Source organism: Canis lupus, chromosome 12 (genome assembly GCF_011100685.1).
Source record: "Canis lupus familiaris isolate Mischka breed German Shepherd chromosome 12, alternate assembly UU_Cfam_GSD_1.0, whole genome shotgun sequence".
Lineage (NCBI taxonomy): Eukaryota > Metazoa > Chordata > Mammalia > Carnivora > Canidae > Canis > Canis lupus.
Window position 1 is genome coordinate 8,827,768 of NC_049233.1, and position 288,358 is coordinate 9,116,125.

The 288,358-nt window shown below is 43.6% G+C and overlaps 2 protein-coding genes across 4 annotated transcripts; one reads left to right on the forward strand and one right to left on the reverse strand.

Annotated features, from left to right (window-relative positions):
- Positions 1 to 49,120: 49,120 nt before the first annotated feature.
- Positions 49,121 to 163,783, forward strand: DAAM2 (dishevelled associated activator of morphogenesis 2). Its single transcript, XM_038553978.1, is given in 28 exon segments — positions 49,121 to 49,136; positions 64,438 to 64,516; positions 110,625 to 110,850; positions 116,347 to 116,436; positions 119,375 to 119,449; positions 119,901 to 119,995; positions 123,485 to 123,818; positions 124,850 to 124,864; positions 124,866 to 124,961; positions 126,148 to 126,251; positions 126,340 to 126,406; positions 127,419 to 127,536; positions 129,539 to 129,677; positions 133,308 to 133,366; positions 133,503 to 133,687; positions 134,302 to 134,601; positions 139,553 to 139,660; positions 141,933 to 141,959; positions 143,022 to 143,128; positions 144,319 to 144,403; positions 146,368 to 146,474; positions 146,589 to 146,677; positions 156,578 to 156,746; positions 156,906 to 157,013; positions 157,943 to 158,003; positions 159,166 to 159,297; positions 160,324 to 160,494; positions 160,716 to 163,783. Coding segments are annotated over 26 exon segments (3,231 nt in total). The 5' UTR covers positions 49,121 to 49,136; positions 64,438 to 64,516; positions 110,625 to 110,682; the 3' UTR covers positions 160,938 to 163,783.
- On the reverse strand, positions 163,111 to 199,158 carry MOCS1 (molybdenum cofactor synthesis 1). 3 transcript variants are annotated; one of them, XM_038553979.1, is made up of 11 exons: positions 198,943 to 199,158; positions 192,023 to 192,149; positions 190,299 to 190,466; positions 174,627 to 174,791; positions 172,148 to 172,209; positions 171,690 to 171,801; positions 171,163 to 171,275; positions 170,668 to 170,778; positions 168,283 to 168,403; positions 167,713 to 167,760; positions 163,111 to 165,924 (listed from the first exon to the last, which is right to left on the reverse strand). In XM_038553979.1, the coding sequence occupies exons 1-11, from the start codon at positions 199,063 to 199,065 to the stop codon at positions 165,170 to 165,172; spliced, it is 1,905 nt and encodes a 634-aa protein (XP_038409907.1). In that variant the 5' UTR covers positions 199,066 to 199,158; the 3' UTR covers positions 163,111 to 165,169. The 3 variants fall into 3 exon arrangements, with proteins under 3 accessions (XP_038409907.1, XP_038409908.1, XP_038409909.1); XM_038553981.1 differs by having other exon boundaries at positions 165,785 to 165,924; positions 167,698 to 167,760; XM_038553980.1 differs by lacking the exon at positions 167,713 to 167,760.
- Positions 199,159 to 288,358: the final 89,200 nt, after the last annotated feature.

The window sequence follows — 288,358 nt, forward strand, 5'->3', positions numbered from 1 at the left end:
CTTCTTTTTTTCTCCTCAATGGTTTTCAAAGGCCTCATTACCCATTTGTCAGTCTCAGCCAATAAGCTCTTTCCCTCTGGCTAGAGTTTTATAGAGCTGCCTTTCTCTTTCATAACTCAACTCACTTGTCAGACCTAGTTCAAGCTCCTGCATCTGTATTTCCATGTAGGAAGGCGGTTTATGAAAGGGCCAAGGGGCCTGCCTCATTTCTTTATTGTCTGGAACACACCCATTTTGCAAGGAATTGCACAACATATTAATGGCTTCTGAAAATAATGCTTACCATGCCTCTTGGAAAATCAGGATGAAATTCACTTCAAATAAAATGACCAATGCAAGCTTAAAAAAGAAACACACAAGAAACTAACTTTTTTGAAACAAAACAGAAGCCCTTTTGGCCTGAGCAGCTTCCTCAAATTTACTTCGAGTCAAGGCTTATTTTAGAGACAAACAACCCAATAGACCTTTGTAGACTTTTCCTTATCCTAGGAGGGCAATGAATTATCTGGTTCCTTTTCAATCATCCCCTAACCACCCCAGGATCCATATGCTGAAATAGTATAGAATCTACAGGACTGGATTATACACTTCCTGTAATCAGCTTCTGAGATTTAAAGTCCCTTGCAATTCTAAGAGTGTTTAGTCCATTGTCATGCAGATGATAAATCCTCAGATACTATTAATTTCCTATAGTTCAGCTTCCAGTTATATGACATAAAATAAATATTTGACAACACAGGCTGGATTAAATTACCTCTGTGTAATAATCCTGACATTCAGAAGCAGAATTTCCAACGTCTTGAGCTACTGGAAAAATATATGAAATACAGGGAAATTCCTTCCTATCAGCACATAAATAGTGAAACACTCTCTAGGGAAACTGACCCTCATTGGGCTACTCGTAATTAGTTGAGAATGTATTTCAATTGCTAGGATCCCTCACATCAAACATACCAAACTCCCTGTACGGTCCCAGCCACTCATATAGCTTCAGCCATCTCCTGAAAGTGTATGATTCTCAGATCACTGTGCAACTGCTATCCTTTTTACAACCTCTACATCATTCATTCCAACTCTTTAGTGAAACCTCCACCTGAGTGCTCAACAGCCAGCTCAAAATTAATATGTTCAAAGCTAAACTCCAAATCTGCTCTTCCTCATATTCCAAATTTTATTTTATAACACTATCCTCCCTACTGGACCCTAGCCAATGAAACCTTGTCATTGTTCATGACATTTCCTTCAATCTTATTCTCTAGAGATTCAGTTACCATATCCCGTCTTGTTTGCCTTCTTAGCTTTTTTTTTTATTTTTAACAGTTATTTGAGATTCAATTTACATTCCATAAACTCTCCCATGTTAAATGTTTTTCAAAGTGTCTTAATAAATGTATATTATCGTGCAACCATCATCACAATCCAGTTTTTTTTTTATCTTTTTATTTTTTACAATCCAGTTTTAAAATACTCTCATTACACCAAAAAGTTCCCTACACCTCTTTGCACTCCCACTCTGGCCTTGGATAACTATCTACCTGTTTTTACAGTTTTGCCTTTCCTAGAGATTTCATGTAAATGGATTCACACAATAGAAGTCTTTCATTCCGGCTTCTTTCATTTTTTCATATTTTTAAGAGTCATCCCTTTTGTTGCTTGTATGAATGTTTAGTTCCTTTTTATAGTTGATAGTATTCCATCATATGGGTATACCACATTTTGCTTGTCTATGGATATTTGGGTTGCCTTTTCAGTTTATGGCTACTATAACTAATATTGCTATGAACATCCTCATAGAAATCTTAGTGTGGATAAAGGTTTTCATTTATCTCAGGTAGGCACCTAGGCCTGGAATTGCTGGTTTATGTGGTAAGTGGGTTTAATTTTTAAGAAACTGCCAAATTGTTTTACAAGTGAGAGGTTGTCTTTTACAATCCTACCAACAGTATATTTAGGTTCTAGTGTTTCCACATCCTCATCAACACTTGATACAGTCTGTAGCTTTTAAAAGTAACCATTCTGGACAGCCTGGGTGGCTCAGCAGTTTAGTGCCACCTTCAGCCCCGGGCTTGATCCTGGAGACCCAGGATCGAGTCCCACGTCGGGCTCCCTGCATGGAGCCTGCTTCTCCCTCTGCCTGTGTCTCTGCCTCTCTCTGTGTGTCTCTCATGAATAAATAAATAAAATCTTTTAAAAAATAAATAAATAAAAGTAACTATTCTAATAGGAGTAATGGGGCATTTCATTATTATTTAATTTGTATTTCTCTAATGACTAATGATGTTGATTAGCTTTCCAAGAAATTTGTCATCCATTTATCTTCTTTGATGTGGTATCTATTTGACATGTTTCTCTCTCTGTCTCTCTTTTTTTTTTTTTTGTTAAGTTGTTTGTCTCTAATTGTAGAGTTGTAAAAGTTGTTTAAATTTTCTGGATACAAATCCTTTATCAGGTGTATGTTTTGCCAATATTTTTGCACAATCTGTGATTTGCCTTTCATCTTCTGAATATTGTCTTTTAAAGAGCCAACATTTTTAACTTCTTAGCTTTTTTGAATCTAGCTCATGCTTCCCTTCCCAGAGTTACTTCCTCAAATTCAGTTCTTTCATTTTTGGCTAGATTTCTGCAGTATCCTACAAAGCAGTCTCTTTATCTCCACAATGCATTTTCTAAAATGCCGTTTGATTGCAGGATTAAACACAGATTCCTTAGCCATGTAAAGCCATGCATCTCTGGAGGGGCACCCTTAGATCGCTTCCCAAAGAACCTGTAGTAGAGAGTATAGCTGGCCAACAGCCTCCAGCTACCATAGCTGTGGATCCACCATAGCACTCACTCCAAGGCTGCCTGTGCTCTAGACTGCACCTAGACAATGACTGAGCATGGTGGCAATACTAGGGCCGAGCCAGCCTGCACAGTGCAAGACTCTCCTGAAAGGCAACCTTTGCCCAGGAACTCCTAATCAGCCTGGCCAAGGCTTTCTCAGGACTTTGCTGCAGTTGGAAGCCTTTCCAATCCAATCCCTCCTTCTCTCTTTCCTTTCACAAGTGTCAAACCTATATCACAGTCCAAAGGCTGCCCTAGCCTTTGTCTGTTTCTTTTCCCTTTATTCTTAAAGATGTTTTATCCAATAAATCTCTTGCATGTCTAGTCCTATCTGTACATCTGTTTCTCAGAAGACCCAAACTGACACAGCAGGTAAGGCCATTCTTGACTCAGATCCCATTACAATTTTGCTTACTCCTTTGTCATTAATGAACTGTGTCCACCCTTCCCAAGTACCATGACCAGGGAGGAGAAAGGGCTTCCTTGCTTTATTCAAGATTCCTCTCTTTTGCTCAAACTCCTGAGGCAGCAGAAGAAAGATCAGTCTGCAATATTAGACAAACTATAATAATGTGAAAGCCTTGTTGGGGTAGGAAGAACAGGGACTCCAAGGAAAACTTAGCCCCTGTCCTATATATACCCCTAGCACCTTCTTTTGAGCTAAGAATGTTGGAAGGAGAAAAGGAAAAATATGACCTTTCTCCCCATTGAGGTTATTCACCCTGTGCCCTTAGATAAATTCACTCTTACTTTACAAAAATGCTGCTTCTGATGGTGCTCAAATGTTAGAGGGGTTTCTCCAGCGGTGAGAGGGAGCAGAGGGAAGTGAAACGTGTATCACCAGAAGACCCTCACGGGATTATGAAATTATAGCACTCTGAGTCTCAACTCAAACCTTCTAGACATGACTCTCTAGAGAGAGGCACTGGGAAAAGTATTTTTAACAAGTGCTTTAAGTAATTCTGAGGATGTTTGAGAAATGCTGTTAGAATGATGAAGATCATGGATGGGTACTAAAGCCAGCCTGATTCAGTTTCATTTTTTATTCTGACCTTTGCTAGCTGTGTAGTCTTGGACACATTCCTTAACATTTCTGTGCATTAGTTTTCTTATCTGTAAAATGTGATAATGAATAGTACCTCCTACATAGGTTGCTATGAGCACCCAAAGAGTTAATGGTTGCAGGATGTAAGATAGTATCCATTATGCAGTAAATTGTTCAATAAATTTTAACTTTTTATTGTTTTTATTGTCATCATCATCATTATCATTAGTTACAGATTGAACTCAACAAAGATCATGAACACCTGCCAGTCTTATGCGAGGGTCCCATGAAGAGACAGTGTGTTTGTGAGGGTAAGGCTAGGACGTACAAACAATCAAAACCTGACATCTGCCCATAACTTGTGAGATTTTTCTTACCCATCCACTTTCTTCTATCTAATCTCCATTACCCAGGGCATGCATTTGGCAGCTATCTACCAGGATTAAAAGTGGGGTCTCTGTTGGCACAGAAACAAACTAACAGTCTTTGATCTTAGCTTCAGAGGGGGTCTTATGTGTACAGGAAAGAGTCTCTGAGTTGACGGATCACAGTTCAAATCCCAGGATATCTCATTAGAATAGGGCATGACCTTGAGCAAATTATTTAAGCTCTCTGAGCTTTTGGTTCCTTAATTTCTGATTTTTTTTTTTTTTTTATTTCTCAGGGCTATTGTGAAGCTTAATTGAGATGATGTATATAAACTTAAGGCACATGGTAGGGCTGGAGAAAGAGCTGTCCCATTTTGTTTTATTCACTAAGCTAACCCGTCCTCAGAGCTTGAATGAGCCCAGCTGTATCCCTGTAAGAGCAGAATTGCAAAATCCAAAAAGCTTCCCCAAATTGCCAGATCTATAACTCAAGCAACTCATCTTCACTTTGGATATCTCTGTGACACATGGGACTTCCTATTCCTTATTCTTAAATTTCCTTGTCATTTACTCCTGTAGTTTGAGAGTGGCAGATCCAGGGACATTTAAAAATACTAATAGAAATATATCTCAGCTCAATAAATTCAATTATTTCCCCAAACTTTGGCTTTGGATTCATCAACATGATTTTGAATTCTTGCCCTCTGCCTCTCTGTTGAACACATATGGCCTTTATAAACATGTCTTCAAAGTGTTTTCAAAGTTTTCAAAGTGAACTTTGGAACAGGATAGTAAGTAATATCACCAAAGCAGAAATCATTGGTAAAATAGTCTTTTAAGCAGGCTAATATGTTTTGGACTTTCATGTGTCCAAATTTTAGAGGAATGTATAAACTAGTTGGTATAAATTTTATTAGAAAAATTTAAACATTTCTTAAAGTAGTTGCCAAAATGGTGCCTAATTTAGAATTGTTCTTTTCATCCTAGTTTGCAAGAGATTTGCTATGGGGTAAGGTTATATAACAGTGATTACAAATCAAAATTTACATCTTACAGATTTCTAAACTTAAAGAGAAAATTGGTCCCCAAAAATGGATTGGAAAGTACTTGAAAGCTTTGTGAGATGAAGGGTAGGATTATGCAGAGATAGTAACAGGCAATTCGTAACCCTTTTGCTATTTTTCAAGTGTGATGGTGAATTCCTACAAGTTAATAACACATAGAAATAAAGATGTAACAAAACTCTTTGGTGTAGATAATGAAAACACTAGAATATTCTAGTGTTTAAGCAATTTATGTTCAAAGGTGAAATACAAATCATATAAATTATATGATTGATTTATTTAAACATGAGTCTACACATCAAGGAAAAATGATTTCTGGAGGAATAAAATGGAATTCTCCATGTGGCTACCAAGACAACCCTTGAAGAAAAATTGTGCCTACTAGATAAAACTAGGATGGAGTCACACTACAAGAGTGGAACACCAGTTCCTTGGAAACTTAGCTACAGCTGATTCTTGTGTCCTTATACAAAAAGAAGAGGTTGGACTGACAGGAAGAAACTTCTTTCTTTGACAAAATGCAGCAAGTAAGTGGAATTCTACCAAAAGGAGTTTAAGAAATGCCAAGTGGCTGAGGGCTAGTGACATAGCTAGTGCAGCAGCCAGCAAACCCTCTCCTTTCCTGGTGTGAGCTGGCAGGCTGTTGAACAGCTTCCTGCCGAAATTAAGAGATTTAAAGCATGGCCCCAAATGCAGCCTGGGATAGAGAGATTTTTTTAATAACAGCCTGTGTTTTAGTTATTTATCATTATATAATAAATTATCCCAAAACTTAATGGCTTAAAACAACAATTTATTTTTCATAATTTTGGACTCAGTTGAGCAGCTTTCTTCTCCATGTGGTATCAGCTGGGATACTTAACATTCAGCTGGTGCTTGGGCTGGCAGGTCTAGGAAAGCTATGCTTACAGTTCAGCTGACTTAGTGCTCCTTCTGGTCATCGCTCCATGTGTGTAGCTTGGTCTTCCTTATAGCATGATGGTCTCAGAGTAGTCCAGCTTTTGACATGGCAGCTGGTTTTGCAAGGTCTCAGAAGTTAATACTCATCATTTCTGTTGCATTCTATTGGTCAAAGCAAGACCATTCTATTGGTCAACCTGCCAGCCCAAATTCAAAGGGAAGATAAATAGATCCCTCATCTTAATGGAGTAACATATACATACAAGGAGGAAAAGAATCAATGGTAGCTCTCTTTGGAAAGTCTCTACCACAGTCTGAGAAGGTGGGGCTGGCAGTGGACAGCTTTTGGGGAGAAAATGAAATCAGATTAAGCAGGGGAGAGCCCTATCTGGAGGGAAAGGTGGTGTGAAAAGCTTTTTAAAGCATGGAGAGTTGGGCACCAAAATTTAGGTAGAAGTTCAGTGATAGAAGGAAGTTAATCCTGAGGAATCCCACAGGATAGGAAAAAAGAGAGCTGAGAAAACTAAACTAACATGAATTAGATTTGCCATAAAACTATGTCGTTTTTTAAAAAATCATTAAATATCTATACAAATACAAGGCCCATTTGTACCATCTTTATATGAATGATGACTCTCAGCTTGTGGCTTTAGGAAAAGATCAGGGAGGTGAGTGGCCCAGAGAAGATGGGGCCAGAAAAACAATCAGCTGTCTGGCCCTGTTCTGTTTGCAGTTGGCTTCCCTGTTGCTGCTTTTGAGCCTTCACATGAAGTAGCCAGTGGTTCTCACAGGGGAGATAGAAGTGCCTTCCTAGGGAGTGCTTATAAATGTGATCATCCTAAAGACTTTGGGTTGTGTAGGAGTGCTAATGGCATTTAGTGGATAAGGGCCAGAGATGATAAACATCCAAATGCCCCACATTTGAGGAGAATTGTTCCAGCCAAAATGCTAGCAGTAACCCAGTTGAGAAACACTAAGGTAGAAAATTGGCCTGATGTAGAATAGTTGGGTGGAAAACATGGAATTTGGAGGATACAAGGACTGTGAGATCCCATGATAGACAGTTGTCTTATGGTAAGACCAGAGTCAAGCATGATGCTAAATTGTAGGAAGTATGGTGCCTATAGAAGACACACTCTTTAGATCACATACCAAAAAATCCCACCATTGGAAACATGCAGTTTCTCACTTATCTCAACCTTCCTGAAATGTTAAATGGAGAATTTATAAAGGTTATTTATAGAAATAAGGCTCTAACATAGTCTTTAGAATGCTTCCTTCTGGGTATTGGCTTTTCTCTGTAATGGTGTCCTATTTTTGCAGTTCTTGTTTAAAACCAAATATTTTCAGTTTTGCTGTGAAGAGATGTTTCTGCTAACTTTGTCTGGGATCACATTTTATTCTTCCCTAACGCAACCGATTTTCCCCCTGTGTCAATCAACTAGGTCTACATTGTCTGTCACATTTAGTGTTTGATGGTAGTCGAACCTGGCTTATGTTAAAAACCTTACATGGGATATATAAGTTCATTCTCCTCCAGAGTGACATTCACCTTGTGCCGTAGACACATACTCTTGCTTTATCTAAGAAAGAAGCTTAAGTTTGGGAGTCCTAACTGGTCTTCTCAGAAAATTGCCCTATCCCGTCTCCAATCTCTTACTTCTCCTTCTTTCTTTTTATGCTTTCACTATTATATGTGGCCATGACTAATAAAGAGATTTTCTCAGAGGGAGGGGAACATTCCATGTGAAGCTTGGTATTGTCCATCCTGAGGTCTGGAAATGGCTTAAGAGTTTGCTGCTGTGTGGTCAGCAGATGGGAATCATAACCCAGTAGTGGCCAAAGGGAGAGAGTATGTCTCACCCACTCTTAAGTTCAGAAAGTTTCAAATTTTAAAGGCTTTTTAACCTCTTCTAATTTGTCAATGGATAATACAGAATAGGCTCAAACAACAGTGATTTAATTGGGTACATTGACATCTGCTTTTACAGATTGAATGTAGTGCTTGGATATTTTACTTGAGTTCATGTTGACCATGAGAAAGTCACTGAGAGAAGGAAGCTCTAACAGATGTAGTACAGATTTTTATTATCCACACATTGAATTACCTGTGACAAATTTGAAATCCCCACTTTATTTCTTCTTCCATGTAGCACTTATCTGGACTCCTACCATTTATGGTTGGTTGATGTGTGCTCTGGGAACGCAAACTCATTTTAGTGCATTCTCTTTGATGGCTTGGAAGGCATTTGAGACCACGCAGAGCCCCAGGGTCATGATTATGAACAACAATTATTGTACTGGAGATTTACAGATGTGCTGGTTACTAGAGGGTTGTGGTTAATAGAATGTTGAACAACAAAGAGTTTATTGTATAACTGAGGAGGAAAAAGCTCCCCAACAGCAAAATACATAATCTCAGAAAGTCAGAGGATCTGGAGGAAAACATATGAAGTTGAGTCTTTCCTTTATAAAATTTTTTTTTTGTTCTTCCAAATTAAATGGTTAGAGTTTTAAAAAGTCACCCTGTAGGAAACAAGCTGCTTCAAAGGAGAAAGAGATCAAATGTAGATGCAACAAGCCAGCATCTCCCATATGTAAACTCTTTTCCACAATATGGTTAAGCATTTGGTGAAATCTGATTAACTCAGGTCACCAGGGAACTGTTTAGTGGCTTTTTTACTTCATGGCACTGATTCAGTTCCCATGGACCTCCTACTGCACACAGAACATCAGACCTGATCTTTTTGTGGAAAATTCAAAAGCGGTTCAGGAGCTATCATGACCCTCTACACTTAGGCATTGACCTGACACCACCTTTTAATACTATCATTTGCCTTGGACTCTGGTAAACAGATATCTAAATTGGATCCTGTTAAGAAGTTCACCAAAACCTAGAAAAACTTCATGGTGGTAATGCTAATACATCAGAACAGATTTTTTTTTTTTCTGATCCATTTCCAAGACCAGTGGAGTGAGCTGTGTAATAGACTGAACCCTACTGAGTTTATTTCATCCTGGCTACAAGACTGCCAGGCAGCTGGTGTTAGAATATATTTCTGTCTAGTGGCTTCTCTGGATATCTTGGACTTTCCACTCTAGATCCATTCCCTATTTCCTCCTATCCTCCCCTGTTTCCTGGGGAGATTGACCTCAGATTTGCCTGATGTGAGGGCACCAGCATGGGGAGACTCAAAGAGAGGGAGGTCAGCTTTGCCCCTCCCACTCCTGGTGTCTAACCTGTGGGACCCACTTCTCTTTACCGAAGTCTGCAGCTCACTCTGTCTTCTAGCTTCTGGTAACCACTTTCTCCCTTCAACCTTTCAGGCCTAGGAATTGTAATAACTCCCTGCTGTGGCTAGCCAGCCCCCAAGACATAGCACTACCTTTTGTGGATTCTTTCTCCCACCCACAACTTTGGAAGAAGCCTCTTCATTAAGCTGGCTTTAAATAAGTTGGTTGTGATAGCCTGTTTCCTGCTGGAACTCTGAGGAACTCAGACTTAGCCCCACCTGTCTTTATATGTAACTCTGCATTTCTCAGGCTCTACTATAATAATAACAAATACAAAATAATATTTCTCTGTTTCCCTTCTCCCATGTTCCTTGGCCTGACATGTTCCCTTGATGTGAACAGTTAGATGTGCTACTTTCTTCCCTTCCTGCTCCAGCTCAGTGTGCTGACTGTTCTAACCATCTCAAAAGGCAGCAGTGCCAGTTTTGCCCCTCATGGCTTCCCTAGTTCAGCTGCTGCATAGTGTTTGGGCCACTGACCCTAATGGGGACTCTAAAAGCACCTCCACAGTTAATACATAATGACTTACAAACTACAGCAGCCATCCCCAATTCGGGTTGCCATGCCCTACTCCTTACACTCTCGGTGTTCCATGGAGATGATACTCTTCATCTTTGCTTGCTCTTTATCAGTAGAGCCCTTTTGGCCAAAGACTCAGGCATGAGCCCAGTAGAATGTTTCTGAGTTTAATCACAGATAATACACCAATCTTAGAATCAGGCCTCCCTTTGGCTTATTAGCCCCCTGTCCTTAAGTCAACTTCCCTACCTCTACTTATCCTTCCCTGTGTTCTTTCTCCGGAGTCAAGTTGCTCATGTAAACAGTGCCCTGTTTGGCTGTACTATTATTTATTCTCCCAGACCTGCCTAGAAATGTCTGGATCCCAAGGGGAATACAGCTTAGATTCACTTGATACCTTCATATGCTGATCGTTCTACTTTCGCCCCTGGAGACTCACTCTGCTCTTGTCTGCCGCACTCTGAGCCTGGGAAAGCTGAACTCTATGGACTCCATCACCTGAGCTTCCTTATCCTCTCAATGCCATTTGGGCCTAGGCAATAGAAGGTGTTGACAAGACATCAGTGAGCAGAGAGAGAGAGAGAGACTACAGAGTGCTTATTCCCCACCCCTCTCTGCCGGGGTGCTGTTTGGCAGTAACTGTTCACTCGACATATGGACCCAGTTCCCACCTCTACCAAGGCTATAGTTTTTGCTACAATCTGCCAAGAGTGCCCTCCTTCAGCCTTTTCAGTCCCAGCATGGTAGCCAGAATGGTCTCCCCAAATGACCACATCCTATTCCCTGGAACCTGTGAATATTGACATGACATGGCAAAAGGATTTTCTCAGATGTGATTAAGGTCATGGATCTTTTATTTTATTTTTTTGAGAGAGAGAGCAAGATAAAGAGAGAGTGAGAACTAGCGGGGGGGTGGGGGTGGGGCAGGGGCAAAGAGAGAAAGATAATCCTAAGCAGGCTCCATGCTCAGTGCAGAGCCTGATGCAGTGCTTGATCTCACGGCCTTGAGATCATGACCTCAAGAATTGAGTGCTTAGCTGTCTGAGCCACCTAAGCACTCAAGGACATACCATGTTAGCATAGAGTACCTAGGATTATCCAGGTGGTCTCAATCTAATCACATGAACTATAAAAGCAGAGAACTTTCTCTAGCTGGAGTAAGATGCAGCAGTGGAATAAATCAGAGAGATTCCAAGTGTGAGAAGGATATAATACTGGTGCTAAGATGTTAGGGCCAGAGAGGAGGAGGTTCTAGGAGCTAAAGGCAGCCCCCAGCTGACAGTCAGTAAGGAAACAAGTCTCTATCCTAGGCTCATAAGGAATTGGATTTTGCCAACAACCTGCATGAGCTTGGAAGGAGACTCATTCACAGAGCATCCTGAAAGGAACATAGGTTTAATAGCACATTAATTTTAGCCTTGTGGGATGAAGTAAAGGACCCAACTGAATCATACTGCAGGTAGACTTTTGACATATTCAACTGTGATAGAACAAATGGATGTCATTCTAAGCCACTAAATTTGTAGTAATTTGTTATGGCAGCAGTAGAAAGCAGAGGTGGTAATAGCTTTCCATTGTTGCTAGTCTTTGGATGCAGCATCACTCCAGCTTGTTCCCTTAACTCTGCCCACATTTTGTCTTTACATTCTTTTTCATTATCCCATCTGAACAGCTGCTTTTTTCCTCCTCGTGCCCAACAGATATACCCTGCTCTATTTAAAAGTCCTAAAGATACTCATCCCGATATTTGCTAAGTGGTCAGGACATATGTTTTATTTATGCAGTTTCTCTTTTCTTTCTTTTTCTTTTATTTAAACATGAGTATAGTTGACACACATGTTACATTAATTTCAGGAGTACAACATAGTGATATGACAAGTTTATACATTATGTTATGTTCATCACAACTGTAGCTACTATATGTCCTGATTCATCACTATTAAAATATCATTGACTATATTCCCTATGCTGTGCCTTTTATTTCTGTGACTTATTCATTCCATAACTGGAAATATGTATCTCCCACTTCCTTGCATCCATTTTTCCCAACCTTCCTTGCTCCCTGGCAACCATCACTTTGTTCTCTGTATTTATAGGTCTGATCCTGCTTTTTGTTTATTCTTTGCTTTGGTTACACATATAAGTGAAGTTATATGGTATTTGTCATTCTTAGTCTGATGTATTTCGCTTAGCATGATATCCTCTATGTCCATCCATGTTGTGTTAGCTGGTAAATCTCATCGTTTTTTATGGCTGCACAGTACTCCATTGTGTGTGTGTGTGTGTCTGTGTCTGTGTGTGTGTGTGTGTGTGTGTGTGTACCAAATCTTCGTCGTCCATTCATCTGTTTATGAATAGCAACAGGTAGGTTGCTTCCACATCTTGACTGTTGTAGATAACACCGCAGTAAACATAGAGGTTCATATATCTTTGAATTAGTGTTTCATTTTCTTTGGGTAAATGCACAATAGTGGAATTATTGGCTCATATGGTAGTTCTATTTTTAATTTTTTGAGAACACTCTACACTCTTTTCCATAGTGGCTATACCAATTTACATTCCCACCAACAGTGTATGAGGTTTCCTTTTTTCTCCACATCTTCACTAACACTTTATTTTTTATATTTTTGATGTTAGCCATTCTGACAGATGTTAGATGATATCTCATTGTGGTTTTGATTTGCATTTCCTTGATGATGAACATTTTGTTGATGATGATGTAGTGATGTTGAACATCTTTTCATGTGTCTGTTGGCCATATTTATGTCTTCTTTGGAAAAATGTCTATTCAGGTCCTCCACCCATTTTAAAATCAGATTGGCTTTTTTGGTGTGGAGTTACATAAGTTTTTTTTTTTAATATATAGGATATTACCCCTTGTTGGATATATAATTTGCAGATATCATCTCCCATTCAGTAGATTGCCTGTGTTTCATTGATGGCTTCCTTCACTTTGAAAAAGCTTTTTATTTTGGGGTAGTCCCAATAGTTTATTTTTGTCTTTGTTTCCCTTATTGGAGAGACGTATCTAGAAAAATGTTATTAAGGCCAATGTCAGAGAGATTACTACTTATGTTTTCTTCTAAGAGTTTTATAGTTTCAAGTCTCACTATTAGGTCTTTAATACATTTTGAGTTTATTTTTGAGTATGGTGTAAGAAAGTGGTTATATTTCATTCTTTTGCATGTACTATCCAGTTTTCCCAACATCATTTGTTGAAGAGACCATCTTTTCTCCATTGTACATTCTTGCCCCCCCCATTGTAGATTAATTGATCATGTAATGGGCTCTCTAGTCTCTTCCATTGATCTATGTGTCTATTTTTGTGACAGTACCATATTGTTTTGATTACTACAACTTGTAGTGCATCTTGAAATCTAGAATTATACCTTCAGCTTTGCTCTTCTTTCTCAAAATTGCTTTGGCTATTCCAGATCTTTTGTAGTTCCATACATATTTTGGGATTATATATTCCAGTTTTGTAAAAAAAAATGCTGCTGGTATTTTTATAGTAATTGCATTGAATCTGTAGATTGCTTTGGGTAATATGGACATTTAACCCATATTAATTCTTCTAATCCAGGAGCATAGAATAGCTTTCCATCTGTTTGTGGGTCATAACATGTTCTTGATACACAAAGTATAAAAAGTTTCATCAGCGTATATAAGCCATGTGTCCCATATAGCCCAACATGTACTAACTTATGAGGGGATTTGAACACCAACTGGAGATTTTATGTGAAGGGTCTCTGATCCAAGATAATTTTTCTTCTTTTACCTCCAGGATTTCTGAGGTCTATCTAGAATAGAATGAGAACAAAAATGAGAAAGATACGACATTTAGTGTCTTAGAATGTGCGTGAGAACTTAGCCACTCTGAGACCAAGGTGGGCTAGGCAGGTTGCTGCACCAAGGGTAATACAAGATCTGAGTCCCGTGTGTAAATGCTTCTTTGACTGTTGTAGATCTGCTCATGAGCATGAAGCATACCTGGCCCTGCCAGCTATCTCACACATTGAGTTCCCTTCACAGTCCAGATGAGATAGTATAAATGGATCCATGTTGCTTCTTAAAGATCTGCAGGTGGTGGGTCTTTTTCATTTGCCAAACACACTTAATATTGAGAGGCTGTCCTGCTGTCTTTGCTCCCCTGAGTTTATAAATGCGACATAACATCAATGCCTAAATGTAGACTTTTAAAAATCTGCTTCTGGTCCAAGAGAGAGAATTAAGGCTGTACTTTAGAAAAGCAATGTGGTAAGCATTGAAGGCACAATGAAAAGACAAAGGATTGGCTTTCACTTTACTGTGAAGTGAAATTCCCCTTCATTTATATTCTCCAGGGGTCATTTGGGTGTTGGGCATTTTCACTGGGACCTGGACCATGCTTCCATTACAATAAGCCATGGATGTTGTGTCATAAAGCTCTGCAGCTTAAACCAGAGCACAGACTAGACACTTCACAGGGCCTTTGTTTCCTTCACCAGTCACAACCAGTCCTAGACGTAATGGGTAATATGTCACTAATTATAAACAAGCAGACAATGGAGTTTGTTTTTTTGCCCTGAGAATCTGCACTCGCTCCTAGTCAGATGTGAATGCATTTTCAAATGTAATAGAAACCAGAGCTAAGTGCTTTGGGGCTTTATTATGTGTGCAAAAAAGAGGAGTAAATGGAAAACTCAACCCAAGTTTTAAAAAATTGAGTACCCACTATGTGTGGATTGCCTTATATATATTTTCTCTAGCAAGTAAAATAATCCTGCAAATTTACTATGATCTCCACTATCCCTAGTTTATAGATGAGAAAACCAAGATTCAGCATGGCTCTTTTCACTTGGGCAGGGCCACCCAGCTAACAAGTGTTGAAGTTGGAATGAAACATTATGTCCCTCTGGCTCCAAAGCCCAGACATCATGCATTTCACCACACTGCTACACCAACTAATTTTCCCCCAGAATTTACAGATATTTAACTTTCTTTTCAGGTATGCATTACTGGGGCTGGAAGGAAGTTCTTACTCCATTTATTCTTTTGCCTTCCCATGAAACTAAATCCACAGTACCTCAGATACATACTATTTCTAGAACTTTCTCCTAATGGTTCTCACTGCCTTGAAGTCTTTTCTTATGTCTGACCCAAATAGTCCTTGCTTTACTTGGAAGCCTTCTTTCTTGCTATGCTTTTGCTGTAGAGGGAGAATAGCTAAGCATCAACTCACCTCTCAGACCTGTGGATTGTGAAGTAGCTGCTTGCCTACTCCTCCCCTCAGTGGAGGGGAGAACTCATCTTCTCAGACCAGACAACTGAGCAGTCAGAGAACATCCATCTTGTCTGTGGGAACTCAGTATAAGCTTTAACCTTTCCTGACCTCTCTAGTCTGAAAATTCAACTTAGTATAAATCTTCAGTATTCTTAACAATCTTCTCCACACTTCTGCTTGTCTCTCTACTCCCTGTCCTACCAGCTGATTCCCACCATCCTTGAGTTAAAAGATAGGTTAAAAGACAGAAATGGAAAATAAGAGGAATTGAATTGAATATAAACAGCATTGTATTAAATTCCTTTTTTTATTGAAAAATGTCCTTGTGGAGATCAAGCTGGTAGGAATATAGAAAGTCAGGGGAGATAAAGAGGCCTTCTCTCCTGCCTGGCACTTCAGGTATCACTAGACACACCTGGCTGAGTATATGAGCAGCTCTATGAAGCCCCTGGTGTGTCTGGAGGATCAAAATGAAGCCCCTACACAGGCTGGTCTCTTTAGAAGGAGTCTTATACTCATCTGGGAATGAGAACCCAGCTGAGGGAGACTGCCCACCATGGATGGAGATCAGAGGGAAGATTGGGCAGCGTGGTCAGTGGTTGGTAAGAGTATTCCAGTGTAGGACTAGCAAGGCTTTGAAAGTGAGCCAAGGCACTGGATGGCAAGCCTCAGGCTTGGTTCAGAGGAACCACAAAGGATACCAGGACATTGAAGATCTGCGAGCTGATTTGTTTCCCCATATTGGCATCTGATGCTTTGGATGTGCTAAGAAAGGGACAGAACCCCACATAAGCTGTGCTCTCACTGTGCTCTCTTCTGCTCTGTGAGATCTCCCTGAGATGTTCTATCCCTTCCCAGGGCTTTGGTCTCCACCTTGATCAAGATTGTCCTCCCTCCACTTTGATTTCTATGTCCAGCCTGGAATGCTTTCCTGTGCAAGAGACTCCTATTTTAACAACCACCGAACATGTCTCATAGGGGGCCCTAAGAGTTTAAAATCCCAAACTGAGCTTGCCATTTTCTCCTCTTCAAATATCCTTCTCCTTTATTTCTCATGTTGGTCTTTGGCATGATTCTTTCCAATTCTTTAAAGTGGGAGAATTCAGAATCCTCTGATTAAGGGTCCTTTGATGCCCAGACCCCACTTGTCATCCACAACCTCTATGTAGCTGTCTTAGCTCGGGTCTCGTTCATCTCTGTTGAGCATTAAAACAACTCACCTTTGGCTTCTCAACCAATCTACCATTGAACCCAGCCTCCATACAGCCTGCGTTGCCCTTCCTAAATCTCTAGATAACAGCCATGTCCTGCTCTATAGCTGTAGAGGCTTCCTTGTCTGTAGGACACAGACAAGAACAGTTGGTCCTTCATACTTCAACCTACAATTTACCTCCCTAAGCTCATAATCCTTCAATCCCCTCAAACCCTGCAGTCTAGGCTCTGGGATCAGCTTGCCAAGTTTTGAATCCTGGCTTCTTGGGCAAGTATTTAGTTGTTTTTATTTTTTCCTAAGGGTGAAAGACTCTTAGGAGGCATCTGCCAATCTCTGCCACACCCACTGATAGACCCTCCAAAACTGCTAAAGTGATATGTGTATGTTTATATGCACATACACACATAAATGCATGTAGACATGTATACGTATATGAAAGTATCCTCTGAGCACTTACCCTGAAGGTAGGTAGAGTTCTAAATGCCTTATGCACATCATTTATTCCTCACTCAAGTCCTCTGAGGTGGCCATTATTATTAGCTCCAATTTACAGATGAGGAAATAAAGGCACAGAGAATTTAAGAACCAGCTCAAGGTTGCAGAGCTAGGAAGTAGCAGAGCCTGGCTATGAACCTCTGCTGTGGAACTCTGGAACCCACCGTTAACTATGATGCCATATTTCAGACCACTGCTATATTCCCTCACAGTGTACCTTCTGGGTCTGGGAGACCCCCTCTGCCTGGCCAACCTGGAGATTTTCTTTCACCACTAACTCTTCTATATTTTAGAGCCCTGGAAAACCAAACCTGGGAGAGCTCTTGGCTCTGGTCCAGTTTTCCACTGTTCAGAGAAGGAAAGTGACTTATTCAGAAACACACAGGAGATCAGCAAGGCCCAACACAGAACTTCCACTTTGCTTTTGCTTTATTTTTCTGGATATAAGTTCTCACTTATTAGCTCCTTGTTATCTCACTTCTGATTTGAGATTTCTGCAAGATCTACTGTATTTCAGAACAAAAGGGAAAACATGTAGATGTATACATCTACACACTCAGTTATATAAGTAAAGATACATCTCCAGCTTTTCCATTGTGAGTTCTCTATCCCCAGTCAAACCCTACTTTCCTCTCCCTGGGCTCCTAGCCATAGCATCCTTCCCTAGTTCTTGTTGATTTTATCTAGGCTTGAAATGTGGATGCAACTACAGTGTGCTTCAAAGAGCTAAATACCTTACTATGACTGTGCTCATCTGTTACTAATGCCCAGCGAATGCAAACAAGGACTAACAAAAGCAGAGAGATAAACACATTTAAGCCAGACCAATTTCCAGAGAAATAATTTAAAGATGGTTCAAACAAGCGCTTCAAGCACACAAGAATAATGATTTCCCCATGGATACATTGTGTGCTTGCTGGCACTATAACTTTGGCCTTACATGCAGAATCCCATAAAAAGTTAGGGCAAGATAAAAAGAAACAAGTAGTGCACAATGGAGGGAATCCATTTGTGCTGCAGCCGAATATCCCCAAATCTGCTGTCTGGGGCTTCCATACACCTGGAATGCTGCAAATCCAATGTCTATGGAAGTGTCATGTATGGCTGTTGGGGTACATGAAGACAAGACTCTACTTCTTGCTTCCCTGTGACTTTTTTGGAGTGAGCTTCTTAGCCTGCTCACAAGGTAGGTTTGCCCACGTTTGTCTCCTTTTTGAAGAAAAAAAAGAGTGCTAAAGCAGACATGCAGTTGGGCAGTGGGGAAATGGCCTAGATCCACTGAGTGAGACCAGAGTAAGAGACTGATGCTGGTGCAGCCTACCTTTCTGCCCCTCAAAACCACTGGAGACTACATGAGGATTTAGCCACCTTAAAGGGGTTATCTGACCCTGATCCCCAAAGATTCCTTTCGGGTATTCTCATCACTCTACACTAGCTCCTAAGTCAGCAGGGGAGATTCAGGGGAAATCAGTATGACTGACTCTATCCACTTTGATGCCTCCACCAAAAGAGGAAGATTATTTTTTTGCCTCTCATGCCTCTCGTGCTTCTCCTGAGGCAAGTGGCACAGGGTAGGCATCAGTACAATCAGAAGCTGTTGCGCCCAAGATTGTGAATCCGAGAAACCACCAAGGAGCCGACACTGATGCAAACACACGAGGGTTTATTTACAAGCTGGAGCTTGGGTCCAAGTATACCCGACACAGCGGAGCAAGGACTTGGACCCCGAAACTAAGAGGCATAGCAGCTTTATAGGGGCCAGTGGCCCATGGGATACGCAGAAAGTTGCACAGTCATGTCGGTCCACACGCAGGTGGCCAATTGAATTACATCTTACCCTATAGTATCCATTTGAGCTGGCCTATTACTTTGGTCAGAATTGGCGGCAGTTTTGGCGGGCACAAAGCAGGGTTACATTGTTATGAGCCGATTTCCGATTAGGGTGTGCCCAGCAGCTTGACTAGGGTGGGGCAGCGCCTTAAGCAATAAGCAGGTTATGTGGGGGTCATACAGCAGGTGGCAGGTGTAGCACAAAATGAGTTAGTCCTGCTCTGCTTGTCCAGGGGTAGGGGATTTTTGTTAAATTTCCTGGGTCCCACAGAAGCATCTTCTTTGCCACCAAGGAATATGGAAACCACTTCAGCTAATAATGAAAGCAGTCTTCAGAACTGTCATATAATGCTATCCTTTGATTCAATGGCATACTATAAAACTGACTATCCACTTTCATCTGTTCCTAAGCCCCCCACCAAGGACATCATCAATGATAGTGACAACCTTGAAAAGGTCTACCTCAGTGCTTCCTTGTCTAGGGTTTTTAGGCTGGGGGGGCGTCCATCAAAAGTGATGAGTTGTTCTCAGTTTCAAAGAAGGATGAGTTGTGTTTCAAGGAAGATTTTTTTAAAAAGATTTTATTTATTTATTCATGAAAGACACCGACAGAGAGGCAGAGACATAGGCAGAGGGAGAAGCAGGCCCTGCGACCATGCCCTGAGCCAAAGGCAGACCCTCAACCACTGAGCCACCCAGGCGTCCTTCAAAGAAGATTTTTTAAAAAGCCTATTTTTTCAGTAATAAGACTATACATGTTGGCTAAAGAATACATTTATTTGCTTATGGCTAGAATTATATTAACTCAGGATGTCACAATGCTATTGCGTCGTCCTCCTCACAAGTGTTGATTGCTATTGATGGCACTTTGGGACTTGCTGGGACTTTTTAGGGCACCAGATCTCGTTGTCAGAGCTGTTTCCCCCCGCCCCTTTTTCCCCGAATGTGCATCCTGTCCAATTCCTCACTGCTTGCTTAGGTTTCTGAGAGGCATGATAACTGCTCCATTCTTGAGTTCAGAGTTCCTGAATCCTGTTATCTTTCCCAAGCCTGAATTCCCTGTTTACCCATACACATGGATGAGACACTAGAGAGAGAACAGGATGAGCACACTCCTGGTCTTCTTTCAAAGGTGTCATTAGCAAGGGAGTTGATAGGGAACTCAACAGGACTTTATTTTCTCAGGGCCTCAGTGTGGGTCCAAGATACAGACTGAGTCTCCTTACTGAGATATTTAGGGCAAGTAGATAGGTTGTAGGGGCAATCAGGATCCCAAAAGATCTAATCCATTACTGGATCAGGCTAACATATGGATACAGAAAGACACCTGAGTTTGAATGGCCAATCACAGAAGGAGGGCTATGGGACACTTGCTGGTGAGGTTGAAAAGTGCTGCCTCACCTTGTGTAGGCTTCACTCACTGTCCAGAATAGGGAGGCTTGGCTGGCCCCATGGGAGAAGGACCCTATGGGTCCCTGTTACATGTTTGAAGATGGGTTTGAAGATGCTAGAGTCAAAACCAGGGATTAGAATGCTGCACACCCAAGAAAGAGTCTTGCTTCCTCTGAAAGGATCAAGTCCCACAACACAAAGTAAAGACTGAATTGCAGATTCAGTATCTGGCTGGAGGAAGGGAATTTTAACAGCAACATTAGCAACTTCCCTTGCTCTGGGCTCTTGCTTTGACCTAAGTGTTAGTTAGAATTCCCCAGGAGCAGATCTGAGACAATGACTTGTATATGAGTAGTTTTTAAATAAATTGCTCAAGGAATGCCCCTAGAGGACCTAGAAAGCTGAATAGGAAAGGTGAGAATGGGGAACAAGGAGCTGCCTCAGGCAAAAGGCTACAGGGAGGAAAGGATCAGCCTGATTTGGCAGGAGACCTCTGACCTGGAAGTTTTGTATCTGAGTGGCCAAAATCTGAGTCAAATGACTTGGGCTTTTCTACTCTCCAGGCCATAATCATGTATTAAGGGCCTCAGAGGTGGGGAGAGCACCCTAAAACAATCCTCCCAATTTTCTGTGGGAGGGAGCAAAGTGGCTCCAATAGCCAGAAGAGAGGTTTCCAAGGATGAGTTGCAGATATAGTTGATTGAAATCACACATTAAAAAAAAGGAAGGGGTAAACAGAGACATGACAATGAGGGATCCTAGGGGACTGCCTTGAACATTAATGTTGTCTGCCACTACCCAGCTTCCTTTCATGGATTCTTCTCTGTGACCTGGCTTGTCTGGCTTGACCAGGCCCCGAGTCTCTGGTTTGGAACAGGCCACTCAGACTCTGATTTGAAGAGCACATTCTTCTACCCCCTCAGTCACAGGTCCAAGGGCTGATGGTCTGTTCTAGAAGAGTAACTATCCCGCCATTTGGATCACACCCTAATTCTACTGCAAACACCAGCAAGAAATGCCTAGGGTCTGTCTACACATGCCAATCCAGTACTGATGCCCTGCTAGTTAGGATTGTTCACACCACTGCTTCTTTTCATTGTCCTATTCATAGGGTTTTTCATCTATGTGCATGACTTTCTAATCGCCTAGATTTATCAGATGAAAAGATGGAAAACAATATATCAATGATTTGTGTCAAGTGAAGATAGCCATATCCTTTAAAGAGCATATATCAGTGCTATCCATTCTACGGCTGTTCATGTTGGTAATAATAACAATAAATAACATAAAATAATTATTATTCTAACAAAAGTAGTTAGTATTTTTTGTTCCATGCACTGTCTCACATGCATTAAATTGCTACCATTTCAATTGTTCCCATTTTTCAGAGAAGCAAATCAAAGCACAGAGAGGTTAGGTAACATGGTCATAACCATATAGTTACTAAGGCATAGTGAACAGATTCAAACCCAGGTCTGGCAGGCCCCGAATTCACATTTTACTCACTCACATTTCTGCCTGATGTTGGTTGCAGTTGCACACATGCTAAAATGCCCAGAAGTTTGACAAAACTTTGCTGGCTTTGACAAAACAAAGCCAGCAGAATTATGGATTCACCGCTTCAGAAGGGGATAAGGTGTCCGAGGACACTTAAGAATAACAATAAGGTGGAGAGGGTGCTGGCCCTCTGAGTGACTACTCTCTGGCCTTGTCATAAGGCTGATGACAGGTGCATGCCCAACCTTAATGTAAGCACAGACAGGTGAACAATGGATGAAAACTCCATGTGTGGATAAATATGGTACTAGCTCAACTTCAACTCGTGTTCTTATTTACACTTCCCCAATTTTATATAGTGTGTATGAATTTTTCCTTAGCTTCAAAGGAAAGTTTCTGTTTTTCAACAGAAATAAAGAGAACTGGAAAATCCACTGACAGTGGCTTTGCAACATCACACATTCTGAGTGTACATTTACAATAGAATGGTAAGAATTCTCCTGTTGACATCTCTACACTTAGGGTCATGGTGTCCATAACATTTAGCCTTCAGGGCAATAAATAAAAGGACATGGCCTAGAAGTGGATGAGGATGGTATTCTGTGAAAAAGGGAAGAATGCTGATGAACTTCAGGTTTTATTTTTTAAACTGACAACGCAAATAATCTGACTTGTTGAAAAGGCTTATCTTAAATCTAAAAATGACTACTTTCTCCTAAAAAGGGAGACAGGGGAAATAGAAATAGCTTTCTGTGGGTGATTTATAATGTGAGCTATTTGTGGAGATTAAGACTGTCTACCTGGGTTTGAGTAATTTGATTACATAAAAACTTGAATGGACACAAAACAGTTAATTTGTTGGCTTTCTGGTTGACCTCTGTATCATCATTTTCTCTCCAGAGGAGTTCTGGCAACATTTATCTGGGGTGGCCACTCAGTTGTGGTATAGAGCCTGCAATAGCACTTAGTTCCTCTTCCTCCCAACAGACCCTTCCTCAGGGTCTTTCACAATGGTTGCCTTTGAACCCAGAAATCCTCAGTCTTGTGGGCCTCTGTCTAATGTCTCCAAGGAAAATGCTGGAGTCTCTCAGAACAGAGCAGAACTGGAAGGGGAGAGGTCATTATCCCAGAGCTGACTAAATTGTGCTGTTTAGTCTGTAAAGCAATTAGGTCTGCTGAGTGTAATGTGATGCTTTAGGCTGGCTGGCCTTTGTGGTCCATGTCGATCTGTCAGTTCTCCGTGGGCACCAGCACTGAGTTTTCCAGCCAGTACCTTGGTCTCCCCGACCCAAACAGATGCTTCAAAATAGATCAGTTTCCTCTTAGGAGTTGAGTAGCTGTGTGTACAAAGGGCCTGGACTTGGATCCTAAGGACCTGAGTTCAAATTTCAGCTTTAGTTCTTTCTTGTTATTTAATGTGAAATATGGCCAAGTCATTGCAGCTGCCCAGAGTAAGTCTCCATGGCATTAAATGGGCTTCATCTTCTCTACTATCCAGGCTTAACAAAATTTTGCAGGGCTGGCATGGGCCTGGCGTCTGTTTAGAGTGCTATGTGTTCTCCCAAATCATCCAAGTCCCTGCGGTGTGGCTGACTGCTACTTGGTTGGCAGCAACCATATTCAGAAGATCTGACATGGTTTCTATCTGCTTCTTGAGAATCCTGGTTGGCCTGCAGACCTCCATGGATATCTCTCCCCTACCATTTCTGTAGGTCTCTCCTGGTATTCTTTTTTTTTTTTTTTTTTTTTTCTCTCCTGGTATTCTGTATCACAGCATCCTGGCTCTTTCCTACAAACCACTTAGCCACAGTTTTTATTTTCCTTGCTTACTTCTTATCTCTCTTCCCTACTTGATTGTGAGCTTCATAAGAGTGTGAATATAGTTGCCTTCATCACACTATCCCCTACTGGTCAGCATAGTACCTGGTATCTCAGGTACTACTCAGTAAATATTTTGTAGGATGGATGAATGAAAAATAATAAATATCTAATAGGCAGACAATAGGTAGAATGAGGTAGATGCCCTCCTCTTTGCTTGTCTGATGAAGGCTTAAGGTCAGAGTCATGTTCTTGGAAGGTTTGACAGGGCAGCTTCATTCTTGGGTTCACTTGATTTCATCCTCACATCCTCTATACCATGCATAGACTTGGACTCCCTACCTCTGGACTTCTTTTACGTGAAGCAGAAATAATCTGTTTCATTTATGCTGCTGTTATTTTGGATTTTCTGCTTTATGCACCCAACATTTATTTAGTTGACACATCAGGAAATTTATGTTCAAGGACAGCTTCACTGGGGGGGGGGGGCAGAAGCTGCTTTAGAACAGCAAATAAAATAATGAGGGTCCTTTGTGTACTTGTGAGGGGGGAGGAAGGATTCAGCAGAATCTTGGGTGTGTTTGGTGCAGGAGGGAGTCTCTTTTCCCCAGTGAAAGATAAAGCACTAGGAGGACTCTTGCTACACTGCACATTAAGCCAAGCCTACTTTGCTCTGTGTAGACTCCAGCACACATTTGTTTTAAATTATTCTCTAATTGCTTAAGTGTTTGTGGTGTCTTTGCTCTTAACTTGGGGGCCTGAAGAATGGAAAGAGGGAATCTCACTGTCCCCATCCTGTTACCCCCAGGATAGAGACCCTCACAGAAACTCCCATTTCTAGGTCTAGTGTGAGGACAGTTGGTCAGAAAGCCAAGCCCCCTGGATGTGGGGAAGTGGACTGCTGGGCTCCCCTTCTAATACTTGGTGTTGTGTTGGGAAATCTGACTGTTTTGCTTTTGTGGCAATGCTAACATATACCTAATTAGTCTGTTTGTCTTAATATCCACCCACTCTTCAAAAGAAAAAGAAAATAGCTGGGACTTAAAATAGTTCAGTTGTATATGTGGGAACCATTGCCAGAGCTGTAATAAATACCAAAACCTCTTTTTGGTCTTTGCTGGACTTGCTTCTGGGACAAAAAGTTGCAGGGACCTAGCTGATGGTCTCTCTACTGGGATCATGGGTGGGCTCTCATGGCTGCAGGGAGGGAGGGACACACATCTCATGGAGGTTAGGAGTCCCCACCCTGTCACGGCCTGTCACAGATGGGAGAGACCACGAAATCATGGGGATCAGTCGTACTGCTTTATAGCTGATTGTAGATGGGGGAGGGAAGAGCAGTAAGTTGAACATGTCTGATATTCCCTCCTTTCTCTTAATAGTTAGAATCAGTCACACAGAGTCTAACCTCCTTACTTAATTGACAACCCTCCCATGAGCCGCACCATGAACTTTTCTTACCCAAATCCAGTGGCTTCTAAATTCTGTTCATCTGTAAGAACAGCTACTCATCTGCCAAACCCTCACTCTGTGCCTTGGCCCTGTCTTTCACACATGTAGTTTATGTGATAAGAATCTTTATAAGATTGCAACAATCTTATAAGGTTATATTAGATAAGTATTATAACCACTAATAGTTATAATTTATAGATAATTATTATTATTCCATCTGAGGCTTGGAGAGATTAAGTTCTAAGTGACTTGTCCAAACTCACACAGCTTGAAAGTGCTGGGGCTTAGATTTGGGTCTAGGTAGTCTTGCAATCTGACTCCAGAGTCCCCAGTCTTAACCACTGTTTACACAGCCTTCTAGACTTTTAATATCTTAACTATTCTGTTCAAGAAATCCAGTACTACTCACCAAACATCAAAAGACGATATCCCTGGAGTGATCTTTCTTTGGTGATGATATAGTCACATAGATCTATTCATAATTTCTGATCTGCTCCACTTTGTGGCCATAATTGTGGCCCATGCTTAACGCATATAACTTAACTTTTTTTTTTTTAAACTCATGCTTGCATAGTTTTGAATGAGACTCAAAATGAGAAAGGGCATCTCAACAGATCCAGGCTGCTGTGCAAGCTGTGTTGCCACTTGGGCTGTATATATAGCTCAGTATGTTCAATGGTGCCTGAAGTATCAGTGGCACATTGGGATGCTTATGTGAAGCCTGTGGCAGGCCTTAATTAGTGATTCACAGCAATGATCATCAGAATTTTGAACAGATATGTCATTTTATATGGATAACTATTTTCCTTTGAAAACAGCTTTGGCTTGCTCGTTGGCTCTAGTAGAAGCTAAATGCACTTAACTATGAACCAGCAAGTTACAAATGGGACATCAGCAGCTCATTATGAATTGGGTGTTGTTAACTGTCTGATATGTTAAAACCATAAAGTTGGGCATACCTGCATCATTTCATCATCAAATGGAAGTGGTATACATCAGATTGGGTTCAGACATGTCTTAAAGCACAAGTAAGGCGCATGTTGCATGAACAAGTAGCCCAGAGGCCATGGCCCATACTCCTGCAAGGCTCAGCTTCATGGGCATGTGACCTGGGTATTCTCACAGAGCCTATGTTCAGATGGACCCCACTTTGAATGTGAACTGGTACAGCCACTCTGGAAAACTGTGTGGAGATTCCTCAAAGAGTTAAAAATAGAGCTATCCTACGACCCAGCAATTTCACTACTGGGGATTTACACCAAAGATACAGATGCAGTGAAACACTGGAACACCTGCATCCCAATGTTCATAGCAGCAATGTTCACAATAGCCAAACTGTGGAAGGAGCCTCGGTGTCCATCGAAAGATGATTGGATAAAGAAGATGTGGTTTATGTATACAATGGAATATTCCTCAGCCATTAGAAATGACAAATACTCACCATTTGCGGGATCCCTGGGTGGCGCAGCGGTTTGGCGCCTGCCTTTGGCCCAGGGCGCGATCCTGGAGACCCGGGATCGAATCCCACATCGGGCTCCCGGTGCATGGAGCCTGCTTCTCCCTCTGCCTGTGTCTCTGCCTCTCTCTCTCTCTGTGACTATCATGAATAAATAAATAAATCTTTAAAAAAAAAATACTCACCATTTGCTTCAACATGGATGGAACTGGAGGGTATTATGCTGAGTGAAGTAAGTCAATCGGAGAAGGACAATCATATGGTTTCACTCATATGGGGAATATAAAAAATAGTGAAAGGGATTATAGGGGACCGGAGAGAAAATGAGTGGGGAAAATTAGAGAGGGTGACAAAACATGAGAGACTCCTAACTCTGGGAAACGAACAAGGGGTGGTGGAAGGGGAGGTGGGTGGGGGGATAGGATAACTGGGTGACAGGCACTGAGGAGGGCACTTGATGGGATGAGCACTGGGTGTTATACTATATGTTGGCAAACCAAACTCCAATTAAAAAAATACATTAAAAAACCAAGTGGACCCCACATTTGGTTTTATGTTCCGCTGTCACCGTCTTGAAATTCTTAATAATTTTTGAATAAGGGAACCTTCATTTTCATTTTGTTCTGGGCTCCACGAATTGTGTAGCCAGTCCTGCTCTTGCTTTATTGCCTCCTCTGTCTTAACGTGCATCTATGATTGCATGGGGAGTTTTCAATGACCAGCTGACTGAAGAAGAAAAAATTCAAACTTGGTTTATATATGATTCTTGCAAGATGCTGACATCACCTGAAAATGGATGGCTACTAAGCTGTAGCTCCACTCCAGAGTGTCCCTGAAGGATGATGATGAAAAAAATATCCTTTCAGTGTATGGAGTTATTCATCTTTCCTGGAAGAAGAGATTGCCAAAAATTGAGATCTGTAGTGATTCATGCAGAGTGGATAATGGTTTGGCTGGATGGTCAGGGACTTGACAAACTTGACAAGGAGGCCTGGGAAAGAGGTATATGAATTGACTGCTCTGATGGGCACACAATGTAAAGATATTTGTATCTTTGCTCACCAAAGAATAACCTCAGTAGAGGAGGAATTTAATAATCTGACAGAAAATATGTCTCATCAGGTGGCCTTCTTCCCCAGCTACCTTTCCTTGACCCATTGGCTTGTGAATAATGTGGCCATGGTGGTAGGAATGGAGGTTAAGTATGGACGCAGCAGCACAGACTTCCCTTTACCAGGGCTGATCTGACTATAGCCACTGCTGAGTGCCTAATATGGCAATAGCAGAAACCAACAATGAGCACTTGACAGTGTACTATTTCTTGTGGGGACTCAGCCAGCCACCAGTTCAATTGTAACAGACTGCTTCCATCATGGAAGGAGGTAGCACTTTCTTCTTATGGGAGTAGTTTCCTTGGATATAGATTTGCCTTTCCTACCCATAATACTTCTGCCAAAACCACTCTGTGGAATTACAAATTGCCTTGTTCATTGTCGTGGTATTCAATAAAGTATTGTTTCTGATCAAGGAAATCGTTTCACAGCCAATGAAGTATAGTAATGAGCTCATGCTCATGGAGTTTCCTGATCTTACTCTGTTCTCCATCACCCTGAAACAACTGACCTGATAAAATAATGAAATGTCCTTTTGAAGACATAGTAATGGCATCATCCGGATGACAATACCTTGCAGAGATGGGGTAGTGTTCTACAGGATGAGGATTCTATTCTAAATCAGTGACCAATATACAGTTGACCCTCGAACAACATAGGGATTAATGGTGCCGATCCCCACATGGTTAAAATCTGTATATGACTTTTGGCTTCCCCAGACTTGACTACTAATAGCCTACTGTTGACTGGAAGCCTTATCAATAACATAAATAGTTGATTAGAACATATTTTGTATGTTATGTGCTAATTATGCACTGTATTCTTACAATAAAGTAAGCTAGAGGAAAGAAAATGTCATTACGAAAATTGTAAGGAAGAGAAAAATATATTTACAGTACTATCCGGTATTTACTGAAAAAAAAAATCCATACATGAGTGGATCTGTGAAGTTCAAAACATGTTGTTCAAGGGTCAACTGTATAGTGCTTTTTCTCACATAGTCAAGATTCATGGGTTCTTGAAATAAGGAATGGAAACACGACTGTGTTCTCTCACTATTAGCACTAGTGACCTCACTAGTGAAACTTTTGCTTTTTGTCCCTACATATTTGGACTCTTCTTGTCTGGAGGCCTTAGTTCCAAAAGAAAAATACATTTACCATGGCAATGATTCTATTAAACTAGAAATTGAGACTGCCTCATGACCTCTTTAAGCTCCTCAAGCTAGAGAATCAATAGGTAAAGAAGGACTATTGTGCTAGCTAAGTGATATACCACCTTATCAAGGGGAAATTTGTTGCTACTACACAATGGGGGTAAGGAGAGATATACGCATATGTCTGGAATGCAGGAGACCCCCTGGGGGCATCTCTTAGTTCTCCTCTGACAAAAATCAATGGTAAACTACTGCAACCAAGTACAGGTTGTACTGCTAGTGGTCCAGACCCTTTAACAATAAAGGTTGGGTCACTCCCATCAGGTTGGAAATCTTGGCTTCCTGAAAATGCTTATTGAGGGCAAAGGGAATGTTGAATGAGTAGTAATAAAAGATAGTTACAAATACCATATACAACCACATGACCTGTTGCAGAAATGAGGACTATAACACAGTAGTAGTTCCCCCTTATCTGTGACTTTGACTTCTGCAGTTTCAGTTACCCATGGTCAACTACCGACTAGAAGCAAATGATCCTCCTGATGTATCATCAGAAGGTAGCCTAACGCTACATCACAATGCCTATGTCATTCACCTCACTTCTTCTCAACGTGTAGGCATTCTATCATCACGCATGATCACAAGAAGGTTGAGTGCAGTATAATGAGATACTTTGAGAGAGAGAGACCACATTTATATAACCTTTATTACAGTATATTATTGTAATTACTCTATTTTATTAGTAGTTATTGTTAATCTCTTACTGTACTCAACTTATAAATAACTTTATCACAGGTATGTATGTATAGGAAAAGACATGGCATATATAGAATTTGGTACCATCTGAGGTTCAGGCATCCATTGGTGGCCTTGGAACATATTCACTAAGAGCTACAGTTATTTCTTCCTTATTCTATGAATATATTAACTTATTTTTCTCCTTTTCTTCCCCTCTCCCATTTATTTACACCTAACATTGGACAATAGTAGTAGTTAGCTTGATATCTCAGTCTTTAAGTTACAAGATAGCCCCAGATGAACTTGACTCAGAAGAGGAATGAGCATCACCTAAAGACAAATAAGAGAACTCTGTATCTTCTTTTACAGAGAAAATTACTGTGTTTTTGGTGATAGATGAAATAGTTGCATTATGAGGCAAAGAGTGATCTTGCTATTGTCTATTTGGATGTTAAACGTGATTGAAAAAATATGTCTGGATGCCAAGTTGTCATGGGGTAGACTGTAGCGGCATTGTATTATGTCAACTAACTTGGACCTATGTTTCCCAGAATTCTCTTCTCTGCATGCTTCCAGGTTAAGTTTGGCCACAAGATAAATTTTCATAAGATTTGAAAGGTAGAAGTGAAACTGCAATCATTTTGTTATGCTCTGAAGGTTGTTGTAGGGCAGATGCTGTTGCACTCAAGTGCCTTGTGATTGATATGCTGGCTCATCTTGTTGGTGAGAGGTAGAAGCTAGGCACCCAGTTCTATCATCTCCCACTGGATACCCTCCTTCCTTCTCTTAATCCTAAACTAGGTACATGTGAAGCTGGGTGGTAAAGGTGATAGCTTATACTGTGGGATCTTTGGGTCATTAAGAACAGAGGTGGTGAACTATAGACATGGTTTTAGTCTGCTTTTCCAAATTCCAGCTGAACCTTAGTTTCCCCAGTTGACATCCATCCTCCCTTTACAATTTCTAGCTCTGCTGACTTTGGGCCCAATATAATAATAGAAGTAATAGTCTTAGATAGATTGCATGACCATCCTCCAAACTAGGTCTCATTCCTATAATACATTTCTTTCTTTCTTTCTTTTTTTTTTTTTTACATTTTTTAAATTTAAATTCAATTTGCCGGGATCCCTGGGTAGCTCAGCAGTTTAGCACCTGCCTTCAGCCCAGGGCATGATCCTGGAGTCCTGGGATCAAGTCCCACGTCAGTCTCCCTGCATGGAGCCTGCTTCTCCCTCTGCCTGTGTCTCTGCCTCTCTCTCTCTCTGTCCCTCTCTCTGTGTGTCTCTCATGAATAAATAAATCTTTAAAAAAATAAAAAATAAATAAATTCAATTTTGCCAACATATAATACCCAGTGCTCATCCCATCAAGTGCCCTCCTCATTGCCCATCACTCAGTTACCCCATCCCCTCACCCACCTCCCCTTCTGCAGCCCTTCGTTTCCCAGAGTTAGGAGTCTCTCATGGTTTGTATATTTCTTATTCTATATCATGCATAGTGTGGTTCATCTTCCCTGAGTGAACCCTGACTCATACGCCTAGACCAATATAGTCCTCCCTCAAAATCCTTTTCTATTCATTATCTACTTAATCTTAGGTAGATATTACTATTGTCATTTTGAAGATAAGAAATTTGAAATCAGAGAGGTTAAGTAATATTCCTGAAGCTACATAGCTATTAAATAGCCAAGCTAGGACTCCATGCCAGGTCTAAGCCTGAGTTCAAAATTCTTCTGTTTCCCAAACACTTTGAATCTGTAATTCTTTATACAGCTGACTTTGTGTTCTGTCCCTCTGTTTCTGATCCTTGTAGCACCAGAGGTGAAACTAAAAACTAGTTTTCATGAAGGTGATCATGAAATCAACTTTACTTTTGTCTCTTTCTACCCTTTCACATCTGCAACATGGAGATGGGTGTGTCTTTTTCTGGCTGCCAGAAAAACTCTCAGGCCTAGTGACGATTCTCTTCATTCGTAGGCAATAGAACATTCTACAAACATGTTAGAGAGTAAAATACCATTTCTGCATATTAATTGGCAATTCTCATTTATATTTAGAGTAAGACTCTCTCTCCTTCTCTGACCCCCCTCTACCCATCTCCTCCCACTTATGTGCCATCTAACTGGCACATAGGAAAAAAAGATGTGGTTACTATGCTTCTCTCACTGTAGCCTGAGATCTCCTGCTTGTCCCTCCAGGGTTAGAGCTGGGGAGGGAAGAGAGGCAGGAAAGCCATTTTGTTTTTTAATTTTATATTATTTTAATTTTTAAAGATTTATTTATTTATTTATTCATGAGAGGCACACACAAAGAGAGAGGCAAAGACAAGGCAGAGAGAGAAGCAGGCTCCTTATAGGGAGCCCAGTGTGGGACTTGATCCTGGATCCTGGGGTCACGCCCTAAGCCGAAGACAGACACTCAACCGCTGAGCCACCCAGGCGTCCCTTGTTTGTTTTTTTAAAACAGTTTTGCGTATCATAGTTTATATACCATAAACTTCATCTGTTATAAGTATATAACTCAATGATTTTTAGTATATATAGAGAGATGTGCCACCACCATAATTTCAACTTTGTTAGAACATTTCCATTACTCCAAAAAGTGTTCTTGACCATACTTGCAGTTAAGCCCTATTCCTTCTCCCAGGCCAAAGCAACCACTGATCTGCCGCCTTCATAAATTTGCCTTTTCTGGATACGGAATCATATACTATGTGCTATTTTATATCTGTATTCTTTCACTTACCATTAATTTTTGATGTTTATCGGTATCATTATATGAATCAGAAATCTGTTCATTTTATTACTGAATAGAATCCTATTGGATGGCTATATTATTCACTCACCAGGTGATGAATATTTGGATTATTTACAGTGTTTGGCCATTATGAACAATGCTGTCATGAAAATTCACCTATATGACTTTGTGGATATATCTTTTTATTCTAGTGAGTTTGATCCTAGAAAAGGAATTTTTGAGTCCAATGGTAAGTTTATATTTAAGTTTTTTTTAAAGATTTTATTTATTTATTCATTCATGAGAGATAGGGAGAGAAAGAGAGGCAGAGACACAGGCAGAGGGAAAAGCAGGCTCCCTACAGGGTGCCCGACATGGGACTCGATCCCCAAACTGGGATCATGCCCTGGGCTGAAGGCAGGAGCTCAACCACTGAGCCACCCAGGGATCCCTATATTTAAGTTTTTAAGAAACTGCTGACTGTCTTCCAAAGAGGCTGCATCATTTTTCATTCCTATTAGCAATGTTTGATGAGTACAGTCTCTTCACAGCCTCACAAAGTTCTTTATTTTAATACCATTATAGTCAACATAGAGTGTTAAACTAGTTTTGGGTGTACAATATAGTGTGTTGTCTGTCTTTTTAATCCTAGCCAGTCTTGTGGATGTATAGAGGTATCTCACTGTGGTTTTGATTCTCATTTCTCTAATGACCAGTGATGTGGAGTACCTCTTCATGTACTATTAGCTATCTGTATAACTCCTCTCCTAAAATGTCTATTCAAATCTTTTGTCCATTTTAAAATTGGATTATTAGTCTTTTTCTTATTGAGTTATAAAATTTACTTATATTTTTAGATATAACTCCTTTATCAGATATAGGATTCACAAGTATTTTCTCCATATATGATTTGTCTTTTCATTCCCATAGTGTCTTTTGAAATATGAAACTTGAAAAGTTTGATGTGAAGTCCAATTTGTCACTTTTTTTCTCCTATGGATTATGCTTTTAATGTTGTATTTGAGGACTCTTCGCTAAACCTAAGGTCACAAAGGTCTTCTCCTATTTTTACTCTAAGTAGTTCTACAGTTTTAGTTCTTTAAGTCAATGATTCAAATCAATTTTTTTCCTGTATATTTCCAATTGCTTAGCACCATTGGTTGAAAAAATATGCTTTTCCTATTGAATTGTTGGAAATCAATTGTATAGAAATGTAAAGTGTTATTTTTGGATGTTCAGTTCCATCCCGTTGATCTATAATATAGATCGTATGTAGATTCTATATGCCCATTCTTCTGCCAACACCATGCTGTCTTGATTATTGTAGATTTATAGTAGGCTTTGAAGTCAGGTAATGTAAATGTTCCAACTTTGTTCTTCTTTCTCTTTTTTTTTTGTATATTTTTTTATTGGAGTTTAATTTGCCAACATATAGTATAACACCCAGTGCTCATCCTGTCAAGTGCCCCCCTCAGTGCCTGTCACCCAGTCACCCCAACCCACTGCCCACCTCCCTTCCACTACCCCTTGTTTGTTTCCCAGAGTTAGGTGTCTCTCATGTTCTATCACCCTCTCTGATATTTCTCGCTCATTTTCTCTCCTTTCCCCTATAATCCCTTTCACTATTTTTTATATTTCCTGAATGAATGAAACCATAAAATGTTTGTCCTTCTCTGATTGACTTACTTCACTCAGCATAATACCCTCCAGTCCCATCCACATTGAAGCAAATGGTGGGTTTTTGTCATTTCTAATGGCTGAGTAATATTCCATTGTATATATAGATCACATCTTCTTGACCCATTCATCTTTCGATGGACACCGAGGCTCCTTCCACAGTTTGGCTATTATGGACATTGCTGCTATAAACATTGGGGTGCAGGTGTCCTGCCGTTTCACTGCATCTGTATCTTTGGGGTAAATCTCCAGCAGTGTAACTACTGGGTCATAGGGCAGTTCTATTTTTAACTCTTTGAGGAACCTCCACTCAGTTTTCCAGAGTGGCTGTACTGTTCACATTCCCACCAACAATGCAAGAGGGTTCCCCTTTCTCCACATCCTCTTCAACATTTGTTGTTTCCTGTCTTGTTAATTTTCACCATTCTCACTGGTGTGAGGTGGTATCTCATTGTGGTTTTGATTTGTATTTCCCTGATGGCAAGTGATGCAGAGCATTTTCACATGTGCTTGTTGGCTGTGGCTATGTCTTCCTTGGTGAAATTTCTGTTCATGTCTTTTGCCCATTTCATGATTGGATTTTTTGTTTCTTTGCTGATGGACTTTCTTCAGAGAGTTGGAACAAATCATCTTAAGATTTGTGTGGAATCAGAAAAGACCCCGAATAGCCAGGGGAATATTGAAAAAGAAAACCAGAGGTAGGGGCATCACAATGCCTGATTTCAGGTTGTACTACAAAGCTGTGATCATCAAGACAGTGTGGTACTGGCACAAAAACAGACACATAGATCAATGAAACAAAATAGAGAACCCAGAAATGGGCCCTCAATTCTATGGTCAACTAATATTTGGCAAAGCAGGAAAGACTATCCACTGGGAAAAAGACAGTCTCTTCAATAAATGGTGCTGGGAAAATTGGACAGCCATATGCAGAAGAATGAAACTAGACCACTCTCTTTCACCATACACAAAGATAAACTCAAAATGGATGAAAGTTCTAAATGTGAGACAAGAATCCATCAAAATCCTAGAGGAGAACACAGGCAACACCCTTTTTGAACTTGGCCACAGCAACTTCTTGCAAGATACATCTATGAAGGCAAGGGAAACAAAAGCAAAAGTGAATTATTGGGACTTAATCAAGATAAAAAGCTTCTGCACAGCAAAAAAAAACAGTCAACAAAACTAAAAGACAACCTACAGAATGGGAGAAGATATTTGCAAATGACATATCAGATAAAGGGCTAGTTTCCAAGATCTATAAAGAACTTGTTCTTCATTTTCAATTTTGTTTCATTTATTCTAGTTCCTTTGCATTCTATACGAATTTTAAGATAAGCCTGCCAATGTTTTTTTTTTTGCCAAAAACAAACAAATACACAAACTTTGGTTAGATTTTGATAGGAGTGCATTGAATCTATACATCAATCTTGAGAGAAGTACCATTTAATAATATTGAATCTTCCAGTCCATGAACACTTAGAAGTAGAGGAGTCTACCCTATTTGTGGCTTCACTTTCCATGGTTTCAGTTACCCATGGTCTCTTGCAGTCTTGAAGCAGATGGTCCTCCTTCTGACATACTGTCAATAGTAGCCTAATATTACATTACAATACCTATATCATTCCCCTCATTTCATCACACCATGTAGACATTTTATCATCTCACACCACCACGAGAAGGGTGAATACAGTACAACTGATATTTTGAAAGAGAAACCACATTCATGTAACTTTTATTACAGTATATAGTTACAGTTGTTCTATTTTATTATTAGTTGTTGTTAATCTCTTACTGTGTTTAATTTATAAATTAAACTTAATCCTGGGCATGCATATTTAGGAAAAAAAACATACTATTTATAGGGTTTAGTACTATTTGTAGTTTTAGGCACCCACTAGGGTCTTGGAACATATCTCCTGCTGATAAGGGGGGTACTACAGTATGTTGTTTGATTTCCAAATACTTGGGGACTTCCCAGATTTCTTTTTGTTGTTGTTTCATAATGTAATTCCTCTGTGGTAAGATATCATACTTTGTATGATTCAATCCTTTCAAATTTATTGAAACTTATTTTGCCCAATGTATAGTCTTTGCTGAAGAATGTTCCAGGTGTGCTAAACAGAAAGGGTATTAGAGAGGAAGATACTTCCTAATGATAAATTGGTTACCCAATGGCTGCAGATTATCAGGCACACTTGAAATATTCTTCAGAAAAGACCATATACTAAGTCATAAAACAAGGATCAATGCATTAAAAAATATTGAAATTGCACTAAATATGGCATTTGACCACAAAGGAATTCGATTGTAGTACCAAAGTAGACTTTAATACACACACACATACATGCACATATATACCAGATGTTAATTATGTCAAGTTGGTTGATAGAGCTTTCAAGTCTTCTATATCCTTGCTAATATACTGTTTAGTATTTGATCACAGTTATTATTGAATTTTCTATTTCTTCTTTCAATTCTGCACTTTTTACTTTGTGACTTTTGAGTTCCCTTTTTTTGTATCTTTCTGATATATTGACTATTTTATCATTATGAAATATTCTTTGCCTATAATACTATTTCTGGTTTTGAGAAATGTATTTCCTTTTTAAAATATTTTATTTATTTATTTATGATAGTCACACAGAGAGAGAGAGAGAGGCAGAGACACAGGCAGAGGGAGAAGCAGGCTCCATGCAGGGAGCCTGACGTGGGATTTGATCCAGGGTCTCCAGGATCACGCCCTGGGCCAAAGGCAGGCGCTAAACCACTGCACCACCCAGGGATCCCGAGAAGTGTATTTCCTGACAATAATATTGCCACTCCAGATTTTTTGTGGAGGCTATTCGCACAGTATACTGTTTTTCCAAACTCTTACTTTCAACTTGTTTGTGTCTTTGACTCTAAGATGCTTTTCTTTCAGATAGCACACAGGTGATTCTACCGGTTCATTCACATGTACTTATGTTTATGGTTGGATTTACATGGACTGTTTTGCTATTCTTTTCTGTTTGAAACAAACAGCGTTTTTTGTGTGTTTTTAAGGAGTTTCATTTTAATTTCTTTTTGTTTTAACTATGTTTTGGGGATTATTTTGCCTAACATTTGAAGAATATTTTTGCTAGATTTAGAATTTACTAGTTAAGAATGTTTTTCTTTCAGGGACTCCTGGGTGGCTCAGTGGTTGAGCGTCTGCCTTTGGCTCAGGTCATGATCTCAGGGTCCTGGGATTGAGTCCCACATCAGGCTCTCTGTGGGGAGCCTGCTTCTCTCTCTGCTTGTGTCTCTGCCTCTCTTTGTGTGTCTCTCATGAATAAATAAATAAAATCTTTTTTTTTTTAAAAGAATATTTTTCTTTCAAGCATTTGAATATATCATTTTACTTTCTTCTGGCTCCACTGTTTCAGATGAGAAGATAGCCATTATCCTATTGATACTCCTTGCATATAATGTATCTTTTTCCCCTAATTCTTTCAAGATTTTCTCTTTTTCTTGTTTTTTTTTTTTAAGGATCTGACTGTGATATGTCTAGGTCTGAATTCCTTTGTGTTTATTCCACTTAGAGTTTTTAAGCCTCTTAGATCAGTAGCTTAAGTAGATCAGTAGGTTATCATTAAATTTTGGAACATTTATGCCACCATATATTCAAATTTTAGGGGATCTATTTCTATCTCTTCTCTCCTGGGACTTCCATTATATGCATATTGGCATAGTTGATGTTCCATAGATCTCTGAGGCTCTTCTTTAGTTTTTCCCTCTTTTCTTCAGATTGGTCATTAAAAAATTTTTTTTTAAAATTTTACTTATTTTTTTAAGAGGGGGGAGGGACAGAGCAAGAGGGAGAGAGAGAATCTTAGGCAGGCTCCACATCCAGCATGGAGCCCAACTCGGGGCTCAATCTCACAACCCTGAGATCATGACCTTAGCGAAAATCAAGAGTTGGATGCTTAACTGACTGAGCCACCCAGGTACCCCCTCCTTACTAATTTCTATTCATCTATCTTAAAGTTCACTGATTCTTTCTTTTATCATCTTGAATCTCCTACTGAACCTTACAGTGGATTTTTCACTTTAGTTGTATTTTTTAAATCCAGAATTTTCATCTGGTTCTATTTTTTTAAAAAGATTTTATTTATTTATTCATGAAAGACAGAGAGAGAGAGAGAGAGAGAGAGAGAGAGAGAGAGAGAGGCAGAGACACAGGCAGAGGGAGAAGCAGGCCATGCAAGGAGCCCGATGTGGGACTTGATCCCGGGACTCCAGAATCATGCCCTGGGCTGAAGGCAGGTGCTAAACTGCTGAGCCACCCAGGAATCCCCTGGTTCTTTTTAAAACTATGATATCTACATCCTGATTAAAAATCCCTGTTTGTGGGGCACCTGGGTGGCTCAGTGGTTGAGCATCTGCCTTCAGCTCAGGTTATGATCCTGGGGTCCTGGGATCAAATCCCACATCAGACTCCCTGTGGGGAGGTCTGTCTGTGTCTCTCCCTCTCTGTGTGTGTCTCTCATGAATAAATAAATAAAATCTTAAAAAAAAATCCCTATTTGTTCATTCATTGTTTTCACTCTTTCTTTTAATTCTTTAGAGATGGCTTTCTTCAGTTCTTTAGACATATTTAGAACACCTACTTTTAAGTCTTTGCTAAATCAAGCATTTGAAGACATTTAAACAATTTCTATCAACTGCTTTTCCTTCTTGCATATGGGCTACATTTTACTATTTCTTTGTGTGGCTTGTAAATTCTTTTGTTGAAAATTAGACATTTTAGATGACTTTTTGTAGTAACTTCGGATTCTTATCCCTTCCCCTCACACTAAAAGTTGCTGTAGCTGTTATATTTTTTTTGTTTGTTTTGTAATCTGCCTTGGCTAAATGTGTGAAACCTGCAGTATATGGACACTGATTTTTCTGCTCAGTTTTGTTTTTTGAATATTCTTACTTCTATTTATAAAACTGGCTCCCAAATGTCACCCTTGTGTCTTCTTAGTGGTCAGTAAGTGATTTAACATAGCCTCAAACAGAGCTTCAAAGATTCCCATTATTCTTACTTAAAGTTCATCATTTTTTGAAGGATAAACACCTCTCAGATTGTCATATGCCTTTAGTTGATTTTCAGAGTGCTGAAATGATTATTTTTGTCAATTTAATCCAGATTTATAGTTGCTTTGGGGGGATAAGGTATGCTAATCTCCTTACTCAGCCATGGTTGGAAGTCCCTCCTTTCACAGAGAAGTTTTTACTTGACTGGGATAGTTGTAAAATGGCTTGAATTGAAATTGAATATATCAGATTATTTTTCCTGTGAGCCCTTGGGTGGATTCTTCAGAAATTACTCATTTGGGCCCCTGCAACTCCTATGATATGGGCTGTGCATTTTCTTCCTTCATCTGCTTCTCTCCCACTAGTTTGGTTTTCCAATGGTCCATTCCACATCAACTCTTGATACTGGGGCCCCATAATTCTTCCAGGTAGTTCTCTTTGATAAGATCTAAAAAGGGCTCCTGGCTCACTTTCTCTCCCATGTGGCCTGCATATGGTCATCATCAGGAAACATGTATTAATCCATGTCCTAGCAATCTCAAAGAGTGCCAGCCTTCCCAATAAAGCAACTGCTCTCCTTTGATCCACCACGAAATCAATTCATCATCTGTCTCTTGCCCTCTAGATTTCCAGGCTGGAGTCCAACACTATCCACAATTCTTTGCTTTGGGAAGCACTTAGTGAGGTCCTTGACTCATCACCCTCAAGCTGTTCTCATTGTGGGGGTAAAGGGAAGGAATTCTAGTACAGGTCTCTCAAGGAAATCCTCCTCATAATATTCTTTCTCAATTCCACACTTCTAATTCTTTTAATAGGAAGGGGTTTTTGGAGGCATAAAACCAGTACCCAGATATTTCCTTTTGAAAATCTGCTTCTCACTCTGAAACATTATTTTAGAATTTCTTATCTATTGCATCTTGCTGCCTCATTAAAAATTCCAATTCAGCATCCTGTTACACTTGTGTTTATTTTTAGAAATTTCTTATGGTCCTCTTCAGACTAAACAGTGTTTCTTAAAGTTATGGACTGCTCACAGATGTTATGTGAAAAATGGGTCCTATGAGGAAATAACTTCAGGGAATTGTGCTAAGCAAAGATAGGCAGATCTCTTTTTCTGCAGGCCTTCTCAGAATGTTCAATATGCTAATGCACATTGTATAATTCCAAGGCAGGTGGGGCTTATAGAATACATAGTTTTTATGAAATGTATTTGACCATGAGGAACCCTCCCTCTACCTTTTTGGCAAGCCTTTTAAAGGGGTTAGCATTCTGTAGAGCACATTTTGGAAATATTGTCTTGAAAGGTACCAGTAAAAAGGGAAGATATTTTCTTCTTCATCCAGAGAATTCCCCTAAGGCAGGAAATGTGTTACTGCCTTTTACCTCCTGCTAATCACAACAATTCTGAAAGTTTTGTGCTTTTTTTTTTTTTTTAACCTGAAAGTAGTAGATCTGGAATGCAAGGTCTCTACACTAGTCTAAATCCTTATTGATGGGAACTCCATCTTGTTCATCTTTGCATCTCCAAGGCTTACCACAGCGCTTGGCACCTAACTGGAGTGAATGAATGAATAGCATTAGAGGAGGATTTCTCCTCCTCCTTGTCCTCTGGCTCCTTATCTTTCTTCTTCTCCCCCTTCTTTCTCTCCTCTTCCTTCCCTTCCTCCTGCTTCTTCTTTTTCCTCTTCTTCAAACAAAGTAAGAAAAAGTCTTCCCACCAGAGTCCCAAACCACATCTATACAGCAACCAAATACACCTATTGGGTGTCTATGAAACTCTCCAGTGTGTGAAAACCTGTGCTTCTGCATATTTACAGGAGAATTCATTAAGTGTGCAAATGTCCTGTGCTCTTTCCAAGGGCAACCGGGTGGGTTTTATCTTTCTTTCTATCTGTGTGTCTGATTGTGTACACACAGCTGAAAAGACGAGTTACTGAGAAGTTTCCAAAAGAAATGAATGGGATAAACCAGATTGCCAAGTTACTGAGTGGTAATTAAAAACAGACTCCTAACATCATCACTTTGCCATTTTTAAGATATTTTCCTTTAAAAGACAAAACCAGCGAATGATGAAACATGTCATGCTTCTCCTGAAGTCCCTTAGTCTTACACCAGTCCCTGCTCAGTTGTACACACATATATATGCCAGCCCAGAGCCACACATGCTTGAAGAATGTAAGCAGTCTCAAATTATTTTTCAATGGAGAAAAGTATGTGTGTGTGTGTGTGTGTGTGTGTGTGTGTATGTGTGTGTGTGTTACCCATCCTCACCCTCAGTAGAGATCAGTGGGAAGATTCCTTTCTTTCACATTTCAAAATAAAACTTTATCCTGAAACTAAGTGAAATACTTGGCCCTGAGCATTATTTTTCACAGGGGTTGAGCTACTGAAAATGGGACTAGAATGAGAGTTTGTATGCTGCATTGTGAGTGTGCAAGTATTCTGACTCCAGAAATAACATGAGCAGCTGTGTCTACTAGCAAGCATGGCCTTCCCCGGCCTGGGGACCTTAGGCTCTGATCACACATTGTCTGGGGTGGGGGTGGGGGAGGAATCCCACCTCGGTCCCTGTCCACTCAAGTGCTCTATACACTGTGTGATATTCCATCCTATGTCTGGCCAGGTGCAGAGCCTCACTGGCTCTGCTGAGGGGGGCACATACCAGATTAGACACACGCGTGGCCTGCCTCACCGTGGGGGTGGAGGGCCGCCGCCACAATGTCCAGGATTGTGTGTCTTGTGGTTAAACACTTAGGGTTTTGACGTAGGCAAAGGCAGCAGAGCCGACCCTCAAAGCCGCTGCAAACAACCTGAGAAGGCTTCTCAAAAAATGCAGTCCTGCGCCTCGGAAGGAGACAGCTTTTATGGGGCAATTTTCCAATTGCTGCCTATTTGGTGTGGTCATGTCTGATCCCGAGGAAGTTTCTTAACTCTGGGCAAAGATGTTTGCAGAGAACTGGATACCAGGAACCTGGTGAATTGTACATTAATGTTAAGTGCATTCTCGGCGTTAAGAAACACAGAAGCTGTGTGTGTTGGAGGGGGGTGGGGTGGGAAATGGGAAAGGACAAAGAGAAGGACAAGCATGCAAAAATAATGGTCATCTGTACAGTACAAACATTCTGTAATTCAATTCTCACTTTGCACCATGGAGTTGATCCTCCTGTTAATCTGTATTTTTCAGAGAAGCCAAATGATGCTCTTACTCAACTGTAAAAGCCAGAGCTGGGATTAGAAATTAGATTTTCCTGATACCGTTTTTGGAGGCTTTTCTACTATACCACAATGAGGACCTAAACCATCCTCGAGCAGTTTATGTCCTACTGATCCTTTCCAGGAAGAAAGTTTGGTAGCTCTGGACTTTTTCTCTCTTTAGTTGTATCTTTGGATGTTACTGTCTGAAAATAGAATGCCGGGAGGCCTGTTCTAAACAATGGAGATTGCATCTCTTATTATAAGTGAGAGAAGTGGGATGGGGACTGTGATCAAAATGCCTGATGTGTGATATGTCCCTGCTGAACTGGGTCCAGTTTAGAACAAGCTTCTTCCACCTTCTAGGCATCAACAGTGCCCTTGATGCAGAGTTTGACACGTTCCTGAGCAGAGCTTGGGGGTCAGTGGGGCAATTCTGACAGCTTATGTGGTAGGATCAGAGAAACATCACAAATCAGTGATCCTTTCCTTCCCTGTCTCAGAAAAACTCATTGGAGTAGGGACTTTCAATCTGCTTTGCCTTATTTCAACAATCCTCTGGGATGCAAAGATCTTTGTCCCATGTTGTTGATGAGGAACATTTTACTAGGGTTCTCCAGAGAAACAAAACCAACAGGATGTGTGTGTGTGTGTGTGTGTGTGTGTGTGTGTGTGTGTGTGTAGATGGGTAGATAGGTTTATTTTAAGGAATTGGCTCATTCAACTCTGGAGGGTTGAGAAGTACAGAATCTGACGGGGGAGGCTGGCAGGCTGGAGATCTGGGGAAGCTTTGCAGTCCAGGTCTGAAGGCCATCTGCTGGAAGAATTCGGGAGATTAATTTTTGTTCTATTACTGCCTTCCACTGATTGGATGAGGCCCACCCACATTATGGAGGTTCCCTAATTTAATTATTAATCTGGACCTAAAACATCTTTAGAGAACATCTGGAATAATGGTTGACCAAATATCTGGGCATTGTGGCTGAGCCAAGTTAACACATAAAATTAACTACCACAAACACGAAGCTTCAGTGAGTTACCTGCCATCCTGAGATCACACAGCACTGAAAAGCAAAGCTGGAGATTTAATCAAAGTCTCTGATTCTTTTTTTTTTTTAAAGATTTTATTTATTCATGAGAGATACAGTGAGAGAGAGAGGCAGAGACACAGGCAGAGGGAGAAGCAGGCTGCATGCAATGCAGGGAGCCCAACGTGGGACTCCATCCCAGGTCTCCAGGTCTCCAGGATCCAGCCCTGGACTGAAGGTGGCGCTAAACCGCTGAGCCACCGGGGCTGCAGAAAGTCTCTGATTCTAATGAGTTCTCTTCATGATCTTTTTTTTTTTTTTTTTAAGATTGTATTTGTTTATTCATGAGAGACACAGAGAGAGGCAGAAACACAGGCAGAGGGAGAAGCAGGCTCCCTGTGGGGAGCCCGATGTGGGACTCAATCCCAGGACCCCGAGATTACAACCTGAGCCAAAGACAGGTGTTCAACCACTGAGTCACCCGGGCACCCCTTTTCGTGACCTTCTATAGCCCATGTCAGCAAGTCAAGGAAAAAAGGCATGTTATCCATAGAGAGCCTTATCTTGTTTAGATAGCATATTCACTGGCTTCTCATTCATTCTCCAAAAGGTCTTTGCTAAGTGCTGCGAAGGTCCATGCAGTATAGACCGGGAGCGAGCAAGGAGGGAACTTTGTGAAGCCTACTTCTCCCCATGAATAGACTGAGCCTTGGAAGTACGTGGTCGACTCTGGAACCTGGGACAAGTTTGGTGAACTATTTGAGGATCTCTCAGTGAAGAGGTAGACTTTTCTAGGTGAGAAGTGTGGTGTACAGTCTCACTGTGTGTTCAGGGAACCTGCCTGGTTAAATCAGCTGATGACTGATGGGTAAAACAGGTGGGGCTCCCTCCCTGGCTCTCTTGAAAATAGGAGATGCCTAAGTACCTTAGAAATCTAGGGACACCTGGGTGGCTCAGCAGTTGAGCCTCTGCCTTTGGCTCAGGTTGTGATCCCGGGGTCCTGGGATCCAGTCCCACGTCGGGCTCCCTGCAGGGAGCCTGCTTCTCCCTCTGCCTGTGTCTCTGCCTCTCTCTTTCTCTCTCTGTGTGTCTCTCATGAATAAATAAATAAAATTAAAAAAAAAAAAAAAGAACTCTATGGGTTGGGGAGGGAGGGTGGGTGGAGTGTGAATCACATGACCTTGGAAAGGCCCCTGCTACCTTCTGGACTCCTCAGGGCTTACCAGCCTCAAAAACAGCTCCTTAGTCTGAAATCCACATGTTTTATGAGCTTCTGTGGCTCCTTTTCCCAACAGAACCCGAGTAAGCTCACCTGGACAGGCATAGACTCCCTTCTCCTATTACACAGCCTCACTTCCCGCGTTCCCAGCCACCACTGCTAAGTGTCTGGACCTGTCCTACCTCATCTTTAATTCCTTCCTTTCTCTTGCTTTGCCTGGAATGAGTTAATGAGGATGTTGTAAAAGGAGTTAATTCTAAAAGAAGTTAATGAGGATATTCTATTTCTCCTTGGGTCTGCTGCTTCATTTCTATTTGGACTGCTGCTGCTAATTTCTATGAATTACACTACATCTCCTTGTGACTGTGGACAATTAGATTGGCCTGTGGCATGATTTTCAAGGGAGAATGGTCCCATCATAGTTCCTGATACCAGGAATGAGTCAGTCCTAAACGTCTCTTACGCCTTAGTAACTTTCCTGTGTCTTTTTTAACAACAATGATAATTAAAAATGCATACCATTTATTGAATCACGGCCACATGCTGGGCAATATGACAATCAATAGTTGGAAAAGTGGGGACCAAAGTTGGGAGGAAAATGGTGGTTGGCATAGACATTTGGTTGCAGAGACAACGGTTGACTTTCTCCCAAGAGCTCATGGTGGAACTCACAAGAAAAGATGAAACCAGAGGACAGCCTACAACTCTCGGGAGAAGGAGAGCTACCGACAGATCCCGCAGGAATGTTAACATCTAAGTAAAGGAATAACCAGGAAGAGAAACCACACAAGGAAGTTGAAGTGATGGGAAGATGTCCCTGAGAGAGAGGAGCCTCAAGAAAAGGGTGGCATAAGCATTTTAAAGGATGTGGGAATGAAGATGGATAAGACTGATTCATACAAAAGGTCATTGCCTTTAGAAAGAGCAATTGCAGGGATTCAGAGCAGGATGTCAGAGAGTAGCTGGGAGTTGAGGGGCATCTGAAGACACAGTGGCCTGGACTTAATTCCCAAGTGGACTGTGACACTTTCCAGTTCCAGAATTTACTTGCGAACTGCTTCATCTGGTTGAAGTAAGTAAAATTCACATCAGCTTAGTAGGAATAAGGATTGTTCTTTGGGGCGCCTGGGTGGCTCAGTCAGTTAAGCATCTGCCTTCAGCTCAGGTCATGATCCCGGGGTTCTGGGATGAGCCCCACTGTGTTGGGCCCTCTGTTCAGTGGGGAGTCTGCTTCTCCCTCTCCCTCTGCTCCTCCCCTTCTCTCTGCTCATACTCCCTCTCCCTCTCCAATAAACAAATAAACAAAAATCTTAAAAAAAAAAAAAAGGATTCTTCATCAGACTTTGTTGTGTTATTAAAAATGTGGAAATTCCAAAGACTTGGAGTCAGAGGAACTAGGTTCGCATTCAAGGTAGCTTATTCACTGACTATGTATCTTGGGCAGGACATTTATCAGATCTGGCTTCTCTTATATAAAAAAATGGAGGTTATAGTGATAGCTCCCCAGTTGTAAGGTTCAGAAGAGATATATGTGAATAGGCTTTGAAAACTATAAAGAATTATGCCAGTGCAGAGTTTCATGCTAAAAATAATCATCATACCTATAAGCTAGTGCTCAGGAATTGTCCCAATATTATGTTATATCTTGGTGAGTTGATTGGGATGTATGAGGTAAGATTATATTTGGCTGTAAGCAACAGAAGACTCAACTATAGTAATTTAAGCATGTATGAGTTTATTTTTCTCACCTAACAAGAAGTCAGAGGAAAGCACACTCTGATGTCATCCGGGGTTTTAACTCCTTCTTTCTTCCTGTCCACCATCTTCAAGTGCGTGGCTTTTGTTCCCTAGGTTACAGGATGGCTGCTGTGTCTCCAGGCATCATATCCACATCCCAAAAGAGGAGAAATGGTTGAAGGGCATGCTATCTGAATTTGACCTTTCCGTAAAGAGTTTTTCTGGAAGCTGACTCTTGCCTTCCACATGACAACCTCACTGGCCAGAGCTGGGTTTCTTAGTTATCTCTAGCTACCAGAGTCTGGGGCAGAGAGTATTGCAGACTTCTGGTTTCTTTAGTTGAGGAAGGCAAGGGAGAAGGGGCCTATCAATGGCTTTGGAAGCCAATTTTTAATGTCTACTATAGAGCAGAGCTCATCTTGCCAGTGGAGCCTTGATGTGAGGAAGGGGATGGAGGGAGGTGGCAGTGTGTATTATACTCCGGAGGGCAAACTGACAGTGACCAAAGAGCAGGGCTGTGGGCCCTCTGCGGCTTGGACCAGAACATTTTGGCTGTCCCCCATCAAGAGGCTCAGCCCCAAGACTTGGCTCCTTCTGGCAATCAGCCTTTACCAGCTCCTGCCAAAGGGGTAAACACATTCCAACTCCTTGAATCCCTGCTGCACTGTAACAGTGGTTAAGGCATCCCCCCACCTACCCCATCTGGGCTAATGGAAAGTTCACCAGAGTGGTGTTTTCTTAGTGATGCTTTGCGGTTATCCGTGCTCCTTCGCATTAACGAGGAGTCGAATACCTACACATTTCTGTTATCGAACTACACAAGCAATTTGCACAATCATGTGTATCACGTTTGTGTTTATCCTCCAGTCCTTGGGAAGCACGAAGGATAAAGCATTATAACTTGTTTTCTCCATTCTTGAAAGACAGTCCCTAAGCCAAGCCGTCTTTTAAAGCCCTGTTAGCTGGGTGGAGGGACCACTGGAACCTGGTCCTAAACACCTAGAAAACTCTGCAAGGGTCACCACCTAGTGTGGGCACCCTCTGCCTGCACACTCCTGGGATGGGGTGGTGGCGTACACAGATCACTACTCACCCTGAGGATGGTGCCAGTTATGGAGGACAGGGTTGCTCTTGACTGAGGTGACTTCCCGTGGGGGCAAGGAGATGGATCACAATCACATTCAAGGAAAAAAAAGAAAAAAAAAAAAAGAATTAAAAGCGAGTTTTAAAAGTATGAATAAGAGCTATTGTAAATGGCTCAAAGTCTGTATATAAGCAGTGAAGTAAGATGAATTGACTGGCATTGAGTTGGAAAAGCCATACAGAGGCAGGGAGTGTGGAACGTAATTTAATAAAAATAAACTTTTTTTTTTTTTTTTTTGTACATACACGCTCCCAAAGAAGAAATGGAAAAGTTGTTAGGGTGTGGACCGGGGCTTCTAATTAGCTGTTGTGGTGTGCCTGATTTATCTGTGTCCTTGTGCTAGCGCCTTCCCTCCCTGGCCTTCTGGTCCCCCCCGCCCCCCGGGGGGGGCACTCGGGGGAATGAGAGGCATCCCCCTGGCACGTGCCCCCCGCAGCCGGCTCAGCCCAGGTCTTGTCACCCCTCCCCGGGCAGGGCAGGGCAGGGCAGGGGGGTGGGGTGGGGGCGGAGGGGGCAGGAGGCCGCTGCCCAGGTCGCCACCCTCGCCTCCTTGACCTCCCCTGCTTCCCAGTCGGGGGAGCCCCCAGAAGGGAAGGCTCCCTGCAGAGGCTGGAAACAGCTCGGCTCATTGTCCGCCTCGCCCGGCCCCGCCCCGCCCCGCTCCCCTCCTTTCGGTCTGAAAGTGTGAAAATTACAAATCCCAAGGAGCTGCAATCAGAACTCTACCTAGGGAAGGTCCAGAGTGGCCCTGCCATAAATATCCCGCTCCGAGACGCCTGACGTCAGAGCGGGGCGGGCGGGCGGGGAGCGGCGGGAGCGGAGCCCGGGGCGCCCGGAGGAGGCTGCGCGGGCGGCGGCGGGAGCGGCGGGAGCGGCGGGAGCGGGCGGCGGGGCTGCGGGAGCGGCGGCCGCGCCGGGGCCTCGGAGTAAGTGCGCGGGTCGCGGGGCGCGGGCGCGGGGCGCGGGGCCGGGGCGGGGCGGGGCGGGGCGGGGCGCGGCGGGGCGCGGAGCCCGCTGCCGGCACCTCCGCGCCTCTGTCCGCTCCGCTCGCTGCCCGGCCCGGCGCCGACCGGGGACCGCGGGGCGGCCGCTCCGCAGCCTGCCTGGTGTGTGGCTGCCGCGAGTCTGCAGGAGCCGCCGGGACGCACGGGGCTCCGGGGGCCCGGGTGCGGGTCTGTGCGCGTCCGGGTGTGATCTGCGTGGGTCTGGCTGTTTTGGCACATCTGGACACAGGAAATGTCTTTGGAAAACTTAGGGGAAAAACAATATTTTTTGGGGGGTGGCTTTGAAATCTGATTCCTTGTTGTCACAAGTGGACTGAACCTAGCCGGTCCCCCCCCCCCCCCCACCAACTCCCTCCACCACTAACTACCACCAGACTGACAACGTTTTGGTGGTGGCTTTTCTCCCCCGGCTCGGCTCAGTCTTGTGCCTTCACTCGGACGATTTAACTCTTCCCCTGCCCCGGCTCCCACTTGCAAGCTTGGCCTCCGGCCAGCGGGCAGGGCACAGGGACAGGAGGTTCTTGCGCTCCGCCGGCCGCAGGGGGACCTTGGGCAGGGAAGGAGCATCCCGGAAAGAGGGGCCTGGCTCTGGGGGACCTTAGCACCTGCGGCAGCCGCCCAGCCTCCTGCTGTGGCCCTGACATCGCCAGGCAACGGGACTTTGGCTTAACTGAGGAAGGAAAGATCCAGTCTGGAGGCAGGTAATTGGAAGGAGGAGGAGGAGGAGGAGGAGGAGGAGGAGGAGGAGGAGGCGGCGGCGGCGGCGGCGGCGGCGGCCGGGGCACCGCGAGGCCCTGTCCAGTCCTGCCCCGGGGACTGGGAGGGATGCGTCCGCCGCCTGTGCCCGCTGCGAGGGCCGGCCCGGGGCCCGGGAGCGCCGCGGTGCCCCAAACAAGATGCAGGGTCCTAACATAAAGAGACGGTCTGAACCGTGGGGTGGAGGAAGGGGGGTGGTGGGGGAGAGGGAGAGAGATTTTTATCAAAATTGAACACAGATTGCTGAGGTCTGGGCTTGATTTAACTCTTTTCTCTCTGCCTTGGCCACTTTTCCACAGCTCTGGGGTGGATTTGCCAAAGTTCCTGGGGAAGGTAGGAAGGAAAGTTATGCCTCTCCAGGAACCGGTCCCTGGAGGTTTTCCTTGAAAACTACATGGGAATGCAAGCAACTTACCATCTTTCAATAGCTGAGTTTTGCCTTTGCCCTTCTTCCGGGTTTGGTGTCAGTTTCTTGGATTTCTCTGAAAAGTGGGCTGTTGGAGGGAATGGACTTTCCCTAGGAATCGGCCAGGGATTGTGCTCTGGGACTAGGGGGCAGGGGGCGCTGGCTGTGTGGATCTGCTGGCCCTGGGGGCGCCCAGGCACGGTGCTGGATGTCAGGAGCGGGGGCCAAGAACCAGGGACCACAGGGAGAGAGAGAGAGGGAGCCCTTTCCGCTTTGCCCTAGCTGGGTCTCTGCTTTTGTATTTTGCAATGGAGCCAACCTACAATGTTTGGGTGGGAGGAGGATTGCTGGACTCTCCCTGTGTCCTAGAAAAGTGAGGGAATGAAGGGACAGGGAGGAAATATGGGTATTAAAAAAAAACGGACCAACAGGAAGTTTGAGATTTGGGATGGATTTTAGAAATTATACAAATTGACCCCTTAGGGAAGTGCCGTAAGGGACTGAGCAGACAACAGTGTCAGAAAGACTCACTGCAGAAGTTATGTCTTCAATGTAAATGTTCTGAAGAGGAGGGAAAGCATCCCCAGGGCAGTGTAAACAAAGTGCGTGTAAACAGGGGTCCCTGGATACGGGGCAGGACGCACGTGCAGCCGCATGTTTATGCCTTCGTGACTGTGCGGGGATGGTCCTGGCCTCAGGCACGAAAGCACAAACAGCCCACTTCTCCTCTGTGCTGGGAGCTGGGCTGCCTCCCTTTTCTTCCTTTACAAAAAACAACTGTGCTATTATTGTCCGGCTGCCTGTTCCTTGCCTGCTCTGGCTCCTCACTCCCAAGTTTGCAGAGCTTTGCCTCCAGATCCCCAGGATGCTGAGTGAATACTCGTGCCCCCATCAGGACAGAAAGAGGAGAGAAACTTTTGCTGGGCCTTAGAACTCAGAAGAAAGTCAGGAGTTCAGGAAGCAGGAGTTGGAGAGGGCAGGACCCGTAAGAAGGCCTGCGAGTGTGTTTTCTTTTGGTGCGTGTGGGGGAGGTTGAAAGCCTACTGCTCTCTGTGGGAACATGTTTTCTCCCCAGTCTGCTTCCCCAACCCCTCTCTCCCACCCTCAGACTTTTCGAAACTAAACAGGTTAAACTCTGCCCCTCACGGAAGAGCCCCGATCCAGGGGTAAAAAAGAGGGCGAGCCTCCGTGCAGGTGGTCCGGAGGCTACAAAGATAATTGATGAGGCACAGGCTTGTTTCTGTCATTTTTGGTGGAGCCACTGGAAGGACCAATTTTGCATGTTCTCAATTCATTCCCACTATTTGCAAGTAGAAGGCTGGAGACTCAGGGACATGGGGGACCCAGAGGAGGCAGACTCTGAGAAATAGCCTTGTCTCAGCGCAGGACTCCTCAGGGAGAGCCGAGGGCTAGAACTGGGCTTGCAGCTCTTTCATCCTGTGGGGTTTCTCTGGAGGGTCAGTGGAGCTCTAACCTTTCCAGGTGGGCTCTGGAGATGCTTCACCAGCTTCAGACCCAGGTCAAGTTCCCAGGCCACTGACATTTGGCCTGATCTCATCGCCCCTTCGGTCAGCTCCAGCTTCGGGCCTGCTCTTAGGTCATCTCTGAGGTCTGAATACTTAGAGAAGATGCATCCTTGGGCTCTCCTGATGGTCCAAAGGGCAGATGGCACCTGGCAGGAAAAACAGCTTGGCTTTGATAGCATAGGAGTCTCCACAGCCAGAGCCTCTGTGTTTGGGGATCCTGTGTCCTTCAGCTCTGGATTTCAGATGCACCCTGGCATAATAGAGAGAGTGCAGACCCCAGAGCAGACTGCCCTGGGAGAGAATTAGGAACCTGGGGTGTATATCACTTATTCCTTCTGAGCTCCAGCTTCCTCGTGTGTAAAATGAGGATAATGACCTCACAAGGATATTACAAAACCGATATTTATGCACAAGGACCGAGAATGGAGCTAGTGATAATACAGCCTTAATGAAAGGAATAGCGTGATTTTATTTCTTCATTTTTCAGCCATCAGGACTCCATGATTTTTGGAAAGGACCTTTCCTCAAATCCGGCTACATGTTGTCCATTATTGAAGGCCAATTGTTGGCAGTCTAGGGCTCCAGTCACCCTTTTTTCCTCCCTCTAGAGAAGGTGACCAGTGGGGATGATCTGTGAGCATGCCTGGTCTGTTATCCTGAACAGTGAGAGGAGGTGGCAGGCAGGCTGGGCATCTGGCCCGGAAACCAATTCTGTGTTGGAGAACTCTCAGGAGGGAAGATGGCAGTGGAGCAGGTTGTATGGGTCTATTGCGGGTGAGACCAGAAGGTCAAGAATCAGGTGAGTCTCAAAGAACCAGCCTGAGGTCCGAGATTGGATAGGCAGCCACTCCTTCTCAGGGTGCTCGGGTCAGAGCAAGGGGAGACTCTGATGGGTTGTAAAGAACGTGAGCTTTCACTATCCACAGGTATCTCTGGTGGACATGGGGTGAGGAGGTGGCCCCCGATTGATACATTATCTCGGGGGGGTGGCTCCTCCAGCAGTCAGAAGGAGCATGAGATGCTGGAGAGAACAGCTGCAGGTTCTCCTGGCCCATCTCGGAGCTTCTAAGTTATCCGTCAGTTTGACATTTAAGATGTTGAAGATCGCATTTGTTTCTGTTTTGTTCAAGCTCTCTCTTTAACCATGGCCTGGGATGACTTTTCAGCTTTTAAGAGGCTCAGCCAGTGGCCAACTTCTCTTGAGATGGCCCAGATTGGGGGTCAGTGAATTCCTCACTCCTGGCAGTATCTAGTTCTCCAGCTCCCTTCTCACATTTTGTTTTGTTTTGTTTTGTTTTCTTGTTTCATTATGAGGCTATAAAACTGCACTGTCAAGATGCTGTGCAGAGAGGGAATGCCTTTTCTTTGGACTCATGTGTGTCATTGTCATTCTGCCAGTAATGTGCAAGGCTCATCAGACTAAGGGTGTTAGCAGGTGTTGTGGGGTGCTTTCTGGGGCTCCCGTCCACAGGAAAAAAAAAAAAAAAGCAAAGCAAAGCTCAAAAAGAACCCGGGAAAAATAAGCTTTAGGCAGTTTGGTATCTCTTTGAGTTCTGGCCAGAGAGGAGCTGGGTTATTTGTAAGATGCCGTGGCAGTTCTCTGGAAGGAGGTTCAGAATCAAGTAGATCCAGGTTTGAGTTCTGGCACCACGAGGTCACAAGCTATTCATCCTTTCTGATCCTTTTTCATCTGTCAAATGAAAACAATGACTCTTCTTACTTCCCAGGCTTGTTCCGAAGACGAGACGAAATAATATATGGGGGAGGATCTAGCAAGCTGCCTAGTGCTTAGAAAAATGTTAGTGACTTTTCCCTCTCTGGTTCTAAGCTCAAGAAAGTACATGGTTTTGGACATTTATCCATGAGTCAAAGTAAATAAGCTACTTATTCAAGGCTTAACAGCAGTGCTCAAAGGTCAGCTAATCTCAGGCTGGAGATGGAGACCTTTAATACAAAAGTGGGGCAGCACACATCAGCGTTCCCCATGCCAAACAAATGGCAGCCCCATGTGATCCTCTATGGGAAGAAAGGGAAGGCCACCAACTCACTGACCCATGAACCCGGGCCATTAGTGAACTCTCCCTAGAGTGTGTTTTAGAAATCCCAAATGCAGTCTGGGTTCAAAGAATTGAAGTCAAAACTGGGGAGAGAAATCATTGAGGCAGTACCTAACATTAAAACCAAATAATAATGGCAGGATGACAATAGTACCTTACGATTGTGTAACGGTCTATGGTTTGAAAAGCATGTGGTCTCATTTCATCCTGAGAACAATGCTATGAGATTGGCATTGACCATATTTTAAACAGCTCAAACTCTGAGGGCTTTAAAGATTTACCCTATTTCATACGGTTGAGTGGAGTAAACAGGAGGGGAATAGCTCCCCAAGCCGTGGGGCACAACCCTGGCTGCACATTAGAATCACCTGGGAAGCTTATAAAAGTATCAAACCCTAGGCCCACCCCAGACCAATTAAATTAGAATCTCTGGGGAGTGGGGCCCAGGCATGGATAGTTTTGCATTGATAGTTCCCCACATGATCGAAAGTGCAAGTAAGAGCCTGAAGTCTAGGTGAAGAGTGAAGAGTACTAACGTTAAGATTCAGGGTGTCAGGCATGGGTTAAAAAAAAAAAGAAAAAAACAGCTAACGCTAACACTTTGCCTGGATTTAAGCTTCAAGAGGGCGGGCGCTTGTGCAGTGTTCCCTGTAGCCCTATAACCTGGAGCCCTATAACTGGGTGGGTAAGGTAAGTCACTCAGTGAACATTGGCTGCATGAATGAATAAATGAATGAACCAAGTATTATAGCTTAGAAGCTAGCAATCTCAACAGCCAAATCCAGCCTGTCACCTTGTTTTATAAGTAAAGTTTTATTGCAACACAGTCATGACGTTTGTTGATATATTCTCTACGGCTGCTTTCACACTAGAAGGGCAAGAGTTAAGTGTTGTGACGGAGACTGTATGGCTCACAGAGCTGAAAATATTTACTTTCTGGCCCTTTTAACAGAAACTAAGTTTGATGGCTTCTGCTCTAGGTTTCAGACAGGAACACAGGGTATATCTTGACCACGATAGCGTGGTGGTCAGGAAAATAGGTTCTAGAATCAGACAAACCTGTGCTTGAATCTTGCTCTCCCACTTGTAAGACCCTGCATATTATTTACCTCCCTGAGTCTCAGTTTTCTCACCTGAAAAAGTGGGATGATAAATAACACGCCCCTCACAGGACGGTTGAGAAGATTGCCAGCCCCTGCCCTAGAGGAAGAACTCAGCAAATGTTAGCCATTGCTAAAATGATCGTGGTTACTGGCAATTAACTAAGTCAAACGAACTAGATTAAAGTAAAAATCCAAATCCCGTATTATGGACAGAAATAAGGGATGTGGTGGGCAAAAAATAATCGGTTGGGGAGCTGGTGTGATGAAGAAAAACTAGTTTCTGAGGTAATGGGTATCCTTTCAAGACAACACAGGTCAGGCCCCCCGGCGTGTGAGTGAGGTGCTCCTGAATGTCTGACTGCTGTGTCGACCAGCAAGCCCCATCATTCCTCCCGGGTTAACTTAGGTTCCGTTGTACTCAATCTGGTCAGAAGCACATCCCACCTCTGTACCCTTGTTCCTAGTTCTGTCTGAGAGGCCTTTCCCCAGTCCTTGTCTTCCTGGTCGCCTTGTCCTGTCAGGCTTGCTCAGGTGTCTGCTTCTCTCTCAGATGCCCTCTGCCAGGCTTCCCCCAATCACTCCTGCCTCTTGACTCCCACAAACATGACACCCAGCTCTGTCGCAGCATCTAACACGTTGCATTAGTAGACAAGAACTGAGTCTCCTTCATGCCTTCTACATGACTGGAGCTCCTAAAAGTCAAATTGTATTATTGACTCCACCCCCTGGTAGCCAAACAATGTCAATTAGATCCTTAATTCAACTCAGTGATAATCTGAATTAACTCTTCAGGAATGAGTAGGGCTTACCCTGGTGCTAATGGGATTACAAGAGCAAATCTATAGCCAACCAGATGGAGAAGAACCACTCAGTTTATAGACTATGTGGACTCTTTGGGTCCTCATCCCTGTGCTCTCTGCTGGCTCCTGCCCTCTGGAACACCTCTCCCAAGGGGTAGCCAGGGACAGGGAAAGATGGAAGAAACATAAAACCAACCCTTTGGCTTCTTGTCCGCAGATGTGGTGAAAAGTTGGGTTTTGGCTTCTCTGGGCTTTGCATGTATATGCGCCAAGATAATTGGGAGTTGGCTTGGTACGGTCAGCTTTCGTTAGCATGGTAATAGGGAGAAGCATGGTCACAGATAATAGCAAACAGCAGATAATTCACAGCATCACCATTTGACTACAGAAAGTGTTGCATAATTTTTATAGATTTTAGTGGCAGATTTATTTTGATGGCAGATACATATTGTGTGTGGAATAATATTCAGCTAAAGTTCTCTTCTGATGGTTAAGAAGAGGGCACAGAAAAATCTTGGCCTTTTGATCGATCCCCAGTGGACAATTCGGGGCTGCCTAATTGAGGTGAGAGGGGAAGAAGGAATGAAATAATACTTTTATATAGAACCCCACTCCGCACCTAGCACTACGCAGATAATTTTAAAATACATATTCTTTGATTTTTCCAAATTATGAATAATTCTTACTAGCTTAAACAAGTGAATCAGTATCATGCAGAAAAACAAAAAGGCAAGTGGAAAATGAATAACAGTACCTTCTTTCACACCTTGGTCATTAATGTTTAGCCTAAAATTATAGCCATCTATCTTTTACTTTGTTCATACAAATATCTACCAGTGTGTACACAGCTATCGCGGGCTGTTGTCTGAATGTTTATTTTCCATGAAACTGAACCTAACCTTGCATATTACGGCATACTTTTCTTCCCCTTGAGCATCTGTCAGGTTACTCCTGCAATGCATCAAGCTCCTTTTTATTTTTTCTGATTTCTTTAGGCCGAGACACACACAGCTCTATATATTTGAGATCATGCCATTCTTGTAGGGATATTTATTTTTCCATCAGTCAGTTATTAAACATGGTTTCATCCTAGGTGATCACTGGTTTGGGTCCCTGCTTCTGACGTATCAAGTATCCATCACCCAGAAAAGCTGCATGCTGGCACTCAGGCTGAGTGATTGATGTACCTAGCCTGGTGACCCTCTGGGAAAGGACTACTACATGTTTTGTGTGGTCCTCCTTTGTCCCCTGGGGAATCTGTTGAGTATCAGACCCTATGGTTGCCCTACCCCCTCCTCATTAGATTAGCCTTCCCTGCTTGGTCCTCCTCCATCACTGTGCAGAATGCAGCAGGAAATATCAAAGACCTTTGCATTAGATGAGAACAACAGTCCCAATGGACGGTCTTCTTTCTGTAGAGAACAGATAAGGTTCTGCCCACCTGACTGGGTCCAGATCCCTGAGTAGCGGACAGATGCTGTGCCACCCTGACCCTCGTTCTGGACTGACCCCAGTGGCAGGCCAGCCCACTTTGGACCTGCCTCAGGCTGAAGAGAGTTGCCCTGCCCACCGTCAATCCTACCCACACTTCCCTCCTGGGTCACTTGCATCCAATGATTGGAGGCTTCAGCGATGAAGGCCTGGCCCCTATGTACCAATTTGGGGAGATTCTATAATTTCCTTTTTAAAGATTTTATTTATTTATTCATGAGACACACACACAGAGAGAGAGAGAGAGAGAGAGAGAAAGAAGCAGAGACACAGGCAGAGGGAGAAGCAGGCTCCATGCAGGGAGCCTGATGTGGGACTTGATCCCGAGTCTCCAGGATCATGCCATGGGCCAAAGGCAGACGCTCAACTGCTGAGCCACCCAGCAATCCTGTTTGGGGAGGTTTTTTTTTTTTTTTTTTTTTTTTTTTTCCAGTTTGGGGAGATTCTAAAGGGTCTCCTAGCTTCAGGGCTCCACTTGGAGTTGACTGAGCCTTTACTGAGGGTCTGGCAGCTACACTTCACCCTCTGCCCAGGGCTCCCTCCTGTCCGTTCCTCTGTCCTCTGGGTGGTTGATTACAAGAGCCCTTCCAAATAACACCCTGCTTGCTCCAGAAATTTTGACTCTTTCATATGAAATTGTTTGGGAGCAGCTCATTATTTTCTAGGTAATCATTGTCGGTTGTATTAGAATGTGAAAAAGTGCATTTTTTTCCTTGTGCTGTATTCTGTGTGTTTTCTAGGTGAGATCCAGCTGAGTTCCCTACAAATAGCGTTGTGTCATAACTGGACAGACTGAGCAAACGTTTTGATTTTTATTGTCAAACCTGTATTTGCCCCTGCAACCTGCCCCCTGCACCCCCGCCCTGCCCCCTGTGGGTAGAAGCACGACTGGATGGCTTTGTTGCCATCCTGTCTGGAGATGAGGGGCTGGACAAGTTGACCTTTGGGAATTTCTTTCCATCTTACCAGTGCTTCTGGAATGCAAAGTGGGGGTGCAGGCTCAGAGAACCCTGCCGGCTCACTGGGCGCTGCCTTCCTGCCTGCAGAGGTATTCACATTGTGCCTGCATGGATCTCTGGCAGCTCTGATTTGCTCTTTGGGGTATCTGCTTCGTTCTGCTTCGTCCCAAGCACAGGCAGCCTTTGGGGCTGTGTTGAACCCTCTGCCTCTCGGGTCACATACACTGATGGCCTGCCGGTGTGATGGATGCTGTGTGCAGACTCTGGGGCCTAGACTCACAGCTCAACGTCTGACCACATTCCTGGGGGGCCGCGTCAACCCTCTGTCACTTCCTCCCAGACACCACAGTCCCCAGCCTCAAGGTCCCAGGACCAGGCCACGAGGGAAGGGAGTGATTCCAGTCAGTGGGAAGATCAGTCAGTATTTCCACACTGCCCGAGACGGCTTTGAAGTTAGCTTGAAGCAAATTCAGAGTTTCTGTGGACTTGGGGCAGTGGAAAGGCCAAGCCATGTTAACCTTCCTTTTCTTTTTTCATCCCCGTCAATATATTTATCAGTCTGTCACCTGTCATGTGGCGTGGGGCTGGCAGCTGCCCAGTTAGGAACTGCCTTTCCAAGACACACGGTTGATGCTTTTCCATCACTGCTGCCCTGAGCAGGGGTCCTGTTATTGATGCCTGCAGCTGTCTAAATGGAAGCTGGGGCTGACAGCGCTGAGACCCCAGATTTGTGAGTAGAAGGCTGTGGATCAGAGCACGGGCCCTGGGTTCCGATTCAGGTGCCAGTTCTTGCTAGCTTTGTGGCCGTGCATGAGATACTTCGCCTCTCTGTGCCTTAGTTTCCTTATCGGTAAAATGGGTTGTGATGAAGATGAAGTCCGTGCATGTTTTGGTAAAAGGGGAAAAAGAAAAAAGAACTACTTGAAACCATGGCTGACACGGAGAACACTGAAATGTTACTGGTGATGATGATGGAGAACAGAGACCCAGTCTCATTAGCTCTGTTTGCCCAGCATCCTGCATAGTGTCTGGCACAGGGCTAAGGGGGCAGCGCACATTTATTCAATAAAATACCTTATTGCCTTTTGCTAAGTGTCTACTGCCTACGTCGTCTGATCAACTCTCTACCTCAAAAAGAAATATATTTTGCATTTTAAAGTTTTTAACTTTTTCTTGAAGTTCAAGATGATTCAGAAAAACACAGTTTGTCAGTATATAGCTCAGTGGATTTTCACCCACAAAACACACTTGTATAGCCAGATCCAAATCAAGAAACCGAATATTCTAAAGCCCCCTCCACTGTCTTCATGCTGAGAAGCCTCACATGCCCCCTTCTGGCTAATACCCTTCCATAATCCTGACTTCCAACACTGTGGATTAGTTTTGCCTATTCTTGCATGTGCTATAAATGGATCATACAGTGTGTACTCACTTTTGTCTGGTTTCTTTTGCTCAGCATAGTGTTGTGGCATAGAACATTCGTTCTCATTGTGTAGTATTCCGTTATGTGACTGCAACACACTCTATGCATCCACCCTTCTGTTGATGGACGTATTTTTGGTTTCTAAGTCTGAGGCTATTGTGAACAGTGTTGCTATGAGCATTTGTGCACTTGTCCTTGGGTGAACCTATGAATGCATTCCTGTTGGTATGTCCCAGGAGTGGAAATGCTGGATCCTAGGAAATGTGTGTGGTCAGCTTCAGGAGGTACCATCCCTTTAATTAAGTGGTCATGCCATCTTTTCCATTTTCTGTAAAGATGAAGAAACAGCTCGCACTTGGTAGGGCAGGTGCTTGAGGCCCATGATATCCTGGGGTTCCTGAGATGTTCATATCCTCTATGCCCTTTACACCTGAGAGCTCGTGTGTTCCAGAAAGCCTGCTGTGAGTAGGTGTGTCCTGTAGACCAGGCACTGTGCTGGGTGTTTTCACTTATTCTTCTTCCCACAAAGTCCCATGTGATGAGATGAGTGTCCTTACCCCCTCTTATAGATGAGGTAATTGAGGCTTGGAGGGGTTGAATGGCTTGTCTAAGATCACACAGCAAGAAACTTTCAGAGTTAGGATAGAAGACAGATGTACTTGAACCTAAAGCTTGTGCATTTGGGGATCTGATGGTGAATGGTTTTGGCTTCAGTGCTAACACTGAATGGAAACACAGACACCAATGTGGGGGCTGTCCCCCTTGAGCCTGTGCCAGTTGTGGGATGGTGACTGTGAGGAGAAGCTCTGTAAAAAGGAGCAGGAAGGAGGCAACTCAACGACCTTGAGAAGCCGAATTGTTTTCCTGCCCAGGGGCTGTTGGAAAAGGTCATAAATTTCCTGGAAGGCAAGGACGACCATGTAATTTACTGTCTAAACCAGGACTCTTTCAAGACTGAAAGGGTCACTGGATGGGGCACTGGGGAAGCAGCAGTCCATTGGCGCTGTCCCTGGTAAACTGGGACATATGCTCACCCTCTGGGAGGCTGAGAGGGCTTTGCTCTCCTGGTCAGCGGGGCCTACAGGTTCTTTTTTAACTCTTTCTGAATGCCGTCTGTCTCGAGTTTGCCCTGCATGATATACTTGTAGTCTCCTGTTTATGCTAAAGCAGGGTCTGGCTTTCTTCTTCCCCTCTGCACACCATTCCTTGCTCAGAGGAGGCTCTGACCAGGTGAGCTTCCTTTGACAGATCTAGCTACTATTGAGATGCATACGCTAACAGACTAGAAGCTCCTAGAAGGCTAGGGCTGTGTGTTAGTCACTGTGGTATTTGCGGCCCTAGCTGGGTGACAGGCACAGAGCTAGCACCCAAGGAATCCTTATTGACTCTATATATGGTTCATCCATGTGCTCATTCATTCACAGTTCCCAGAAAAAGAGCTGTGTTTTGACTGATTTCCTCTTTTTGATCTGACTCTTATTCCACTGGTCCAGAAAGAGAAGAGAGTTGTGTGTGCAGGTGTGTGTATGCTCGAAGGACAAAGAATAAAAGGGACCAACTTAATGAGTAGCAAAAGATGTATCTTGGGATTCAAAGTCAGGATCTAGTTTTGAATATCAGTATCTACTAACTAGCCAAACTTCCTTAGATAAGGGATTTGGCAATTTGGCATATCTGAGCCTGGAATTTTTGTCATGTGTCAGATGGGAATTGGGTAAGACCTTTGGCATAGGAGCAAACTGAGTCCATGATGTAGAGTATATGAAAAGCATAAAGTGCTGCGTAGTTATCAGTGGTGGTGGTTCAAGGATGATCTGAGAGGTACTGGTGTAAGGCGCTATGTGCTGGGTGGGGGAAGATGTGAGCCACATTCATTCCACCTCCGGGGCCTCCATTGCTTCCAGTGAGGCGGTTGGTGTGTATATGGCAAGCCCACGTGACTGGGAGGTTTCATTAATAAATAAGGGAGTGCTCAGCAAATTCTTCAGGGCCCTGGGGATTTGATGTGGGTGTCAGAGATAAGGATCCAAGGATAACTAATTTCTCATTAAGTGCACAGCTGTGTTTTTACTAGAACAACAATGAGAAGCATTTGAAGTGCTTATATATGTCTAGCTAGCAGTAGCTTTGGTGTAGCTCCGTGGCTTCTAGTGCAGATTCTAGGGTCAAACTGCTAGCATCCAACTTTAAATCCCACCACTTTTAGAACTGTAGCCTCCCTGAGATTCAGTTGCCTCAACTGTAAAAGGGGAGCAGTAATAGTACCTACCTCCAGAGGAGGACAAAATTAATACTTGTAAAGTACTGAAAATTGTGCCTGGGACATGGCATGTGCTCTGTAAATCTTTATTAGTATTGTTTGCCAAATAATTAGCTTCCCATCAGAATACTAGGGACTATGTGGTACTGATGGAATATATAGAGGAGGCAAGATTGTTTTGAGGTGGGAGAAGTCAGGGAAGGGTTCATGGAGAAGAAGTATCCCAAGGTATTTTCTAGAGTTCTGTGCCCTGAGCAAGAGGGCTTATTTCCATGATTACTCTGCTCTTAGGCTTGGAAAAGAAGACTTAGTATGGAAAAAATGCCTTCCCTTAAGGAATAAATAGAACGTCTCCTGGAACTTTGAAGTTGAATAAGATATGGTCCCTGCCCTCATGCATTTCCAAACTAGTTCATCCATCCTTGTGCCAGGGACAGGAGGTATTAAGATGAGTCCTCAAAATACTAACAGTGTTGTCAAGGAAAGATGTAGAAGTGAAGAATGCTATTCTATGACATCAATGCTATGAGCAGGAGGCATTAAAAGTGAAGAAATTTTAGATTCCATTTAAGAGTGTTTGGGAATGTAAGGAAGTTGTTAAATCTCCTTTTGGGCTTCTGTTATTAGAGGAGCAATTTTATGTGTTGGAGTGGTGGTGCTTCCTACAGCAGGAAGATGGACAGATGGTTCCTATGGTTCCTTCGGTCCATTCATGGTGTCCACCTAGGTGTGTTTTACAGAGGCGAAGGGCACCGTGAAAACATTCTGACCTTTTCCTGGACAAGGTTGACAAGGTCTAAAAGGATGTATTTCTAGCATTGCCCAGGGATTGTTGGAATTCCTGCTTCATGTGTTTCATCTCTGAAGTTAGGGCTCATTTGAAAAATCTCTGTCTCAAAGCCAGTATGCAAAGGGAAGTCTTCCCTTTGCCTGTATCCACTGCTTTTCTTTCCTCTCTGAGTTTGATGAGGAAGTGATGAAATACCCAACTTATTCAAACTTTTACAAATTAAAAGAAAAATTCTTTTGGTTTTTCAGAGCATGCAGATGTAGTTCTAACAGTGAAATGGTGCTATACATTAGTAAGCATAGGAAAAGATACTCAACCTTCCTTAGAGTCAAGGAAATGCCATACATGGAAACCACAGGGAGACATAATTTCACACTCATCAAATTGGCCCTCAAAATTCTACTCTCCATATTGGATGTAGAGCCAACAATGACTCCCATTCACTAATGGTGGTGGTTAAATTGGTATGCACACTTTGAGAGCAGTTTGTTACCATCTAGTAAAACTGAAGATGCACTTACCCTATGATCCAGCAAGTTTCATTCCTAGGTAAATCTAGAGGAAGTCCAATACCTCTGAAAAGGAGCTATGTTCAGGAATATTTGTTATAACATGGCTTCTAAGAGTTAGAAAGCTTCTCTGATTTCTGTTACCTAGAAGACCAGTTAAATAACTTGATATGTGCATACAATGGAATGCTATGGATTATAGTGAAAAAAAAATGAACAGACTGTGCTAGTGAGGTATAATAATATTAAGTGGAAAATACTGTTGAGTGGAAAAGCAAATTGTAGAAGGATGTCATTAATAATGAATTCAAGCTCATACCAAATAATATTCTTTTATTTACAAATATTTACAGGCATAACTAAAAGTATGAAAACATGTTTGGAATAACCAGTAAATTCAGAAAAGTGGCTTCCTCTAGGAAAGGCAGGCAGGAAGACCAGGGAGGGGTATGAAGGGGCTCCATTTATACCTGTAAGATTTTCTTTTTTAAAAAAGTGAAGACAGAGAGAGAGAGAGAGAGACAGAGCCAGAGGAAGAAGCAGGTGCCTCTCAGAGCAGGTAGCCTGATGGGAGACTCCGTCCCAGGACCCTGAGATCATGACCTGAGCCAAAGGCAGATGCTTAACCAACTGAGCCACTCAGGCACCTCAAGATTTTATTTCTTAAACTGAGTGATGGTTACACAAATGTTTATTACTGCCTATATTTTTAGATAGCTAAAATATTTTTTGCTTGAAAAAAAGATCATTTTTAAAAATGGGCACAAATCCCTAATCTGTCTCCTCTACCTGTTGGCAGATAGGCATGCTGAAAACTGAACATGAAGGCACTTCCCCTTTGCTCCAACTTCTTCTGGGAAATTTTAGGTAGATATGATCATCTTCATCAACTGAGCTGCTCTCCATACATCCACATTAGGCCTTGTGGTAATCCCTGTTGTTGAGCTAAAAATCATGACCTATTTTGTTCTGATATGTGGCTTTGTTGGGATCATATTTTGACATATTAGTAAAATGCAAAATAGGGTCATACTAATGGAAAAAACCAAACACCAACTCTCCGGCTCATTTTCCATATAGCAGATTGCTGGAGCCTTCTCCCATCCCACCCCTTCCTTGGGAGTTACTGGGATTTCTTGCATGTGTTGGCAAGGGGCCACAAACATCATCCTGACATCCTTTTGATAAGGACATGGGACCAACGATCTCAAGTATTTCTCATTGCCCCAGGGTGAAAGACTTTCTGTCTCTCACCATAACTGCCTGGTTTCAATGAAGTTTGCCATCCTTCTGACTTTCATTAATACAGCCACTTCTCTGTTCCTCTTGCAAACATCCTGCCCCAAAGTGGGAAAGTGTGTACCGCCAGGAATTCCTTCACTTTCTTTTGCTTGACAATGAAGCCATGCTGGCTTCTTCTCTGGGTGCTTATTGAAATCCAGTTGATTCAGCTCTTTTATGTGCCTTACTCTTTGTTATAGCCCCCTGTCCCTTGGAATCTGGTCAGAGCCCAATCCAAGTGACACAAACTGTGTTGTCTTTGAGTACCCTGTCCTCTATTATGCAGCCTCTGTCCTTGACCAAGCTCATGAACCTCAGTGCTCTATTCTGCAACAGGGAGCCCCTCATCTGGCTGGTATGGTGCTTGCACTGGAGCCTAAAGCTGGGGGTGGCTTTTCTCTCCGCCTCCTGTTTATTTATACATCATATAATTCACTTTAATTAAAAGGAAGAAAATCACACAAAATTGGGACTCTTTGGAGCAAATCCTGGGTAGATGGTTGCTCTGAGAATGGACATTGTAGTCTATACCAGTCAGGCTCTGGGCAGGAAATAGTTGGCACTCCAAAAGGGTTTAATTGACACCAATGTAATGAGAGGACTATTTGCAGAGAGATAAGGTCCTATACGAGATGTGAACACCCAGGGATAAACAGCAGCAGGGAGTGTTAACACTCCTATACCTGAAGGGGCAAGGGGAAGAAATGTGTTATCAGAGTCCTATACCAGCTGAAGCTGAGGAGTTAGGGCCTCTTGGCCAGAGCTGTGGCCCTAGAGGAGGACCACCACTGCCAGACCCATGGCTTCGTGGAGACGGAATGGGTGAACAAACACTTGATGTCTCTCTCCTTCCACCCTCCAGTCTCCTGCTGTTGCTGCCCACTGGTTGAATCCCACTGAGCACCAGGAACCCAGGAATATGGATAATGCCTTCTAAAGAGGTGAGCCCCCTGGGCAAGAGCATAGTAGAGAATGGCAGGGAATGGAAGTAGAGGGGCAGGGCAAGGATAGTTAGAGCCTTGGATATTTCTGTGTGCATTCATTGTGTAACTAGAGACCAGACATGATGGGAAGTCCCCTTTGACTTAAGCTAGAACTGCTTTTGGGCAATTTGGGCTGTTTTGGTACTGATTGACTCCAGGAGGCTGACTGGGGTAAGTCAGGAAGGGGGTCTGGGCTGGAAGGAATGGATATTTATGGCTATGGGTCAGGTACTTTGTGCTGTGAAAAGGATGATGTTTTGAATGGAGACTTGGGGATTGGCTATCTATCATGTTCTAAATGCTCTGTAGTCCAGAGAATGGAGGATGTGTCTACCTTGAGCTGATTGAGCCCGGTGGTCTCAGGTGGCAGACTGAGGACTTGAGACCTGGTCTGAGCCCAGTCCATGTGACACATATGATGCTGGTCTTGAGCACTCTGATGGATAAGCATGTGAAGCTGAGGATGTACTGAGCTGGAGCTAGCCATTCCAGCATTTGCCTCCTAGCTCCACCTCCATCACTCTATTTACCCTCGAAGGCTCCCTAGAGCACACCTTAGCTCCTGTGAAGTCGGATGAATGTCAGTGAGGCAGCCTCTACTGAGTGGCCCTGCACCGTAGACGCATGGTCTCTAAGTATTGTGGCAAAGTGCAGAGAAAGGAGAAAAGAACATACCTGAACTCATGGCTGTACAGGGCCTGCCCTTGACAATTCCTAGTCCGGTCTATGAATCACGATGTACAGACCCAATTCATAGGGACACCTGCAAAGCAGTGTATCAAGTGAAATTTCACAATATACAAACAATGGGTACTTGAAAATGGAAAGTGGAGGAATGGAACCATTGAAGTTGGTGGGCTTTGGGACAGAGAGTCCCTGTTCTGTTAGGCAGTTGCTGAGTGGCCCCTGGATAAACATTTGGCATCTCTCAATAGGCCTTAGATTTTTCATCTGCAAAGTAGGCAAACTAAAGGTCTTTTTCTTTTTTAGGCAATTGTGAGGATTGCATGGGAGCAGCCATGCGAAGCACAGCACCTCACATGTAACAAATGCTCAATAAATGTTGGCTGTATCAACATCATTTATTATGATGATGATTATTCCTGGGGGAAAGTGCCAATCACTGCTTGGGAAGAGGAATAATTCCTCCAAAATTCTGAAAGACTTGGGCCCTCCTTGGGTCTTTTAATTTATCTAGTTCATTGCCTATTTCCAACCAGCTTCATAGGACTCAGTTCTTTGCACACTTAGGTCCATGGAGGGTGAACACTAAGGCTGTTGTGGGTCTGGCCATCTGCTCGGTCTCCTCTGGGTGGGAAATCATGAAATGTTCAGGAGGAAGAAAATCAAAAGAGGTCATCTAGTCTAGCATTTCCCAGACTGCATTTGATAAAACACCAGGTTCTCACAATGGCCCTAGGAGGAAAAGTTCTGGGATTAAAGAAATGCACATAGCACCCTTTCTTCTCTCTTGCCCTCACCAGCACAGAGCCATGCATTTAAAGAATCACTGCAGCAAGCAATGGGTTTCATGTTGTATAAATTAGCATTCTTTCAATTTATTTATTTGAAGAAGGCTTTTTCCATGAGGTGCCCCGCAGAACTAGTGTTTTGAGGCATATATCCATTAGAATTTGTACTCAGCTACATGGTGTGGAAAGCTGACTTGAGTGGCTCTGTCAACTAGGGGGTCATTATTTTTCTTATACAAGCCCATCAGACATAGTTCAGGGGTGGCAGAGTGGCACCACAGTGCTGTCATACACCCAGGTTCCTCTATTTCTCTACATTAGCCTTCTTTAGAATGAGACAAAGCTCTCTTTTGGCCCATTGCCTCGTGATTACAAGATGGCTGCATCACCTCTAGCTTCACATCTGCATTCCAGGCCGAAAAAAAGAGAAAGATAAAGTACAAAAAGTGCATGCCAGCTAATTCTGTTCTTTTCAACAAGCTTTTCTGAAAGCTCCCTCCAAAAACTGGCCAAAACTGTGTTAAGGAGTGACTTCAAACTGCAATGGAACCTAGTGGGGAGCTGAACAATTTTTAATTGGTCATGTTGCTACCTCAAACAAAAGCAGGGACCTGTTAGTACGGGAGAAGGCAAGAAGAGATATTGGGGGGCATTTCGCATCGTGTGCTGTGTTGGTCACACCTTTGCTTCTCTTCAGCAGGATGATTCTAAAAGCATCCCATGCAAAAGAAAATAAAACCAAACAAACCAATGAACTTTTGTAATCAATAGAAAATATAATTCTAAGCAGCAAGGCCCTTGGGCTCACAGACGCTATATAGAAGATGCTGTTGGTGTCCTGTATAGGTCTCCAGCTGCTCTGGGTGCTCCAGCTAATGGCTTGCCCCTGTGCAGATTGACCTTAGCTTCTTAAATCCTTTCGTGCAGAGGTGGCTGGAGCTGCATCTTGCTTGCCCTGCCCTTCCTCTGAATTCTGTGGCTAATGACTAACAGGTACAAAAACCCCACTCCCTTACCCCAAGGTGAGGGGCAATGTGGCAGTGCAGTTCCCTCCAGGCCTCTCCACAGGACTGAGCTGAAGCTAGATCTCTCCAAAAAAACCACATTCTTGACAGATCATTCCTCTGCCCTCTTCTCTTTTCCTCATTCCCTTCCTGGTTTCTCCCAAGGGCACAGCCTCGATATATAACATACAAATATCTGTCTCAGACTCTGCTTCTAGGGAAGCCAGCACAAGGTATCCTGGGTCAAGCAAGGTGCTTTTTGCTTCCTTCTAAAGGGTTCCATCTAAAACCTTTTTCCCTCAGTCCTGTTTGTGGCCATTGATTGGCTTTGACTTGGCCTGGGTGTTGTGGGGACAGCTCGGTGTTCTACTCTGGTGCTGGCCGTTGGATAACTTCCTTCTAAGTCCTATCAGATGTATTTGGGGAGGCCTCAGAGCAAGACACGTAGCAAGGGGAGTCTAGGACTCCATCTTCTCAAGACAGATAGTCATAGAAACACTGATTTACATGAACTGTCGTGTGTGTGTGTGTGTGTGTGTGTATGTGTGTGTGTGTGATTTTCCATCTTGTGGCAATGGCAGCTGGGTATTTATAGCTGGATCTACGGGGCCATTCTCACGTGGCTAAAGAAAATTAAAACCTCATGTGGATTTTGTTTTGTTTTCCCCCTCTGCCTTTGCCATTGCAAACTCTCCAGTTCTTAAACCCTTGTTGTTGTAACCAGAGCTGCACTGAGCATCGCTAAGATTGCGAGGTTATGTAAATTTACTATTTCAGGCAAAAGTGCCTGCTCCCCATCAGTCAGGCCACAGGGTCTGAGAAGGGGGGCGACTTTTGGGGAGAACTTGTGACACTAAGTGGCAGCCCTGCCTATCACCACTCTCTCTAGAAAGTCTCCCCAGATTAACCCTGTGGAATGTGGATTCCTTAGATCACCTCATGATCCCTCTGCATATATGAGTTCCTTTGAAAGAAAATTATTTTCTTTCCCCCTTGTTTTTCTGTATCCTTAAGTCTTTTATGTCTGTGTTTTGCCTTCTCAGTTAGACTGAGAACACCCTGGGGGCCTGGTCTGTTTGCCCAGGTTACTGGAGCTCTTGGCAGGGGGTGTGTGGGGTGGTGGAAGGTGGGGGTAGGGGGTAGCAGGAGCTCGGCTGCTGCATTCTTCTAGATGCTTTAAGAGCTCATGGGGTCCCCTGGACTGCAAGGTTGGGGTGGTTTGCCCAATCTTCCCTGAGAGGCCAGTATGCATCCTGACCCAGGAGCCCCATGGGCCCTCTATCATTTCATTCTGGTGATCTGGAACCCACACATTCACGCTTTGGCTGGGTGGTAGGGTGGCATGACCCAACCCTTGAAAGCTCCCAAGGAGCATGTGAAGGAGGGAACTGAGGCTTACCAGCCATCATCTTAGGGAGTTAGGCCTTCTCACTGCCTGGTTGTCCCCAGGGCTGTCAGAGCTCCTGCAGCCAGCCCACTACACAGAGAGCTTTATGAACGTCTGCTCCTCAAACTCGGCAAACCGTACCTACCATCCTGAAGGCCTGCAATGTTCCAGGCACAGGGCTCCACCCCTGTACCTTTCAGCACATCCTGTCCTGTGGTAGAACTGCAAACTGTTATCCCATTTTACAGAAGAGAAACCCAAGGTTCCGAGCATGCAGGTGCCTTGCCTGAAATCACGTGGCGAGTTAGAGGCGCAGAGGGTATTCCAGGTAAGGCAGGCCTGACTGTAAGATGCAAGCTCTCTATACTGCACACTGTGACACATCACAACTGCCTCCCTTTGTGATGAACCAAACAGCCAACTACCTGACTTCCACCGTGTTCTAATTCTTGAGCCTGCGTCAGCCTTCTAGTCACAGAGTGGAAGGTGACTTCGGATTTGGGAGTCAGTGGGTAGCTTCTGGAGTGGCTGTAACTTGGACTCTGTGATCCTGCTTCCCAGTCTTGTGTCCTCCTCTCTGCTGTGGACACACCCACAGCCCCTCTCCCTGCCTCCCTTCTTCCCCCATGCTTGTAAGTTCTAGAGGGTTTCCAAACCTAGGGTAAAGCCAGCAATTCATTAGTCTTTGTCCAGATTCCAAGAATCCCAGATATACAAGAATTCCTCATTGAGAAGTCTAGCATTCTTGGGGAAAGTGTGTGTCACCAAGAGAGAGCAAGACTCCTCACATTGAGAAACAGGATCCTAGTCCAGTCCGGGAAAATAAGTTTGGATTTCAGAGTCAGATAGAAGTGGATTGGCTCTGACACCCCTCCTTCCCTGCTGCCCAACCCCTCATAAACCACAATGGGGAATTTGCCTTCCCAGTTCATTTGAGGGCGCTAACCGGATGACATTTTCCTCCAGATACTGAAGGAATGCAGAGGCAGATTGGGGTGCGTGAGTGTGTGTGTGCACGTGCGCATGCAAGTATGTATGTATGCATGTGTGTGCATTTGTATACACAGTTCTCACCTGCAGGTCTCCTTTGTTGTTCCTCTAGGCATGAACCACTCGCTTTGTGAAGAACCATCTAGTGAGCTTGTTGGGGCTGGGAGTGGATCCCAGGATAGGAAATGGCAGGTAGTGAGCCTGCTGTTCTTCCACAGGGGGACCATCTCCTCCCATTTTGGGGTAGCTCTGTCTACCAGAGGATCCCAGGCCAATGCATAGGAAGTCTGCTCAAGAACATTCAAGAAGGAAACTTCTCATGACTACACATGCAGATTCACAGGCTAGAAACCACAGATGAGAGCCAGAGGCAGCATGGGAGCAAAGTAGGCAGAGTGGCTGTGGACTGGGTTATGATTAAGGAAAGCTCTGGAAGGACATGAAGGTAAATAAACCAAATAACTTTCCCTCCTTGATTATAGAAGAAATGCAGGCTCATTATAGAATGTGTAGAAAATACATAGGGACATAGGTGACATAGGTCACCAGCAGAGCAGCCCAGAAGTAAAGAACACGGACTCTGGAGCTAGACCACTTACATCTAAATTCTGTCTCTACTGATCACCCATTGTGTGTCCCTGAGGGAGCGACTTAAATCCACACACCCCCTCCCCTCAGCTCCCACCTCAGACTTCTTATCCCCACAGGGGAGCCATGAGCATCCAGTGAGACCCTATGCCATGTACTCGCATACTGCCTGGCACCTGGTAGGCCTGAAGGACACGGTCACTAGACCAACTGTGTTCACATCACAGCAGTTCAAATGATTTGAAATTGGATATTGGACAGCTTTGTTCGAAAAGAGGTTGATTGCTTAGCCAGAGGTCCTCTTGTTTGGCTTTGCTTCTGTCCTCCCTCTTGGTGCTCACTGAAGCTTACCCACTCTGTTTATGCTGCTGACTCGATTCCCCAGCTCTGCTCCGAAACTTTGCTCCTCATCTCACTTTGCAGAACTCAGGACAACTTCTCAGTGATGGACCTGGTCCTCTCATTCTTGTGCTGCCTTCCTCCCTCATCAAAGAGGAGGGAGAGCAATGACATTTATTTCCCAATGGGAACTGTGCTACCTCTTAGAATGCTTCAGTGGAACATCAGTTTTGGTGTCTGTGTATGGATATGAATATTTATATGGATATGAATATGTATATCTTTTTTTCCCCCATTGGAGCATTTCATTCCACAGCATTTCTTCCTGTTCTTTGTTCTAAATCTTCACACCCTAATAACTAGGGATTTAGTCTCAGCCAGGGTTTCTCAACCTTCATACTAGCCTGAATAATTCTTTCCTTGGGGTGAGAGCCTGTCCTGTGTGCCATAGGATATTTAGCAGCATCACTGGCCTCTCCCCATTTGAAGCTAGTAGTATTGCCTAATCATGACAACCGAAAAAGTTGCCCAACTTTGCCAAATGTCAGTGAGAACTGCCCCAGTTGAGAGCCACTAACCTAAGCTAAGTTTTTCCTATAATAGTTTAGGTCTGTTATATCTTTTTTTAAGGTTTATTTATTTATTTATTCGAGAGAGAGAGCGCACATGTGTGTGCAAGCAGTGAGGAGGGCCAGAGGAAGAGATAGAGGGGAAGCAGACTTTTCTGCGAAGCGAGGGGCATGACACAGGGCTCAATCCCAAGACCCCAAGATCATGACCTGAGCTGAAATCAAGAGTCAGAAGCTTAACCAACTGAGTCACCCAGATGCCCCAGGTCTATTATATCTTACTGTGTCCCAGAGTTCATCTCTGTAGTGTATTGAAGGTTAGGAGACTGAGTTTATCCATTGAGAAGGAAGATCCAGAGTTCCAGGAGCCTCTGGGTGACCTTAAGGAGAATCACCAACACTCTGTGATTACGTTTCCTCAAAGGTCCCATACTTAACCCATCTGCATTTGAGCCAAGGACATCCCGCTCCCTTCTAATACCTTCTCTAATGCGCTTGACTCTCCCCATACAGCAGAAAACCTCACAGGAACCAGGGAATGGCCTTTGGGTTTTGGCTTATAAATACTCATGGTCTCATTTTTCTTACTGAGAAAAGATTTTTTTTTTAAATCATGTTTAACATTCTTGTTGCCGTAGTGGAAACTTTTGTTCTTTGGAGAATTTCCCATTCCAGGCCCAGGGTCAGATTCCTCAGTGGAACTCTGAACATTTTCTAGGGAAGTTTCTTTCACCAGTGAGATTGTACCTTTGATGCATTTACACAACTGTGTTTGGATTGCACATTAAGATGTCCAACATAGACTGTGAGGGAAGCTGTGCAGCTAGGCAGGAGCCATGTGTCTGGGACTCAGTGGCCAGCCAGGATCAAAACTCTTTTATATAGTTCCATTGCTTTTTTGGATGTCTTTCCTCACACTCCAGCACCTCAAATCTAAGACAAACAGTTGACACATATAGCCAATGCTTCCATCAGTATAAGTTATGCTGTGGTAACACACAGTCCCCAAATTTCAGTGACTTGAAACTAGAGAGATTTATTTCTTACTCATTCTACTGTGTGTAATGGGTCAACACAGACCTCTATGCATTATAGTTACTCAGGGACCTAAGCTAGCAGGATAGGCATCTCCTTAAGTATTGATGGTTGCCATGCCAACGAGAAAGGGGGTAGTGTCCTGCCATTTCAATGTTCTAGACCACTGATTAGTGACTAACTGTATTAGGGTTCTGAGAAACAGAACCAAAAGGATGTTTATATCTCTACATCTATCTTCGTTTATCTACATTTGTCTATCTACCCACCCACCTACCTACCTACCTACCTACCTACCTACCTACCTACCTACCTTACATATCTATCTAGATTTATTTAAAGGAATTGGCTCACTTGATTGTGAGGGCTGGCAAGTCCAAAATCTGGAGGGCAGCTTTGCAGGCTGGAGATTCAGGGAAGGGTAAATGTTGCAGCTCCAGTTCAAAGTCAGTCTGGAAGCAGAATTTCTTCTTCCTTGGGGATGTTGGTCTTTTCTTTAAGGCTTTCAAATGATTAGATGCACCCTATGGATGATAATCTGCTTTACCCAAAGTTTACTGACTTCAGTGTTTATCTCATCTAAAAAATACCTTCATGGTGAAATCAAGTTTGACCTGGCCTAACCAAGTTGACACATACAATTAACCAGCACGACACTCAGCTTTTACTCGCGGCTCATGGGCCAGAATTAGGCACTTGGCATCACTCAAACAAAAGTGGCTAGGAAGTACAATCTGTTTCATGCTTGGAGTGAGGAGTGGGGACCAGTGATGTTTGGACTCAGTACCAATAACAATCACAACTGTAAGTAATGTTACCTGAGGATAAAAGAAAGTATCACTTTATGGTATCCTCACTTCAATGCAGTCTGCTAAAGTCAACACAGAAATAGTTTTAGACTTAGACCCACATGCCCCCTTTGCTCATGGGAGAGGTTAAGGAGATGGGTGGGTTAAGACATGGCCTGGCCTCCAGGGGTACTAAATTTTAAGATTATTACTGATCACTCGCCTCTGGTTTTTTTTTTTTTTTTTCTTCATTAATTGTTTTCTGTGTGTGGTATTGCATTCAAATGTCATTTGTATGTTGTGTACTTGAAGAATGTCCTGCAAAATAATTTGGGCTTTGTGGCTTCCTTTTAGTACAAAGTTGTGTTTTCCTTGGTTGGATCAGAAAGGGCTCGTGTGCCAGCCCTCACTTTGCCACCATCTCTCTCTGTGCCTCTGTGCATCCCTCTCACAGTCTGTGCCCAATTTTCCTGGCTGTATGGAGGGGGGTTGGGGCAATGGGATCTCCAAGTTGCCTTCTGGCTCTAACATTCTGTGCATCTTTGGTCTACACCTTGTCTCAGTGACCCCAAAGCCAGTGTGTGGACTGGTTGGTTGCATACAACCAGAGCTGCATGACAGAGTTTCCTTCCATAAAACTGGCAAGATCATTCCGGATTTGCACTTGAAGCTAAGGCCATGCTGCATTCACTTGCCCAGAGAGAATGCATGCCACGTATCAGCTGGGAAACATCATCTCCAGGCCCACTGGCCCTCTGGGGCCCCCTGCCTGGCTGATGGAGGAGACTGGGGCAAAGGGGTGTTGGATTGGAGTACTTGTAAGCATGTGGAGGACAAGGGCAGGAGATGAGAACAGTCTGGCTTAGCTTGCAAGTGAGGTCAAGGAGCCAGGCCAGCCCTTTGAGGCCATCTGGGCAAACCTAACCTCCAAAAGGCAGAGAGTTTCAAGGACCCCAAGCACTATTTGCTTCCTTTCATGTTCACACTTGACACTTCTAATACCCATCCCAATCATTTTTTTTTAATTCAAATGAGATAGTGTTGGAGGAAGTACCCAGAAAACTCTGCATGTTCTTCAGACAATTATCATTATTATTATCATTACTATCATCATCATCACATACTGCCTTATTCCATGGATATTTTGGTGCTAGGTGCTATGGATAGAAAGGCGAGCAAAGACACTAACTTAATTAGAATACAGTGTGATGCCAGCTCTAATAGCATGTTCCAGATAAGCAAACCTTGTGGGAGCTCCAAGAAAGAAGCACTTAATTCTGCTTTTGGGGGAGGCAGGCTCCATGGGAGTAGTGACAAGGAAGCTGCGTCTTAAAGGATGTCAAGGAGTTTATGGGAAGAAGAAAAGGAAGTGCCAGGCAGAAGGCATTGCATGAGCAAGTGTCAGAGTGCTGGGTAGGCTGAGGGAAAGCCCTGGAAGACTGGCCTGGCTGCTGGGTGGGATGGGTGGAATAAAGTGAGGGGGAGCTGCCGAGAAGGGTGGTGATCAAATTAGGAAAGTTCTGGAATAACACAAGGCGTTGGTTCTTAACTGAGTTTTGGAAATTACCAGGTTTGAAAACACTTTTTATTTTAGTTTTGGCTGAAAGAGGAAACTATGGCTTTGGTTTGATAAAAAACCAGCCTATAGATTTATAATGGGCAAAACTGAACTCTGATAGATTTACTCACAGTATTGCTGCACCGACCTGTTGATTTTTGCCGCTCCCCTTCCTCCTAGAATCCGTGTGGAATACTTAAATTGTCCTGCTCTAGCTTTGGTCATTTGAAATATTTGAGCAGGAGGTACAAAGTGGGATCTTTATTATTTTTTTCTCTTTATAAAAGGAAAGTGTAGAAAATAAAGAAATCTTTAAAGAAAAAGCACAGTGATGCCACCCTCCAGACAAGTCTGGTGTTACTGTTTGGGTAATTGCTTCCAGCGAGTATTTTGAGGGCAGATACCTTGTTTCACATGTGGCATTTTCCATGGCCATGAACCTGACCCTGACAAGTGCTCCACCTGCAATTGATTGCTATCGCAATGCTCCCGTAACCCTTCTAGAGAAAGCTTGGTGGTTGAGCGTAAGTAGAACCACTCTGTTCAGATCCTAATGTTTCCTTCCATTCATTACCTTTGAGACCTCAGCGATTTAGTCTCTCTGCAGTTTCCTCATCTGTAAAATGGGAACAATCCTAACATCCTAAACAATAACAATACCTACATCCTCAAATTTGGAGACCAGAGTTCCTTTGGGCAAGGCACTTGTATACAGTAAGTGATTAATATTTGTTATTGGTTATTGTACTGTCCTGTGAGTCAGTTCAGCCCTGAGGGATGAGCTGCAGGTGGGAAACCTTCTCCTGGGGAAGGGTCTTTCTGCGTAAGTGTCCTCCACATCAGGAGAGGGGACAAGCCTTTCAGGTCCTCAGGATTAGGCGAGCACAGGATCCTGGTGCTTGTTCACAGCTTTCCTCTGGAGAGAGCTGGCTCATCCTTGCTCACTCCTTCCTGTCTAGCTTTTCCCCATGGGCTCTCTGGGCCAGCTGTCCCTTTAAGAAAAGCAGTGACACACTATGGGGCCCTGCCTCCCCTGCTGGGTGCCTTGCTCAGCTGCAGCTGGGACCCTCCTGGGCTGGATTTGAGTGCTGGACCCTCCAGAAGAGGGGGGACTGCTTTGAATCAAGTGCACATCTCCCAGGAATCCATGCCCGAGAAAGGACTCCATGTCATCAGCTCCCATTGTAGCCCCTGCCTCCTGCCCCCCAACCCTGGCTCTGAGACATATAAGGATCATTCTTAAGGACAGAACTCAGGATCCCTAAAAAGAGAGTTGGAAACTAACTGGATAAACTTGGTAAGTGAAAGAAACCCATGTTGCATCCTCCTCCTTTTTGAGGATTACAGATTGGGGGTTGAGTTTGGTGATCTTGCTGGATGGAATCTGATGGGCAAATGTGGGAAGGAGGAGTCAGAGGTGGGGCTGGGATTTCCAGTACGTAGTGAGTCTTGGATTAGGGATAGCCTCTGACCCCTCCTCCCACTGCCTGTCACCCCTGAGACAGGGAGCTGAGGTTTGACATCTGGAAGTATCTGGAGCCTCGGGGGTGGGGTGGGGAGGGGGAGCTGTGATGAAGATTAGGGAGGGGCTGATGTCATGTTTCTCATTTGGGGGAAACAAAGCGTGGCCACTGAAGGCTATTTGCAAAGATGCCTGAGGCCTGAGAGTGAAGTGAGTGACCCTGGGATCCTGTCTTAGCAGGGGACTCAAACCAATTCCCCTTTCTCGTGGGGTTGAGGGGACACAGTAGGCTCTGGGCTTGTTCTCCAGGCTCCAGAGAAATCTGTGTTGGCCCCCTGGACTAGGATAGCTGTCAGAAGCAGCAGCGGGCAGTGCTGTAGTGGGAGGAGGCGGGTCTGCCAAGGGCAGGGAAGAATGGAGGCCTGTTGTTCTAGAGCCTGGGAACGCCGCCCTGGAGGGAGGCTCACGATGCCCCTTGCTCAATGTGAGAAGGAATGAAGAGAAAGGTCTGTGCAGTGGGCACAATGGGTCTGAGCTGGCTCCTCACCTCTGCAGAGCAAATGACCCGCCAGCCCTGGCATGGGCACAGGTGAGCATCCTGGTCTCGGATGCCAGGTGCAGTTTGGAGGGCTGGGCTCTGTGCCCACGGGTGGCCACCCACGGAGGAGGTGGGGTGTAGTAGCAGCCTTAGCTCCTGGGTTTATCCGAGACCATGGATTCTGGTTCAGAGAAGCTCTGTGCTGAATGCTGCGCCAACAGCTCTTTGCTGTACCCTCACTTGCCCGAGGCCCTAGCTGGGGGTTTATTGAAACAAAAATGAAATGATGGAGTCAGGAGGGTGTGAGGATCGGGAAAGAGGTTTTGAATATAGGATTAAAGCCGCCTTTGAAAAGTGACAATAACAGTTGCCATTTATTCTGGGTCTTGAATATGCCAGTCGCCGTGCCAGGGCTTTATGAGTACCATCTCATTTGGTTCTTGCAGTGAGTTTTTGAGTCATGAACACAAGCCTACCTCATTGTACTGCACTTCGTGGATAATTGCGGGGTTTTGTTTTGTTTTGTTTTTTTTGTTTTTTTACAAATTACAGGTTTGTGGCAACCTTTTGCAGAGCAGATCTATTGGTACCATTTCTCCAGCAGCATTTGCTCACTCCATGTTTCCATGTCATATTTAAAAAGAATTCCCATTTAATTGTCACAATACTTCAGACTTTTATTATTATGTTTGTTATGGTGACCTGTGAACGGTGATTATGACTTGCCAGAAGCTCAGAGGATGGGTGGCAGTTTTTAGCAATAAAATATTTTTTAATTAAGATATGTACATTTGTTTTAGACATAAGGCTATTGTACACATAATGGGCTACAGTAGAGTGCAAACCTAGCTCTTCTAAGCACTGGGAAGCCACAAAACTTACTCAACTCGCTGTATTGTGAGACTGGCTTCATTGCAGTGGTCTGGGACCCAACTGGAGATATCTCTGAGGTGTCCCTATAATTTGGGCGGGATCTTTGTAAATGAAGAAACAGAGGCTCAGATAGATTCAAGGCCTTGCCCGAGGACAGAGGGCTGGTAGATTGTGCAGCCAGGATTCGAATGTCTTCATTCAGTAACTCCCTCATGCATTTGTTCGGCAAAGTTGAGCTAGTGGCCTCCTGTTTGCCGACTCTTCTGGTGGGTACTGAAGTCATGGATGGGGCACAAGACTGGGGAAGGCACCAGCCAACCTCGCTGCACAGTTTGGGCTGTCAGCTCCTTCAGAGTCTTTCAGAGGGGCCCAGAGACCCCTGAGGGGAGTGTATTGAAACTCTGCTTGAGAAACTTCTTTATCTTGAGAAATGTTTCCTTTCATTTTCATTTTAATACTAATCTAAAAATGGAATGCATCCATTCTGCATCGTCTGATTGGCTGTCGCCTAACCTACTACTGGCCCAAGATTTTAGTCCTAATTTTCTGTTTCTGTGCAAGTTGGCACCAAGTGACTTCCCTAAAATGATAGTGTTTAACTTTTACTGCTTTGTTTCTGAAGCTGGGCTCCACATCGGGAGCTCGGAAAGCCCAAAGTACCAAAGATAAAGAAAGGCTCCATTGATTTAGTGCAAGAAGGGAGAGGTGCAGACAGGGCGAGCCCTGGGGAGATGGTTCAGCCATCCCCCTCTCCTCCAGGCGGGGTGAGCTGGACTCAGCTGCAGCAGAGCAGAGGAGGGGTGGCGATCCGTACAGGATCAGGATGGATCGTGTGCAGGGACTCAGACAGGAGCATGGAAGTCAGGGAAGAGGAGAGACCCCGAGTTAGAAATTGGGACTCCCACTTCCAACACAGTGTCTCTGACATGCAGCACAAGGATGCTCCTCTCTCAGCCTTGGCAGATGGGACAAGTTTGCAAAGGCTGGGAAGGGTGACTGTAGAGCCTCTTGGGGGCACTGTGTGGTCTTATCTCAAGATGGGTGTCTTTCCAGAATTTCAGACCTTTCTCAGGGTCCAGCTGTTAGGTGAGAAGGCTGAAGCAGATCTCTGTGACTCAGGACTGGCCATCCCACGGGTGCACCATGCTGGCTTGGTGCCTTAACTCTTGAATAGGGCTGGGTAACAAGCACCCTCTGAGGATCACACATCCCACCAGTGCGGGTGGCTGGAGACAAGAGACCCAGGACTCAGACCTCCTCTTCTTCTTCCCTCTCTTCCTCCTGCTGCTGAGGCTTGAGGTCTTACCATGAGGTAGCTTGTGGTCACACCCACTTCTAAGTAATGCCCCGCCTCCCCTGTACTTCTCTCTCTGGTTACTGTCCCTCACTTGGATCCTGGGCAGTGTCTGGTCTTCCTTTTTCTGGACCTCTCTGTGCTGTCTATTGTCTACATTCGGAGTCACCAAACATTTTCTGTTGAAGGTCCAGAGACTAAATATTTTGGCTTTGGAGGCTGCACAGTCTCGATGGGAATCACTTGACTCAGTCACTAAAGCAGCCCTAGACAACATGTAAATGAACACGTGTGCCAATGACGCTCGTGGTAGACTAGATTTGGCCACCTCTGACTTGGAGTTAGCTTCTGCTGAAAAACATTTGCTCATTCCCCATGGCCTGCCTGACCCCTTCACATGATGGGCCCGCCCCATTCTTTGTCTCCAAGTGCATCTCCGGCACGGAGTCCTTCCAATGCCCCCAGAAGCCCCACTCTCCAGCCACATTGCCCTGCCTGCCCTTCCTCAAACACGCTCTGTTTTTAGGCCTTCCAGCCTTTGCCTCTGCAGCTCCCTCCACCTGGAATGCTGCCCTCCTTCTCCTCCTCCTCCTCCCACTCATGCATCCTATCTATTCCTGAGATGTTGACTCCTTATACAGGTCAGATGTTTCTCTTTGTGTCCTGCCATGACCTTCCACCCCTTAGCCCTCTCCGTCATGGTGAGTTCCTCCTCTGTGACCCTGTCACTTTGCACTTGCCTTGGGAGTGACCCTGCATGTGCTACCCTTCAGCAGTTTGTTCTTGGCTTATCTCTTCAAGGGCAGGATTCAGTAGGACTTAGCCATCTCCCCCAGTGCCATGCCTGCCAGGCAGTAGGCACTCCAGAAACTGTGTTGGCATAAACCTCCGTGACCTCTTCTTTTTCCCCCAGAGAGCCCCTGCCACAGCAGGTGGCTTCTTGGGGTTTAGCTGAGCCATTTGGGGAAATTAAGATCTCGTGAGTTGGACACGGAAGCTGCCTGTAGCTAAATCCGTCACCATCCCTGAAATCTGAGCCTTGCCCATTCCCTGTGCCCCATGATCGGGTGTCCCAGTTTGTTTTGACATCCTGTGCGGGGCATGAGGGGAGATGTGAGAGATCCAGATTTCAAAGAAAGAATTTTCTCTAGCAGCCGCTGAAGGCCAGGCCCCTGCCAGCGCCCGGGCTCCCATGTTAGTATTTTCAGTTAATTAAGAAAACAAGCCCCAAATCCCTGACAGAGATGGTTTTGCAGATTCAGGACATAGGGTTCACATCAGCATGCAGGAGAGGCCTTCCAGCTCCTGCAGGCTGGATGAGCTGGAAGAGGGGAATGTGTGAGCCAGAGAGGACCCACTGGTGCCTTCTCAGCAAGAGAAGGTGCCACGGATGTGGTGCTATGGGGAGCCAGCTCCAGGCAGGGCCCAGACCCAAATCTCTGCTCCTCCTTCCCCTTCTGGGGCATTTTCTGAATGGCTGGGATATGGCATGAGGCCAGCTGAGTGAGAATAGGAGAGAAAGATACAAGAGAGTAGAGAAGCAAGTTCTCCAAACCAAATAATTCCAGACACCTAGCTAGTGGGGACAGTGGCGAGAGGTGACCTGGGTATGGCTTCAGGTGGAGCCCAGGTGGCTGAGCTACCAAGGGAAAGTTCTGGTCAGGAATGCTGCTTAGCCACACAGAGCCTTGATGTGAGTTTAAGAGGAATGTTGTTCCTGAGAGAGGAAAGTAAACACATTGCTGTAGAAGCTCCAGCTCACCTGTCCCCTGTCCACGCCCTCTGTGTGGTGTCAGGAGATGGTGGGGCTTCACCAACATCATTCCCTGATATGGGTGTCATCTGGCAGGTGAGACTGGACTTGGGCCCCTGGGCGTTGCAGGAGCACGGATGCACGTGGCGTCAGTGCCGAGTGTATGCACCCCTTGCAGTTCACAGCCTGAGCACCGCATGCAGTGGTCCCCGCCCCTCTTGGATCGAACGCAGGAAGAGAGAGACCTGGACCTGCCCTGCCACTACCCAACGGTCCAGGGCAGATTATCTGGCTTTGTGAGCCTCTGGTTTCTAATGAGAAAGGGGGATGAGGCTCACAATTGATGTGTGTCATAAAGTGCAGGTGTGTTGGGGACCTATACTGGGCCTGGCTCAGCGAACCTGGGTTCCTTCCCCATGAAATGTCTATCTTGGTTCAGCTTCTGCCTGCCAGCCAGGTATCTAAATAGCAGTGGGAGGAAACGCCTCGGGAGGAAGGGATTGTAGGGCCAGCTCTCGGCCTCTGGTGTAACTGGTCCAAATAACCAACAGTTGGTGCAGATATTTTTTGACTTTGAGACCCTTCCCCTTGTACTCTTGGGAATTTCTGGGCTCCCTGCCTTCTGGGAGTCATTGCTTCATCACTCATAAGACAGTACGTATTCTGTGAGCAGTGGGGACCATGTTGGGAAAGCAAATGTCTCAAAAGGTGAGCATCTCTGTGACATTCAAAAGCTGGAGAGAAGTCATCTGGGGCTTGGAGGGAATCTCAACTCTCCGTGTGTCTCTTTGCATGTCCACCTGAATCCTCAAATTGTATAGCTGGCATGACCGATAGCTCTTCTTTTCTGGAAATCATCCAAAATACTAATCCTCCTAATATTCCCAAATCCCTGGACACCAGGCAGGTTTGTTTGCTTTCTGCTGCTGCTGCTAATTTTTCTCACTGGGTCTTAGGAAAGAGCATACTGATGGCAGACAGTGATCTTCATACACACACTCACAATTTTTAGAACTTGGATGTGGAAGATCAGAACCTTTTTGACTGACTGTTGGCAGCACCTTCTCTTATTTAAACAGTGTTTCTAAATATTCTCCAGGCTTCAGAGGGAAATTTTGAGGTAAAGACTAGAAGTTGTGTAGCTGTTTCTGGAATATTAGGGAATACCATCCAAAAAAGAGGGGTGGTATAGCTTGGGCCCTTGTAGGACTCACACTATTTAGGGAAATGTTCATTAAGGCATCTTGGCTAAGAATTTTGGAGGTTTTGTTTTGTATTTAATTATATTTTTGTAGTTGTTGTTTGTACTATGGACACTACCTTCAGGAGAAAGCACTTATGGGGAAGCAGGAACCAAAGCAGGGAGTGCCTGCCACTGCCCTCTAGCAGAAAAGGAGAGTTCCGTGCTAAGAATTTGGGGTCGGCGTTCTAGACATGTTCTGTCATGAGTCTGTCCTGTGGCAAGTGGCCTTGCTTCCTGAGCCTCAGTCTTCTTCCCTGTAAAATGGTCTTGATAAGGACCACTGTCAACATCCTGTGCCTCCCGACAGCTGTGTGGGAGACCTCTGTGGGCGTGTCACAGAAAGTTGGAACTGAGTTCATTCACACGTGTCAGCGAGAGTGACATCCCCAGAGGGGAGGTGTCTCTATTCAGGAGCAGAGCTCAGTGGTTTTCCTTGTAGTCAGATTTTTGCATCTGAGCTTATTGAATGGTGCTTGGTAGCTCTGGAGAACAGTGGCCCTCATGTCTTGGCTCCCCCAGTGGGGGGGTCTGTGAGGCAGCCCTGCACCTGACGGGATAGGGGGGTTGTGCCGGGGTTGCTGGGCTGCCTCTGTCTCTGTGTGAAGTATGCTTCCCCTTAAACTCCTTGATCTGAATATGGATTCTCTTCATGGACCAAAGGGGAATTTGGAAAATCCTCAACTCAGTTTCAGAATCCAGGGAGGGTGACCCCCTTCATGACCAAGCTCTGGACCACATCTGTGTACCCCACCTCTCACAGCCTATATTTAAACTCTTGCCCTTCCCTCTACCTGAACGTTGGTACCTGGTGAATACCTAGCCATGCTTCGAGATGCGGTTCAAGTACCACCACTCCTATAGTTTCTCCAGCCCCTCTTCTTGCCCTGTTTCAGGGAGGTGAGGTTTTCCCTCATCTGTGGTGCTGAAGGCCCACTTTGCACAGAGTGTGAAAAGCACTGTTCTCCCTCTCTCTCCCTATACTATGAGCTTCCAGAATGCAGGGAGGCTTACAGGGCCAATTGTGCATTCCTAGTCCCAGTGACAGGGTCTAGCACATAGTAGGTCCTCATCAAATATTGGCTGAATGAAAAGTGAGGGGAGCCTGTGTTCTTTGCAGTCTCCCACTGAGAAGGAAGCAAGATGGCTGGTGTTTGGACAGTTGGCCCAGGGGCCATGGTGGTGTCTGAACTGAGCGCTCTAATTGGTGTCTTCTCTGGGTATGCCTTCCATGGCAGGGTTGGGGAGCAGAGTGTGTGTGTGTGGGCCTGCAGTGTGCCATGGCTGGGTGTGGGTGGCAGCCCTGTGTTTTTCTGTAGGGACCCATCTGTGGACATTGGTGCCAGTTGCCTGCCCTTTCTGGCTTTTGTCCACATTGGCGTGCGATTCTCATAGCTGTGCCCAGGGCTTTTGAGGGAGTGTGGCTGTGTGGGGAAGCTGGTGGCACACTGGGAGATAGACAGACAGACTCCACTGTCTGTGCCTGGGAAGGACACCTATGTTGGAGGCTAGGAAGATACTTAGTTTGTACTAGTTAGAGAGTTGCAGCATATGAGTGATTTGACAGCAATTTTCGTGAAAACTAGTGTGGTAGGAAGGGAGCAAGGGCTCTTCTGGGTCAGTAGTGATCTTACCTTTCAGGAAGTTTACTCACTGGTGCATTCAGGTGTATTTGCTGAGTGTCTCCCACCTGTGTGTCTGTCACTGTTCTAGGCTCTGAGGGTGCAGACTGACCATGCCCCTGCCTTTGGAAGGCTTACTTTCTTTTTTTTTAATTTAAATTCAATTTAGTTAACATGTACTGTATTATTAGTTTCAGAAGTAGAGTTCAGTGATTCATCAGCTGCACATAGCACTCAGTACATCACCCAGGGCCCTCCCTAATGCTTGTCACCCAGTTATCCCACCCCCTACCTTCCTTCCAGCGACCCTTGGTTTGTTCCCTGGAGTTCAGAGTGTCCTATGGTTTGTCCTCCTCTCTGTTTTTATCTCATTCTATTTTTCCTTCCCTTCCTCTATGTTCATCCATTTTGTTTCTTAAATTCCACATATGAATGAAATCATATGGTATTTGTCTTTCTCTGACTTATTTCCCTTAGTATAATACCCTCTAGTTCCATCCACATCATTGCAAATGGCAAGATTTCTATTTTTGATGGCTGAGTAATATTCCATTATGTATATATTCCACATCTTCTTTATCCATTCATCTGTCAATGGACGTCTGGGGTCTTCCCATAGTTTGGCTACTGTGAACATTTGCTGCTGTAAACATTGAGGTGCATGTGCCCCTTTAGATCACTACTTTTGTATCTTTTGGATAAATACCTCGTAGTGAAATTGCTGAGTCCTAGGCTCGTTCTATTTTTAACACTTTAGAGGAAGCTCCATACTGTTTTCTGGGGTAGCTCAAGATTTTATTTACTTGAAAGAGAGTGAGAGAGAGAGAGAGAGAGAGAGAGAGAGAGATTGGGGATGGAGCAGAGGGAGAGGGACAAGGAGACTTTCCACTGAGCACAGAGCGAGGCAGGGCTAAATCCTATAACCAAGAGATCATGACCTGAGCTTAAATCAAAGTCAGACACTTAACCAACTGAGCCACCCAGGCATTCCCTGGAGGGCTTACTTTCTAGTGAAAATCCCTAAAGACTGAGAGGATGGGAGTTAATGCCACCATCACCCTGGTGACAGCGTCCCCTACAGATTCTGAGCCAATGCCCTGGTGAGGGATATCATTTCTTTAATCATCAGCTCCATTCATCATTCTCCCCCAAGATGCTGCCCACCAGACCACTGTGGTATCAGCCTTCCCGGATTCCGGGCTCTGCCTCCTTCCCCAGGCTACATTAGAGACCCCCCACTTATTCACCCACCATGCCCTCTGCAGCTCTGTCCTGCATGCTACCCCCACCCCCCCAAACGTGCTCAACATCTGTATCCCCTTCCTTGACTGAGGGCGCTTTTGATGAGCAGGTCTGTTTCATTCGCCACCGTATCCCTACAGTGTGCCGTGCCTGGCCTAGGACGGACATTCTGTATATAATGTGGAATGAAGGAATTCCCAGAACAGATGCTGGGTTTCACTTCTCCATCTTCACCATCCGTGCTAAGCTTGGGTGTCTATCTGTTTTCATCTCTTTCTGGGTCCATCTTCAGGGGGATGGACATTGGGAGAAGTTGCTGGAAAGCTGGGGAATAGTGAGAAATTGGAGAAGTAGAAGGAAACCCCTGGTCGAAGTCAGCTCTTCACTTTGTCCCCTCCATGCCTTGGCCACAGGAGGCTCAGTGGCCTTTGGGCACACTCCCTCCCGCAGACTGGGAAGTCCAGCGGGCTTCAGGGCTCACAGAGCCTGGCTCTAAATTCCACACCCTCCTTGCATTGAGGCCTGTGTGTTCCTCTTCGTGTGTGTGTGGAGACTAGGCAATGCTGAGGGACAGACCGGCCCCTCTAGCCCTCGGGTTCAGTCAGCACAGCTGGGCGGGCAGGAGAGCAGGCCGCCCGGGAATGGCTGGGAAGCAAGTCCAGGCTCAGGCCCACCTCCCCCAGGGCAAGGATGTAGCGTGGGACCCAGGCGGGTGGAGGTTCCCACCACTCGGCTCCTGCACTGGCTCCCAAATGCTGCAGGCCAGGCGGTGCCTCTCAGCAGGAGGGGGTAGGGAGAGACTCCAGCTGCCTGGGTCAAGGCCCTGTATCAGGACCAGAGCAGCCCCGCAGGCACCCACCTCTGACATTTATCCTCCACCTGGAGAGCTGCCAGTGGTCCTGCCGTCCAGTCTTGCCTCGCATGGGGGAAGAGAGTCTGGAATTAACCATTGCAGGCCCTGCCTAAGTCAGGCCGAGACCTGTCCTCCCGGCTCAGCCAGCCTCCATCTGTCACATCCCAAGGGCTGGAGGGGGCATATTCACAAATGTCATCTCATTTAATCCTCCCATCAGTTTGGGGCACTGCACCCCATTTTCTGAATGAGTAAACTGAGGCATGAGTTCCATAATCTGCCTAAGGTTTTAAGTTAGTAAAGTTTCATAGGAATTCCTCCTTTAATACAAAGGCCTACTATGTGCTAGGGGGTGAGACTAGGCCCTGAGGATATAGCAATGGACGATGAACAAAAATGTCTCAAGGAGAGAGATAATAAGAAAGCAGTAATTAATATCTCACATGCTAATCAGTCTGTGTGGAAAATGGGAGGGGGGTTATTTCTAATGGTGATGGAAAACCTTGAGAAAAGTGTGCAATTGTTGGTGCTTTGCCAGGGGCCAGGCTCTCCCTCGCCACCGTATACAGGCCCACTATTTAACCCTCACAGTAACCTTAGGAAGCACGTTGCTGTTATTCTTGTGTTCAGATGGGGCCACTGAGGCACAGGGAGGTATGGTAACTTGCCAGGGATGACAGCCGAAGAGAAGCAGTGCTGGGATCTGTGCTCAGGGAGCTTGACTCCCCAGCTCTGGCTCGTGACCACAGCCAGGTTGCTGGTGGGGGGGGAGGAGCTCTGTAGCCCCTACCTCACAGGCCAGGCAGGTACAGAGTCTAGGCCAGAGGAGTGGACAGATGAGTTAGCAGCAAACCTGGGTGAAAGGGGGTGTGCCTGGGACTCAGATCTGAAACAAGTAGGGCTGTTTGCGCTTGCCTTCATCTTCCCACCCTCTGTGTCAATCTGAAAATAACTTATTTTGTTGATGATGACGATGATAGCAGTTAATATTTACCAAAGCCTTACTGAAATGGGAGGTAAAAATATATACAACTCCCCTGTGGAAGGAAAAACAATGATTCCCTGTAGTTGGTAACTTGCCATAAATATCTTAGCTCAATAAATAAAAGTGCTTTAGCCTGTTCTGATGTGAGACAATGGCCCACGGTCCAGTGAAATCCCAATTCAGACTCCCTGTGTGAGGGTTTCTCCCTGTGGGGACCTTGGGAGCCACCAGGGTCCCTGCTGATCTCCACCGATTTGTTCCATGTTCCTTCTGCTTCAGGAGTCCCTGTGCTGAGATCCACTGAAGGGGCCACTTCTGGTCTTGTCCCTGGGGCTTTGGAAGGGGGACCTGGCACCTGCTGCTGAAGCTTTGACTTCCTCAGGCCAAAGCTTCCTGGCTTTTCTGGGACCATCACCTGTCCCTGCAGGGCTTGAGTGTCCAGCTCTTCTCTGGATGTGAGGACTCGAGATGGGTGGGCCCGAGGACAGCCCCTGGTTCTTGCTAACCTTCATGTGGCAGCGCCATATTGCTCTGAGCCCTGCCAAAGGCAGGACTTGTCCAAGGGCCATGGTGTTTCCCTGTTCTGGGATTCTCTGAGTCACTGGGTCATTTCTAATGATGTCCCTGTCCCCAACCCCCTGGTGGGGAAGGGAGTAATGAAATCCTGGTCATTTACTTCATTTCCCTCCTAGTCCTAGAAAGGTCTCTTCTCAATTCCTGACTAGAGAAAACAGCATTACTTCTTGGCAGCCATTCCCTACTCTGTTGACTTGTATTCTGGGGGCTCACAGTGTTCTTTGCCTGGGGGAAATAAGGTCATGGCTTAGCTCTGATATTAGAAGAGTACAAGAGAAAGGAAAGAGAGGGGAAAAAAAAAAAGAAACACCTGGATTTCCCAGGGGCAAAATATATTAGGAAATATTTTAAATATTTTCCTTGTAAAATACTGTGTACCAGACATGCAGGATTATTCCTGAACTGTCAGTTACTCCTCATGGCTATGTTACAGGGTATGTCCCGTCATATTCTGTTTGTACAGATGAAAAAGGTGAGACTCAAAGAAGTGGACTTTCCTGAGGTCTTATGACTAGTTAGTGGCAGAGCCAAGTTTAGAAGCTAAAATTCTAGGGGCACCTGGGTGGCTCAGTCGGTTAAACGTCTGCCTTCATGATCCCGGGGTCCTGGGATGGAGCCCTGCACCAGGCTCCCTGCTCAGTGGGGAGTCTGCTTCTTCCTCTCCCTCTGCCTGCTGCTCCCCCTACTTGTGCTCTCTCTTTCTCTCTCTGTCAAATAAATAAAATATATATTTTTTTAAAAGTTAAAATTCTAAATTCTCAACCCAATCCTATCTGAGGTCTTTGCTGCTTCTCAGAAAGGAGTCTCAGGGCCAAAGTTCTTCAGGCAGCGCTCAGTAAAATAATGAATAATTGGTAAAATCCCCAGAGAAAGAGGGATTGGCTCCAGTCAACGTAAGCAGGCGTAAATATGAGGGCAGACCCCTCCTGTCAGAGGGGATCTCCATTCACAGTAGCAAGGACTGTTCGGGCTTCTGGTTCTCTCCTCTTCCTATGCATATGGAAACCTACATCTTTCTGTTCTCGTTCAGTCTTGACAGCAATGATTTTTGCTACCTGTTCGGATTACCATGCTTGACAAAAATGTGGGGTGACAGCCTCCTCCCCACTCTGCTTCCCGAGTTAAAGAGGCCTTTGACTAGCAGCTGAGTTCCTTCTTTGCACATCCTGGTACAGCTCTAACTCTCAGCCCTCCAGTCTGCTGAAGCTCTGCCCTTCTCGGGCTGCCGGGAGCTGTTTTCCAGCTATTGAGGACTGTAGTGCTATATTTGAAAACTCCGCTCTGGCCTTCATTTGCACTGGAGTTGAAAGGCCAAGGCGGGTATCTGGGCACCACCTAAAAATAGCCAGGGTGAAACAGCTTCATGCTCTATAAATTTAGCTTTTATTACATAAGTAGTTCTTGGTATTATAACGTTAACTTTAAATAAAAGGAGGGAGAAAATCCACTTACAATCATACTACTTGCACAGTGGATTCATGCCTCCTCCAGGAAGCCTCCCCTGGTATCCTTCTTGTCGACAACAGGGATGTATTAGGTGCTTCTTTCTACTCACATCACCATGTCTTGCTTGAGTGTCCTATATGGCATTATGACTCTCTATTTAAGTGCCTGGCTCTCCCACTAGGCTTGGATCTCAGGAATTAATCTTATTCTTTGTTCTATGTCCAGTGTCTGGGACATCCAAGAAGGTCAATAAAGTTAAGATGCCAGCTAGAGGGGTGAGGGCAGTTACTGAAGAAGACAAGCCCTGACGCTCACAAAATTTCTAAAATCCACAGGATGGAAAGAACATGGAGCCATGAAGTGTGTTATCTGTGTCTGATATGGGTGTGTTGTCTTTGATGTGTTTTGTGTGTGCTAGAGAGAAAGGAGGAGGAGGAGGAGGAGGAGGAGGAGGAGGAAGATTTGGCACGTCCCACCAGTGGCTGGGAGATCTCTTCTCACATTAGAAGAGGATCAAAGAGCAAGAGCATGAACTTGTAGAGTATGACAAGGGGCCCTATTTTCTCCTTCTGACCATGTGAGCTCCAGATCTCGTGTTCTCTTCCTCAGCCCCACAGCAGGGAAGGGACTGTGCCTTCTTCACACTGGAATTCCTGCTGCCCAGCACGGTGCCTGGTCATGGAGTAGGTGCACAGTGAACACTTGTGCAGTGGATGGAAGGAATGGGTGGATGCATGGAAGGAGAAACTTTTGCAATCATGTAACATTCAGGGAGATGAGTACTGAGTCTAGTTCTGAAAGAGGGAAGGGACATGAGTTGGCGGAGATGGCACAGGGGGCTTCATGGTTGAGGGGAGGCAAGCCATTGGGGTCCCCTGTTGGTCTGGATACTTCTAACCAGATGCTGACTCAGAACAGCCATCTTTTGGGGGAGAGGAGGACTGGGGAAGTCCTGTGGGAAGGAAGGACTGTGGGAAGTCCTACAATGACACAGGCCTAGAGAGAGCATTTCCCCCCTTTGATTTTGCTTCTTGTCCTCCAGCACAAGAATTGGACACATTGCTAAGATTCCTTGAGTCCCTAGGGCAGGGGTGGGGGTGTTATGGGGGGGCAGTTCTAACAAATGAGCCTGGACTGAGGCATGTGGAGTATGGCCCAGAAAGATGGGGGTGGGAGGTAGAGTAAATTGTGAGCTTGGAAAGAAGGAAGTTCTATTTTGGGTGCCTTTGAGTCCCAGCCCCTCTCACAGCCAGATCTGAAGCAGACCCCCACCCTCTGCCACTTCTGTGCACTGGCTTACGCTCTTTTTCTGGCTTCTCTCCCTGTATCCTTTAAGACTTGGCTCATTCTCTCCTTGGTTTTCTGCCTCTTGATATTCTCGCCTGCATCCAAAACCTCCACCCAGTCTTTTCAAAGGAGCCATCTCTAAATAACAATATCTACAAATAATAATTAATATCTACAATTTATCCCCATTCCCACTATGTGCCATGCACCCCCCTTAGGAGCTTTGGGTATCCCCTTGTCAGTTCATAAAAAACACATAAGGTCATTACTGCTGCAATGTCTGTTTGACAGATGAAGAAACTGAGCCTCAGAGGGGTTGAGTGAGTCAGGCAAGGTCATCCTGCTAGGTGGTGGCAAAGCCATGGCTGGAGACCCAGTTGGCCTGTGTCTTCTCTTCCCACAGCTGCGTAGCCCTCCCTCTGAATCAGACACTCTGGGGGTGGGGCTCACTGAGCTGCATTTTAACAAGCCCCCCAGGAGATTCTAGAACTGCTGCTTTCACTGGTCTGGCTCCAAATTGGCTGAAAACCCCCAAGTCCACTGATATTTGGAGAAAGCTGATCCATTTGTTGCCATTACCCATCCTTACAGTTCTGTCTGCTGGGCATAGGCGAGATGTTCCTGAAGACTTGTTTCCCTGGTTGTGACAGAGGAATGATCTGACACTTAGAGAGGACATCCCCAGCTTCTCATTTCCAGAAGAGGGTCTCCCCAGGGTAGTTATGCAATCCTGATGGCACCTTAGCATCCTGGGAACTTTTATAAAACATCAGTGCCCTGGGTCCCTCCCCAGACCAGGTCAGCTTCTCTAGGGATGGGGGTGAGGGCATGAGAGGCTCTAACGTGCCTGGGGGGGAAGGCGGGGGACAGCCCTGGCTGTCCTCTCCAGACCTCATCCTCTCCATCACTTCCTCAAGGGAAGAGGCGAGGCATCTCTAACCAGTGACTCTAGAAGTTATGAGCTGGGCCTGCCAATACTTCCTCCCTTTTCTGGGATCTGTCACCTACAGGGTGGGTGCATATGGCCAGTTCTGGGAGATGAGATTAGGAGCCCACTCCTATGGGCGGTCCATGGTCACCCTTCTAGGCCAGTGACTGGACCTGTGAGCTGGCCCCACTGGGTGGGATGTTGGGTAGTCCATTTGGCCAGAGATATAAAGCCATATACTTGAACAGCTTTTTCAGAGTGTGGCTGACATTGTGATACTGTGACCTCCATCTGTCAGCTTCATGCATCAGTTTCTCAAATGGTTGTGAGCTCAAGCAAGGCGAGGCAGATTTTACCCAACCACCATGTATTTGACAGAGTACTGAATTCAATGAACTGGAATGAACAAGCCAGCTGGTTAGTTAGTGGTCAGTAAACATTTGTTTCATCTGAATCAAAGCCAGGCCCCCTATGAACACCACTACACCTTCTTGGGACTGATCTCCCAGCCTCAAACCACCTCCACCACCAAGCACTCTCATGCCTGATAGTTAACTTTTTAAACCCCACTTCACTCAAACTTATCAGTGCCACTGACTTTCAGTAGGGACTTGCCAAGGGTCTATCAGTAGCTGAGAGAAAAGCAAACAATTTAGAATTGGCTCCACTTTTTTTTTTTTTTTAATAAGTTCTCACCTAATGGGATGCTGCTATTCTAGGGACATTTTGAGATCCCCAAGCTAAATGAAAACAAAAAGGCAGGTGAACTCTGGCTTTAGGGAATGCCCTGGGACAGTTGGCTGAGTGGGAGAGACCTCTTTCGACCCAGATGTAGTCCAGTGTTTTTCAAATTAGAATCGCCAGGGGAGAGAGTTACAAATGCCAGAGCCCATAGGGTCCATACAGCAGTTCCAGTTTTCCCTTGGGACTGAGAGGTCCCCTTTGATGTGGGACTTTCATTATTAAAACCAGGACAATCTACGGTAAACTGGAACGGGCTGCTTACCCTTGTGGCTGCCCAACGCACACCCAGAGATTCCGTTTTAGTTGGTTCTTGTGATCCAGCCGTTGATATTTTCCAATATGCCTTGTGATTCTACTATGCAGTGAATTGTGAGGCAACCCTGGAGGATTTGATTACAACTTGGAAAAGAAGGGGTGATTGTAAAGAAGGTTGGTATAGATATTGGTGTAAGAGGAGGTAAGAGCACCTAGAGTGAATCAAACTACTTGCATCCTCAGTTACATGGGGAGCTTGTTAGAATGCAGATTCCTGGGTCCTTGCTGACTCAAACTCTGGGAGAAGGGCCCTGGAACCTGCATCTTTGCTGGTCCCTTAGGGTGTCCTGTCATGGAGATCTGCTGAGGGTGGGCAATCCAAGAGCTAAATCGAGGAAAGAGAGCTGAGAACCTGGATGTGCTCCTAGCTTGTAGCTTGTTGGTGGTTTTGGCCTGAGACCAAGAAGAAGGTAAATGGGCACAGGTGGAGGCTCAGCCTCAGCCTGGGCTGGGAATCAGCCAAACCGGTAAGAAAGGGTTGATGCCTTGAAGAACTGGTTCCAAGCTTAGAGCATGCACCAGCTTACCAAGTGAGCCCAAGGCGAGGTCAGTGCTGCGGCCAGCCAGATGTGCAGGACTTTGATGCCCCCACCCCGACCCCAACTCTATGACCACATGGCCACACTCTGCATGTCTGAGTGTGGCCTGAGTGTCCACATACCAGAGCAAAGGTATCATACAGGAAGCATTTCTAGGTAGACTCAACTGGGCATCAAGACTAATCGGGTAACGTATAAAGTAGAGAAGAGAACAGCATGTGTGCATGTTTGCTGTGGGGAAGAACAGAGGCTCTGGATAAACTGTCAAAACCTGCCTCTGATCTTGGCTCAGTGGATTATGTGACTTGGGCAGGTCCTTTGACTTATCAGAGACCACACTTTCCCATCGCCACCCTCCTCCCTCCTCTATTGCCTTGTCTGTAAAATTACGATGCAAATATCCACTGCTAAGGATTTGTTGTGATAACTGAGATAATATGTATAAAATGCTGGCACACAGCAGTATTCCAGACAAAGGAAGAGTTAATGATGATTCTGTAGTTTTGAACCTCAGGACTGTGGGATCCTTTATACCAGCGGTGGTCTGAAGGGATTTTGGAATCCATTGAGAGAAAATTGGTGGGATTGTGTGAGCACATCTGAACAGAGATGTGGATAGCTGGACATATGGAAGTAGACACTGGAGACAGGTGGATTTTGGGGTGACCATCACTGAATTAGTCTGAAATAAGGACATGGAAGGTTTGTTTGGAGGAAGACAAGGTTAAGAGAGAAGGATGGAGGTCCGAGGTACGATCCTTGGCAAGGCCCAGCACATCTGCTGTGTGCCAGGCTCTGTGCAGGCTCCTGGTAAACTGTGTGTCCCTGACCTCAAGAAGATCACAGCCCAGTGACAGTGGCTCTGACTTGGGAAACAATAGCAGCTCCGTGTGATGTTTGATGGTGGGAGAGATGCAGGGTGCCAAGGAGGGGTTCCTAACCCACACCTGTGGGGAAGGGAGTGTGGCTTGCCCTGTGAGTGGCCAGGAGCCTGCAGAGGGCCTGAGAGAAGCTGCTTCAGACAGGGAGAAGCAGCTGGTTGAAATCAGAGGCATAGAGAGTGTGGAGCGTTGGGCCAAGAGTCAGCATCTCAGTGTTCTGAAACATCATAAGGAGGGAGACCTGGAGGAGGGGTGACTGGATGGAAGGAAGAAATACCCAGAAGTGCAGTTCTAGGGGTAGGTGGGTCATGGGCCTCCATTACTGGGCACTGGTAGGGCAGCTGAGGTGCCCTGATGGTCATTAAAGCCCCTTTGGTGGAGAGAATCAAGGCAGAGCTTGCAAGGATGTCAGGGTCGAAGAAAGCTAGCTTAGAAATGGGAGCGTCCACACAAAGACTGCTCCCTGGGCTCGTGGCTGTTGGGAGGGCTGGCCTGGCTTCTGTAGCCTGAGGTCCTGGAGCCTGGGTCTCCATTCCCCTGGAGTCCCATTCCTCAAAACGTGGAGAGGAACAATATCTTTACACCTTTTATGCGAGATGCCTTTCACTTGCAGGAAGGAGGGGGAAAAGAGACACAAACAGGAATGAAAATGTCCTGAGTTTTGTCTGGGAATACCAAGATGTGATTTAGCCATGCAGGTTTATAAAGGAGCATGCCTCTGCCCCTTACCGAATGTCACTTGAGACACCTCTTGAGGGTGTCTGACCAAGGTCTGGATGCCTTTGACCTCCAGTGGACTCTGGAAGAGAAAAGATTAAAGCATCTGAGTTTATGGGGTTTGCTATGAAGATTTACTTTTGGGGAATTAATAACTTTCTCTCTTTTTTCTACCTCACTTCCACCCACTTTCATTCGATGTCTTTCAATCCGGAAGCGGACCTGTGGCATACATGGCGCTGTGCCAAGAACCATTCCTATGGGGCGCAGAGGCTAGATAAAGGAAAAAGTTCATTGGTGTAAAAAAAAAAAAATTCAAGTTAGCACAAGAAATCAAATAACATAGGGTGCTGCAAAGTGGTATATGATGAAGTGTCCTATAAACAGAGCAGACTAAGTGCTCAGAATGTATTCTAGAGAATTCAAGTAAATTAGGATGATCAGGAAGGCTGCCCATTGAAGGTAGGATTTGAGAGGGAATGGAGAACGGAGAGGAAGCAGAGGTGGGCATGGGGACCATGGCACGGGGGAAGTACTGTGAGCTCAAATGTAGCATGAGCTCAGTCAGTTTTTACTCTATGTCAAAGCTATCACAGTCTCTTGCATCTAGCATCTGTCCCATTGCAGAAGGCCATACAGTCTCTGTGCGTGTGTAATGTAATATCACACTGATATGTCTAACGATAGGGTCAAGAATTCAGGAAATACTGCAATTTATTTAAATCCATCCACTCTTATCAAGATCTGCTGCGCGTGCTGAAAGAGCCCCATGGGGGGAATTGGGGATACGAGCGGAAATGTCCATGCTCTCTGGGAATTTCAATCCCGTGAGCAATGGGACATGCAGGGAGGAGAAGGACAGCATGGTTGGAAATGAGGGGACGCGGTGGAGTGGAGAGGTGAGGTGGGATACAGAGGAGAGACGGGGCGAGAGGCAGTCTAGCAGTTACTGAGCTGCCCATCAAGGCCGTTTGGGCAGGAAGCCACTCCAATTAAAGTAACTTGTCTCTGTTCCGTCCTGACCATTCAGGGACTGTGGGTAACATTTTTGGAAACACAGGGCGTGGCTGGCTGGGCTGCTCTTCCTGGGAAAGACTCCCTGAGCTGGCTGCCAGAGAAGATGGGCAGGGCCAGCTGCATGATTTGCGGGGCCCAGTGCAAAATGGACATGCGAGACTCCTTGTTAAGAATTATTAAAGATTCAGGACGACAGCAGGAGAACCTTATGGCAAACATGGGGCCCTTCTGAGAGTACCCAGCTCACATGCCCAAGGGGCTGGCCCAGAGGAGGGAACGGCCAGGACCTTTCTGTGACTCAGTGTGTGTGGTAAGATGATGGGCCGGGTTGCTGTCTGCGGCCGGGGGACAGGGTTTCTCTGTACGAGTCGTCCGGGTTGTCCCCTGAGAGTTGGCATGGGGTGATGGGGAAGGACTGGGGCACCATAGGAGGCCTCCATGACTGTGGGGGCACCTATTGTTTACAGGATGCTGCCATTTACACCCTGCTATCTCTGTGCCATATGAAGGCTATGTTGGAGTTTGGGAATCGACCAAACTGAGACTCACATTTTTTATGAACTTTACTAGCTTGGGCCAGTTGCTTACCTTCTCTAAGCCTTCATTTCTCTGTAAGTAAAAACGCAGATCATAATATCATCTTTGCAGGATAATTAAGTAAAAATAAATGTGCAAGTTTGAGCTTAACCTAGTTGTTTTTTTTTAAAGATTGTATTTATTTATTCACAAGAGACAGAGAAGAGAGAGAGAGAGACTGAGAGAGAGAGAGAGGCAGAGACACAGGCAGAGGGAGAAGCAGGCCCCATGCCGGGAGCCTGACATGGGACTTGATCCTGGGTCTCCAGGATCACGCCCTGGGCTGAAGGTGGTGCTAAACCACTGAGCCACCCAGGCTGCCCCTTAACCTAGTTTTTTTTTTTTTTTTAAATAATAAATTTATTTTTTACTGGTGTTCAATTTACCAACATACAGAATAACACCCAGTGCTCATCCCGTCAACTGCCCCCCTCAGTGCCCGTCACCCATTCACCCCCACCCCCTGCCCTCCTCCCCTCCCATCACCCCTAGTTCGTTTCCCTTAACCTAGTTTTTAGTGAATGTTAGTATCCTTCTTTCTAGAAACATATTGGATATTGTGGAAAAGTGTGGTGTGTGGAATAGCTTAGGGATGCATTTCAAATAGCAGAGGCAGAGGGACTGGATGCCCTATTATAATATATCCCCAGAGGAAACCCAGTTACGTCTGCTAGACACACATACACAGATGAATGCACATACATATGTACATACGTACATGTGTATACACACACCTGGGGCTGAATTGGAAGCCCTCCTATGGTGCCCTGGTCCTTCCCCACTGGGTTGGAATGAGATGGTGTGTTATAGGAAAGAGCCCCAGTTTGGGTGTCATCCTCTCTTTGAACCACAGTGTCCTCCTCAGTCAAAAGTCCTGACCTCACTGGGTTGTCTTGAGGTTAAATGAGATGATGAATGTGAATGTCCAGTCTCTGGTCCCTGGCAGGTGTGAGCATCTTTTGAATGGGTCTCTCCTCCCAGGCCATGGTGTGGTGCATGGGGAACTAAAGACAAGATCTCTCATTCCCCATAGTGATACTTCCTGGCTATCATGTTTGAGTAGCTCCTTATAAACTAAGGGGGCTGATTTTCCGTGTATTGCTATTTCCTCTGCCTCTGTACTGGGTCTTCTCTCTGCTGAAACTTAAAAGTCAGTAGAATAACATGTATTTATTTCCTGGAGATAAACGCATATACACACACACACCACAAATGCACTATACACAAATAGAAACATACCATACCTATCACACATAACCATCCCACACAGCCACCTCTGCATCACAGAGTCAAACCCTCTCCCATACTCAAACGCATGAACTTCTTCTCTCCTTTTCTTCTTTGGTCAGTTCTGGGCTTGTGTAGAGTACAAGGGTTAGGTATCTCCATCTTCCTACCTTCCTCAATCCAAGGCATCCCTCCCAATGCCTTGTCCTGAAAATTCCATTTCATGGCCACTGTTCTCAATCCCCCTCATCATCTCTTCTGCTTCAGACAAACTCCAGGGCTGTAGCCTAGGGTTCGAATGCCCTATTTTAACCTACCCAGAGACCCTGGACTGCTGTCAACTCAGACCTACCCCCAGAGACTTCCAGATGGAACCAGCTGTGTGTCTGTTGGCATTTCACTGAGCTTCTGACTCCCTCCTCACTCTGCTCCTGAAAGCCCTGCAGTTTCTCCTGCTTTCATGGGCTGAGTGCTGAATCTTAGCCACCACTGTGAGGAGCCTGGGGGCTTGGAGACGAGAAGGGAACAGAACTAGAAGGCCTGTGATGTGCCCAGTGCTGTGCTGGCCTCATGACATGTGCTCCTCCATTTGGTGCTCACAGTGGCCCTAAAGGTGGGCTTTGTCATCCATGTGCCCCCAGGGAAATGAGGCTTTTAGGGACCAAGGAACTTAACCACAGGTCTGTAGATTGCTGGTGGGTGATTCATTGCCTCACTAGCTCTCCTGGTATAGGCATGGAGAGTTGCTTTACTTGTGTGGTCTGGCTGAGATAGAGATGGTGGTAGGAGAGCAATCTATTTTCAGTCCCCAAAATCCTCCCGAGAAGGACGAGCCCTGGGCCCCAGGTTATCCTACCCTGAGATAACCCCAGAAATCTTACGTGTGGCCATCTTTTAACAGCCATAGAAAAAAATCTCACCCATTCCCAGGGCTGATTTTAGCTTTATTTTATATATGTATCCTTAACGTGCTGAAATACACCCAATGTAGAATTTGCTGTCTTAACTATATTAACCACAGCCTTAAGGCAAGTATATACTCTTTACAGTGTACCACCACCTTGCCTCCTGGAAGGTGAGACCAGATCAGCTGAGGTTTGGGCCTGGGGCGGGAGATTTCTTATTCCTATCCCCCACCTCTCAGGTTTTTCCTAGAATCTTTACAGTAGCATATGATATTAGTAGCCTTCTAGAGGGTAACCAGCTGTAGTGGCCAGAGCCTTGGGTGGTTTGACAGTGTGAGGTGATAAATGGACCTGTTTTGTTTTTCATAACTTTCTAGAGGTATAATTGACATACAGTAAGCTTATATAAAGTACATAATTTGATGTTTTAACCTATGTATACACCTCTGAAACCTCTACCATGATCAAGATTATGAACATGTTTGTCATCCCCCAAAGTTCCCTTATACCCTTTTAAAATCCACCCCCTCCCTGCCAAACCCCACTGCCTCCATAGGCAACCACCCAGTCACCATGGATTAGTTTACATTCTCTCAAGCTTTAGATAAACAGAATTGTACAATATAAATCCTCTTTTTCCTCTGGCTTTCTTTTTTTTTTTTTTTTTTACTTCGCATAATTATATTGAGCTCTATCCGCATGTAGTGTGTATCAATAATTTGTTCCTTTTTAATGCCGCATAGAATTCTATTCTATGGATAAGTATACAATTTGTTATGGATTCACCTGTTGAGGGGCACTTGGGCACCTGCAGTTTGGAACCTTATTATAGATAAAGCTGCTGTGAACATTCATGAATAAGACTTTATATAGGCATATGCTTTTGTTTCTCTTGGGTGAATACCAAGGATTGGAACAACCAGATCATATGGAGGTGGATGTTTAACTTTTTAAGAAATGGCCACACTTTTTAACAATAGCTATAGCGTCATTTTATGTTCCCACCAGCCGTGCAAGAGAGTTCTGGTTCTCCCAAGTCCTCATTGGCATGTAGAATGTAGATCTGATTTCAAGGCTTGGTTGGTATGGAATTTGTGAGTCCCACCAAATGGCCAAGCCTAACAACGAAAGCAAGTGGCTCTCCATTTCAACTGGGGACTCGTAGAGATGCCGAACCAAGGGTTGTAGAATCAGGTGCTCCTGGAGACATTAGTCAAAAACTGTTTGCAGGATGCCAAGAAGGGGAAGAAATATGGGATCAGCATTGGTCCCAGCATGAGACAATGGGAGATGGACCAGGTCTGGAGTGTGGTGTTTGGGAATGAAACATATGTACCCGAGGCATTTTGGAAAAGTGGTGGCAGGTATCATTAACAGGATAGGACATTAGGGATGGAAGAGAAGAACAGTGGAAGGAGACTATGAGCTTGGGAGACCTAGCTCTGTGAGGGGAGGAGCTGCGTCTGGTTAGTTGCTCCTGCATCCCCAACACCAAGAGCAGCGACGGGCATGGAGGGAGTGCCAACAAGAGTGGTGGTTGAATGAATGAGCGAATGAGTGAATGATGAACTATCGGGAGCTCAGAGCATAGGATCCGGTTCAACCAGCATCGTTTAGCGCTTCATGTAGTCTGTGGCGCAGAGCCTAGTGTCAGGAGTGGAAGCAGCCCGGGAGAGCATGTAGTTTGCCCTGCTCATTTACTGACAGGGCTCAAAGAAATTATGCTTTCTTGTCCTAGGTAGTCTGCGAGGGCAGAGACGGGACTCAATTCTCAGCCTCTTCATTTGTAGTCTAGGGTTTATCTTCTTTTAAAAATAACATCCCTTTTTTTTCTGTTGAAAATGATAAATGCTCATTATAGGACATTTGGAAAAATCCAGAAAAGTGAAAAAATAACCAACCCCAAACTCCAGCAACTCAAGTATAATCACTTCAGGCTGCCGTGTGTGTGGGTGTGTGCATGTGCGTGTGTGCACGTGTGCGTGTGTGTTTGGATATGTCTCTATGTCCATCTGTCTAGCTAATCAATCCCTTACTTTTTAGTAGTTTGGATGTTTTCAGCCTTTTATTGTATTATGAACCCTGGGATGGACATCTGGTCCTGATTCTTGGATGGCACCCTGATTATTCCCAGTACTTCTTCTACTATAGGATGTCCCCACTAGGCCATTAGTATGAACAGAGTAGAGTGCTCTGGGTGGAATAGAAGCCCCATTGGACTGGAGTTCCACAAACATTCCTCATACTCAAACATTTGTACTTCTAGCCATGTCAATGCTTTATTATGTTTATTTGTTTGATTCTCTCCTTCCCCCGCCAAACCAAGCTCTTGTTTACCGTGGTATTTTTCCAGCCCTTAGCATGGTACTTTGGTGTACAGCAGCACATATTTATTAGAATGCATGAAGGGACAGATGAAATTGTATAAACAAGAGTGAGGGACAGGTGAGGGGTCACCTGGGTCTACATTTTCAATAACATTTGCCTTCTAGGGGTCAGCTCAGTTCCTATTCTCCCCCTCCCCCTGGTTCCTACCCTGGAGAGATGGAATGTGCCTGTGCTCCAGGATTTATGTCCAGCGAAGCCCTGAGGCACACGCAGGGCCTTTCCTGGTGTGAATGCAGAAGGCCTAGCAGGATGGCAAGGAGGGCACCACGTCTGAAGAAGACTCAGCTCGGGGCCCAGAGTATGACCATGCGCACAGCCTAGCTGGGGTCCCAGGGCTGGCTGGCCCTGGCAACACCTCCGGGTTCTGCTTTTGTGAGTGACCGAATGCTTTTGTGCTGGGACCCCAGGAAAAGAAGATCGGAAGGAGTGGTCAGTCGGGAGATCGTCCCAGCCGTGGGCAGTCTTGAATGGCGTGGGTTCTCAGCATGCTGGGATGCTCTGGTGCAGGAGCTACGCAGGAAGAAGCCATAGGCTGTCTTACCCTGCACTCTTTCAGTAAGGACAGCACCATCTGTGTGATCGGGAGGAGGGGCTTGGCTTCCCGGAAGCGGGAAGGGGGGAGGCGACCAGTGTCACGTGTAGGGTGGTTTCCCTTTGGCTGGGTGCCCCAGACCTCTGGCTCTAATGGGTAGCAGAGACTTGGTGTTGAAATTCCTTCTTCTCTTTTACTTCACAGCTGTTGCCCAAAGAGCTCCCCACCACTCCCACTCCATCTCAGCCCATGTTCTTGTTTTCTGTGCCCAGTACATGTCTTGCCAAAACCCCCTCATCAGCTCACACACATGCTGGTGTGCACACCCCTCCGTGACATCCTCAGCATCCATCCCTCCCCCTCCCCCCATTTTCAGCAGTCCCAGGCTTCATTAACTCTTACTCTGACAGAGCTGTTGCCTAGATCTTCCTTCTTCTGTCCCTCTTGCCTGCAATTCCCTCCATCAGGGCCATCAGAAATTGCCTATTTGCATCCCAGCCCTGATCTGAATTCCAGCTGAAGCTCTCCTTGCTATAAGCCAGCCATCCATCCTTCCGTGGTTTTCCTTAACCTGGCATTCAAGGCTGTCCTTCATCTGGTCTCGACTTTGCTTTCCACTGCACCTGATTAGGTCCTACCTTTCAGCCTGGTAAAACAATAGCTAACCCCCAAACAACATGCATGTTGTGGAACTGTGTGGGTCTACTTATACATGGATCTTTTTCGATAACTATATTGGAAAATTTTTTGGAGATTTGCAGCCATTTGAAAAAACTTGCAGATGAACTACACAGCCTGGAAATATCAAAAAAATTAAAAAGTAAGATGTGTCGTGGATGCATAAACATTTTGTAGATGCTAGTATATTTTATCATATGCTACCATAAAATATATACAAATCTATCATAAAAAGTTAGAATTTATCAAAGCTTGCACAAACACAGACCATTTGTGGTGCCGTTCACCGTTGAGAGAAATGTAAACAAACATAAAGATGCCGTATTAAATCTTAACTGCATAAAATTAACTGTAGTGCATGCTCTACTGCTGTCATCATTTCAAAGCCACCTCCTGTTGCTATTGCGGTGAGCTCCAGTGTTGTATCTGCTGAAAGCACTGTGTGACACTAATCATCTCCGCGTGAACAGTTTGTCTCTTCAGTAAATCGTGAATAGCAAGAAGTGATCTCTTGCGGTTCTTCCTGTTAGTAATGAAGTTTGGGGGAGCCAAACGTTATATGTGGATTTTCTACTGGGAGGGCAATGGAATCCGTGTCGCTAATGCCCGTGTTGTTCAAAGGTCAGCTGGACTTCCCTTTACCTCTTGCTCAACTTGAGGTTTTTCTTGACACCCAAGTCCTCACATTAGCATATCTTTTTTTTTTTTTTTTTTTTTTTTTTGTGAATTTCTTGGGCTTCCATGACATGTGCCAACATCTTTGTTTCCTCCGAGACTCAGCTTCAATGCTGTGTCCTCTGGTGAATGTTCCAGATTACCCTAGCCAGAAGTCACTTCTCCCCTCCTGCTGTTCCTAGGGCCAGACCCTCCTCCCTTCCCTGGTATCCTGGGTGCTTAGGCCCAGGGCCTGTTTGTGCACATGCCTCCCCAGCAAGTTTGTAAAGTCACTGGGGCTAGGATTTGATGTTGAGTTCATCCAAAACACCCAGAAAATTGCTTTGTACGTGACTATCACTCAGGGCATCGTTGGATGAATGAATGTGTGCTTGACTGTGACGCAAGAGAGCTATTATCTCCTTGTTTTCTAGCCTGGTGAGACAAAGAGACCTATCTCTCTTGATCATTTCTGAAAATGAGAAAACCAATTGGAAAATCCACAACTGCCACATTACACTCCCGAGTCAGAGAAATGTCATGTTGGGGAATTTTTAGTTTTGCTTTCCCATAAAGACCCCAATTCTCTTTATCCCTTCTCCGCTGTCTGAATCTCCCACCCTTCAGCCTACATGGAGGGGACCGTTTACTTTTGCTTTCTTTGCCTTTCCCAGAGCAGAGGGGGAAACCGTAATTTAGGCGGTTGCTAAAAATAGCTCCCCCAGTCCTGGAAAGAGAGCTTGCTTATTTTTGAAAGTGCTCCCTGCCCCCCACCCCCCACCCCCCACCCCAGCTCAGTCTGAGGCTGTCACTACAAGTCAGATGCTTCTGAGCACTGTCCTGAGGCTGGCCAGGAAGTCGCAGGACTGGGCCTGGTCTACTCTGGGGTCTGAGTGCTATCTGGGAGATGGACCAGCAGAGAAGTAGGAGGAGATGAGGGGTCTTGGTGCTCTCCATTTCCTGTCCTAATCACATGGGTCTCACTCCCAGCAACCTCTTGGAGAGCACCACATGGGGACAGTGCACCAGATGTGGGATCTAGAGACGCGGGTCAAGTCTGAGGCTCACACATCACATCTTTCCGAGCCTCAGATTTCCTCATCTACACAAGGGGGTTGCAGTGGTCCTATTTACCTTGCAGGGTGTGGTGAAAGTCTGAGGTAAACCTTGGCCATGGTAGGTGCTCAATAGATGATGACCATGACTTTGTTATGATTAGAATCACTGGATTTAGAGCACAGCCCTCTGTTTAAACAGGCAAGGCAGCAGGACACATGATAAGCCAGTATGATACACTAAGTTGAACCATATGAAATTGATTTTATAGATTAAACATAATCAAATACTGTCACTTATATATGATTCAAGTTAATAACACAGAAATAAGCAAATTTTCTATAAAGATCCAGGTGCCGTAGACAATACTTAACATGAAGGGGTGAGGCTGCATTTGAGGAAAACCGTATTTATAAACATGGGCTGAATTTGGCCCCTGTAATACATGCCAACCCGTCATAATATGTCAGATTCATTCTTACATAGAGTGAACTTTCTATGATACATAGAGTCAGTGTTCAGGTACCTTCCCAGTTATAACTGTGGCTTATCTGTGGAGTTCCTGATGGTGACACTGTTCTAAGCTCCTTATAAATACTAACTGATTTAATTCTCATGACAGCCCAGTAAGGTACCTGCTGCTATTATTTCCCCACTTTGTGGGTGAGGACAATGAGGCTCAGAGAGGCTGAGTAACTTGTTTGGAGTACCGTGCTTAGATCGGATAGCAGTTGGACAGAACCCCACCAAGGGTCAAGTCCGGTGTCCGCAATTCAGGCTGCTTCAGGTTGGACAGAGTGGGGTGCAGAGACAAGGTTATCAGGCACTCCAAGCCTGTTTGCTGCCCACAAAGCAAACTCTTCAGGGCCTTAAAGTAGCAGCAGTGGGGAGATGGTAAGAGGTGGGCAGTGGGGAGATGGGTGGGTAGAGGGCCAGGGTGGAAAAGCACAGACTCTTCTTTGAGGAGCTAGGCCCTGGGTCATGGCCTTATGTCTGGGGCTGTTTCCTAGGTGACCTCCAGGGACACATGAAGGGTCAGTATATAGGGAGGAATCTCTGGCCTGTGGAACAGGAAATTGTTTACATTCCTTATGTTCCTTGTAGTATCTCTGGGGAATTCTGGGCCCCATTCCCAGACCAGGACTCAGGGGACCTGGTAGAGAGAGGGGGGCAAAGGAACAGACTCCCCAGGATGCCTGAGCTCTGCTGTCAAACCAAGGTCCTTGAATACCTTGCTGATGCCCGTTGCCTATTAATTTAGCCACAAATTAATAGGTCATTGGTCGGGACTTTGGATTCATGCACATCATGCTTTTTCTCTTTTTTATGCTGTTCCCCCTGCCCAGAAAGCCTTTTCTTACCTCCATACCTTTCCTTAGTTCTCTCACCTCTTTCAAACTGGCTCAGTGTCACCTCCTGGAAGCGTTTTCTGATTTCTTTTTCACGCCCCAGGCTACTCCCAGGTCCCCTTTCTGCCAAAGCACCTCTCTCCCTAACCCTTCTGGCTTCCCTACCAAAAAGGGACCCTTCAAGGAAAGAGACCTTACCTTATTTGTTCTTGTGTCCTCACCACCAGGATGACCCCAGTGTCCAGCTGGTCTCCATGGGCTAGAAGCTGGTTGAAAGCATGTTGTTTGAGTGTGACATCACTGTTCTCCAATGCCTGTCCTTTCCCCTGTAAGATGTGGCCCTTGGGCAAGTTGGCTGAGCTTTGGGAGTCTTCATGTCATCTCTAGGAAGGAACAGTGATGTGATTTGAGGATTGGGGGGAATAAACAAGATAAAGCAGAAAGTTGCTGCATAGTGACTGGCTCCAGGGAGGCACTTTGCAAGTGGCCATAGCATAGCCTTGCCCCTGTCACCCCTGTGCTTGGAGGTAAGGGAAGGGGATAGGAAGAAGCAATATGAACAGTCTAAAGCCACAGTATTGGCCCCAAGTACTAAAGGCAGGGCTTATGAATCAGAATCTTAGGTTCTGCCACAAGAGAGCTGAGCTTGAAGTTAGAATATTTAGTTGTGAGTTTCAGCTCTGCCTCTTAGCAGCAATGAGCGCCATTGACAAGCCATGTAACTGCTGGTAATATCATTATAAACCTCAATATTATTATCTGTCAAGGGGGATAGTAATAATGACCTCACAAAGTCCTTGTGAGGCTGACATGAGATTGCAGAGCTGTGAAAATACTTGGCCTAGCTCCTAGGGAATGCTTAATCATGAATTATTGAGTCTGGATCTATAGAATGCTTGAGAAAGTTCTGAGCAGGGCTCAACTTAGAGTATTTCTTGGGCATGTGCCAAGGGGCTTAGCAGTTTATAGCTTCAGAGTCCAGCAGTCATGTGTTCAAATCCTAGCTATGCCACTAACTATCTATGTGTCCTTAGGCAAGTAACTTAATGTTTCTGAACCACAGTTTGTTTTTTAATGACTCCTTTAAGATGATGCCTCCTGTCTCAGAGAGTTGTTATGGGGATGAAATAACCCAGTCTCAAGTACGTACCAAGTCTCAAGTATTAATATTATTCTGCTTTTACTTATGACTTAGGAACAGGCCTTGATGATATAGGGCTTTTGAAGTCCTAGTTAGTATAAAAACTGGTGTATAGAGGGCCACAGTTTGGGGGTAAGGGTTAGAGTTTTCATCTTTACAAACCAAATGGGAGTGCTACACTCAAATGATAGGAAATACTTCCTGGCTTGGCCTGGAATGTGGGAGGAGTGCTCTGTGCAGATGAGGAGAGCCCCTGGGGAAATCTTTGGGAATGGGATAAAGCCAAATGGTATGACTGAACAGGCCCTTGGGTCTTCAGTCAAACCCTGTCATTACACAGAGGAAACTGAGCCCCAGAGAGACTAATACCATGGCCCCCTGACCCATAACTGGATAGTCCCAGAGCTGGGTCTCACCCTTGTCTCCTGAGTTAGGTATGTTTTCTTTATGATGTGGAAGGATGTGAGAATAAGGAGGTGAAGTCTGGCAGGAGCCAGAGGACTGGAGGAGACCCTTGAAAAGGGCCTTACATTCCTCACGGGAGGGCTAATGCCTCACGACCTGACAGTTTGCTGTTTTAGGCCAGTTGGTCTGTGGGCCTGAGACCTTGATCCCACAGGGACAATAGGAGGGGGCAAGGAGACAGAATGTGAAGAGCATGGAGGTGTTGGTGTTCAGTGAATCTTCACGGAGAGAAAGGTGGATGAGGGTGGGGGTGGGTTAAATCCCTCTGCTGGTGTTAAAGTCCACTCGGTTTCGTTCTGTTGTTGCTTCTCATTTTTCCATATTGCTTCTCAGTTGTCCTTCAAGGTGGGCCCTTCTACTGTTTCTCTTTGTGAAGTGATCTCGCAGAAAGGAACAAGAGGGGCTGGGCTTCTCCTTGGGCTCCAAGCTGACTCTTGTTGGAAGAGGAAACCCTCATCCTTGGCCCCTTCCCCTTTCTACTCCCAGTCCAGTCAGGGATGAGGGTTCCCCCTTCCAACAAGAGTCAGCTTGGAGCCCAAGGAGAAGACCAGCCCTTTAGTTCAAGACTTCCTGGTGACTGAAGGCAAAGCTGTGCGGCTTCCTAAATCAGGCTGGGCAGATTCTTACAATGCCAGGCCCTGGTTCCAGCTGTGCTTGAAGAGGGCTTGTGGTGGCAGGCTCTGTCTGGGTAGGGTGAGCTGGCAATAATGATAATGAGCACAGCAGCAGTGCTGACCTCCTTTAGAGAGTGCCCAGTGTGCTCCAGATATCTTATCTACATTACTGCATTGATTCTTCACAGAAACCCACTGAGGAAGGTGCTGTGATGATCTTGGTATCATAGAACCTGAGTCTCTGCGAGGTTAGGACCTTATGAAATGTGCTTAGGGTCACCCAGTTGGGGTGGGCAGGCAAAGCCAGGAGTCAAATCCCAGTCGTCTGACTTGGAAGATTGCTGGGGTGAAGGGGGGCTTAGAGTAGGGTAGATGAGAAATGGGGGCGGTGGGAGCTGGAAGCCCTCCTTCTCACAGTGAAGAAGAAGGAAGCCTTCAGATCTCCATAACCCTCTTCTGGCCCAGACAGCATCTTCAGGACTGGAGTTATTTCTAAATGAAGCTGCAGAAATTGGTCTTCACTGGTGGAGAGAAGTAAAAGGGGGACTGGGGCAAGATGGGGAAAGGGTCCACTGACATGGGAAGATGAGATCTAGATCACAGCCTGAACACTGGCATCTTGGGTTTCAATCTCAGCTCTGTTCCTGGCTGTGTGTCCTCAGATAAGGCTTTTCCTCTTTTGATCTCAATTTTCTAATCTATGGTGAAAAGCTACATGCATTCCAGCTGAGAGTCTGTGGTTTTAGACTTGGATGTTCATGTGAGGCCCTAAGAGACTTAAGAAAGGGTCACTGGGAGTAGGGCATCCTCAGGAACATCAGCATAGTGGGGATCTGTCAAATAGGCCTTCCCTTAAAAGGGCAAATATGCATCACTCCCCCTGGTGCTCAGGCTCTTCTCTGTGGGGACAGTACTTCTATTTGGAAGGTCAGTATCTCCATCTCCTGTCCTCCTGAGGCCACACCACCTCACTCCCCGTACTCAAGGAAAATGTTAAAAAGTATATAAGGACAAGTATGGCATGACACCAACCAGTCAGAGCGTCATGACTGTAAACAGCTGGTATGAGCCTGTAACAGGATGTGCCAACTATATGCCAATCCTGCCCCTACTCTTGATTGTTACTAGGAAAGTCTGGCTTAAGAGCTGAAGAGCAAAGACAGAAAAGAGGGAGACTGGGGGGTGAAAAGTTGAAGAAATGAAGGCAAGAAGTGAGTTCACAGATCCTCCCAGTCATCAGCCTGTCCCTCCCCTGAACCTCATCATACTGTCAACTCAGCCTCACTGTGGCCTCTGGGAGTGTCCTTCTCATGCTTTGTGCCCTGAAAAAACAGCTTCTATACCAGCTGCAGCTGCATACCTGGAGGCTGATGAAACAACAGGGACCTGGTCTGTACTCTGCAGCATTATCCCAAACTTGACAATAGGCAGGTGACCCCCAGGTGACAATTGGTTGACCCCAATCTGCCTGCAGAATTGGTACTTTACTAAGCCTGATAGCCAGAGACCAGGGCTTTGTCTCACCCCTCTTGGCTGAGTGGCTGTCAAGTCCCATGGAAAACCCCAAAAGCCTCCTTTTGTCTTTCATTTTCCTTAGCTGTGAGCCTATTTTGGGTCTTTGCCCCCATGTACCAGGATTGCTGAGTTAGCCCACTGGCTTCTTCCCCTCTTCCCAGCCTCAGCACTGTTGCCTTGTTCCTTATAAAGTTTTCTGATTGCTTATCGACTGCTAGGAGTCAAAAGATTTCAATTACTGTTTCTTGACTTATTGATGAGGGCCTGTCTTTTTCATGAGTACAGGTCATTTCCCAATTGACCAAGAAATATGTATTGAGCACCACTAAAGCATTTTATTAGCTAGAGAAGTGGGAGGAGTTTCAAAAAAGCAAGAAGCATGGCCCCTGCCCTCAAGAAGTCTTTGCTATAGCTGTGGGAGAGCCAATCTGTAAACACAAAAATAAATAACCAATAATACAAGGCAACCTCACTGTGTTATTTGAAGCTCTCCTGGGTCTATTAAAAAGCCTGTCACAAAGTTTATAAAGAAAGATAAAATGGAGCCAGTAAAAACTCTACAATGACAATTAAAATGTATCATGACTTATAGGAGAGGCCTAATCAGATTAGACTGTTACTAGCTAGATTGTCAGGGTTTAGGAAATAAAACAATGTTCTCCAGAAGTTACCTTGCGTTCACTAGGAGCAAGTTATGACACATTTATCTTTTTATGATAAGGGTCTAGAGCTCCGTTCTAAGGAGTGCCCTAGATTTGGCATATCTCAAATTCCACAAGGCTTCAGGAAAAGTCTCATATGGTGTCTTTATAGAATAGAGGACTGGATAAGAGCTTGGGTTCATGGATTCCAAGCTGGCTGAAGGACTGTTCCTTGAGAGTGTTGATGACATGTTTTTTGGCATTCCCAGATGAGGCAGCTGTGCCCTTTGGGTCTGTCTGTATCTTTGTAGTGGTCAACATTTTTAGCAATGGTATGGGTAAAGACCATGAATATATTCTGATAATCTCTGTTAATGATCAAGCCTGGGAGAAATAGCTTAGAGTCAAGACTTAAAAATATCTTGACCCCTTGTGGGTATGCATCCCAAAGCACTGAAAGCAGGGACATAAAGAGAGATTAATACACCCATGCTCATGGTGGCATTATTCATAATAACCAGAAGGAGGAAGGAACCCAAGTATCCAATGATAGGTGAATGGATAAATAAGACATGGTATATACATGCAGAGGAATGCTACTCAACCTTAAAAGAAAAAAGGAAATTATGACACATGCTATAGCATGTATGAACCTTGAAGACATTGTTCTAAGTGAAATAAGGTGGTCACAAAAGGACAAATACTGTATGATTCTACTCCTATGATTCTACTCATGTTGCTACTTAGAGTAGTCAAATTCCTAAGTGACAGAAATTAAGGTCGTCATCAGGGGTTTGGGGGGGGAGGGAAATGAGAAGTTATTTCTTAATGAATGCAGAGTCTCTGTTTTGCAAGATGAACAAATCATGGTGTTGGATAGAAGTGATGGTTGCACAGCAATGTGAGCGCATGTAATGTCACTGAATTATATACATAAAAATGGTTAAAATGATAAATTTTGTGTTATGTGTATTTTATAATTTAAAAAATCCTGACCCAGATCTGTGCTAATAATAGAGGAAAGAGCATCCTTTTTATGTGGAAAAAAAAAAAAAAGAAGATATACAAGTGTGACTGGGCAGCCGTGTTGTGGGTAAGCTTTCCTGAATACACCAGGTTCTCTGAAAGCATATTTAGGAACCAGTAGTGGTCAAGGGTGGTTTTAGCCCTTTTGGAAAGCCTATGTGCAGGTAGTTGGGCTTAATCTATCTAGAACCTCTGTGGCATCAACAACTAGGGCTAGCCGGCGTTCCTCCTTGAGCTGGGGCACCGTTGAATCAGGCTCTCCCAGTGGCAAGCTAGAAATTTAATGTTTTCTGTTACAATGACCGCTCAACTGTAGGGTGTTCATGATATTTGGTCTCTGGCCAAAGTGGTGCCCTCTGTTCTTGGTTGGTATGGAAAATAAATCTGACCAGATTTTCTTCAGTATTGGCAGACCACCATCCCAATGATCAGCTCCATTTCTTACTTGGGGTTCACTCCCCCAGGGGTGACTGCCCCGGGTTACCTCTCCTTCTAGATAGATGGGTGAACCTATGTCCTATTGACAGTTCACTTTACCTTAGACATACCTGAGCACACAGACTGGCAAAAACCCTACAGGCCTCTGGAGACTTCTATCCTCTACTTCCTAAGAGCCATGCCATCCCCCCACCAGCCTACTTCAGCCCTTCCTTTTCCATTGGGTGAAGCCTTTATTTTAAAAATTTTTTAAAAAATATTTTATTTATTTATTCATGAGAGACACAGAGAGAGAGGCAGAGACACAGGCAGAGAGAGAAGCAGGCTCCATGCAGGGAGCCTGACATGGGACTTGATCCCAGGTCTCCAGGATCCCACCCTGGGCTGAAGGTGGTGCTAAACCACTGAGTCACCTGGGCTGCCCTGGATGAAACCTTTAAATCAAGCATCTATACACCTTAAAATGAATCTAGTGACTGACTGAGCCCTTCTGAAAATGGCTCTGCCAGAGGATAGAGGATACCCACTATACAATCATGGAGAGGGTGTAATTCACGGTTCTGTTCTCACGGGGCATGAAGGGAGAATCTGAAAGTGTTTGTGGCAGGAGATACTAGAGGACACGATGGGAAAGAAATGCTTCCAGGTGAAAGGAGCTGGAGGGAACAGAAAGCTGTGAGAGAAGGGAGGATGGGCCTGATTATTGGGTTGAGGGCTTCTAACAACTGGCAAAGAAGTTATGGTGGCTCAGTGATCACTGTCCCTGCCTACCTGGCTGCCATTGCCTGACCACTCTGTGCTGTCTGTTCTCCTGGCCAGATCACGATGAGGACCTAGGGCATCTGCCTGCTGATTACCCGCCTGGCCTGGAGTAACCATGGCCCCCCGCAAGAGGAGCCGCCATGGCCTGGGCTTCCTGTGCTGCTTTGGGGGCAGCGGCCTTCCTGAGATCAACCTCCGGGACACCCATCCTCTGCAGTATATGGAGTTCTCAAGTCCTATCCCAAACCCAGAGGAGCTCAACGTCCGCTTCGCAGAGCTGGTGGTCAGTGAGGGGATAGGGAAGGGAGGATGTTGACAAGGGGGAGGAGGACTCTGGAGCAGGGAGAGCAGGACAGAGGGCAGAGACCCATGTGCAGGGCTCTCTACCTTTGAAACTCTGCTTGGGGCTAGGGTAAGCCTCTTAGGATGCCTCACCTGTGAGGGAGAAATAAGTCATTCACTGGTCTGGATACCATGAAACATGTCCCTGGAAGAATGGACCTACTTCGTATCTCCAAGACCTCATGGCACAGCAGTTAGGCTACCATGAAAGAACAGGTCCAGGCTTTTGTAAAATAAGGCAGTGAGGAGCTTCGAAGAATACCAGAACACTTGACACCTTTCTCTCTCCTGCTCTCTGGAACTTCCCTGGGATCTTTTCAACTCAGATACAGGAACAAGGGAGAGACTGGGAATCTGTAGGCAGATTCCAGATCTTTAAAGCAGGGAATGATTGACTAGAAATATGGAGGTAGAGATGCCTCTATTGTGCCTAGTTCAGGGCTGGGTGATTATATCTCATGTCTAGCTTATGGCAGTGGAAGCTCTGTCTTTCACACTGATACCAGCTCTTCCTGACTCTGTAATGCTCATTTAGATTAGAGCGCACTATGTCTTTGCGAGAACCACTCACAAAGTGAGTATGTGAAACTCTATACTCTGACCACAAAAAGAACAGGAAAGAAGCATGATTCCTCTTCTTGGAGGTATGACGGTGAGGACAAAGCCAAGGGGACTGCCAGACCAGGGATGCAGGACCCATGCCCAGGACTCGGGCCTGAATCCTGCATAGAGTAATAAGCACAAGTTCATCTACCATTAGCTCTTGGTCACTCATTCTCACGGCTGGCCAGTAGTCAAGCCAGTAGAGAAAAAATGCTATGTGATTTGAAGTGGGATTTCACACCTGATTTTGCTAATGACTGTATTTGATTAAGGCAATCTAGCTCTTCAGATAACTGGACCACTATAAGATAAAACCATGCGGGTTATGGGAAAAAATTATCCACCTTCCTCATCACATCAGGTTTAGGGAAACTCATTGTTGTTCCTGAACTCAGGTTCAGGAAACCTTCCTCCTTTTCTCAGGGTGGAGCATGGGTGGGAGAGGACAAAGTATTTACTAGGTTAGAATGACATTTGGAACCTGATTGGTGTTACTACTACTAAGATCTGTTTTTTTGCTCAGAATGCTGCTGACCCCAAATGTGTGGGTTTTCCACACCAAGCAATTCCCTAATTCATTGCAGACACCAACTAGTGTCCTACAACTTAACTCCATGTTGACACTAACTACCCAGAGTTAACATAGACCCCACAGATGAAGATCTCAGATCCACAAAATGGCCCCCCACCCAGACACCAGTCAGAAGTAGGTCCTCATGTTACCTACACTTCAGAGAGATGTGGCTACAAGTTGAGTGTTCCTGTGATCTTCTCCTCCAGTTGGATAATTTGCTAGAATGGCTCACAGAATGTAGGGAAAGACTTCACTTACTACCACCAGTTCATTATGAAGGATATTACGAATAATACAAATGAACAGCTAGATGAAGGGTTACATTGAGTAAGGCCCAGAAGGGTAGGGCTCCTGTTCTGAGCACAGGTGCTTCTGCCTTATAGAGTTTGTGTGCACCATCCTCCCAGTCATGTGAATGTGGTCACCAACCCAGAGGCCCTCTAAGTCTTGTCATGTAGGGGTTTTTATGGACATTCCATCATGTAAGTACAATAAATTTTTACCTTCACCTTCAGTCTCTCTTCTCTTTCCAGAGTTTGAGAAGTGGGGCTGAAAATTCTAGGCTTCTAATCAAAGCTTGATCTTTCTGGTGGCCAGCCCCATGAAGGTATCTAGGGTCCCACCAGAGTTGTTTCACTAGAAGAACAGAGGCTCCTGCCACCCAGGAGATTCCAAGTGATTTAGGAGCTCTGTGTCAGGAGCAAAAGATGCTCCTATCAATTTTTGTCACTCATAGAATTCCAAGGGATTTGGGAATTTTATGCTATGAACTGGGAACAAAGATAAAAAATATATTTCTTACATTATCAGAGCAGGTCTATTTTCTTGAACAGAACACATGAGCTTTGAAAGGAGGACAGGATGAGAAATGTTCCTTTCTTTGGCTCTTTTATTCAGCAAGTATTTATTGAACATCTTAGGAGTGGTCAGGACTCCTTACAAAGTACTTTGACAAAAGCAAGGATGAGTCACACAAGTCTTATATCTGCAAGGAGAACTAACCTCAGCAAACAAACTGAGCAAACTAACATTGAGCTAGTTTTGAGCATTGAGATCAGCATTGAGCAGACAAATGAAAAAGATTCTTTGAGAGCCTGCTGTGTGCTGGGACCTGTAGGGATCTCATAAACTTTATGATAAACCAATAGGCACAGATCCTGCCCCCAAGCATGTAACATCTAATAGGGAAGACTGGTCTTGAACAGTAATGACAAGAGTAGTGTTTGGAAAGGGAACATTCATAAACCTGTGACAATGTCTAGCGGGGAAGTTAAATTCTTAACTGGGAGTCACAAAGGTTCCCCCAAAGAGTGACATTTCACTGAGATCCAAAAGAGTGATGGCTAGAGAAGTGAATGGGGTTACAGAACAATGACAGAGGGTTGTCTTCAACAGGAGAAGCAGCATCTCTGAGAATCTTTGGTCAGAAAAGAGCTGGGCCTTTAGGGGTTCACCATGGAAGATGAGAGTAAGGATTTCAGACTCAATCCTAAGGTTGATAGGAAGTCACCAAAGCAGGATGGTCTTCTAAAAGACCATTCAGAATTCTCTGTTGAAGAGGGGTTATGAGAAGACCATTAGGAGGGTTTTGGTGTTATCCAAGCTAGGGAGAATGATATCTTGGACTAAAGTGTCATCAGTGAGGATGGAGAAGACAGATTGAAGAGTTATTTAGAAGGAAATAATAGGACTTAGTGGGCTTGGGAAGTGAGTAGAAATCATGGAATACCCAAGTTTCTGATGTGAGGAACTGGGTAGATATTCGGGCCCTGTAAAAGATAAGAAATACCAGAGGAAACTCATGTTTAAGGGGCCTGGGATGATGAGCTCAGTTTGCATATTCTCTCTGTGCATCAATTTCCACATCTGTAAAGTGGATTGTTGTGAGTTTAATGAGTAAACATTAAAAAAAATAAAAAAAAATGAGTAAACATTAAGCACTTAGAACAGTGCCTGGCATGAACATTAAGCACTATATAAATGTGTGAGGTACCTGAGGGCCATCAAAATAGACAGGCACAGGAGGCAGTTGGGTCCCATGGTCTGAAGCTCAGGAAATTGGTGGGCAGGAGCCACAGGTTCAGGAGAGTCTGAGTAGTAACAGTCCTTGGGAATGGCTGGAAAGTCTTTATCTGGGGAAGCATACAGGAAGGAGACCCTGGGACCCAGAATGGTGCCCTGAGGGACTTCAACATGTGACGGTAGGAAAGAGGACAAAAAGACATCAAGGGAGCAAAACAAACATAGAGCAAAACTGGAGGGATTACCGGAGAGCGTGGTTGTCGCAGTAACTAGGGGAGCTTCAATAAGGAGTGAATGATCTTCAGTCAGTCATAGGCTACCTGGGCTGAGCCAAATCACCAAGAAATAGCCATTGATTTAGCAACAGAGACCACTGATGAGAAGAGACAAATACATACGTAACCAGAATCCAAGTTTGAATGTAACTGCTTTGGAGTTCAGGAAGGAAAAGGTGGTCTTAGAATGGCTCTGAAAGGCTTGCTGGAAGAGGCTGACCTTGAGCCTGGGTAAATTAGACCAGGGTCTATAGGGTGGGTGGTAAGGAAGGGCAGTCCAGGTGAATTAACCGTGTAAGCAAAAAAAAAAAAAGAAGAGATGCAGTGTGCACAGGAAGCATAAGGTGCATATATCTCTGCTCTTTCTTTGATCTCTGATTCTGACCATGGAAAGGAAATACTCCAGAAACTTTAGCATAGGGTGCTAGGAATCTTGACTAAGGATGTTACTGGTATATGTAGACAGTGATTCTAGGGAAGAACCTTTGTTTAGCATTAGATCTGCAGGAATCTTTAGTTCCAAAGGCAGGTGAAGTGATGGGCATTGTTTCAAATTATCTTTGTATGTGCTGTCCAAGAGGGCAGCTGTGGCCACTTGGGGCTGTTGCATATTTGAGATGTGGCTGGTCTGAACTGAGTGGAGCTATAAGGATGGAATAAACACCACACTTAGATGCTTTTCTTTCTTTCAAACTCACTGATATTTTTTTCTGTTGATTACATGTTAAAATGAGTATATTTTAGATATTTTGGGTTAAATGAAATCTATTATTAAATATAACTTCAACTATTCCATTTTAATTTTTACTATGACTAGAAATTTCTTGAAAATACATTTGGCTCACATTGTATTTCCATTGGACAGTTCTGATCTACCTAAAGGAAAGTCTTCAATATTCTCCCTTAAAAGTATAGCGAAAGGGATATTGATATTCAAGACCCTTAGACTTTCTTAATATTACTTTCACTCTTTATCACTTTTGAAAATATAAAGATTATTAATAGTATGCTTTACTATCTTAATGCAAGTATTGCTTTTGATTTTGAAAAAGAAAGCTCTCAGAATAATTGAGTTGAAAAGCAGGCTATGTTTCCTGTGGCCTATTAACTATGTCTTTGATGAGCCTTGGCATAGCTCATGAATCACGAGTGAAAAATCTTCAGTAAGAGAGGTTATTAGAGGCCATCTGGCACAGGCAAACCTACGGTGTTATTCCGAACTACCTATAGAATGACCCTAAATTTGATGACATCAGAAACCACCCAACTCTACTGCTTGAGAAGTGTGGGTTATCCTGATGGAGCCCCCAGACTTGTGTGAGTGGAGGAGCTGCCTCTGACAGGCACACCTCTGTAGCAAGCAGATCAGTAGCTCCCTTGCCATGGCATACTCTTCTTGCCAGGAGAGTTGCACAGCTTCTTGTCCTCATCAGCTCTCCTCAGCCTGTGCTGGGATCATGCCGAGGTTGGGGGAACCAGAGAATTTCTGGGGGAAAAACTCAAAGGGCAGGGATACTTGCAGGATGGGGGTAAAATCTAGGTCTATAGACTGAGTGCTTTGTCAGGCCTTGACTTAAGATGTTGACAAGCTTAAGAAGGACAAGGAAAGGAAGATTAGAAACCTGGGGCAAGAGGGTTAGGAACTAGCAAAGCAATGCAGGAAGGAGATGGACAGGGAGCAGGGAGCCTAGAGAAGGAAGGCGGAATTTGTAGAGACAAGTAGGGGTGGACACGAAGTAAGGGAAGCATGGATAGAGGCAGCCCAGGCTTGGCTAGATGTAAGGGAATGGGGGTGGTGGTGTAGGGCTGTATTTCTAGCCAAAGAAGAATTGCCCTATCATACTTTGATACTCTCTGGAGGAAGATAGTAGGCTGAGGGATAGGTTTGGGGGAGTTGCAATTTCCTGTAGCATTGAGTATTCTAATGTTAACCATCTCTGGGTTTTATTTCTTGTCTTTGCAGGATGAATTGGATCTCACCGACAAAAACCGGGAGGCTGTGTTTGCACTGCCTCCAGAGAAGAAATGGCAGATCTACTGCAGCAAGAAGAAGGTGCCATGTCTGACCCCTTCCATTGCCACCTCAGGGTCCCCAGCATGGGACAGCTCTTGCCTCCATGCTTGCTTACTCATTCAACAGATATTTATTATACACCAGCATTGTTCTGGGTGTTGAAGGAATTACCATGAATAAATCAGGGCAAAAAATTCCCTGCTCTCATGGCGCTGACACTCAGGGAAATGGGATTCGGTTTTTCAAAAACCCTTGACACAGGTGCCCATTGGGTTCCAGGAGTAGGGCTGCATTAAGGAGATTCAAAGATGACAAGTCCACACTCCCTTTTGTGCCTGCCTGGAGGGTATGCCACCCTGTGTCACACCTAAGGGCAACTTTGTTGTAAGGACTCAGTCTGGGTGGGGGTAGTCTCTTCTGAATTTTTGGCCCCCACTCTGTCCCAGACTCAGCCTCACAGGGCAGGAGGTACATCGGGGTCACACATCAGCCCCCATGCTCTCTACCTACTCCTCCCTCTCTTCTCCTTCAATAAGAGATGTCTTCAGTCTCCTGACTGTGGTCCTCCTTAGGAAGAGGTGTGCCAGGCTCCAGTTGGGGCTTCATTGGATATTATCTCCTCCCCTCTGCTTCCCAGCAGCAGTGCTTTGTCTCCCTTGGTCTTTCTTCTTATGTGTATGCGTCTTACACATCTTTCTCTGTATCTCTCTTCCTCTCTTCTATTTTAGCCTTTCTCCTTCTTGGTCCATCTTCCTTGTCTCCCCTCCATCCTCCCTTTTTTCAGACTAGCAGCTTGTTCCTTTGACCTCAGAGTATAGGAGTTCGGGAGTTAGGACCCAGTTACTCCCACACCTGAGGCTCAGATCTGCTCTTCACTGGGAGAAGACAGGCAGGTCTGTGGCAGTTCTGAGCCTTCTGAGCCATTGCTCCTTCATGTTCCCTGAGCCTGTTGTTCATGGCTTTTTTTTTTTTTTTTCTTCTTCTCACCTGAGGGTATTTGTCCCATCTGGGGCTCCCTGACCTTATAAAATTGGAGGATTAGAATGCTACAACACTCTAGAATTGGAAGGAGCTGCAGAACAATTCAGTCTAGTCCTTTCTTCTGCATCTGAAGCAAGGATGGCCTCAGGAGGCAGTGGACTCGCCCAAAGCTCCCAGCCAGTTCTGGCCAGTGGCTGCACCATTGCTAGAACCCAAGCCTGCTGGAGTCTAAGGGCCTGTGGCAAGATGCAGGGGCTGTGCACACTAGTCTAGTATACTTGATGCACATTTACTAGACACTGTAATTAGCAGAATACTGTGCTCTATGTCCAAGACTCTCATTGTGAGAAAGAAGATCTTTAAAAAGTTCAAGTCATAGGAGAAAGGAAAAAATGAACTTTAGGAGTAGTTAATCATGTCTCATGCTTCTCCACTTTCCAAATGGATATACTATGGAATTGATCTCTTACACAACTAAAATAAAAAATTTGCTGAAGTACAAGGACAACTTGTTCTACCTTCCAAACCAGATTACATGCGATATCCCCTCCATACTTTCACATACCCCTCTTTTGTCATGTGGTGTTTCTTCTCTCTGAAACACCCTTCCCACCTGTCTTAGCTTCAATAATCTTTAATAATTCAGTCCTCTCAGAGACCCCTTATGGGCCTTCTGTTTTAGATGCTCCCACCCTGGGCTTCCACAGCCCACTATAAATGGTTCTACCATAGAATTTTACCCTGCCTCTGGCACTAAACTCTTCCATGGAAGACAGAGACTTACTTTGTATTGAGTACTTTCAGGGCTCAGTACAGTTATTGGCATGTAGTAGGTACTCCTTTAATGCAATATGGAATGGATAAATGATGAATTGGCAAAGGCAGGATCTATATATTTGGTAGTGGATTTGTTTTTGGTTCTGTGATCCCCTCCCCAAGGTCAGAAGATAGAATTAGGGGGCCTCAGTCATGAAGAGAAGTCACATATAGCCATGTGAAGTCACAAAGACCAAATCCCACTGGTCTAAAATTTGATTTTTGAGAAACAAACTGGTGAAGCTTGAGTAGATGTAGCCGAGGGATGCAGTGCAAAGTCCAGGTCAACTGGCAGGCAGGTGGTTTGTCAGTGAGGTTCTGGAAGGGGAGGTAAGTTTTTGTGCATATATGAAAGCAGAAGATTAGCAGAAGGCAGGTGAGAGGGAACGTCCAAATGCACCAGGGACAGGAAGGAACAAGGTGTGTGTAATACCCAGGGCCAGATTCCTTGGCTGGAAGAGAGGGGCTAGCTCTTCAATCAGCATTAATATTTATTCAACTCTCATTATTCTTGCCCATCCTTGGTGAGGAATTGAGGTTTTCCCTTGGAACCTGAAGGCTGGGCCAAAAGCCCTGTGCTCTGCCTCCAAACTACACTAACACCTCCTGAGTCTCTCCAAAACCCAGGAATTTGGAAGTCTCCCTCTTTTAGTAAAGCTACTGTTTGCTGAGTGCCTACCGTATGCCAAGGAACTGCACCAAATGCTTTATATTAGTATTTCTCAAACAATCCGAGAGAAAGACTTAAGTTCCAAACTATCACAAACTAATACTTCTGTAAAATACAACGAGAATGATAGCATTAGTCAAATTTAAAAGCCAGATATATGAAATGGAAGTGCAGATTTTTATTAAGTTGAACAGACATAGAATTATATTTTATTTAGAAGCAAAGAGGGAACAGATACAACAGGAAAAACATTTATATTATATATATTATTTATTGAAAGTGCATATATCTCTGTGATTTCTGCCCATGTCAATTGGCCAGTCACGAGATTCCATGTTCATTATCTGCATTTTACCAAGGAAGAAATGGAAGCCTGGAGAGATTTTGTAACTTCCTCAAAGTTATTCCTGTCTGGGTGGGGCTAGAAAGGAAATCTGCTGGCATGGAATGAGGCTCAAGATCTCAGGCCTATCTTCCAGCTGATCCATACAATCTTTCTTCTTGTTCCAGGAGCAGGAGGACCCCAACAAGCTGGCCACCAGCTGGCCTGACTATTATATCGACCGCATCAACTCAATGGCTGCGGTGAGCAATGGCTCTGCCCCTCTCCTGTGCCCACCTGGAAAAGCTTTGAGGGAGAGTGATCCTCCCTTGTCTTTCCCTGAACTTCACACCCTGCTCACCTGGGGATCAGCAAGCAGCCTTTGAGTTGTTCCTGAGATTTTCTTTTCTTTAATCCCTCCATTCTCTGTGTGAGTCTAGGCCATTTAAACATCTATTAACCATTTGTATATCATACAGTCTTGGGAAATGGGCTGAACCAATAATTCTCCTATTTCACAGACAAGGAAGGTGAAGTCTGGGACTGGGACCTGGGTCTTCTTAGAGTCTGATGCTCCTAGTAAACTATTCCTTGAGGCCTTACTCTCCCTGAGGCCGGAGTGGCTCCTGGATCACACCTGGCCTGGGGGAAGGGTGCAGGGAGCTTGGGCTCAGGCAGCACAGCAGAACCTCCGCCCCTTCCCACCTACCTCAGATGCAGAGTCTGTATGCCTTTGACGAGGAAGAGACGGAGATGAGGAACCAAGTTGTGGAAGACCTGAAGACAGCTCTCCGGACACAGCCCATGAGGTGACTCAGTGTGTTTCCCCTTCCCACTTCCTTCCACGCCCCTTCACCCGGTGGTCCCCCTCAACTTTCTGAAGCTCCATCCAATGCTCTGCTCCCATCCCAGTCCCTGTTCCCTTGCTGGCTCTACTCCTGGGCATCCCCTAGAGTTCCCTGCACTTAGCCCTACTTCCGGCCTCCTCCAACCCCTCTCTCTGAGGAGCTGGGAGGCTTTCAGAGCATGGGCATGTGGGGGACCAGGGGAAAGAATGTAGGAATGTGGGATAAGGGGATCCCTGGGTGGCTCAGCGGTTTAGCGCCTGCCTTTGGCCCAGGACATGATCTGGAGTCCTGGGAACGAGTCCCACATCGGGCTCCCTGCATGGAGCCTGCTTCTCCCTCTGCCTGTGTCTCTGCCTCTGTGTGTGTGTATATGTGTGTGTGTCTCTCATGAATAAATAAATAAAATCTTTTTTTTAAAAAAAAAGAATTTGGCATAAACCTCAGGTCCTGAAGAGCCATCTGAGCAGAAATTGAGGGCAGGTACTTGTTTTTCTTGGGAGAACAGAATGAGAGAGAGGGTGGCCTTATGGACAAGGTGTGTATGGACAAGGTGTACAAGAAAGATCTCTGAGGATGAGAACCCCGGCCAGGAAGGAGGGTAGTGTGGGCAAGAGATACTCAGCCACTAGGGGGAGATGTGGTGTCTGTGGACAAGAGTCTACCACCTGCAGGAGTGATGCAGGCCAGGAAAAGCAGATGATTTTGAAAAGAAAGACCCTTACCCCTTCCTAGGCCACATTGTGCAAAGTTCCCAAGTGGGACAAGAACCACAGGTTCTCCTGGTGCCTGGGAGCTGGCTTGTGGCTGCTTGTGGGGACTGACTATTAAATTTCCAGCAGTTTTGCAAGCTGCTTATTAAACATAGCTATGATTAGACTATAATGTTATATAAACTTAAAACTAAGTAAGTTATACCAAAACCAAAAGTAATAAATACTTAAAACTTTTCACTCCCTAATTACCTAATGATCTTACTGCATTTTGGTTTTATGTATGTTCTTTACTGTTCTATGTGGTCTTGAGTGTATACTCGTTGTATATGCGTGGTGGAAATGCAGCTGACCCTGAACAAGGTGGCTGTTAGGAGTGCCAATGCCCATGCAGTCGAAAATCTGCATATAACTTTTGACACCCCAAAACTTAACTACTAACAGCCTACTTTTGACCAGCAGCCTTACCAATAACAGAGTTGATTAATGTATTTTATATGTTATATATATTATATACTGTATTCTTACAATTACAGAAAAGAAATTGTTAAGAAAATCATAAGGAAAATACATCCCTAGTATTGTACTGTATTTATTGAACAAATCCGTGCTATTCAAGACTCAAATGTACTATAAATGTTGCTTCGCTTTCCAGCTCCATGTTCAATGATGTCACATTGATAGCTTGAAATTAGCTATGCTGGGAATATTTATACTCTAGAAATTAGGAAACACTACAATCAGGCCTTGTTTTTCTTTCTTTAGAAAGCCGGTTGTTAAATGTCTACCAGCATACTGGCCTGCCTGTGTGCATTTATGTGTGTGCGTGTGTGTGAAGTAGAGGCCAATCTTTCTACTTTGGGAGCCAGAACTTAGAACCTTGGGAGAATGGGAGCATCTTAATCCCATTTGTGGTTGCTGGGGGCGGGGGGCTTGTATGGGAAGGGGATGCAGAAAGGATGAGGACATAGAGGAAAGGAGTTGATGGAAGGTTGCCAGGTTTGTCTCCCACTTCACTTTACTTTTCTTTCCCTTAGTAAAATTCTGTTTACAAAAGTTATACATGGTGGAAATTCTGCATAATACAGGAAAGTGTATAATAGAAATAAATAATACACATTTTAATGACTTGAGAGTATGTTCTATTTTATAGACATATTTGTATAATAATATGGAAATACACAAATAAAGTTGGGACCAAATGTATTAATTATATGCAACGGTTCCCTCAGCTCCATTTATGACATGTCCTTAGATCATTATTATTCTATGAAATCAAGTGTTCTAAGCCTTTTTGTGTGTTTGCGTGTATGAGGGCACATGTGCTATGGATGACTTTGGCACCAGATGAAACCTATTGACTGCTTATCAGAATGATATTTTTAAATAATAAAATAGATAAGATGAATAATAAACCAATTAAATTGAAATACAGTTACCAAATATGCAAAATTCGTGAGGTAGCAATTAATGTGCTTCTTTATGCTTTAAACAGTAAGAACTGGCAACCACCATGATTCTGAAGTGCTGATGAGTGGAAATGATAGTTTGAGACACCTGCAACAACTATAATTTGATATAAAAATAGCTGATTTCTTTGGGTAACAAAATCACAGATTCTGCGAATACCACTGTAGTTTATTGCCCACATTCAGCATAGAAAGAAATGATACATTTCAGGTAGAGGTTACCAAAAATAAAAGTGTAACTTCTTTTTCCCATCCAAGTTCACAGACCCCTGCACGTTAGCCATAGACCCCTTAGAGGAACACAGAGTCCAGATTAAGAACCCCTGAACAAGGGATGCCTGGGGGGCTCAGCCGTTGAGCATCTGCCTTCGGCTCAGGGCATGATTCGTGGGTCCGGGATCAAATGCTGTATCAGGCTCCTGGCAAGGAACCTGTTTCTCCCTCTGCCTATGTCTCTGCCTTTCTCTCTCTCTCTCTCTCTCTCTCTCTCTCTCTCTGTCTCTCATGAATAAATAAGTAAAATTTTTTAAAAAAAGGAACTCCTGAACGAAATGGCTGTTAATGCTTGCTTCTAACATTCCAGATAACAGCTATTTTCATAAGGATCCCTTGAAAAGGGCCTTCCCAAGCCTTGGTCCTGTGACCCAGTGACTCTGATGGCTGCCCTGTCTAGAAGTCCTCTTTGTCTTCCGACTGTAATTCTCTTAATCTCCATCCTCTCTGGAGATGAATTTCCAGGTTTAATAGCAATGATAATTATAGTAATAATTGCTACAAGCATTCCCTTCACGTATACACCATCACAGCTATGCAGTGACAGTCAATGACCTGCAAATACATGGTATTTAAGGTGCAAATAAGGCATCAGTCTCCTGTGAGGGTGATAGGATTTCAGTGCTTTCAGTAAACTCTCTAAATGAGCCACGTGGCTACTGTAGGTGGGACACAGGTTAGGGGGTAACTATTTGCAAAGTGTATATAGAATAACGTGCAGAGATGCCTGGGTGGCTCAGGGATGGCTGGGTGGCTCAGTGGTGGAGCGTCTGCCTTTGTCTCAGGCTGTGATCCTGGAATCCCGGGATTGAGTCCTGCGTCAAGATCCCTGCATGGAGCCTGCTTCTCCCTCTGCCTATGTCTCTGCCTCTCTCTCTCTCTCTCTCTCTCTCTCTCTCGTCTTTCTCATGAATAAATAAATAAAACCTTAAAAAAAAAAAAAAGAATAACATGCGAATTCAGGACACCTGTTGTGCTCATGGCTCTGGCCTGGACAGGTTTGTGACACGCTTCATTGAGCTGGAGGGTTTGACCTGTCTGCTGAATTTCCTCCGGAGCATGGACCATGCCACCTGTGAAAGTCGCATCCACACCTCCCTCATCGGTTGCATCAAGGCTCTGATGAACAACTCCCAGGGGCGGGCGCATGTGTTGGCGCAGCCTGAGGCCATCAGCACCATTGCACAGAGCCTGCGTACAGAGAACAGCAAGACCAAGGTGGCCGTGCTGGAGATCCTGGGCGCCGTGTGCCTGGTGCCTGGTGGCCACAAGAAGGTGCTGCAGGCCATGCTACACTACCAGGTGTATGCAGCTGAGCGGACGCGCTTTCAGGTGAGGGGCCTAGCAGAGGGTTTATATACAAAGATGTAAGGGACCTTAAGAGATATGAGTTTGGCTGGGAAAATGGACTCCTCGCTAGACCGTAGGTTTCTTGAGACTGGATTGTTGGTCTATGGCTCTACATCTCTGAGCCGGGTGCCTGGCTAATTACAGCGGCTCAGTCAAATATGGAATTGAGGGCAGCCCGGGTGGCTCAGTGGTTTAGCGCTGTCTTCGAACCAGGGAGTGATCCTGGAGACCCGGGGTCAAGTCCCATGTCAGGCTCCCTGCATGGAGCCTGCTTCTCCCTCTGCCTGTGTCTCTACCTCTCTCTCTCTGTGTCTCTCATGAATAAATAAATTTTTAAAAAATTTAAAAAATGGAATGGAATGCAATTGCTAGGGCCAAGATTTTAAGCCCTACGGCTGGCGCTTACCATGGGGACCTGGGGAACAGTGCTGGATGCTTAGGCCATGCTATTCTTTTTTCCTCTCCTTGATGTGCCCCAGAAAAGGAATGAGATAGTTTAGTATCATGTGTCTTATGTAGAGTAAGTATCAATAGATGTAAACTGTCACTACAAATACTATGGTTTGTCTACCATAGACCAAGTATCATTTTTAGACACTTACCCTGTGCAGAAAGTGGCCCCTGACCCTTTGTAAGAGATTCAAAAGAGGTAAAAGGCAGTGTCTGTGCCGTCAAGGAGCTGGGCAGGAAGATTTACGAGCCATAAACAGTTAGAGCTGTAAATAGCTGTGAAGTGCTGAAGCAGCATTTTGGCACTGCCCTACAAAATAAACTAAGCCCTGGAAATGAGTGGAGAGGAAGTAAGGCAGGACTGAGACTGAGCTGTTGAGAGGCAAAGGATGCTTCGTGGAAAAGCTGAGCTTTCTGGAGGGCCCAAGGTAAGCTGGATAGATTGGGTAAAGCAAGCATATGGGGCAGGCTCGGCAGCTGGAATGGTGGGGGCACTGGCAGAGAGGCTGGGTATGTGGGAGCCTGAGCCCACCTTTCCTCTCCTGTCCTGCCTTTCATTCCAGACACTGCTGAATGAAGCTAGACCGAAGTTTGGGCCGGTATCGGGATGAAGTGAATCTGAAAACAGCCATCATGTCCTTCATCAATGCTGTCCTTAATGCTGGAGCTGGAGAGGTGAATCATCTTCTCCTTGCCCTTACTGTTCCTGGACTTTCTGGATCCAGGGGAGTGTGTGCAAGAGGGAAGGGGCCGAGACCGCTTGTTGGTGTGACTGTCACTACCATCACTATCTTCGGATTATCTTTATCAACTCTTGCCTCCTTCACTTGGGGCAGAGAAGGAATAGCTTGTCATGAACCTTGCTGTCATGAGGGGCTCTTGAGGAGTTTCTTGCATGGGTTGCATTGTGCATTATGTGTCTCCTGGACAAACCCCAAGCTTGGCTAGCTGATGCTGGCTTAGGGTGGTGGGGGATCATTTATGGGAGGAGGGCAAGTGTGGACCCTTCTTTCTAAAGACCTGCTCCTGGACTGGTTTCTGAGTTGGCTGGCCATGCCCTCTAGCACCTTCTGTTAGGAGGTATGGCTTCTGATTTTCCTAACTATGGGGTCAGAATGGGGTTCTCAGACCGTAAAACTAGCAACAGTTGAAGAAGAACTTGAAGAGCAGGTTAACTCCCCAAATTCTAAGGGAACCACTTACCCCAACCAAGATTGGCTTGTTAAAGGTCAAAAGGGGCAATTTAATAATCTCTACCTTTCCCTCTTTTCTGTCAGCATACTTTTCTTGCATCTAGTCCTGATAAGCTGAGTTTGGTGAGGTGGGTTTAGTGAGTTTGGTTTGGTGAGGTGAGGGAAAAATCTGTCCCTAAGGTGCTGGCATCATCTTTGTTGATACTAGCTATACTAATCTGTTCTGATTAGTTGGTAACCGTACTTCATCAGATAATTCTTAATGAGTATCACCCCTATAGGTAAGTAATATCATTCCCATTTTACACATGAGGAAACTAAGGCTTTACAAAGTCACAAAACTAGTGAGCGTCAGAGCAGGGATTTGAACCAAGACCTGTCTGAAATCAAAGCTTATGTTCTACATTATTCTATCGTATCACTCTTTGATGCCAAAGGCTGAGAAAACTGGTAAGAAATTTGAAGGAAGTGAAGCAGGAAACCTAATAGGAGCAAATAACAAGGTCAAGGGTATCTCCTCCTGCCCTTTCTTGGAGCGCTGGACTTGAAGCAGTTCCAGATGGGTTGCTGCAGGTGATAGGGTAGGACAAGGACTGGGGTGGGTCCACTGGGGACTCTGGTGGAAGAGCCACAAGCCAATAATTCTTGTTCTCCCTGGTGATCCCCAGGATAATCTGGAGTTCCGCCTTCATCTACGGTACGAGTTCCTGATGCTGGGGATTCAGCCTGTGATTGACAAACTCCGGCAGCATGAGAATGCCATCCTGGACAAGTAAGGCCCAAGCCACCCATCCCCACTGCAGATGTATGGATTACCTAGAGGTAATATCTACTCTACTCTATCCCCCCATCCTATCTAGGCATTTAGACTTCTTTGAGATGGTCCGGAATGAGGATGACCTGGAGCTAGCCAGGAGGTTTGACATGGTGAGAAGCCTGCAGGGATGGGATAACTGCATGGGGTCCTGGTGGCCCCACAGCCTCTCCTCCAGATCCCATGTGGTCGGTCCAGTGTTGGTTGGCCTCCCTGGTGAACGGCCCTATAACCAGGTCCTACTTCTGGAGCCTGGAAGTGTGTTGGCTCTGGGGGCCTCACCTGGCAGGCCTAACCTGGTAGGGTATCTCCTCTGCTGGGAGATCACAATGTCCAAAGGAAAGAGAGCCAGTTCTTAAACATGATTATTCTCAAATGCCTCTCCTAGACGACATTCCCTCTGCTTTCCAGCAATTTCCTGAGTCCTGTCTCCCTATCACTTACCAGATCATGCTTCACAAACCAGATTGTCTTTTCATTTTGGCCTCAATAACCCTGAAAATACACAATTCTACTGCTTTAATATCATATTATAAAATCTCTATCCAAATGGAAACCTCCTTCTAGTGGTGCTGCAGTCACCAAGCACCAACCCATTATACTGTCACAAAAGCCTGGGATTTACAGGTGGAGAGACTGAGATTAGCTTGCCTGTGGTCACACAATGAGAGAGTAGATCTGGAATTTGAACCCAGGTTGTGTGGAACTATATTACATGGTCTTTGAGTTGTCTATGCCCCTGACCCCTTCCCTTAGTTTGAATCAGTAGTTCTCAACCAGGAGTGACTTTGCCTCCTCCTTCCCCTGTGGACATTTTTTGTTGTTACAACTGGTGCAAGGAAGATGCCACTGGAATCTGATAGATACTGACCAAGGATGCTGTGGAATAGCCTACAGTGAACAGGACAGCTCCCCACAACAAAGAATGATTCTGGTCCAAGATGCCAATAGTGCTGAGATTGAGAAATCCTGCTTTATATAATTAGGACATCTCCCTCCTCCTTTTCTCTGTGCCTTCCTTTTTAAGCCCGGGAACATCATCCTGGGGAATGGGGCTCAGTGGATGCAAGTAGGATTTTCTCCTCTCTTCTTCCTTCCCATTCACTGTGCCCTCCATTCTCTCAGGTCCACATCGACACCAAGAGTGCTTCCCAGATGTTTGAGCTGATCCACAAGAAGCTAAAGCACACTGAAGCCTACCCCTGCTTGCTGTCTGTCCTGCACCACTGCCTACAGATGCCCTGTGAGTAGCCTGCAATTGTCACCTCTTCAGCCAGCCTGGGCCCTGGCTAGTGGAAGGTTGAAACAAGCTGTCAGGAACCCCTGGGTTGACGAATCTGACTGGGTCTCTCTTTGTAATGCCCCCCAGGAGGCCTGACCACAGGATCCAGGCCCTTGTTCTTCCCTCCTTCTTTGGGGTCAGGACATCCATTGTCACCCAGGAGAGAAGCTGATGACTAGGCCCTGAAGAGTGCTAAGGTCCTGGTCTACCAAGCAGTAGCTTGATCACTGCAAAATCAAACAGCTATCAGCTTATGACAGGGGACTGATCCATCCTCTTGGGGAGCTCCAAAAACAAGTTTTGGGGAGTAGCACAGATGTAGACTGAACATGCCTTTTTTCAAGGTATATCAACTCCTCCATCCCTACCTTGTGAGCTCCACTTTAACATACTTATTACCCTTGTGTCTCTTTGCAAATATCAAAGGTCAGCATCTAAGCTTAGCAGATGCTAAGCTCTTAAGATCCAGGTGTGCACAGTGACTGAATAAATTGCACATGATTACTAATAGCCACCCTAGCATGCAATTTGAAATGAGCTGTAACTGTACCATTTGGTATTTAAGCTCTTCAGAAAATTGAAAATTTGGAAGACTAATATGGCCAACCATCATGGTCAATCTAGGCAGACTCTAGTGGTGGTGATGGTGGCACGGGTATTCATGTTGATGATGGCAATAACTACAACTTACTGTATGCCAACTCTGGGTCATGTGTGATGCAAGGCCCTTAGGCATAGCATCTCTAAACCTCAAAATGACTTTAGGAGTGGGCATTATTATAACCACTTTATAGTGAATGAACTTGAGGCTGGGAAAATCTGTAGATATGAAGGAATTTTTGTTTCTTTGTGGTCATGGCCTTAGATGAAACATGTTGTACTTCTGTGAGCCAGTGACCTGGCTTTACCCTGTTTTCCCAGGTGAGAGGTAAATGGAAAACTATGCTACATGGCAAAGCCTGTGTCAGTGAAGTGATGGAAAGGAAAACAGATACAGTGACCTAGACCAGGAAGGTATCCATTCTCTAAAGTTCAGTCCAGAGATCCGCACAGAAGATGTAGGAAGTCCCTGAGAAACCCAGCATCTCCTCTCACAGGGTCTTATGTGTTGTGTTCCATGAACATTGACCATGGATCTCTTCTGCCTCAACATGGGGTTTTGCAGACATAACCTTCCCATTGTAAGCATTATGGTTTGACTTAGAGGTCGTCATCATGCTGGTTGACCTCCTTTGGTGGTCAGTTGAGAGAAAGTACTTGGGATCAAGAACTGAGGGATGGGGACTTGTGGCTAGCACATGAAAGGAAGGTCCATGTCCCACCAAACCTTGATTACAGAGGATGGGAGCAGGGCCCTGTAAGATCATGCACAAGCCTTTGCCTTCACAGTTCAGGGTCACCTTCACTGAGAAATCTGCCTGAATTCCATTAGCACTTCTCCAACCCATTCTGACTCTCTCTCAGTCCATACCTGTAATTAGTTTCCATTCATCTTTCACTGTAGAACAACAGCATAGATAATCCTAAAACCTTTTCCTTTTTTAAAATTTCCCTGGAGTCTTCATTATTTAGCAGGTAATATTTTGGAGCAGATTTACTTTCTGAAAGGTACTGTTTTTAGATAATGGAAAAGGCAATTTGCATTCCCAAGGCATAGGCCACTTAGGGTACCTACAGGGAAGAAAAGCAACCAGTAAGCACTTTAGGGAGTAGAGAAATGTGTAGAGAATTGACACATTCATAGAAAGTGAGTTGCAGATCATCAACAAATGACCACATTTGCGAATCTCCATCATCAGCATCAGCAGCATCATTGCCTCCCCTATCAGACTGGGATCTTGCCAACAGAGGAAGAAGGCATGCTTCACCAGCCTGGGCCCAGGCAGTGACTCTAGGGCAGGGTCCCAGGGGGCTCCAGGGCTCATTAAAGTTATGATGTCTGTTGTCCTCCCTCCACCCCCAGACAAGCGGAACGGTGGCTACCTCCAGCAGTGGCAGCTCCTGGACCGCATCCTTCAGCAGATTGTCCTCCAGGACGAGAGGGGTGTGGACCCTGACCTGGCTCCCTTGGAGAACTTCAACGTCAAGAACATTGTCAACATGTGAGCAGTGGCCAGCTCCCACCTGTCTTCCTCCTTCTTCCCCATCCCTCTCCTTCGTGGACTCTCACAGTGAAACCTCTGCTCCCTCTCGTAAACCACATGCCTCCAAATGCACCATAAGAAACATGTCCAATATGGAGATGTTCCATATAGGCACTGTTCAAACGTGGCTGCTGAGCACTTGGCATGTGGATAATGTGACTGAAGAACTGAGTTAAAAACTTTATTTCACTTTAATTGAATTCAGATAGCCACATAACATGGCTAGTGACTACCATATTGAACAGCACAGGTTTATTGGGAGTGTACTCAGCTTTAATGATCTACTGCATGGAGTGGATAGAAGAAGAATTTAAACATATTGATTATGGTCTGTGGACTAACCAGTCTTCCAACTTGCTTTTGTATGATCCATGAGCTAAGAATAATTTGTACATTTTAAAAGAGTTTTTAAAAACAAATGAGAGGGGCACCTGGGTGGCTCAGTGATTGAGTGTCTGCCTTTGGCTCAGGTCGTGATCCCGGGGTCCTGGGATCAAGTCCCACATCAGGCTCTCCAGGAGAGTGTGCTTCTCCCCCTGCCTGTGTCTCTGCCTCTCTCTGTCTGTGTCTCTCATGAATAAATAAATAAAATCTTCAAAGAAATAAAATAAATAAAAACAAATGAGACTATGTAACAGAAACTATACCTGGTATATAAAACTTAAAATATTTATTCTAACTCTTTATAGAAAATTTGCTGATCACTGAAATCGAGCATGGCAATTTGACTAAAGCTATTGGATAAGGATGTCAGAGCCTAAGGTCTTCTGGCTTTTCTTTGACCCTGTGTATAGAGAAACACAGAGAACCAAGTTTAAATTAGCAATAATCAGATGTTATGTTAACACTAATTTTTAATTTTAAACTTTCACTTAATTTTCTTTTTTAAGTTTTTATTTGATTTCCAGTTAGTTAACATACAGTGTTACTTTAGTTTCAGGTGTGCAATATAATGATTCAACAATTTGTTACATTGCCCAGTGCTTATCATAAGTGCGCTCCTTAACTCTCATTGTTTATTTCACCCATCCCCCTGCCCCGCTCCCCTCTGGTAACCATCAGTTTGTTCTCTATAGTTAAGAGTTTGTTTCTTGATTTGTCTCTTTCTTTCTCTTTTTTTTCCCCCCTTTGCTCATTTGGTTTGTTTCTTAAATTCCATCTGTGAGTGAAATCATAATGGTATTTGTCTTTCTCTGACTTATTTTGCTTAGCATTATACTCTCTAGCTCCATCCATGTCATTGCAAATGGCAAGATTCCATTCTTTTATGGCTGAATAATATTCCATTGTATATATACACCACATATTCTTTATCCATTCACCAATTGATGGACACTTAGGCTGCTTCCATATCTTGGCGTTTGTAAATAATGCTGCTATAAATGAGAATCTGAACTAGTTGCCGTTTAAATAGATAAATTGGCTCTCAAGGATTCATCGTGTCAAATTCCAAAGCCAGGTAGAAAACAATTTTTGAACTACTCATGCTACTGTTTTCACTTGTACAAGTAGTTGGGTATTCATGTAGTTAATCCCACTGGTACACTGGACAAGTGCAACTAGCAAAGTAATCAAAATGCAGCTTTATTCTAATTTTTATTTTTGTTTTCTACTAATTCTTTACACTATTTAGTGGGGAAGCTTTTCCTCTGCCAGAGGATGAAAATGCATAAGGTCCAATGTTTATGCCTCTTCTTGGGCAATGGAAGTTCTAAGATCATTTAAAGCCATAAACATAGTCTCAAATCTGCAACTAGAAGAACTAGTACCAGATGTGAACCATGTGAATTCTAGATTTGATTTAGCATTAAATCTCTTTGCTGGGCTGGGGCTGGAAGCTACAGTGGGAAGGGTGTGTGTGATGACCAGCTTTCTTTCTCTGTTCTGTTTTTCTTTTAACCCATTCTACACACACACACACACACACACACACACACACACACACACAGAAACACCACCTCTTCTATTAACTAACCAGTTTCTAACCCTTACCAGAGGCAGTATGGGGGCAGGAAGGAGCAGCAGAGGGAAAGGTCTTGTTTTATTAGGTAACTTAATAGACAGGCTTCCTATCCTTTGGCCTTGGCACATAGATAGAGACATGAATTATTTCTGAGATCTTCTGAAGTTCCTTGTTACATGCCTCTCACTATAAAACCCTGGTCACTGGCCATGCAAGGCCTTTTTATCCCCTAGGACTGGTTGTTATCATCCCTTCCATCAGCTCCTGATTCACTGGCAATTCAGTGCACAATGGCACAATGTTAAAGTGTGCAATTTTCTGCTAGGTGGACATCTTGGACAGGACTTAAAATGGCATCATCCCAGTATCTCCATGATGCTTTTTTTTTTTTTCCATGATGCTTACATCTGGTTCATGAGAAATCCTGGTACAATCTCTACCAACAAATTCCAGGAGTGCTGGATGGTCCCGGCACAGCACCACTCCCCTGGTTAATGTGTCTTCAGTCTTTGGACCTGCCTGGCCCCAAGTCAGGCTCCAGTCCACCATGCCTCCCTTCCAACATCAGGGAATGTGGGTCAGAACTCTCTGAGTGTGTCCAAAGAAGCCAGTGGATGATGGTGAAGGAGGTAGCACCCCCAAGAAGGATGGTAATGACTCTCTCCAAAGAACTCTCTTCACAAATTACGTCCCCTCTCATACCCTGTTCCCTCTTTATATCCTTGATTTGATTGAGGAGGCCAAGAATCATGAATCTAACTCTTCCATGTTTTCAGAGTTACCAAAAGAAAATGATTATTAGCTATGGTTTTCTTTTTTCTTTTTTTTTTTTAAATTCCCCTGGCTATTCAGGGTCTTTTCTGATTCCACACAAATCTTAAAATAATTTGTTCCAACTCTCTGAAGAAAGTCCATGGTATTAGGATCTCACACTGGGATTTCATCTCTATTACACTTTGGTGTCTAGGTAATAGCTTAATCCCCATTACAAGATTTTTTTAATAATAAATTTATTTTTTATTAGTGTTCAATTTGCCAACATACAGAATAACACCCAGTGCTCATCCCATCAAGTGCCCCCCTCATTACAAGATTTTGACATGAGTGAGGACTTTCTGTGATCTAGATACATCTCCTCTTCACCCTCAACATACTCATTCAGTATTGCTGGTATGGGTGATTTCTCTTATTCTTACACATTGGTCTTTGGAAGCCTGGGCCATGGTGGCACCAACATTTTGATCTCTCTCAGTGCAAAAAAAATTTTTGCAAAGTAGTACAAATCATCAGACAACTAAGGGAAGCCTGAGATTTAGTCCTAGTTCTACCATTAGTTAAGCTGTTTTCTTCAAATCTGGTCTCAAGAACTTCAACTATATCGCAGAGTGGTTTAATCATAAGTTATTTAAAGGACCTTTTAGTTTGTGTAGTCCACAGAGAGACACATGAGAACTGGCTAGGGTTGGTGACCTGGAGAGACATCTGGAGAGTCCAAATCCTAGCCTCCTTGATATGACTGAACAGATTGGAGATCAGGGAACTGATGTGGGGAATAGGGGAATGATATGTCTTCTGGGAAGTTGTGAGCCAATAATCAACAGACCTTTCCCTGTACTCCCCGCCAGGCTCATCAATGAGAATGAAGTGAAACAGTGGCGAGACCAGGCAGAGAAGTTCCGGAAAGGTAGGGGGCTCTGTCTAAAGTTACTTCATGCTCCACACAACCCCTCCCCTGCCCAGCCCAGGACCCATTAGAGGTGGACACACACATATTCATATTCTCTCTTTCCATTTCCTCTCCTGTCCCACCCCCATCCCAGAACACATGGAGCTGGTGAGCAAGCTGGAGAGAAAGGAGCGAGAATGTGAGACAAAGACATTGGAGAAGGAAGAGATGATGCGGACACTGAACAAAATGAAGGACAAACTGGCCCGAGAGTCCCAGGAGCTGCGCCAGGCTCGAGGACAAGTGGCAGAGCTGGTAGCCCAACTCAGTGAAATTTCAGTATGTGGACACATTCCTTTTACATATTGAGCTGAGACCTTCAGGATAGGGTGGGAAGAGCAGGTGTGGGGAAGGGCTAAGTACCCCAGAATGAAGGAGAAGTGAGAGGAGGACCTCAGGCCAGGAGAGAAGGGAACTATGAGGTTGTAAGGGTGGCTACCTTTGTGTTAATTAGAAAAAAAAAAAAACAAAAGACAAACAAACAAAAAAAACAATGCTCTTTCCCCTGGGTGACACTGTCCCAGGAAACACACCTAGGAAAGCAGAGTGCAAGTATGATTTTGCCCCACCTCCCTGTACAGCTGGTTACCCTTGCGCAGGTAGTGGCCTACATGACTATATGTATCATTCCTGCTGTTGCATTGTGATAACTATGACTTTGTCCAGTGTTATGTATGTGTATGTATCTCTGGTTGTGTCTATGTGCATGTTTGATATTTAGGATACATAGAAGAAATGGGGGGGGGGGGTAAAATGTAGGAAGTGAGAGCAGGATTGGGGTTCTAGTGGAGATGAAGAATAAGAATAAGAAAAGGAATAGTGTGGTGGGGATCTGAAAGGCATCATTCATTGCTGATGGCTTCATCTTTTTTAATTTTTCTGTCTTCCCACAGGCAGGACCTGTATCTTCCCCACCTCCCCCTGGGGGCCCACTTACCTTGTCTTCCTCAATGACAACCAATGACCTGCCTCCACCTCCACCCCCTCTCCCATTCCCCTGCTGCCCCCCACCGCCACCACCACCTCTTCCACCTGGTGGGCCTCCCACTCCCCCTGGTGCCCCACCTTGCTTCAGCATGGGCCTGCCTCTCCCTCCAGACCCCTGCCCCAGCAGTGATATCCCACTCAGGAAGAAGTGTGTCCCCCAGCCTTCCCATCCACTGAAGTCCTTCAACTGGGTCAAGCTGAATGAGGTAAGTAACAAAGAAAAGATCAAGTGGGTCCATTCTCTTATAGACAGTGCCAGTCAGCCCCTGGATTGCCTGCCCATTGTTTGTAGATATCCTCTTCCGGATTCCTTCTTTGGTAGGGGTAAGTGAAGGCACAGTAGATGCAGAAGGTGGGATTGCTGATGCCAGACAGCTCACTGCCCTCTAGGAAGAACATCTACACTGGGAGGAGATGGCTTAGCATGTGCCAAGGCTCACATGGGGAAAGCCACCTACAGATGGAATTTGTATGTGCTGAGGGTTAATGGAGTGATGTCAATACCAGAGCATGGGCCAAGCAGGGTCAATTTCTGACAACACAATGGCTGGGCTAGAATTTTAAGGCTGGCATCTATTTGAGGAAAAGGGTGGAAGATACAGGCAAGGATCCTGGGCCAAGGTCTAAAGATCAGGGCAGTGTGTTCAAAGGACTGAAATGTTGAGGCCATGGCAGGGGACATGACAAAACCTTTGCCATGAAAAGTTTGATGTCAAAATGTAGCCGTTTTGGCATCCTCCCGGAAGAAGGTAGACACACTGGGTACTTTAATAGATGCTCAGCAGTGAGGGGCCCTCATGAATATTATCCACTAATATACTCCCGTGTCCACATGTAGGAGTTGATTCCTCTGTTGGACTCCCATTAGTATGGAGTAGAGATTCCCTTGGGTTGCATTAGACTGCTAGTAATTTAAGGCTAGTTCCAGCCTTACGGCCAGTCAAGCCCTGCCTCTGGTTCTGTATTAAGTCCTATTAGGACCTGTGGCTTTGTCCTTGACATGTAAAGCATACATGGTAACTGAGTTCAATTAGCATGACCTATATGCACACTCAAGCAGCAGCCTTGCAGACATCACTTTGGACCTGGAACTAATGGACACCTCTGAGCTTGTTGTATGAACGTCTTGGTCTAACCCTTGGAGGATTCATAACTGTACCATTCTATGCAAGCTTAAATGAGCTCAGATGGAGACTCAAGTAGGAAGAGATATGAGATTGTGAAGTAGGTGGCCAGCTATGTGTTAGCTGTCTCTTCTAAAGGTAGACCAGCTAGCCAGTCAGTCTGAGGGCTGCCTTATATAAAGCTTTTTTTTAGGAGTCATGATGGATAATAATAAAAGGTGGAAATAAGGCATTGCCCTGTAAGACTTTGGATCTGGCAAATTAAGAATTCTGTTCAAGGAAACACCTAGAGATCCTGGGGAGGGACTGAAGGGGAGGTTCTAACCTCTAACTAAACCAGGTTTGGATCTAACTAACTTTGCAATCTTCAAAAACCACTCATTTTGTACCTCAGTTTGTTTGTGAACAAATCTAAGATTCGTTCTACCTTGTTTTATAATCGAGGTGGAAAGACAAAGCATGAATATAACCCATTCATAGTCTCCTGGGCCTCTGATAACCTCTTCAATCTAAGTTGGTAAAACTTTAGAGCCACCTGTTAGCAGAGTTTTTGAAGCCATGTGGTTGATATTGGTGACAACTGTACTGCACAGCTGAGCCCTGGGGGTGCTTCTCCACGGTCATGAGGCAAGACCAAAGGCCACAGGCTGTGTGGAAATGTTCACTGTTCATGATCAGAAAGAATGTATATACATTTTTGTGATAAAAATTTTTTTTATCTCCTGTACTTATAACTTTAAGGGGTTTTTTTGCTTTCTTTTAAAAATGTTTAAATATTTTTACTGAAGAGGGATCCCTGGGTGGTGCAGCGGTTTGGCGCCTGCCTTTGGCCCAGGGCGCGATCCTGGAGACCCGGGATCGAATCCCATGTCGGGCTCCCGGTGCATGGAGCCTGCTTCTCCCTCTGCCTGTGTCTCTGCCCCTCTCTCTCTCTCTCTCTCTCTCTCTCTGTGACTATCATAAATAAATAAAAATTTAAAAAAAAAATATTTTTACTGAAGAATAGTTGACACACAATGTTACATTAGTTTCAGGTGTACAACATAGTGATTTGACAACTCTATATGTTATGCTATGGTATAGTATTTCTATTTTTAAGTTTTTGAGAAATCTCTGTACTGTTTTCCACAGTGGTTGCACTGGTTTGCATTCTCACCAGCAATGCATGAGGATTCCCCTTTTTCCACATCCTTACCAACACTTGTCATTTCTTTTTAATTTTAGCCATTCTGACAGGTGCAAGGTGTTCTCATGTGGTTTTAATTTTTATTTCCCTGATGATGAGCAATATTGAACATCTCTTCATGTGTCTGTTGCCATCTGTATATCTTTTTGGCAGAATGTCTAGTTAGGTCCTCTGCCCAGTTTTTAATTGGATTATTTGGGGGTTTTTCTGGTGTTGTGTAAGTTCTTTATATATTTTAGATATTAAGCCTTTATTGAATATATCATTTGCAAATATCTTCTCCTATTCAGTAGGTTGCCTTTTTTTTAATGATTTACAGTTTAAAAAAGGTAATGAAAAATTGATTAGGCCCCTCAACAGTTAAGGAAGACAAACAAGCAACTAATATTTTTGCAACATTTTCATCAAAGAGAACTTTGTTCTTTGGCTTTTCTCAGAGAAAAGTAATAATAAATGTATAATAATAAAATGTATATAAATTTCTCGGAGACCCAAGGCAGACCAGAGGTTCATTCCTCAACTGGAAAGTATAGATCTGATAGAATGGATATTGGGGAGGATTTCTCAGTTGTAGACATTTCTCAGCCAGGAGTGGGTGGAGGGAATTGAATAATATTTGTGAACCTATTATCCTACTCCCAAGCTTTTAATCATGTGACCAGGAGTTATTTAATCATTTGGGCTTCAGGTTCCTGATCTATAAAATGGGGGTAATTATGGCATCTATATCAAAGGATTGTTATGAGGATTAATTGATATATGAAGTACTGGAAGAGTGACTGACTCAGAAATTCATAATATTAGGTGAGTTCTTGGTGGCACTACCATGCATGTCTTAAGTGTGTTATTTCACTTAATCCTTATTTCAACTCAGTAAGCAAGCAACGCTGAGACTCTGTGTCCTTTTATGTGAAATGAAAAGAGAATAGTACCCCTCCGCTTGCCAACAGTCTCACGTAGTGGTGAGGCTGAGAGTGCAAGCCAGCTTGCTCTGTCTGACCCCAAACGCTCAATGAAGGAAACAGTGAAAACTGTTTTTGGAACAAGATTTCTCTGGCATAAGAAGCATATATGTCTCTAGATCCCCAGGGATCTAGACTGGAGGTGATGAGATTTTAGCCAGAGTGATGCAAAAATTAAAGTCAGGGACTATTCTACATGGTGGGCACATCAGGGTGACTTGGTGAAATGTAGGATGTGGAGGATACTAGGAAATGGATTATGGCTCCAGAGCTCAGCTATACCTCCACAGAGAGCGGCATATGGGGATGGGGTGGAGTTTGGCAAGAAGGGCAGGAGGGCTGGGCACTTAGTCTATTCTCGCAGGAGGCAACTCTCCCCAGTGTTGACCATCCAGCTCTCACATTCCAGCCCTTTCTTCTTTGCCTGGCCTCACCAGGAGTAAAGAACAGTGGCAAGCTATACCTGTGCGGGCTTTCCCATAGAACCCACCTCCACCCCAGGCCTAGACTCAAATGGGGAACCACTTAGAGCTTTCCCTGCTCTGCTTTCCTGATTCACTTCCCCCTCTCATCTTCTCTCTGCCTCCTACATACACCATTCCAGGGGCCTGGCTCCTTTCCCCAGTCCCCTTCCCCTACCCCACGCGTGCTCCTGTATGTACACACACGCACACACATACACACGAACACATACACACACACGCAGTGGTTGTTTCTGCCATGAAAAGAATGTGTCTGTGTTGGGTTTGGCCAGTTGCCTGTATCCCTTGCTGTTCTGAGCTTCCCAGCCCGGCATTCCACAAGAGGGTCCCTGGCCTTAGGAAGGCCACAGGAATGTCCCCGCCCCCCTGCTCTGGCCTAGCCTCCCCTTTCCAGAGTTTAAGAAAATAAAAGTGAGTGAAAGGTATGTTTCTCTCTCTAAGCCTTGCTGAGGGGGAGATGGAGGGAGGAAGGGCTGGTGGCCTTAGGAAGGTTCCTCAGCTGCCCTACAGGCAGAGGAAGGTGGGAGATTCCATTTTAAAGGGCAGCAAAGCTTGGGATGAGGCAAGGACTCTTGGGAGGACAGAATTGGAGCACCCTGGGAGGGGCTGTGCTCTCTGCCCTCTGAACCATTGTCAGGGTGCTGTGAGACCACTGAGTTGTTCTCAGTTTCGCTGATGGATCCTCCTCCTGAGTTGGGGGTTCAGTGCCAGGGTCCCACACAGTTAGGGCAGTGCCTAGGTGGAGAGACCTTAGAATATAAATCCTTGGACCCATCCTAACCATGAGGGATAGGCTACTTTCCTTGGGTCTCACCAATAGGAAATTGTAGCAGTGTTGCTGGTCTGAGCAGTCACTCTAGGGGCCAGGATGTCCCAGGCTTTGGCATTTATCCACTTTCTGGGAATCTGAGAAAGTGGAAGGAAGACCCCCACCCCCACCCAGGAGAGAATGTGACCATCTCAGATACGGGAAATACAGTATACACTAAGGATTTGAGGATCTTAAATATGTGTGGGCACTATTCCTTGCAGCGACTCTGGCCAACCCTGACCTTTAGGGATTGTGCCCTGAGAACATTGGTTTGGTTTTGTTTTTCTGCAAGGAGTTTAATACACTCTTTCATATTTGCCTACCCATCATTCAGGCACTCCATTTTATTTCTGGAACCCGCTTCTATGTGGCCCCATGAGAAAGGGAGGACAAAGAGGTTGTCTCTGGCCTCTTCCCTGGAATAGAATATTGAAGGTTTGGGGGAGACGAATTGACCCCCTTCTGAAGGCCTGAAAGCCTGACTACTATAGTTTATGCAGCTGGGAACAGGTGGGGTTAGGGAGACATTGGACCTCTCTACCATGAAGGAGTTGAGTCAACAATTGGGTCTTCTCCCTTCCCTGAATCTTAGGAACGTGTCCCTGGCACCATATGGAATGAGATTGATGACAGGCAGGTATTTCGGATTCTGGATCTAGAAGACTTTGAAAAAATGTTTTCAGCTTATCAGAGGCACCAGGTAAGACCTTGCTTTGCCCCCGTCTTCTTGGGTCTTGACTTCCAGTTTTGACTTCACCTATGCCCATTGAACCTAACCCTCAACCTCACCTCCCTCCCACCCTTCCTCCCATCCATACTGAATGATTTATTCCTTTTTAGGTGTCGTGCTTTACTAGGGACATGGATCTGAATTATATACAGTGCAGTAGGGGAAATATCCTATTGTATTATAGTTCGGGCCCACAATTATGTGTATTTACACATCAAGTGATGAAATAGTGTATTGTCCATTTCTCTTTCATCTTGGAGCACTGGAAATGGAGTCATAGGCCCTGGCCACAGTTGACTTCTATTTTCTCTTTGGCCCCAGGATTGAGAGACTACACCTAGCTGGCGTGATAAATTTCAAAATTGCTTTCTCCAGCATGCTCTCTCAACTCCTCAAGTCAGTTAGCCAAGGATGTCAGTGTTTCAAGGAAGATGGAGCTGTTCCAGATCATGTTAGGGGGTTAAGGCTGGGTCTGGGCCTGGGCAGGGCTGTGAGAGCCCTGGGCTTTGCTCTGCAGTCACTATTTACATATGGCTGGGCAGTCAGCCTGTTCTTCCTGCAATAGGAGGGGTGGGAGGGGGACAGAATGCAGGGCATTTTGAGGTAGTGCCGGTGGGCATTGCCAAAAGTGCTGAATCTTGGACCTTGTCCTTACATGGATGTGCGTCAAGAAATGAGTCGGGGCCAAGGAATCTGCACTGTATCTAGCACATCTGGGTGCCCTCCCCCCAAGTCCAGCTTGGGCATTCCCAGCCTCGGGACTTTAGAGTACATTCTCTCTGGCCTCCCTCTGAGGGTTGTTTCCTGTCCATGCTGTGCCACTTTCTCCAGTCCCCTCTGCCTGAGCCCAGGGTGCCAGCCCTGAGAACATCCCAGGTGCCAGTGAGTAGGGTCTGTGCCTTACTGGACCTGGACAGCAGCTGCATATTGTGGCTGGGCTCCCCACTGCTTTCTGCCAAGTTCAGACCTGTGGGTACATGAGACTCCTCTTAAAGGCCTAGCCAAAGGGACAGAGTTGGAGAGGGACTCTGGTCTGGACTCGGCATTCTAGAAAAACCAGATGGTTGTTATTTAATTTAAATTGCAGGTATCAAGGCATGGGATTCTTTATCCTAATTCTAGGCAGCATTTTTAGTCCCTGCCAATATCAGGCTGGCATGGCCAATAAGCAGCAGATATGGCTTGACAGTAGTGGAAAGGAGTTGTTCTGAACCCTTAGTGCTCCTGTGGATCAGGGCTCCTGACTGGGATGAGGGAGCATGTGCAAGGGGTTATATCAGGCATGGTCAATCACATACCTCCCGCTAGTTAGAGTCTTCCTCTTGGCCACGGTTCCAGGCCAGACCAGTCTCCCACTCAGGGGTTAAAACAAACTAGGTCTGAGGCCAGTTTGGTGACTGGAGAAGAGTTAAGATGGAAATACCCCTTTCGTCCCCATCTCCTCTCTTAATCCCCTGTTTCGGTGCTGGTCCTACCCAGACTATTGTCACTTGATGGGTCACCTAGACTCAGGCTGAATTCATAGCAGCAGGGCTGGAAAGCTCCCAGGGGCTGTGTGGCCCTGGTCCCTGGTGGCCTCTTCCTATCCTGGGTCCCAGGGTACATAGCTTGGTAGGGAGGGGGATGTCCTATGACCACAAAGGTCTTCCTTCTATGTCTTACTCAGCTCCTGAATTAGTGACTTAAACTCCATTAGGGTCAGGAAGGGAGAATTGGGTGTGGGCCTTGCCCCCTTAGCTCCCTTAGAAATCAAAAGACAAAGGGAAAGGGGTGAAATCCAGGAACACCTGCATTCCTCTGCCTTAATGAATGCAACTTCCAAATGTTTCTGGACCCTTCTGGTTGTATCTCCTCTCCTATTTGGAAAGAGGACGTCATCCAGCAGTAGAGAAATGCTCTCTGCCCTCTGGGGAAGAACAGGGAAAGAATAGCAGCCAAGGCCTGGGGTTGGGAAGCTTGGGGTCCTGGCCTGCCCCAACAGCCTGTCCCACCAGGCCCAGGTCAGGAAGATCTGCCTGCTTTCCACTTTGGCTTCTCTGAGTGCATGTCTGCTAGAAGCACCTTTTGTCCAAGGCTAATTGCCAGTCTCCATCTCCAACCATGTGGGTCTCATTGGGATGGGGTGGACAGAGTAAATGCTCAGGGGTCCCCATGTCCCTTCTACTGTCCATGGGTCCCTGAACCTCTTGGCTAACATTGTGCATGTTTAATTCTCTGTTGGCTGTGGCTGCTACCTGCCTAGGAGCTGATAACTAATCCTTCTCAGCAGGTGAGTCACTCTTGGGGCTCTGGACACTCTAACTTTTAACCACTGTCCTGGGCTGCTGCCCTGTATTGGCCAAAAGAGGGCTTATTCATTCTGCCTTCTACCTTTATGACTCATCCCTACAGGCAACATGGGAAAGATAAAACAGAAACATAGGGGAGGGAAGTAATTCAAGCAGACTCCAACCAGCAATGGAGGTGAATGTTTCCTGGAGTAAGGAGAAAGTTCCAAGTCTATGGTCTTATCCACCTGGCCCAAGGCAAGGCCATACTATAACACTGCACAGGCTGGATGCTGCACAATCCCAAGGGCACAATTCACAAAGATAATGATGTGAGTGGCAGCCCCTGGAATTATGCAACATGGAGCATGTGCTTGGAATACTAGAGTAAAAACTCATTTCCTATTTATCTCACCAAGGGCCCAAGAAAAGGGAGGGGATCAGACTTTTGGGGAATCTGCCCAGTGGAACCCCAGTGGAAAGAATTCTTCATGGAACTCTGCCTCAGTTTCCCCACCTCTGAACTTGTGAATACCTTCTACTCTGGGCACATTGGGCAGTGCCTAAAGTCCCCAGGTGTCCAGGAACTGTGACCTGATGGGTATTTGGAACCAGCTTCTCATCATAAGCTTGGGGAAGCTCTCCAGGTGGGGTGGTAGAGTGGGGGCTGATTCTCTGTGATGCTGGGGATCATACCACATTGCCCAAAGCCATAGGTACCAGTTACTCCCCCTACATTGGGAAAGTTCCTTCTCCAGTTTGCCCAGAGAGGGCAATGTCTAAAAAAAAGGGCTCTTCATTGCCCCAACCCCTTCTAGCCTAGATGCTTCCTAGTAGAGTTGGTTATTAACCACCCTTCTCTCTCTTTCTCTCTCTCTCTCTCTCTCCCTCCCTCCCTCCCTCCCTCCCTCCCTCCTAACTTTTTCTTATCCTTTCTTCTGCTTGCACCAGGAGCAACCCCTGATTGCTGGGAGTGGCTCCTGGGGGGTGGGGTGGGTTGGGCAAGGAGAGGATTGTGGAACACATGCATACCTCAACCTTTCTACTTGGCTTGTTGGTTTCAGAAAGAACTGGGCTCCACAGAGGACATCTACCTGGCCTCCCGCAAGGTCAAAGAACTGTCAGTCATTGATGGCCGAAGGGCACAGAACTGCATCATCCTTCTCTCCAAGTATGTGTTTGCCCTGCCTCTTCAGTCCGTGGTGGGAGGGATGGACCCCCCCAGGAAGCAGACCCCTAAGGGTGCTAGAGCAAAAGCCTACAACAGAACTGAATCCCTGGAGGACAAGGGGTAGCAGAGGAATGAGGCGACAGCAGTCTCTGTGCTTCCCCTGCCCCTGAAGTCCCCTGAGAATGGTAGACGACCACTGATCTAGAACCTTTTCTTGGGAGCCCATGTTCAGCAGCTGTGTGAGGCTCTACAGACAGGAAACTGCCCAAGTCACGAGGTCTGACCAGCCTGATCAGCGTCTGGCAGCAGAGTTACTCTAAGCCCATGGAGGGCCCCGCTAGGCTTAGGCCACAGAGCAGCATGATCTCAGCCCCCAAGCATTTCCCGCGGCTGCCGAACAAACAGGGCAGTATCTGTACTAACAGCACAGCTTCTGTGCGGGGCCTCCCGCCTGAGCCAGGGTCAGAGGGTACTACCACCCATACTATTCTTAGTACTGCCCCAGCCTCTCTGGGACATCCATTCCCCTTTCTTCCCACAGGCCCCAGGCCTCAGTTTCTCTCTCTTAAAGGTAGGGGAGAGTTCTGTGACTCCAGGGCTCCAAGTGGTGTGCATCTGGAGGGGATAGGGAAGGGGGCTGTGTGTGTGTGTGTGTGTGTGTGTGTGTGTGTGTAGGGGTTGGCTTGTCCCTCAGACAGCAAGATGTATGGGAACAGCTGTGTGGGAGCTGAGGCGCTGTCAGAAGACCTGAGAGCTATTCTATCTTCTGACAATGAAGGAAGCAGGAAACAGCCCCCTCTGTGGCCTGCCGATATTCCCATCCTCCCTTGGAGATGCAGTAGGTATTTTAGGCATAAGGAGGAGAAGGATCAGAAACCTTTTGCCCTCTTTGTCTACATTAGAGATGGCCCTTTTACTCCCAAATGTCCCTATCACTTATGTCAGAGACTCAAGCAAGAGACCAGATTCCAGTCAATACTTAGAGAATAAAATACCCAATTATTAAGTTTATGGAGTAAACTATATGAGTTCAGTTAGAGAAGGCTTTGCAGAGGAGGTAAGGGGAGAGCACTATGGAATATACTCCCATGTTCACGTGAGGGAGAGAGCGCAGTGGAGGGGAAGGGCCGGGGTCTGTCCTGAGCAGAGCGGCCAGGCCAGGCTGCTCAAGGGGCAGGGTTTTGCCTTAGGTTGAAGCTTTCTAATGAGGAGATCCGGCAAGCCATCTTGAAGATGGACGAACAGGAGGACCTCGCTAAGGACATGCTGGAGCAGGTGAGGCCCCTCGTGGGGAGGGGTTGGGAGCTGAAACTAGGGGGCAGCTGCACTTCTTCCTGCCCACAGAGAGGCCAAGACTCTTAGGTCAAGGGGAAATCAGGCTGGAGGATAGAGGAGTTGAAGAGAAATTTATAGATATTCCCTGGACCAGCCATTCTGAGGGGATGTCAGGAGAGACTGCATCAAAATAACTAAAAAAAAGAAAGAAGAAAGAAAGAAAGAAAGAAAGAAAGAAAGAAAGAAAGAAAGAAAGAAAGAAAGAAAGAAAGAAAGAAAGAGAGAGAGAGAGAGAGAGAGAGAGAGAGAGAGAGAGAGAGAAAGAAAGAAAGAAAGAAAGAAAGAAAGAAAGAAAGAAAGAAAGAAAGAAAGAAAGAAAGAAAGACAGACTGCATCTTTTCCAGGGAATTGAGGCCCTTGACAGGAGATATGAGCTATGATCCCTCCTGGGTCTCAAGGCAAGTCAGAGTGACCCATAGTCATATATTCCCCAAATCTCTTTAACCTCAATTTATTGGGTCCTTCAAGAGAAACCTAGAAGGCACCAAATAAAACCACCATCAGTTAGACCTCATTAGAATTAAGAACTCTGTTCATTGAAGGGTACCATTACTAGAGTGAGAAGACAAGCCAGACCGTAGAAGACATTTCTAGGAGCTCTACAAATCAGTGAGAAAATGACAAACAGCTTCACTTGAAAATGAGCAGAAGACTTGAACGGGTACTTCATGAAAGAGAATTTCCAAGTGGCTTGACATTCTTAGCCATTAGAGAGTTTCTTCTATTAGAGAAATAGAGTAAACACACTGAGGCAGAACTACACACCCACTGGAATAGCTAAAATTGAAAATACTGACAATGCCAAATGCTGGCAAGGGCGTGAAGCAACTGGAATTCTCATTGGGTATAATAATTTGGAAAACAATTTCGCAGTACACACGAAGGCTGAACCTACCCTACTGCCTAGCAGTCCCACTGCTAGATGCAGAGATATAATGCAAACATTGACTATAAAAGATATACTCAAGAATATTTATAACAGTTTTATTCATGGAACAACCCAACTGTCCATCAATAAGAAAGTGAATAAATAGACTGGTATATTCCTACAATAGAATACTGTTCAGCAATGTATAAAAAGCAAACTACCAATACTTACAGCATGGATGAGTCCCAGACAGTATGTTGTGTGAAAGAAGCCAGACATCAAAGAAAACACACAGCATGAGTCCATTTATGTGAAGTTCAAAAATAGGCAAATCTAATCTAAGGTGATAGAATTTAGTTGAGTTTATAGTGGGGGAGGGGTTGGCTTATTGAAGTGATACAAGAGAACTTTCTAGGGAATGGAAATCTAGATCTTAATCTGGATAGGGGTTCAGTGGGTGGTTTTGTGAACACTCATTGAATTGCATACTTAAGATGGATGAATTTTGGGGTGCTTGGGTGGTTCAGTTGGTTAAGCATCTGACTCTTGATTTTGACTCAGGTCATGATTTCAGGGTCCTGGGATTGAGCCCTGCATCAGGCTCTGTACTCAACACAGAGTCTGCTTAGGGTTCTTCCTCTCCCTCACTCTGCCCCTCTCCCCTCGCCTGTGTTCTCTCACTCTCAAATTAAAAAAAAAAATCTTAAAAAAAATATGGATACATTTTATATAAATTATACTTCAATAAACTTGGGTTTTGTTTATAGAAAAACAAATCATTGAGCCGTGAACCTAAGAACAGTATACTTTATATATTCCATCTCAGTTTTAAAAAGTGAAAAAAGAAATGTCTGGAGCTGAGTGTCCTGTGGTCCCCTTTAGGCAGATGAAGAATAACTCTCCCACATGAGGATGCCTCTCTCTTTTAAGGACCCTTCCCCATCTTGAGCGTGTTCAGTGTGTGTGCATCCATGCATCACATGCTCATATCAGCTTCTCACCAGTTTCCTGTCTGACCTTCATCTGCTCTTTACAGCTCCTCAAGTTCATCCCAGAGAAAAGCGACATTGACCTCCTTGAGGAGCACAAGCATGAAATAGAGCGGATGGCCCGTGCTGATCGCTTCCTCTATGAAATGAGCAGGTCAGGGCAGCAGGCACAGAGGAGGGGCTGGGAGTGCACAGGTAAAGGAAGGGCTGGAGCTAGCTCCTGGGGCTGGACAGGGCTGCCTCATGATGTAGCTTGCCCTGTCCACAGGATCGACCACTACCAGCAGCGACTGCAGGCCCTCTTCTTCAAGAAAAAGTTCCAGGAGCGGCTGGCTGAGGCCAAGCCCAAGGTGGAAGGTATGGTTGAGGATGTGGGGAGGCCTAGAGCGGAGAGGCATCTGGGAAGGCCCAGGGGCAGCAGTCAATGAATAGAGATGGAGGAAAACTTTTTTATTCTCAACCTCCACCAAAAAAAAAAAAAAAAGAAAGAAAGTAAGAAAGTAAGAAAAGAAAGAAAGAAAGAAAGAAAGAAAGAAAGAAAGAAAGAAAGAAAGAAAGAAAGAAAGAAAGAAAGAAGCCAAGGACAAAATTTAAAACTAGGATTATTATAGAAATAGCACTTGTTTACATTAGCACATGTGCCAAACACGTGGCATGTTTCCTATACCTCAGCCTGTACACTCTCCAGGGTGGGGGATCTGTTGACATTTGCCCCAGCATGGGGAAGAAATGCTGAATAGATGATAAGAGCAAGCACCTAGAACAGAGCCTGCCTGGCATGTATTGAGCTCATCATTCTTTACCCTGCCAAGAGGGACTAAGTTCATAGAAGACCCCTGGACACATTATTTTAAGTGTGGGCTACTCAGAAAAGTTAGAAATAAGCAAGGTAATCCCTGGAGGCATCTGGTTTTCTGGGTTTGGGAATCCTTCCTACACAGGCCTTTCCCAGATGGGCACTTTGTAATTCAATTAAAACCATGTAACAAGCACTGCATGAAACATTCCACATGGATGGTCTCATTAGTTCTCACAACATCCCTCTGGGTGATCCATTCTCTCATGTCTAAAATGGGGACATGCTGCCTGAGGCCATGTTACCAGTGAGTGGTGAAGCCAGGATTGGAACACAGATGTTCTTCAGAATTCATCCCTCACTCCTGTCCTGTAGTACTTCATAGATGATGGCAGAGGACATAGGGGCAGGGAGTTGGGGGAAAAGGCAGGCTGGTCCATCAAGACCCACAAGTAGAGAAGCAGGAGAGGCTGTGAGGCTCACTTGGAGGGAGGACAAGACAGGACAGGAGAGTAGAACAAGAGAGCCTGAGCCCAGGATGTTGAGGGGGATAAGCTGGGGGCAGAGCAGAGCATGGGCCCCCTCTGCTGGACACCAGGGCTGGCCAGCACTCCCTGGGATGCCCAGTCCAGAGAATGGCCCTTTCTGGAGCTGCTTCAGGGAGGCTTCAGGGTCAGGGTGGTTGGTATGTGACAGAGCTGGAGGCAGACATTTTCTGCAGTCTGGCTCCTGGAGATTGCTCCCTCCACACACACGTGTGCATTTACACACACAAGGGAACTGCATGCTGGCTATAATCCTAAGTAACTGTTCTGAGGGAAAAGGATTTAGATCAGCAGTGACTCTGCAGGCCCGAGGTCTGGAAGTACCTTCTGCCCTGGTGATAGGTGAATCCCTTACCTTCATACAACCTTCTCTGACCTCCTGCAGACTGTCTTTGGGGCATGAGGCATGGATATGGGGATCAGCCAAGACATTTGCTCAATCATTTATGTCTTGAGTCAGTGGAACAAATGTGAGCAACTGCCATTTGGAGTTGTGGGACCAGACTAGGTTAGCCACTGGAGTAGGGTTAATTTCAGATAGTCTCAGAGCCCACTCCTAAACTCTCCCTAAAGGTTAGTCACTGAATGCTCAGGAGAATCTCCCTTTAATATCACACGAAGTAGAGCAGTTCATGTTTTGGATGGCAAAACCTGCTGGGAAAGGTAATAATTGCTCTGCTGTAGCAATGGCTGCTAGCTATTCTAGAGTGATCTGGATGTCTCTTCCTCTGAGAGAAAGAGATGGCTGAGGTTGTATCTTACAGAATCAGGTCAGTGGTTTGACTAGAGGTGGAGACAAGAGGATTGTGCAGGAGTTGGAATTCATATTTTTCTTTTAGTTCTAGGAAATATCCTGGGAAAGCTAAGATCTGGCCTATCCCAGCTAGTGACAGCTATTGATACCTTTCCCACCCCCCACACTTTCCAGCAGGGCCTCAGGGTCCATTGTCAAAAGCCAATTCACCAAATATGACAGATTTGCCAATTCTGTGAATATATTCATGAAACATATTTTTTGTGAATATATTCTTATGACTATGTTCATTGTTGAATATACCAAATTTACTGATTCTCATTTTGAATACATTTACTGAATATAGTCAAGATGAATATGGTTTCAAATGTAAACATTCTTATGAATATATTCACGAATATATTATTCTTATGACTATATCTAAAATGCCTGCATTGCAATGGGAGCTTTCCCATTTATGCTGATTTCCTTTGAACTCTTGTCAATTTCTGTTTTGCCAACATTTTAGCATTTTTAGGGAGATTCTTTCGCAAATTTCTCAAATAGCATATCAACCTTAGAAAAACTATCCCAACCAATATAAATTGCCAAAAACTTTTAAAAACTACTTATAAAAGTAAACTTTTAATTCAAATATGCATATAGAAATGTGCATAAATCACAAGCATCCTACTTGATGAGTTATCACAAAGTGAACTCACCTGTGAAAACACTCAGGTCAAGAACTGGAATATTGCCAGCTCCAAACAGCCCTTCCTCATGTCCGCCTCTCAAACACTATCCGTTGTAACCATTGCTCTGTCTCCTCTAAAGGTTTTGTTTGTCTTGAACTTTATGTAAACGGTATTCCACAGTATGAATGATTTTTATGTTGGTTCCTTTTGCTCAGCATTATACTTGTAAGTTACCCTCTTGTTACAAGTAGCAGTGACTTACTCATTTTCAGTGCTGCATTTAATTCCATTGCTTGAATATCATTTTATTTAACCAATTTATAATTTAAGAAATGACTAGAAACCACTCTAATAGTCATCAAGAGTAATGCTGTTGTTAGATCAGAGAATATGCACATGTTCAATGGTAGCAGCTACTGACAAAACTTTTATAGTTTCTTTTTAAAATTTAAAGTTACAATTTTATTGCCCATTTCATAATGTGTATAAAGTATAGTTGACACACAATGTTACATCAGTTTCAGATGTACAATATAGAGATTGTATGTTATGCTATGTCTACCATAGGTGTAGCTACACTATATAATGCCATTACACCATTGACTATATTCCCCATGCTGTACATTTTATCTCCATGATTTATTTATTCTATTACTGGAAGCCTGTATCTACCTTTTCCCTTCACTCATTTTGCCCATCCCCTCACCTTTCTCCCTTCTGGCAACCATTTAGTTTATTCTCTGTATTTATGAGTCTGTGTCTGGTTTTTGTTTGTTCGTTTTGTTTTTTAGATTCCACATATAAGTAAAGTCATACAGTGTTTGTCAGTCTCTGACTTATTTCACTTAGCATTATACCCTCTAGATCCATCCATGCTGTCACAAATGGTAAGATCTTATTCATTTTTATGGCTGAGTAATATTCCATTGTGTGCATCTTCTTTATTGGTGTACTGGAAAATTTCCCCTGGCTTTATTGAACTATGATTGACAAATAAAAATTCTACATATTTAAGGTGTACAAGTGTATGTACCTGAGATTCACAATTGTATATATTTAAGGCAATGGCTTTAATTCCAGTAAAATTAACGTACAGTGTTCTGTTCAGTGTTAGGTATGCAGAAGACGGGATTCAACAATTCTATGCATTACTCACTGCTCTTAACAATAAGTCCACTCTTAATTACCTTCATCTATTTCACCTACCCCCCACCCACCTCCCCTCTGGTAACCACCAATTTGTTCTTTATATTTAAGAGTGATTTCTTTGGTCTTTTTTCTTTGTTTGGATGGTACTAGCACATAAATAGACACATAGATCAATGGAACACAATAGAGACCCCATAAATAAAACCCTAATTATATGGTCAATTAATCTACAACAAGGATGGCAAGAATATGCAATGAGAAAAAGTCTTTTCAATAAATAGTGCTGGGAAGCCTGAACAGCAACATGCAAAAGAGCAGAACTGGATGATTTTCTTACACCATACACAAAAATAAACTTGAAATGGATTAAAGAACTAAATGTGAGGGCAGCCCGGGTGGCTCAGCAGTTTAGCGTCACCTTCAGCCCAGGGCGTGATCCTGGAGTTGGGATCAAGTCCCACATCAGGCTCCCTGCATGGATCCTGCTTCTCCCTCTGCCTGTGTCTCTGCCTCTCTCTCTCTCTCTCTCTCTCTCTCTGTGTGTGTGTGTGTGTGTATGTCTCATGGGGAAATAAATAAAATCTTTAAAAAAAAGAACTAAATGTGAGACCTGAAACCATAAAAGTCCTAGAAGAAAACATAGGCAGTAAGGTCTTTAACATCAGCTTTAAGAAACATTTTCCTAGATACATCTCCTTTGGTAAGGGGAACAAAAGCAGAAATATACTATTAGGACTATACCAAAATACACAATTTATTGTGTATACAATAATTACAAATTACAAATACAAATTACACAACCATATTTTCTTTATCCATTCATCTATTAGTGGATACATTGGTTGCTTCCATTTCTTGGCTATTGTGAAAATGCTGCAGTAAACATAGGGATGCAGATATCTTTTTGAATTAGTGTTTGTATTTTCTTTGGGTAAAGACCCAGAAGTGGAATTATTGGATCATGCAGTATTTCTATTTTTAATTTTTGAGGAACTTCCATACTGTTTTCCTAGTGGCTACACCAATTTACATTCCCACCAACAGTGCACAAGAGTTCCTTTTTCTCCACATCCTCTATAATACTTATTATTTCTTGTCTTTTTAATTTTAGCCATTCTGATAGTATAGGTTAATATCTCATTGTGGTTTTGATTTGCAATTTCCTGATGATCAGTGATGTTGAGCATTTTTTGGGGTGTCTGTTAACCATCTGTATGTCATCTTTGGAGAAATGTCTATTCAGGTCTTCTGCCCATTTTTAAATTGGATTTTTTGGTGTTATATAAGTTTTTAAATATATTTTGCATACTAAAACCTTATCAGGTATACTGTTTGCAAATATCTTCTCCCATTCAATAGGTTGCCTTGTTGTTCTGTTGATGGTTCCTTTTGCTGTGCAAAAAGTTTTTATTTTGATGTAGTCCCAACAGTTTATTTTTGCTTTTGTTCCCCTTCCCTAAGAAGATATATCCAGGAAAATGTTTCTAAGATCAGTGTCAAAGAGTTTATTGCCCATGTTGTCTTCTAGGAGTTTTATGATTTCAGGTCTCCCATTTAGGTCTTTAATCCATTTTGAGTTTACTTTTGTGTATGGTTTAAGGAAGTGGTCCAGTTTCACCAGCACTCCTTATGGTCTTTTCCCCATTGTAAATTCTTGCCCCCTTTGTCTTTCTCTTTCTGCTTAATTACTAGTGTATAGAAATGCAATCAATTTCTGTGTATTCATTTCGTATCCTATTTTACTGAATTCATTTATTCCAATATATTTTTAACGGAGTCTTTACAGTTTTCTATGTATAATATCATGTCATCTGCAAGTAGTGATAGTTTAACTTCTTCCTTATCAATTTGGCTATCTTTTTAAAAAAATTATTTATTTATTTATTCACAAGAGACCCACAGAGAGAGGCAGAGACATAGACAGAGGGAGAAGCTGGCTCCCCATGGGAACCCTGATGTGGGACTCGATCCCAGGACCCAAGGATCATGACCTGACCCAAAGGCAGATGCTCACTGAGCCACCCAAGTGCCCCCAATTTAGATATCTCTTATTTCTTGTCTGATTGCTGTGAGTAGGACTCCCACTACTATGTTAAATAGAGTTAATGAGAGTGGGCATCCTTGTCTCATTCCTGATCTTAAGGGAAAAGCTTTGTTTCCTACTATTGAGTATGATGATAGTTATGTGTTTTTCATATATGATCTTTATTATGTTGAGGCATGCTCCCTCTAAACCTACTTTGTTGAGAGTTTTTATCATGAACAGATGTTGAATTTTGTCAAATGCCTTTTCTGCATCTACTGAAATGAACATATGGTCTTTATCCTTTCTCTTGTTGATGTCATGTATAATGTTGATTTATAAAGATTGAACCATCCCTGCATCCCTGGAATGAAACCTACTTGCTCATGAATGATTTTTTTTTAATGTATTGTTGATGCAGTTTGCTAGTATTTTGTTGAGAATTTATGCATCTATGTTCATCAAGTATATTGGCCTGCAGGGTTTTGTTTTTTTGTGGATTTCGTTTGGTTTTGTTTGGTTTTGGGTTTTTTTGTGGGTTGTTTTGTTTTGGTAGTGTCTTTGTCTGCTTTTGGTATCAGGATAATGCTGTCTTTATAGAATATATTTGGAAAATTTCCTCCCTCTTCTATTTTTTGAAAGAATTTGAGAATAGATATTCTGATTCAATTTTGGAAAATTATATGTTCCTAGGGATTTATCCATTTCTTTTAGGTTGTCCAATTTGTTGGCATATAACTTTTCATAGTAGTCTCATAATCCCTGCTATGTCTGTGGTGTTAGTTATCACTTCTTTCATTTCTGATTTTATTCATTTGTGTCTTTTTTTTTTTTTTTTGAGGAGTATGACTAAAGGCTTGTCACTTTTGCCTGCCTTTTCAAAGAACCAGCTCTTGGTTTCATTGATCTTTTCCATTTTTAAGGCTCTATTTCATCTATTTCTGCTCTTTTACTTCCTTCCTTCTAATCACTTTTTTTTCTAGTACTTTTAGGTATATGGTTAGATTGAGATTTCTTTTTTATTTCTTGAGGTAGACTTGTATTGCTAAAAATTTCCCTTTTTGAACTTTTGCTAAGTCTCAAAGATTTTGGATAATTTTCATTTTCACTTGTCTCCATGTATTTTTTTTTTAATTTCCTCTCATTTCTGATTGATCCATTGGTTGTTTAGTACATGTTATTAGCTTCTATGTGTTTGTTTTCTCTAGTTTTTTTTTTTTCTTGCGATGTGTTCAGAAAAGATGATATGGTTTCAGTCTTCTTGAATTTAATAAGACTGTTTTGTGGCCCAACATGTGATCTATCCTGGAGGAATGTTCTATGTGCACTTGTAAAGTGTGTTCTGCTGTCTAGGGATTGAATGATCTGTGTATATCTGTTAAGTCCATCTGGTTTTATGTGTCATTGAACAACTCTGTTCCCTTATTGATTTTCTGCCTGGATTATCTATCCATTGATGTAAGTGGAATGTAAGTGTATTATTGTCAATTTCTCCCTTTATGTCTGTTAATAGTTGCTTTATGTATTTAGGTGCTCCAATATTGTGTGCATAGATATTTACAGTTGTTATACCTCTTGTTGGATGGATTGATCCCTTTATCATTATGTAATACCCTTCTTTGTCTTTTATTGCAGCCTTAGTTTTAAAGTAATTTTAAGTATTGCTACCCTGGCTTTTTTTTCCCTTTTTCTTCCACTTCATGGAATATCTTTTTTCTATCCTTTCACTTTTAATCTGTGTCTTTATGTCTGTAGTGAATTTCTTATAGGCAGTATATAGGTGAGTTTTTTTTAATCCATCATGCCACTCTATGTCTTTTTATTGGAGCGTTTAGACCATTTGTATTTAAAGTAATTATCAATAGTTATATACTTTTGGCCATTTCGTTATGTTTTCTGGTTGTTTTTATAGTTCTTCGCTGTTCCTTTCATCTTTTCTTGTTCTCTTTCCTTGTGATTAGTGACATTTTAGTGTTAATCTTGGCTTTATTTTTGTGTATCTATTACAGGTTTTGGGTTTGTGGTTACCATGAGGTTCATATATAATATCCTAAGTATATAGCAGTCTATATGAAGTTGATGGTCACTTAAGTTTGAACATATTCTAAAAGAATTTTTTCTACTCCCCCTTCCACATTTTATGGATATGGTGTCATATTTTACATATATATATGAAATTTATATATATAAATTATATATATATATATATATATATATATATATTTTTTTTTTTTTACTTCCAGTTATGGCCTTTTCTTTTCCACTTAAAGAAGTCCCTTTAACATTTCTTGTAAGGTTGGATTAGTGGAGATGAATATCTTACCTTTTGTTTTCCTAGGAAACTCTTTTTTCTTTTCTTCAATCCTGAATGATAATTTTGCTATGTAAAGTATTCTTGGTTGTAGATTTTTCCCTTTCAGCACTTTGAATATATCCTGCTACTCCCCTCTAACCTGCAAAGTTGTTGCTGAAAAATCAACTGACAGTCTTAGAGGGGTTTCCTTTGTATGTATCTTTCCTTCTTTCTTGCTGCTTTTAAAATTCTCTATCTTTAATCTTTGACATTCTAGTTACTGTGTGTCATGGTGTAGGCCTGCTTGGGTTCATCTTACTTGGAACTCTGTTTCCTGAACCTGGATGTCTGTTTCCTTCCCCAGGTTAGGGAAATTTCAGCTATTATTTCTTCAAGTAAGTTGCCCCTTTTTTTTCTTTTCCTGGGACCCCTATCATGTGAATGTTTGTTCACTTGTCCAAGAGATCCCTTAATCTGTCCTCATTTAAAAACTTTTTTTTTTTTGCTCTTCAGCTTGTTTTCCATTACCCCATCTTCTAGATTGCTGATCTATTTTTCTTCATCTGCTAATCTGTTGATTCCCTCTAATGTATTTTTCATTTCAGTTATGCTAACTCTGAAATTTTTGTGTATTTTCTCTTTGTTAAAGTTCTTACTGAGTTCTTCTACTCTTCTCTCAAGTCCAGTAAGTATCTTTATGATTATTATCTTAAACCCTTTATCAGGCATACTGCTTATCTCCATTTCATTTCATTCTTTTTCTGATGCTTTGTTTTGTTTGGAGCGTAGTCCTCTGTCTCCCCATTTTTCTTGACTTTCAGTCTTTATTTCTATGAATAGTTTTTCTCTAAAACGTGAAGGACTGGTCTTGTGTATGGTCATCCCCTGTTTAGGCTACATGTGTCTTTGGCTAGCTATTGCTGTGGCTGGTGTGGGCTGAGGATCTGAGGGTACTCTGTTCTGGGGTTGCCCTGGTGGGATGGCTGGAACTGAAGTGGCTGCATTCCAGGGTGGCCCTGGGGCTCTGTGCACAGAGAGTGTCCTAGAAGGATAACTGAGGCTGAAGTGGGTACAAGCTGGGAGGTCCTGGGGATCTCTACATCTCTACATTATAGCCTTCTTTTTTATTTCTTTTTCTTTTTCAATCACTTACTTGTAAGTGCTTTTGAAGATTTCTGCAAACTTTTAGTCAGATGGTTCTCATTTTATCTCCAGAGCAGCATCTTAAGGAATGTTCAGTTTGGCGTAAGCTGAAAATCATGGGATGGTTTGGTGCTCCTATCACCACACTTAATAATCAAAACACATATTCCATAACTTGTAGCCAAAATTTCAATGTAGGATTTGTATCCCAATTTTATGCATCTGCCCTAAGTGCATAATAGCTGAAGATGGGCCAGAGCATCCACATTGGAATGAAATATTGAAGTTTTGGTTACTGTTAACCTTAGTTTGTATTTCTAGCAAATGTATTATTTAAGGCATTGGAGAGAAATTATTAAAATGCCTAAAAGTTGGGAAAAAATTTAAATTACATTAAACAATGTCAAGTAAACTATTAAAGATACCACCAACTGCAAGGTATACCATTATATTATAGAACAAAAATATAGAAATACTGGTGACATATTATAATTTAAGTGACAGGGATTTTTTTCTCCCCCCCAAAAATAAATAAAACATCATTGCAAAAGAGGTACATGTAAAATGCTGAAATTAAAAATTTTAAGCTTAAAATAGTAAAAGTATTATATTCTTGTGTATATCCTTAGAAAGACTATAATAATAATCTTTGAATATATACAAAAAAAAGATATTCTTAAATATGTTAAGAAGAATTGGCACATTCTGAGAATAGGTTGTTGAATTGGCTTTTGGCAAGTTTTCCCGCTTCCCACTGGTGGGTATGGAATAGATCAATTTGTTGAGACTAGACTTTGTGGTGGCATCATCCTGGAACTCAAGAGGACCAGCTGCCCTGGCCTAGTCTCTGCAGGGCTCTGACCTGTCCCTCCTCTCCCAGCCATCTTGCTGGCCTCCCGGGAGCTGATCCGCAGCAAGCGTTTAACACAGATGCTTGAGGTCGTCCTGGCCATTGGCAACTTCATGAACAAAGGGCAGCGTGGGGGTGCCTATGGGTTCCGGGTGGCCAGCCTCAACAAGATTGCAGACACCAAGTCCAGCATTGACAGGTGGGACTCTATCTGCTTCTTTATCTTGCATCTCCCTAGACCCTGGCCTCTCCTCTCCTCCTCCCATTTCCAACCCAAACTCCTTACATTTTCCCCCTGACCCCTCCCCTTACTTTCCTCCTGGCCCTCATTCCTTTACCCCTGACCTTTCATCCACAGAAACATCTCTCTGCTCCATTACCTGATCATGATCCTGGAGAAGCACTTCCCTGACATCCTGAACATGCCCTCAGAGCTACAGCATCTTCCAGAAGCCGCCAAAGTCAAGTGAGGGGCACTTCCAAGGCTTCTTTCTCCCTGTGATCACAACACTCTTGTCTAGATTTCCTTTATTGCTATTGTGGGATGACTAGGAATGGGCAGTGTCTCAGGATCTGCTTTTAGGAGAAACAAATGAAGCCTGACTACTTGCTCTCAAATCCTTATTTCAGGGATGCTCCTGGAAAACAGTGCAAAGTGAGCCAGGGGTGAGAAAAATACTATTAACAAGTATTAAGCCAGTTACCTCTGGATCAGCTGGAGCTTAATCCCTTCAGGGAAGCCTGTGAGACAGCATAGGACACTCATTTGACTTATTCAAGAGGTCAGGGAGCTAGGATAGCATACCCCATTTTCTGTCAGTCATTGGCTGAGTATCACTGGGCAGAGCATAACTCTGGCCATAGGTATAGGCAGAGGTAGCTCTGGGCCCCAGAGAAAGTGGTCATATCATTGGAAGTCAAGACTCTTCACTACGATGGATGATCCAGGGAGATATGGATGTGTCACCAATGATATCTGCCACAGGCAAGAACACAGACTCGAACAGCCATAGGCTTATAGAAGCATCTCCAACAAAAGCAGAAGTGCAGTGGAAAATGGTTAATATGCAACAAATGCTTCCTGCACATGCAGGACACCATGTTAAGAATTTTAAGTATTACCTGGTGGTATTAAAAATAATTCAAGTCAGAGGCCATGTGTTAGAAACCTAATATTCAGCATAACATTTCTGATCTGAAAGGATCTTTAGAACCTAAGTTTTAGCCCTTTTATTTTGTAGAAGCACAGAGGCGAGGTGATTTGCCAGGTCCACACATTAGTGACCAAAGCAGGGCTGGAACATGGGTCCACTGACTCCAAGGCCATTGTACTTTGCACTGCCATCTTCCTGAACCACTGTCCGCAATTCTTCCTTCCTGTATGTCTCCCCACAGCCTGGCGGAGCTGGAGAAGGAGGTGGGCAACCTCAGGAGAGGCCTCAGAGCAGTTGAGGTGGTGAGTACATCTATGCCTGCTTGGGGTTTGAGGGGGTGCTGTTAGAGGCAAAAGCTGCCCCTGCTGCCTGTGTCTTTGCTGGAGGCTATACCCTGTGCAGTTATTCTAGCATCCCAGGAGGAACTTTGGGACACAGAAATGCATCAGAGAGGGTCTACTGTCTGGAGATCCATCATTTTACCAAGTGCTAGGCAGCAACAGAGCTAGCCCTCAGGAAAGGATGACTGGATTATTTAGGGCTTCAATTTAGACTCTCAATGAGGAAATATCTGAGACTGGCCAGGTCACTGTCTAGCACATCTATTGGGCACTAGAGTAGAATGAACCATAAATTGGCCACATGCTTAAGTCTGATTCAAGTAGAAAGACTATTTACATCCCTTGGAAGCCAATTAGGTGGAGGTAGCACATAGTGTAGGACACTGGGCACAACTATCCCCAGAAATTCTTGCCTTATATCTCTTCTTCCTGGGCCAGTAGTGGGCCCAGGGGCTATGCCCAGGTGTGTCTAGTCATCACCATTCCTGCTCTGATGGCTTCTCAGATATTCTCATCTCTGGCCCTAGGCTGGGCTGGTCTCATATGGCAATGGTCCCAATCCTTTGTCCTCCACATTTAGGATCTAGAGACCCTTTCCATCTTTACTGGGGGATGGGGGTGGTATGCAGGTAAGGGGAAAATGACCTTAGAGAATGAAGAGAAGTATGAGAAATAATTTTTCACTGCCACTATGATGGTGGTGGGGCCAATTTCCAATTTATAGCCCTTTTAAAGTGCTACTCAAAGCATGGCCTGTGACCAGCAGGATCCACACGAGCTAGAAAATTTAGAAATGCATCCCACACTTGAATCTGCATATGCACCACCTGTGGGTTTTATTAAAATGCAGATTCTGATTACCTAGCCCTGGGGAAGGACCTGAGAATCTGTATTTCTTCAAATTTCCCAGGTGATACTGTTGCTGGTCCCATACCACACTGGGAAGCAAAGGTCTAGAGAAAGAAAGATGGCAGTGGTGTATGAGGGATAACTCTCACAATCTTTGCTACCCTTAGAATTGTGAGGCTAGGCAGGCAAGAGGGGTGGGAAGTGTGATGGCCCCCAGAATTCCTGACTTTTATGCTGGTACCCATCTAACCAGCACATCACTCTCCCTCCTCAGGAGCTGGAATACCAGAAGCGGCAGGTACGGGAACCAAATGACAAGTTTGTCCCAGTCATGAGTGACTTCATCACCGTCTCCAGCTTCAGCTTCTCAGAGCTGGAAGACCAGCTGAATGAGGCCAGGGAAAAGGTAAGTGTGGCCCAGGCCCCCAGTCTGACACAGCCCCTTTTACATAACACACAGCACCTCACCCATTGCTATTCCAGATGCCCCAGAGGGACAAACCCAGAATCACAGAGCTTTGAGGATAAATAATTTTCTCATTCCCGTAAGAAAAGCAACAACAACTCTGTTGCAAAGATCCTAGTCTATTCATCAGGTGTAGCTACTGTGTGGTCCTTTACATTATTTGTCTCAGGACCTACCTTATGATTGTTAAAAGGTTATTACCCCATTGGACAACTATGTACACTGAGATCCAGAGAGGTTAAGAAACTTGCCTGAAGTTTCCCGGCTGCGATAGACACGGCTGGGTTAGAATCTTGACTCAGGAGCTCAGCTTTGCTCACAGGTGCTGTGCCTCTTCCTGGCTTCTCAACACCAATATCCCCATGGACCCCATCTGTAGGCGGTCCTATTAAAACATGGGTCCTCGCTCAGGAGGCCTGGAGGGGGCCTGAGATGCCCATGCTGGTGCATGGAGCACACTCTGGGCTGAATGAGAGGTGGTAGCTGTCCATAAATGTCAGGATAGCGACTGGCACATAAAATTATAGCTAACACTTTACATCTATTAACTCACTTCACCCTCACAAACACTATGAAGTAGGATCTATTGTCCCCATGTTATAGTGGAGGAAACTGAGGCACAGGGGAGTTAAATTAGCCCAATAACTATATGATCCCTGGGGTCCTTTTGAGTTTGTGGCCTTAGGAAATACTTCCCAAGGTCTGCAGCTCCCGATCCCACACCTACATCCTAATAGACCCATTGGTGGCTGTGGGCAGCCTCTGCCAGCCAGCTGGGATCCCCCAGCTCCCCATGGCACCAGCCTCAAGCTTCTCCTTTAGCCTTGTCCCTGCCCTGATGATAGCAGGTGTCTCCCCCTCCCAACCTTGGACCGGACTCTACTCTGACTGTAACCCAGCCTACCACATAGGCCGAGCCCGCCCTGCTTGAGGGGAGACTCTCACCAACCCTTCTTGCCCTCACAGTTCTCCAAGGCCCTGATGCACTTTGGGGAGCAGGACAGCAAGATGCAGCCAGATGAGTTCTTTGGAATCTTTGACACCTTCCTGCAGGCCTTCTCGGAGGCCCGGCAGGACCTGGAGGCCATGAGGAGGAGGAAGGAGGAGGAGGAACGGCGGGCGCGCATGGAAGCCATGGTGAGAGGGCTGGGCTGAGCGGGGTGCTGCTGAGGGAAAGCAGTAGGAGGTGGGGAGACACAGGCTGTCTTAGGAAGCAGCAAAGTGGGACCAGGTGGTGAATACAGGCATCAAGGTGCCCAGCCTTGGAGTTACAGGCCGGTTGGAGGGTTCATTTGACACTTGGGCTGTGGGTGGCTGCTCTGGCCTCAGCTGGCCTCTCACTCTTCCTCCTCCTCCAGCTGAAGGAGCAGAGGGAGCGGGAGCGGTGGCAGCGGCAGCGGAAGGTCCACGCAGGCAGCACGCTGGAGGAAGGCGGCGAGTTCGATGACCTGGTGTCAGCCCTGCGCTCGGGGGAGGTTTTTGACAAGGACTTATGCAAGCTCAAGCGCAGCCGCAAGCGGTCAGGGAGCCAGGCCCTGGAAGTCACCCGGGAACGGGCCATAAGCAGGCTAAATTATTGACCTGGGCACTGGCCACAGCAGGAGGTGGGAGACGGGGCTGGGCCGAGGGGCTGAGCGGAGGCAGCCGTGATCCTTAGACAATTTGGTGCTCGGGTTAAACGAGCCCTGGGCTGGGCCCTGGGGGCGGGGCCATGTGTGGCAGGACCAGGTGTCCCCGCAGGTCTCCTGTTCCGTTACTCTTTCTGCATCCCGGCCGCCCAGGGTCCCTCTGAGGCAGACTTGGACGGCCCCGGTAGGCCCTGCAGAAGGAGCCCTGCCTCCCCACCCCCACCCCCACCCCCAGCAAGGGCACGTACGTGTTGGCACGCAACTGTTCCAGATCTAGACTGGACTGGTCCACGGGCCTTGTCCAGATTTCATGTGCAGGAGGGAATTCATGGTGGGGTGGGCCCCCTGAGAGCCCGAGTGAGAGAACGCAGGCCCCCATCCCCCAGAAGAGGCTTTAATGGAACACTGAGCTGCGGGCAAAGTTTCCTCTTGGATGGAGAAGGAAGAGGCATTAGATAGTCTAGCTAGATCGGTTTCAGAGAAAGTGCTGGGAGGAGGATGCAGAGACCAGGTCATCGGGACACAGAGTAGCAGTGCTTGTTTCCTACATCCCAAGCCCTTTAGTCCCTCTCTTGTATATCTTAAGTCTCTCCCCCTTCCTTCCCTACTGCCACCTCCCTCCTATTTACTAATCCTGAACCTCAGAACACTCACTTTTGGGTTCCCACGACTATGGTTCATGATCAGGTACTTGATGAATCTGGTTAGGGAAGGGGTTCAAGAAAGACCCCACTCATTACCACACCTTGTGCCTCGGGCATGAGGACCCTGGAACAAAACCCTCCTCTGCACAACCCACCCACTCACTGTCTTGATGTGGGACAGCACAGGTGTTGGCTGGGCATTCTGATGGCCCCTCACTAGAGGGCAGCACTTGAAGGCCTGGCTAGACTCACGGGCTCCCTGGTCCACAGTTTTAGGTTCATCAGACCCCAAACTCTTGCTCTAATGTCTGCCTCAGGGCAGACGCCACGGAGACCTCCCACTCTGTCCAGCCTGCAGAAGGCCACTTCAAACCATGTGGACCTGGCTGAGGCTGGCCCTTGGGTGTCGCTTCCAGAGAAGATCCAAAGGGCCAGAGCTGCCCTCTGTATTTACATGCAATCTCTGAGGCATTCGGACTGGGAGCCAGAGCAGGCAGGGGAAGCCAGGGAGGCGGAATACAGAGGAGAAAGCCCAATTTCCCTGGGGGTGCACTGCCTAGAGGAAACAAGGGCAGAAAGCTGGGTACCAGAGATGGGGGCTGGGACCCACCTCTCAATTCAGTTCTTCAGTCTGCCTTCCAAGGGGTCCATTCTGGTCCTCCCATCCACTCCCACCGTCTGTCCTGTGCATCTTGAGCTGTCCTTGGTTGGGGTGAAACAATGGCTATGTCTAAACTAAACTTCTATCTTCTCAAAGAAGGCAGGAGAGGTCAACTCCATCAAGCCTCTTATTTTCAATACATTTCTTCCCACTGGAGTTGACCTATCATCCTCGGAGTCCAGCCTCCCTCCATCAACCAGCTCCTTGCCATTCTATCTTCCTAACCTTCTCTTTGTTTCTCACCTTCCAACCTATTTCTCCAGCTCAGGGTTAATGCCAGTGGCCACAATGGTGGGCTAGGCCCACTCTTCAGCTGCTTATCTTTTCCCTACATCAGACTCCTGAGATAGGGCCAGAGTAGCTGCGGGGGCGGGGGACAAGAAACATAGGGTTAGTGAGCCCAGCATGTGTGTTGGTTTGAAGGGGGGAGGGATGTGAGCAAATGCAGGCCTGGCCAGGCTAGATGGGAAGAGGCCATCCTGGAGTCCAGGTGAATGCAAGATGAAGGCTTCCAGGAAGGGCAGCTGCAGAGGGCTTTGTTATACCCATCTGTATGGCCGACAGCCCCCGCTGCAAGAAGCTGGTGATGGGAAGGTGGGGTGGGGGGGGCGGTTCTCTGAAGGTCCTCTCCCAAACTGGCTGGGCTGAGGCCAACCTACCCTATAGGGGCAAAGAATGGGGGAGGGCTCCTCTTCTATCCAACAGCATGTCCGAATTGTGGCATTCCCACTCACCGTGGAAGACTGGATACACACCAGGAGAGACAAGGAATATAGAAGTTGTTCAAGACATCCTGCATCCACAGAAAAGCACACTTTGGTTTAACTGTTTACAGAGGACACATACCTTGTTCCAGGGCTCAGGCTTCTCACCCCGAAAGATTTTTCCTTTTCTATTTATTATTGTCTAGCTCTGGCCAGTAGAATAGCCAGATCTACAACAGTGCCTTGGACCATGCACCATCACATCTGAGTCAGCCAGGACGGGCTGGTGCCCCGTGGAGATGGTCGAGTTGGTATCTTGATATGCTAAATGTTTACACCTACCATATTTGTTCCTTAGTCTTTCCTGTGTCCTTCTCTCCCCCACCTGCCCCCTTCAGGTACATTTCTCCAGCTGTCTAATTTTGTGTTCATTGTAAAATTCAGTTAACCTAATCCAACCTGTCCCCTTCTCGGCAGCAGCACCCGCTCCTCCTCCCCGGTGAGGGAAGTCAGGCATGTTTGGGACAGCAGGAGGAAAAAAATTCTCCAGCTGGAGAGGGAAGGGGTCTGGTCCAGGCTCTCCCCATCCCCATCCCATTTTTACCAACTGGGGTGCCATGACTGTTCCTCCAGCCTCTACCAGGGACGCCTCCATGCCACGGCTGCTTTCACCAAGCTGTCTCAGACAAGTGGGGCTAATGTACAAAATCTGCAGCATCCTTTTTACCTGCACCATTTTTATAAGAATATATTGTAATACTAAAAAATATTAAATCCGTACCATCCCCATCCAGCCTGCCTTCTTCCCATGCGGGGACTTGAGGTGTGCTGGGGAGTGGTCAACAGCTAGTAGGAGGTTGGAGCCAGTTCATATCAACTCTGAGAGCACCAACTGTTACATTTTCAAAAGTTTTGCAAGCCAATTCACATTGTATTGGTAGCTTGAAATCAGCCAAAGAATTTGGCTTTTTCTTTTCCCAAGAGCTGCTTGTCAAACATTCGCCAGCATACGGGGGTATAGGGCAGAGGGGAGGCAGGCAGGGGGTGCCACTGGGGATATACCCAAAGCCGCCTATTCTACAAAGGGAGCCCAGCCAACCAGTCCAGTGTTTGGGGATGTGCATACCAGGAACCTCTAAGTGCACCCCCTTGATCTCTAATAGCAAAACCAGTGATGAGCCCGCCACCTGACACCCACTACAGGGGGTACATCTCTGGGGCCTCCCACTCCACTCCCACCTTCTCCCACAGGGAAGACGAGGGATACTCAGAGAATGTGCCCCTTTGGCTTTTCTAGCATCCTTCTTGCTCTTCTTCCCCCGGAGGGGAGGGGTGGTGGTGGGCATGAATTCACAGCAGCTCGGTGCACTCTGCACAGATAGTCCTCATTCTTGCATCTCCAAAGTTGGCATCGTGGCTTTATTTTGTGCGCTGTGAGGGTGAAGGCAATCTTCAACTCTCTTCTTTCCCTGATATGTTCCAGAATAAAGGGGTGTGGGCAGCGGGTGGAACAGCAGTGCACAGGGCCAGGGGTGGGATATGTGCTTGGGTCAGGGATCCCCAGGGCTACTGCTCATGTGTGTCCTGTTCAAGAGGAAGGGACCTAGGAAAAGGAGCTGGCAGCAGGATGAGTGCAATTGTTAAGCCAAAACCCTGCAAGTTTGATGGGACACAGACTCAGGCAAAAGGAGAGGGTAACTGGCCCCTTCAGAGGGGTGGTGGAGAGGCAGGAAAGGATGGGGTTGTAGCTCCAGGCTCAGGAAGGCAAAGCTGCTTTAGAGGATTTGTGGAACATTCTTAATGCAAACCGTGCATTTCCCTCCTCAAAGTGGGTTCCCTCTGCTTCATGAGCCCTTATTCTCTCCCAAAGAAGGAGAAGAGAAAACCCAAAATGAGAAGTGGAAGTTAGGGACTAGGCTGTCTGAAACCGGACGTGTTATCTGGGGACTACTTCAGACAATGTGATTTTTCAGTTCTCTAGCACTGCTCATGGGGACCCCCTTCCATGACTGTGGTGTCCAGGAAGGCTGACAGGAGGCTGAGCTGGTCACTCTAGATCATATAGCAGGAAAGGGGTGGGCTGACCTTGGAGATAAACAGTGATGGGGTTACAGGAACTTGCTGGAACCACATCCCATCTTGACCCGGCTGGGCTGGGGGTGAGAGGCAAGAGCTCTAAGTCCGATGGAAGTCCCCCCGCTGACCCCCAGTCTTGCTAAGGAGTTTGATCTCACCCAACACAATGTCTCTGCTGACAGCCTTGCACATGTCGTATAGGGTGAGGGCGGCCATGGCAGCCGCGGTCAGGGCTTCCATCTCCACCCCGGTAGGGCCCCAAGCCCGGCAAGATGCTCGGATCCCCACGGCATGGCGTGCACCATCCAGCTCCAGCCGTACCTGGACATGGCTCAGGGCCACGTGGTGGCACAGAGGGATCAGCTGGCTAGTCAGCTTGGCGGCCTGGACTCCGGCCAGCTGGGCTACCACCAGGGCATCCCCCTTCTTTAGCTGGTTCTCCTGGACAAGCTTGAAGGCCACAGGCCCCAGGAGGACCACGGCTGAGGCCACAGCCACCCGCTCTGTGTCTGGCTTCCCACCCACATCTACCATAGCTGCCCGTCCTTCTGTGTCCACATGGGTTAGTTGGTCCGAGGTTGGCAGGGGTCCTGAGGGGGTGGCAGGAGCCCCGGACACTGCACTAAGGCACTTTGGGTTGGCATCTGAGTCTAGGTGGGAACTGCAGTGTCTCTGAGGGGAGTTGGACCACCGTTGGCCCAGAGGAGGGGTCCGGGAGACCCAGCATCCTTTCCACCAAGTCGACATCCGGTTGGAGAAACTCACTCTGTGTCTTATACCCTGAACGTGAAAGGGGTCCTGGGAGGAAATGCTTGGAATGGCTGGTGGGGAATCTTGGAGCATCAAAGGTAACTCTGGAAGGCAAGAAGGAAAGAGAAGAGAAACGGAGTCCAAAAAGGAAGGGTTTTTTGTCGTCCCCCACCCCACCTCTTCTCCCACCCTTTCCCTGCCCACCCTGAGTTCTTGCTTCCACACTGGAGAAGAGAGGGGTGAGGAGCAAGGAGTGTAGTGAGGAGAGAAAGCAGGAGGTATGCAGACAGAGAGCCCCGGGATACAGGTCTGCAGCCCCCCATGGCAGGCGGTGTGCAGCAGTGTTCCTGGGCCCATGGGGGGCAGTGGGTGCACTCCTGGGCTCCCCTCCCCACCAACTCCCTTGTCGTTGAAGTTCTCTTCAGAATCACCTAAAGTCTGAGGCTGCAGCCTGATCACATGACCTCTCTCGGTCACTGCATTTTCTGGAAGCTACAGTGAGGTCTCAGACTGAATTACCAATCACAGTTACTCCTCTTTACATTCTCTATGCAGGGTAAATAATAAGTACCTGGTGTCCAGGGAAGATAGTAAGGGAAATATTGTATCTATTTCAACAAGCTCTTTCAGGCCCCCTCAAGGACATCAGAAGAACCCACGGAGTGACAGGCCAATCCAAATGGTGCCGAGGGCCTTGGGAGCCTTGTAGGCTCCTGGTACTCAAAGGGTGGTCCAGTGTAGAAACATGGCCCAGACTTCCCAAATCCAACTCCGAAATGACAATAGCCCCAAGTGATTCACGTGCACATGAAAGTCGCAGGTCCTGTTCCAGGCAACCCCTGGTTTTATAGAAATCAGACCAGCTTATTATTCTATGTCCTTGAGAGGAGTAATAGATCTTATGAAGCAAATAGGCCTCCCAACTTCTGGCTTCCCAGGTTTGGGTCCCCATCTTGCCAATGTCAGAGGTACAACCCTCCTCCACAAAGGCATCCCCAGCTCCTTGCCATCAAGGTGTGTCAGCATGGGTCAAAGTCCAACTATAGGACTATGATGCTGGAAGTGAGGGGAAGAAGAGAGACGGTCAAGTTGACTTCCCAGTGGAGTGTTTTGGTGAGCTGCCTTCCCTTCTCTGGGAGGCTGGTTTGGGAGGCAGCCCACTCTAGCCTGCCTTCCTCTGGGCCCGTGCATTCACTCACTTGGTTCCAAACCCTGGAGAAGAATCCCTTTCCCTAGTTTTTCTCACTACTTTCTCTTGCCTGGTGGTATAGTTCAGAAGCCCAGATCGGGCTGTGGCCAAAGGGGCAAGGCCTCCCCTCATCTAGTCTGGGCATTTGGCAGAGCAGTAGCAGCATCCCTAAAGCTCCTCATGGATCAACCAGTTCCCCCAGAGAACACATATGACTTTATGCATATAAGTTTCCAGGAGTTAAGGAATTAGGCAGTTGAGATCCCGGTTGCCTCCTCCTGAAAAGATCAGGAACATTCTTAGCTGGCTGCCCCAAGCCCTGCCCAGATCCTGTAATAGCATCTAGGCTGGGAGGTTCTAGAGCCAAGGACAGGGTCTCCATCTTAACCAGGAGCTCCACTTTCGGGAGACAACAACCTGAGGACAACAATAGACCATAAATCTGGAAGGCCCCCTGCCCCAATTTCTGGTAAGACAGAATGATGATTTCTGTGGTATACAGAGTGAGGGGGAACAATGAACGGGGAAGAGAAGACACAGTAAAACTGGAAGGGTGAGAGGAGATGGAGGAGGAGTACAAGAAACACATGATGAGAACATCAGGATGAAATGCAGGATCTGGGGGTGGCTTAGGGCAGGGGCCCCACCCCACGGGATCCCCCAGTGACAAGGGTGAGTGGTTACGTACTGATGGGTCACCCACCGATGAGGATCATGGGCCGGTTCTTCATCTGGGCAATACTGAACATGCCTGGGGTAAGGGAGAGATGGGGGGGTGGGGGAGGAAAGTAGGAAAGGGGGAAGGGAGGGGTGGGAAAGGAGAGTTCACTCTCAGGCTGACACAGAGGTAGGACGACCCAGGGACATGCAATCACTGAAGTGCGCCCTGACAAAAAGCCCCTGCTATGCACTGCAAGGTCACCCATGACAGAGCCAGCATATTCTGTGGATGCCCAGGACCCCACCCTCCTGAGAGAAGGCAATGTGTGGGATGAGACAGGTACAGTGCCCCCACCCCCCCCACATCCCCTCTCTCCAATAAAACAGCCCAGGAGAATTCAGAGTACCCTCTCCTGCACAGGCTCTGCTGTGCCAATGCTCCGGAGGGAGGAGAGAACCATCACCACACCCCCAGTCTCCAGGTGCCACAGGAGGGACTGGGTGCCAAGATGTCACTGAGTCCCGCTGGCTTCCTGCCAAGCTTTGCTCTGTCCCCTCAGCCCCTCCGGCCCACTCAGCAGCCAGCCTGGCCTGCCCCGTGCCCACCCCTTACCTGCATGCTGCTGCTTCTTCCTGCCCACAGCGGCCCCGATGATCCTCAGCAGCTCCTCCTCGGAGGCCCCTGCCCGCAGGTGATCCCGTAGAGACACCTCTGAGCTCCCGAAGAGGCAGACCTGTGGGTGGTCACCATGGGGGTGAGGAGAGCATGCCTCCCTTGTTTCCGAGCCTTGGCCCCCGTCCCTAGAGTTCCCCCGTGGGCTGAGTGCCAGCAGCTGGGTCATACTCAAGGTGGGACTTCCTGCAGTGAGGGATAGAAGGTGCTGGATGGTGAAGTCAGAGAGGCCGGAAGGGCAAAAAGTGGAACCAGACGTCCCGAGGCCTGTATCTCTGATTCACAGTCATGTTACCTTCAGCCTATAGAGCATACTATAAAAAACAGTTGCCAACAGAGATGCCACATAAAAATCCAGATGCAAACCTTCTCCTGAGACATTCCCTAGAGTAGCCTCTTTATTGCCTGAGCATGGACTCCCAATCCTGGCAGTCCCCCTGCATGTGGCACGAACATCCCATTTCACCCCCGTCTCCTCCTGATCCCTACACTCACGGACCGTACTGGCCTGGCCCTGCACACACTGCAGTTTGTAACCTGGATGGATGGCTGAACAGCACAGACCTGGTGAGGGTGGCATCCTGAAGCCACTCAAACTCGACACTCTCTAGCTTCTGAGACAGGCTGGCTGCTCGGGGGCTCAGGGGTGGATGAGGCAGTCCCAGCAGGAGAGATACCTACCCTCCTCCCACAAAGCTTTATAAAGCACCTACTGTGTGCCAGCTCTGTAGAAGGCATCGTGGACACAGGACAGAGGAATGTCTGAGAAGCCTCTGAGAGCCGAGAGCACCAGAGAAGATACAAACAGAACCTAAGTAGAAGGAGGTATACCTACTTTACCCTGCTGGCTATTCCTCACCACTCACTCCCTCACCGGGCCCACCCTCTGCCCCCAGGGGTCCACCTTCCAGGATCCCCTCTAGCTGGCTTCTGGCTGAGTTGGCTGGTGGGAGATTGGATAGTGAAAGGAAAGAAAGATTGGGCATTTCTATCCTGCTTCTTCCAGGCTCAGACATCTCAGGCAGTGACTATTCCCCTCCACAGCCCCAGCTCCAGCCCGGTGGCCACTCCGCCAGGCTATACAGCTCTCCGTGGGCCCCTGTGACACCACTTCCTCCCAGATCCCAGGTGGGAGCAGCTGTCTGCTGCTGCCCCTCAGGTGCCTCAACATCTCTTCTGAGTCACACTCTCCCCACACTATAAATAGCCTCTCTTCAGAACTCCACCCCACCGTGTCCTGCAGGGGTCCTGACTACACAGATGCCATCCATACTTTATGGCAATTCCACATCTCCAGCCTAGAAAACTCCCCTGGCTTTTGAACAAGTGCTGGATGGTCCCTGGATGTCAAGCTCAATGCATCTGAACTCCGATCACCCTCCTTCCCAATGCTGAATACTTCCCAAAGCCGACCAGCCCCTGGATGCCTTCTTGTGGTCTTCCACATGTGTTTCCAAGCTCCTTCATTCTTCCTTCCCATCCTCGCCTCACATTCTTACCTACACGGAACACTGTTCAGTGGCCATCTGACTAGTCTTCCTGTTTCCAAATTCAACCAGTTGGTTATTCTTCCTCAAACATGAACAGGAGTCATGTCTCCCCCTTGTCCAGCACAGCACCCTACTGTCAACAGAACACACGCTGTGCTGTACCTTTTACCTGGGCATTCAAGTCCTCTACCATGTGATTTCCCCAGACCTGGCATTGACCTGCCCTAGCCTTGTCAGTATGAACTCCAGACAGGTGTCCTCCCTTCTCTTGCCCTCCCCTCTCTATCCTTCAAGGTCATCGGTGTCCATAATGTGCTCCCTCAAGTCCTGCCCCCCTTACAGCCTGTCTGGCCACTCCTCTGACAAAGACTTACGTACTGCCACACATCAGCCCTTTGTTTGCTCTTAACCATAAGACTTTACCTCTACAAGGACTGGTTATGTCTCTGCCTCTCTGACACTCTCCAAAGGGCTGAAGGCACAGGATGTGCTGATCAGATGTGAATAACAGTCACTGGTTTCAGATCTGAGCCCTGGGCCTGGAATGGGGCCCATCCAGGGCACATTGACCCTTCACTTCTCCCCTGCCCACCCTGGTAACGTTAAGTCCCGGCAAGTGGCTCCCAATCACCTGGAAGTTACTTCAGGAGCCCCAGGACAGCAGGCCATGGGTTCGCTGTCACCTTCAGCCCCCGTGCTCTCCCCAAACTGACACTATTTCGCCATCTGCACCATGTGTCCTGTTGGTCTCCCCTCCAATTGGGGGTACAAGTGGGAAGAAATATTCCCAACACACAAGTGGCAAGGGGTCCCTTGTGAGGAAAGGGATACTTACCTTGAGGTTCCCATCAGCTGTGATTCGTAGTCGGTTACAGGTTCCACAGAAATGCTCAGACATGGATGTGATGAAGCTGACCTGGCCCCGGAAGCCAGGGATTTTAAAGGCCTGGGGTGAGGAGGGGAAGGGCCACTGAGGGGATGGGGCTGGACAGGCCCAGGACAGGCCCAGCTCCCGAGGAAGGGAGCACCCAAGGTCCCCAGACAACAGAAGACTCTGACACAATGGAGGACCTATGAGCTCTCTGCCTGCACCTGGCCTGACAGCAAACCTACTATGTTTTTGGAGGCACGTGGGCAGTGTGGCCACAGCATGTCTCCACCACTTACTGAAGTGTGGTTTAAGACAAGGTACTCACATCTGCACCCTACCCAGCCTACTGCTCTGGCCACGAGGGTGGAGGCAGCTGTGACGACACAGTCGGCCTCTTGTTATATGCCAGATGCCCCATGGTCCTCCTCCCTACCCAGGCCCACCCCTACTGCCCCCAACCTTGGCTGTGCTGGATTCCTCCTCAGGCAGCTTCTCCAGCTCTGGCCACTGCTGCTGGAGGGTGTCCAGCATCTCCTTGTAGCTAACCATCTTCTTGAAGTTCCATTTGTTGCCTGTATTGGGGTTGGAAGCCACAGAGTCAGAGTTGCAGGAGCCTGGGGTCTTTAGGTCCACCCTCCCACAGAACCCAAGAATCAGTTCTGCCTCTTGAATAGGAGAGCCAGAGGCCCTGCCTAAAGCAGGTGAATCACACCATACCCACACTCGACTCAGAGATGCCTCTAACCCCCAATCAGATCCCTAGGCCTGGCACGCCTGCAGAGGCCCCTACCCATTATCCCCAGAGAAATTCCCATACACACAGTGGGGCCCAGGGTCACCAGCACCCACAGGGCCAGCCAGACCTTGTCCACCCCACTCAACCCTTCCCAGGGTCCTCAGCATCCCTGCACCACGGTCTCAGCATGGTGCTGGTCTAGCTCTGCTGCCAGACCCAACCTCTTCCCACTCCATCCCAGGTCACTGACCATCGAAGGGCATGTACTCTATGAAGCGCACATCCAGGGGGAGGCCCTTGGTCAAGGCCACAAAGTTCAGGAGCTCGTCCTCGTTCAGGCCTCGCATCACCACACAGTTCACCTGGGCAGGGACAAGAGGACCACAAGGCTTGTTCCCCCTGCATTCTTTTCCAAGGAATGACCTTCAGAGGTCTGGCACTTGCCTAGGCTCTCTACTGGAGGGCCCATTCCTTGTATCTCTCCCCGCCCAGTTCTTAAGCTGGGGATGCAATGGGGGTCACTGGTTTTCTCCCCTCCAAGAGGTCAGGGGCATGCTGGATGCAGTGGGCAAGGAAGTGATGAGGGTACAGTACAGCTGCACCAGCCAGGGCGAGGAGCTGCCTGCCATGGGCCAGATGCTGGCAGCAGGAGGCCTAGCCAGGGTGGGGGGCCGAAGTCAGAGGTCAAAAGCAACAGCAGGTCCTCACCTTCACAGGGCTATAGCCCAACTCGATGGCCTTGTGGATGCCCTCCATGACCTTGTGGAAGCCTGCAAGGAGGGAGAGAAGGGTCTGGAAACTTTCTCCCTCTCCCTGTCCCCCCTTACACCCAGAGGGAAGCACCAGATCTGTAAGGAGCCTCAGAGACCACCAAGTCCAGTGACCAAATAGTAAATATTTTAGGCTTTGTAGGCCGAGAGGTGAAATTGGGGATATTATTAGGTGTATCCTGTATAAGACTATATAATTTCGGAATCTGATAATTAAGTACAATCTTTTAAAATACAGCTCTACACATAGAATGGAAGAACGGAATTCTTTTTGCTGCGATAATATTTTGCTTAGCTGGGAGTTCATAATTAATGTTTTCTAACATCAAATTGATTACAAATATGATCTGTAAAATTCATTCTTGGCTCCCAGCCCCATTAAAAAACAAAAACAAAAACAAAAAACTAAAAAAAAAAAACAAGCAGGGGGCTGGATTTGGCTGGTGGTCTATCATGTGCCAATCCTGATCTAGGTGACCCCTCTGATTGTCTAAGCGGCAAAACTGAGACCCTAAGAAGAGGTGGTGTCCCACTGGAGGCCTCACGCTGTGTACCTTAGAATGCAGGTTTCCGGTCTCCCTTGTCAGTCCTTTGTGCTGGGGCCAGTGAGCGATTAGTCCTCACGTGATTCTCCCATCTCTGTGGTTAACCCACAGTACCTGGGATCCCAGGCTGCTTCTCACTCTCTGCTCCCTCCTCTGCCCAAGCATTTGAGGGCCTCCTGCATGCTGGCCCCTCCCCCGCCCCCTCAGCACAGCCTGGTGATTGTGTGTGATTCACAGCTGGGCCATTCCCCTGGCGGAGGGTGGCCAGAGGATGGACCCCAGGGTTTCCTTGCAGCATTTTTAGATGGCTCAGTGAGGCAGGGAAACAAGAGGAAGGTGCAGTTTTCATATAAACTGCTGTTATGATAATCTAGAAGCTTCTTCTTTTATAAAGCACTCCACCTCCAAAAAGGGGTGGTGAACATAGAAGTGTAAATGGGAAGGCAGATCTGATGTCAAGATCTACTGTCTCCAATCCTCGGTTCTAGGAAATGAGACAAGGAGGCAGAGGATATGTGGATGTCGGGGAGGGGGTGAAACCCACAAATACACTTTCAACTTTCCCACCTCAGCGCCCTCACAGGTTCCCGAGTGCCTTTCCCCTTCAAAGTGAGCTCCCTTGATCCAACTCCTCTCTCTGTTCCCCATTCCTCAAGGCCCAGAGTCAATGCCTCCTCCATGGAGCCCTCCACGTCTTCTCTGCTAGAAGTTCTCTCTCCTTCCCTGTAGCTCTTTAATCAACACAAGACAAACAAAGGTGGCCTAGTAGCAGCATGCATTTTGGCCCTTCATGGCCTGTAAGGCAGAGCAATGTCCTGTGTGCCTGTGTGTCTCTGTCTCCTTCGCAGCACCTGAAGCAGCTCTTTCCAGAGGGCAAAGACTCCATTAGCACATCCTTAACACCCGGATGGTGTAAACAGAGAGTCACACCATGGAGCAGGGGAAAGAGAAAGTGGAACTGGGAGCTAGAAGCTGTTTCTAAAGAAAGGGAGGGATCACTGAGTCTCTTGATCTTGCAGAGAACTCTCAGTTATATACCACCATCCCAACTCAAAGGGCATCCAACCCTGGGTACTTCCCACCCCAAACTGAAGCCTACGGCCCAAGAGCCACTGGGTGCTGATCTAATGAGACCTGGGGCTCAAGGCTGCTCCACCTCCCCCACCTGTGCCCTCCCGGACAAAGCCTGGTAGGGAGGATGCCATGGAAGTGCCACTGCAGGACCCCTGCCTGGCAATGCTGACCTTGACCCTGGCACCTCAAGGCAGCTGCTTCCACCTCGGGCTGCCCCACATCTCCTCAGATCTCATTATATGGTCACCAACTTGTCCCCATCCGTCAGGGGCTATCTTGGTTTTAAAATAGAAAGGCCTGGGATCCCTGGGTGGTGCAGCGGTTTAGTGCCTGCCTTTGGACCAGGGCGCGATCCTGGAGACCCGGGATCGAATCCCACGTCAGGCTCCCGGCATGGAGCCTGCTTCTCCCTCTGCCTATGTCTCTGCCTCTCTCTCTCTCTCTCTGTGTGTGACTATCATAAATAAATAAAAAATTTAAAAAAAAAATAAAATAAAATAGAAAGGCCTGTATACTAGCAACGTGCCCAGTCCTAGGCAAACTGGGGGCAGGGCAGAGGGCGACAGGTCACCACAGGTCTTAGCATCTGATCCCCCAATTTCCCCAAAGGTGTGGCTATAGAGACAGAGGACATTTGATGAGTGTGAGGAGTAAGGAATGAATTCCTAGGTTTATCTGTAGCTCAGACACCAAAAGGGAGCAACCAGGCTCCTTGCTTGGCACCAGCCACAGCTCCTCAGCTCTGTGGGAGGAGCAGCCTGGGAGGGCCACCCTCCACTATAAACCACATCTGCTCACCTTTCCTGCGAACAATGAACTCAAATTTGGCTGGCACCAGGGTGTCCAGGCTGATGTTGATGGCACTTAGACCAGCTTTCTGAAGCTGAGGCAGCAGCCGGGCTAGGTTGATGCCGTTGGTGGTGATGCCAATGGTCCTCAGCCCTTCTAGCTGGTGGAGCTGAGCTGTAGAGAGAACAGGATGGGGGTGGGGGTGTGGTGTGTATGGTCAGTCTGTTTCTTTCTAGTGAGGTCCCAGAAAAGGGCTGGAAGAAAAAATTCCAAGTCTAAATAAGGTGGATAGAAAAGGGGTTCTCTGTACTCCTCTATTAACTGGGCTTAGCTTAATAAAAAAAAAATAGAAAAATAAAAACTCTGACAAAAATAACCAAAAGATTACATATTGAGTGTTCATTCTGCTAGAAGCCCTGTTGAGGGCTTTATGTGCCTTAGCTCATTGAAGCCTCACAACAAGGATTATCCCCATTTAATAGATAAGGCAAGAGAGGCTTGGAGAGATTATGAAATCGCTTGAAATCACACAGCTAATAAAAACAGCTGAGATTCAAATCCCCGTGTCCTTGACTCCAAGACTGCTCTTGGTAAACCTACTCACAGATCCTCATACTCTGCACATGAGAAACAAAGAAGTGTTTGGATTATTTGCTAAACCGCCTCCTCCCCAAATCCCTAGACATAACAAAAGGACAAAGAAAGAGTCCACAATAGAGCTGGAAGGTAAGAAAGAATGCCTTCAATGGCCCAAGTGGAAGAACCCTGAGAGATAGAAAGCAGATAGGCTCCCGCAGATTAAAGAAACCACACCCCAAAGCACATACGGAAGGTTCTATACAAAGTAGGAGCGGGACTAATACACCCCAAACTTTGCATTCACCTATACAGGAAGTAGGAAGGACCCTATGCATGTCAAGCAGGTTGTCAGTCTGGAGAACTAAATTTGCCTGAGCTGGATAAATTGGTCTCCCTCCATCCCTGCGTGCAGGGGGAAGGCTGCAGCTTTTACCCCAAGGCTAGAGTACTTAAGCTAGCTGAAAGGAGTGGGGGCAACCAGCATGAATGGAAACAGCAGTGGCAGTCAGGCCAACAGAAGCCTTGGACACTGAGATAAGTACAGAGCCAATAGTCAGCACACATGTAAGGAGAATGTTGCATAAGAAAGATAAATTCCACAAACAGAAGAATGAAAGAGGAAGGAAAAGTGACAGAGATAACAGAAGATGATTCTTTTAAAAAACTGGGGTTACATGAATAAACATCCTCAACAAAGTATTAGCAAACCATATGCAACGACATATAAAAAGGATCATACATCATGATCAAATGGAATTTATTCCAGGGATGCAAGGATGGTTCAATGTTCACAAAATCAACGTGATACATGCTACATAGAGAAAATGAAGGTTAAAAATCAGATGACCATCAGGACGCCTGAGTGGCTCAGTGGTTGAGTGTCTGCCTTCTACTTAGGGTGTGATCCTGGGGTCCCGGGATTGAGTCCCACATCAGGCTCCCTGCAGGGAGCCTGTCTCTCCCTCTGCCTATGTCTCTGCATCTCTCTATGTGTCTCTCATGAATAAATAAATAAAATCTTTAAAAAAAAAATCAGATGACCACATCAATAGATGCAGAAAAAATATCTGACAAAATTTGACACCCTTTCATGACAAAAACTGGGGAAAAAACCCCCACTAACTTGAAAAAAATACATGTACCTCCATTGTTCACTGCAACATTCTTTGCAAAAGCAAATACATGGAAAACAACTTAAATGTTCACTGATGATGAACAAATAAAAAATACACACATACACATACACAATGTAATGGTATTTAGCCATAAAAAAGGAAGTCTTGCCATCCATAACAACATGGATGGACCTTGAAGGCATAAGGTAAATGGAATAAGTCAGACAGAGAAAGACAAATACCATATGATCTCACTTATATGTGGAATCTAAAACCAAAACACACATACACACACACACACACACAGACACACACACACACACACACCAAAAAAACAAAACAAAACAAAACAAAAAACACTTAAATTCACAGATAAAGAAAACAGATTGGTAATTGCCAGAGGTGAGGAACAGGGAGTGAGCAAAATGGGTGAAGATGGTCAAAGGTATACATATCAGTTATAAAATACATAAGTCATGGTGATGTACAGCACAGTGACTACAGTTAATAATACTGTGTTTTATATTTGAAAGTTGCAAAGACAGTAGATCTTAAAGGTTCTCATCAGAAGAAAAATAATTATGTGTAGTGATGGATGTTAACCAGATTTATTGTGGTTTTCATTTTGCAATGTATACAAATATTGAATCACTCTGCTGTACACCTGAAACTAACAATGTTATATGTGAATTATATGTCAAAAAAATCACAGTTAATACCCTCAGGAGGACAAATATTATATCCTGAAAACAAGAACAAGAATGAATTACAACTCTTGAAAATGAAAGGACAGTTATAGAAAGAAAAAAACTAGGGCGCCTGCATGGCTCAGTCAGTTGAGCATCCACTCAAATAGAAAAACCTTTAAAAAATAAAAAAAAAAAAACTAGATGGAAAGACAGAATGGACACTTATGATCAGCAAATAAGCAAGCTGGAATTGAGCAAAGGAATGCTCCCATAACTGTATACAAAAAGCAACAGAATGGGACAAAAAAAGCCAAAAAACAAAAAAACAAAAAACAAGGGCTTCCATTTAAGTCTAGAGAAAAAATACTGTGTAAAAATGTCCATAGTAGCTATCTTTGATCAGAAGGATTATAGGTGATTTTTTAAAAAGATTTTATTTATTTATTCATGAGAGACACACAGAGAGAGAGAGAGAGGCAGAGACACAGGTGGAGGGAGAAGCAGGCTCCATGCAGGGAGCCCGATGTGGGACTCGATCCCGGGACTCCAGGATCACACCCTGGGCCAAAGGCAGGCGCTAAACTGCTGAGCCACCTAGGGATCCCTATAGGTGATTCTTATACTTACTTATCTAGAGGTAAAATTTATTTCAAACTCTTTGGATGCAAGAATCTTGGTGAACTCAGCTCTACACGAGTGCAGAAACCAAAAGTACAGTGCCCTAATGAAGCTGGATTGAGAAAAAGCCAACAGCAGATCACAAAATTAACACCCAGCTTAAGTAGGGGTGTGTGGAAAAGCACATGCTCATGATGTAAGACTATATTAACTATATAACTTTTCTGGAGATAAGCTCTGTATCTGGAGAGAATTAGTTTGTGGAACTTTATGAAGCCTGTGATCTGAAATTTCACTTCTAAGAATTTAATCTAAGGAAATAATTAAGGATGTGAACAATATTTATTCGCAAGAATGTTTATTAAAGAACAATACACAATAAAAGGAAGAGGGAAATCATCCAGATAGCCAACAACAGAAAACTGGCTAAATTATACTTTGTCTAGGTAATGGAATGTTATATAACCAAACATGACTGTAAAATCATGTTAGGGAGGTTGGGAAATATACATGCTATATTAGTCCAGGTTGAAAACAGCAGGTAGAAACTAGATACAAAGCAAAAAGACAGGCAGTTCACCAAACCAAAATGTGGACAGTTGTTGCAATAGGGCAGTAGTGACATCTTTTTTGTTTATTTAAAATAAACATGCATTATTCTTGTAACAAGAAAATAATAGTTTAAAAATAAAAGCTGTTGTTTTAAAAACATCAAAATTAATTCTGGGAAACTCCACTAAAATGAAGTTGGGAGGTTTTGGCAGCGGGAGGGAGCCCTCATGGTCTACCACTCAGAGTCACTTGTACACCCAACAGGAAGAAAGGGACTTGACCTTGCAAGTGGATACTACTTTACTTTTCCAGCTGGGGAATGAAACACTTTCCTTTTCCACCTGGCAGCAGCTCAGCCAGTGAGAAGCCAGTATACTTCTAACTCCTGTTGACTCCAATGGACTTTTCATTTATAGCAGCCTTCCTATTTACTCCTTTTCTCCATAAAAAAAACCTACTTCTGCTTTTCTTCTCCGGACTCGCCTCTGGTTTTGCTACAGCTTGTCTACCCCAGATTGCAATTCTCGTTCATCCCTGAATAAACCCATTTCTGCTGGTATAATAACTGGCAATTTTAATTTTTTTAAAGATTTTATTTATTCATAAGAGACAAAGAGAGAGGCAGAGACATAGGCAGAGGGAAAAGCAGATTCCCTGTGGGGACCCTCCCATGCGGGACTCAATCCCAGGACCCCTAGGACCATAACCTGAACCAAAGGCAGATGCTCAACCACCGAGCCACCCAGGCGTCCCCAGTTTTAATTTTTAATGTGAACAAAAGAAAGCAAAGAGCTTTACTGTGGGAAAGTAAAATATGCAAAATTAGTAGTAGTTGTCTCCCTCTACCAAATCAACTCTGAAGAAACATAGAATCTCGGAACTGTAAAAAATGAAAATCTCGAGGAACACCGGGAGGACAGTGCTTTTGAACTGCTGTGGGGAGGGCATTTATAGCCTGGAGTTGAAGATAAATGGCAAAGAAGGTAAACAGTTCAAGGAAAATAAGGCAGTTCAAGCTTCTGCCTTCACCCACTGATGCCTCAGAACAATCATCGTTTGTCCCTTCCCTGAAGAAATCGGTGTCAAGCACCCCAGAGCACTCAGCTGGGGAATCCACCGGAGGTAAACTCAAGGAATCTGCCAGAGTCCTTCTGGAAGAGGAGTTGAAGACAACATCCTTAGGCATTCATTCCTCATTCACCCCCCACCAAAGCCCCAGAACTGGTAGACTAAAATCAAGGGTACTACCTCCTTGAAGCCAAATCTGCTTCTCTCTGATGGTCTGAAGGCGAAGACCTGTAGGGTTGCCATATTACATAATATTACATAATATTATGTAATGGTAGGAGGTGCCATTCTCATCATAATGTAAATGAATAGCAGTGCTTCCTGGAGTCGTGTAGTGTACGACTTATGCAGTCATACATGGCAAGCCCAGTTGTTTGGTAGGGAGACTACAAACATGAGTAATAACTGTGATATTCTCCGTTCTTCAGCCCCATGGGCCCATCAGAGATTAAGATCTGGCCTTAAAGCTTTTTCCATTAAACAGTGCCATACAGAATAGCTAATATCCTCAGGGGAAAAAATTTACCAGCTAAACTAAGGAGACCTTTGAGAAGAACAACTAATGCTCCCTGCCCTCCTTAACCCAAAATCTATAAAATATATAGCAGAATTATTAAAACAGAACAAAAGTAAATACAGCAAAAGAAATAACAAAGGCTAGCAACATGAAAAAAATTTCATCATAAAAAAGAATGAGGGGAGGGACACCTGGGTGGCTCAGTTTTTGAGTGTCTGCCTTTGGCTCAGGCTGTGGTCCTGGGGTTCTGAGATCAAGTTCTGCATTGTGCTCCCTGCATGGATCCTGCTTCTTCCTCTGCCTGTGTCTCTGCCTATCTCTCTGTGTTTGTCATGAATAAATAAAATCTTAAAAAAAAAATAACGAGGGGAAAGAAATAGTAGATGAAGGCATAATTGTGAAATAAAGAACACAAGAAATAAGATCTATAATAACATGGTGAAGTAGAAGCTAAGATTTAGGGCTCTCCCAGGAAGAGGAAGAAGAGAGGGGCACTTAAGTAGCTCAGCAGGTTAAGCGTTTGACTATTGGTTTCAGTTCAGGTCATGATCTTAGGGTCGTGAGACTGAATCCCAAGTCTGGCTCTGTGTTCAGCATGGAGCCTGCTTGAGATTCTCTCCCTCTCCCTGTGCCCCTAGCCCTGCTCTCTCTCTCTCTCTCTGTCAAATAAAATAAATAAAATCTTTGAAAAAAAGAAAAAAGAGGAAGAGAATAAGAAGTCACAATATAATTAAAAATTGTAGGTCATAAGTAGAAGGGTATCAAGCTTTGCATAGGGTGCCTCACTCAGTCTGGAGTCTGCTTGTCCCTCTCCCTCTACTCCTCCCACTTGTGTGTGCATTCTCTCTCTCTCTCTCTCTCTCTCTCTCTCTCTCTCTCTCTCTTTCTCTCAAATAAATGCAATATTTTTTTAAAAAAATTAAAAAGAGAGAGATATACACACAGAGGGGCAGACTAGTCCTAATAACCCAGAGATAAAATTCTAGAAAATATCAACAATACAGGTGGGGGTAAGAGTAACAAAGATCAAGGGGCCTGAGAGTGCACTAAAGTTCTTATCTTGTCAAGGAAAAGAGAGATCATTTATTTAAAAGCCAAAAGAGAGGAAAAAGAAATATAGAAGAAGTATGACAGATAAAAGATTATAGAAATAAGTCCAAATATTTCAATAGTTTCCATAAAGGTACCAGGCATCAACACAATAGTTAGGTCAGAGATCGTCAAATTTGGTAAAAGAGACACAGGTAACAGCTATGTGCTGTAATAACAGACATATCTAAAGCATAATAAGAACATAAAAAGGTTTAAAGTAAAAAGGTGAAACCAGACACAATGGTCTTACTAAAGCCAAAAGCAAGTTAATATAACTTTAGTAAAGTAAAATACATAGACCTTAAAGACCCAAAGTATCATTATAAAGAAAGCCATTACATAGTGATAAAAAATTCAATTTATGAAGAAGACATAACAATTCTCATCACATATGAACCTAATAAAATCACTTCCACTATATATAAAATAAAAAGAAATAGGACCTCTGGGAGAAATTAACAAATCTACCTACTTATTTATTATTGGCAGGCCAAACAGATAGAAAGCCAGCAAATAGAGATAACCAAAGATTTGAACAATAAAATTAACAAGCTGGAGCCAATGAACAAATACAGATGTCTCCATCCAATAATTAAATAACCATTCTCTGCAAGCACACATAGAACATTTATAAAAACTGACAATATATTAAATCATAAAGAAAGCCTCAATAAATTTTAAAGAATAATTATCATATAGAGAAGATTCTCTGACCACTACATAATTAAATTATAATTTAATAATAAAATATAAATGAAAAATCCTCATATATTCAGAAATTAAAAACAAGACATAAATATTTCATAGATCAAAGCACAAATCAGAATAAAAATTAAATACTTATAGCTAAATGTTATGAAAGAAATAGGCTACATCAAGATGGAAGCAGAAGTAATAAAACAGAATAGAAATATACAGAAATATACTAGTAAGATTCAACAAATCCAAAAGTTAGTTTGTTGAAGATTAGCGCAATAGACAAACCTCTGGCAAAATTTATCAAGAAACAAAAAAGAGATAAGGTACAAATAAATCATAGTGAGATTAAAAAAACCAAAACTGCAAGTAAAACAGATTAAAAGATAAGAAAATGCTATCAACAATTTACACCAATAAATTTGAAATAAGAAATAATGACAAATGTCTTAAAAAAAAAAAAAACTACCAAAACTGACTCTAAAAGAAGTCAAGATTTTGAATAGTACAATAACTATTAAAGGAATTGAAGCATCAGTTAAAAACTCCCTGCAAAGACTATACGAGGTACAAGTTTACAAGTGAGAAAAAATAAGTGATTATTACAGATTAATACAAACTCTTGCAGATGAAAGAATAAGAGGCAATATTATGTGCTATGATTGTATGTTTGTGCCCTCTCTCATTCAAATTCACATGTTGAATCCTAATGCTCAATGTGATGATGTTAGAAGAAGGAGCCTTTGGGAGGTGATTAGGTCTTAAGGATGAGGGATTAGTGCTCTGATAAAAGAGATTCCACAGACCTCCCTCTGCCATGTGACCATACAATGAGAAGTCTGTGAGCTAGAAAAAAGCCCTCATCTGACCATGCTGGCACCTTCATCTTGGATTTCCAACCTCCAGAACTGTGAGAAATAAATGTTTGTTGTTTATAAGCTACCTAACCTATGATATTTTGTTAGAGCAGCCCGAGTGGACTAATACACTACCCAACTCATTCGTTGAAAATTAACATCACAATCAGTCAAGGCAGGCATGAGGAAGGCAAAATACATGCTCATTGTACTCACAGATATAAATGCAAAAACTTAAAATATCAATAAACTGAACCTAATAGTAGATAAAAGCATCGTTTACCATGACTAGGTTGAGTGTACTACAGGAGTACTATAAGAAAAGCCATAAAGTCATTCAGAATAATAGCATATAGAAAAAAAAATCATAGATCATCCTAACATATATAAAGAAAGTATATAACTTAAAAAAAAAAACTTAAGATAGAAAGGGACCTTCATTGCTTAAGTTATTTGTGGAAAAAAAAATGAAATACCATTCTAAATGGGGAAACATTAGGAGCATTCTCCTATTACTATTACTATTCAAGATTATATTGAGATCTTAGATATTGCAATAGGACAAGAAAAGGAAATTAAAATCAATAGATAAGAAAGGAAAAAAATTCCCTTAGTTGCTGATGATATGGTTGCTAGTACAGAAAATTTCAAGGAATCTAAACAGACATATTCTTCTATCAATGCTATAATATACCAAAAACAATTAAACAATGTAATTTTAAAAGTTTTATACTCTCCATCAGGATGCTAGCATAAAACAGAATTAATCCCAAATCGTTAAAAGGAAAACTTTAATGAATGACTACTTGCCAAGGTATGGGCAGAATTAAGAGCCCTAACAATTAGTACAACACTCAGACTAGTAACACTGGGGATCCATTACCATGCCTAGGGCCAAAAACACATGGACTCCTAACTTAATTTCCTCTCCAACTAAGTCACCATGGAGGTCAGGATGCTCTGTGGGAGTTTTAGTCTTGGAGGGAATTCAGCTACTGTCAAAAACCCAATGAAGAAACCCAAATGCATCAGAAAAGCAAGAGGCAAGGAGACCCTGGGTAACCTTAGGGGTCAGCCACCTAGAGCAGAGAGAAGGGCAAAGGAAGGAGATGGCTGTGGGAAGGTGGGAGTATGAACAAAACAGAGGTCAATTCTCCCCAATTTGATATATAGATTTAATGACATTAAAATACCAAGAGATATACAAACTATGAACACTCTTAAAAGAAAACAACTCCATTTATAACATAAAAATAAAAGATTTAGGAATTAACCAAGGAGGGAAAAGGCTTGCACTATGACAACTATAAAACATTGCCAAAATAAATGAAAGATAAATGGACACGCATCATAGATTGGAAGACTTAATATTGTTAACATGACAATATTACCTCAAGAAATCTACAGATTCAATGCAACCTCTAGCAAAATCCAATGACGTTTTTTGTTGAAATAGAAGAACCCACCCTAAAATTCACATGGAATCTCAAGGAAGCCCAAATAGCCAAAACAATCTTGAAAAGGAAGAACAAATGGAAGACTCCCACTTCCTGGTTTCAAAACCTATTATGAAGCTATAGTAATCAAAACAGGGTGGTATTGGCATAGACATATACACCAATGGAATAGAGTCCAGAAATAAACCCTTGCATGTATGGTCGAATGATTTTAAGGGTGTCTAGACCATTCAGTGCATTTGAAAGCGAACAGTGTTAGGAAAATTGGGTATTTACATGCCAAAGAATGAAGTTGGACCTTTACCAAACATCATATTCAAAAATTAACTTGAAATGGCTCAGTGACCAAAATATAAGCCCTAAAACAATAAAACTCTTGGAAGAAATCCTAGCATAAAAGCTATATGACACTGGATTTGGCATTGGTTTCTTGGATAGGACACCAAAGGCACAGGCAACAAAAGAAAAATAGACAAATTGGACTTCAGCAGTATTTAAAATTTTTGTGCATCAAAAGACACTTTCAACAGAGCAGCCACAGAATGGGAGAAAATACCTATAAATCATGTATCTGATAAAGGGTTAATATCAAGAATATTAGAGAATTCCTCAAATTTAGCAGCAACAACAAAACAACTTAATTTAAAAGCAGGTAAAGAATCTGAATAGATCTTTCTCCAGAGAAGATCTATGAACGGCCAATAAGCACATGAAAAGATGTTCAACATCACTAATCATTAGTGCAAATTGAAATTACAGTGAGATACCACCCCACACCCACTAGCTTGGCTACTATCAAAAAAAAAAAAAAAAAAAAAAACCCAGAAACAACCGTGCTGATGAGGATGTGGAGAAAGTAGAGCCCTCTGCACTGCTGGTGGGAATGTAAACTGGTGCAGTTGCTGTGGAAAACAGTATACGGGTCCCCCCCAAAAAATTAGAAACAGAAATACCATATGACCCAGCAATGCCACTTCCACGATCTCTTTGAAATCAGGGTTTCAAAGAGATACTTTTACACCAATGTTCACAGCAGCATTATGGAGAAGCAATCCAAGCTGACCAATAAATAGATTACCAACACATGGTATAGACATAAATATTATTCAGCTTTAAAAAGAAATGTTGCGGGATGCCTGGGTGGCTCAGTGGTTTAACACCTGCCTTTGGCCCAGGTTGTGATCCTGGAGTCCTGGGATCGAGTCCCACATCGGGCTCCCTGCATGGAGCCTGCTTCTCCCTCTGCCTGTGTCTCTGCCTCTCTCTCTCTCTCTCTCTGTGTGTGTGTGTGTGTCTCTCATGAATAAAGAAATAAAATCTTAAAAAAAAAAAAAAGAAATGTTGCAATACACAACATTGAATGGAATGGATGAACCTTCAGGACATTATACTAAATGAAGTAAGCCAGACCCACAAAGACGAATATTCCACGATTCCACTTCTATGAAATTCTTAGGTAACCCAAATCATAACGACAAAGTATAATGGTGGTTGCCAAGGGCTGAGGAGAGTGGAGAATAAGGAGTTATTTTTTAATGGGTACAGAGTTTCAGATTCACAAGATGAAAGGAGTTGTGGATATGGATGGTGGGGATGGTACACAACAGTGTGAATGTACTTAATACTACTGAACTGTTTAATTTAAAATGGTTAAGATGGGGGCACTTGGGTAGCTCAGTGGTTGAGCATCTGCCTTTGGCTCAAGTCATGATCCTGGGGTCCTGGGATTGAGTCCTGGGACATAGTCCTCTGCCTATGTCTCTACCCTCTCTCTGTGTGTCTCTCATGAGTAAATAAATAAAATCTTAAAAAAAAAAAAAAAAACTGGTTAAGATGGGGGCACCTGAATGGCTCAGTCAGTTAAGCCTCTGACTCTTGATTTTGACTCAGGTCATGATCTCAGGGTTGTGAGAGTCAGCCCCACAATGGGCTCCATACTGAGTGTGGAGCCTGCTTAAGATTCTCTCTCTCCCTTTCCCTCTACCCCTCCCTGACTGCTCATGCATGCATGTGCACACACACTCTCTAAAAAAAAAAAAAAGAAAAGAAAAGAAAAAGAAAATAAAAAATGGTTAAGATGGTAAATTTTATGTTGCATGTATTTTAACACACACACACACACACACACACACACACAAATCCCAACAAAATTTTTCATGGAACTTGCCAAGTACTAAAATTTCCATGGACAAAGCATAGCTAAAGCACTGCTCAAGAATATAAAGAACTTGCTCAACCAGATAGTGGCCTTACCATGATGCTACAGTGATTAAGGCTGTATGATATTGGCATTGAGATAGACAAGCTAACCTATTGAGATAGAACAGCACCCATCACATAAATGCACACATGGTAGATTTATAGAGGAAGCAGAGGCTTCCAAAAGGAGGAACTAGAGAAAATGACTATCACATGGGGAAAAAAATGAAACTGGATTCCCCAAAATCAGCTACAGATGCATTCAGGACTTAAATGCAAAAGGCAAAATTTTAACTGTTTTAGTGGAAACAGAGGGAGTTGTTCTGACCTTGGGTGAGGTGTTTCAGTAGAAGGACATAAAAAGCACTGACCATAAAGGATAAAACTGATCCATTTAAGAACTGCTACTGATCAAAAGAATTGTTATACACAATGTCACTCATTTTTTTCAAACTGGGAAAAGACATTTGCAACATAAGTAAAGAACTGTTTCCAAACCAATCTGAAAGAACAAACAGAAAGAATAGAAATGGGAGCAAAAGACATGAGGTGGTATGACACAGGAGGAAAAAAAAAAAAGATATTTTGAGCTGATAAACATGTTGAGAGATGCTTGACCTCATTCCCAAATAGGGAAATACAAATAAAGACCAAAAAGAATACCATTTCATCCTCGTTCAGCTGGCAAAAATCCAGAATAAGAATACTGAGCACCGAGGAGGATATGGCTCAGAGGAAAGTGGCACAGGGCTCCGTAGATAACACCAAATTGTTTTCCAAAGTTAAACATTCACCTATTATACCAGGCAGCAATTCCACTCCTACAGGAAGGGCACTCTAGGACACATGAACGAAAATAAAAATGTTCCAAGTAGCACTGTTTATAACATCCAAACACTGGAAGCAGCCCAAACGCTCGCTCACTAACATGATAGAGTGTGCTACATATACAGAATGGGACAGCAGAGAAAAGGAACGGATTGCAACTCGGAATGACGTGTACAAATTTCCATTGCGTCAAAAGAGCAAGCCCGGAAAGACACACAGCATGATCCTCATAAAGTTCCAAAATGCTGTCTTTCATTTTTTAAAAATGAGATAGGGAATGATAAATACAAACAGCCCAAACCTTCACCATCGGCCGAGACAACGGTTGGCCATGTGGGGCTACTTCAATTAATTACGATGTAATAAAGTTACCAGTTCAGTGCCTGGGTTACACCAGCCACATGCCGAGTCCCCAGGGCTATGCGTGAGTCCTCACTAGCGCATCATGCAACACAGATAGAGAACATTTCCACCAGCCGGAAAAGTTCGGTTGGGCAGTCCTGCTTCAGACGGCTTAGCTGAAAAAGAAGGGGTGGGGGAGCTTGTTCCCATGCCAAGCCAGGTGGGAGAAGCGCTTCGGAGTCTGGGTTGGCACAGGGGGATCACAGTAATTACAGACAGGGAGCCAGAGCGGGCTGCGTGGGCTTCCCGCGGGGAGCTCTGCAGCATCAGGCCCAAGACTGCCCGTGCTTCGGGCAGGGATCTGAAGTGATCAGGACAGCAGGCTCGGACAAACCTGGGATCCCTTCACTCTGCACCTCTGGGTGGGGTCCCTCCATATTCGCACCTGGGGGGTGGGGACAAGTGTTGGTGAGCAATCCAGCTCTGACCGCTAAGCCCTCACCACCTCCCCTCAGCCCCGCTTCTCCACGAGTACCCATCTGCTGTGCCCTTCTGGGCAGCTTTGCTCTGAGGCACAGCCTCTGGGGAAGATCAAAGGAGCTTGGCTGAGAGATGCCAAGGTGTTAGCAAGCGCAGCACCACAGCAACCCACAGCCTAGCAGCTGTCATTCTTTTGGAGCATTGGGGGGGAAGTGCACGGCTGTCTTTCTTAGTCAACCCACACCCTTGGGGGTGGGAGGTAAATCCTCCCGAGCAGGTCACTGCAGTCGGGGCCTTGTCCTATCTAACATCTATGTGCTGACCAACCCTTGTTCACCCCATGCTATTGGCTAGGACCAAGAGCCATGGGCCATCATAGCAGGGAAGGCCTGTGAAGTGGCCAGGGCACAGATGAGGATACTGAGGCTCAGAGTGGGGAATGAGTCTGCCCAAGTTCACAGGGCTGGGCAGTGGCAGAGTGGGAACAGGGCTGTCAACTTTCCTGGTTTCCATGGAAAAAACAGTGTCCTTATGACTGTTCTCAGTCATCCCTCTTAGACTCGTGGTGATCCCCATCCCTCTGCTCCCCCACAGGCCCTGCACGGAGCACAGAGGTTGAGGATGGAACCCATGCCAGAGGGCAGATGATATGGCCTGAATGAGGGGGCTGGGCCTGGCAGTCAGCCAGGCTCAGCAGGTTCAGCTCTTTCCTGGAAACCAGTCTGGTTTCAGCTCTGAAGAGCCACCTGGAACAGGCGGTGAGCAACCCTAGGCCAGTTCCTCCAGCACAGGAATGAGGGCAGGATCCCAGGTCACGTGACCAGTGGTGGCTGGAGTCAGCTGGCCTTGGGGAAGGAGGGAAGAAAAAACTGTCAGGGGCACCTCCTCTGGGCTTCCATGGTCCTTAGCAGACAGCTGCTCTGGCAGCTGCTTCTACCAATGGGCTGTGGATCCTCAATGGCAAGGCCTGCAGCTCATTCACCTTTGTGCCCCCCAGCACAAGATCAGACACATAAGAAGCCTCCAGAGAACATTCACTGAATCAAAACAGAGGCCTGGGAGAGCCCACCAGAGCAGCAGGGGTGGGGTTCAGAACTAAGAACACAGAGCCTCATTTTCCTCTGATTTCATCATCTATAAACTATAGAAGCAAAGATCTCTCTCTGCCTGACCTTGAGGCTTAGAAGCAACGCTGAGCCCTTACAGAGAGTTTCCCCATGTGCTGGGCGTTTCCTGCTCATTTCCTGTGGGAGGTCCACTTTATCTCTGACTGGAGGCTTAGAATGAATGTAAAAGTTGCCCAGGGGGTGCCTGGATGACCCAGGTCTTTATCTCAGGGTCCTGGGATAGAATCTGCTTCTCCCTCTGCTTCTGCCCCTCCCCACCACCCCTGCCTGTGCTCATGCTCACACTCTCTCCCTCGCTCACTCTGAAATAAAGATCTTAAAGAAAAAAAAAAAAAAGTTGCCCAAAGGTTGCTGCTAGTAAGAGGCACAGCCGACATTCACGTGCAGGAATGTCCTACTTCAGAGATCATACTGCAAACCAACAAGTATCAGCGAGCACCAGCTACGCGTCAGGCATGTGCCTACATGCTGGGAACACAGCTGGGAACCAAAGTGGCCTCAGCTCCAAGAGCTTTCATGCCAATTAATGGGAGGAGACAATACAAAGGAAATATAAACATACAACCAAGTAACATAACCTCTCATGAGACAAATGCTATGAAGAAAAAATAAGGTAGGAGAAGGAGATAGAGTAAGTGGGGGTTGCCATATTTTTTTCTACAAAAGGCCAGATAGTAACAATTTTTGGCTTTGCCGGCCACATGGTCTTTGTAGCAACTATTCAACTCTGCAAAAGCAGCCCTGGGAAATATGTAAATGAGCAGATATCCAGCTATGTTCCAATAAAACTTTATTAACAATGAATTTATGATTTCATGTGTCACAAAATGCTATTTTCTTTTGAGTTTTTTCTTTTAACCGCTTAGCAATATAAAAACCGTTCTTAGCCCACGGGTCATACAAAAACAGGTGGTGACCCAGATTAGGCCTATAGGCTCTTGCTTGCCAACTTCTGGGGCAGAGAGTAGCTGAGGTGTGTATGTGGAGAGAGTAGCTGAGGATGTACTTTGGAGAGAGTGGGCAAGGAGGCCTCCCCAGGGAGATGACATGTGTGCAGAGTCCCAAACAAGGCCAGCAGTGTGCACTGTGTTCCCAGCAAAGGGAAGAGCAAGTCAAAAGGCCTGGTGGTGTGTGTGGAGGGGTGGGATGGATTCAGAGGGACAGGCAAGAGGTCTCAGAGGTCAGCAAGAGTCAGACCACATGAACCTGAAGGCCCTGGTGAGGCTTTAGCCCAGCAACCCACTGGCTTCTTGCATTTAGCAGCTTTGCAACTTTGAGTAAGTTACTGAACTTCTGAGCCTCATGTCCTAACAAGATAGGAATAATAATGGTAGCTGTCTCAGAGGCTGGTAGGGCTAAGTGAGCATTATGTTCTGAATGGATGTCAGCTGCCGATATGAATACTGAAGTCCAGCTGGATGCAGCAGGAGTTAGTAGAAATGGCCACAGCTTTTGTCAAACTCACCCACAATGTCCACCACGTCTGGCCGAATGAGCGGCTCTCCCCCTGTGAGCCGGATCTTGTCTACACCTTCCTTCACAAAGAGCCGTGCAAGTGTCAGGATCTCCTCTGTGGTCAGCAGGTCGGCCTTGGGGGTCAGTGGGACACCCTCCTCAGGCATGCAGTACTGACCTGAGGGGAAGGGAGGGGACACAGAGGTAGGCCATGACCACAGCACTTGGGCCTATGGGGCCAACAGACCCCCATTCCTCCACCAGGCCAGAAGTCTCTCTTGAACCCCACCTGGATGATGAGGAATGGCCTCGCCAAATCTGAGCTGGTACAAACCCTAGTGACTCTCTTGGGGCCCCACCTTTGTCATCTATGACATGCCAACACTGCCCCTTCCCTCAGAGAGGAGGCCAAGGGAATGGGTTAAAGAGGATGGATCTGGGAATCTCTGGGTGGCTCAGCGGTTTAGCAGCTGCCTTCGGCCCAGGGCATGATCCTGGAGTCCCCGGATCGAGTCCCACATCAGGCTCCTTGCATGGAGCCTGCTTCTCCCTCTGCCTGTGTCTCTGCCTCTCTCTCTCTGTCTCTTTCATGAATAAATAAATAAAATCTTAAAACAAATAAAGATAAAGAGGATGTAACAGGGGGAGAGCAGAGGCAGCCTTACGTGGGGGATGCCAAGAGGCTGATTCCCTCAGCACGTGGGGCAGTTAGCTAGGCAGGATCTGTCTGGCAGACCTAGGCCCTGGGCCCATTCCTTCTGGCACTGGCCACCTCTCATTTCATCTGGTTTGGCAAATCGTTATCTCTGTAGTGACAAGAGCTCTCATGTCCAGCCTATCCATTTCAGGTTATCAGTCCCATTTCACAGGTTGGAAAACTGAGGAACTACTTGTTCAGGGTGAGGTAGCAGAATGGGTCAAATGAGGGGAGCTTGGAGGGTGGGGGGTACCATCCCCTACCATCAGCTCCTATGGGAGTTTTATCAAGGACTGGGTCAAGATCTGGTATGGAGCCATTTAGTCAAAATTAGTGAAGGATCCAGAATTGGTCTTTTAAGATAGAATAGAACAGGTAAAGAATATCAGAACATCAGAACCGCATGCTGCAAGCACTGTTTGATAAAACATTTACTATATACACATGTGTATTTATTGGGCCATGAAGTAAATATATTTCTTATTGGGCACTACCATGGAAAGCAGGAGAGAGGGAAAGAGACAAACTTTGAAATTCCCTCCAGCAGTGGCTACACCTCTGGCACACTCCATAAATGATTATGAAACGAATACGCTGTGTATTAGCCTGGCCCCAAGCAACTTCTGTCACAGGACTGGGATGTCTTCAGAGTGGCAGTGCCGGCCATGGGCACCGCTGTGTACCTCATATGTTTACAGTGTCCAGCACCCCCAAACCAGCCCCTGGCCACATCCTGAACTCTGGGAATCATGTGAAACAGGACAGAGGGAGAAAGAGCCCTGAATAGTGAGATTTAGGTCCAATCTCGATTATAATGCTGTTCTCAAAATTAGTTCTAAGCAGAACTCAGCTCCCAGGATCGTAAAGATTCAGTTGCCGATCCAGGATCAGCAACCCCAGCTGGCAGGCAGGGAAGAAGGGAGGGCAGAGACACTGCTGGTAAGAGGAATGGGGTGGGTTCAGGAGGATTCCCGGGCACAGGGAGATTTCAGAGGCTGCCTCAGCAGTGGGGACAGGGGCCCAGGAAGGTGACTCACATCTGAGATTGCACTTCTCGGTGAGGGAGATCCGCAGGTAGCTGTGTTGCCGGCCGAAGCTGTCGGTGAGGAAGGCAGAGAAGGGGACTGCGTGCTCCCGCAGGAACTGTCTCCGCCTGGACAGCTCCTGCAACGTGGGGCAGAGGAAATGTGGGCCTCTGTGCCTGAGCTGGGGGGAGAGGGGCATGGAGAGCCCACCCCAGGGACATAAGCCCCCTCCCATAGGACATCCCCTCCCCCATCGTCATCTTAGACATCCATGTGGGCTCTACAGTCCTGGGGGAGCAGGGATTCTCCCACAGGGAAGGACCTTGCCCACAGGGAAGGACCTGTCCCCAAGGCCTCAACTCAGCCCCAAGGGAGCAGTACCCCTATGGGGACACAGCTGCCCCACCCAGCCCCCTTTCTCTCCCTGTCACCATCCTACTGCCCACCCTCCTCCTTCAAAGGAAGGCTGTCCAGGAGCAAAGATCTCCAGTATTTCTTGGATGGGTCAGTGGGAGAGAATGTGCCACTCAGCACCTGGTCACTATGCCAAGTGGCAAGTGTGTCCAGAACAGAGGAGAGGGGAAGACGGTCACTGATGGTGGCCACCTGGGACACAGTGAGCCACTTCTCCAACCCAGACCTCACATTCCCTACCTTTGGAATGGGAGATGGAAGCAGCTCAAAGCAGACTCACTAACTCTGCGGGGTGAGTGTCATATCAGCTGCCTCCACATACCTACTCTCCTGTCAGCTGGGCTCCCTGGGGCCTCAGCACTGCCCAGGAGGACCTAATGAGCTAAGCCACTGGGAACAGCTGAGGACTACACCCAGCTGGGGGAGGGAGGGTACATTCACGGGGAAGGCTCCCCTCATGTGGAAGGCTTCTGAGGCAGGGACAGCCTTGCAGAAGGAATGAGGCCAGCAGCCTCTAGGAAGGTAGTATGGGGAGGCCCACAGGATCCCACTAAACCCATGCAGAGATTGGTCTTCATCTTTCACCCCACCCATTGCTGGAAGGAAGGATTATACACCCACTGTCTAAAGCCTAAGAGGGAGGAGATTGCTGGAGGCTCCCTGCAAGGCCCAAACTCCTCCTGGGGAGAGACAGAAGGCAGCCAACCTCAGTGTTTTCCCAAGTCTGATCTAGTCCAACTTCCTGTCACAATGGACGCTGATGACATAGTTGCTCCATGGAAGGAACATTTACAAAACATGTTTAAGCTTCCAAAGAATGCTCTCTGTTCAATTCCCACACCTACCCCATAAGGGATTACTGTAACTGAAGCTTGGATGGGGTTCAAGAACCCCACAGGCCAAACCAAGCTTCAAATCCAGGTCTTCTGAGTCCAAGCTCTATATTCCTCCCTCTAATTGCAAAGGGTGAGTCCAAGAAGGTACGTGGGATGGAGCATAGGGTGGGGAGAAGTCCTTTCTTAGAATCTTTATCACAAAGGAATCATGAAGTTGATCATGAGATTGTTCATGGGGTCTGTGGCCAGGGGCTCTGGACTGGTTTCTGGGCCAGGTGTGTCCCAACACCCTGAGAAAGCACCCCCACTTCTCCAGGCCTGTTTTCCCAGTTATAAAATAAGGACCTAGCGATGGGCTTGGGTAAGAGAAGGGAAGGGGGTCAGGAATCTAGAAGGTCAGCACCCAGGGTTATCATGATCTTGTAACCTAAGAGAGCAGAAGGCCTCAGGCCCCCTGGAGGCCCAGGGTAACTGTGCACCTGGAAGGAACATTACTTCAATGACCTTCTCAGCACTGGCTGCACCTGGCAGCTTCAGGAAAAACTTCCCTCAAGAGCAACCGAATTTGGATCTCTGAGCACGTGCGTTTCTAGTCTCTCTAGTGGATTCTAAAGTACAGCCAGGGTCAAGGACCACGGACTCAGGAGATAGAAGAGACAGGAGTGAAAGTATGTGGGGGTGCTTCCAAGATTTTCCTGGGTGCATAAAAGTGACCTCACTCTGCTCACCCCAAGACCAGTGTCCTCCAAGTCCCATGACAAGCAAGCAGCGCTCGCTTCTCTGAACTGCTGCCTACTAGAATCCTCACAGTCCTTCCCACCTCCCTCCCTCACCCCACTGCCTTTCCACCAGTAGCCTTGGGGGTCAGGCAGGGGATACTACAGAGTCAAGACCACAGTCCAAAAGATCAGATCCCTGGAAGTCTGCATTTCTGGCAGAGTTGCACCCAATTCCTCATCAAAGTCTTACGATTTAGAAATTTGTTAGTGGCCTCAGGCCCCACCCTCTCACTAGTCGCCCTTCCTAATACTGGAGGTTGGTGGCTGGGTGAGGGAGGAGTCAAAGGGCACCAACTGGGAGCAAGTGAGAGGACCAGGGAGCATGACTTGGCAGAAACAAGGGAGCCAGCGGAGCAATAGGGCACAGGAAATGGAATAAGGCACTCTGCTGTGGCCCTCAGAGGGGCAGGCTGGATTTCACTGCTGAGACCTAGAGTGACTTTATCTAGATTCATTCCGACTCTGTACTGCCAGAAGCAACCCCTCACACACACACACACACACACACACACACACACACACACACACACACACAGTCTCTCACCCAGCCAGCCTCACAAACTCATCACTGTGACATTCACAAGTTTCATCTCTGCCTCTTCTCTCCTCCAACACTGCATGTCCTACTTTCATTCTTCCATCTTTCCCTTTCCTTTAGAATACCTGGAGGAAAAAATAGCAGTGCCAGTCAGAGGAGCCCTGGACCCAGAAGGCATTACCGGGCAGAGTAGACAGCGATGTCCTTCACCCAGGAAGGGCTGGGACCTGTCAGAAGCAGCAGAAAGCCCTTAGCTGCTTATATCCACAGAGCCCAGCCTGGCCCGGCTGTTGCCCTGGTGTGGGAAGCCCTCTGCCTGCTTCAGTATCCTGACATCTACACGGTGTGTCACTGGATCAATGAACGAAGAGGCTGGTCCTTCATCAGAAGAGAAAGGTGGTGTGTGCAAAGCCAGTCACACTGGGGTCATCATTCATCTCCAGGCTGGTCTCACCTAGTACAGTGGCTCTCAGCTGTTTGCACATCAAAACTACCAGCAGTGCTTCCAAGAAGCGCTGCTTCCCGAACCCCACTCCAAAGATTCTGACTCAATTGCCCCAGGATGGGGCCCTGGCTTTTTTTGTTGTTGTTGTCTCAGTTCTTCACTTTGTGGCTTGGCTGAGAAGCACTGGCCCAGCAACACCAGGATCAGGAGCTATTTTAATCTGGGGGTAATTGTTGCAGTTCAGAGCACAGGCTCTAGGAGTCAGTAAACCTGAATTACAAGCCCGGGTTTATTACTAACTAGCTGTAGAGCAAATCACCCCAATTTTTCAAGCCTTCATTTCTTCATCCATAAAGGGTGGAGAATAATCCTACCTAACTAGGTTGAAGGAGTTCCTGGCACATAGCAGGTATTCAATAAATGATCGTTACCCTTTTCTGAATACAACTCCTACTTACTATATTGATTTATTAGACACATATTCGAGGAGCACTGTGTGTGCAGTAGCTGGTTTTCCCACTCTTGGCAGGTCCCCCAGTCAGTCTCACAAGGCCCAGGTCTACTTGATGGCAGGCAGGCCAAGGCTGGGGTTTCAGACTTGCTATCACAGTTCCCAAAGCTGGGCAAGTGGTGTCTGAACTCCTCCAGGACCATGGACACAAGTGCAGATGACCAGGCACTAGGCAGCCTGCCATCTGCTACTGGATGTATCTTGTCTACCTGCCCAGGGGTGATTGGGGTATAATGGGGTGGGGAAGGGGAGTGCAAAGGAATTAGTTAAGGGAGGAATGCCACCCACAAAGTAGTCACTAACTTTGGGCACTGGAAGGATAAAGGCCAGCCCCCAAGTAGCTCTAGAGTATAATAAACAGAGTTATTCAGGAGAAAAAGAACACATTCCAAACTCCAATATCACTGGCTCTGATTTGGGATCCTTGCTATTTGGGGTGACATATACCAGAGGTGCCTCAAAATTAATCTCTATTAAACAAGAAGACACAGCAAAGCACCCTGCCCAAGGTCTGGATCCTTTCTCTCCCTCCAACCTTCCCTAAGTGTGGGGTCTTTACACGTATGGCTCCTGGCACGGACAGTTGCACTTCACCAGAGCGAGGATTTTGAAGGAAAGATTGGAACTCAAGATAACCCCCTGAAAGTTCCTCTTTTCCTTTGTGCATCATTACCCTAGGCTGGGACCTGCTGTCCCCTCCTACCTTCTCTTACACCCACTTCCTTCCTGCATAACACCCCCTTGCCAATAGTTATTCATTTTGACCCTCTGAACACCAGGTGGCTTTGCCCTGCAAAAAGTCACCCTCTCCCTGCCTAGGGAGATCCCTTGCCCCTGCCCTGCCCCAAGGCAGCAGGCCTAGGACTGGAGGCTAGCCCCTGTGGTCCCAACAAAGCCTGCGTGGAGCCTGGGAAGAAGACAGGTGTCATGCTGAGCTACAGTATGCCCTGCAGAGGTTGTGTGGGCCACCCCCAATCTGGATAGCAGGTAGATGTGTCTCCCCTACCCACCTCCCCTTATACCTGTAGAAGCTACACAGACCAAGTCCAAGGCCCACTTTCCACTGTCCTCACCACCAGCTCCTATTCCACACTTGCACATCTCACACCCACATCCTGGCACACAAACAGGTAACACTCAGTGGCTTTTCCCTCAGTCTCTCTAAGCACCCCCCAAGGTGTAGAGAAAAGTGCCTGCAGGAAGGGAAGCGGGGACAGGATTCCCCATGCCCTACTCCTACTCTTGCCAACTGGAAAGTTCTGTGAATAGGCTGACCATATAGATCTCCTGACTTGCCTCGCCTTGGAGGTTTTCTTAAAGACATTCTGTGCCTTCCACTCCGACTCGTAGTGTAAAGATGGGCTGGCCCAACCCTCTAGTTTTAAAGACATGAAGAGAAGAGGAGTGACAGCCCAGGAGCCAGGTGAAATTGGAGACAGAGTGAGGGTGAAAACCTGGGGCTCCCTGTCTAATATTCTATTCCATGTGCCCCCCTCACTAGTTGACTTTCAAACAACCAGAAATATCTGCTGACTCCACTCCCTGCAGAGCACCATGTTAAGCACCATGCAGAAATGTCTAGAAAGGTAAGGGAGCACTCAGCACTTGAGGGGCAGGAAACATGCCTGCTGAGGATAACCCTAGTGGGGAATGTCCAGCATAGAAAGACTATGACCAAATAGTTGACAGAATGGCTACCCTGAGTGTCCAGTGCATGGGGACTAAAGGGACACCGCATGTGCCAATGGTGGCAAGGCTGACAACAATTACAACAAACATGTACCTAATGCAGCACTTACATGTGCTGTCAGCCTTTGTTCTAAGTACATATCTTAAGCATATACTAACTCTTTTAATCTCTATAACCACCCCATGAAGTAGATACTTACTCCCATTTTACAGATGAGAAGACTGAGGCACTAGGAGGCATAGGGACATGCTGAAGTTCACATACCTACTAAAAGGTAGGGGCTTCCAGAGCTGGGCTTCCAAAGCTCACATTTTGCTCCAGAGTCTGTGTTCTTACCTGCTCATTACACCCCTCTATACGGGGTAAAGGAAAGTGTGGGACAGCCTCTCACCCTACTCTCCCCACAAGGACAAAGCAGGAGTACAGGTGCTAGAGTCTGACTGAGTTTCTGCTCCCTTCTTTTCAGCTCTGTAGAAGCTGCTCAACCTATCCTCCAGGGAAGTTCACTTGGGTTGAGCCCCCTCACCTAAAAATACAAATTCCTGACCTCATGGGGTTTCCAGTGAGGACTATAAAGAGACCAAGTATGAAGTCACTTAGCCCAGGCCCTCTCCTGAAAGGCACAAAGGAAATTAGGGACAGCAGGAAGAAGGAATTCCCCTTCTCCTGAATTCTTTAAAGCTCTCTCGGCAATCTTTGCTGTCTTATTGTTCCCCCCAGTGAAGCTTGGAGTTCAAGGATACTGAAAAACTTCCCAGCAATGAGGCCTGATTATCTGAAGATTCCAGAGGGGATCAGACATGGGCAAAGCAAGTTAGGCTAAGGCCCTCCCTGCCATTGAGCAATAGTGGCGGTGGTGTTGGAGGGCGGAGGGAGGGCATGATCCGATGATTCCCAGGGCATGAAGCTTTGTGCTAAGAAATGGGGGGTGGGGAGGTGGGGAAATGACCAGATGAGTCTAGAAAAGAGGTCTCACCAAATGAAAAAGAAACACTTCTCCCAAAGTTATTCCCTGACCACATGGGCAAAAGAACACCAAACTTAAAACTTGTGATGATATGAATCACTCTGCCAGTGCTGTCAAGGACTGATGGGGCCTATCCCAAGCCTTAAGGAACAATAGGATTCCTAGCCTGAAAGGAGCTCCTGCTCCCTTCTTCTGGGGAATGAGGCTGAGCCCTCCTAAGGGACAGGAAGATGAAACTAAAAGTCAGTGAAGAAGTCACAGAGCCCTATAACTACAGACGTGACCACTGCCTACCGGTGGCACCAAGGTGACATTTTTGACCAGGATGTCACAAGAACACCTGATCACACACAGACCACGTCCACTGGAGCGAGGGGGAGGGAGGTGACTGTTCAAAACACAGGGTGAGTGAGACGGGGCTGAGAAGGGCACAGTCAACTCTGGACCAGAGTCCTCCCTGCCTGCTGCCCTGTCCCTGGCGGTCACCCAGACGTGGAAGGCGTTGCATGGGGCTGGGCAGGGAGGTGGCTGGTTGTGCAGCACCCCAGGGAGCGCCCGCCGCTTGGGGTACCAGGTGAGACCGGGCAGCTTGGGGAGCATCCCTCCACTGCTCTCCCGACCCACAGGGGAAGGGCGGAGGGGTCCCTCCCCGAAGCGGCGCGGCGGCCCGGCCTGGGTGCTTCCAGGCGTGAGGGACAGCCGGCCGGGCCGCTCCTTCCCGGGAAGGTGTGGATGGATGTGGGCGGGCTCACCTCCGCAGCAGTTCGGGAGGGCTCCCCCGGGCGGTGCTGCGTCACTGGAGCGCCCGAGCTGCACCTCCGGACGCTGGACCTCAGCACCCGCTGCAGCATCCGGGACACCGGCCTCGCCGCCATGAAGCCTGCTGGCCGGGCCAGGTTCCAGCCGGCTGCCGGGCTTCGGGAGCGCACTAGCCCTGGGCTCGCCGCCCCGGGTCCTCGCGGCGGGGGCGGGGCGGGGCGGGGCGGGGCGGGGGCGGGGCCCGCGCAGCCAATCCGGGGAGGGCGCCGCGCCGCGTGGCCTTCTGGGAGTTGTAGTCCACTCCTGCTGCTCGCCTGGCCCGTGTGTGCCTTCCAGGGCTTCGCAAGTCCCCCCACCCCGCGCAGTCACCCGCAGCTCCCAAGTCTTTTCTACAGGCTTTTCTGTCTGCGCGCTCATCCAGGACCTAGATCGTGGTGTGACTAGCGCAAAGTGCTGTAGGCAGGGCAGGACTGGGGCCAAATGAGCGAAGCCTTCTTTGCCTTGGGCACAAAATGGAAAGGGGTGCCAAAAACGTAGGTTATCAAGATAAATAATACCTAAAGTAGTGTTTTTAAAAGTTGGAATCAAAAACAAATAAATAAAAGTTGGAATCAATACAGAATTAAAAAATTCATGGTGAACAAGATATCAATATTTTATGCAAAAACAAAATCTGGGCTTGCACATTTATGGCATCTCTCACTCCCTTTGAGGTAGTCTAGGTCCTGGTTGAAGGCTGGTGAGCTCCCTCTTTAAAGATACACTTCTTCAATTGTGCCCCCCAAAAAACATTAACACACTTACCCTCCCTGTTTTAAAAAGGAAAAATGAACTGTTGGGACTTAATCAAGATTAAAAGTTTCTGCACAGCAAAAGAAACAGTCAACAAAACTAAAAGACCACCTACAGAATGGGAGAAGATATTTGCAAATGACATACCAGATAAAGGGCTAGTATCCAAGATCTATAAACCCAACAGCCAAGAAACAAACAATCCAATCATGAAATGGGCAAAAGACATGAACAGAAATTTCACCAAAGGCAACATACACATGGCCAATAAGCACATGAGAAAATGCTCTGCATCACTTGCCATCAGGGAAATACAAATCAAAACCACAATGAGATACCACCTCACACCAGTGAGAATGGGGAAAATTAACAAGACAGGAAACAAAACAAATGTTGGAGAGGATGTGGAGAAAGGGGAACCTTCTTGCACTGTTGGTGGAAATGTGAACTGATGCAGCCACTGTGGAAAACTGAGTGGAGATTCCTCAAAGAGTTAAAAATAGACCTGCCCTAGGACCCAGCAATTGCACTGCTGGAGATTTGCCCCAAAGATACAGATGCAGCGAAACAGCAGGACACCTGCACCCCAATGTTTATAGCAGCAATGTCCACAATAGCCAAACTGTGGAAGGAGCCTCAGTGTACATCAAAAGATGAATGGATATAGAAGATGTATATATAGGGACGCCTGGGTGGCTCAGCGGTTAAGTGTCTGTCTGCCTTCAGCTCAGGACATGATCCTGGAGTCCTGGGATCGAGTTCCACATCCGGCTCCCTGCATGGAGCCTGCTTCTCCCTCTGCCTGTGTCTCTGCCTCTCCCTCCCTGTGTCTCTCATGAATAAATAAATAAAATCTTAAAAAAAGAAGATGTGGTCTATATATACAAGTATTACCCAGCCATTAGAAAAACGAATACCCACCATGGATGGAACTGGAGGGTATTATGCTGAGTGAAGTCAGTCAATTGGAGAAGGACAATCATTATATGGTTTTACTCATACAGGGAATATAAAAAATAGTAAAAGGGATTATAGGGGAAAGGAGAAAAAATGAGTGGGAAATATCAGTGAGGGTGATGAACATGAGAGACTCCTAACTCTGGGAAATGAACAAGGGGTAGTAGAAGGGGAGGTGGGTGGCGGATGGGGTGACTGGGTGACGGGCACTGAGGGGGGCACTTGACGGGATGAGCACTGGGTGTTATACTATATGTTGGCAAATTGAACTCCAATAAATATATACATATATATATTTAAAAAGGAGTATATGGGAAGAAATCATAGAGTAAGTGGATATCATTTTTGTAACTTCCTACATGCCAGGCACCATGCCAGGCAACATTCGATACTTACAATAATCTTACAACTAGTAGAATGTGAATTTTGCAACTGAGGAAATGGAGTCAGAGAGGTTAACTTTCCCAAAGGCATACAGTTGATCAGTAGCAAAACTTGGGTCTAAATCTAGGATAATCTCACTCTTAAAGTCAAGATTCGGTGTGTATCAGGAATGTGTGTGTGTGGGAGGGGGCAATCGCTCCCCCTGAAAAAACAAAGAGCTATAGTCCTCTAAGATTTTGGATGGTAACACACTCAACAATGAACTTATGGGACTAAGAATTATGATGCTCAAACTAACCATCTATTGTATCCAAAACCCCATGGCGGTGGAATTGCAAGAATCACACATTGATTGGAACACTCTAGCTGCCAAATATATATTAGAAAATGAGGGTCTTGGTCTCCTAGTCTTGAAGAATTGGCAGTTTAATGGGGAGGAAAGCATAACTGTCACTGATATGCACAAATGCAGCCAGCCTGGGATAATAAATAAATAAGTTGGGATAATTCTAGCCTCAGACTCAAGGTGAGTTTCTTATGTTATTCAGAGTTCAGACAATACATCACAGGAGTAAGGGTGTGTCTGTGTATATTTGAAACTGGTAGGAGAGATCTCACAGAAGTGTATTTGCAAAGGGCCTGAGGCCCACTGAGTATTGTTCAAGCTGTGTCCACTGCTAAATTTGATGTGTGGATTTGTCAAGGGAACCGAGTGTGGGAGTAAAAAAGATGCCTGAAGGGCTTCCAGGAGCAGCCTCAATTTCAGGGAAGAGACATAATGAACATCTGACATAATGAACTTGATCCAGGAGAAAGTCTTTAGAATTTGGAGGAAGCAGGGGTGCCTGGGTGGTTCAGTCAGTTACGTGTCTGCCTTTGGCTCAGGTCATGATCTCAAGGTCCTAGAACTGAGCCTAGAGTTGGACTCCCTGCTTAGCAGGGAGTCTGCGTTTCCCTGTCCTTTTGCTCCTCTCCCTGCTCATCTCTCTCTCTCCCTCTCAAATAAGTAAATAATAAATAATAAAGCTTAAAAATTTTTGGAGGAAGCAGAGATTCTGAGTCTCTGTTGGTTCTGAATCAGCTCTGTCCCAGCTGCATTACTTTCTTCTGACTGCTATAACAAATTAGCATGTAGTTGGTGGTTTAGAGCAAAGTTTATTCTCTTACAGTTCTAGATGTCAGACTCACTCCCTCTGGAGACTCTAGGGGAGAATCTGTTTCCTTTATCTTTTCCAGCATCTGGAGCTGAATTCCTTGGCTCATGGTCCCTTTCTTTACCTGCAAAACCAGCTGCATAGCATCTCATGGCTTGTTTCTCTTCTGTTTTCAATCTCTCTCTGCCTCCTTCTTATAAGGATATTTGTCATTGCATATAGAAACCACCTGGATAATCCATATGATATGAATGCTTCACTGTGGATTCTTCTTAGGGCAGGGGAGGCGGGAGACAAAAAACAAGTGGAGAGACAAGGTTAGTAGGATAGGATAGGGAGAGAACTATTTACCAGTTGGCCAGAAACCAGATCACTAGAGGTAATTAAATTAAGGGGTATTAAATATCTTAAATGAGCCCCTAAAGATGATCTTGTGGTCTTACCCAGTATCCCTACTCTTTGGGCCCATCTGAAATGCCACCAGTTGCATGAAACCTTTCTAGATTCTCCCCTCTTCCTCCAAACGGTAGGTGACTGTTCTTCCACTTGATTTTTGTCACTTTTATCAGACCCTTGGAATGCCAGTATTGTGCAAGACCTCACAGCCTATTCAGTTTTGGTTGTACACTGAAATCTCTATATTATTGGCAATCTACGTGAACACTTATAGTGCTGGGAAACTTTCTAATTTCCTGACTTGCCTATTTCCCTTAAATGCCTCTTTGCCTACTAAAATTCTTACTTGTATTGAGCAGAAATGTGCCTCTTTCTGTCAATACACTATGATGAATGTTATCCAGGCCATGCACACTACTCATGATTATGGTTAAGAAAATACCTCCAGGAGCTCACAGCCTAGAATATGGCTCTGATCTGGAGAGTCCATGGACAGATTTGGAAGGGAACTCAGAACTTGAATGTACCATATTGTATATATGCATATTTTTCTGGGAAGAGGGGACTTTTATCGCATGCTTAAAGAAACCCATGACACTAGAAAGATGGAGAATACACATCTGGAAATCACCCTTCTAAGATATCATCCTATTGGACCAATTTTTAGCTCCTGGGACTATGCATCTAGCCTCTCTTTCATTTGAGAGACTTAACACAAGTTCACTCTGCTTCAAGATAAACAGCAGAAGTTATTGCCAATCCTTCTGTAGAACAGTATGTCAGTCATTGTGTCATTTTAGTCTGTCTTCCCAAATACAATTTGGTTGTCTAAGTGCTAGTAGCAGATTGTAGCTTTGAAAGATAGCTATAATATCTCCCATTTCACTTGTTCTTCTAGAGCAGTGCTGTCCAATAGAATCTTCTGTAATGAAGGAAACACTTTAAGTTCTCATGTGGCTATTGAGCACTTGAAATATGGCTAGTGTGAATGATGAACTGAATTTCTACTTTTAGTTTTAATTAATTTAAATGTAAGCAGTCATGTGTGGCTAGCAGCCACTGTGTTGTTCAGTGTTGTTCTAGAACCTTGCTTCCCCCATCAGGAAGTAGAATTAATTCTCCACTTACATCTGGGTGTGTTTATAATTGTCTTATAACCAATAGAATATGGCATAAGTGATGCTGCATGACTTTTAAGACTATGTTTGAAAAATAAGATGCAACATCCACCTTACAACTTACCTCTAGTGATCTGCTCTCTGCCTGGCTGGAAGATACTTCTTTCCTATCTCCCCGCCCATTCCTATTCTCTTCCCCATCCCTCTTGTATCCCCTAGCTCCCCACAAAGAGATCCAGGACAAAACTTGTAAGCAACCAAGATGTCCTTCAGGAGATGAAGGGATAAATAAACTGTAGTACATCCAGAGAGTGGAATATTATTCAGCACTAAAAAGAAATGAGCTACTGAGCTATGAAAAAGACATGGAAGACACTTGAATGGGAATTATCAAGGGAAAGAAGCCAATCTGAAAAGGCTACATACTATGTGATTCCAACTATGTGACTTTCTGGAAAAGACAGAATTATGGAGATAGTAAAGACATCAATGTGCCAGGGGGATGAAAAGGCAGAGTGTGGAAAATGTTTAGGTCAATTAAACTACTCTGTATGGTGTTATAATGATGGATATTTGTCATTATACATTTGGTAAAATCCATAGGATGTACAACACCGAGCATGAACCCTGTTGTTAACTATAGACTTTGGGTGATTTTGTTTCAGTGTGGGTTCATAAGTTTTAACAAATGGGGGATGTTGACAGTGGAGAAGGCTGTGCCTGTGTGGAGGAAGGGAGTATATGGAAAATCTGTTACTTCCTATTTAAGAGCAGTTTTAGGTTCACAGAAAAATTAAATTTTTATTTTAAAAAATTCACAAAGGATTTCTGACCACATACCCCACTTCTTTGTAGTAAATAGGAGCTTTGAGTATCCAGCCCTCTATACTCATTCCAATCCCTCCCCTATCCTATCACTATCTATGGACATTCTTTGCAAATTTAGACACTTTAATTTTTAAAAAAGATTTTATTTATTTATTCATGAAAGACAGAGAGAAAGAGAGAGAGAGAGAGAGAAATAGGCAAAGGGAGAAGCAGGCTCCATGCAGGGAGCCCCGATGTGGGACTCGATCCCGAAACTCCAGGATCATGCCCTGAGCCAAAGCAGGTGCTTAACCACTGAGCCACTCAGGCATCCCTAGATACTTTAATTAATCAATGAAATTGAAATATTTGAGAAAATACTGTTTCAATGATTTATATAATTTTTTTTGTGGGGGTCTTCTCAGGATATTCTCCATTTGCCTTTCCAGACCCATTCCCTGACCCTCCCTACCCTTCTCTGACTACTAGGAGACTGTCCTCTACTATTGCTTTGATAGCATCACTCAGGCACCCTTGTCTCTGGTTTCTAAATGGATCTGGTCAGTAGGAGGTACAGCAGGATATTGGAAAGTAGAAGGAGAGAGATCAGAGTATTTATTTCCCCATCTCCCTGCCTGTTTTGCTGTGGTTTTAGCTGGTGTTATATAGCTCGTCTGCCATGAGTCCAGCTCTTACCAGGCCCCCAGTAACACTATTTCTAACCCTCGTTCCTTCAGGCTTGGTGGGAAGAGGGTTGGCTTTCTTGTTGGTGGTCATGGATACTCAACATCCCCGTTGGCTACATCTAAAGAATGTTCTCTTTAGTAAATATCCCTTCAAAAACTCTAGCTAAGAGGATGCCTGGGTGGCTCAGTTGGTTAAGAGACCGACTCTTGGTTTTAGCTCAGGTCATGATCTCACCATTGTGGGATTCAGCCCCAAGTCAGGCTCTGCACTCAGCATGGAGTCTGCTTTAGATTCTCTCTCTCTCTCTCTCTCTCTCTCTGTCTCATAAATATATGTACACACATACATACATACATTATCCAGCTAAGTATGCTGTGTGTTTCTTGCTGGTTCCATGACTGATACTGGATTCAAGGATTTCTCCCTTCCACAGTACCCTAGATTCACCTTTGTTAACAGTGAGAATTATAACAGAGTGACATCATTTATTTATTTATATGCCTTCAGCACTATCAATCCCTTGAGAGCTGATGCTCTCAAATTCAAACCATCTATAATCATAGTACCTTGCATGTGTTTAATGCACAGAAAATTCCCAATAAATGAGCATTAAATGGTGTAGTCCATATCTTTGACTTGGCTTTCAAGTGAAATGGCTGTATCAGTCAGAATGGATAGATTGTGTGGTTTTAACAACCCCAACATCTCCATGGCTGAGAACCACAAATATTTCTCATTTGTGCTACACATCCAGCAAGGATTAGCTGGAGATTTTCTCATAAGCATTGTCCTCACCCTTGGTTCCAGGCTGATGGGGCAGCTAATATTTACATAGAACACTGGTGATTGCCAAGAGGGAAAGAATGTGATAAAGAGCAAACTACTCTTAGGCCTTTTTCCTGGAAATGCCACACAATGCTCTGCTTCAAGCAAGTCATGTGGCCATATCTAATTTCAAAGGGAAAAGAAGTTTAGCCCTCCCACAGAGAAGTGTGTATTGGCAGAACAGTAAAAATCTTACAAGGAAGAAAATTCCCTCGTGCTCTAATATATCATCCAGCTTTTCCATTCCCATGACAACTTTTCCTTTTATTCATCCCGGTTACTTCCATTGCATACTGAAAATGGCTATGATGTCCTTACAAGTCTGCACAAGTCAGCCGTATGTATCCCAGAGCTTTGAAGCGCTGAATCTAGCACTGTCTTGTTTAGAGTCTGGTATTAACAAAATTAGGAGGAGAATCTGTAATACCTTTTTAATTCAGTGGTTCTCAAAGTATGGGTTTTTGAGGCCAACTATTTTCATAATACTGCTAAGATATTATCTGCCTTTTCCACTCATGCTCCAATGACTGTAAAGAGGAATTTTCTACTGCCTATCTGATTGTAATTTCACATCAAATCAAATGCAAAAGTGGGTAGGTGAATCCAGCTGCCTATTACTAAGCCCATCACTAAAGAAATCTAATGTAACACAAGGCCACTTTTCTCCTTAACTTTTTGAAAACAGTTATTTTAGTAAAAGTGTTATGCTAACATACAATTTAATTTACTGATTTTGTTATTTTTAAATGAGTCAAATTTTTAATTTTGTTGTTTTAATTTCTAATATGGTAAATATAAATTGATGTACCAAATAGATATTAAATAGATATAACACACTAAAGCAAAAATTCTTTGGGGTCTTTGATACTTTTTAAGAGTATAGGTAGCTCCTGGCAAAATGTTTGAGAGTTGCTGCCTTAATATATATTCCCTCATCTCTTGCAAACCCAAAGGCATCCTAGCAGTGCTTTATGATTGCTCTGTGTTTACATTATCCTCCCCAAACCACTGAAAGTGAAATAAACTCATGCCAACTCCCTTATTTCCCTAGGCTCCTGGAGTAGGCTGTTTTGCTAAGGGGATAGTGGTGGGATGATGGCTTCAGGGGTCCTAACAGATCAGGTTCAATGCAGCAGCCCCACATTAAAAATCAACTCAACCCCATGCTTCATGTTTAACATCTACCATTTGGTCACTTTCTCTCTCCATGTCACTTAGGAGTCATAAACTTATCTTCATTTTTGTTGGGGCAATTAGGTCATATAATGTAATGTGTCAGCAAGTGCTCTGTTATAGTATTGTTTGGGAGTAAGGAGTATCTTACTAGTTAATAGTAAGTTAATAGTAGTAAATAAGGAGTATCTTACTAGTTAATAGTAAGTCAGTCTTAAGGTCACTGAAACCATTCTTTCCTCACATGAAATAGATTAGAGATTGATTCCTTTGGGTTTATTAAGCCTCCAGGGAGTGTTTATTAGCATTAGGTAACCCCTGCAAGGGATTTGTGGGTCTATTATAAGCTGTGAATACCTCAAGTTAGTTTATTTTCTAAGAATGGGTAGTCAAGAGCAATAAAGAAGAATGGAGGAGGTATAACAACTAACTGGAAAGATTGAGAAGGCAGAGGGATTGCCCAGAATGTATGGGTACTGAGCCCTGAGACCCTTGATGTATAGGGAAAAGGAGGGCCAGGAGGGCATTGAGAGCTTTCTGAGATCTGCCCAGATCTTTGGTAGACTGGCCCTTCATGCCTATTCTGAAATCACCCCGAACTATTTCCCCTCCTAACCTCCTTATAAGTGAATATTGCTTTAAATAGGCCCATATATTCTTAAATACTCCATACTTTAAAAGATGGAGCCTAGCTACCCACCCCTTAACTGTGGGCTGAACTTAGAATTCTAGCAATTGGAATATGGCAAAAGTGATGGTAGTTCATCAAAGACAATGTGGTTTCCTCCTTGCTTTCTTTCTTGACTCACTCCCTCTAGGAGAAGCCAGTTGCCATGTTCTGGGCAGCTCTTTGGAGAGGCCATCATGACCAGGAGTTAAAACCTCCCACTGATAGATATGAGTAAATAAGGCCTCCAAACAACAGCCTTGTGAGGGAGCCATCCTGAAGGCAGATACTCCAATCCCACGGGAAGCCTCAAATGACTGCAATCTCGTGTGATACCCAAGTCAGAGCCACTCAGCTGACCATTGCCAGATTCCAGACTCTCAAAACTGTGTGAGATAATAGATATTTGTTGTTTTAAGCCAAATGTAAACATGGGTAACTTGTTACATTGCGATGGATGATTAGTAAGTGTGTAAATTCTTCCTATGACTTACTATCTCTTTAAAGGTATCGCCTGCCTCCACTGCAGGAAAGGTATGCCCTTTGATATCTGGATTGGTGGAATTCCAGGCTATTTATTCCCCTTTGCCCCGTCTTACCTAGGGGATCCTTTTCTGCCTCTCTCTGCCCTGTGCTTTGCTTTCAAAGATTGGTTCCATGGCTTCCCTTGCCCTCAGGTTTCCATTCGGTTTTCATCTATGGAAAGCACAGTAGGGCAGCAGAGAGCAGGATGAGAGAAAGGACATCTCTAGATGTCTACCCCTGTAACTCCTTTCCTTCCCACCATGCCTAGGGAGGCACAAGATGATTTTACACATGACTTTATCTTACTCAAACCTGTGGAGTTGAAGTTCACTGTTTTAAGGCCAATGCATTTGGAAGAAAAGCAACTCACTCTTGGTTTCTCCTTTAAATTAGAAAATAGCCTCAAATTCCCCTAAGACAATCAAATCCATTTTTTTTTCAGGCTTGATCCCTCTGCAAACAAAATCAGGTTGCGTTGTCTGGATTATGTGATTACTATTACATCATCAGGGTGGAGATGTAAAACAAAGAATATCGAAAGGCTAACGTTTCTGGAAACACCTCAGAAGTTCTTCCTGCTTACTTGAGAATTGGCTGGGCCAAGAAATACCATGTGACATATTCCCCTCCTGGAGCAGTCGGGGAAGGGCAAGTCTCTGTGAATAAGGCAGGTGGGGAACTGGAAAGAGCCCTAGCTTGGCAATGGGGAGCTCTGACTGCCAGTCCTCACTTGCTGCAAGTTCACTGCCTGACCTTGGGCAAATTACTTAAATTTTCTGGTTTCCTCATATGTCACAGGGAAACTTGCCTGTCTTACCTATTTCACAGGATGGTGGTTGTGAAAAATCAATTAAATCGGATTTTAAAATATACAATGAAGCACAAAGAGATTAAGTAATGAGCCCAAGAAAATGTAGCTAGTAAGTGGTAAAGCTGGAAATTGAACTCAGGAAGTCTGGCTCTAGAATCTGTGCTCTTAAGCACCAACTTCATTAGTGCCCTTGCTGCTGTTCAGTAGTCTGTTCAGTAAATTCTCTGATCATCCCTTAGCTCTCTCACCTCTGTTCTCCTAGGATTCTGTACCATATTCTATGTTGTCTTTCAGAATTGTATAGAACATCCAAAAAGGGCAGGAAGATAAACTAATTTTGAGTTAGAAGAACTTTATATCATATCCAAGTCAAAGTCCAAGTAAGAAAGTCTATTAATTATAAATGAAGAAAATAACATTCCCTCACTCTTTTTTAAAGAATATTATGGAGCTAAAATGAATGAGAACACAAATCCAGAATCTTTTATCTGAAGGCCTAGGGACCAGATAGGTTTTGGAATTCAGAAATGTTTCAGGGTTTTGAAAAGTCACAGACTCTAAGTTATATACACTTTATGTGTATATGAAAGTATATGAATATGTTACATAACACAGGATCTAAGGAAGTCTTTAATAATCAAACAATTGTTCTGCAAGAAATTAGGCATTCCAGATAAATGGAATAATAGTTATAAATGGTCCATGGCAGTAGGTCCTGTTTTGCTGGCAAAGTATGAAAAAACTTTGTTTCCAGAAGCAGTTTGGATTTTGAAATTATAGATAAATAATTGTGGATATGAGGTAATACAGAACTGGGACAAGGGTAACTGAATAATAATCCTTATAATGTTTCAACAGAGGGAAGAGTACACACTCACCCTTCTAATTCTAGTTCCCTCCTTAGGGAAGACGATAGGGTTCTACAGCTCTGTTTCCTCCCTCGGTCAAGATCAAAGACATTATTTTCCTCTTGAGGTTTGGTAGACTGGGGCAGTCCATATACTATGCAACACTGACCCTAAGAAGAAAATCAAAGTTTTTGCTTTGCGTGGGGGATATCTCCTATTTGCACCACCAGACCCTGTCTCTAGCTTCTCGACCTTGCTCTGGGCCATAGAAGGCCAACTGGTATAGGTAACACTCACCCTCTGACTTATGATTGGGTTTGTCTAATGAGAAACTCTGGTAGGAGATCAGAGTGGGAAGAAGAGTGGAATCTGGGTGCTGGTCCCTCAGTTCTCTATGTGACTATCCTGAAAGAGTAAATTGACTCTCTGTATGGTCTGTTTTAAAATTTTTCTGGTACAGGGCACCTTTGTGGCTCAGTGGTTGAGCGTCTGCATTCAGCTCAGGACATGATCCTGGGGTCCTGGAATCGAGTCCCACATTGGGCTCCCTGTAGGGAGCCTGCTTCTTCCTCTTTCCCTCTTCACTCTCCACCCTTTCTCCAAAGGTCAAGAAGGGAAGAAAAAAAGGAAGTGCTGAGGAAAGAATAACACCAAGAAGGCTGGGGGCACCGGGGTGGCTCAGACAGTTAAGCGTCTGCCTTTGGCTCAAGTCATGATCCCGGAGTCCTGGATCAAGCCCTCATCAGGCTCCTTGCTCAGTGGGGAGTCTGCTTCTTCCTCTCCCTCTGCCTGCTGCTCCCCCTCCTTGTGCTCTCTGTGTCAAATAAACAAACTCCTTTTAAAAACTGAGAGGGCTGGAAGAGACTGGCAGTGCCTACTAGGTCATCTTGTGTCCATGCTTGCTTCTAGACTGCATGGTCACAGTCCGGTAAGCCAGCCACTTCTTGGCGGTGTAAGGTTCATTGCTCACCTTTAAGGCAAATTGTTTCCCCAGCTCCTAGCACATGGTGCATGATCAGTAATTATTGAGGAACAATGACGGTACAGGTACATGCAAGAAAAGAAAGGTCAAGTCACTGGCTTAGCTATTTTGATATAGAGTATATAGAACTCAGTCAGAAAGGAAAAATGTAGTAAGATGATCTAACAATGGGCTGTCTACATCCCTCCCTACCCTTCTACAACAAAGGATCCAAGGACAGAGTGTTGTGATACTATCTGTATCTCTCTTTCTCCTGTCCCTAATTCTGACCCCCCCCCCATTTCAATAATAGAACATGGGGTTGGGAAATGTTTTTTATCTACAACTCAGTCAGACCTCTCCTACCTCCACAAGGATTAATCTCCTGCTAGCACAGTGCATTTTTTTATCTACCCTGTCATGCCTGCTTTGAGTTACATTTCAAAAGGCCCCCTTTTATTATCTTAGCTATGTGACTTGGTGAAGGAGTCATGGGTGGGGTAGTGTGGCAGACAATGGGCTGATGCCCTACCCCACACTCCCTGGACCCTTCAGCATTTATAGGAGATGTAGTTTTCAGGTCCAGCACAGTGAATTCTTCCCACCTGGAGTCTGAGGGTTTTCTCAGATGCTAAAAGAGCTTGCCTGACAAGAGTGAGGGTGCAAGTGTTGGTGGGGAAGATGCCTCCTTAATTAGAGGCTTTCCTAATTAAGAGGGCATGGGCTTCAATGGATACATGTCCAGGGGAACCACTCTGAGGCCTGGTGCATAGCCTTGCTGATTAGTTCCACCTTTACTGTCTTTTCTCCCTTCCCTTGCCCCACTTCACTTGTGCTTCCAGGGTTCATCTCCCAAATATACTAATTGTGCCTAAGTACTCATCCGAAGTCTGTTCTTGGAAAAATCTGAACTACAACAGTCGGAAAGGGAAAAAAAAATCATAGTTGTTCTTTCTACCTCTTATTTACCTCTCATTTATTCTCCTGACTGAAAGCTGGCCTCTGGAGCACCCGGGTGGCTAAGCCAGTTAAGTGTCTGCCTTTGACTTAGATCATAATTCCAGGGTCCTGGGATTGAGGCCTGTGTCAGGCTCCCTCCTCAGCAGGGAGCCTGCTTCTCCATCTCCCTCTGCCATTTCTCCTGCTTGTGCTCTCTGACTCTATCTCTCTGCCAAATACATAAAATCTAAAAAAGAAAAGAAAGCTGGTTTCTGTTCCAGCCACTTTGAAACTCTAGATACTGCCAAGTCCCATGATTCTAGCCTGTCATACTTGAGTTCTTGGTAGCAGTTGACTGACAATTTCCTCCTTGGAGCATCTTTCTTTTCTTTCCTCTTACCACTGAGCATTTGCCATGTTCTCAAAGATGCTTCCTCCCACTTCCCCATGTCCCTTAAAGCTCCACCTTAATTCTCCTCCAGTTCCTACTTGTCATACTCTCTGGGAGGACCCATCAACTTCAGTGGCTTCCCATTATAACAAAGGCCAGTGAGGCTCCAGTCTATGTCTCCTGCTCAGGCCTCTGTGTTGAGCCACCTCTCTCTCTTTCTCTCTCTCTCTCTCTCTCTCCCTCTCTCTCATATGCAAACATGCCTACTAGGTAGAAACCCTGTCCCAGCTGAGCATGCTCCCAACTGAAGTTGTTGTAGTAGTACATTTTCCCCCCAAGAAATCTGGTAGAGAAGGATAGAAGAGAGATGCGGACATGGGGACACGAGGAGGTGGGGTTGAGAAAAGTTATGACTATTTTTACATTGGGAAACACTATAAACTGGATGAAAGGCAGGTGGAAGGAACAAGTGGAAAGAAAGAAGGCAAGAATACAGGAGAAGCTGAGTTTCTGAACAGGTGGAGGGAAAGACTAGAATAAAGGGGTAAGATAGGTTCAGATTCAAACACTTGCAGGTGATGGCATTCCTGCTATTGGCCTGTTTCCTCCTTGAACCAGGAGGCAAGCTTATTTGCTGGGGGTAGAGTGAAACGGGGGATTTGAAAGTAGAGGTAAAATTTTGGAACGGGGCACAAGTGAAGATGCAATAATAGAAAGCTCAACACAAAATGGCTTTAAAAACAATGAGGAAATTTACTGATATAACTTGACAGTCTAAAGGCAGACCTGAACAGAGGTATAGTTTGACCCAGAGGCTCAGGATTCCACCTGTCTGCTGTGATTCATCTTGTCCACCCTGCCCCTGTGTTTCAACAGTTAGAGACACCATACCCACACTATAATCCCCCAGAGAGAGGAGGTCTCCTCTGCGGCCCCTGCAAAAGAGACAAAGCTTATTTCCCAGAAGCCCCTCCGATTCTCTCCAGGTGTCTTATTGGCCCAAAATGGGTGGTGTGCTCATCCATGATGAGCCAATCACTCTGGCCAGAGAAACCCAAGAGCTGATTAGCTTAAGTCATCAGAACCCAGTCCTAGAAATAGAAATAAGGGGAAACCACCCAAACAGTATCACTGGGAATGGGGACAGGAAATTTCCTCAAAGGAAAGTCTGGATGCTTTGGGGAGAAAAAGGGGGAGTGGATGCTGGGAAATCAACAAATGTCTATCAGTTTATTTTTGAGGAAATGGGAGAAGCAGCTGTTGAGAGAAGGTATGCTTGTGCTGAGGTTCTGATGAGTGTGGAGCAGAGAAATTTGTAGTGGCTTCATGCTTCATGGTTTTATGATTGTCTGAAGCAGCTCAGAGTGGGCTGGTGGTAGGAGGGGAGAAAGTGAACAAGGAGATTGATTCAAAGTTGGAGGTTTGCCAGGTACGTGTAAGGACAACTGGGCAAGATCTGAGTTGAGGATAATAGAGTGGTTGAAGTGATGGATGGGGAAAGAAGGGAATTTGGAAAGAGGCTGATAGATTAGGGTAAAAATGGAGTGCTTCAGGGACTGAATGTTCAGATTAACTCTGAGTGGGAGGGATGGGAGAGAAGAGTGGGGGGTGCACACAGGAGACAGCAAGCAAGATATAGTGAGCTAGAGAGAAAAGCTAATGAGCAAGGTTGAGGGTAAAATATTTTAAGTCGCTTAAAATTCAGAGGAAGACAGTGATGGTAAGGGGTTTCCTGGGTTCTATTTTCTGAATGAACACATCATGATTCACATGTGACAAGTTATCGTGGGCTTGATGGCAGCACAATAAACACCTAAAAGCCCAAACCAGCCTCAGAAATCTGAGGAATGTCCCTGGGGTTTCATCTCCTTGGTTGTCATGTCCTTTAAATCAGACCGGCTGGGACCTTTGTTTGATGGGCTCCTGGGGGCTATTGGTCCTATTTCCTCTTTGCCTTCAAAATTGAGTCCATATAACTCTGAGACCATTTCGCAGTTTTCCTTCAACCAAGGGCTCTGGAAAAGAGTTTATTCTTTTTCTTCAAAAGATGGGTTAGAGCACCTTGACTCTTGGGACAGAAAGAATTGAAGGGAGGATGCTAGGGAGCCAACACACTGTATTTTTTTTAAACACTCTGAGCTAAGGAGATCTGCACAGTACAATTTCTATAGAATAAGCAAGTGAAAAAAAGATTTAGATGGAATCTGAAGTCCTAGTTGACCAGCTGGCTTGATCACTGACATGCTCTGAATTAAACCCAGTTATTTAAATATATAGACAGACCCTCAGTTTCTACGTATGTACAATGAGTTTAATTATGGCTTCATACCTGGGATCAGCAAACTTTTTCTGTAAAGGGCCAGAGTGTAAATATTTTAGGTTTGGCGGGTCTTGCCGTCTGATAGGAGTACTGACTCTGCTACTCCAGCACAAAAACAGTACAGAAAATATGTCAATGAATAAGCATGGCTGTGTTCAATATAACTTTATAAAAACAGGTGGTCACAGACTTAATTGTAACATGTGAAACTAAACTCTGGAAGATAACACAGGACAAAACCTAGGACACTTTGGGTGTGACTATGGTTGCCACAGAGGACTTAGATACAACACCAAAGACATGATCCATGAAATAAGTAATTGATGAACTAGACTTTATTAAAGTTAAAATTAAAAATTTCTCCGCTACAAAAATCAATTAAAAGAATGAGAAGAAAAACTACAGACTGGGAGATGTTTGCAAAAGAAATATCCAATAATGAACAGCTATCCAAAATATATAAAGAACAGCTATCCAAAATATATAAAGAATTCTTTAAAAATCAGTATAAAAACACAAAACCCAATTTTAAAATGAGCCAAATATCTTAATAGACAACTCGTTCATTGCTGGTAGGAATGCACAATGATACAACCACTTTAGAAGATCATTTCCTGATTCCTGCAAAACCAAAACTTATTATACAATCCAATGATCACACTCCTTTGTTTACCCAAGAGTTGAAAACTTATGTCCACACAAAATCCTGCACATGAATTTTATAGCAACTTTATTCATAATTGCCCAAACTAGGGGGCAACCAAAATGTTTCAGTCCATGAATGGATAAACAAGCTGCGGTATATTCTTGCACTGATTATTCACTGCTCAAAATAAATTATCAAGCCATGAAAAGATATGGGGGAACCATAAATATATATTACTAAGGGGAAGAAGCCAATCTGAGAAGGCTACATATGATAGGATTCTAACCAAATGGTATTCTGGAAAAGGCAAAACCATCAGTGGTTGCCAGGAGTTGGAGGAGGAGCAGAGAAGGGGCTGGGGAAGGATGAATAGGCAGAGAACAGCATTACTTTAGGGCAGTGAAAATACTCTGTATGATATCATACTGGATATGTATCCACAGAATATACAACACCAAGAGTGAACCATAACTATGGACTTTGGGTAATTAGGACATATCAGTGCAGGTTTATCAATTGTAACAAATGTACCTCTCTGGTGTGAGATGGTGATAATAGGGGAAGCTGTAGGGGGAAGGAGGCATAAGAGAAATTTCTGTACCTTCCCTTACATTTGCTGTGAACCTAAAACTGCTCTTAAAGTTTTAAAACTGGTAGCAGGCAGGATTTGACCTCTAAAGTGTAAAAGGGGCTGTGGGAGAGAACATGTAGCTCATTTTCTGGGGTCTCTTTGACCTAATTTTAGCCACTAATAGGGACTCATCACCTCTCTGGCCTAAACAGACCTCTGACCTAGATATTTCTGGGAGGCCCAGGGTTTGTCTCAAAGATGCTAATACATACAGCACATATTTCCCTCATGTTCATCTCCCCCACCTACACCTATATGTTAGTAAGGAAGGCCTGCTCTGCTCTTTAGACGCCCCCACCCTTGCACCCAGTGCAACCTTGTACCACTGGATAGTGGCACCATATGCTGCCAAAGATTACACTATGTTCATAGCTAATAAGGTTAAAAGCCTCTCATGTTGTTAACATCTAATAGAAGGCTCTTTAAAAGAATAATAGGTAAACTAGTATCCCCTTGGGCCTGGTGTAATGGGGGAGGAGTTTAAGTTGGAGTTGGCATATTTGGCTAGACTATGTATTGCTAGGTACTATAAACTTTTATCAAGCCACTAAAAAGTCATTTTTTTTTAAAGATTTTATTTATTTATTCATGAGCGACAGAGAGAGAGAGAGAGGCAGAGACACAGGCAGAGGGAGAAGCAGGCTCCATGCAGGCAGCCCGACATGGAACTCGATCCTAGGTCTCCAGGATCATGCCCTGGGCTGCAGGCAGCGCCAAACCACTGCGCCACTGGGGCTGCCCTAAAAAGTCATTTAAAAAAAAAAGATTACAGAGCACAAGTGAGCAGAGGCAGACTCCCCGCTGAGCAGGACCCCCCCCCCCCCCGCCACACCGCCAACATGGGGCTCCATCCCAGTACCGTGGCATCATGATCTGAGCCAAAGACATATGCTTCACCAACTGAGCCACCCAGGCATCCCCAAAAGTCACTGGTTTTTCATTTATGTCATAATTTGATGCATATTGGGGCTGGAAGAGGAGAATCTCTGTTCTACATAATTATTCAATCAATTGAATTATTGCAGTTATTGATACTGAAATATTGTAATTATTGCAACCCATCATTCAACTTCATTGTCTTTCTCCGCATCCAACCAGTGCTGTAAAAGGGTGGGAAAAGAGGGGGCATAGAGAGTTGTGTGAAGAGATTTTTCTGGGCCATGGGCAGCATCATTTCCATCTAGGTTTCATTGGCCCACTCATTCATATGGCCATACTTAACTGCAAAGGAAGTTGGGAAATGTTGTCAAATTGTGGATCTAGACAAGAAGCAAAGATTTGTTGAACATACATATAAGACTATGACAAGCTGGGGACAAACTAGGTAGCATTACGCCTCTACTCAAATACTCTTCTCAGGTGACAACTGAGACTGAATTACTGTTAGGACACAATTTTCTGTGGGTCTCATTGTCTGAGCAAAGGCACTGACAAGCATTCTGGGCTATCTTCTCACCGGTTGTCCTACAAACATCCTTGAAAGACAGAAATAGTGTCTCCCTCCAGAATAGAGCATGCATTTGTTTGTTTGGTGTCCAGGATAATAAAGATAATGTTTCCCTTTAAGGCAAAGTTTCAACACGTTTACTTGCAAGTCCCTTCGAAGACTGGAATTTCCTAAGTTTGGTGTTTCTTAGGAGCTCAGGATTCACCGGAGCCCAGACCTGCATTGTCCCAAAGCAAACCTAGAGCTCATATTGCCTGCTGTGCTATGAGTAAAAAAAATCTCTTGTCTAAGCATTCTGTGCCTTCTGCAAGCAACCATCAAACTGTGTCAGACTATCTTTCAAGTAAGGTAAAATCTCAGACCCTTCACAGTTTTTGAGAGTTACCTGATCAAATATACCATGGTCAACACCTAGTAGATACCTCTGGCTCCTCAACCATCTCTAGCCTTAGGGAATATCAAGTAGTAGACCTGGCTTAGGCTTAAGATGAACACTCTGTGCTCAGTTAAATAAGATGGTATCAGAGGCAACTGTATAAACTATGAAACTCCTAGGAACATGTAACCTAAAATCAGGGCCTCAACATTGTATAACTCCAAAATACTGTTCATATCATAGTCTCTGAATATGCAATGTGGGTGCTCTATTACAATATTTCCTTTATCTAACATCATCTGTGGTAAAATACACCATTATATTAGGTACCATTGCAAAAGCAAAAAGCTGCCAATGGTTTAACTATGACAAAACTCTTGTCATTTTTATTCTTTTTTACTGTATTTATCAAAAGAGCTGTTTTACACTTAGATTTATCCTTATCAACCTCGTATTTACAAAGGGAGAAAATAACTACTCCTATTCAACATTACACGGGAGGGTCTAGCCAGTGCAATAAGGCAAGAAAGAAATAAAAGAACAATTATAAAAGAAATAGCACTCTGTTTGCAGGTGACATGATTGTCTACATAGAAAATCCCAAAGAATCTAAAAATAAGTTACTAGTGCATTTATTCTGGTTGGAAGATACATGGTGAATATATAAAAATCAATTTTATTTCCATATACTACCAATGAGCTAGAAATTTAAAAAGATGCCATTTATGATAGCACCAAAAAAGCTCATGAAATATTTATAGATAAACCTTGCATATATTTGTTCTATGCTTAAAACTATAAGACAGTGGTGAGAGAAATAAAGATGACCTAAATAGAGATACTATGTCCATGAATTGGAAGATTGTTAATACATCAATTCTCCTCAAATGGATCTCTAAGTTCAACACAATCCTCCAAACCCCAAATTTTTAACAGGTTTATTACATTTTTTGTAGAAATGGAAAAGTTGATGCTAAAATTTATAAGAGAGAGACGCAGGGCAAGATGGTGGAGGAGTAGGGTCCCCAAGTCACCTGTCTCCACCAACTTAACTGAATATCCAGAACACCTACGAATTCGACCTGAGATTTAAAGAGAGAACAGCTGGAACGCTACAGAGAGAAGGGTTTTTGCTTTTAACAAGGTAGGAAGGTGGGAAAAAAATAAAAAAATCAAGTGGGGGAGGAGCCCCATGAGGAACCCAAGGTGAAAGTCTCCAGGATAGGAAAGCCCAGCCCGGGAGAAGCAGGAACTTTAAAATTTGCACCGGATTCTTCCCAGACAGAAAAGCGCTCAGCGGGGAACTTGGGCAAGCTCGCAGAAGGGGCAGTGGAGCCTCCAGTATCCTGGGGTCACTAACACAGGAGGTGCCCGGGGGGGAGAGCACCCGGCAGGGCCTCGGGGAGAAGCTGGGGGTCGGGGGTCTCTGGGTGGAGGGGGCTGCGCTCTGCTGCTTTCGAGAGCTGTGGCCGCCGAGCGTGATTCCAGCAGGGCAGGCCCAGGATCCCAGGGCGTGGGGGACACAGCCCAGGATCCTGCGCTCCCCCCGGGACAGGCAGAGGCGGGAGGGCACAGGACAGCAAGGATGCTCCTGCCACCAGGTGGCCCTGAGCTGTGCAGATCAGCACACCCACATGCCCCAGAGCATCCAGGCCAGTGCGGATGGGGAGCTGTGGTAGTTCCTGCAGGAGCTGACTCCAGAGCTGGAGACCTGGCCGCCGCCAGTGTTCCTTCTTGTTTCACCTTGTGCCTGGGAGGGGTGGGGCCGCCAGGGAACGGAGGCCTCACAGGGTAACCAGCTCCCACTGAGCCGTGCACCTGGCAGGGTGCGGGGCAGCTCCCCCAGGTGCACACACCTGAGAATCAGCACAGCAGCCCCTCTCCCAGAAGACCAGCTAGAAGGACAGGGGAAGAGCAAGTTCTTGACCAAGCAGCGCTGGAAATCTCCAGGGGAAGTAGAGGGATTTACAGTATATAGAACTAGAGGGTAACCCTCCTCCCACCCTTTCCCCCTTTTCCAGTACAATTCATTTCTATACCAGACTAAAAATTTCCAATTTTTCTCTTTTCCCACTTTAACTACAATATTTTACCACCTCATTTTTAAGTTTCTTCCTTTTTGACTTTCATATTTCTACAATTACAGGTCTTAGATTTTTCCACTTCTAGATTCCCTTCAACATACTCCATTTTGGGAGATATACAAGATATTTTTTGTTGGTTTGTTTTCTCTGCCTCATTTTGTTCTACAATGGCGGAAGTTAATACCTTCTAAAACATGGCCAGCATGCATCCAGGCAAGTGGTATGCCATGCCGGTTCATTCTGTGAGATTATATTCTCTCTTCATTCCCATTATGCCCTCCCTCTTTTGTCTCATTTATGTTTTGGTGGTCAATGGTGGGTCTCTCCACAAGTATTTCTGGTTTATATAAATTTGGGACTGATCATCTTCTAGCACACAGAACTTAATATACTCAGAGCCAAGAGGATCATCCTCTAGGACCTCTCAGACTACATTTTCTGTCCACTACAACTTCATCACCACCACCTCCCAGTCCCCCCCACCTTCTTTTTCTTTTTTTTCCCTCTTTTTTTCTTCTTCTTCGGGATTCTTGGCTTTTTTTTTTTTTTTTTTTTACTACTTTGTTTTAAAATTTGTTTTTCACTTTAGTGGTCCTCTTGTTTTATTTAATTCTGATCTTTGTTTTCAATTTCTGGTCTCTGACCTTGTCAGAATCATCTAGGGTGAAATTTACTTAGGTCGTGGTTGGTATTCTTGACTCAGTCCACTCATACAGCCACTCTGCACTGAGAAAAACTAACTAGAAAAAACTCCTCACCACAAAAGAGTTAATCAGAAACAGTACTCTCTGCCACAGAGTTACAGAATTTGGATTATAATTCGACATCAGAAAGCTAATTCAGAAGCACAATTATAAAGCTACTGGTGGCTCTGGAAAAAAGCATAAAGGATTCAAGAGACTTCATGACTGCAGAATTTAGATATAATCAGGCTGAAATTAAAAATTAAATGAGATGCAATCCAAACTGGAGGTCCAAATGACGAGGATTAATGAGGTATAAGAAAGAGCGAGTGATAAAGAAGACAAGTTGGTGGCAAAGAAGGAAGCTGAGGAAAAAAGAAAAACAATTAAAATACCATGAGGAAAGGTTAAGGGAAATAAATGATAGCCTCAGAAGGAAAAGTCTACGTATACTTGGGGTTCCAGAGAACACCAAGAGAGCCAGAGGGCCAGAAAGCATATTTGAATAAATCATAGCTGAGAACTTCCCTAATTTGGAGTGGGAAACAGGCATTCAGATCCAGGAAATAGAGGTTCCCCCCCCAAAAAAAAAATCAAAACCATTCAACACCTCAACATTTAACAGTGAAACTTGCAAATTCCAAAGATAAAGAGAAAAATCCTAAAAGCAGGGAGAGATCCCTAACTTATATGGGGAGAACTATTAGATTAACAGCAGACTTCTCCACAGAGACCTGGTAGATCAGAAAGGGCTGGCAGGATATATTCATGGTACCAAATAAGAACTTGCAGCCAAAAATACTGTATCCAGCAAGGCTCTCATTCAGAATAGAGATGAAGAGCTGCCAAGATAGGCAGAAACTGAAAAGAATATGTGACCACCAAACCAGCTCTGCAAGAAATATTAAGGGGGACCCTGTAAAAGAACATCCAAAGAATCCAAATCCACAAAAACAGGGACTTAATAGGTATTACAATGACACTAAATTCATATCTTTCAATAGTAACTCTGAACATGAATGGGCTAAATGATCCCATCAGACATAGGGTTTCAGACTGGATAAAAAAAGCAAGACTCAAGAGACTCATTTTAGACTAAGGACACCTCCAGCCTGAAAATGAAAGGTTGGAGACCCAGTTACCATTCAAATCATCCTCAAAAGAAAGCTGGGGTAGCAATTCTCATATCAGATAAATTAAAGTTTATCCCAAAGACTGTAGTAAGAGACTAAGTGTGATATAGTGCTCCTCTTCAAGGGTCTATCCAACAAAAAGACCTAACAATCATGAATATTTATTCCCCTAATGGGGGAGCTGCCAAGTATATCAATTAATAACCAAAGTAAAAATACTTAGATAATACACTAATAGATTTTAATACAGCACTTTCTGCAATTGACAGATCTTCTAAGCACAACGTCAAAAAAAAAAAAAATAAGAGCTTTAAATGATACACTGGGCCAGATGGATTTCATAGATACATACAGAACTTTGCATCAGAATGCAACTGAATACACATTCTTTTCAAGTGCACATGGACCTTTCTCCAGAAGAGACCACATACTGGGTCACAAATCAGGTCTCAACAGATACCAAAAGATTGGGATTGTCCCCTGCATATTCTCAGACACAATGTTTTGAGACTAGAACTCAATCGCAAGAAGAAATTTGGAAAAACTCAAATACATGGAGGGTTAAAGAGCATTCTGCTAAAAGATGAATAGGTCAACCAGGAAATTAGCAAGGAATTAAAAGGATTCATGGAAACTAATGAAAAGATACAACCTTTCAAAATCTTTGGGGTACAGCAAAAGCAGTCCTAAGAGGGAAATACATCACAATACAAGCATCACTCAAAAAATTGGGAAAAACTCAAATACAGAAGCTAACCTCACACCTCAAGGAGCTGGAGAAAGAAAAGCAAATAAAACCTACACCAAACAGAAGAGAGTTAATAAAGATTTGAGCAGAACTCAATGAAATAGAGACCAGAACTGTAGAACAGATCAACAAAAGGAGTTGGTTCTTTAAAAGAATAAGATAGGTAAACCCCTAGCCAGCCTTATTAAAAAGAGAAAAGATTCAAAGTAATAAAATCATGAATGAAAAAGGAGAGATCACAATCAATACCAAAGAAATACAAACAATTTCAAAAAAATTATAAGCAACTATATGCCAATAAATTAGGCAATCTAGAAGAATGGATGCATTTCTGGAAAACCACAAACTACCAAAACTGGAACAGGAAGAAACAGAAAACCTGAACAGGCCAATAACCAGGGAGGAAATTGAAGCAGTCATCAAAAACCTCCCAAGACACAAAAGTCCAGGGCCAGATGGCTTCCCAGGGGAAGTCTATAAAATGTTTAAAGAAGAAATAATACCTATTCTATGAAAGCTGTTCTGAAAGATAGAAAGGGATGGAATACTTCTAAACTCATTTTATGAGGCCAGCATCACCTTAATTCCAAAACCAGACAAAGGCCCCACCAAAAAGAATTATAGACCAATATCCCTGATGAACACAAATGCAAAAATTCTAAACGAGGTACTAGCCAATAGGATCCCACAGTACATTAAGAAGATTATTCACCATGACCAAGTGGGATTTATCCCCTAATGCAAGGTTGGTTCAACACTCATAAAACAATCAACGTGATAGATCATATCAACAAGAGAAAAAACAAGAACCATATGATCCTCTCAATAGATGCAAAGAAAGCATTTGACAAAATATAGCATCCATTCCTGATCAAAACTCTTCAGAGTGTAGGGATAGAGGAATCATTCTCAGCATCTTAAAAGCTATCTACAAAAAGCCCACAGCAAATATCATTCTCAATGGGGAAGCACTGGGAGCCTTTCCCCTAAGATCAGGAACAAGACAGGGATGTCCACTCTCACCACTGCTGTTCAACATAGTAACTAGAAGTCCTAGCCTCAGCAATCAGACAACAAAAAGAAATAAAAGGCATTCAATTGGCAAAGAAGAAGTCAAACTCTCCCTCTTCGCAGATGACTTGATACTGTAAGTAGAAAACCCAAAAGACTCCACCCCAAGATTGCTAGAACTCATAGCAATTCGGCAATATGGCATGATACAAAGAAAAAAAATATCAATGCCCAGAAATCAGTGGCATTTCTACACACTAACAATGAGACAGAAGAGAGAGAAATTAAGGAGTCAATCTCATTTACAATTGCTCCCAAAAGCATAAGATACCTAGGAATAAACCTAACCAAAGAGAGAAAGGATCTATACCCTAAAAACTACAGAACATTTCTGAAAGAAATTGAGGAAGACACAAAGAGATGGAAAAACATTCCATGCTCATGGATTGGAAGAAGAAATATTGTGAAAATGTCTATGCTACCCAGGGCAATTGACATGTTCGATGCAATCCCTATCAAAATACCATGGACTTGTATTTCCCTAATGGCAAGTGATGTGGAACATTTTCTCATGTGCTTGTTGGCCACGTGTATGTCTTCTTTGGTGAAATTTCTGTTCAGGCCTTTTGCCCATTTTATGATTGGATTGTTTCTTGGCTGTTGAGTTTAATAAGTTCTTTATAGATCTTGGATACTAGCCCTTTATCTGATATGTCATTTGCAAATCAGGGAAATACAAATCAAAACCACAATGAGATACCACCTCACATCAGTGAGAATGGGGAAAATTAAGACAGGAAACCAATGTTGGAGAGGATGTGGAGAAAGGGAAACCCTCTTGCACTGTTGGTGGGAATGTGAACTGGTACAGCCACTCTGGAAAACTGTGTGGAGGTTCCTCAAACAGTTAAAAATATACCTGCCCTACGACCCAGCAATTGCACTGTTGGGGATTTACCCCAAAGATACAGACAGATGCAGTAATACGGCAGGACACCTGCACCCCAGTGTTTATAGCAGCAATGTCCACAATAGCCAAACTGTGGAAGGAGCCTCGGTGTCCATCAAAAGATGAATAAAGATGTGGTCTATATATACAATGGAATAGTACTCAGCCATTAGCAACAACAAATACCCACCGACTACTTCGACATGGATGGAACTGGAGGGTATTATGCTGAGTGAAATCAGTCAATCAAAGAACAACAATCATATGGTTTCATCCATTCAGTGAATATAAAAAATAGTGAAAGGGAATAAAGGGGAAAGGAGGGGAACTGAGTGGAAAATATCAGAGAGGGTGACAGAACATGAGAGACACCTAACTCTGGGAAACAAACAAGGGGAAGTGAAAAGGGAGTTGAGCAGGAGGTTGGGGTGACTGGGTGATGGGCACTGAGGGGGGTACTTGATGGAATGAGCATTGGGTGATATGCTATATGTTGGCAAATCAAACTCCAATAAAAAATATACAAAAAAATTATAAGTGATAATAGCCAAAATAATTTTGAAAAACAAGAACAAATTTGGATGACTTACACTATTTGATTTCAAGATTTACTATAAAGCTATAGCCATCAAGATAGTTTGGAATTGGCAAAAAGATAGTCAAGTAGATCAGTGGGACGGAACAGAAAGAAGACTCATTTTCAATTGATTTCTTTTAAAGATTTTATTTATTCATGAGACACAGAGTCAGAGAGGTAGGCAGAGAGAGAAGCCAGCTCCATGTAGGAAGCCTGATGTAGGACTTGATTCTGGGACTCCAGGATCACACCCTGGGCAGAAGGCAGACACTCAACCACTGAGCCACCCAGGCTTCCCTAAATTGATTTTCAATAAAAGTTGAAAAGCAATTAAATGGAGAAAGTTTTTCAAGAAACAATGAATTGGGTATTAGCCCATACCTTACACCATATATAATAGTTAACTTGAAATAGACTATATATTTAGTAGTAAAAACATAACCTATAAAACTTCTATAGGAAATATAAAATCTTTGTAAGCTTGAGTTTGGCAAAGATTTCCTAAGATACAAAAAACATGAGCCATAAAAAACAGACAAAAAACAAAAAAGAAAACGACAAACTGGACTTCATAAATATTAGAGTGCTCTTTGAAAGACACTAAGAAAATGAAAAGACAGGACTCCGACTAAAGATATTTGCAAAATACATCTGATAAAGGATGCCTGGAATATATAAAGAACTCTCATAACTCAATAAGAATATAATCCAATTAAAAGTGATTTGAACATGCTTTTCATCAAGAGATCTGCAGATAGCAAACAGGCTCATGAACAGATGTCCAAAAACCATTAGGGAAATGCAAATTAAAACCACAGTGAGATACCACTACAAATGTATACAGTGGACACAGTATTTTTTATTTTTTTATTTTTATAAATTTATTTTTTATTGGTGTTCAATTTGCCAGCATATAGAATAACACCCAGTGCTCATCCCGTCAAGTCCCCCCCTCAGTGTCCCTCACCCAGTTACCCTCACCCCCGCCCACCTCCCCCTCCACCACCCCTAGCTCGTTTCCCAGAGTCAGGAGTCTTTCATGTTCTGTCTCCCTTTCTAATATTTCCCCACTTATTTTTTCTCCTTTCCCCTTTATTCCCTTTCACTATTTTTTATATTCCTCAAATGAATGAGACCATATAATGTTTGTCCTTCTCCGATTGACTTACTTCACTCAGCATAATACCCTCCAGTTCCATCCACGTCGAAGCAAATGGTGGATATTTGTCGTTTCTAATGGCTGAGTAATATTCCATTGCATACATAGACCACATCTTCTTTATCCATTCATCTTTCTTTTTATTTTTTTTTATTTTTTAAATTTATGTATGATAGTCATACAGAGAGAGAGAGAGAGAGGCGCAGAGACACAGGCAGAGGGAGAAGCAGGCTCCATGCACCGGGAGCCCGACGTGGGATTCGATCCCGGGTCTCCAGGATCGCGCCCTGGGCCAAAGGCAGGCGCCAAACCGCTGCGCCACCCAGGGATCCCTCCATTCATCTTTCGATGGACACCGAGGCTCCTTCCACAGTCTGGCTATTGTGGACATTGCTGCTAGAAACATCGGGGTGCAGGTGTCCCGGCGTTTCACTGCATCTGTATCTTTGGGGTAAATCCCCAGCAGTGCAATTGCTGGGTCGTAGGGCAGGTCTATTTTTAACTCTGAGGAACCTCCACACAGTTTTCCAGAGTGGCTGCACCAGGTCACATTCCCACCAACAATGCAAGAGGGTTCCCTTTTCTCCACATCCTCTCCAACATTTGTGGTTTCCTGCCTTATTAATTTTCCCCATTCTCACTGGTGTGAGGTGGTATCTCATTGTGGTTTTGATTTGTATTTCCCTGATGGCAAGTGATGCAGAGCATTTTCTCATGTGCGTGTTGGCCATGTCTATGTCTTCCTCTGTGAGATTTCTGTTCATGTCTTTTGCCCATTTCATGATTGGATTGTTTGTTTCTTTGATGTTGAGTTTAAGAAGTTCTTTATATGGGATCCCTGGGTGGCGCAGCGGTTTGGCGCCTGCCTTTGGCCCAGGGCGTGATCCTGGAGACCCGGGATCGAATCCCACATCGGGCTCCGGGTGCATGGAGCCTGCTTCTCCCTCTGCCTCTCTCTCTCTCTCTCACTATCATAAATAAATAAAAATTTAAAAATAAAATCTTAAAAAAAGTTCTTTATAGATCTTGGAAACTAGCCCTTTATCTGCTATGTCATTTGCAAATATCTTCTCCCATTCTGTAGGTGGTCTTTTAGTTTTGTTGACTGTATCCTTTGCTGTGCAAAAGCTTCTTATCTTGCTGAAGTCCCAATAGTTCATTTTTTTCTTTTGTTTCTTTTGCCTTTGTGGATGTATCTTACAAGAAGTTACTGTGGCTGAGTTCAAAAGGGTGTTGCCTGTGTTCTCCTCTCAGATTTTGATGGAATCTTGTCTCATTTAGATCTTTCATCCATTTTGAGTTTATCTTTGTGTATGGTGCAAGAGAGTGGTCTAGTTTCAATGAAACAGAATAGAGATTCCAGAAGTGGACCCTCAACTTTATGGTGAACTAATATTCGACAAAGGAGGAAAGACTATCCACTGGAAGTCTCTTCAATAAATGGTGCTGGGAAAATTGGATACAGTATTTAAAAACTGATCACACCAAGAGCTGGTGAGGTTGCAGAGTGCCTAGCAGTTTCATTCATCGCTGGAGGGAATATACAACAATGCAAAAATTTTGAAAGACAATTCAGCAGCTTGGTATAAGGTTAAATATATACTTACTATAGGACTAGCAACCTCACTAAGTTTTTACCATGAAGAGAGATGAAATTATATACCCATGCAGAAACCTCTACCTGAACATTTATAATGTTATTCATAATTACCAAACACTAGAAACCATCCAGATATTCTTCTGTGGATGGATAAACTGTAGAATACTTACTACTCCACAATAAAAGAAATGAACTACTGATAAATGCAAAACCTTTAAGCCAAGTGAAAGATGCCACACTTAAAATTGTGCATGATGTTATAGAAAAGGCAAACTAGAGATAGAAAACAAATCAGCGGTTGCCAAGGCCTGGAGGCATGGGTGAGGGATTTACTATGAAGGGGCATGGAGAAACTTTCAAACTATTTTATCTCTTGATTTCAGTGGTAGATCTAGGACACACATTTTTAATCAATCCATAGAACAATATATCTAAAAAAAGATAAATTTTACTATATGTAAATTATACCTCAATAAATCTGACAAAATTTTAAAAATTGGTTAAAGTATCACTAAACTTTTTCTTCTTAGAATCCAAGTCCTCTGAATCACTTTCAAAGGAGAGTTGATGTCAGAGTTTTCCCACACTTTATCAGCCTCTGGGTAATCTGGAGCTTCGGTAATATTTTTAAGAGTGTTCCAGTATTGTTTCTGGGAATTTTTTTTTAATCCAAGTTGCTGATGCTCATCCTATGTTTTTATGCTAGCATTTTATTGATCTTACTGAAAGATATCAACAACAGTTTGCAGACAATAGCCAGGACTAATTTCTGGTGGCATTTTGGACAACTGCAACTCTTCCATTTCATTTGACAAACCACTTAAAGACAATTTGAATGAAGGCTGACATCTAAGTTTGTGTATGAACAGACAGCAACATCTAGGTCATGGCTGTCACCTAGATAACAGCAATTATAAGAATTGGTCAACGTCAGAAATATTAAGATGTGAAAAATGCTCATTTTCAGGTTGGTAAGATACATTATTATTGGAAGAAGTCTACGTGGAGAAACTGGACTCCAAATGTCCTTTCAAAAATCCTATGGAGACCGGTGAAATGAGGAAATATTTTCAACAGATCTTTGATTTTTTTTTTTTAGAGAACTACATTTTCAATTATTTTAGGTAATGTGTATACAGGATACAAAATCCAAAATGTAAAACAATATAGTAAAAAGGCCCTCAGATACCAAGTTCTCCACCTGAGAGAGAAGCATGATTGGGGGCCCCTTATGTCAGAACTTTTTGAGAAAGATTCTGGCAACAGGGTAGAGAATGGAGGAGGAATGAAAGGCCATTTGTCAACTAAAAGCAAGGACAATAATCCAGGGGAGGGACAAGAAAAGCATATATTGAGTGTATACCTATGAAGGTATAGCATGGAGAATTGTGTCTAGCTACAAATATAAGCAGTCTGAAAAATAGTGACATAAGAAAAGGCTTCTACTTCTCTGATATAAAAGATATGGTATGGGCATTTCAGGACTGATTATGATTGGTCCATGTTATTAATGCTCAAGCCTCTTCCAGAGTTCAGTTCTAGTATCCTTAGAAGACAAAAGCAATTTTCAAGGTTGCCTCAGGGTTGCAAAATGGCCAGGTGCTGGTCCAGCTATCACATCCGTATACCAAAGAAGTAAAAAGGAAGGGCAAAAATGCATGTGCTTACTTTTGTCTATATATTCTACTTCATAACGACTCTCTGCCCTTCTCTTGCTCCATCGACTTTTTCAGCAAGCTGGCCGGTGTGGGCTACAATCAGTGCCCACCTTGCTGTTGGCTTTCTGAGGGATCTAGCCAATAGAGATCCATGACAGGAGATTAGAGTATGAGAAGAAAACGAGCTCAGGATATTTTTTTTCCCCTGGCTCCTTTCCTACAGTCACATCTGGCTGGCTACATCTCTCTACCTGAAGGTCACGGTTTTCAGGGCAGTCTGCCCTACTGACTCTCTCCTTACCTGTTCAGATATAGAGATGACAACAGTTCAGCTGATTCTAATCTCATGCTCCTATGCTGTTCTTCATGATTTCCATACATCTGGCCAATACTTTTAGAAGTACATAGAAAATTACATAGAAAATCTCCCCAAGTTATCCTAATTTCAGTGTGCCATCTGTTTCTTTGCCAAGACCCTGAATGATACAAGTCATAAGCCAGCTGAGAATGCCTTTTAGGATTTCCTGAAAGGTTCACCCAACAATTTTTTACTTATAATTAGAAGTTAGTCAGATGGCCATAGTGACATAGGGAGGTAAGAACATACAGGTACCTTATTGTTGATATTTAGGGGATAAGCAATAAATAAGAAGGTTGGATGCTGAGTAGGCAGCCAGATGTCTTGGTCATAGGAGGGAATAGAGGGAAAAATAAAGATGTCCTATGAGATACAATATTAATTTGTAACTAACCAGAGAGAACTGCATCAATAATCATTGGATTTCTAATAATCACATCTTAAATGTCACTGTCAAATTCATAGGCATCTGCCCTTGAGGGTCCCAGCTATTGAAGTTTTTTTTCTAAGTGTGTTTTTGCCCCCATCATAGATCTTGTAGAATCTTATTAAAAATAGAACTATGAAAATATATGCATAAGTTATATGCACAATTATTTAACTTAGTATTTTTTCTACATATAAATCCAATGCAATAAAATCTATCATCTATATCTATATATAAGTAGTTATGTCCTGGAACTAGACTACCTAAGTTTGAATCCTGGTTCCAATATGTGTCAGCTGTGTGTTCTTGTGCAAATTAGCTGTTATCTCGTCTCCTTGTATTTGCTTCCTCCTCTATAAAGTAGGTGTGGTGGCCAAGAAAATACACTTGGAAGACCTTCTAGTCCCTGGAGAATGATTGGCTGAGGTCCCCAGCTGCTGCCCAGTCCATCATGGCATCTGTGACAAGGCCATCTCTCTCATGGGCTTCTCCATAGCAATGACTAAATATGGCAGGGATAATAAGGTGGGTCCATTCCTGGGAGATATGGGACTCCTTTTTCAGCCAATGTTAGCTTGAAGACACCCCCAACAGCTTTGCAGCAGTCTTAGACTGCTCTGGAGTCTAAGACCCTTTGACCTACCTACCCCATTTTCTTTCTCGTGCAAGGTTAGACTTTGACTAAGGTCTAATGGTTCTACCAGCCTTTACCAGTCCTACCCCATACCTTCCCATTTTCTTTTTCATAGGCATCTTCCTTTAAAAAAAAAAAAAAGTCTTGCACATTTACTCTGGTCTTGGCATCTTCTTCTTGCAGGACACAAATTAGAAGTAATTGTACCTATACCTCAGTTGTTGAGAGGATAAAGGAGTTAATTCATTTAATGTGTTTATAATAGTGCTTGACAAGTAGTAATAACTCAGGCAATTTTAGTTATTAAAGATAAACCAGGACACCTGAGCAGCTCAGTTGATTAAGTGTCTGAATCTTGATCTTGGCTAAGGTCATGATCTCAGGATTGTGAGATCAAGCCCCACTTTGGGCTCTGCACTGGTTGTGAAGACTGCTTAAGACTCTCTCTCCCCCTCTGCCTCTCCTCTCCACCCCTCTCCCTCGGTTGCTCCCCTCCCCCTTGAAAAATAAAGACAGATCACATCTTACTTTTCTAGTTAGTTAATCCCCAAAACCTTCCATTATAAAAATGCCATAAAAGTAGAAGATGTAGAAAATAGTCTTCTAAATACATATTTGAGATTAGAAAATAATATAAATCCTAGGGGGAAATATAAAGGAATCTAAAAATGAGAGAAGTGGTATTGAGTTCACACTACATCTGTTCCCCAGAGAACTTGAAACTTTTGTATATAAAGCTGAGAACTGTCAAAGAGCTACTATACCTTCAGAAAAAAGGGTAAGAACTTAAAGTCAAACCATCAGCAAAGAGGGATATTGAGGAAACTTATCTGTCTTTACCTGTATCTAAGTAAAGGGAAAACATCTCTCAGGGCACCTGCCCTACCTAACAGCAGAGTTTGGCATTTATACCTCTCTCATGGCTGAGAATTCCCCAGCCATGATAATATCTCACAAAATGAATACAAGTCCTCTCTGGAGGGACAAACCCTCAGTGGGGATTCTCAGGGTTTCCTTCAATATAGCCCTGCTGAAGGTGAACTCACAATCAAAAAAAAAAAAAATCACAGAACAAGGAAATAATCCACCATGAGTAAGAGTTAGTAATATGAAGAGCAGGAATAGAGCCACTAAAATTAATCACTTCCCAGTAGATAGGTTAAAGAGCACACTAAATCCAGATGAAGCTAAAATTGTAGGTTGGAAGAGATAATTTTAAAAGTTACATGTTTGTGCTATATTCTAGATAAAGAAGCCAGAGAGAGAGGAAGGGGTTGGGAGGGAAAGAGATAAGGAAGACAGCAAAAAGTCCAACAAATACCCAACGAGAATTTCGGAAGGTACAATTAGAGAGAATGAACAAGGATTATATTAAGAATATGAAGCCTTACATTCAGTTTCGATGTGAGATTTTTGATGTCCAAGGACAGCTTTTTATGCACACTTATTTATTTAGGTTCAATTATTTTAACTTACTAAAATTATAAATTTAAAAGCCTGGTTTGTCTAAACCCCCTAAATTTAGCTTATACGTTTTATTATCCTATTTTAAATCCAGTAAATTTTATATAAAATAATTTTCATGGAATTTTTAACATAAATCAGGCTGAGTGCTTACAGTAATTTGATTTTGATGTTAAATAAACCTGAACAGTCTAATTGCCTTTAAATACTTTAAATATTTATAGATTTTATATGTTCTATTTTCTTTAAGAACTGAGGCTAATCTTTCTTTCCCACATTAAACAACTTTTTAATGTAAGTTCTCTTACCACTTTATACTCTTTATGAACTGAATCACTCCCTCTTCTACCATTCAACTACAGTCAAGCATTTAGAATCATAGGCCAATTTGTCATATACTTTAATATGCCAGATTCAATTGTAGTTTACAAGTATTTTAAATACCAAACAGGTTATTTTGAATGTAACACAAAATAATGTCAGGAGTTTGATGTGCTATATAATTTCTGTATCTCTAGGGCTAAGAAATACAATCCACTAAGCTTTACTGTAACTTTAGATTCATGATGAGAATGATTGTCACCTGAGGCAGTTGGGTTACTTATTGGACATATTTGATACAGGGACACCAAGCCTGGATCTGCTTGTGCCCAGTATGATTCTTCCTGCATCATAGATCTACTGAGTCCAGTTTTAGTTATTTTGAAAATATAGGATAATCTATATCCTTAAAGTGGGACTGTTAACTCCTATTTCAACTATATAATCATACTTTAACCTCTTTCAGTTTTGATTTCCTGACTTGATCATCTAAACTCTACAGAAACTCTCTAACAAGACTGCAGATAATTTTGTTCACTAATCTTGTTACTACCTGACTGAACTCTGTATTTTCATTTTTTCCTATGTCTTTGGGGCATAAGGTTTTGGTAGAATACAGGCATGTTCTGCTTATTTTCTTTGGCTCTATGATCACAACAATCCTAAATGGTATAAATAAAATATATACACTTTTAGACACATTGAAATGCAGAGGAACAGCAAAGACACAGAGAACATCTTAGAACAGCCAGATCTTTCTGTGCCAATAGCACTCCTGCAATCATGGTGAGTAAACTTTAAACCCACTGAACTCTGTGAGAAACGTGGTAAGCACCAACCCCACACAGTGACATGGTAAAACAAGAGCAAGGATTCTCTGTAGGCCTAAAGTGGCATTATGAAATAGTGGCTATGGGGGGCAAACTAAGTCAGTTTTCCATAAAAAAGCTAAAGCCACAAAGATTATGTTGAGGTTTGAATACATTAAGCCCAACTGCAGATGGAAGATAATTCTGCTATTCAGAAGTGTAAAGATTTTGAAATGGAAAGATTTAAGAAGAGAAAGGGCCAAGAAGGGAGTTCTAAGCTCCATCATTTATTATAAAGACAATAAAATTCTGAGATTATGTTAAAAATAGAAAAATGACATACTACTAAAGTAGAAAGATAATAACTTCTGATAAATAGGTTTCTAAATCAACATCACTTGAATATTATCTTTCAGTGCTGAAAGTAATAATGAACCTATAATTTTATACCCAGTCAAGCTATTATTCAGAAATGAGGGAAATGAAAATTTTCAGAAAGAAAAACTAAACTTAATAACAAACACTTCCTGAAAAACACTGCTGAGACTATGAACAGTCTTGCCATTTGCTATCTGGAACTCAAGAATAAAGATTGGCATAACATAGTATACTTTTTAATATCAGTATCAAAATTCATTATCCAAACCTAGGAACCAAATAACTCAGATGGTGAAGAAAACTTACACTCAAGGAAGAAATTAACCTACAAAGAAGTGAGGCTCAAGAACAAAGGTTGGTTAAGAAAATTGGTAAATATGTGGGTAAATCAAAGTAATCATTGGTGGCTTAAAATAATCACTACTTTTTGGGGGGTGCTTACCCAGGCTGGGTGGTGCTGTCAAGTGCCTGACTCTTGGTTTGGCTGGGTTCATAATCTCAGGCTTCTGAGATGGAGCCCTGAGTCAGGCTCCATGTTCAGCACGGAGTCTGCTTGGGTTTCCTCTCTGCCTCTTCCCCCCGCCCCCCAGCACATGTGCATGCATGCACTCACTCACACACTCTCAAATATTTTAAGAATAATCACTATTTGTAGAGGTATGAAAAAAAAAACTAAAATATATACTGAGAACATGTAAAGTAAGCTAGATGTTGAGAAGTAAAAAGGTCAACATTGTGACAAAGAGCAGGAGTAGTTTAGGAATATTGATTGTAGTAGAGACTCTTGATGCTCCACCCATAACCTCTCTGCCTATCCAAGTTCATAGATAGCTGTGGGAGACTTTTAAAACCTGTGTCTTTTCCATGCCTGATGTCTTTCTCCTGCACCATTGACTTTTCTGACTTACACAGGTGTAATCTGGAAGTGCAGGGATAACTTAACCATTGAGGGAGTAAGTAGATAAATGTTCCAACCTCCTTATCTCTTGGTAGGATGATTCTAAATCAAGTTCCACTTGGTTGTTCAGAGGGTTTGAGCTCCTGTTACCCACAGAATTAACCTGTTTGTGATTCTTTCCCTTTATTGTCTTTTCTCTTTTCCTGTCTCACTTTTTTATTCCCTTGTTTATCTTCCTGATGTTACTTCCCAAATGCCTATATGGCCAAAGGTCTGGTCTCAAGGGCAACTTTTGGGAGATCCAGCCTAAGACATTGATTAGCTTTAGAATTTAATTCAGGTATGCTTGTTACAATTTTAAGAGAAATTACACAAATGATACAGATAGAATGTGTAACTTCCAAACAAATATAGGTGAAAAAAATGAAGAAAAAAATGCTTAATAAGTAGATATAGAAAAGAGAGGGGAGGGCAGAGAAACAATAAAAGAGCAAATGTCAGCTCATAGAATCTAAGATGATATAACTTGTAAAATACACCTAGGTTTTACATGCTACTAAGATTTAAAAAGTTACAACAAATTAGAAGTATTCTAGTTTCAAAGGTGTTAAAATATGGGGAAAATGTGTGTATATAATTATACCAGATGAGATCTGATAGTACAAAACTAACACAGATGAAGGAACTAAAACCATTTAAGAGATAAGATTGTCTAAATTATGTTTTTAAAAACTAACTGTAGGCAAATTTATAAGAGACATACTGCAAGCATAAGGAATACAAAGGTCACATGTGAAAAAACTGAAAAAGATAACACCAGGCAAATACTAACCAAAACAAAGTTGGTATAGGTATCTCAAAATGAGACAAAGACTTTATCTCTAGAAACACTTTTTGCTTTAAGGAGGGTAACTTTATAATGATCAAATTTCAATTAATAAGGAATATATGTGGTTTCCAAAATTATATACCTGAAACATGGTCTCAAAGTATACAATGCAAAAAAATTCAGAGAACTACAAGAAAAATGTCAAGAACTACAATAGAAGGGAATTTTTCACATAGTTTTGACAGGCCAAGAAAAGTTAACACATGTTTAGGACATGTGTAAGAATTGTGATATAATAAACATACATTGAACTATGTCCCAAATTAATATAAATTTTACTCAAGCGGGACTGGAACATTTATGAAAATTAGTCACATATAAGGCCACAAGTCTCCAAATGCTAAAACATTAGATTGTATTACCTAACTATAGTACAATTAAGGTAGAAAGCAATAGCAAAAAAGATTATACAAAATACATGGAAATTTAAAACGGTCACACTATGAAGTAGTCTGGGTCAAAGGCAATACTGTAAGGGACATTAGGAAATATTGCAGCTGAATAATAATGAAAACTACATATCAAAACTCATGGGTGAAGCTAAAGCAGTACCTTTAGAGAAACTTACAGCCTCATATTCACGAAGTCAATTTATGAGTTAATCATCTAACTCAAGAAATTAGAAAGAACAGAGTCCAAAGTAATTCAATGGGGGATAGTAAAGATAAGACCAGCAATTAATTGTGGTAGATTGATTGCTGGTCTCAGTTCTTAACTTTCCTGATGTAGGATTATACATCCACACCCTTTACCCATAATGGGAGAATACTACAGGCAAAATATACTTCCTTGCCCCAATTGAAAAAGGATGTCAATTTTTTTTTTTTTTTAGCCAATGGAATGTTAGAAAATTTGATAGGAACAGGAGACTTACATATATTTGCCAAGTATAGTTTGGTTTCTTATATGTCTGCCATCCACTGTGAGAAGAACATGCCTGGGCAGCTATTGGTCCGGTCGGTCCAAGGAGGATATAGCCTGAACAGAACCTGCAACTTGGAGCATAGAGATTGGATTTCAGCCTAATCCATCTTAGTAAAGCTGACTCATACATTCTTTAGTAAGGAGCAAATCCTTAAATTCTGAGTTTTGGTTTGTTATGAAGTATTATGGCAGCGATAACTAATTCAATTATAAGACAAAAGATATAGCAGAGCATTACCAAACCTAAGCCCCAATCTTCTGAAAAGACAACTATCAGAAACTTTTGCCAAAATGAAGGGGGGTGGGAGGGATAGGGGAGGAGGACCAGGAGAAAGAGAAAGAGAGAGGAACAACCAAAATGATGAATAGTAAATGAAATATAACCATAGACATAACAGAAAACTTTGAAAAAAGCACTTCCATACTAAGGAGTTTGACAATGCCCTTGAAAAACAAATCCTTGAAATCAACTAAAAGGAAAAATGTATATATAACACCTGAAGTTAACATAACACTATGTTAACTAACTGGGAAAGAGTTGGGGGGAGGGAGGGAGAGAAAAAAAGGAAGAATAGAAAATCTGAATAGACTTACAACTACTTTCTAAATGAACCAGTAATTTAGACTTCTGATGGAAAAGATGGAGTAGATGCTGGTTAAATTTACTTTCTCTTATTCCTTACTCAAAGTATAACTAAAAACCCTGAACATTAAATACAAAGCAAACATAAGAATACTCTGAAAGGTGAAAGAAGGTGTGTGTGCACGCAAGTGTATCATCTATCTCCTAGATTTGAAGCTGAATATTCTAGAAACCAAAAAGCTAACAGACAGAAGTGTCCAAATATCATGCCTTCTCTAGCCACAGAACCAGGAAAGGGGCAGTCCAGCAAGAAGAACGTTTAATCAATAACCACTTTACTCCAGCCAAATACCACAGAAAAAACTGTGGCCTCACCCCACCTATGCTAGCAAAGGCTGAGCGGGGAATCTTGCCAGCATCAAAAATCCCCCAGCCTATCATGTTGTTGTTAGAGGAGGCCTGGTTGCTAGTGGTTGCTAGAGGAGGCCTTACAACTTTTCAGTAGTAAATAATGAGACCACCTTTTACCCCTATCGTGTTAGTGGAGGCCATTTGGGGAGCTCTCATGAAGCAATCAGGAAGACCTGGTAGGGAACCAGAGCTCCCATCCCTGCCTACCAGCAACAAGGAATCCTTCAAGTGTTATTGGAGGCCAAATGAGAAACTTGGATTTCTAAGAACCCCACTCGGCAGTAAAAAGATGACACTCCCTTTCCCCTAGTAGAACATTTTCAGAGAGAAACAAGCTAAAACAGAAGGTTTGAATAAGATCCAGATTCTAACCCAATACCCAATGTGTCCAAGTTTCAATTAAAAAAAAAAAAATCACTCATATCAAGAACTAAGATCTCAAACAATGAAAAAAGTCAATACCAAAATGACAGAGATGTTAGATTTATCAGATGGTTTTAAGTAGTCATCATAAAGGTGAATCAACAAAAAACAATTCAGTTAGAAAATGAGCAGAAGGCTTGAATAGACATTTCTCCAAAGATATATGAATGGACCAAAAGCACACGAAAAGGTGCTCAGCATCACTTATAATTAGAGAAATGAAAATCAAAAACCTAATGAGATACCACTTCAAACCCATTAGGATGGCTACTAAGAAAAAGTAAAAACTAAGTGGCGAGGTGTGGAAACATTAGAATCCTTGTGCACTGTTGGCAGAACACAAAATGGCCCAGCTGCTATTAAAAACATTATGGTGGTTCTTCAAAAAAAAAAAAAAAAATTAAAGATAGAATTACCATATGATCCAGCATTTCTACTTTTGGGTATATGTTTCAAAGAATTGAAAGCAGGATCTCAAAGATATATTTGCACATCCATATTTATAGCAGAATTATTCAAAACTGCCAAGAAGTGGAAGCAACCCAAGTGTTCATTGACAGATGAATGGATAAGCAAAAGGTGATAAACACACATTACAGAATATCATCCAACCTAAAAAGGAAGGGAATTCCAACACATGCTATAACATAGATGAACCTTGTGGATGTTATGCTATGCAAAATAAACTAGCCACAACCACAACAGGCTCTATATATTTCCATTTTTAAGAGATATGTAGAGTACCAAAATCATAGAGGTAGAAATTAGAATGGTGGTTACCAAGGATGGGGGTGAGGGGAGAGTTGGTATTTAATGGGTATTAAGTTTTAATTTTGCAAGATAAAAAGTGTTTTGGAAAAGAATGGTAATTATGTTTGCATAACAATATGAATATCCTTAATACTACTGAACTGTACATTTTAAAATGGTCACCATGGGGACACCTGGGTGGCTCAAACAGTTAAGTGTCCAAGTCTTGATTTTGACACAGATCATGACCTTGGGGTCATGGGATTGAGGCTCATTCCAGGCTCCCTATTCAGAATGGCCTGCTTGAGATTTTCTTCGTCTCCCTCTGCCCCTCCCCCACACTTACACATACTCCTCTAAAATAAAATCTTTTTAAAAGTGGTTAGCATGGTGCATTTTATGCTTTATGTATTTTATCAATAAGAAATGGAAAAAAAGCATGAGCAATTATGAACATGTCTGAGACAAATGAAAAGTTGACAAAGAAATAGGATATACAAAGAAGAATTAAATGGAATTTTTAGAACTAAAAAAGTTAAAATTCAAGAAATGGGCCCAACAGCAAAATGGAGGGGACAGAGAAAAAAGTAGAAAACTTTAAGGTAGAATAATAAAATTATGCAAACTGAACAGGGAATAGCCTGAAAATAATGAACAGTGTCTGAGACTTGTGGGACTTTGAAAAAAAAAATCATATATATATATTCTATGATTTTATGGTGTCCCAAAAGGAGAGAATAAAGGGGGTGAGGCTAAAAATATATATGAAAAAATACTGGCTAAAAACTCAAATTTGCCAGACGACATAAAGCTACAGATTCAAGAATCTGAGCAAACTTTAAACAGATAAGCCCAAATGGATAAAATCCACACCAAGACATATAGTCAAATTTCTGAAAACTAAAGACAAAGGAAAAAAAAACAAACTTGAAGGCACCTAGAGAGAAAGTATACTTACCTACAGGGGAAGAACAATTTGAATGGTAAGTTCTCATCAACAACTATGGAGGCCAGCAGGAAGTGGCACAATATTTTTCAAGTCTAAACAAACCAAAAAACCCAAACTGTCAACCAAGAATTCTATATCCAGCAAAAATATTTTTCAGGAATGGAGGGGAAATCAAGACATCCTTAGATGAAAGAAAACTAAATGTTTGTCTTCTACCCAAAATAATGGCTAAGGAAGTTTTCTAAGCAGAAAGCAACTGATAAAAGAAGAAATCTTGGAACATCAAGGTGGAAGAAAAAATATGAATAAATTTAATGCATTCTCCCCTCTTGAATTTTCTAAATTATTTGGAGTAAAAATTACAACATTGTCTAATAGGATTCTAAATATATGTAGAAAAATATTTAAGACCCTTTATATAAATGAGGAAGAAATTAAAAAGTGCTAAGGTTTTTATATTAATAAACACTCTCCCAAAAATAGGAAACAAAAGGAACTTCCTCAACCTGATGAGCATCTAGGAAAAAACTGCTATAGCTAAGATTATATTCAGCAGTGAAAGATTGAATGCTTTTTCCTTTCCAAGAATGTCCTCTCACTACTCTTATTTAGCATACTTCTTGTAGTTCTAATCAGTGCAATAAAGAAAAGGAAATTGAATGCATATAGACATGAAAAGAATAAAACTGTTCCTACTTGTAGAGGACATGATGGTCTATGTAGAAAATACTAAAAAGTCCTGGAAGAAGTGAATTTAATTTCATAGCAACGGGTTATAATATAAATATAAAAAATTAAACTATTTCTATATAATAGCAACGAATATGTGAACACAAGAAAGCCATTTAAAATTGCTCCAAAAGGTAAAAAGCCATTAGCCTAACAAGCCCTGCATAGGACTTGTATGCTGAAAAATAAAAACAACTCAAAAACACTGTTGAAAAAAAAAAAAAATCAGAAGATCTGAATAAATGGAGAGAGATACTATGTTCATGGATTGGAAGTAAGGATATCAATATTAAAACAGAAAGGACATTTTCTCTGTGCCTCTCCATCTTTTATGTCCTAACATAACTGACAGTAATATCCACTCTACATAGTTTGGTCATGTCTCTATGCCACAGATAAAATATTACAATATTAAAAAAATGTATTACAATATTAAAAAAATATTGCAGGAGAGCTTCTAACATCAGACTGGGACCTCAGTCCAGGGATGAACTTTGCCTCTCACCTGTGATTATTTTTAGGAGATTTGCTATCTGCATGAGATAAATATATGCCTTGTCATCCTTTAGGCTACTTTCTGTGTGAATATTCTAGGAATTACCCCCAAGAAATCATAAGCAAATGTTTTAAGAACAATTCAGAGGCAGATAGCATATTGTTTATGAGTAAGCTAAGGACATAGTCTAGCAAAAGTTAAATCTAACCAGCAATACTAAACAGACCACTTACCATACTATATCTGGCTCAGCTTAAAATGTTTGCACTTAGGTTAAGAATGTTGAAGGAGTTTCATGTGTACACAACTAAAGGTTCTATTCTTAAACTTTTTCTGAGTTAAGGTTTTTTCCTGGTATCTAGAGGGCCCTTTAAGTACTTAAAATCTTAAAATGATAAAGATTAATCCACATGCATATCCCAAGTAATGTAGAATAGCATAAAACAAATTAAAATCTCCCTCCCTAATCTTTTTTCCCCCCAAGGTAACCACTTAAACTTCGAATATTACCTCTGATAGTTATCTACATATTTTAAGTAAAAAATATTGCTGACTACTCACATTTAAACATATCTAGGTTATGAAAGGTGAGAAAATGAATAAGCTTACTCTTCTTCCCTGCCTCCCTTCTCCCTATTCTGATTTGCTATGCTATCCTTTTCACTTTGTCAAGATTCACATTTTTGTTCTGTCCTTTAAAATTATTACTTCTGTGCTCTTTCTACTGACTGGGTTTCAGTTTTCAGAAATTGATTTATTTATATGATTATGATCACTTAACTTTTATTTATAGCAGAATCTGAAGTCATAATCAAACCCTTAGTAAAAGGGAAGTGCAACATTTTATCATCTAGGTCACTTAAAGGACACTGAGCCAGGCACTGAGGTTACATGGGCTTCCTTTTCATACTTATTCAGCTCTTCCTTTGCTGGTTCTGAGCTGTACTTAGCTCCTACTATCTTCTCATATTTTACTCTATCTTCTTTTTAGATTCCTTTTTGTAAAGTACATTTTTCATGTGAGTGGGTAGCAAAACTTTCATCATTCTTACACATCCAAGCATACCTGTGGCTGCCATGCCTGTGTGTTCCTTGGATCTGGTCGTAAGGAGTGGTAAGGACACTGGTAAAGACAGCACCAGGGTTGTAAGGAGTCCCTGGTGCTATCTCTGGGATCCATTGTTCATGATGTATCTTCTCAGAGACTGAGTCCAGCGCAAAATGAGCAGGGAGACCAGGGACTCTGCTTGGACTTGAGGACTTCCTGAAAGCTCTCTGAACTCTTCTAAAATTGCACTGCAGTCTAAGACACTCCATCTACCCTTTCTTCCTTCTCTCTCTCCTTTATCTGAAATCAGATTAGTCTCATGCTCTGACAGCTCACCCACCCTCTCAGGCTCTCTTGTCTCTTATAGGTGTTTCCCCTAATACATTTCTTATACACAATTCCATTTTGGCAGGTTTCTCACCGGGCCTGGACTTGCACTCTATTTTTCCTCATATTTGATTTGGTATTTTCATCTAGAAATCTATATCCAGCCATTTTCTTTCTCATTTTTGAAGGCGTTTACCTCCAGTGTCCATTAGCATCCCGAACTGCTGATGAGGTCTTAGATCTTCTTTTATTCTTGTTCCTTTGTAACAACAAATTTTATATATATTTATTTATTTTATACTATATCCCTGAAAGCTTTTGAATTCTCTTTATCCTTGAAATGCAGAAATGTCACTAGTACATACCTAGGTGTATTTTTTTTTTAATTTTTATTTATTTATGATAGGCACACACACACACACACACACACACACACACACACACACACACAGAGAGAGAGAGAGAGAGAGAGAGAGAGAGAGAGAGAGAGAGAGAGGCAGAGACAGAAGCAGGCTCCACGCACCGGGAGCCCGACGTGGGACTCCATCCTGGGTCTCCAGGATCGCGCCCTGGGCCAAAGGCAGGCGCTAAACCGCTGCGCCACCCAGGGATCCCCTACCTAGGTGTATTTTTACAATTTTTTCCTGCTTAATACTTGATGTGCTCTTTCAATTTAAAGACCTATTCTTGGATATTGTTTTCTTACTTTCTTTCTTATTGTCCTAACCTCAGTTTCTCTTGTTTTTCTGAGACTTCTAGTACAACTTTTACCTCAGTTTTAAGTTCCTGAGAGCTGTGTGCTTTGGAGAAAGAACTGGGTTATTAATTTTTGTGTGGTAGTTGGTTGTAGGAATATGAGAAGCCCATACCAGGTTGTAGAACCAGAACAGGATTTGCCTGGGCAAGAACAGCAGGAAAGCAGATACTAGGCCAGGTGTGTGTGACTTTGGATCCCTACCAGGTAAGGCTGTGAGCTTAAAAAAATGCTAAAACCCTTTGTGATTATGGGTAATTTGTTTCAGTACAATTTGCCTTATCTCAGTGTATACAGATGAGAATATGTAATTGTGCAATGGGGAGGAAAAATTCACTATATTTGAAAGCCACCATACTCACCCCTTTTTAGGACCTAGTGAGCCTGAGATTTATTTTGGGAGCAGATGGTCTAGAATGCACCGAAAGTGATGATGATTGAGACAACATCTTGAAGCCTTTATGGTAAAATACAAGCATAGGGATTAACCTGGCCTGTGGTCAAGAAAGTACATGGTAGCTTTGGGGGTGGGGTGAGTATCTTCCCTTTATGTAATGGGGCACTTATGCATAGAAGGAAATAAGGTGGAGATGGAAGACTGAGGAGTAAGACTGCAACGTGGCCATACCTGAACATCCTGTATTAAATGTGAGCTTTCTTCTGAAGGAACCTCTGAATGTTTCTGAATAGGGGAACATTATTATCTGGGTTTTAAGGATGCTGCAGGTGAAAGATAAATTTAGAATGAGGGAGATAAGAGATTGTCTACATTAGGGGTAAACCATATTTCTGTTTCCAAGACTGGGGCAGGGCAGCTGGTTGAGGGCCAGGTGGTACTCTGTCCAGGAATTTAGTAACTGGGAGTCTGAGAATCAAGGTGGCAAATGAGGGAAGGCCAAGAGAAAAAAAAAACTAGGAAAGTACTAATCTGTTCCTCTGACAGAAAAGGGGAAAGAAGTAAAGGAAAATGGGTCAGCTTCTTCCTTTCTACTGAAGGAACAGGCTGTCTGCAGGATGTGAAGGGATTGAGGATGGGGAAAGTAGAAGGAATATGTGGCCTGGTCAAGAACACTACCCAGTGAAGACTAGGGAAAGAACTCACTGGTGTTATGGCCCACTTGAGGCAGGAAAGCATCAATATGTGGGATGAGCAACCTCCCTGGCTCTCTAGGTTGATATAGGATTTAAGTGGCTGCCAAGCAGATATGGAGAAAAATCAAAGTTTTTCTTTCTGACATGCTGCTTTTTGCCTCCAGGGCCTTGGGTTCATCTGGTTTCCTTTCTACTTCTCTGGCTACTTGTCTCAGTCTCCTTAGTTGGTTCTTCCACCCTTCTAGACCTCTAGATGTGAGGGTATTTCCAGGGCTGAGTCCTTAGATCTCTTCTCTATGTACACCCACTCCTTAGATGATCTCACCCAGCATCTTGGCTTTAAACATTGGTAATCTGATAATTTCATATTGTCTGTCAAACTGCCCACTGAATATCTTAACTTGGATATCTAATAGATATCTCAAACCTGTAAAAGGAACAACATTTGATTCCCTCTTCACCCTCTGCCAACTTGCTCTTTCTCCTAGAATTCCCTGTCTCCTGACAACTTTTTATCTAGAGTCATTTCCAAGTCTGTCTTGTCACCATTCCCTAATGGGTCATATCCAATCCGTCAGTAAATTTTGTCAGTTCTACCTATGAACCCATATCCTGCACTTGAGTACTTATTACTTCTAATGACTGCCACTATCCTTGTATAAGCCACCAACACTTCTCAGGATTCCTGCAATATCAACTGGCTGGTTCTCTATTCTCCATGATTCTGTTATAGTTCCTACTTAAACATTCCCTCCTCATTGGCATCCCGTCACATTTAGAAGTCCAACATGGCCTCCAAGGTCTTACTTGAGCTGGCCCCGACTTTCATTTCTTACCACTGTCAATCACCTCAACCAGCCACACTCATCTTGCTGTCACAATGAATCAACCTTGTTTCCCACCTCAGGGCCTCTTCCTGGAATGTTCTTATCCAAGTTAATGCCCTGCCTCACTCTTACTTCATTCAGGTAAAAGTGTCTTTCCCTGAGCATCCTTATTACCCTGTGTGTGTGTGTGTGTGTGTGTGTGTCCTTATCACTAGAGGGCATTATAGTATATATTTACTTTTTATTATATTTTTATTCCTTATGTGAAAAAATAGAAATGCTAAGCCCTACAAGGAATTTTGTTTCTCACTGATATAACCTGAGAATCTAGAAAAGTGCCTAGAAAAGTGACCCAAGGTTGGTACTTAATGACCTTAACAAGTATTTATTCAGAAAATGGAAGGAAGCATGAATTGGATCAAAACTGGAAACTGGCAGAGAGATCAAAGGTCAAGGGCACTAGGGATTTGGGGGAGGGGGTGATGAGAACAGATTCCAAGGCAATTATAGAAGTAAGAGGTCAGGAGGCTGGGTAAATTGGGAGATGTGTGATGAGTGTGGTCTGAGGATCAGTGAGTGGATACATTGGGAGAATTGGAAGAAATGTGCTCTAGCCAAAAAAAGGAATGCTGGAGTTGGATATTCTGGAGAAATGAAAGCATGACTGCATTGGATAATTATGAAGTCTAAGAACATGAGCTTCATTTTACTCATTTTTTATCTTATGCACTCAGTATAGAGTTTGGTATATACCAGACATTCAATCCATTGGTGAATTGAGGACACCCAATTTCCAGACTCAGCAAATGCACACTTTTATTCTGGTTCCTTGTATTGTCCAAATTGTACAATGAGAACATATTATTCTTATGCCCTGTTTCTGTCTTACAATAAATGATTCATTCATTTCCACATGGGCTCTTCCCTTCTTACAGGAACTTAGGGCAATGTAAATCAAGCCATCTGAGTTGGAGGTACAAAAACTTGTCTGATGTTGCCCAGAAACTGGTGGCAGAATCAAGACTCAGCTACTTCGTTGGCACAGTGAGCTTCCCCAAACTCTATTTCTAACACTGTTGGATTTTAGACTCACCTTAGTGTTAAAGGCCTCTGTAGGACTTTCTCTTTGAATTTATCCTTCCCCCTTCTACTGTCTTAGTCTACCTCTCTTCTTCTCAACTACTGAATAGCTTCCTCCTTTATTGTTCCTGTGGTCTGATGTATTGCATCTGGATTAATTTTTAGGTATTTCCCTATAGCCAGGACATTCTCTGCTAATTTGCAAATTTCTTGCACCCAACACACGTCCTAACACACAGTAGGGGTGCAATGAGAGTTTGCTAAATGGGATTGAACAGTGTTCAACAGAGGGATGGCAATTCAAGAGCTAAATTCAGGCCTTCTGCTCTGTGTACCTGGGCCATATGCCTCCTGTCAGGACAGTTAAAGTTCAACCTCTGGAAAGCCTTTCAACCTCTCCTCCCTCTAGGTTCTTTTCCAAGTCATGGGTGGAGAAGACAAGTCCAGTTTCTCAGAGAAGTAGGTAGAATCTTGAGCTGACATGAAAGATGCACTACCAAAAATAGATACAAAACAAAACAAAAAAACACTCTTTCCCTTTATTTCACCATGGGCAGAATTTAACAGATACCAAGTCAGTCAACAATTATTTTAATTCTACATTACATGAATGAAACAGGAGTCATGTTAAAAGATACCAAATGCCCTGAAAATGTGGACACTTTCTACTTTTTTCATGAAATTTTTTATTATAATATTCTTTTATCCCTTTCTTCCTTCTTCCAATTTCTTTCTCCCCTCTTCCTCCAACTGGAGTCCAGGCTGAAGTAAATGCTGTTCAAGGAATTACCTAGTTCTAGAAATCCATTGAGAATAATAGTACCATGAGTCCAGATCAGTGAGGAACAGACCACTAAGGCATGGCCCTCCAGCTGTTCTATCCAGTTTCATAGCTGACCTTGTTCCAAGTTAAGTTTTGGGGGATGAAAGAATCACAACTTTTGTGGAGCTGTGCCCACAATTGCTAATAGAGATACTTGCTATTCTAGCCCCAGGCTTGAAAAGGAGAAGTTGAAGTATAGAAACAAACAAGTAGAACTGGAAATAGGCATAGTGCTCTCCATTAGGAATATTTTGCCAAAATTTTGGCCATAGATCAGGAATGTTGTCTTCTGAAATCTTCATAGGACATTGTGTGTGTGGAGTTCCATTGGAAACAATAACCATGGTAAGGAGACATGGATGGGGGTGTGGTCCTGGTAATAACCACTTTGGCATAGCAAATATCCTTGATAATGGCAGCACTGGCTCACTAATTAGGGGATATCTGATGGTGAGCTTTTATTCATAGATACCAGTGCCTCCAATATCTCATATAGCTTGGCAGCTCACTAAGCATAGGGTGGATTAGGATATTCATGAAGGAACTACAAAAGGACACATCAGCTCAGTGAGCAAAAATAGAAATTTTTCACTTTTTTCTTTTCTTTCTTTTCTTTTTCTTTCTTTTTTTTTTTTTTTTTAAAGCAAACATGGTAGACATAGTCACCAAGATGACTGGAGTGGTTAACTGGCATTGACAATTCTCAAAATCATTGGGGAAGAATATGAGGGACCTGGAAGTCACTAAAAATAGACTAAGGATTTCAGAGAAGTACCATGTTTTGACTGTATTGCTATTCTACATTTATGGGTACTGTTTTTGGTGAGGTTCCATAGAGGCTGGTTAAGTGAGCACAACTTGCAGGTTATAGAGCCTTACTCCCACGCAGGCAGTTGTGTTCATGTGTATGGCAGTGGAAAGACTAGGAGCATAGAACTTGAATTTAAGAGACCATCACTGAGGGACCAGGCAGAGAGGAGGGGGGCCCCTGCTTGATAAATTAGACAAGCAGCAGGGGGTGATCCTGTGAGATGATTTCTAAAGGTTCCCACTAGATGGCGGTGCCAGTCAGCACATGAGTCTACAAAGGTTTCTGGTCTGAATGGGAAATGTCATTTCACAGATGAGAAGATAGAGGATCAGGGAGGCAGGACATTTTGATCCAAGATCACCCATGTCTAGCATTGTTCCATTCTCCTTGCCTCAGGCTTCTAATCATCTCAGTTTCTGCTTCTAATACTCTTGAAGGTTTTGTTTTTAAACATCTAACCTGTTCTTTACCACCTAACAAAAGAAGTGCTTTGAAGAGATAGGTAAGAAGTCTTGGATGGCAGCTACACTGCAGCTCCTTATTGGCCCATGGAATAAAATCCAAAAGCTATAGCATGGCTTATAAAATATCTGTATGGCACTCTGTTCTGAAATCTAGGCCTTTAATAGCTTCTGAACTGATTCTTTGGGAAGCATCTCCTGGCCCATTTAGGAGATTTGATCACTGTTGACATCTTATTTTTACTCTACCTAGTTTGTACCATCAAGCTTATAGGTCAGAGGTCATATAATGGCCAGGGACCTAGAAATGCCCATACATCTCCCTCCCCAGTAATTCCCTACTAAATCAGTCAGGACTTTTTTTGGTTGTGACACCAATCCAATTAAGTCTACCCTGGACAACAAAAATTAAAAAAAAAAAAAAAAAGGAAATAATGACTTCACAAAGGGTGCTGGTACAGCTAGGAAAGATTAAAAGCACAGTTTACATTAGCTCTCTGGGATGTTCTTGCTGTTTTCTCTGTTGCTTTAAGTGTCAAGTTCGTTCTTTCCTGTGGAAGGCCGACTTTCTCCCACTGGAGGAGGACATGGATCCTAACTGCTTTATGCTTATTTCTTGCCAACTTCAGTACCAGAAAGGAAAAAGCTCTTCTCAACCAAGATTCAGTTAAACAGCAAGAAATGACACTTGCAAAAGACAAGCATGTGATAAAAGCAGGGCCAGTTATTACTGTCATCGAGGGATTAGGTACCCTAATTGGTCTTTCTTGGGTCATGTGCCTATCTTTACTCTATGACTGACAGCCTTCTGCTCAATATACATGACTGGGGCAAGGCAGGAGGATTTCTGAGAAGTGCTCTTACCAAGGGAAAAATGATAGGTAGGGGGAAACGGTGCTAGGCAAGAAACAATGGATGCCCATTCCCCAGACACTCAAGTGCCCAAAGGACACATTTACCAAAAAAATGAAAATTAAACTGAATGTGTCTTTATTATTAGCCAGGCCAGTGACATGTAGCTCAACACAGAACTCTGAATTAAGCACAAGGCTTCAATTTTGAGGTTAAAGTAGGGCTTGCTGCCTATCCCCTAAACTCAGAAGTCATAGATCAGTAACCACCAGGCTTAGGAAAACAGAACACCTAATTCCTTCCTCCTTATGGTTTGAAGCCCTGAGTCACCCACACAATAAAGACCATGAAGCTTGCTGGACACTTTCTGATTTCAGCTAACAGAATCTGAAACCCCCAGGAAGCCTAGCCATGTCCCAAATAGTAAATGAGACCCAATCAACTTCTCAGCAATCTGGGTAGATAACAGATCCTCCCTGGGTGGTCAGTAGGTGTTAGGAAGGCATGGGTTGATTGGCAGAAGTGGTAGAAATGTTTCCTCCTCTGCTTTTATCTACTTTGTGTTCTGTTGGCCCAGGGAGCTCAGGGTTGTATAGTCCCTACTCAAGTGTGTGGTCAACTAGGAATGAGATAACCCCCTTCAGGGGGAGAGACCAACAGTCATCCAGGGAAGCTCCTAAGCCTGCCCCCAAACATTTACTACTAGTTCTTACATGGACCAGGAAATAAGCAGTTCTGCTGTTGATTCTAAAAATTTCTGAAGTGACTAGAGTAAGACATTTAGCCCAGGGTCATAGATTCACCAAACATTGACCCTTTTGCTTTATTTCTCAGCTCAATTCCCAGTCTTCTAGAAAAATCTGGTTCACTGGAACACTAAACACCTGAGTAGCACAGTGCCCACAATATAAAAAATGCCCCCAGTTGAAGCTATATGAATCCCCTCCCTTTATTAAATTCCCTCAGAGATATTTAAGCTCTAGTAACAAACTCTCCTTTTCTTTGTTGCCATGGAGAAAATAAAATCTCTCTTCCTTTGGGGAAATTAAAGTCCCAGAGAAATTAGAGGCCAGAAGTCTCACAGTAATTTCCTTATTTTGTCCAATCCCACCTACAGACAGCCTCACTGTGTTGTTTACTCCCCTGCATGCCCTCTCCTTCCTATCCCTCACCCTTCTTCTGATCCTTTCCTTCCCTTTTCTCTGCCCAGAAGGCTGGGGCCTGGGAACTGCATCATTGGAGCTCCTTTGTTAGCTGGCTTCTGAACAGGTTCTGCCAACGAGACATTGATAGGAGAGCGGCAGGTGGGAAAGGAACAATTGGAATCGTTCTTCCAGCCTCCTCCTTGCGTTGGGACACATTTCTGGCAGTGGTTCTATACTTGAACAACTATAGATTCTGTTCAGTAACCCCGTCTCCTCAGTAGTAGTTCTCACTGGGCTAAGAGACCAGTTTTTCCTGTTCTTTTTTAATAATGGTATTACCAGGTTTCTGTTATTGCCTGGTTCTGTTATTGGGTTCTTCAACAACCCTGTTGATTCTTTGAATTCTGTCCTCTTATAGTCCTTTAATTATAGCTTCTTCCTTTGAACCACTGGACTTGCACCCTGTTTTCTACTGTGACCTTGACTTTGCACTTAAATACCTGGCACTGGGCAGCCTGGGTAGAATGGGCCCTTCTCCAACAGCAGCATTCTGGGATGTCTTCCACCAGAGTGAATGGAATCGTTTTAGCACCTGTGTTATTGAAATAATTCCAACTGGAAGGCTCATCTATTCCATTTTCCCAAAGTTCTAAAGGATAAGAGGACATAGAGATACTATAGTACCAATTCTAGACCCGTACTATTTAGTTACAACAATAACATTTCCTAAACAAGAGTGAGGTTTCCGGAACAGAGTGCTTATTACAGTCTCTAGACCCACATTGCTGTTGCCAGCTGTCAACATTAACACAGGCAAAGTTCTATCTGGGGGAATTAAAGTACACAAGCAAAAGAAGAGAAAATCTGGGTTTCAGCTTCACTGGGATGCCAGTTGTGGTGATCAATAATGCTGCTTACCAAATGCCCACCCATCTTCCCTATTCCAGGCACAGAAAAGGTCTATATTTTCTAGTCTTATCAAGTGGGGTCTTATTACTAATTCAGCCAATAAATTATGATTAGAGACAACTGGAAATGATGTGTGTCTATATGTGGCTGAGTATTTAACACCTGGAGTAAGACCCATTAGAGCATGCATACCTTCTGGCATTTTGACCTGCTGAGTTCAAGATGGTAGATGCTTCACCAGCCAGCCTGAGACCCTGAGTGACCATGATAAGCATAACACCCAAGTTAATACATTACAAGTATGAAGTAAGAGAAAAATCTTGCACCACCAAAATTTGGAGATTGTGTTACTATAGCACAATCCTGACTTATCCTGACTGCTACAAAATATTTTAACATAGAAGCCTTGTGTACTCAGTGGCCTTTACCATTTGTTTCTTCCTTAAGCCTCATAGATGCCCAACTTGTAGAATTGCAAAAACTGTCCCTAGCTTATACTTCAGAAACCCAATGAAATACATTAGAGCCTTTGCCCTCTACCCTCTAAACTCTTGTCTTCCTTTAGCCTTTGGATCACTGATACCTTGGGCTAATGTGTCACTCCAAAAGCAGTACTCAAATACCTTTCCCTCTACCATTTTCCTGCATCAATTCCCTGGTGAGGAAAAACACTGAGCAGCCTTTGAGAACGAGGTGGTGGGGGTTGGTTTTGTTTGTTTTCTTAAGATAAGGGAGGGATCTCTGGGTGGCCCAGCGGTTTAGCGCCTGCCTTTGGCCCAGGGCGCGATCCTGGAGACCCGGGATCCAATCCCACGTCGGGCTCCCGGTGCATGGAGCCTGCTTCTCCCTCTGCCTGTGTCTCTGCCTCTCTCTCTCTCACTGTGTGCCTATCATAAAAAAAAAAAAAAAAAGATAAGGGAGGAAGAGTTGTGATAGCAAAAGCTATTCTACCCACCAAAGATTAAAGGGCTTTTTTTGAATTGCATTTGCTCTGGCCCAGGCAAGAGCCCTGCCCTCTCCACTTGGAAGGAGGTTAGCCAGCAGAGACTTATTGCATGTGCAGATACTTCCACAATCTAATGGCTCCAAGTCAGTCTCCGTTGACTTAGGAGAAACATTTTTTAATACAGGTCAAGAAAAGACCCAAACTTATTCAAGATCCTGAACCAGCTATAATACCAGACACTTCAACTTTTTAATATAGTGTTTGGGTCCCCAATTCTGTGAAAGTACTCACTTGATTTATCATGATTACCCAAAGAGGGGAAGGAGTTTATTGACAGTGTTTAGATATTTCCATGGGACTCCAGAATGCCAGTCATCCCTCTGCTTCACATTCCTTAGGAAAGTACAAAGAACAGGACCTGAACTGAAAAGCAATTACTGTTTGTTAACTGGACTAGGACCTCTCTTTGATATTTATTCTTTGAAAAAGATATCTCAGAGGCCATGGTAACCAGCTTCCTATATGGCTCACAAAGATCCCAACCTAGTGGCATCTCCACTTTTGTGTAGTACCCTCCCTCTTTGTATCAGTGTTGTTCTGTATAACCAGTAGTATACAGAAGTAATGACATGCTACTTCTAAAATTAGATTTTAGGATACTAAGGGGTTTTTTTTGGGGGGGGGGGGGGTCGTGGTGATGGTGGTAGTTCCTTCCTCTCTTAGATTACTTAAATCTTTTGGTTATGAGGGAAGTTAGTTGGCCATGGAATGAAGGCCAAATGGGCCTCTCCATAGGACCCATGAGTATTCAAAACCCAACAGCCTGGGAGGAAGCAAGGCCTGCCAATCTATACCCATGTGAGTGAGCTTGGGAGTGGATCCTCCAGCCCCAGGTTCCTTAAGACAACAGCTTGACTGCAAACTCTTGAGCCAGAACAACGAAGTTAAGTCACTCCTGAATTCCTGACCCTTAAATCTATGAATTATTTGTTCTTTCAATCTGATAGATTTGGGAGTATTTTGTTACATAGACAACTAATAGAAAGCCAGTGGCTTTGAATTATGGGGTCTTCCCAAACTCCTGTTGGCCTACTTTGTAGTGGAACTTGAAATAACATTCAGCTTCTTGGTTATGCATTTTGGGGTTGGCCCTGGGCATGAGTAAACCTGGCCTATCAACTTTTTATTCTTTTGGGAGGAGCAAAGAAATAGGAAGGGAATAGGTATACAAACAGCTAGAGAAAGGAGGTTGGAGATTTTTATTTTTACATGTACCTATACTAATGCTTTTCTTAATTATCTGTGTAATTTTTTTCTTGTTGGCTGAGCTGGGCCTTGCCTATTGTACAGGCAACACCTCCACACCCTCTCTGCCAAACGTACCCAACTCTGTGCATAGATGCAGGATGGGAGGTTTTGGTTTGGAATTTGGGGTGCAGTTTTGGTTGGAGAGGAAAGTCTAATGAAGGTAGTAGAGGTCTTGAATTTAGCCCCAATGGAGTGAGGCTCTGGGCCCATAGAGAACCACTTGAGTTGGGGAGGAGCTTTTCTTTCTTCCTGCTATAATTCAGGAAATCCAGTATCTTTAGGATGAAAAAGCCCAGGATGCATGCCTTATTTTCATGCCCCAGGAAGCGGTGTGACTCCTCCTGTCCTTCACAGAGATGGGATCAAGCTGGATTAAATCGTTAGAAACTGAACAGGTGAGATTTAAGTCCTCCCTTTTGAAATACTTGAAGTCCTTTCCATTATGCTAACTGGACCTTTACTAACATAGGCTCTATTACTTAGGAAATCAGAAAAGAACAAAAATGGAGAGAATGAACATGGGTGTCTCACTTTGTCACACCAATTCTGACATCAATTAGGTGTTCAACAATTCAGTTCTGATACTAAGGGCCAAATGGAAGAGATGCATAGGGCAAGGTACCAGGGCCAGGGGGTGGGTAGTCCAGAGCTTCCTTTTCCAGGTGCACCACCCACCCAGCACCTCAGTATGTACACCAACCAAAAAGTTCCTTGAACATCATTTAGGGATTTTTTTTATAGTGGTTTCATTATGTAGACATGATTGATGAAATCATTGGCCATATAAGTGATTGAGTTCAATATCCAGCCCCTCTCTCCTCTCTGGAGGTTGAGGGGTGGGACTAAAAATTTTTAATCTTCTAATTATGTGGCTGTTTTTTTGTGGCAACAGTCCCATCAAGAGACTATCCAGTGACCCACCCCCCAACTTGTGAGTCATTTCAGTAGCTTAGGAGTTCTGAGGCAGGAAACTGACATTCAAATGTTTATTATATCACACCTTAAGACTCTAGAATAGAGTGGCAAAAAGTTGGAGTCATTTCTGAACCTCACAAAGAATACATACAGAAGCTATAGTGCTAGGACTCTAGCTGACTGTCCCAAGTCTCAAAAATGGGCTGTTCCAGGTATTAGGCATATATCTCATATCAACTCTCATGTGGAAGAGTGAGGGAGCTAGAAATGGGAAATGTTTTTAGAAAGGAGTCACTGAGTGAGAGGCTCAGTGGTTGAGCCTCTGCCTTTGGCTCAGATCAAGATCCCTGAATCCTGGGATTGAGTCCTGCATCGGGCTCACTGTATGGAGCCTGCTTCTCCTGCCTATGTCGCTGCCTCTGTATCTTATGAGTAAATAAAATCTTTAGGAAAAAAAAAAAAAAAAGAGTCATCTTAGGTAAAACCACTTTCAAAAATGCCTTGTACTGCCTGCCCTGCTTTGGGATTATTTCAATCAATGTCCCAGGAGACAGTTTCCTTTGTGCTAGGCTAAACCTAGGGTATGCCAAAAAACACAGACACTATTACCTAGAATATTTAATATTTTTTCACTGGGAGTCTTGAAGCATAAAGAAAAAAAATGTGTAACTTATGAAGCAAATGATTCTTGACTCCAAGAAAAAAAAAATCAGACTAGGTACACTTTGATTTCAATGTAATGGAATTACCTTTATAATTTAGAAGGAACCCTATAGGAAACCTACAATTTTCCTTTTAAAAGGTGGTTTTATTTCTCCCCTTTATATGTATGTACATATTTAAATCTTCACTTGAAAGCTCTATTACCAATAACAAAACCCATTTATGGTTCCTTGGCACATTTCATTGGATGAGACTGATCTCATTGGGTTTCTCTTGTGGGTTTAGACTACTTCCAGAGAAGTAAAAGTTTGTGTAGGCTGTAGGAAGGAGCTGGTCTCATCCTTCCGTGGGAGTGGGACTCTCTTCGTTTGAAAAGAAGGTAGGGTGCACTGAAGAGAAGGAAAATAACTGACATTTCACTTACTTTAGTGATTTTCTGCAAAACAAAATATCATGGAAATAAAACAGTTCTTGAAACTTGCCCTATGGTGTTCTACTGCACAGGAGCTGCTCAAAAATGAAAATAAACCAATAAACTGAAGTTACTTTTTTATTTCCATTTGGGGAAAATGTGCAAAGCTATGGTAATACATATGCACTCACAAGTCCCAAAATGCATGTATTACAGTTGGTAATGTTTTTTGTAGACTTAGAAATATTGAGATAAACGTCAAAAGTTCTTCAACCTTGTACTATTTGTTTATACACAAAATTGTGTTTGTGATTCTTTTACTCTTCATTTAAAGCCTGTGGCTTTTAATGTGCAGTTTAGAGGGCTTCTTATTCTTGAAGATGCACATGTGTGCACGTGTATCTTTTACCTCCAAATCTTCCTTTTGTTCTTTTTAAAGAGGCTGATCAAAATATTTTTAGAAATTAAAGAAAAAAATATAGAGTAAGATCATATAAAAAAACTCTTAAGTCAGGCAACAGAGATGCCTGGTACATAGGGGTCACACATATCTGACTTCTCATCAAATGATGGTTTATTAAGTGCTGACTGGGTATTGGCACTAAATAGTCAAGAATGTTTATTTTATTGAAGAGAAAAATGTAAATTCAATCAGCTGTTTGGCCACTGAATTTTTTTTTTTAATCCTTTTGGAACTTAGTCTCAGATAAGACTTCAAAGGCCAGGAGGGTCTGATTTTTAAGAACTCTTAAAGGATTAGAGTCCCCAGCTTCTCAGTTAACCATTGGAAAGTTTCATCTCCATTAACTATAGGTTAGTACACGATTCTCAAAGGTCACTGCACACTGGAATCAGCTGGAAAGTTTTAAATCATGATGTGCTCAGATCTCATTTTTAGATCCTGATTTCACTGGTCTTGGGTGTAACCTGAGCACTGGGAGTATGGAAAGTATGTGTGTGTATGTGTGTGTGGTGGTGGTGGGGGAGATGCATGTTAGAATCACTTGGAGAACAAAATGTAAGAACCACAAGTCTAGGTCATATCAAGAAGCAATCTCAATATTTCTAATAAGGGGCAGATATCCTTCACTCAGGCCCAGAGATTCAGACCTACTGGGGTGTAGGATAAAGTCCAGAAAGCTATTTTTTTTTTTTAGCTGTCATTGATATCTGTACTGATATCTACAGATCTATATTTGAGTATAGTCTAACCTGATGTTACCTTAGTTTAGGTATATAACAGTGACTCAACAACTCTATGGGTTATGCTATGTTCACCACAAGTGTAGCTACCATCTGTCACCATGCAATGCTATTACAATACCTTTTTAACCAGTTCCTCCTATGCTTGATACAGGGGTTCTCAGAGCCACGCTTTGATAAGCACTGCTTTGGATTATAATTTTTAGGTGTTCTCTTATGGTTTAAATAAGTGGGACTAGCCATAAAAGAACAACTTCTCTAAATTGGATTCTAGCTTTGGGAAATTGAAGGGAGGATGAAGAAGTACTGGGCAGAAGGCTATTCCTTGCAATTATACATGGAGATTTACTTCAGAAAAATTAGGGGTGTTAAGGTAGCATGTTGAGTGTGGGAAAATCCCTCTAACTACATGAAATCCTCTGTGAAAACAAAGACCCAGATCTGAAGGATTAAGACATGGCCAGAAGAGACCACAGCCTAGGCCAGTGTCTGGGGCTCAAGTCACCAGTTACTTTTTCATGAAGACAGACTTCTGGACTCTCAAAATTTGGGGCATGAGCACTCAGGAACATCCTACAGTAAACTAGGGCACAATATTACAGTCCTTGCTTTGGTGGAGTCATGATATCAGGATACTTTACAAGCTGTAACTTCCTGCTAGTCTCATACAGCATAATCACCAGTGTCGTCCTCGGTCATCCAGGATACTCAATTCATCCAGGCTTTCCAAATAATGATAGAAAGGACTAAAGGTACCTGGCTGAGTGTGGCAGATGCTTTTGGTGCTCTGCTCAGGTTCCTTCAGCCCCTCTTCCGTTTCAGTGCACACTGGCCCGACTTCCATCTTTTCAGTCCATTATCTCTGCCTGATGATCAGCACTTGTTCTATCCTCAAATGGTAACATACATGCACATAGCCCTTAGCTAACAATTGATGGGAGTTGGTGTTATCCTACACCCAAGGACAGGGAGTTAACTCAGGCATGTTTCCTGCAATGGGTCCCAGAATTCCTCATCTGGATTACGATTCAGGACCTGTACTTGTGTTGATTGCTTTCCTTTCCTTGTCTCACTTCTCCACTCCCCAACCCGTGTTTCCTGGGATCATATCCAAAATAAACTACTTGCACTCAGATCTTCTTTTGGGTTCCTCCACAAACAGATGCTGAGACAAAGACTTTGGGATTGCCTGCTTCTTGTAACTAATCCTGCATGTTTATAGCTCAGCTACTTCTGCATATTTAAATGTGATGTTCTTGGATAGAAATAAGCATTATCTTCAGTTACAGAGAAGGTTTTGGTGTTCAAACATCTGAACTAAACACCTTTAATTGTCTATAATACTCAAATGGGCTGTTGAACTTTAGCCCTTATATAAAGACAAGAGAATAGTTTTACAAATTGCAAATATTTTATGATATGCACAGTCACTCAATCATTTTTAGAACAAGTAGGCATGAATAAATCTAGAGTGGCTGGTAGGCTAGATTAAGTTTAGTTTGCAAACATCATTTCAAGCTGCATAAACCTAATATTATTGATCCTTTGTGCTAGGAAGTTGATGAATCCCATCCAGGTCCTCTCCCTTCCCGCTCTGGTCTGCTGGTTCTTCTATTTCCCTTGCTGTTTTCATACCCCCATACAATTTTGTGTCAGATACTCTATTGCAGTGAAGACAGTCATAAGGCAAACTTTGCACATATACATAATTGCTCAGAGCTTTCATTCACTATGCTTTTCTAATTCTAGTTATCCATAATTTTCTACCACAGACCCCTAGATTTAGAATACGATTTACTTCCCTTCAATATACTTTGTAAAATGAGAGCCAGCACTGGTAGTGTCACTATATTGTGGCTCTCCTTTTTGGGTAAAAAGACAACTTATTGACTATCTAAAAGTTGTCCCTGGGGGAGTGTGGGTGGCTCAGTTAAGTGTCTGCTTTTGGCTCAGGTCATGATCCCAGGGTTCTGGGATCAAGCCCCATGTTGGGGTCCTGTCTCATTAGGGAGCCTGCTTCTCCCTCTTACCATGCTCATGCTATCTTTGCTCTCTCAAAATTTGAAAGTTGATCCTGCTGTGCAGGACATTAGTGGACACTTGCTGGTTGCATGGTGAGCTTCTGGCAGATTCATTCAGAAGCCCTTGTGACTGGCAGCATGTGTAGGCAACCTATGGCAAACAGTATGGTCTCTGGGAGTATCACTCATTTTCTAAATCCTCAGAACCAACTGGAACGTGAACACCAGGGATAGCCCAGTAGGGGTCACACTATAAGGTTTATTATTGGCAGTGATGAATTAGAAAATGTGGTTTGGATCTGAACCTCAATTTCCTAAGATCTTCCCCACACCAACTCTGCAAGTCTATCCCAATTATATACCTTGTCTATTTTTATTTGCTATAGTAGTTTTTTGCTTGACCTACTTCTTCATCCTTTTAAGTCTTTATTCTTATGTATTAGATGTATCTCTAGTAAATGGCTTACCTGGATTTTGTTATGGTTTAATACTGTCAATATTCCTCTTAGCTGGTGATTTTTATACATTTTTTTGTAATTGATGCTTATGCTGAGTTCTACCATCTTACACTCTTTATGTCTCCCATTTTTTTCTGTTACTTTTATATCCCATCTTACTTTTATGCAGTTAATAATCTAGGTCTTATTCATTGCAGGACAGCTGTAGTATGATCTTATGTCCCCTCTCCTCTTCACACAATCTGTTATTTTAATATCCTATAGACTTTCAATTCTGGGTTAAAAGGTTTTCTCCCTTTCCTTTGTAAGGCTATTGTTATCTTAAGAAAAGTAGCTAAGACCAAAGGCATCTGATAATTTTTATTTTGTTTCTCTCCTGCAACATTTCCTAATTTCATCTTTTCTTATATAAGTACTTTGTCCAAACTGTTTTCAATGGGTGTTTTTATGACAAGCTTCTAAGGCCTTAATTGCCTGAAAATGTTTGAATCATATGTTAGTTTGACTGGCTATACATTTCTAGAATACAAATTTTAATATTTTGACATCTAATATTTTGACAAATTTTTCAACAGAAACTGAATACAAGATAATAAATCTCTAGGCTTTAGAATTTTCTATTGTCTTTCAAAGTCTCATATTTCATTATAATGTGTCTGGAGATGGGTTTTTCCTCCTCTCTTTGGTGCTCTATAGGCCCTTTCAATCTGAGGTGTCTCATTGAGAAATTTATCCCCATCTTTTCAAATGTTTTCCTCACTGTCCTTTTCATTGAGCTATTTTCTGGAATGTTGACACTTCTATTCTCCAAATAAATTTTTAAAATTTTCTATTTTAAATTCAATTTAGTTCTTACACCATACATAAAGAAATTCAAAATGGATGAAAAAAACCTAAATGTGAGACAGGAATTCAACAAAATCCTGGAAGAGAACACAGGTAGCAACCTCTTTGACCTCAGCCGCAGCAACTCCTTGCTAGACATGTCTCCAGAAGCAAGGAAACAAAAGCAAAAAAATGAACCATTGGGACTTCATCAGGATATTCTTCAAAGAAATTTGAAGTTGTAGTATTTCTCCTCATGTTTTCTTAATCTGTTCTTCCAATTTGCTAATTCTCAATTATACCCATAATGTTATTTTACCTATGGTGTTCTATAATGTGTTAATTATCTCATTTTTCAGAACTATTATTGCTTTTCTTTTGGGCATTTTATGTTCCAAATTGTGAAATCTCTTATCATGTTTATTAGGTTAACTTTAAATCCTTGGCCTATCTTTAACATTTCTCCTCTTGAGAAAACTTGTAAGCCTGTATGTGTGTGTGTTTCAATAGTTGGCTCCCAAAACTTCTTAACCTGTGATCGTATTTTCTTCTGGGGTTTTCATCCTTCATGTTAGCCATGCTTATGAGAAAGCCAAACTCCAATCCAGGTTGGCTAGGGGTCATAAAGGAAATACCTCTCATGTGGAGTGCTCTAGACACCCCCCCCCAAAAAAAAAGCCCCATTGAACCGTTATCCTGAGCTCCTCAGAATAAAAAAAAAAAAAAAAAAAAAAAAAAGGAAAAGCAGAACAAGGAGGTACTCTATAATTACCCAGTCCTGGTAGTTAAGACAGTATCCTTTGTGAATTCCTTACACTTCACTCTTTGTAAAGAACCCCTGTACGAATAAACCATTCTCCAATCTCATTCTAACAAGAATGAGTCATCTGTTCCACTTGGAACTTTGATGTTTGTAGCCTCATAAGTTTTAAAATAAAGTTTATACAATTTCATAAATAGACCTTAGCTTTTAGTTATATTTATTATATAGTTTAACATTACCGTTTATAAAATATTTCTTCTCAAAAATAACATTAAGAGACCCACAGTCAGCCATAGCATATTGGAGAAAGATGGAAAAAAAAAATCAATTGCCTGCTAACCCCTACCCCAGGGACAAACAAGCTCTGTTTGACTGGTGAGCAGCAGTGTTAGCATCTTGCCCCAGAATCCATTGAGCACAGGGCTGAGTATATGTAGTCTCTCTGGCTTGGTTTGATTGAGGTGCTGGGCACCAGCTGGCATATGGCCCATCACCTGGCCAGAAGAGGGCAGGCAGCTTACATAGGCTCTCCTCTGTGGTGAGGTTGCTGAGCAGCAGCCCCAGCCCAGGTAACTGGTTCTGAGTGCCTGGTCACCTGGGGCATGTAAAGGGGAAGAGCAGGCTTGTTCTGACTCATGGACTGTACAGACCCCAGGCAGGTTCCTTCCCTTTCAGGTCTCGTCTATGAGGGACCATGGCCATCCAAACAGTGCTGATATCTTTGTTAAATATTTAAACTTCATTTGCATGATTAGCAGGGACGGTACAATTAGACAAGAGAAGATGTTTCAAGTAGAACTAGTTTTTCTTGGATCTTGAGTACTACATACTCCCTTCCACAGTGCAGCATCTTCCTGAGCCTCTGGTTCCCTCTCAGGCTGGGCCTATACCTGGCTTGGGAAGGGACCCTGGCTAAAGGAGATGCTCTCAGGCCTGATGTGGACAGGAAAGGGGCTGGAGGAGGGCGGGGGGAAGGAGAGGGTAGCCAAGAAGGGCATTGCTTACTGATGGAGGGTGGAGGCTGAGATATGGAAAGAGACTTTTGTGTTTGGAATGATCTATACAATTGAGGATATATGAGCTGCTATCTATTTTATTGGATCCTCAACAGGCCTAGGTGGTCAGTTATTAGTTATACATGAAATGAGCTTAGAAATTTGAGAGCATTTTCCCCAGAGTCTCAGAGTTGGTACTCCAAGACTAAAGACTAATGACCCTTCTCTAGGCCATGACATGGGACCCCTTGCCTCATATCCTCCTGACCCACTTCTGACTGCAGCCATGGCACAGTCATCATTCTGCCCAGGATTTTCCCACTGACTCTTACATGCATGCTAGAAGCATGGGCACTGAGCAGTTAGTGTCCAAAGAGGTAATTTTGGCCAATGAAGAGAAGAGCCAGGAAATAGTATGCTCTCCTCTTTTGCCCCATAGGTGAACAATCCTGGGAGGCCTTGCTGTAGTTCCTCAGAGTCCCAGGGAGAACACCTGCATTGCCCACAGCAATGACTAGCTTGATAGAAGACACATGCTTATTTTGGTATTCCCGTCTTTCCTTGAACTGTTTTCTTGGATACCCTTCTCATTTTTTTTTAGAGAGTTTATTTAGAGAGAGAGAGAGAGAGTATGAGAGAAGAACAGAGGGAGAGGGGAAGGGAGAGAATCCTAAACAGGGCTTGATCTTCTGAATCTGAGATAATGACCTAAGCTAAAGAGTCAGACACTTAACTGACTGAGCCACCAGGTGCCCCAGGTTCCTTTCTCAAATTGAGTTGACTCCATCCATATAAGCCCTTGCTTTAGGCTCTGTGTCTTTCAAAATAAAGACTATCATGACGACTCCTTCTACCAGGCCAGATGGAAGTGGTGGGAGGAGGATACAGATGGTCTGCTAATTACTACCTGTATTTGTTTTTTGGGGCTGTTGTAACAAGTTACCATAAACTTGGTGGCTTAAAACACCAAAATATATCCTCCTAGCTCTGGAGGCCAGAAGTCCAAAATTGAGGTTTCAGCAGGGCCAAGGTTCAAGGGAGGAAGAATCCTTGGTCTCTTCCAATTTCTGGTGACTCCAGATGTTCCTTGACTTGTAGCAGCATCACTCCAAGCTTTGCCTACACCTTCCCATGGCCTTCTGTGTCCTATTTCTCTTACTTCTCTTAATGACACCGGTCATTGGAATTAAGGTCTACCCTAAGTCCAGGATTATCTCATCTAAAGATCTTTAACTTAATTACACTTCCAAAGACTATTTTCAAGTAAGGTCACATTCACAGGTTCTAGAGGTTAGAACTGTGACATATCTTTTGGGGGGCCAGTATTCAACCTCTATACAACCCTCTTGATAAAATTTGGAGGTATAGGACACCTGGGTGGCTCAGTAGTTGAGCGTCTGCCTTCAGCTCAGGGCATGATCCTGGAATCCAGGATCGAGTCCCACATCGGGCTCCTTGCAAGGAGCCTGCTTCTCCCTCTGCCTATGTTTTCTGCCTCTCTCTGGGGGTCTCTTTCATGAATAAATCTTTAAAGATTTGGATGTATACATATAGGCATCTTGAACTGAAAATCTCAGGATCTGAAAAACTAGAAAGTGGGCAAAGAGACGATGTAAGCCCAGATAAAGTGCTGGAGGGAGAACAGGTGGTATAAGTATATAGATGTGGCCAAAATCAAAGGCTAAGGCGGCACATGTGACTGGTATGTGGGTACTTCACATAGTCTGAGGTAAGGTTCTCTAAGCAGGAGCAAGACCCCCAAACAAGCTGGCCCTTAGAACAGTCTTCAGGGTAAATCCCATCTAGATCACCTCACACCTTCATGGATGGCAGAATGCACAGGCCTGGGGGTGTAGGCTGGATAGCTGTGGGCAAGAGAGGAGAACTGACAGGAAGCTCAAAATTCAAGCTCCAAAGAAACTATGCAGTTTTCTTCTGGACTAAACAGTAGCAGTATATGAGTGAAATGGAAATACAAGGCTCCTCCTAGGTTTGATCCAGAGAGAAAGAACATAAGATTGAAAGCCTGTGTAGAAAAAAAGAAATGAAGTACAAGCTAGGAGCTTTGGCAGTCTAAGCATTAGGAATTGTGCTGCGTGAAGTCCCAACTCTTGTTAAAAATGCCTAACAACCAGGTATTTTTAAAGTAACAAACACTGATTATGGACCCATATACTGCTATATACTCTGTAGAACTTAGAAAAGCATAAATGTTGCCTGTAAGAAAACCAGATCAAAAAAGCCACTGTTACGCTGTTACATTTAATGTTTGCACAAGAGATTGCATTCTATAATGTTTTTAATTCATCACACATTGTATTTTACATACCAAAGTACATTTTGACATTTTTCATGGCTGTAGAACATTCTATTGTGTCAAGCTACTATAATTTAATCATATTATGGAGACTTTAAATTACATTTCTATGTTTTTTCCTGTTATAAGCATTACAATAACTCCTTTTTTATACTTGTCTAATGACATAAGTAATTCTCCAAGTGAAATTTGCTAAGTTAAAAGGGGTATGAGTTTTCTTCCCCCTGCAAGCCTAATTTTCTTTCACTAGGGTGAAATTTGTAGATCAAGTGTACAACCCACTGAATTTTGACAAAGGTATATACCTATTTAACTACCATCTACTCAAGATACAAACCATTTCCAGAACCTAAGAAAGTTCTCTCTTGCCTTTATAATTGTCAATTCCTATCCCAACCCTTTGTAGGCAAAACCTTCTGGTTTCCTTCACAATAGAGGAGTTTTGCCCATCCTTGAACTTAAGGATCAGAGTTTTCTCTTTTGGTCTGGCTTTTCACTAAATCTAAGTTCTTTCAGATTTATTTATATTGTCATATGGATGACAATTTTAAAATTTCTCTTATATTTTGTGTTAATTTGTAGATTTCTGTTAGTTTATATGTTTTATTATGTATTTTTGATGTGAAAAATATCACAATCTGTTCTCTTGGTTTTATATTATTTTTATTATACTGTGAGAATATTATACAATTTGTTTCACTGCCCCACAATTCTGACTTACAGAGAGGGCACAAGAAAGTGTTTAAGTCCTGGTCTAAAGGATTCCCACATCTTTGCCCCTGAAAATAAGTTGGAGATGATCTAACACACCAGGGGATGGTGGTTTGCTTGTAATCACACAGATCTATAGGGTCTAAGCGTCCTTGGAATCTTTGGGTCAGAGGTCGCTAATCTACAACTTCTTTCAGAGAAAGACAGGGAAGGATTGGAGGAGAGAACTGGGAATTTTTAAGGGTTGAGCTTCTGGATAATATAATTTCCCCTCTGCCTGGTAATTTAACAACTGCTATACACCAGGGGGGTGGTAACTCTGGAGGAAGTTGATTAATTACTGACAGCTACAGAATGAAATTTCTCCAAGACCCCCATATTCTGGGATGCATTTCATACCAATTAAAAATCTAATCCAATGGGACTCTTTTCTGGCAAATTAACATCATGGACTTTGATGAACTGATGTTTTTAATAGAGTGTGGTATTTTGGTGGACTTAGTTACTCTTCTCTTCCTCCTCAATGAGGTCGGCAAGATTAATTTGATCCAGGGGATTCGAGCCACTGACAAAGTGGGCGAGAGCAATGAGGGCAAAGAAAGTGGGAAGTTGGTTAGGGAAAAGCTTGTACAGTGGGCTTATTCATTTTTTGACCAGCTCTACTTTTGGTCAGAAGCAACTGATAGGGAATTGGTTACATTATAAGTTGTTTAATTATTTGAGTTCATAGATGCCAGACACTGGGGTAGAAAGGTAAATAAGACTGTTCCAACATTCCAGAAGCTAGGCATCCATAAGGAAAAAGACCTCAATACCTGCCTGCCCTCCACATATATACATTCACATCACAGATCATGCTCCATTTCCTGACTTTATAGTTGTTCCTATGAACTAAAGCTTTATATCCAAGATGTTCTGATGAATAACTTACCCCTCAAGGAGTATTTCTACTTTAAGTTAGGATATGGGTGTAGAACCCAGGTAGTAAGAGTGGTGGAGTAGTGGAAACATAAAATGGTACAGATGAAGACAAAGACAACCATAGAATTTTGGGAGTCGCATGGTCTCTAAGAAATGACTGGGGTGAAAAATTAGTTTTTGACCCCCTTTCCAATAAATAATAAAAGTGCTATAGTAGACAAATCCTAAGGGGACATCCTGTTCTATGATTTCTAATCATACATTTATGGTATTGTCTCCTCTACTAGCCCTACAGGATGGAAGAAAGAACACAGAAAGGAAAGTGGTTAAAGGAATCACCACCTTTTTAGTCTAGAGAATGTTCTTATACAGTCTAGAATATTTGATTGTCTTAATTTCAGATGGAGCCCCTCCTATAAATTATTTCAGGGGTCCTCTAAGTGGTATGAACAGATATGAAGAGATCGGGTGAGCTCATGAAATTATAGTTGTCAGACTTTAATTTTTAACATGGGCCCCTATTTTCTGTACCCAAATCAGAAGACTTAAGGTCTAAAGTATTTTGTTTCATTCTACTGTAACTTCAGCCCATTTCTTTTTGTAAAACTGGTGCAGGCAGGAAAAAACAGCCATGGGTACTGCCTACTTCACTGGAGATAATGTCATGGTGAAGACCTTCTACCTAGCTGTCCCTCACTGAGGGGAAGGTTGGGAAGCTAAACCCTTAGAGGAGTCCGGTCAGCTGAGGGATCTAAGTAAGTTATCTAAAAAGATCTTAAAGGAGATACGGGGAAATCTTCAACTTGCCAACAGAAAAATTGGGGGTTTGAGTACCCTGAACTTTGTGCTAGGCTCTCCATCTTTACTACAGCAGATGCCAACATGGATACATATGACAGGTTGGACCAAAAAAAAAAAAAAAAGTAGTATGAAATATCCATAAGCACTCTACATTCCCAAGCCATCAGAAGAGAGCTTTGCCTTAAATTGTCTTGCACAATTGTTTAAGTGTGTGGCTAATATTTCTACTCTTAAACTTTTTTGCTTTTCCCACCCACACTGAATGTCTTCTTTAAATTCTTGCAGACCTTTACGTGTTCCTTTTTAGAGAGAACACGATCTTCTTCCTCCCAATCCCTTCTTTCCTTTGCCAATTGCTACTCATTTGGTAGATCTTAGGTTTTCCAGACTTCTGGGAAGCCTATACGTTCTGATGAAGGCAAGCTGAGGACAAAACACAAGCTGATACCCACCCCCAAATCTCACCCCAACTTCCTGGTGGAATGTGTGTGACATTCCTCAGGTACTCTTGGCTGCCCTAAAACTAAGGGAAGGGAAAAAACAAATGGTTAACTGATGGAGACTCATGTCTTGCAGGACTGTGATCTCTATTAGTTTACCAGGGTCTTAGTGATTTACAATGAAAAAGCATTCTTATCAATATCCTAACTTTTAGAGACCCAATTTCCTGAAGCCCTAACATAACCCTCCCTTCTATGAGTGATGTGGGAAACAGAGGCATAAGATATAAACAAAGTTAAGTTTCTTTACTACCTGCAGCCCATTGACAAGGATTTATAGTAGAAAGTATGACCTTCCTCCAAGAAGTTCCCAACTGTCTTAGCGTTAATGCCTTATAGAAAAACAACCTTAACTTGACTAAAATAGCAAGGCCTCCAGTATCCTGTAAATCTTTAGCATATGAAAGTCCTTTTGAACATCTCCCTTTGTCCTTACCTCCTTTCAACTCCCAAATATATAAATCAGCCATTCCTTACAACCCCAGTGCAGCAGCTTTTTCTGCCCATGGGTCCTATCCCCCCATGCTTTAATAAAGCATCAAAGACATCAAGAATTCTTTCTTGGCTGTTGGCTCCAGACCTCACCAGCATTTCAAAACTATAACACTTCCAAGATTTTGGAAGCTTCTGTAGCAGGGAATGTGTAGCAGATATTACCACTGTTGACTAACATCCATAGGACACTTCTACTTTCCCATCTCCTTGAAGTTAAGTGTGACCATGTAACATTATTTGGCCAATGAAATGTGTATCACTTCTAGTTAGAAGCATTTAAGTGCCCATCACTGACTCACCACCTACCTAACCAACCATCATTCTCCTCTCTTGTACCTCAGTTAATAGTAGAAGCAAGTATTGATGTGAAGCTATAATGTCACATGGAAGAGAGCTACTGAGTCACTGGAAACCCAAACTGTATTTGATGTGGGGTGGCAGGGGTGGGGGTGGGGGAGAACAACTTGTTTTTAGAGACTCAGAATTTGGGGCCATTTGTTATTATAGTATAATCTAGCATATCCTGCTTAATACGTGGTATTCAACTCCAAAAGTTCTAATTAGGGATCAATGATTCAATGTCCTATTTCCTGTGGCTGTCATCGTTTCTACCCTGAATTACCCATGCACATCTCCAGAGCACCACTATCAAGCCTATTGTATTAGTCACAAACCTTGAAATCTCAGCCACTTAATATATTAAAATTTTAATTTTTACTCACATGAAGTGCAATGTAGATTGAGTCACTTCCCTAGATCTTGCAACTATGCTATCTGAAACTCTAGGCCATTATGATTACCTTGACAGGAAAAGAGGATGGTGGTGGAAAAAATCTTAATTACCTTCCCTAAAAGTTATACATGCTATGTCCACTCATCTTCCATTGGCCAGAAATAGTCCCAGCCTAATTGCAAGGGAGGCTAGGAATGTTGGGAATGGACTATTTGGTGGAAACCAACTGTCTAACTCCCCTATTGTTCATCTTCTACTGAAAAGTTGAAGATATGGGATGAAGGATTATACCCCTGCAGAACTGGAAGCAAAACGAATGTTATATCCTTTCTAAGGTTCTCAGCCAGCCCCTTCTCCAACTTCTTCACTGAACACCTTTCCCTTGAAAGTCTTCTGCTGTCATCTCCTGCAAGCCTCCTCTCCCTCTTCTAGATGAAGGTCAATGGTTTCTCATCCTTCAACCTCATACCATTCCCTGGGGGTACATGTTTTGCCTTTACAAAGAAGAGATATACTGATGCTCTTGCCTGCATGGAGCCATGTGCCACAGCCTTGACTCTTAACACATGGACTAAAGATCCATTTTTCCAAACTTGGAACAGAAAAATTCTCCAGAGTTCCCTCTCATAGTGATTTCTAAATCATAAGGAGACTGACAGATTATTCTTCCTTTGTTTAGAGCAGAGGTTGAAAAACTATGGCCCTCAGTCTAAATGTAGTCACTACTGCTACCTGTTTTTATAAAAATTTATTAGAACACGACCACAATCATTCTTTTATGTATGGTCTTTTGCTGCATTTGAGCTGCAGTGAATGTTTGTGATAGAGATTAATTGTCTGGCCCCTTCAGAAAAGACTTGTTGACCTCTGGTTTAGAACAAACTTAAAGGAGTATATTTTCTTCTTCTGCATGTACATGATTTTTTCTTAAGGCTCCCTCAACCCCCACCCCATATGCAGCTCCCTTGCAAGCATATTTTTCACCATCTTTCAGGTTATATCATGACTGCTGGTTTATTCATTTATGGGGCCATTCTATCTACTTCATCAGTTAATCTCCAATCCCTGCACAATGCCTGGCTCATTAAAGACCATATTTGCTTAATGAATGAACTTTGAAGTTATTTCATCCATGTCTGGCCCATGAAAGTAGTTGCCTTTTATCTATTTTTTTCCCATGGAAATGGGAAATGGAAATAGTGGAAGTGAAGACTATTTAGAGGGAAGCCTTTCAATGGAGACCTAGAACAAGTTACTGGGGGAATGGAGTAGAGATTCCCTCATGTCTTGGGACAGTTGGGAGGAGCCTGAGCAGCTAGAGTCCCCAGGCTAATGGCCTTCAGTGACCTCAGTACAATGAATGTTTTCTGTGTGTTCCTTGGTATAAAAAAGGATGGGAAGTACTTGACTTAGAAATGAGCATAAGTCAGGGATATGCCAATAACTGGATGTGTCAAGCTAGGACACCCTGATGACAAAGCCAATATGAGCTGAAAGCTACTTTTGCAAATGAAGCAAGTCTGATGTGGGAAGGAAATGTAGATAAAATTAAACGTCCTTATAACCATTGACAAATACTTGAAATAGATTATAAAGTTCTTCCAGGATGCTAAGTCATCTTTAACAAATGAAAGTCCTTTTGGAACTTCCCTTATCTTTACTTCCCCCAATCCCAAGGCAAAGAATCATTTGCTCCTCATAATCCTGGGGCAGCAGGGAGCAACAGCGGCAGCAGCTCCTTCTGCCCACAGTTCCTATCCCCATGCTTTATAAAATGACCATTTTGCACCAAAGACATCTCAAGAATTCATTTTGGCTGTCGGCTCCGGACCTCACCAAACCTCACCAAAACATTCCAAAAACTACATCAGTCTGGACTGATGAGAACCAAGAGTGTGGACACCTGTGGGTGGGGAGGCTTGGAAGAAAAGGAACATAAGCAGGAAGATGAAAGAGACTCTTCCCTGCCTCATGCAATTTGACTACCTACTCTACTTGGTAGCTGCCAAAATAGTTCATGGAGCCAGGTACTTCCATAAGGCTCTGCCTCATGTTCTAAATGTCAGGACTCAAATCAATTACTCATCCCTTCTGAGGACCCTGATGTTTACAGAGCGCAGCTCTCTGAGCTTGTCTCTCATAGCCCAGACAGTCCCTGGGAGCTCTTACTTGATCAAACGTGCATTTTCCAAGGACAAAGTTGTATCACATTTGTCAAAAGGTCTTACTTGTCACTAGGGAATAAAGATGGATAAGACCGTCTTGCCTTCCTTGAGGCAGTTCACAGTCTTACCCTGAAGTTTGCAAACTAGCCAGCTTTCAGATGTCGATTTGCTTACTTGGTCATCCCTGCCTAAGCTTCACAGAGCTTTACCAGAGCCTGCCCCTTTCCCCTCAATGGAATACATGATGTCATGGATGCTAAATATTTGCCTTTTGACCTTGGTCACATATTCGTTGTTCATTTATCTTTCTGGAGACAAATGGTAAACTCCTTAATCTGCATAATTTGTTCCCAGGTCCCCAAAGATATTCCTTCAGCAAAGTTCATCCTTCTTCTCCTTCCCTCTCACAGATCTTGCTATGGATTTTTTAATTGGGGAGAAATTTTAAGAAGATAGAATTTTATGTTTAATTCCTTTCAATTTCCCTAAGTTATAGAGTCCTATTATGCCCTCATAGCATCCTCTGTATGCCATGTATTTCCATTTTGTTCCCTTTTCCACAAGGCCATCTGTAATGCCCTTTCCTACTAGAAATCCCCAAGATACAAATCAAAGAAGGCATAAGGACACTTCCCTGTACCAGTGAAAACCAAAACCAGAAAACCAGTGGAACTGATTGATCTATCTGGTTCCATTAGATATAACTTGATACACTGGTAGCAAATTATAAATGATATTTACTCGAAAATGACTGGACATCATTTTCAAATCAAAAATTTGTTTTCCCTTGTGAAGATCACTTAATTCTTCTCTGCTCCTTCTTACTAGCTCAGTGTCACAAAACACTGAGCCCTATACCAGTGGTTTCACGTAGGGTGAGAAGGAAACCACAAAACAGGTCCATTACACTAAGTGACCATCACTTTCTCTTCAAAATGTGATATTCTAAGTGTTCCAGGCAATCTGCAGCATATCCATGGATGAGAGTGTGAGCAGCAAGTAAATTAAAGAGATTCTGTCCATACTATGTAAAACCTCAGCCCGGCCAAGTCCTTGGACCTTCTGCCTAAACTTTGACCTTACCCCTATCTAGGAGAAACTAATTGCCACTGACTGGATTTTATTTCTGTTGAGATGGGATCCAGTCAATATACCTTTGGAGTTTGTCTCAGTTTTCCTTAATTCTTCACAAGGCAATCACCTCCCTTGGAGGGCATTTAAAGCTTTTTGTAACTTTGCCAAGTCTTCAGTCAACAAAAAAGGGACCCTCCACTGCCCCCTATTCTGTGGCTAGAGGGAGAGACAGGACTATCTGGAAACCAGGAAATTCTCTTGAAGGAGACAGTGGCAGGCATCCCCATAACAGTCTTTCCCAAATGGACTACACAAGACACAGACATTTAAGACTCTCCTTAGAAGGCAAGAATAATCCTAATACATTTCTGAGGCTGATCAATATGCATTTTTCAGGAAAAATGACAAAGAATTAAAAACTTGTCCCCTTGTTCCCATCTATACCCTGGTTTTAGGAGGTGAGCTTTCAGTGAATAGCCAAATGCACTTCCTATTACTTCCAGAGTGCAGCTCCCTGAACCCTCCAGCCTGATCCAGCGCTCATGACTCTACTGTGTGCAGCTTAAGGCCTGCAGTAGGAGAGTGGTCGGGCTATATCTCTCCTTCTCAAACTTTAAAGACAAAATTATGTATGTGTACATGTGTGTATGCACATTCACACAGGCCTGATTTTTCAATAATCCAATATATGGCAAATAACTTACAGAGTTCAGGTCTTAGTTTATATTTCCCTGGGGAAAAAAAAAAAAACCTAAGATAAAGATTTGGTTTATTTGAGAGGTTCAGATAACTCATGGGTGTAGGAAGTGATCTTGGAAAAGGAAGGACGTCAATAAAACTACAGAAGGCAACTAGAACTTAATTCTACTTGGAGACCCTGGGCAATGGTGCAAAACAAACGCCTCAGAATTATTCCACTGGGGTGTGGGTGTGTAAGTTGGGGTGTTTATACTCTTCTTAGTCACTGAGGGCAGCTCTTAGGGACTGTTAATTGCTTAGTGTTTTGGGTCTGCTGTCAATTGTCCTATAAATTGAGAAAAAGCTGTCATGCAGAGATACTGATACTGGAAGTTATAAGAAGTCAGCCCTGATACTTGGTGTCATCTAGTTAGGTCCTTGACTTGTTACCAGCCGAGACAGAATCTGCCTTTCATTTCCCTTGAACTCCAAGAGAGGCTCATAGAGGCATGGCAAGACCTTATATGTAAGAACCAGGATCTACAGGGCTTGATGTTTGTCTTCCTATTCCTTCAACTCTTAGTCAATGATCCTAGAAATCCCCTATAAGAACACAACCCTTATTTTTTAATAATTGAAAAATGGTTTTAACTAGTCACTTCAATATATACAGATCCAGCCATCTTATTATGAATCCTTTCCCATGAGAACCTTCCTCCAATGGGAGTTAAATATCAATCTCCTGGCGCATTTAAAAATGATTTAATTTTCACAAGTTCAAGAACGTGTCTAGGATGGACATGACTATATGAAAAATCTCAATTTGTAATAAGTTTGCGGGAATGTAATTTCATTTTTTTTCCTTAGATTTAAAGAAGGTCAAAACACTTTTCATACCTATTACCTCCCTCCTTCTAATAAAAAAATCCCTGATCAGGCAAGGAGATACAAGGTTTAAACAGGAAAGATTTAGAAACAAGATTGTTTTTAGAGTATTTTGTCAGAACAGGGTCCTCTCAAAGTCTAGCAAGCTTGAAAAGATTAGTGCACATCACTCAGAGTTTGAAGTGACCTCAGTTCTCATTTGACCACCCATCCAAGACACTCAAAAAATCCTTTAGCAGTCTAGCCAAGGAGTGAGCTGTGAGTCTGAAGCAGCTGCTGCTCAAATACCTACAATGGAGGAGGGTCCCTGACTTGTGGGGGTGGGGATCTACTATTACTCACATAGCTCTAAGGGGCCAGGGAGTTACTTCTAAAGCCAAACAAATATGTCTCCTTATAATTTCTACTGTCAAACCCATTCAGAGCAATGGTTGCCCCTCTTCCACAGGCCAGCTTCAAACATGGAATAACATTCATGCAGTGACCACAACATGTTGAACATTTGCAGGCACCATGCTGGACCCTTGTTGGCTGCTGTACTTTTAACACAGCAAGAGGTAGCTACAAATTCCCCTTTTACAGATTTTAAAAACTGAGGATTACAGTATGACTCAGGAAAGTTGTTCAAATTCTTAGTTTGTAAGTAGTTAAGCTAGATTCAAACCCAAGGCTGATTTGAAGTCCACATGCTTTAAGTCACCATCCAATCTCTTCCAAAATATTCCTGAAGTTCTTGAGCTCTTATAATATAAGCCCCTTGGCCACATTCTTTTTTCTGCCAGTCTACCCTTTCCTTCCTCAGTTGCACCCTTGCTCAGTAGTCCTCACCTCCGGAAATCCTTTTGAGACATATTCTACCTAAAATTCTTAATTGGTACTATCTTCCCTCCCTACTTAGTCTCATATAGTAGGAAATGTCAGAGCTATTATTCCAACACTCCCTTTCTCTTCAGTCCTCACCCTAGATCCTAGGATGAGATATCTTCTCAGTGCTGAGATTAACATTATGTAGTTCTACCTATTAGACTTCAAGTCTTGGAAAAGTGTTAGATCATCTATGATAATAGAATTAGTATGTATTATGGATTGGTTGATACAATGAAATTAAGATCTGATTTAATAATTCAGTCAAGGTACATTATATTCCAAACATATTTCCTGTGTCACTGGCATATGGATCTGTCTCTATTGTATTCTAAAATCCCCTGGAACACACCTTCTCCATTATTCTTCCTTACTGAAAGAGTATCAGATTTAGCATCATCATACATTAAAAAAAAAAAGGGGGATCCCTGGGTGGCGCAGCAGTTTAGCGCCTGCCTTTGGCCCAGGGCGCGATCCTGGAGACCCGGGATCGAATCCCACGTCAGGCTCCCGGTGCATGGAGCCTGCTTCTCCCTTTGCCTGTGTCTCTGCCTCTCTCTCTCTCTCTCTCTCTCTCTCTCTCTCTCTCTCTCTCTCTCTCTGTGACTATCATAAATAAATTAAAAAATTAAAAAAAAAGATTTAGTAGATGGTACCCAGGCCTGGGGGCAACTCCAAGAGAATTTCACTTGTGCCCATTGGTATCCTGAATCCAATAACATCATGTGTACCACTGGTTCCAGCTACTTGCTCCAGAAGAGGAGAGGTAAACCTTGGGCTCACACTCTTCAGAGAGGAGAAAACTCTCTGAAGCTATTTTTCATCATTATCCTTTCTTGACTGGTCTACTTAAGCAACTACAGGGCAGCACTCTTCATTATAGGACTGATAGAAAATAAAGAGGTGTTGGTTACTGTGCCCAGAACAAGGGTGAATACAAAAGATTTTATCTAGGGGTCCAGACTCAGGGATTCATATCAGAAGTCCTGTGGATTTTTGACCATTCTTGTTCATGTCAGGATTTGACATTTCCATTTTATAGATGATAACTGGACAAAGTCATTCTACTTTCAAAGCAAAGACAGCAACTAAGTGGCAAAAAAAAAAAAAATCAGCCTTTGAGATCAGCTGTCTGGGCTAAGTTGAAAACTTTTTCAGGCTACCTCAAGTTGAAATTTCCAGTGTCTTAGTTTGGGTTCTGACAGAAGGAGCCCCAAGATAAAGATTGGGGAGCAAGCTATTTATTTGGAAGGTGAGCCCAGAAGAACACCCATAAGGGACAGGACAAGTGAGACAAAGGAAAGGCAGTCAGTGAATGGTAGGTTACCAAATCATTATCATTGTGGGTAACTGGAACATAGTTTCACTGGGGAATCTGGAGAGCCAGTAGAGCAATGCAACTTAGAGTGGTGCGGTGTTCATACACCTCCTGTTGGTCATTAGGAGAGGACTGCTGCTAGCGGCATTCATTCCCTGACTCTTCAATTCCACCACATACCAGATTTCAACAGTGAGAGGAAGCCTTCGAGTGAATCATAGGTGCAGTTGGAAGTCAAGCTTGAGTACACCGAAGTGGTAAAAGCCAGGAAACATGGGCAGGTCACCAACATCATCTGACTTAAATGGGTTTCACAAATAAATGTCCAGTGCAGAAGTATCTATTTAACAGTGGACTCTACCATGCATTTAAGATATTCAGGCTGCAGAGCTTAGAATCCCTAGCCAGATAACATCTGCAAGACTTTCAGAGACCCTAGCCCCAGTGCCTGTGGGGGTGGCTTAAGTGTAGTCCTGAGAGGTATCTAGGGGTGACTAGTCACCCAGGTATACTGCTTGCTACAAATGTGGAGGTTGAAAGGCTTTGTATCTCCTCTGGATTTGATTTTTACCTTGGGCTTAAGTATTGGTAAACTTTTCTATAAAAAGCACCAGATCCTAAACATTTTAGGATTTGAGGGCCAACTGATCTCTGAACTAGTCAGTGTTTCCATTGTAGAATGCCATGGCAGCCACTGACAATAAATAAACAGTCCTGGGTGAACCAGGAGGAGTTGGTCACCGTAGCCAGGGGTGAGTCAGCTACCTTGGGAGCAGACCATCCAGCCCCAGTCAACCCTCAGATGACGCAGTCCCCTGAGATGCCCCTATGCTAGAACCACCCAGCTTAGCTGCCTCAGGTTCCTGACAGACAAAAGCTATGGTAGAATTTAAGCTGCTAACCTTTAGAGTAACTTGTTGCACAGCAACAGATATCAAATGCAAGCACACAACTCTCAGCTAACTCTGGAGAATGAGCTTTGATGGGGGCATATGAAAAGGAAGTTAGGAAAACAATCAGATAGGTTCCACGTGCTGCTATCTACCATTCCTTACCCTCTGAGCCCTGGGAGGCTGAACTGGATAGACAGGTTCTGCTGCTACTCTCTGGCCCCTGGTTGAGTTCAGTCCACGAGGAGGACAGGTAAGTTATCAGCATAGGGGAGGGGAACAAAGGGAAGACAGGATTTACTCCTGCTGGGAGGTCACCTTCAGCTGGCTATTATCCTGACCAAAGGGTGCCTTGCTACTCTCAAGGTAATCTTTTCAGGACTTGCTCCCTGAGTTCTGCTCATCTCCCCTCTTTGTCCTTCTCACTTTGGGGCCCAGGGGTGATAAGTTTGCTGCTTGTTATTGACTACGTCTATGGTTCTCCAGCAGTAGGAGGTACCTTGGGATATTGCACAGCCAGCTTCAGGTCCTGGGAAAGAGTGGCTTTTGGGGCCAGAGCCTGGGCATCTCCAGCCAGGTAGGATCCTGAGAGTTGGTTAGGTTTGGGCCCAGTGCCTATGGGAATGGACCTAGCTCAGTCCTGAGGGGTGTTTGGGAAGCTCTAATTACACAGACACTCCTTCAGTTGCCTTTCCAACTAGAGCTGGGCAGAAGGAGGCTGCAAGGTGGGCCTCATCTGTCCAGACAGCATCTCAGGAAGACAAGTGACAGGCAGCCAAATAGCTACAATTGAGGTCAGGCAGGGGACAGCGGCAAATGGGCCCTGGGGTCTAGCCCTACCATAGCACAGTCTTCAGTCAACCACCCAAAGGTGGAGAAAGAGTAGGTTTATGAGAATCCTCAGGGGACTACAACTGCTCTAGAGCCATTCCCCAGCTTCTGGACCAGACAGCTGGCCTAAAATGGTTCTCCTGCTCTTGACATTCAAAGCTAGAGAAAAAACAGCAAATAGATCCTACACCCAAGAGAAGAAGGGAGTTAATAAAGATTCGAGCAGAACTCAACGAAATCGAGACCAGAAGAACTGTGGAACAGAACAGAACCAGGAGTTGGTTCTTTGAAAGAATTAATAAGATAGATAAACCATTAGCCAGCCTTATCAAAAGTGGGAGTCCATGAGGTGCTGGGAGATGGTGTGTGGATGAATAGACAGGCAGTTTAATTCCTCCAGCTGCAGAACAGGAAGCTACTGTTCTAGATGATTATAAAGACGAAAAAGTATCCAAGAGAGGGAAGGGATTCTCCCCTCAAGGAAATTTTTCAGCTTTGCTAACTCTGAATTAATTACTGGTGTTTATCTAATTATCTGGTTCCTTAATGCATTTTTCTGTAATCACTAGCTCTGCCCAAGGAGGATTCCCATGGGCCTCTGTCCTACTGTCTCAGTTTGAATATGGCTGCTTAGAGAAGGAGGAAGGAGGAAATGCCAGAAGCTGGGACTCTGGTTCCAGCCCAGCCTTTCAAGACTAGTTCAAGTTGTGATATACACCTAGACTACATGAAACCCATGTATAATAGGAACTACCATGATCCCTTATGGGTACCCACCTGCTCCCTTCCCAGGGACTCAGGGATTGTTATTCTTCCCTCTCCATAGCCTGGAGTAGGCAAAGAATTGGCAAAGAACAGCCTCATCCAGGTAAATGTCAGACAGAGATCCACCACTGAGACCTACATCAAGAAGGAACCTGATGCCCTTTCTGGGGAAGTTTGTGCCCGGTAACAGAAGTATAGGTATCAAGGCCCAGTCATTTCAGCCCATTACTGATGGGCTCTAGGGGTTGCAGAGCTTCCCTGTAGGGTTGCTCTAGGTCTTGCCAGAGTCTGAATCTCAGTTCTTTCTCTGCCCCATCCTACTACTTGTCCCTTTCATAGGTGCTGATCCATAATCAACACCTTGTACCCCAAAGTCTGTCTCAGCATCTCCCTGCAACATGAAGAAACCTGATGCAAAGGAGATAGAATCCCATCTTTAAAAGAGCCCCCCACATGATGGAGACAGGATTCAGAGTAGAATCAAGAACAAAAACAAAAACCATTCAAATGCAAAATACATATATAGGCAAATACATATGTAATCTATCTGGATGAAATGCAGAATTACTCAAAGAAGCCAGAGGGGCTGAGAACAAATGACATGGTAGTGAGAACAGACTCTGCCTTAAGCTTGCTTCAGTCCAATAGCGGTCTGTCTCAGGGGCTCTTCACTGCCCCTCAGGTCTGAGCACAGCATGCCCCACAGTCCCAGGACAAGGGGCATTCACACCTCGTGGGCAATCAGCCAGCTACCTTCACTAGAACCCCATTCCAACTCGCTCAGGCATGTCCCCCAGAAGCCTTCTCCTCTCCCTGGGAGAATGCTGTCACTGAACTGCTTAATCACCTCACTTAGAGCGGCATCATTTAACATTGTTGTGGGGATTTCCTTGACAGCACACAGAAGGGAATTACACACAGAGCTGACATGCACACATGCCACTGGAGACATGGTAACAAAGTGTACAGATTCTCTACATGGTGAGAGTGACCAGGATGGGGTGTAAGGGTATACACACATTATAGCTTCCTAGTCCCTGCACATGTCCTCAAACTGCCTAGGCCCCCACAGATCAAAGGGATTTGGGTTCACTTTAACTCTACACTTTAAGAATGGACAGAGCATTCTTCTACAGGAGTAGAAGTTTATTGGTTATTCTGTTTTACCTCTCTGAAGCTATTCTCTATCCTGCTCTGTACACAGGAGGCTGATCTATGTGGATTGCAGCACCATCCCCCTTGCTGTCCTGGGTTGATTTCTCTAGGAGACACCGAAATGAAATTTGGGATGCAAGGTATTTACCAGGTATCAACACCTGTGAAAAGGAGGGGAGGAAGCAGAACTAAGAGAAACCAGGCAAACAGAGGCCTAACAGACCGACCAGACTAGCTAGGACTTCTGAAGCCTTATCCATTTTAGTGCCATGTGAGAGGATGACATAGTTGGGCCCTTATAGGCCCACCTCAAGCAGTCACTGGATGTGAGCTGCTCCCAGTCAGGCATAACCTTGAATGACTGGCTTTCTACAGCTGGGCAGCAACCAGGTCCTTGGGAGGAATTACGTATGTGTCTTCCACACTGGTCCTCTGACTTGAATACTCATCCAATGAAAGGTTCCCACAGGAGTTCAGAGGGTGAGCAGAATGAATGGATGGAGTGTTTATTCCCCATGCCTCCTTCCCTACAGTCCATGTTTAGCAGTGGCTGTGTTGCTTTATCAAAAGCTACAACTCCTGTGTGATTTCCAGTAACAACTTCCTGCACATACTCTAGGTCTGGGCAGCAGAAACAGCTCAATCTGTTGAGGTTCCCATGATGCTTTACTATTCTTTGTTAATTCCATTAACTTTACTTCTGCCTCCTTAAATTGTCCTTCTATTAACTCCTCTTTAGTTAAATCCACAAAATGTAGTATCTTTTCTGCTAGGATCTGATTGGACCAGCAATCAAGGGATTTTCTTCTCCACGTTGGTTTTTCCTTGTCTCAAATTCCTGTGCAATACTGAAGATCTCCTACAAATAAGACAGTTTAGGGAAAAACCTACTTTCAAAATCTATGAGGTGTTTAATGTAGAATAGCACAGTTATTTTTTCCTCTTTTAAAATAATTTTATTAAAGATTAGTAGTCAAGTCATACATAGTTCTTACCAAATAAGATAATGATTTTAATCTTGATAAGCTATAAGCTGCTATTTGTTGAGGGAGAAATACAATATATACTTTGGATCTTCCCCAGAAATAGACCTTGACATGAGGATATGTACATGTGAAAAAGAGAAAAAGTTAAGAAAAAGTTATTAAGAAAAAGTTCCAAGAGAACAGATAGCAGGGTAGTCTGGGAAGCAGGACAGGGAAAGGGAAAAAAAAAAAAATCAAAGCAGGTATATGATTCAGACAAGGTCCCACAAAGGGTAGGCTGCAGGGCAACTCTAGGGTAAAATAAAAGCTACATAGGTCTCCAAGTTTTATGGGTACAGAGATAGGAAAACCCATTTCGCTTTGTCTCAGATAGGGACAGTCATTGGCTAACAAGTGCCCCAGGGAAACAAACTCCCAGATTATTCTGACTCTGTATCTGCAGATTAAGTGGCAAATTTGAGGGCAATCCTCCAAGCAGGAGGTATAGATGGAGGCTACTGGAGGCAAAAGCTCAAAGCTGGAATGCATAGAAATGGTAAAAAGAAATTGGGAGTACCATGCTGAATAAACTATCTAGGCCAACATAGCTTTGTAAGAACTCTAGAATCCAGTTAAGAAGCTGCAGCAACCAAGGTAAGAACAAAAAGCTGTACTCAAAACAGTAAAACACTGGAATTTTTGTTTGTCCTTGCCTTACCCTGTGTTGGTAGTTGGAAAAAAAAAATGCTGCCCAATTGCTATTTCTTCCCTTAAGAGAGAAGGAAAAGAAACTTGCTTACAATATTCTGGCTTGTCTGGAGACTGACTAAAGGATTGCTTTTTGTCTCAATTCAGAACACTGATGGGCAGGACAGTTGGAGGATACCTGATTGGAGGTCCCTGAAGGCAGGGGCAGGCACCACAGTGCAAGAGCTGCAGGGGGACTGCAGACACATGGGCTCCTGGGAAACAAAAGATTATAGGCAAAGAAATACAATGGTACATCAAAATCCCTGTTAAGAAGCATGGATAAGACTTTTGGGAAGACATTTAAAAGCAACCTAAACTGGGGAATTGGAATAAGCACACAGGCCCAGGGAAGATGCATAGCCAAAAAAAGATTGGAGAGAACCCTACACCTTTATGCTGGGTTGCTTAAAGTTCTGCATAGAAAGTTTAGGAGGTCCTAATCTGTAGCTGTTAGGATCAGTTGAGGAAACTTTGGGATCTAAAGAACTTCTTTTAACATTTCTTATAAGGTAGGTCTAGTAGCAATGGATTTCCTTAATTTGTCTGGGACTCTCTTCACTTTTGAAGGAGATTTTGCAGGGTACATAATTCTAGGTTAGTGGGTTATCTCGACACTTCAAATATTTCATTCCACCTTCTTTTTTGCTTGAATAGTTTAAGGAAAGGTCAGGCATAATTCTTTGTTCCTCAAAGTGTTCCCCCCCCCCCTTGGCTTCTTTTAGGGTTTTCTATATCTTTGGTTTTCTGTAGTTGTAAATATGCTAGGTATAGGCTTTTTCAATTTTTATCCTACTTTGTGTTCTGAGGTTCTTGAATCTGTGGTTTGATGTCTGACATCTAATTGGGGGAAAATTCTATTATGGGTTCAAATGTTTCTTCTATTCCTTTTTCTTCTGATAGTCCCATTATATATGTTGTCATACTGGGACAGCTACAAAAAGTACTTTAAACCAAAAAGCAAACAGACTAGAAGATCCTATTAATATATTCTCTAGCTCAGAGATTCTTTCCTTAGCCATAGCTAGTCTACAGGTAATCCCAGACTAGATACCCTAAAAGGCATTTTTCATTTGTTAGGGTTTTTTTTTTCTTTTTTTTTCTTTTTTCTTTTAACTCTCTAATCTCTAGCATTTCTTTGTTGTTTTCCTTAGGCAATGTCAGCAGAGAGAAATCCTATCTGTCCCTATATGCTTTCTACTTTGTCCATTAGATCCTTAGCATATTAATCAGTTATTTTTTAAAAAATATTTTATTTACTTATAAATAAGAGACAGAGGCAGAGACACAGGCAGAGGGAGACGTGGGCTCTATTCAGGGAGTCTGATGTGGGACTCAATCCTGGGACTCTGGGATCATGCCCTGAGCCAAAGGCAGAGGCTCAACCACTGAGGCATCCCTTAATCAGTTATTTTAGAATCCCATTCTGATATTCCCAGTTCAACATCTTGCAATCTCTGACTCTAATGCTTGCTCTGTCTCTTCAAATAGTGTTTTCCTTCTCTTAGGTTTAAGATTTTGTTTATTCATGAGACACAGAAGCAGAGACATAGGTAGAAGGAGAAGCAGGCTCCCTGCAGGGAGCTTACTGTGGGATTCCATTCTAGGACTCTGGGATTATGACCTGAGCCAAAGGCAGGCACTCAACCACTGAACCACCCAGGTGCCCTGGTTGTTTTTTGTTTTTGTTTCTTTTTTCTTAAATTGAGGTATAGTTGACATATAACATTAGTTTCAGGTGTACAATGACTCAATATTTGTATAGATTGTAGTGATCATTTCACAATCTATTCTTGATAGCCAGACATGACATACCTGGTAAGAAGAACAGTAAATAGGCATTCAGTAATATGATGACATGTGAAGGGGGAGAGAGGGGGAATATTCTCTAGTTCTTTTTTTTTCCCCCCTTCTCTCTAGTTCTATGATTAGGTTTCAATCTTTTAGTGAGCCTCTGAACGAGATTTCAAATGTTTCTCACTTTTCCTCCACCATTTAGTGGGACAGGTTGACTGGAGTGGGCTGAACTAGGGATTTCCCTTTCCCAGGTCGGTTAGGCTCTGATAGTACTCCAGCAAGCTAGGCTCTTACCCTGAAGGCAGGCCTGCCTAGAGGATATAGAATTCTCTGGCATATTTCAAAATGGTTCCTCTTCCCCCCTTCCTGCAGCAAGCCTGAGGGAATTTTTCTTCTGGTATTTACTGTTGGAAACTGGTTAAGCTCAGAGGTAAAATTTCACAATACTGTGTCCCCTAGAGTTTAACTTTCAAGAATTGTTCACACTAAGCTTCCAGGAATTTGAATTATGGTTCAGATTTTCCTACCCAACACTGGTTGTACAATTTTTGCTTGTACTGGCTCTAGTAAACTATGACTACCTTATCTTCCCGTTCTCTCTCCAATCTGGGAGTGGAAATTTGCTTTACATCTTCCCCTTCTCTTAATGGATCTAAGAATGTGTCAACTCTTCCAGTCTGTTCAACTACTTCTTGTGAGGACAATGTGGGGACTTCTAAACTCCTGACATGGAGAACCTGAAACTCACTTTAGATCTAAGTACATGCAAAGCTAAAAATAAAAAGGATGGAAAAGGTATTCCATGAAAATAGGAACAAGACAGTAGGGATGCCTATAGTGATATCAAACAAGATAGGCTAAGTTAACTGTTACAAGAAACAAAGGACTTTGTATAATGAACTATAAAGGGATCAATTCACTAACAATGATGAACATATGCACTAAACATCAGAACTCCTAAACATATGATGTAAACATTGACTGAATTAAAGGGAGAAATAGTTCTAAAATAGGAGACTTTAATATCTCACTTTCAATAATGGATAGAATAAGGCCACAAATAAGGAGATAGAGTATTTAAACACTATAGACCAATTGTCCCTAACAGACATACATAGAACATTTCACCTGACAAAAACACATTTTTCAAGTTCACATGAAACATAATCCATGATAGACCACATGTTGGGCCACAAAACAAGACTTAATAAACTTAAAAGGATTGAAATCCTAACAAAGTATCTTTTCTTATCACAACGGAATGAAACGAGAAAGCAGAAGGAAAACTTGAAAATCCAAAACATGTGTGGAAATTAGACAACACAATCTTAATAGATCAAAGAAGACATCACAAGTTAGAAAGCATCTTGAGACAACAGAAAAAATATGCCCAAACTAATGGGATGTAGTGAAAGGAATACTAAGAAGGGAACCACTGTAAACATTTTAAAGAAGATTTTGAAGTTTTCAAATCAATAACTTAGACTTAACATGTTAAGGGAACTATAAAAAGATAGTAAAATTTCCTTTCTGTCTAGCTTTAGATTTAAAGATTAAAGTAGAAATGAGAGACTCCTAACTCTGGGAAACAAACTAGGGGTGGTAGAAAGGGAGGTGGGCGGGGGGGGGGGGGTGAGGGGTGGGGGTGACTGGGTGACGGGCACTGAGGAGGGCACCTGATAGGATGAGCACTGGGTGTTATTTTATTTGTTGGCAAATTGAACACCAATAAAAAATAAATTAAAAAAAGAAAGTAGAAATGAAAAAAAATTGAAAAAGTCAATGGAACCAAAAGTTCTTTAAAATAATCAAGATTGGTAAACCTTTAACTAGATTCATGAAGAAAAAAGATTCAACTGAAATCAGAAATGTATTTTGATGATTCACAATAGTTTCCCTTGCCTCAGTAGATAGATCTAGAAAGAAGGTGCTATAGTCAATGTCAAAAAAGTTACTGCCTTCTAGACATAAAATCTCTTCTGGGATTTTTATGGTTTCAGGTCTCACTTTTAGTTCTTTAATCCATTTTGTGTTCGTTTTCGTGTGTGGTGTAAGAAAGTGGTCTAGTTTCATTTTTTGCATGTTTTTGTCCAGTTTTCCCCAACACTATTTGTTGAAAGACCATCTTTTCCCGCCTGCCCGAGTTTTCTTTCCTGCTCTGTCAAAAGATTAGTTGACCACATAAGTGGGTTTGCTTTTCTATTAATCTAGGTGTCTATTTTTGTGCCAGTACCACTATTTTGATTACTATAGCTTTCTAATATAACTTGAAATCTGGAATTGTGATGCCTCCAGCTTTGTATTGCTTTTTCAAGGTTGCTTTGGTTACTTGGGGTCTTTTGTTCCATACAAATTTTAGGATTGTTTGTTCTAGCTCTTTTAAAAATGCCTTCGGTATTTTGATAAGGATTACATTAAACATGTAGATTGCTTTGGGTAGTATAGAAATTTTAACAGTATTTGCACTTCAACCCATGAGAAGGGAATGTCTTTCCATTACTTTGTGCTGTCTTCAGTTTCTTTCATCAGTATTCTGTAGTTTTTAGAGTATAGGTCTTTTACCGCTTTAGTAGGCTTATTCCTGGGTATCTTGTTTTGGGGTGCAAATGTAAGTGCAATTGATTCTTTCTCTTTCTGCTGCCTCATTATTGGTTTGTAGAAATGCAATATTTCTGTACCTTGATTTCGTATCCTTTGAGTTCTAGTAGTTTTTTGGTGGAATCTTTCTACACAGTGAAGGAAACAATCCACAAAACTAAAAGAAGACCAATGGGATGGGAGATGTTTGCAAATGGCATATCTGATAAAGGATTAATATCTAGAATACATGAACTTAAACACTCAAATAATGAATAGCCCAATAAAAACTGGGAAGACATGAAAAGACATTTTCCCAAACAGATGGCCAGAAGACCTATGAAAAGATGCTCATCACTGATCAGTGAAATCAAGTCAAAACCATAATGGGATATTACCTCATATCTGTCATAATGACTAAAATCAACACCAGTGTTGGCAAAGATGTGGAAAAAGGAATGCAAACTGATACAGCTACTCTGGAGAACAGTATGGAGGTTCCTCAAAGTTACAAGTAGAACTGCCATACAATCCAGCGATTGCACTATTATTAGGTATTTACCCAAATACAAAAATACTAATTCAAAGGGATACATTCATCCTGATGTTTATAGCAACATTATCTACAATAGTCAAATTATGGAAACAGCTTAAGTGCCCATTGACTGATGAATGAAGAAGTGGGGCATGTAGTTGTGTGGGAGTATACACACACACACACACACACACACACACAGTGGAATATTACTCAGCCATAAAAATGGAACCCTGCCACTTGCAATGACATGGATGGAGCTAGAGTGTATTATGCTAAGTGAAATAAGTCAGAGACATACCATATGATTTCATACATGGAATTTAAAAAAAACAAATGAGCAAAGGGACAAGAGAGCATCTAACCAGTCAAATCATGAAACAGACCTTAATTATAGAGAACTAAACTTATGGTTACCAGAAGGGATGTGGGTAGGGGGACAGGTTAAATAGGTGATGACGATTAAGAAGTATATTATTGTGACGAGGATTGTTGAACCATAATATTGTATACCTGAAACTATTATACTGTATATTAAACATTAATTCCAATACTGGAATTAAAACATTTAAAACAAAACCAGAAAGAGTAGATATTATGATCCTTTTTATTCCTATAAAATTGATTATAAAAATACTATAACAGTTATATATCAGAGAATTTGGATAATTTAGAAGAAATACATAAACTATTAGAAACACCACCACCAAAACTGAATCATGGAGAAACAAAATCTGAACAGATCTATGAATTGTAAGGGGATTGAATCAGTAATCAAAAACCTTCCAAAGAAAAGCCCAGGACCAAATTACTTCACTGGTGAATTCTATCAAAACACACACCATTATGCCTCAAACTCTTCCAAAAAAAAAAAAAAAAATTGAAGAGGGATCATGCTCAAACTCATTCTATGAGAACAGCATTACCTTGATTCCAAAACCATATAAAGATACAAGGAAACTACAGAATATCATGATGAATGTTTATGTAAAAATCCTTAGCAGAACACTAGCAAACAATTCGTCACATTAGAAGGATCATACACCATAATCAAGAATTTATTCTTGGAGTTCCAGGATGGTTCAGCATATGAAAAAAGTCAATATACTACATTAACAGAATGAAAGCTGGGAGGGGTGCCTAGGTGGCTCAGTTAAGCATCTGACTCTTGGTTTCTGCTCAAGTCATGATCTCCGAGTGGTGAGATCAAGCTCTGCATTGTGCTCCACACTCAGAATGTGCTTGGGATTCCTCTCTCCCATCTCCCTCTGCCCCTCCTCACATTCAGACTCATTTGTGCTCTCTCCAGGGGGAAAAAAAATGAAAGTGGGGAAATTACACAATCATTGATTGATGGAAACAAGTTGACACAATACCCTTTCATGATAAAAAAAAAAAATACCAGAAATAAAATTATCTCAACATAATAAAGGTTATATATGCAAGTTTATAGCTAGCATCATACTCCATTGTCAAATACTGGAAGTTTTTCCCTTAAAATTAGGAACACCACAAGAATGCCTGCTTTTGACATTTTCATTTAATATCATACTGGAAATCTTTGAGCAATTAGGAAAGAAAAGAGTAAAAAACATCCAAATTGGAAGTAGTAAGATTATCTGTTAGCAAACAATCTTACATGCAGGAAAATCCTAAAGATTCCACACAAAAACATTAGGATGAAATCAGTAAAGTTACAGGACATAAAAACAAAAAAATTGTATTTCCATACATGAACAATCTGAAAAAATCCCATTTATAACGGCATCAAATAAAATATGTAGAAATAAACTTAACCAAAAGAGGCAAGAGATTGGTATACTAAAGACAAAATGCTGTTGAAAAAAAATAAAGACACAAATAAGTGAGATCTCCCATGTTTATAAGTTGAGAGATTAAGATATTAATATGCTCAAATTGATGTTCATATTTTAATCTCTCTCAGTCTTAATGGTGCTTTGTAGAAAAAAAAAGTCCATATCAAATGTTAAAGGACTCTGAATAACTAAATATTGAAAAAGGACAAGTTAGAAATGTGATTTCACTTATACGTGAAATTTAACAACAACAACAAAAAAGGCATTCTTAAATACAGAACCGGTGGTTGTCAGAGGAGGTGGGTAGGGAAATGGGTGAAATCAGAGGAGATTAAGAGTGCACTTATCTGGAACACAGACATATATAGAATTATTGAATCATTATATACCTGAAACTAATACTGTATGTTAATTATACTTGAAAAACTTTAAAAAGAACAGATTTGGAGGTCCTACACTTCCTAATTTCAAAACTTATACTAGTATCTTACTGTGGCTCTGTAATAAATACAGACCTATGGACCAAGAGAGCCCAGAAAAACCTTCACATATAATGGTTAAATGATTTTTGACAAGGGTGTCAAAAACTATTTGATGGGGGAAAGAATCTCATCAACAAGTGGTACTGGAAAAACTGGATATCCACATGCAAATGAGTGAAGTTGAAACATTTCCTTACAGTATAAATAGCTTAAGATTAGTCAAAGACCTAATCATGTTAAGAGCTAAAAATGTGAAACTTAAACAGAAGGGAAAAGCTTTATAACATTAGATTTGGTAATTTCTTAGATATGGCAAGAGCAAAAATAGGTTAAACTACTTCAAAATTTAAAAGTTGTATGCAAAAGATACAAAAAAAACTGAGTGAAGAGTTGATCCATAGGAAGGGAGAAAATATTTCCAAATAATTTATCTGATAAGGGACTAATATTCTGAATACATAAAGAACACTAATTCAACAAAAACAGACAACTCAATTTAGGCAAAAGACTTGAATATTTCTCCAAAGAGGATATACAAATGGCCAACAAGCCCATGAAGAGGTGCTTAACATCACTAATCCTTAGGCTCATTGCAGTTTTGGTTTTTGTTTGTTTTTTTCTTCGTTACAGTTTTGATTCGAATTTTCCCATCACCTCACACCCCTAGAACGGTTATTGTCAAAATAAAAACCCAGAAAATTGGTGAAGTTGTGAAGAAATTGGAACACTTGTGTGTTAGTGTAAATGTAAAATGCAGCAGTCATGACAGAAGACAATATTAGTGGTTCTTCAAAAAAATTAAAGATGCAATTACTATATGATCCAACAAGTCACTTCTGGGTATATAC

Excerpts from the sequence above, each read along its gene's own strand:
- MOCS1 (XM_038553979.1), bottom strand. The coding sequence starts at position 199,065 with ATGGCGGCGAGGCCGGTGTCCCGGATGCTGCAGCGGGTGCTGAGGTCC. Across the intron at positions 174,792-190,298 it reads AGACGTGGTGGACATTGTGG|CTCAGCTCCACCAGCTAGAA; the intron begins GTGAGTTTGACA and ends TTCTCTCTACAG. Across the intron at positions 167,761-168,282 it reads GAAGAAGCAGCAGCATGCAG|GCATGTTCAGTATTGCCCAG; the intron begins GTAAGGGGTGGG and ends CCCTTACCCCAG.